General features: G+C 45.7%; 2 protein-coding genes across 2 annotated transcripts in view; both read right to left on the bottom strand.

The window, feature by feature from the left end:
• LOC126530794 (uncharacterized) overlaps positions 1-2,646 on the bottom strand; it is a 282,495-nt gene extending 279,849 nt beyond the window's left edge. The window contains exons 1-2 of the mRNA XM_050178078.2: positions 1,747-2,646; positions 1,362-1,624 (exon numbers count right to left, since the gene is read on the bottom strand). The gene's annotated coding sequence lies outside the window, so the exon portion shown is untranslated. The remainder of the gene's footprint in view (positions 1-1,361; positions 1,625-1,746) is intronic.
• A 152,127-nt stretch (positions 2,647-154,773) lies between these two features.
• On the bottom strand, positions 154,774-269,927 carry LOC126530793 (homeotic protein ultrabithorax-like). The gene is made up of 3 exons (XM_050178076.2): positions 269,198-269,927; positions 236,503-236,523; positions 154,774-161,128 (listed from the first exon to the last, which is right to left on the bottom strand). The coding sequence occupies exons 1-3, from the start codon at positions 269,727-269,729 to the stop codon at positions 160,833-160,835; spliced, it is 849 nt and encodes a 282-aa protein (XP_050034033.1). The 5' UTR covers positions 269,730-269,927; the 3' UTR covers positions 154,774-160,832.
• Positions 269,928-288,358: the final 18,431 nt, after the last annotated feature.

Genomic DNA, 288,358 nt, shown 5'->3' with positions numbered 1-288,358 from the left:
GGATACCCTGGCGTAAGCAGGTCTTCCTTCCTGTTTCTATACATTTACAGTTAAAAAAATAACTGAACGAAAATAGTAAAGCTCTATTTCGACTCTACGCTTGTGTGTATATTTACACCTATCTTCGTTGGCTTCCATACGACACAGTGGATAAAAACGAATAGGTATATAACCAAATGGAAAGAAACGCCGGAATAAATCGGCTCACATTAAATCGAATAACACGCAGTGTACGACAACTAACTATCACCAAGCAGCAGTTCAAACACACGAACAATGACCAGTGTGATTTCGCCGTTATGCAATCGGCAGAAACAAAGTGCCGTCGCACTTTGAAATCCTTACGAATCCAGACGTTATAGCTGACTGTCAAGGAGAGGACGTTCGCTTGCGTGTAATCGTAAGATAATCAACAGAGAGAGGAGTGATAAAGGACAGGCAGGGATGCTCACCAATGTAAGCTCTATTGACCACCCTTCGTTATGAAGAATATTACAACTGTATTACGAGTTTGTCAAACTCTCGAGAAAGCAACACAGCTGGACACAGTATGGGGAATTCAGGTGGTCTCATCAAAGAAAAAAGTAGAAAGAAAGAAATGAATTGTCTTAGTACGGTCTAAATGTCAAGCATGGAAAACCGAGAGAAATCGCTACAGGTGACTGCTATTCATTCTTTCACCATATAAAAAATTTTTCAAATTTTTTGTGTTGCTTTCAATAAAGCGATACGTACATTGCTGCGGTTATCGAAGTAGACAGGCTTAAGCTATTGAGTGCATAGCTTCGGTGTGCACCTCTGGTAGAACCGGCACTCCTAATGTTCTCTCTCTTTTATTCGTGTGTTATGATCGTTTTAACCCCTTCCCACTGCGTTTAGGCAGCAAACGTAGACGGGTAACCTGTGGACTTCCCTGCTTTTCTATTTCTTCCCTCTCTTCTTTAATTTCTGCATTAGCAGACTTTACAGCTGCAGATTTGTGTCTGAAGTAGCCACTTCGTGTTGTGTACCTACAAAGTAAACCGTGTAGGCACAGCCGTCTTCCTATTACCTAACGTCTCCTCGATAATTTGCGCACGTAAAGGTGCCTTGAAGAGCAATGCTAAAGCGGCTATACGTCAAGCGGTCCCGGTGAGTTTGCTCGGCGAATAATGTGAAGTCCGATTAACTTATCATTCTTTAACTTCGTGTTTTAGACACTGCTAAGTTTGAACGTTACTAAGGTAAGGACCTTCTACTTTTCGACACGTTTCTTGAAAACTTTGTGCTTTATTTTTCTCCCTTTGCACCGATTTGGTCAAGTGGGAGAAAATCCCGGGGGATTGCTAGCAAGTGCTCACAAGGAACCGCACTGCACTCACACGAATTGCCGAGACCGCCGTCGCCTCGGTCGTCGGCAAGCTCGGGCAAGGTCGTCATCGGCCTACAGCTGCGGGCAAGCTGGCGCGCTGATGCTCGCGTAAGGGTGGGGGCGGGGGGGGGGGGCGCAGGAGAAAGGTCGACTTGGCCCGCCTCCTTCGTCACCGCGGTTGGCACAGCGAACTGCGCGGATCCTTCCCTTTGCGGCGTTCGATGCTCGCCTCGGCTTGACTCGGCTCGAGGGTTGCTCGGCGTCATTCGCCTCCTGCACATTCGCCATAAATAAGAACCAGGGTAACGCACGTTAGCGCACACGCACGCACACACATACACACACTGCGAGGGGAGAGCGATCGCCTTCTCGGAATGTGTCGCATCGTGTCTCACCGCTTCCATGCTGAGAGCTAGGAGCCTCCCTCGGTGCCGGCTGGCACAGGCGAGACCCCGAAGCAAGATGAATCGTCCACGACACTCGGCCGCGGAGGGTGTCTTCGAGAAGGCTCTCCAGGCAGCGGCTGCAAGAGACGCAAACAGCGCGGCATTTGAGCCGGAACCAGGGGCGGTCTCGCCTGAACCAGGGAGGTACGGTGCTGCCTGGTCGCTGCGCTTAAAACACAGCGCGCTCGCGGTTCGCGAGGAAACGGCAGCTTGATAGATGCGTCCAGCGTGGTCGCGCCGTGGGATACGCTTTCGCTGGCCTCTCGCGCTGGGACGAAGGCGCGCGTAGGGTGGACGAGAAAATCCACGGCCGTTTCTCTCGTTGGTGACATTGGGCGGCTGTGTTGCACGGGGAAGGCGAATAGAAAGAATGGGATGTTAATATTCGATCTCGAAAAAGAAAGCCAGACTTGGATTTTTTATCAGCAAGCGAGGGGCTGCCCGGAGTGAGGCTGCAGAGAGGAGCGCCGCTTGTACTTTGCAGTCAATATCGGCGTGCTGCGTCCAGCTGTCTCGCCGACTTCGTTGACTCACAGCTATCGACGTTGCAGTTCATAGGTTAGAGCATCCGTGAAACAGAAAACAAAATAAGAAATAATGGAGAGAGAGTGAAGTGTTGCGTTCAGAACTGGCTTTTGTTCACTCTGTCCGAGCAGTACACAGTGGAGAATCTGTGGGACCGTGGAATGTTTTCTTGTTCAGTATACGCGGGCACATCCTTGGTTAATCATGTCGAGTGCATGAGAAGAGACCGAAAAAATGTCTCAGGATTTGTCTGTTGTTCGTACACTCTTACCCACAGCATCAAAATATGGAATTCTGCGAGTTAGAAAACGCCGATTGGAGGATCAAGGTGTGCAGGTTTAGTCCACACTTTCTGACGTCCGCACCATTTGAGCACAGGCTTCTCTGACTGGGCGTTTAACGCACTCCTTACTTTGTTTGCAATCTCAAACCTGCACATTCATTTTTCTTTCATCTAAACGAGAACAGGCCTGGAAAATGTCCGCAGGGTATCCTCGAGAACGCTACGGTATATGGTTCACTTTGTTCTATGTGTCAGCGTTAGGCCAAACTTTAATAAAGAATGGCGATTTTACTACTGTATGAGAAACTGGGTTGTTAACTTTCACCCCGCATAACGTGTACGGTATACGCACTTGATTCAGGTCGATATTAAGCTTTCTCTGTCTTCTTCATAACTTAAAAGAAACTCTCCTTGACGGAGGATGTAAACGCGTAATTCGAGGATCCAAATATTAACCCCACTGCACATTTGTACGCTTCATGGCGTCACTCATCATTAACAATACAGTGCCGTAAGTCACCCGCTTTTAGTGTGCTCCGGCTTCTAAATATAACCAATAAGTATGCGAATCGAGGAAAAGTAGCCGACAATGTGACAGCAAGTATAAAGGAAGTGTTCTTGAGAACATCTAATGGTACAGAGGCCGGGTAAAGGAAGACGTACCGTTGTCTCAAAAAAAAAAAAAAAAAAAAAAAAAAAAACGGGGTGGGGGGAAACACGTCCATGGATCTTGAGTAACGTGGACGATGATCCCTCACTCCTCGGTGATGTGTTGTGGTGCAGCATTGTAAGGTAGTGTGTGTTACGACATTCTTGCACTTCCTTAACTGTAGAGTGTAGTGCTGTTTTTTTTTTTTCTATGACATCACGAGTCCACACAGAATGCGAAGTCTGCATGGTGGGCCATGTTCCTAAGAAAATTTCCGCCAACCACATGCTTTTGTATTTACTCTGCACATACAAGTAATAAATTGCACGAAACCTTAAGGTAACCTCAGCTTAGCCTATAGCGCGAGATATTTTGCGTTATAGGCCCAATTTAGTGAACATGAATAATTTCTCAAACATTTATTGAAATTGAGCTCAGTAAGTTAGCTGAGAATACATATGACGGTTCATTGAGCTCGACTCAGCGGCCGCGTTGAGTATTCTTTAGCACTGTGAATATTCTTGACTCAATGAAACTTATTTATGCCTGGATGAGCCCTGCTTTGGAAACGAGCAGCTCTGTCATCCTGTTCTTGCCCTCAATCGCCGAGCCAGTGAACACATCAGATGCGATTTTGCAGTAGCCTAGATTACCAGAAAATTTGTTTTCCGAGACACAGCGCGCTATAGTCGCGGACGTATAAGCAGCACCAAAAACGTCACTGTGATGCAGCACCAGGCTACGTGTACTTCTGCAATTTTCCTGTCGACGGAAGTATCATGCACAGTCAGCGGAGCTAGCCCCATGTCTCTTCAGCGAATGCCAATGTCGCACCTCGTTTTCGGCCACTCGGTCCCGTCGTCGTATACTTCTCCCACAAGAGATCCTCTAAGCGTGCCCTCCTAAAGCATTCAATGCAGAGTCAAAAGTCTACGGTGAGCCCCTCCTCCGACGAGTCTCTGGTTTCCCAGCGACACGAAGCCGCTCGAGCTCGACTCGCGTAGGTGCGGCGCGGCATTTGTTTGCAGCACAGAAGGAAGATTCAGGGCGTTTTAAACAGCCATAACCTTCGAAAAGATGTTGTCGCCGGCGGGGCTTTGTGAGAGGTCGTCGTCTGTGTCTACACAGCGTGAATAGCCGTGGTCGAAGCCATCCGACACCCCCGATTTGCCGGCCGGGGACAGTCCCCTGCGTCGGCATCCACCCAACGGATGGCACGGCAGCCTGTTCTCCAAGGCAGAGCTTCCCTATACGGTTCCTCGCGTATATATGTCTGCGTGCCTTATACGGTCGAGCGATCGCGTAAGCGCGCGCGCGCGTCCTTCTCGCGCGAGAGCCGATGTCGTCGCCGTCACCGATCCCTTCGTTGAGCGCGAGGAAATCCCCGTTGTCAAGGCGGAAGTCGACGGTGTGCGCACAATGGTGCTCGTGAAAGGAGAGGCGAGGCTTTTGCGAAGGAAAGAGCTTTCCCTCCTGAGGACGACCCGGCTGATTTACAGCGCCCACGGGAACCACGCCGTGCTTTCAGGCGCTGCGCAGTCGGCGTGCTGCGCGGAAAAAAGAAAAAGTCGGTCAGAGAAAGCTGAGGCTGCTGTTGCTGCGTGCGGTATACTCGTGCTTATACGCTGCTGGTAGGAAGAGATCGGGCAGGGCCGGCAGGTGGTGCAGCTCTGGCCCGCGTCTGGAAAGAAAAGTGGACGCCTTCAAAGGACGAGGGTGGGAGAAATTCGGCCATGAAGCCCTGTAAAACGAAAAGTTCAAGAACGCGTGCAGCTCTTTAGTAGGTAGCAAAACTCTGGTTTGTGATTTTGGCGTGTGCAGTGTAGAGTGCAGCTTTTAGGTGGCAGCTTGCAAACCCCATGCGAGAATTGGAAGTTGGAGAACAAGTTTTCGTGGCGTGTAGTATTGGAACCATTCATCCAGAGAGCTGGCATGTACTCAGGACTATGTGCGTGTCGTTTGTGTTTGACAGACTGGTATTTCCAGCGTTCCGCCTTCTCAGTCCACAAAGACCTGATACGCTTAGTTGAAACGCCACTTTGTTACACCAAGGCATTTAAGCAGCCTTCGAGCGTTGAATATGTGTAACGCTGAGATTCACTGCCTAGTGCAGGAACTGTGACAGTGAATATTCTGCAAGTTTTGTTTTGTTTTGGAAAGGTGAAAAATTGTCATTTCAGTTGTGAATTTAAGAACACCGTCTTCGAACCAAAATCGTGAAAATGGCTGAGATATAAAGGTATTAAAATGAGCAAGCGTTACACCTTGTGCAGTTGTCTACGCATTGTTACAGAAAATCGTTTTTTGTTGTTGTTATTGTTATAGGTAATTGCGATTGCGTGCAATTTTTGTTCCCTGCTTCCTGCGAGTTGTCGCCAATTGTGCTCTTCTTTTAACTTTACCGGCCTTTGATGTCAGACTGAACTGATGCTGCGGCGCTATTGTCCTTGAAGCTGAAATTTATTCGGCGTGCTTGGACTCGCAATCCTGTTGCACACACAAGGTGTATCGCTGCGCTTAAAGCCGGTGTCGGAGCTGCCACTAACCGGCTGTCACCTGCGACAACAGTGCGAGTGAGCCCGTTTGTGTGTAAATAAATTTGGGAAAAGTCAATGCACATGTGTGACAATGCAAAATACTGCATTTGGTATTTGAGAAAACATTCAAAATAGTCTTCGTTTCGGTTGCCGTTTAATGTCTGCAAAGACGCTGAATGTGTAGAAGGAGATGATGGAGTCTGTCCAAGCCGTTGGCTCATCTTTCGTGACGTTCGGGAAATTAAGTATTGTGCGAAGGTTAAAGTCATAGTGATAGCCGATAGAGGATCTCATGTTGATGGTTCGTAAACGTCCACAAACCTCAACGTTTTTCTCAGACAAACTAAGCTGAGTTCTATTCGGGCGGCAGTTTTCTGATATCAAAAAGGACCCAATACGTCTACAAGCAGCGCATAGCTGTTGAAGGAAGCGGACGAAAGAAAGAAAGCGGATGTTACTTAGCCACTGCTCTCTGTGAATAAATGTGAATAAAAGGATGTTTACATAAGCTCTGGTCAGAAAACTACGTGATTTCGAATCTGTTTACGAAAATGTCACATGTGCGCACGCATACTTGAGCTTACTTCGTCTTTCGCCTCACTATCTTAAGTGCTCGATGGCTTATTTGCGCAGTTTTGTCCCTGTATAGATCTGCCGCCACCACCCGATTGCGTGCGCCAGTAAGTCCATTTTAGCGCCAGACTAGAATTCACGAGCCAAAGGCAACATGCGACAAAGGAATTAACAAGAGCTCTGTGTTTCTCTCCGCATGTTGTGTGTTAGACATCTGTGCCGTTTTGTGCGATTGAACTTGTCGATCCAACTCTGACGTCGTCCTTGCAGATATGCCGGGGCCGATCGAACGGGCGTTGGTGCATCCCATGGTTGAGCTTCGACGATCCGCAATGCAATCATGTGCCAGCCGTGAGAGTCCTCCCCGGCTGCTGGGCTTTCTGTGCCTCCCCACCGTAAAGAAGCCTACCCGACGTCAATGTGCGGACACGACTAGCGGGAATGACTCACAACACGTGTAATATTTGAGTGGCCAGAGGCCACACCCACAGTTCGCACACGCTGTTTGTATTCTTGAATTTGTTCCTTTGTGCGCATTTGAAATGAGTGTTTGCGAGAAGCGCATATATATAAAAAAAGCTTACCATGTTTGTGACAGACGGTTGTTTTAGTTCAGTGATTCCAATGACACAAAGTTTGCCGAGTTGATAGACAGGCTGTCATTTCTTTTCGGTTTCGCCCATTCTACTAATAAAGAAAGTTCATCTTGATAAAATTAGTGGTTTTCTCGTTAAGTATGATGACAATTCAAACAAATTTGCAAATAATTATAAGCCCAGTTTTTGGGCTTTCGGAATACTCACAAGCGGCAAATGTTGCGTCAGTGAACTTCCACCCATAGATAGCTGGAATACTGAAAATTGGCGCTATGACGATGCTCGTTGCTGGTGGAACCCACTAGAAAGATGGTGCCTTTTGCAGACTTGTTTCTTTCCCATGTGCCCCATTGGCTCAGTTTCTAACTTTCGCAACATCAGTGCGAATGCGTTGTCAAATGTAGCCCAACTGTCGCCTATAATTCGCTGCAATTATTTAGCAGTTTCTGTTGAGCTGGGTAGCATGATGTAAGACAAGAGCGCATTTTGAAAGGAATGAATAAAAGAAATGAAGACATGACACTCTGTCGCGCCTTCCTTGTTCAGTGTGACACCGTCATAATGACCAGGTGTTTTCTGGTTAGGTTAAATGGCAGGGGAGAATGCCAGAAATAAATCACTTAATTAATGGGGTTCTGTTCTGTCCTGTTATACAGGAGTTGCTGTGAGAACATGGAAGTAAATAGCACCTAGGACTTTCCGTTTCTCTATGTTATGCAGCAGAAAAAGAAAGTAATAATAATGAAGTAAATAATAATGATGAAATAACTAAAAATTACAATGAAATTAATAGCGATAATAAAAGCGCAACACAGAGACAATAACGAAAGTTGCTTATTACCGTACGAAATCTCAGAAGCAGCAAAGATTGCATCTCTGGTTGGCCATCAGGCGTGTTTTTTCAAGGATACCGAGCCACGTTGGTGTTGAAGGAGACGACGCGGCACCCAGATTGGTGACTGCGGCACGTAATTTGGATAGATTGACTCCTGTTGAATATTCAGTGTCAAATGCCAAGCGTTGTTTATCTAGCTTACGACAAAAAAAAAAAAGCTTATTGATGTCACGTGGTTTGACGACCATAGAAAGTAATCTCTCCTTTTCATGAATGACCCGTTTTTTAGCGCTTCACAACATACCAACGCAGGGATCGCATCTTTGATACCCTCATACATCGACTATGCCTGAAGGCGGCCCACACGCCTCACCTCTTACATACGATCAAGCAGAGGCCGCCCGCTACTTGTAACACTTGCACTGTAACACCCCGGATGTGTCTGTGGGACATCTGCTCATTGAGTGTCCACAATAGGAGCACCAGCGAAAGACCATGCGCAGCCTTTTTAATCGGCTGGGTAGGCGTCCTTTATCTGTGGATAAGGCCCTTGGTCCCTGGTTGTGCCCAGACAAACAAAGGCACGTCGTCACAGCTCTTCGTGACTTTCTGACAGATACCTATAGTGACCTTATGCAGTGACTTTAAAACACGATGCAATGTATACACGTTCACTATGTTGCTTTATGAATGCTTGTGCACACTTCTACTATATCTCTGTGCTTTATTATTTATTGTGTTTCGGGTTTTGTTCCGTGACTGTACGTATCTAGAGACTGTTCTGGTTACGCTCGCGGTGACTGGACGCTGTATGGCACCGATAACACCACGCTCTAAGCTATATTGTGTAGGCAGGCAACACTCAGTGAACTGATATTCTATTTCTCCGCTATTTTTCCTTGCTTAGTTACCTGTTATCGTTAATTTTTTTTATTTTATACATTCCTTAATCACTGTCGTTTATTCTTGATTATTGAGGTAGCCGGCCTTTCGATGGCCTATTTTCGCACTTGCTGATCTTTTAATAAACACCTCCGTTCCAGTTCCGTCCACAGCAACACTGTATAAGCATTAAGACGCATGAGTTTGTCGTCAGTCGGCATCACACAGCTGTTTCCAGCAGCCGCAGTTGTAAGAATGCGAGGTCAACGACTGTCTCATGTTCCAGTTAAAGGCATGACCAGCATCGTCGTACGTGTTACGAGTTTTTGTATCCAGTTCACCAGCGGCTAACATGGTCAACAGAATCCACTATTCTTTCTTGCTTTGTCGGGTACTGAAAGATGACCAAGACCTTTACAACTTGCTTCACATATTGAATGGGAAAATTTCGCATCGCACCGTTCGGACTCCACGTTACGGCGTCTAGGTTCTCATTGCCATTTGCTTGCATATACAGTCAATGGCGCGCGAATGAAACGAAACAGGTTTTATTCCGTAGGCCTGCGAACTTTTTCTCAGATGCAGTAATTCAGAGACTATATATATAAGAACAAACGTACCGCAGTGAACGCACAAGTGCAAGAGAAGACCCCAGAGCTGCAGCCATCGAAATACCCATACATCAAAGTACACCTATATGACTCCATGCCGCGTTTTCTGGGCACTGTTTTCAGAATCTCCAGGATCTTTTGGATTGTTCAGTATCCCCACCTCGGTGAGTTTGAGCCGAGAGAAACCCAGATTAATTGGACCCGATTCGAAGTTGCAACAACAGCTGTGTCACTTGGCGCGCACATTTTAGAACTACAAAAGCTTTTACATCTTTCGCTCTTCATTAACTGCGAGCCGGTGCAGCGAAGAGGGAACAAAAAGAAAAAAAAAGTAGCGATACAGGAGAGATAGCGTTCACTATGAAGCCATCTTCCTAGCCGTGGGGAAGTCCAACACAACCTCGCTTTCGCTAGGAAAACACGCCGTCAGAAATGCTTACAAACAAGGTCCAAGGCCACACACGCACGCATAGCAGAAAAGTAACGCTCACTTTCGTACAGCACGCCCACCGTGTAAGCAAGAGAGGGTTTAACAGTGTTAAAGAAAAGAAAACAGAAAAGAAACGACACGCCGGCATTTTGCGGTCCTCCTTTGAGTCACGAAAGCCACGTTAGCGAGGCGCAACAGCCTCAGTCAAGGCTTTATCGCAGCATCTGTCTTCAGGGAGAGCGAGGACGAGAGAAAGAAAGAAGGCGGCTCAGCAGGCCGTATTGCGTCAGTTCCACTGCCGCAGGCGCCGGCGCGCCGACGGAGTGGAAGCTCTTACGTAAAAGCCTCTAAAGCTTTGCACAACGAGCATTCAGCTGTCCACTTCCCATTTTTACAGTTCGCCTCTCTCCGCCTTCCTTCATTACGCAATTCCAGGACCAACCTCCAAACGCGTTGCTTTAAGACGAGAGAGAAGTGATGGCTTTCTGGATATCTTCAGCAGTGCTGCTTGCGGGCCGTTAACTGCCCCTGAAGTGCATGCATGTAGGAATTGAACAGACGCACATTGTCGTCGCAAGCCTTTTAGTAAAGCACAAAGCCACACATGGGTAGGTCAGCAGAAGCAATAGCTAATATAGAAAACTACTTCTAACGAACACTCCTGCCCCGTCATCCACTGATGACCATAGCCAAGAGGAGAGGAGAAAAGGAGTGCTTTATTTCTTCCTTGTGTACACCCATCACTTATGTAATACCCCCTAGTAGTCTTTAACGTAAATAAGTGGAACGAAATGAAACGAAACAGTCAGCGCTAATGAATACGCTTGAAAAATAATCTAGGCGAGCTGTTGTGTGATGATAGGCAGTACGCTATGCGGATGAGACGGGGCAAAAGAAAGATGTGAGAGAACCCAATCGTGGACATGTTCGCAATAATCTTTACATGAACAAAGTTCACCTACACCCGTGTCCCAACTCCTTTTTCAAGTAAAACCGGAACCGTAAGAAAGCAAAAACAATAACTTTCATTTCTCACGCTTCATTTAGCGCTGCGCTTTCCTAACGATAAAGGCCATTGTTTAGAGTGTGAAATAAACAGTGACGTAGTGTATTCTTTTTTTTTTTTTCAGCATATGTCAGTACTTTGTCACACGCCACAGCGACTACGCTTTGTCACTGACTGCACTCGACCATTAGAACACTCACTCCTTTTTGCAAAATTAACTCGAAAGAAGGTTAAAGAAAGTATAGTAAAGAGTAAAACATTTATATTCCATATCTGGGTTTTATTTCCCTAAACAGTGAACTGATACCAAAGAAAAACAAATCACGGGGTTTTACGTGCAAAAACCACGATCTGATTATGAGGCACGCCGACTACGGTACAGTTTTGATCACCTGCGGTTCTTTAACGTGCACCTAAATCGAAGTACATGGGTGTTTCTGCATTTTGCCCCCATCGAAATGCGGCCACCGTGACCGGGATTTGATCTCGCAACGTCATGCTTAGCAACGCAACACCAAAGGCGCTAAGCAACCACGGCGCGTGAATTGATACCATGGCGCTTGCTTGTTGCTCTGAGGATGTGTACGGCTTTCAAACTTTATAGACCTGTTTGCTATCATCAGCCAAACGCGTCATTACGATCTCCATTGCTGGAAGCAGCGATTGCAAGCCAGCGAAAGAAACGTATAAAAAACAGTGCCATGGAAGAAGTTATGTGCGAACATGAAGCGCTTGCAGTCTACTCGTAGGGTAACTTATCCTTAGGTTGCTATAACAATATTCATCACAGGTACCCGTCATTAGTAAACATACACAATTATATTTACAGTAAAAAAAAAATAACGGGAATGTCAACAAAATTGTGGTTCTGCATTAGAACAGCACTCTCAAGAGTGCGCTGCCAATTCAATCTGTCGGCGCAAGCATCTTTGCAGAATTTTTGCACCAGTGAAGTTCCTGTTTGAGCGCATGCGCATTTTATTGAACGATGCTCCGCGTTTCATCGTGAACAAATGAAACAAGAAAAAGAATGTTGAAACAGAATGTGAAAAAGTAGAAAAATATCATCGCTGAGATTTATGTAAAAGCTCTGCTCTTTCTATACTGCAAAAGAAAAGTGCACCACGCGCCGACGTAATATTCAGATATGATGTAAACGTATAACCCCCCCCCCCCCCCCCCCCGATGAAATTACCCGTATTTCGCCCTCATAGTTCGTATTTTTCAGTTCTCGCTTCATTCGTCTACGAAAGCACCAACACGCAGTCGTAGTCTTGGCACACGAAGAAAAAGAACGAAGCACAGTGTGTGCAGCTTTTGTTCTAGCAAAATTTTTACGTTATTTGCTTCGTATATTGTAGCTCTATTTACTGGACCTTCAAACTGGTAGGATTACAGAAATGTTTCGCTGTTTTCGAAAAAAAAGGAAAGAAAGAGAGAGAGAGAGGCCGGAATTTCTAAAACAGCGACACGCAAGCGAATAACCACTGAAATGTAGAAAGGGAGGAAAGATGGGGGAGGGAGGGGGTGCGCAGCGAAAATCCCCTGAGTGTCCGCGAAAGATCACACGCAGATCTTTCAATTCCTCTCGGAAAGGAACGCAAAACTCAAAAAAGACTCAGTCACGAAGATAACCGAATCGAAAAGGAAGCGACACCGGAACGCACTGCGTAACGAAAAGTGGCCCCAAAGAAACAACCAAAGAAGGAACACAGAAGGAAGAAAAAAGCAGGTCGACAAGCGAAAAGAAAGCCAGAATCCGCTCCGTGCTCGTTAAACTTTTACGACCCATCCGAGTATAATGCGGAGAGGCGCGCGCCGCGGCGGACATTCGCGCTGTGCACAAAGGCAAGGAGGGAGGAGGGGAGGGTGCGGAATAAGAAGAAACGGCGCCGGACAGCACCCCATGCCCTCTTCTCACGTAAGACTAGACCGGACCCTCGGGGCTGTTTTTGTTGCCCCCGTGCAATGTGACCGTGCAGCGTCTTTGCAAAGCGGCCTCGGGATACTTTTCTTTTTCTTTATTCTTCATAGCTGTTGATGCAAGGTCTCGCAATCCTCTCTAGTTTTCTCAAAATCGCGACCCCTCGACCGCTGCGCCGCGGGAAAGGGAGGGAACACCTCCCAAGTCGCTGCGACACGTCCGGTTGATTGACAGCTGTCAGGCCTTTTGTCCGACGACGGGATTGACGCGCTGTCAACCCGCTTTCAAGCGGTCGTCCTATTCTTAGTTCCCTCTCCCTTCTCCCACCTCTTATTAGGCCATTGGTACCTGTCGTCTTCGACGAACAATCCATCCGCGCAAGTGACGTTGTCAATCACTGCCATTTTGGTCGCCCTCTGTCGTATTAGTTTTTACGGCATGGCGTCCACTCTCTCTCTCTCCGCAATTATACGACGTGTCACGTGGATCTGTTCGGACATGTTTTATGGCAATACGTCTTCGTCCCTGTCCTCCCCTGCCTTCCGGAACAGTGGAAGATTCCAATATGGCGGATGAGGCATGTTCTGCGAAAACAGCGTGACGTTAATTTGCGATAAGTTGAAAGCGTTGCGTAACGACGATGCATCACTTATGGGCTGCGCGCTATGTGTGGGCAACTTAATCGGTGCAGCCGGAAGATGGACCGAGGAATACTACAACTTATCCGATTTGTGCGCCAGATAAACAGTTTGCTACGGATATTGACATGGTCGTGCCGTACAGCCTGGAGTGTCGTTGTCGGCCGTCTCGTTGAATGAATTAGCAATCTGCGATCACCAACTTCTTGCGTTTGCGGAGACCATACACAAGGAATTGAGGACAAGCTCAAGTAAAAGGTGAGTCCGTGCAAATAGCACGGGGTATTTTAACCTTCCGTCTACTTCCTGTTTAGTAGTTATATGACTTTATGTATTTGTATGCATGTTATTATTTGACCACCTTATTTATTGGTATTGCTGTATAGACCTAACGTGTAACGTTATACATTAAGTCTAAAATTTTCCTCCATTTACTGTTCGTGTGTTCTTTTCAAACATAAATGTCTTCCAGAGCAAGCAAAACAATTACAATATTTCGCTATTAAAGATGCCAGTGTTAAGTCGAGTTTTCGTTTTAATTTATTCATGACACTTTTAGCCACTTTTGCCATGACGAAAATTTGTTACACTGTTACAGCTTTCAAAACCTGCTAATACTTTCTGTTACTATACACAGACCTTTGAGACGTAGCGCAAGTTCGTAGAACGGTAGCATAAAATGTGGTTTAAAAAAAAAACATTCTCGCTACAATTTCTTCAGCATTTTCGTAGAATAATTTTCCACATCTTCCCTCGCTGAGCACCTCAAAACGCAATGAGAAGGCTGTGCCCCATGAAAACGTACTGCTTAAACGAAGCGTAGTTGGTTATTAGTGCGTAGCTGTTTTATGACAGCGCTCTACGCACCTTGAGACCCACACATTCCTGTAAGTAATGTAATCTTGTCAAGGGCAATTGAAATATATTGTAATCAAAAGCACACTGACTTGTATTTAGGGCCAGTGAGCAACACCACTGCACTTAAGAGTGTCACTGCTAAGCATCGAATTTGCCGTTTCAACCTCAGTTTAGTCATTTGCGCACTCGAATTCACTATCTTTTTTTTCGTCGTACTTAAAGTGATCGCAAGATACGGTATGCTATATCCTACGTGATATGTGCAAATATCTGCGAAAATATTTTAGGAATGTTGTTAAAATTTTTTTTTCGCAGTAACATTTCAAATGCTTCACATGTGCTGCGGTACGCTGTATTCTCTTCTCGCAAAAAAAAAAAAAAAAGAGGAATGCTGTTTTCCATCGTAGTATGCCTTATCAGAGTGAGGAACAATTAACTTTCACTAATTTGTCAAGTGACAGCAGTTGCAATCTCTTTGTGTATTTGCGTATAGAGGTGCTAGACATCATGGCTTATTGATGACATTTACGTCGAGGTGGTGCCTTCATTCACCAGCTTTCGCCGTAAGTTTCACTTTTTTTCCTTCGTTAGAGCTGGTCATCTGTGTAAAAAATCGGGCGATGATAGAGAATGCCATGGCAAAGAAATGCTAAGCTTGCTCATTTATTAGGCTAACGGCGGACTATAAATCAAATTGCAGCTCACTACTCAGCATTAAAAAGTAAGTATGTACGCGCGTCCATATGTTTGGTGTCAGAAGCGGGACGTCTGCCACTGCATGCTGCTATTAAAGAAGTAATATATGATGGATCAGACAGCGAACGGGGATAGCTGATATTCTAGTTGGCATTAAGAGAGAAAAATGGAGCTGGGCAGGTCACGTAATGCGTAGGTTAGATAAACGGCGGACTATAAGAGTTACAGAATGGGTGCCAAGGGTATGGAAGCGCAGTCGATGACGGCAGAAAATGGGATGCGGTGACGAAATTAGGAAATTTGCAGGGCAAGTTGGAATGAGCTAGCGCAAGACAGGGTAATTGGAGATCACTGGGAGAGGACTTCGTATCTGCAGTGGACATAAAACTAGGATTATTATTATTATTATTATGAAGATGATGATGTAATACTTTAGTTGATAAATTTTAGGCATTGAACGAAAATGATTACAGAATGCCTCCACTCATCCACTCTTTCGCTAAATGCCCCGGACCAGATTTCCCACATAATTTTCTCCATATAAATTTATAATTTGATGCGCACTTGAACTCGGTGGATGTGCATGTCATGCACACCCGAAAGATGAAAAAAAAAAAGAAATAAGAATAGATAGGAACGCATACTGGTTGGTCACTTATGAAAGAACAACAGCAAGAAGACTTGCAAGCTTAATGTGGATGCTGACATTGCCCAAATAAAATGAATTTTTTACGTGACAGTGAGATTTACGCAATCGCAAAGCAGTGCAACAGGCATATTCACAGGACTCTTAGGCCAGGCGGAACCTCACATTTCATATCAAAATAAATGACTAATGCCTTTATTCTCTAATGTCAGAGCTACAAAGCAGCTATAGCCGCGTATGTGCATCTACAAACTGTCAGACTGCTGCACCAATTGACTGCAACATATTGCTTCAAATTTTCTTTTTCTTTTCTTTTTGAAAATGGCTGACAAAGCGGTAAATGAAAAAGTACACCGCAATGAAATTCAGATGCACACGGCCTATACACACGTATATATTCATAGTTAAGTTTGGGCAAGTTCACGCTACGTCTCATTTCTGCATGCTTTCACGTTAAGACAAAGGCAAAACTGAAGCGGTCTTAAATCCAAACGCACGGTAAACGCACGATAAAGATAAGTGCCGACCTCAAGCACACGGCCGAACGCCGAAACAAAGAGCTCCCACAGAAAGCGTCAAAATTTAACGCGAGGCAGCGACACACAAGAATAAGCAAAAAGAACAAAAAAAAGAAGGCGATGGGAGTCTAAGGGAGAGGGGTGAGCAAGCGCCGGAATATTAAGAATAATGCCCAATCCCCAAACCGCAACAAACCAGTCCGGGAACGCAACTCCATATGCCCAAAATTCTTTGGCGAATTCAGACTCGCGCCTTTTATTTATCTTTTTTTTTTTCGTGTCTGTCTGTCTGTCTCGCTGCATTCGTCCGGTACTGGGGGATACACACGGCCAGACACACACCCGCTAGACACAGACACACACACACACACACAAGCACGCACTAAAAACACGCACGCCCACGGAGCCACGCGCGCGCGCGCGCACACACACACACACACACACACAGTTGCTACAGCGGCGGACCGGAAAGTGTAACGGCGCTCCGGGGAACCATAGCATTTCGTCTTTCTGCCCCGAGTGTGGCCACGGAGGGAGAGAGAGAAAAACGTGCGAGACGCGCGGCGCTGCCGCCTCGCGTAGCGCTGCAAAGTCCACGTCGCTCGCGCGTCTGTTATTCCAAAACGGAAAGCTCGCCCCGCCGACTCCTTGAACAATTGATTATTCCGCGCCGCCGGCCCGACGGCCATTATTTTAAATTAAAGTCCGCGAAAGTAAACACTCGTGGCGTGAGGCCGACCCTTCGTCATTTAACTCTCGTAGGTGGGACGCCATGCGGGCGGGCGCTTGAGAGGAGGAACAAGGAGGAGAGAAAGGAAAGGTAGCGAGGTCAACCAAGGTGCGTGCGCTCCCGGTTTGCTATCCTATGCAAGCTAGCGACCCGACTTACTCTTTGAAGCATGACACTCCGCTGAAACATGCGCAGGCCTCTATGAAGCATTACTATAATGAACGGTTTTTCCAGGACAGGCGTATAGTGTTTCTGTAGCGACCTTTCTTGAACCTTTTCTTTTTCGGTGTATTTAGTTTCGATTCTCTAGTTACGTGACGAGAAAATGATTTTACACAGAGGTCGGTAGTTTGTATTGGTTTCAGGGTCGCCTCAAGAGTAAGTGAAAGAATATTTGAGTAGGATTGATTTTGTGACCTCGCAGTTGCCTTGGAAGATGTTGATATACGTGCAATGCCCTATGTAGATGGTTGTCTTGTTTTCGTTAAGTCAAATGTGCGAGAACTAGGGTGAATATCCGTGCTCAATGTATTAAAAGAAAGAAAGGTTCGGTTCTAAACTTCACGTTTGAAGTATTAGACAACCGTGCATCAAGCTTTTCTTTTCTTTTTTTTTTTTTGGACCTGAGTATTCGGGTTGGTTGTGATCACACGTGTATTCAGCGACGTCGTATTCATCCTTTACGCTTGGCCAATTGTATGTTAGTAAAAACGGGATAGCCGTGTCATGCTTGTGGCCGAGTTGGCGCAAGTCTTGCCCACACCGAATGATTGAAGCCGTTTCAATGTAGCTAGACAGACTTAAAGAATCAAACCACATGGAGAACACTTTGGCTGCATTCAACGAAATAACCTTAAGAAAGTTAAATATGGAATCAAAGGGTGTCTCCCACGAGAGATTAACGCTAAGGAAAAGAAGGTGGCAAGTATTCCTTATAACTGCATGCATTGTCACACCGCATGAAGAAAGTAGGCAGCCCATACGGCGTAAATGTTATTTCGGCAAAATATAACTTGGGGCGTATCTGCGCAGCCTTGGAGTGGGTGATATGCGGAAAAAGTTTTGAAAAGTGTCATTTAATTGCGGACCCTGAAAAATTATTCATAGAACTGCTCGAAAGAAACCAATTCGCTGGAAATAAGCGTACAGTGCCTGCGCTTTCCTTCTCTCTTTTCCTTCTTTTCCTTTTTTTTTATTAGTACAAGCACAATCCCACTAGTTAAGAACGTATTATGAAACTATACTACGCAAGCTTCTGCAGCAGCAAATTTCTCGAAAAAGCGAGACACATATTAGTTTTCGCGGCGTCCATCCCGGCGTCCATGCCGTAGATTGCACAATGATAAGCGTACGCGAATGCTGCGGTAACATCAAACGAAAGTCGCGCTAGCCTGCATATATGCACGCAGGCTATCAATTGCCGCATCAGACTAGCTCGAACACGCTACGCCTTCTCCAAAACCGCGACCAAGAAAATGGGCAGGCAGATGTATAAATATTCCTCACGTGTCGTCACGCACGCAGCTTCTCACCGTGCTAGTACCCAAACATGGCGGCCACGATGACGTCAATGCACCATACTATCGCCTGCGCATTGTTTTGCTTTTTGGAGGTGGCTGTTTGGGACCGGATCATGACTGTTACCAATTTGTCGCTCGGCGCTGGACCAACGCCTCCTAGATAGCAGGCCTCTGCACTCTGCTTTGTGACGTTATGCTACTTGGACCAAAACTTCCATTGCCAAGCCCAGCGTGAAGAAAGCGGTGACGTCAAAAGTACCACTGCTTACTCGGGAGCATGGCCATTACATGTGGCAGCCGGGCTAGGGGTAGCCTAACGTCATGGATCGAAGTGCACCAGCCTTGTGCTATCTAGGAGGCGTTGGCTGGAAGCGCCGGTCGTGCTGTCCCGATTATTGTTTACGTAGCTTCTCGGTGTTATATAGTATGCAAAGCTTACGTTAACGCAAACTATCCATAGAAAAGCTGCGCAAGGTGTTTCCTTCATGCATAGGGAGGCATTCCGTCCTAAGTTAGTAATAGAGAGGGAGGTTTTGGACTGAACACCTGAAATCCTCAAATGCTAACCCGGCTAACGTGATCTCGTGCTGTACGTCGAGCTGCACTCAAACTAACTGGTTCTTGTTTAAGTGCTTCCGCATTTTTAATCAGCCGTAACCAATACTGACCTATGAAACATCTCGCCATTCTTGCCTTTCCTGTCCTTGCTCTTTCTCTCTCACTCACCATTCATCGCTAAGCTGCCCCAGCTTTGTATACAACGGGGAACACTATTCGGATCATATTCAGACAGGTCGCCGAAAGTGGCCGTCGAACACAAGCGTGGGTCACAGCTAGCACTACTGAACATTTCACAGTTGTGTAGAACGCACGAGCAGCGAGCTCCGGTAAGCAAAGTTAGGGAGCCTACATGCAGGCAAGACTAGCATGTATAGCTCTTGTCAGTGTTCTTTACAGGGACACTTGCTGCTGCTGATTTTTATTCGCATACCCTTTAAAACGGAGCGACGACCAATAGTCACCCAGCCTGCCTGATCCAACAAGATTTTACTACATCGATCGCTGTCTATCATTTTGCCTGTCTCTCCTGCCTCATTTCTTTCTTAATTAAAACCACTATCTCTAGTGTGTAGAGTTACCTACGCCTGTAACGACTGCGGTTCTACAAACCAATTCACTGCTTTTTTTTTTTTTTTTTTACCTATACTCTAACCGCCTCCTGCTCATCTAGACTGCATACCTGACCGGCTAATGCTACCATCCGCTTTGAATCCCAGCGCTTCTGGAAGGCAGACGTTTCCTATATACGGGTCTTGCTGGGTGAATATCCTGCCATTCGATTATGATGTGCGGGCTTTTTTTTTTTTTTTGGTAGGCTTGCCACGAGGCATAAGTAAAAAGAAAAAAAATAGCAAGAGGCGTCAAATAAATGTGTGCAGCCTTGTTTGATGCAGTTACTGCAGCAATGAATTCGCGCACATGTGCCGAGTCGTTCCCGGACTTTTGCTGAAGCAGACATATGCCTCATATTGTGGCGAATATTTGCTCCGGTTCGTTTTTCTACTCGGGCTGCCAGCTCGAGCCTCAAATACCAAGGCACTGTTCTTTGTGTTATCGTAGGCATTTTCCCTTCTGATTTCTTTCTGGCTGCCTTCTTAAATATCCGTGTTCTTTTAAAGCAACAGCATTTTTTAAAATTATTACCCCATTTTGAAGTTTGTCAGTTTCTAGCCATGTACTGCCTACTTGGGACACTGGGTGTGAATACGTGCTACGAGGCACCGGATGCAACTATCACCGAACGGGCTTGTATATAAACCTGGTATATATGTTGAACAAGTATGTCCACCTCTGTTATGCGTAAGAAAAACTATTTCCTACAACAACATCTGAACATATAATGTAGGCTCACAGGCAGCTATAAAGCATATCGGTCTGTTGATGGAATTATTAAATATTTTTAAGATTACTTTATTTACTTTATGTTCTTTGATTTTGTCACGCAGTATCTACCAGTGAGTGTGTACCCGCTGTTGGCCAGCCCTTCAGAATGGGCATGTACCCTATATGATTACTAGAGGCCTGATTTTGCTCTTTGCTTCTTTGACTTTCCGAAGGGGTCTTACCCAAGCCACACTGAACTGCACCATATGCGGTTTTGCCGCGGGCTCCCAAAACCAATCGGCCCACCGACTTTTCGTGAACTTCGAATCTCGACAATATCGTCGATTTTAAGCACAGAATTACATTCGCGGACATTAGTGCTGGCACCATTACACCGTTCGTAGTAGTTCTTCGCACCACCTCATAATTATTGTAACGCCAAAGTGCACTACGCTTCATTACTGCTGCCATTCCGCTTCCCTTTCATCCTCAGATTATCTTGGTGATGTCTGAGTAGGTCTTCCGCTGGTCTTGTGCATACGCCCAGGTAGTTAGTTATATTGCTTGACTAAGGCTATGACTTGCTGTTGAATTGATACCACGACATTACCCGCTCTTCATTAAAAATGATGATTCTCGATTTCTATGTGCCAAAATTATAGCTTAGATATGCCCCTTCATTGCCACACGTATTCGCAAGTCTGCAAAATCCTTTGCATTGTAGTAGCACTATCTTGTCCGCATACATCAGCCCAGGGACACTCTGTTGCTTCCTTTGCCCATTACGGACATGTGTGATAATCAAAACCTAATTAACTGTTTTCCAGTTGGCTTTCTATATTCTTAGCATAAATCGCAATGAACAATGGAGACACCAGAAATTCTTGCTTCGGTCCTCGGTGAGTTTCCGCTAGTTCTTTGCATTTCCCGCCGTCCGATGTGATTTGTACTCAGGCGGCGCGCAGGCGCCGTCTGGCGGCGCAGCGGCTGGATTAAATATAGCGAGCGGCCACACATATGCGCCAGTCGGACGGTCGTTGCTTTTCGCGAGCGACAACCTCAATCAGCGACTTCGTTTCGAGGAGAGCGTGTCGTTCGAGCAGCTCTGCACAACAGCACTCACGCTGCTTCAGCATCCCGAAATTAAACGAACCACCAGCGGCACTTCGATCACGGTCGCTCCAGCCGGTCGATGAAAATGCATCTGTTTTCATCTATAGCAGCCGTGCTTCAACGTACGTCTCATACCATGTCGTCTTCCTCGCAAAGTCCTAATGAACACAGAACCACTCAAAGATGGAAAGCGACAAAACGCGGTAGCTTATATATATATCAAAACGCGGTAGCTTCAGATAGACGTTAGTGCCATTTGTTACTTCCTTTTCCCTCTGCTCCACCAAATCATGAGCCAGGGAAGCATTTAAAGCGCACGGTGAAAAAGAAAGAGAGAGAGAGTCGAGAATGAGGAGAAAGGGCGCCGGCTTGAGAGGCTGGATATCATTGCCGTAAGTGAGACTCCCTGCCTGCCTTCAGAGGCCTCGACACTAAGCGGCAGTAGCGGCTAAGTGACAACGCATAACAGGACGGACACCGGAGCCATTGGAGAGGCGAGCCAACAGTGCCCTTCGGCGCGAACGCTAACGTTTCAATCACAACGGTGAGACCGAACTGCCGCCAGGTATCAGCGAGTGCTCGCACATGCGCTGCAGATGACGAGGCCTGACAGAAAAAAAAGAAAGAAGGGAAAAGAGAGAAGAGAAAGCACGTCCGGCTTTTCAGTGCGCAATGAATGGCCACCGCGGGTACACGTTATCCAGATAAACGACCCGCTTCGGTGCGCTTCTCTTCTGAGAAGTGGGAAAGCCCACCGACTAGTGCCGCTTGCTCGACTCGGGGAAAGCATTCCATGCCGACGCGCGCAGGTATATACGCGACGAGAAACCACAAGCGGCAGCTACAAGCACAGAAAGCAGCGAAGGGCACGCCCAGAGAAGTATAGAAAATGCAAAAAAAAAAGACGGAAAGTATGCTGCGGTAGGAGAACGCAGCGAGCTAGGTGAGCGGATCAGTCGCAAGGAGAGTGGATGTAACAGCGATCGGTGGTCCGCTCCTCTCTTTTTTTGCCCGTTCTGGCGACGGCGGCCATCTGTCACGCTAACAAAACAGGACTCAGCTGCTTTCGGGCCAGCGCCGTCGCAAGCGGCTGCTGCCTGTGCTGTCGAAGAAAAGAAACGCTCCGCTCCTTTTGATAGACGGCGTTTCATCTTTTGGCTTTATCGGGAGAGCGTACCGCGGCGCCGAGGCGCCCAGCGGCGCGCGCGCGCGAGCGCACTAAGCTAAAAGCAAACCGCGAAGAGAGACTTTTAATTGATGTCCGACGCAACAAGATACACTACCACACAGGAGACCCGAGCTGCGCAGGCGGAGCTACAGAGATAGGGGAGAGGGCAAACGTGGGGGGGGGGAGGACGCAATGAGCTGAGAAATGCTGCTGCTGCCGTGGCAGGCAGGTAAGGCCCGAAAGGTTGGGCTCCCGCACAGCGGCACACACACACACACGGCGACGGGCCGTCCGATCGCCTCCTTTGTAGAAAACGCGACCGGGCGAATGAAGCAGTCAAGACCGCGGGAAAGGCGGGGACAACCGTCACAATGACTCATAGCGCGCCACACTGCACGTGAAAGGGAGAAAGGAGCGCGAGAGGTTGAGAGATTGTAAAGACCGTGGCGGGCGCCCGAAGAATAATTGAAAAGCCCGTGAAAAGCAAGCAAGCTCAGGTCGGTCGCGAGAGAAAGACGCCTGAACAACAAACGCACAAGGCGGTGTCAGAGAGAGAGAACAAGCAAGAGAGAATGAAAGAATGGGAGAGGGAGAGACCAACCATGCTGGCGGCTAGAGTCGCAGATGCTCGCATTGTGATACGTCCGCGCATGCGCAGTGTTTCGCAAGCATACATTGACCGCAGCCTCAAGCATGCATACATGAAGATCTCCGTTTGGTTTGCCTTCTTTTGTAAATTTTGGCTTCGATCCGCGCTCCGCCGTATGGACCAACGAAATCCGGTCCTTGCACAATGCATGGCGTCTCAAGTGTCCGTGATAATAGCGACTAATGGAGGTGGCCTCGAGCGTCGTCTTACGAGGGTTAACCGTTCACGACGTGTCATTGACGGGCTGCGACGACGTAATCCTACTGTGTTCCGTATTTTAAGACGCCCGGCAACTGCCTGTAGTCGCGTCTAGTTACAGTTCCCGTTTAGACGGAATGCTTAGAAACGGTATTTTCTTATCCTTTATCTTTTTAAAGGGAGGGGCATGGGGGTACGAGATAAGCGCTAGTAGTGCGTTATGCTCACAGTTTCTCAAATCTTTTGCTTCAAGGTCCTCGAGCCGTTAGAGCAATGTTGTAAAGCCCTATCCCGTTCATACAACATAAATATCTTGTACTACATGTATACACCAAGCACCTTTCTCAGACTGCACATCGGCTGCTCAGCGAAACCTTCCTTCCTCAAGCGAAGACTCAATCCCTGAGAGATGGAAACATTTCACTACCAATCTCTTTAAATTGAAATGCTATTCAGAAACTTGTATAGGTGCCCCTCTGGATGCAAACGCTTGATGCATCGACAAGACAGGACAGCCTCAAAGTAGTTTTTCGGTATTGCTTTCATATACAATTAGGTATTGTGGATGGTGGTACAATCAGTCTTTGAAACTTATCACGCAAGAACCAGCACACAAAGTCAGTATCGAAAGTGGAATTGCGTATACATGAAAGATTAGGAAATGTTTCGTGCAATAAATAGGCGCCACGGTTCTTTAATGTATATTCTTCTTAGACCTCTTGTATATGACATTGAACGCTGCTTTAAGTTAGTTTTAAAATTAATTCAGAATAGATTACGTAACTAAATTCATCAAGGAAATGAAGTCTGGTGTCTTCTGAACTGCATGGAAGTGGTTTAGTCATATTACTGCTCTCATCGTACGAGAACCGCAACACTAGTTTAATACAGACCATTGTGTCGTCGCAGAAGACTAAATATACCTATGAAGCATGTTTAGAATATCGAACAGAAGGCATTAAAATATCAAATGCAGCATCGACATGACAACTTGCCAAAAGACCTCCCAAGTTCGTCTCGGTGTTTAGACAATAAAAAGTCGAAATGAACAGTCCACTAGGTGGGCACTTACAGAATACCTCGCCCTACCTCCCCTCCGTACCCCCCAAGGATGGCTTGGTTTATTTACAATGCCTTATTCTTTTCAACAAACCATAGCTAGAAACGCGTAGACGGCGTCAACGCGAAAAATTAATCCAAGTGGCGTGCACGGCTTGCACCGCACGAGTTAGCTAAAAAAAAAGTGAAATACAGTCGGGCATAACTCACCTACGATGACCAAATATGGGAATGGCCAAAACGCGTCATGTTTGTGTACTGCAGCCGTGGTCCTCTCTCACGCTTCTTGCTTAAAGCCCCTTAAACAAAGTAGTGCCACGCTTTGAAGAATGCCGCCTCCTCCTAACGCGCTCTGGCCGAGGCAGACGCCGCGTCGCTATTGGCCTAATAGCATCACGTGGGCCCTCGCGCCGTGCATCAACGCCATTTTTGCTCTAGAAGCGTCTACATAGTGGCGTGGAGCGCATGCTGGCGCCGTTGTTACGCTCGAGCAGTGTAGGTGGCACCACGGTCGAGGAAGGAGCGTGAAAGAGAGGAGAAACGAGGAGGAGGGAAAGCGTAGGAGTTGAGTGTTACTACTTTACAAAGTTTAAGGGGTTTTATTCCTGCTGTACACAGTACGCCATTTCGTGGCACCATCGCAAAGACCGCGCGTGACAGTTTACATATGCCTGATGCGGGTTTGATTCCACCCAGAACGCCCCAAAATCTTGAAAGCATATTTTTTTAATTGAAGAGCGGCACATACACAATGGTACATGCCCAGCCACCCAGGTTGTCGTGAAAAAGGTTAGGTGCAGACAAACACCGACACCGCAAACTGGGTCAAGTTCCCAAATAATGCTAATAGCAAATCATATGCAATGCGGACAGGAGCTGCAAGAAGAGAGTGAGAGAAGGAATATACAAAAAATAATATCCAGGAGGGCAATACTAATAGAATTAACGCAAGAGTAATTTACGCTTCATAACGCACGTAATACATTAAAAATAAAGCATTAACAGTTACCAAATCATCCTTCTAACGAAAACAAAACTCGTCCATAGCTCCTCACAGACGGCAAAACAAAATACTCCTGAAAGAAAAAAGAAAGGTGCCGGAGTACTGAATTATGAGACCAATTTGCACCATTTTTTCACTTATATACTGCATGAAGCTCAACAATAAGTATATATATATAGAGAGAGATAAAAGAGATGAGAAAGGTAGGGAGGGTAACCGGAAGGTAGATATCCACTTTGCTACCCTCCAATGGGGAAGGGGTAAGGGGAGACAGAAAGACCTTAAAAAAACTATAGCTTTCTTTGTTATGTGCGCATATAGATGTCAGGGAGCTGACATGCGTGTTTCTATGCCCATTGTTTGCGATGAGTTTCCGTCTTTCACGGGCCTCATATCAGCCGAAGCCAACGTCTTTATTTCTAGACCAAATACGTCCACGAAGAAGAACACAGCCAAAAAAAAAAAAAAATACCACATAACGAAGCATCAAACCATTACTCTCGGATTTCTGTCGGTGTGGCTTTTCCGCATAAAGAAACTTTATGCGGAGAAGACACATTTACGTGCCCAATCTGGGCGCTTTACGTTGAGCGAGTTCGGCTATTCGAAGAAAAGTAAAGTTTCTGGAATTGAAAGGCAGCAGGCGTCCAAATTTATTTCTAGATAAAGTTCCGGTTCTGTGCTAGCTCTATCGTATTACAGCCTTTGTGCACAAAGTTCCTTTGCACGCCTACGTATGAACGCTGAGCTGCGACCTACTATGTGGGAGTTCAGAGCTGTGAAGCATGACACGCATTCAAATTAAATTCCTAGCGACACCAATTCTATGCGATGCCGAGCAATCGGCCCTGTGTGGCGAAGACAATTGTCATTTGGATAGCGGACTTTCGTGCGGAGCAAGAAGCTTCGATATCTTAAGAAATTAGAAATATTAAGCACAAAATACGAAAAACTAAAAGCCGCGGTATAGACCTTCCCTTGTTATCTCAAAGTACGTTTTAGAATGTATATGTGTATCTGGAACCACAACTGTTGCTGCTGCAGCATAAAAGAGTGCCCATAGCTCGCACCAACGTAAACATATTGCTTCCACTCCTCGAACAAGCTTAGCGTCATCTATCTTTGCATGCCCACATCGAATGTGACCTTCATATGATGGTGTGAGTTGGCTGTTGGTTAAACGTCATTGTTAAGCTTCTGTGCGAAAGTAAGTGATCGAGAAAAAAAATGTTCTCTTTAAGGCAATAAGAAAGGCGCATGTCCATGTCTAGTACAAGAACTGAGGCAATCTAGATATGCATGTTCTTGAACAATATAGACATGTCAGCAATATTCCATATAACAAAGCTGCTAGGTATGCTTTCACAACAGTAAATGTTGCAATCAGATTATCACCGGAGAACTAAAAGAGAGGTCATATTAAAAAGCTTTCTCTTAGGATCACTGATAGCATTAATGCACGGCGAAAAAACAGCGCTACTTAACACAAACGAAGAAAAAACACGAACAGCGACTCACCTAAATGTCAGCTCTCATGAACCTAAGTGATTACGTCATGCCCACCTTTGCCATTGCGACATTTTCCATTAATACGAGAAAATAGAAATGTGTCGTATTCCAATAATGGTCAGCCGGTATATCGAAAGAGTAATACATAGACAGCGTCTAGGCACTGCATAGGCAAAGTTCTTTCTACGTAGAAAAAGACGAGGGCAGAGAGCTCGGAATCAAAAGATAATGAACCTCTTAAGTTGCACTTTCTGTATATTCCAGTTTTGTTGTATACCTATAACATTTATTGCGGCTTTAATGAAGCTTGAGATGTTGTGCCACCAATCGCATCCTTTACATTTATAACAATGGTTCTGTTTCCCTCGACTAGCTAAGGTTACTTTTTCTTGAACTTTGTCCAAAAGATATGTGACTTGTCCTTAAAGAAAGCGTATGTGCTTTTAACGTGGTAAGACAGACCAGCCATAAATAAATAACACAACAACCTTTCGAATCTCAACAAGCAAACTCCCAAATATGCACCTTTAGATAAACTATAGGGCGTTTGTCATGCTCATACAAGGGAGAGTTGACTTCGCTGTAAGTAGCAGCAAACGCAGTCACGTGATTGCATGAACTGGACTTTGAAACAGAACGTGACTTCTTGAAAATCAGATTCAAGTCGACGAATTGACATGACTGGAATGAATAGTTTACGACGCCGAAAGCAAGCAAACGAACAAGAAAGGTTGCAAGGAAAAAACACACGTAAGAAAAATAAACTGTGCTGGCGCGCAATATCGTAAGTCTCAACATTATGAAGCAGAGTACGAGCTAAAATAATACACTAGGTCAGCTTGCTCTTCGTCTACTGAAACAAACGCGAATGTGCTTTCTTTTTTTTTTCTCTAACCAAATAAAAATAAAGCTTTTTGCGTGTTTCAGCAAAAGAACTACAGAATAAAACTTCAGCGGAGTATACGAATCAATGCAGAACAAACAACTTCTAGCAACCGAATCGGACGCTGCAAGCAGGAGTGAACAGAGGAAAGCTTTCACGAGTGCCATGTACGCCGGCACCCAGAAGTTCAGGCAGCACGGCACGACCAGCGCGCAAGCAGACGAAGCCTGCAGCGCAGGGGCAGTGCAAGCGCCACCAGCGACACTGGCGAGAGAGGCGGGCGACAACGGGGTCGAGGGGGGTAGCCGGAGAAGAATGGGCCTCATCTGAGAGGTGCGGCACATGCATCAGGCGGCGCCGACAGCCGGTCACCGGGAAGGGAGCGGCGGCGTAGGCAGAGAGGAGGACCGCGGGTGTTGGAGCGGTGCACAAGCCGCGCTTAAATTAAGACTAACAGCGCCGAGGCGTAATTAAAACAGATATGAAAATGTCCACCGACGGAGGCATAAATCTGGCCCGACCCGGCAGCCACGTCAACGTGTTTTGTGCCGCGTTCTCTCCCTTCCTCCACCACTGCCTCTTCGCTCTCCTCCGCCACCTCCAACACCACCACCACCGCAGCGGGAGAAAGAGAAAGTTCGAGACGGAAACACGGCTTCTGGGGACGCGAGCATACGGCACGCGCGCAAGAGTCTCGGTCTCGGCTCGCAATAAAGGGGTTTTGCCTCGGCCCCAGAGTCTCCGGCGTTATAAATTGTCGGCCGCCGCCTGCGCAGTTGAAAAAAAAAAAAGAGAACAATGCTCGTTTCACGTGGTCTCGACTCTATGCTCTTCTTTTAGCGGTCCGGAAGCTGGGAAACACGCGCCTACGCCTCCCGGAGCACGGACGGAATGGCTCGCGAAGTATGCGTGCAATGCGCACGGGTGAGAATGGCGCGGCTATAGCTGAAGATGCGGTGAGGTGACGGAGGAAGGCGAAGCATTCGTCATGGTTCCCCTTGCGCAGAGACCCCCGACCCCGCGAGTGGGGATTACGACGGCGTTGTTTTCAATTACGCGAAGACACGGTTCGCGGCGCTGATGTTCGGCACTCGCGAACGCGGGAAGCGAACTTAAAATACCACCACTTCGAGGCAAACAGCATTCTCTTGCTTTGTGCACTGATATTTTCTTCCCATTTATAGCACAGCTTGTGTAATCGTTGCCACTGTATCCCTCTTATTCATATACTATGTGCATGCAAACACGTCAACCGAAGATGTTTACACGGCTTGTTGGCGTGGCGTACCGAAAATGTAAGCCCGTTAACGTGGCGCCTTGTGAGTAGGTTTTTCTTGGCTTTTGTCCGTGCCGCAACGAGCTGTTATTTTTTCTCAAGAACGCCTTTACGCTCACAGGAATGAGTGGCTTTGTGTCTGCACCACAAGACGCGGACGAAACCTATCGAGTTCTATAGGCATGGGGAATTACGCTGAGGAAGTGACAGTAAACAAGCACCACTAACGTCTGCACAAAGTTGTCACGAAAAATGGTGCTTCCGATTAAAACTTATAGAAAACCCCGACTCGTATGCAATTATTTATTTTCCTAGGTGCGGAAGCCTTATTAACGTCCTTGGTACCTTCATTTCATTTATAAAGATTTCATTTGAAGTAATATCCCTAGCATCCCTGTGATCTACCTGAGACCACAAGCGTACTCGTACTTCGCGCAGTCGTACGTTCCGAGAAGGCTGAAAATTTGTCATTGACCATTATCAGTTTCACAGCCAAGGAACAACTTCGTTTCTTTCTGTTAAAGAACAATGTAATTATTGGAGAGAGAGTTACCGTAGCCGCTGCGTTAAGCAAAAAAGAAAAACAAATGAAAGAAAAAAGAAGTTCAGCCAGAACTATAGCAACGGTGCACAGAAAGCGATCTTTTCCCGGGAAACACCCCGGCTCACCGAGATCCCGAGAGACGTTCGCACAAGTGTATGTATCACACAGCACGTCCAGAGCAGTGCCGTGGGATGGAAGGAGAAAGGAAAGGCAGGGTTGTAGAGAGAGAGAGAAAAGAAAAAGCAGAGATACGCGAGAGGCAACTCGACGGAAGAAGGCCATGCGCTAGAGATGGAGGGAGGAGGAGAGCACCGGGCAAGTGCGGGGGAGTTGTAGCTCAGGAAAGCGTGTCACGTTCGACCACCGCTCGCCTGCCGCCGCTGGCCGCCTCCGAGGCGTGCGGGGAAGCGCACAGCCAGTCTGCGTGCAGCCGCACAAACATCGGAGCTTGGAAGACGTGAACAGAGAGAGAAAGAGAGAGGGAGCGAGGCCAACAAACGTAGGCTACCCTGCAAAGCCAGGCTTTGCCGCGGGATGGCGTTTTCTTCAGACGCAAGCACCGGCCTGGAGCTCAGGCGGAGGCGAGGGAAAAAGAGATGGGGGATGGAGGAGGGGGGGGGGGGGGGGGGGGGAGCTCCGCCGGCGTCGGTCCCCAGAGCTGCAGGCGTTCGCCATATTTCAAAATTTGCGCGTGTAATCGAGTTTCGCCGGAGAATTATTTCGATTCCGGACGCGTGCGCCTCCAGTAATTAATCTCCATAAATAACGCGCCCTGGCGGCAGCGCCCCAGTCCGAAGCTCGCGGGGTCCTCCGAGCACTCCTCGTCTTCTGTGGCCCCTTCGCGAGCGTGCTCTCGCTTCTTCTTCCATCCTTGCGCTGCTTCGGGAATTCCCGCAAGGCCCGGCCTTGAGTCCCTGCTCTCTCCTCACGTCGTCCTCTTCCTCATCCTCTTGATCATCCCTCAATTTTCTTGCGCTTTTTTTTAGACGTTGCTATTTATTTTCCTTTTCTCTTATGATATACGTTTTCATGCTTCCTGCCACCAAGCACGACGCCAGTATCGTGTTCTTGCGCGAGGCTGCAGTTCTGGCAACGTGGTGACCTCCCTCCTGCGCAGGAATTTATCCCTGCCGCTGCTCAGCAAATAAACTCTTGGCCGAGTCGGCTTAGCAGGAAATAGCTCGCCATTAACGGGTGAGGAACAAAAAGTGATTTCGCTCATGTCTGTTGAGCGGGTACAAAATAAAGTAGATGAAGTTGAACGATAGAGCGTTCGGAGATGCAGCGATCCTAAATACTTAGCGCCTTACAGTATACTTCGGAACACTTACCGCCGAACACGCAAACCATGCGCAGGTGGTTAGGAAATGCTTTGGGCCGCGTCCTTCCTATACGTTTGCGTATTTTGCTTTCAGGTTTAGAGAAACTGTCATTTGAATATATTTTAGAAGAGTTAACTGCTGGGCTAGTTGGTGACTTTGCATGGTGAAAACATTTTGCGCCAAAAAACAGCACACACAAGAAAGACGACGACACCACGGGCGCTTTTCAGTGTCATGAAAATCTTTTCAGTGTCATTTGAATGTTCCCGCTCGCCATATGCCTATTCAAAAAGGCGACCGATGGCTAGGATAAACGCTGCTCAACCGTATGACGCTAGCGCAGACTTGTTTGGCGAGCCCGTTTCGAAATATTAATCATACTTTTGAGGCCCTGGCTCGCATTTATACGAAGTCGGAAGGCGCTAATATTAAGATTAAATTATGAGGTATGACGCCTTAAAGCAACCGATAGGCTGCCGCAGATGCCATTGGTGAGTGGGGGAGGGGGCTGCAGAATAATTTTGGCTGCATACCTTTCTTTAACGTCCACTCAAAGCAATGGTACCCGAGCGTTTCCGCATTGCGTTTTCCATAGAAACATGGCCGCCGCTGCTGGTAACTGAATCCGCGACGTTACGTTCAACAACCGAACGCCATAACCGCGCAGCTTCTTTATGCCACCAGTTTTATATAAATTTAAAGCTCGTTACAGTGTCAGACGACTTTCATTCCTTACCACTTGCTCCACAAAGATGAAAAAAAAAGAACAGAAAGAATTGGTGCACTTAGCAGCCTGAGGTTGCTCAGTTTCCAAGATAATTCCTGGCACTTCAATTGCTCACTGATTTTGACATCTCGCCATTCGGCATATCTTTAGTAGTATCAACACTCCTTATGCGTTAAAAAAAAAGAGGGAAAAAAAAAACATACTGAAGTCACAACGCGACCTCTGCCTCGGGACCTTCGGTGAAGTAGGAGGTGCGGATCACAGCGCTCATGTCGTGCGGATATGATTATATCTTTAGTCCTTCTTCAGAGCAATATTTAGTACTTGTTCACGCTGCTCCGTAGGACACAAAGCCGGAAAGAAGACTCGTTCCGGCTTCCCGCAAAAACCATAGTGCCTTCCCTGCAGCCATTCTCATAGCACAGGAACGCCACCCATGCACAGCCGAACATCTGACGCACAAAGGCAACCCACCGGTCACCCAGACGATCGCTTGAAAAAAAAAAAAAGGAAGAAAAAGCAGGAGCCTGGAAAAGACGCAGTTTGCACTCGGCAAACTCGAAACACATCAGCAGCGCCAACAGCAGCGAGGAAGGTCGATCGCCGAGCGCGCTTCGACAAACAGCGATCCCCCCGGGAGGAGACGAGCCAGGCTGTGCTTCCCCGCTCAAGACAATTCCTCAGCGAGGGAAGCGGCAGCAGCAGCCTCCCTGCCGCAATCCAATCGATGATACCCGAAAACGTTTCTTACGCGCAATTTACCCCTCCTAATCCGTAATCCTGCATCCGAGCGCCGGGGCCCGGGACTAGGCGCGTACGTCACCGGATCCTAGTCCCCGCCATCCCCGGGGCTCTGCAATCTTTCTCCCCAGCCTGCTCTTGCTTGCTACACTCCCGGCAGCTCTTTCAATCCGGGATCGTCTTCGCCGGAGAAAGCAAGCGGGTCTGCTAGACTACAATTCCCGAAACAGTATAGAGGGACAGAGACGCGAGTTCACGCAGCCTTGGGTAGCCCAGTGGTGGTCGTGCGGGAGAGGAAGGGAGGGGGGGACAGCGCAAAGCGGAGCTCAAGCTTAGCGACGCCCAGCGTTGCAGAGAGAAGCAAAATAAAGGGACGTGGGAGACTTGGGGGGGAGGGGTGAGCGAGGAGGGAAAGGCACTGGCTGCCTTGTCTCACGCCCGCGTGCGCGTATCCACTATAAGTTTCTCTTCTGCCTCCCGTTACCGAGCAACTCTCGTCCTGATAACTCCCCGCTGCCGGGGTTTCCTCTCCTGCGTTCTGCGTCTGCCCCGCAGCGCACGCACGCACGCAACGGCAGCACCAGCAGTAGAGGCAGGCACGAAAAGACGGAGCGTTCGGCAACAGGGAACCCGGCGGAGGCTGGCGGCGGAAGAAGTGGGAAAGAGAGCAGAAACAGCACCGAGACCCGTTCATTCGATCGATTCCCTTTCTGTCCGCAAAACTAAACGAAAGAATCGCACACGGCGAACGCCTCTTTTTTTTTCGGTCTCCTCCGGCAGCCTGCCTGCCTTCCTTCCTTCCTGGGCGAGATAGGGCGTCACCGGAACCCAGGAAAAACCCATTACCGCGAAAGATTTTTTTTATTCTCTTGTTCCTCCAGCCGACAGATACACACGAAGAGGGGGAGAAAAAAGAGGGGCAAGAAGAACCATGCGCTAGGAGCACGAACGCAGCGCGGCGCGGGAGCACACAACGAAGTCGTGGCAAGACACCGAGCGCCAACAAAACGGTAATAAAGGAAACAAAGTTTGAAAAAGCACCATTCACGCAGCACGGAGTTGCACGCTGCTGGCCTGGCCTGGCCTAGCACGAGCCGCAGGCAGTGCTCGCGCGCGCAAGAACGAACGTACGCTCACACGCATTGCGCTACGCTTTTCTTTTTTCCTCCCTCTGTTCTTTCTTCCAGTCCGAATCTAGATGTACAACCGCGCCTCCCTCCTCACTTTCCGCGTGCCGCCCTTCCTTTATCGCGGAGACGCGTATCCAGAGGAGAAAGGTATCGTTCGCGCGGCATAATTCCATTCTTGCGCGCAGCCAGCGCGTTGGGCGCTCGCTCCGCTGCGAACTCGCCCGCCTACCCCCCGCACTCCACATTTGGTACGGGACCATCCGTTTGCCACCAGCAGCCAATCTTTCCTCCGCTGTGCTCTTTTATCTTGCCTTCGCCCGCCCGGCCGCCTGCCCGGGTCGGTCCCGGAGAAGAGACGCGTCTTCCTTTATCGGGAACAAGAAGAGTTACTGGAAGCAGAGGCACATCCCTACCCCCCTCCACCCCGTCCTTTCCTCCTCCCTATCGCCCGCACAGTTCTTTTTCCCCTGGAGCAGTTTTCACTGCCTGTGCGCCGTGCTCCGGCGCGTCCATAGTTCCTCACGCTGCCATTAATAGCATCTGCCGCAGTGAAGCCGCCCCGGGCCAGAGTCTTGTGTTGTGGGTTTTCTACTCCTTTGTGGCTTTTTTTATTTTATTCGTCGCGTGAACATGCGGCTGAACCTCCTGCGGTGCACTACTTTGCCTCGGAAAAAAGAAGAAAAGAAAAGAACTTATCATTCTCGCATGCACAGTATTCAATTTATCAGATGTTCGGCTATATTTTTCCAGCCCCCTTTAAGGGACGCCACAGCGTGTTTATTAGGCGAAGGCTGCGTAGCAAGCAGACAACTTAATAACAGACCAAATAATTATTATGAATAATTTATACCTCCCTTTAGGATTCGAATTCCTTTAAATGTCGCTCAATTCACAGCGTCTTTAGGTGGAATGAAGGCGATATTCCTGGTGTTCTTTGAGCGTATGCTAACTTTGTGCAACACGATACCTGAAGAACACGGAGACTACTGACGATTACGTTTGGTAAAGCGATGTGTGAATAATAGTTAAAAAATTAATTATGGGGTTTTACGTGCCAAAACCACTTTCTGGTTATGAGGCACGCCGTAGTGGAGGACTGCGGAAATTTCGACCAACTGGGGATCTTTACCGCGCACCTAAATCAAAGCAGACGGGTGTTTTCGCATTTCGCCTCCATCGAAATGCGGCCGCCATGACCGGGATTCGATCCCACGACCTCGTGCTCAGCAGCCCAACACCATAGCCACTGAGCAACCACGGCGGGTGAATAATATTTAACGTCACGTGAGACAGTACTCCCGTTCTTCGTGATATAGCCTTTTTTGTTATGTTCGAACTGGGTGAATGCGCTACAGCAAATGGATTCCAACACTTGCTCTTGACACAGATAAGAATGCTATCCGAGTACACCCATGCTTTAATTACAGAAGCGGTTCCGCGAAGCTATGCGGCATACGAACTCTGGTCATGATTCCACTAATTTCGTCGCCATTATGTCTATAGTGTTGTGTATATGTATACGCTCGGAGAGGTCATTCCAATTGAAATCAAAAGAACATAATATATTTAATACTTTCTGCGAGAAACTGGTCACAACAAGGTGCACAACGAGGTGCTGAAGGGCTTAAGTTGCGATTTATGCGTGTCCTTCCTCGATTTGATTCAATAATCGGCGTCACCTGTTAAGGGCTGGGCGTTTTCTTTAAAAGCATATCCCTTTCTCCGTATGGCCTTTAGGTGTTCGACAAAACGTGCTACCAGACAGTCAGTGAGCATGCAAATTTCGCTTGGGCCCTCTAGGGATGTGAAAGACGACGAAAAGAAAACGAGACTGTACCGAAAAAAAAAAAAAACGTTTGCTCATAGAGAAGACGTTGCCTTCCCAGATAGAATGATAGCTCGCTTCCGAACGCAACACAGGAATGAAAAATGAAAAAAAAAAAACAACAACAAATGAACGGAACACGCAGTGGACATCCACTTACAATTCTACGATCGTATTGTCAGTGGTACTGACCCACACAGGTTGCGTATTTTAGTAAAAGCTTTGCACACGCTCAGAGGGAAAAAAATGTCATGTGTACTTGGCTATATTCTTGTTCGCTACGCGTTATCCCAGATATATGATCTTTTCGTCATTGTTCATCGTCGTTTGTGCCCAATATGCCCGTGCGTTTTTATCTGCAGTGCTTGTCCGGTCCATTTGGTTTCGCGCCGAAAGATGCAACAAACGAAACGTCTGCCTTTCCGCTTCGATAGCTTTCCGAGCTTAAGCGGTCGCAATCCTTTGCGGCAGGAATCCATAAATGCCCACGTGCCGAGATTCTGATGCACGTTTAACAGCTGCGCGTTTTAAACTTTGTAATCCTAACGTATTCCCTGCGGCGTTCCTAATAACCTAGCTGTATCTTTTGACGTAAAGCAACGTAAACTATCATTAATTGTTCCTAAGAATATCTCCACAACGGACTAGGAGACAAGAGAGAGACAAAAGGGAAAGAAAGACAGGGATGGCTACCCTGTGCTAGGGAAAGGGGTAAAGGGAATAAAATGTGAACAGAGAACTAAATAAAAGAATAAAGTGAAAGTTGTAGCGCGTAGCATCGTGTTATTGTGCGACTAGGAGACAAAAACTATGCCACGTTCATATGCCATCCGGCATTCATATCACGTCATCAAGTACCCTGGGTATGATGAGAAACCATGCATTGTCACAGTAGCAGACAACTCATTAGGTGAAGTGTAACGTATATAGGACTATTTCCTCTACATACGTCCGCTGTTTCTTTCAATTGTTTTTGCTTTATTTTACATGAACGTACGTGTGAGACACGCTTTCGCTGAAGTTCGACAGGTTTTTGCAAGAAAGCCTTCACAATGTCTCCATAATCTAGTTCGAACTGTTCAGGAGCGGCATAACAGGTAGACAAACGCATTCGGATGCGGACGATTGACTTTTTCCTAACAGTAATCGATTTGCTGTGTAATTTCCTCGAAGATTTGCAACGCTCAGACACCTGCTTTCTCTCTCTCTCTCTTCCGTTTTCGAGCGGGAAATGCGGGACCCATTAAGCCGAATTGGTACATCTTTCTACTCCACCCTCGTCCCGTTGTTTCGTTCCCATCGAAACAGAGTCAGTGCCGCCCTTTGTGCCGATTGGATGACTGCCATCGCTCACTTTAGTTCGATGTTTTCTTTGTTCCCGACATTTCTATACCGTGCACCCGCCGTCCCTCGACGCTCGACCCCCGTCCTCGTCTGAGCAAGTGCCGCCCTCTCTTGATCTCCGAAAAAACACCCTCGGGACGATTTCCTGCTTTCTCTTTTTTTTTTCCTGGTACTTCTATCAAGCATTTGACGGTAGCCTTTTTTTCAATGCACGGGTGTGTTTTGTTTTATCTGGTAGTTTAAGTGACATCTGCCCGAGTGGAATTTTAGGACTGCTGTCTAGAAGGACGAGTGAATAAATCAGGCAGGGCGCAAAACAAAGAAATCTTTCCAATATCACTCCCGCTGAAAATTTTGGAAGTGATCCTCACGTAGCGGCTCACGCTGAAAGAGAGAGGATGTTTCCAAGCTGCAGCCGCATGTGGATGCTGGCGGAACGCAAATATGCTCCTGTATCTATAGCGTGCTTTCAATGTATACGGTAAAGAGCACCAGTTTGTCGAAATTCAATCGGATGTGCCTTTCCTTCACTACAACGGGTCGCAAAGGACGTTCGCTGCTTTAGACCGTTATACCTGAACGATAACACTATCCGAATTCCCCGAAAGTAAAATGAAAGTAGAGGGAAATAACAAAGATGGGAGAGCCCAGAATTACACTGCCTGCCACGAAAGTACAAAATGAAATTAAAAAAAAAACTCAGCGGGTCCCACACAAATGTGAGGAATCAATGATTATGTGAGGAATTAATGAACTTCCCTTGTCGTCCTTCTCCAGATGTAACTAAACCGCTCGACGTTTAGTGCACGTTCTGGTTCCATTTGATGATGATGACAATGACGTTTCTTTAGCCACGGCACGCTCTTTTTTGACCATGTACACAGCTGCAGGCTCGCCCTGAACGAAAGCGGCGGGCACGTATCCACATGGTGTATGGGACAGGAATCGGGTGGTTGTACGCTTAGTTTATAACCTTTTAAAGAAATCGTCGTCGGTCTATATTCGTATAGTGGGCCCGCCGCTGCCAAAGTGGTGCGCATGGATCGGCAGTCCTTTGTCTTGCTGCCGGAGTTCCATCAGGCCATTTCTAGACCCTATGTATCGAACGCGAGGGCGCCAAAGCCGAGCAACAACAAATTGCCCATTAAAATTAATATATGGGGTTTTACGTGCCAAAACCACTTTCTGATTATGAGGCACGCCGTATAGTGCCTACAGAAATTTCGGCCAGCTGGGGTTCTTTAAGGTGGACCTAAATCTCACCTTCAAAGGCGGCACTAAAGTTTGAAGTCTCAAAAAAAAAACGACCAACAAAATTGAATGGGAGAAGATAATTACTCCCGCCTTATCCTCCCACACAGAAACGTCAGCAGCTATTAGAGAGTTTTAGAATAGGGGCCCCAATAGTGTGGGGCCCCAAAGAGATTTGTGGGTGTTAGCGTTGGGGCACGCAGGAGTGAAGAGCTTTAGAATAGGGTTTTACGTTTGCGGATAGCGTCTTGCGCTGACAGCGCCACTACGGCGTCAAAGAAAAGCTATTAGAAATAATTAAATGAAATATACCATTTTATGATAGGAATAGTAATTTTTACTTGCGTGTATTCGCGTTTAATTACAATTGAGAGGTTATTCTGTAAGCAGCAAACAATTAGTTGCGCTTAGTTTTGAGCAAACCATCTTTACGTGCCTTCACAAGCCAAGCTTAGCCGTGTTAGGCCTACGAGCCATAAAACCCACAATCGAATTCGGAATGAGCGGCGTCTAATGAATCAATCTTCATAACACACGTTAGTTGAGAGAAAGCGATAACCGCAGTCACTTCTCCTAGCTTGCGAACTTCATGCGTTACCACGAATCGAAGCCAGTTTAGTGCTGGGTTAGAGCCGTCGCTTCGATGGGTGCCTCCATGTTTGCTGACGCAAAGCTTTTGGGGACGCTATTTGGGCTCCCGCTAAATCGGTGAAATGGCGTTCCCAACGCAAAACCCTAACGCAGTTTGTGTCTCGCGCATGTGCAGTGGCTTCTACGCTATTTCTTTGGGGCCCCAAAACGTTTGGGGCCCCTATTTTAAAACTCTCTATTAAGTTGTTGGTTTGTACGCGCGCGAGGTAATCTTTAAAACGGCCATTTAAATACTTGAATGAGTGAAATTTAGAATTTTGGGAAGAAATATAATGAAATTCGATCTTAATATTCTGATTTGATTCTTTCGATTGAATTACATCTCAGATAAGCACATTGAAAGATTCTAATTGCCTCTGTACAAGAAAGCCAAAGTTTAAAAAATCGATTCTAACATGCGGAATCTACAGGGCAATGTTAATAGGCACGCTTCCTGATATGCGACATTGTTCGCCGCAAACTCAGGAAACTACCGGCAGGTACAGACGCAGAACTTAAGGTTTTAAAAGAACCGAAGGATTAGTTTTATAAGCAGAGCTTCCGGAAAATAACACGTACCCTAATTCCAATATTTGACGCACATACATTTTATTTAAGATTAGTAGAGTGTCCGCGAGTAACTCATATCGTCGGTTCCTGAGCATGCGAAGCAATCCAATGGTAGACACTGGCTTATACACTACACGCTAAATATGTGGGTTCCGGCTGGTAGTCCCGTCGTATCTACCGCCCAAATATTGAAGAGATTAAACCAGGGTAATAGGTTCTTCATTATAGGATACTGAAATGAAAATCAGATCCGATATTGGTAACACATGGATTGCCCCTTTCACTTTTATTTAACGACATGCAATGGTCCTATTTGTTCCTTTGACTTCTTTCTCCTCACTCGGCAGCTTCTGTTGCTGATTTAACTTCTCTGTAACTGACCCTTTCAATTTTCTGCCACAGACTTCTTCACTTCTTGCCTGTTGTGCTGCTTGTCTATTCGGGACCCTATACCTAGCCGCAGGTAGGTGCAATACTGGGTTATTCGCCAATAACGTTCGCATACCCAGTGACCCAAGTTTTGTATACTGGACAAGGCGACAGCAGCTAGCTGCCAACAGCCAGAAGCCACTACCCATTATGTGGGCGAAAGAGGCAAAGAACGCTTCGGTTTAAGACAGCTAATAACAATATATCAGTCTATTACAAATCCACTCAAAACGTGCAATTGTCATCGTGGCAGTGTTTCAAATTGATCTATAGTTTATAATTCAAAAATGCACACATTGCCAGTAAATTATATTCCGTCAGCATGTTCGCGCACGCATGCGCGTGCCCGCTTTCGACGATATTCTTCAAGTAACGATGTCCTCTACGTTTTGTTTCTTTTTTTTTTTCTCTCTCTCTTTTCTCTGCCATAGACTTCACCACGAGGCAAGTGTTGAAACCGGCGTTCGTCGCCTTGAAGCTGGCATTCGTCCCGACGTCGGACCACCGTCAACCTCTTATAAATCTCCGCCTCCTCGTCTCCGCAAATGGTCTCCGAGATAAGATAGCACGTATACGTGCAAACGCGTCCCGCGCAGATAACGCCCGCATTTCGGATGGATGCCAGGCAGCTACGGAAACAAATCTGCTGAAGGCAATCGTTACGGACGATGGACGGCCGGCTTACATGGGCATAACTCAGCAGGTCCGCTCGAGCCGGTGATCTTCGCACTCTCCAATACTCTGGTCCATAAAGTTTGTTACAATATATTACCTGGAGTGGAATCTGGCGCCACCGGCTATGAGAGTTTCCTAACGGGCCCCGTGACAGCATGAGAGCGCCGGGATACGGGTTGCTCGGCTTGTCTCGAGCGTAGATTAGCCTAAAACATGATCATGGCTGCCCAAACGAAGCCTTTCTTAGACTGAAATCTTCATAAGAACTCTTAGTTTTACACATTATATTGCAACGCTACGAGAAAAGGGGTTAAAGAAGGAGAGCATGATGATCGAGGCCGCAAAAGCAACGACGCCAGCGGCTATCTTCCTTGGCACGTCACCTGTTCCAGTCATCGGTGAATAAACGCACATCATCCGTAACAGTGTATTTCGTTAAGGTTTACTCACGCGTAGTACAACAAATAAGCGAAGAAAACGAAAACGTGTCTTCTGGAACCCACAAGCAGTGGGCGTGGACCTTCTCGAGTTTGCTCCGACTTAAGAAACCCGCCGGTAGATTAAATTTGCTACGACTTCAGCGCGGGTGTTTTTGTTTGTAACAAAAAAACTATATGCACAAAATAACACGAAACAAAGGAAGCACTTTGCTTTGAATTGTACCAACTCAATAAATGGAATAGACGAACGCTTTTCATCACTTGCATCTTAAAAACTTCTTAGACGTAAGATGCATCTGATTGGTGAGCTGGCTCTCCAATGAAACTACTAATCCGAAGCGGTGGGTGTCCCCCACCCACTCTGCAAACGTACACAAATAGTACAGAAACAGACAAAGTCGACGGTGGGGACAACCGCCTCTGTAGCAAAAAAGGTACAGCATCGAACGCGTCATGTGGAGGTCGCGGGTTCGACTACCAGATCAGGGTGTCTACAAAGTTAACATTTCCAAATTCCCTGAGTTTTCCAGGTTTTCTCTGAACACCTTTGCAAAATTCTCTGAATGAGCCAGAACTTTGTTTTATATCAAGACGGGCTGACATCATGTTGCTCGATGCTGTCAGTCTCCACTAAGCATGTTGAAACAAAAGATGGTTTAATCTAATTTGAGTAGTAAGGAGTAATATCTATTTCATTGAAAACGAAAACAGAAAGAAGGTGATAGTAAAATGCACAGCAGAAAAAAATGGTAAAACCCATTCTGAATCGAGACAAACATATTCAAATACGAATGAAAAGGAGATACATACAGAAGTAAATCTTTTCGAATATGAGCTATTTCTGTCAACTAATAGCACGCTCATCGGTATGAGGCCTGAACTTTGTCGCAACTAAGATTCTCTCAGCAGCTGGGAAGTCAACCTCAACTCTCCCTGACATACTCTCAGGCCATACACAATATCTCAGTGTTGGGTTTCACTGCTTTAAAGAGTTTATTTTGGTTTGGACTACGGACACCTGCATCTCGGCGTCAGCCAACACTTTGTTTTGTCTTTTTCTTTAGCTCTAGCTCCTTCAAAGAGGCGGCGGCACGCTTCCTTTCTTGTTAATTCCTCAGTGCGTCGGTCCTTTCTGTTCTTATCCTCCTTCCACCACGCGTTCGCCCCATGGATCATTTGATGCATCTTCTTGGTCAGTTGTACAGTCAACGCCCGATTTTTCGGACTCCCTATGGGCTGCGAAAACATCCGAAAAATCGGGCAGTTCGAAAAAATGAATGCATGTCTTTAAGTGCCCTTAAGAGCTCAAATTGCCACAGGCACGTCGAAAAAAACTCTTAAGGCCTGCCAGTACACTTATTAGGCATAGCGGTGCTCGGAGTGTGACAGCAGACGGGGGTGCACGAGTGTATAATTAAGGAGTACATACTGCGTCCCGTGACAATTTCCCTTTCCCGCACTTGTTATGCTTCACCGCGTAACACTTCTGTATTGAGGCGAAGCTAACTTTCGAAGACTGGCATTACGCAACGCGCTGTGTTTTGAGAGCTTCGAGGCCAATCGCGAGGACTACAAAGGCGGAGTCGGTGCCATTGCTGACAGCGGCGAATTCTTTCAATGAAAAACATGGCGCCGCATGGCAAGAAGCTAGCGAACGTAGAATCAGCTAGGATTATCGTTGCGCGGTGGTGGCTACTGCTGCCAGCGGATCTGCGTGCGAGAGCACCGGTTCGAGGCGGCGAGATGATCAAAATAGCGGTGGTCGTGGCTTACTAATGCCATTTCAGAACTGCAGTCAGGGCAATATACATTGACTCTATGGAGTACGTGGTGGTGCCGCGATGCCGTGCGAATTATTGGGCATGTCCGAAAAATCGGGCGTCTGCAAAATCGGTCGTTAACTACTCTGGCAATACCACGTGCCGATGGCACGGCATCAGTGACGATTCGTTGCGATTCCTCTCTCACTCGAACCGGCATTAACACGACTTTCCTTCTCTTTCAACAAAATTACAGCTTATTTTCCCTCGTAGAAGCACAGATTCCCTGAGTTTTCCCTGAGTATTTCCAGACTATTCAAGTTCCCTGAGAATTCCCGGTTTTCCCAGCTTTCCCTGTTGGTCGACACCCTGCAGATGAGGCAACCTGTTTTCTATGAACAGCGGCTGTTTGTTCCTTGTCTGAATGGGATTAAATTCTGGGGTTTTACGTGCCAAAACCACGATTGAGGCACACAGCAGCGGGCGACTCCGGGTTAATTTTGACCACCTGGGGATCTTTAACGTGCCCCCAATGCACGGGACACTGGCGTTTTTGCATTTCGCCCCCCGTTCCTTCTCTAATTAGGAAGCGTTGAATTATCAGAAACGCACCAACGACGAAATTTAGAGAAGAGTAAGTGATCATAACTCCACATTACTTGACAACTTTTTACTGTTGGTGCTGGTTTTTCCACATCGTAGACAAGCAGTGAGGCGAAGCATAAACACCAAGTCAAATAGTACTGGTTGTACGTATATGGTGATCAGGCACGCAAAAAGGCTTGGAACGATTAAAAATAAATGCCAATGACGCGAGCTCTCGAGCCACAGAGGGGCTGAATATATTTTTAATGTATTTTACAAGGCCGTACCCAAATGGCACATCGACAATCTGTCCTGGCTATCGACCTGTCCTGGCGACGGTAGCTTCCGCGCCACCATTCACAATGCCGGAACGACAACGAGACTATTTAGGAAACACCTAAGAACACAATGTGAGTACTTACAATGCGTTAGGTGATTTACCCGGGCGATTTACGCGTGCGCGCTCAAGAAGGATGCGGACCTTATGACGGAGCTACCTGAGCGTAAGGCGCACTACGTGCTCCGAATTTTTTTTTTTTTTCATAACGCGGTCGCTCTAGCGTGACATTCTGCAACAACTATCGCTTGGCGCACCGCAGACACAGATTCTCACGGTTCAAAGGTAAATAACCCGACGGCTTCCCACAAATGCCCATCAAGCGCCACACGAAAGACGGACAAAGGTTTTCCACCTGCGAGCACTAGATAGCGTGGCGCCTCGTTCGAGACATACGATCCCAGGCGTAAATAAAGCGGGCAAGGAGCCACGGCACAGACCCGGACAAAAAAAAAGAAAAAAAAAAAACGCGCCATCCATTGAGCCATGAATGAAGACCACTCGAGTGGCTTTAGGGGCGCTGCCGCAAACTGCTGTTTTGCCGTACGACGATCCCGACGCATTAAACAGCCGTTCGGCGGACATTTCGCGGTCCGCCGCGTTCGAACTGACAGTGGCAGGCGTCCGGAGTAGAAGAAGGTGTCACGCTATGGGACCAGGAATAAACTGTCCGTTAAGGGGGTCCCCCCGTGAGAGCTCGCGCAACCTATGGCGAGCAAGACTATAGGCAGCGGCACGCGGGGAAGAACGTCGGAGATCGTAAAAGTGCTCCCCGCCGCACAGAGGACTCCGTGAACGCGCGTGGCGTCGTAACGGGGACCCTTTGAAAGGCTGCGCCTGTTACATCGGCCACTTCGCGCAGCTCGTGTTTTTCGCAAGAGCCCCCGAGCTGTTACCTAAACAATGCGTCCGCGTTCTAGCATCTCCGCGCCTTGCGTTAGAGAAACACCCCCCTGGACAGCGTAGCCAATGGGAAGCGTGAAATCGTTTTTTGGAGCTGGTCTTGCGCTTCAGCGAAAAGCGCGATCGCGGAACAGTCATCCGCAGATGACGATGCCGGGTTTTACAGGTTGCAAGCGTTGATGAGCAGAACGCTTGGTGAGACACACGGCGAACAGCACGAAAATACAGAAAGAGCACCAAACAGTAATAGAACAGACCGAATAGCTGTATCATATAGCATTTCACAATAGGCCACGTCAGGCTGGCGTGCTAAAGAGAGAGGCCTTTGCGAGACAAAGTAGTGGCGGACGTTGGCAAGTTACAAGTGCAAAGAATTCCTTGATATAGCACAACGCATTGTTTCACGTGTCTGTTAGGTACACAAACAACTCCGTCTTCAACGGAAGCAGTGAATTAGAAGTCGACCATGGAATTTCAGGGATGGTAATATTTTTATCCAAATGCAAATTAAGTCATATGACTGCTGTTGGTAGGTCATGCGAAAGGTTGCACGGCTTTGGGTCTGCTTGGCGCAGTCATTGTATCGGGGCGGCGGATTCTGAACTTTTTATACCGTATGTTGTATGCATTGGCATGCGAAAATATGTTCGAAGCCTTCTTTTTCTCCATGTCAGTGATTCGTATGCTGGTTCTCCTTACACCACCGCAATAACTTGCCGTATGTATGTGACATCACCAAGGTCAGCGACAGGCTTTGAAACAGTTTCTTTGTCGCAGTGTTTAGTTACCGAAGGGTATACAGTGGTTTGACGCTTTTGACTCTCTGACTAGAGTGCTTGCCCAAACAACCTAAGAGGGCACAGTACTTGTTCTGTACTCTGTTTTGTCGCTTAAGCTTGCGCGTTTCTTGCTCGCCGCACGCAAAACCAAGCCCATGTAGTCGTGAACAAATTGACAAATATGTCAATCGACCGCTTCTCTTTATCTTCATTTACAGGATACGCTTCAGCCATGTCTACGACTATACCGACCACAGCGCCAAAATAGAAGGCACGAAACCACAAGAGCAGGTAGGTGAAGAATTGACTGGTAACAGGCAGCAGAAAAACCAGAAACAAAAGTTACGCAAAAGAAACAAAAAGAAGACACTTTGACATTTGGAAGCATCTGACGCAAAAATCAAGCTTCAGCGTCGGAAGCGCCTCTAATTAAAACAGTGTTGTCAGTGGGTACTAAGCACTGAAATTGTCAGTCTTTGACGACGTGCTAATAAAACGAATGCTTAGCGGAGCACACGCACACACTCACAAAGACCCAACTCTCCTGTTCATAACTTAAATCACCGCAATCACCGAGGGAGGCAAGTGTCGACATGTGGTGGGTCATAATGGCAACCGCGCGACTGCCTTGACTGCTTTAACAAACCTCTTTTATTCAGCTATATATGGCATTAAATGGTCAGTGGTTACGCTCAAAGTCGGCTGAAGTTTTGAGGCATCTGTGTCATTTTTTTTTTCTTTTTCTTTTCCTTTCAGAGTCGCTTCCTACGGAAATGACTGACGACGAGGGACCTCAGAGGAACTTGCGAAAGACAAACGGCATCGCGTCATGGCGCGAGACGACATGACGGCTAAACTCAAGTAATGTATATAGTAGGGCGAAGTACTATAAGAACAATGCCTGTGCTGGAGACATGCTCTCTTTTTCTCTCGTATAACTTTGTCACATTACTCTCGGTGTTACCCAACAACCTGACTTTCCAATTTACATTATCCTTTCACAGCGCATAAGTTAGTGAGAAGGGTTTCATTATTCACCATCTCGATTTTCTCGAAAAAAAATGGAGCCGCTCAGCAACACCCCACACGTTGGGCAAAGTTGAAAAGATGCAATGCACGAACACGCAAGTATAGGTGGCGCTTCAGAAGAGAGCAAAATAGTACGAATGGCATCATGATGTGGCACCGTACCACAGACCTAACAAAAATCGCACAGCATTCGGAGACCAGTTGCAGCGACAAGATTCCTTATATGCATACGTTCAGTGTCCGCAATAAAATCGGCGTGGCCATTCACTGATAGTTGGCAATGCCTGCAAATATCGCAAGTTGAATGTGCGCGAGCACAGAGTTGAAGACACAAGCATACGGCGAAAAATAGAATACATTCACAGTATGAGCGCGCGCAGGAGAAGCGATAGGGAGGAGGGGAGGGAGGGGCTGCTATCTCTTGTACTGCGGAAGACGCACTTGCAGTCGCTCAGCTCTTCAATGGTTTGCTATTACAATTTTGTATCTTTCACTTTGTCAAGCTAGCAGATTAACAGCACTACTTCAACAAATTGGAGTGCTCATAAATTTTCTGCCTGCTTTCACGTAACCGTCGTAGGGTAGCGCAGCTACAGTGCTCTATCTGGCAACTCTGTAAAACGCGGTTCTCGCAAAATAATAACAAAACGCAGCGTTGTGGAGCGCATAGCGCGGACGAAGGCCAGATACAATGTAAACTTTGCAACGACGTGTGTAATCGGAGCGTCCACACTATCGCGTTGACATAAGTGCTACGGCTTGAGCCTTACTCCCAATAAAACTCGCAGCCAACATTACACAGGAGCAACAGTGCCGCGCGAAGCAGCGTACATTATCAATGGCAGAGAAAGGAAAAGAGAACGAACTGAAACGAGAGCGCAAGTTTAACTGAAACACAGTGGCGCATACATTAAAAGTAGAACGCTCCCTTGACCTTTCGTCGCGCAGTCGATAGGCCTCGGAGTAGAGGAGAGACACGGCGGAGAGAGAGATGTGCTGGCTCTCCGGAGTAAAGCCTAAACGCTCTACGTATACACACATCTCTAAAAGGCGCGCCACAAACTCTGTCGCACGAAGTCGCGCTTATCAGGCGGCGCATTCGGCCAACATTTCATACTGCGCTCGGCGCCAGGATGACCCCCCAAGAACGAATGCTCCCGCAGCGGACGGAACACGGTCGGCATACCCAAACAGGGACCGCCAATCGCCGCCCGAAGCAGCGTCGGAGCACGCACCAACTTTTCGCCCATCCATCCCCACGGCTCCGCCTGCCCTCCCCCTTATATAGATTTCCTCGGACGCCATCGCTCTGCCGTTGCACTATACACACTATATATAGGAGCCGCTCCACTGATCTGCCGGCCAGAGTCCGCGAGGACGCGGTGGCGTGGGTCGACGACGGCGGGGGACGGCGGAGGAGGAGAGCGACACGACGTTCGCTTCGCGGCGGCGAAGAGAGCACGGCACGGAGGACACCGAAAGAGAGGGAGGGTAACGATGAGTGCGAGAGAGAAAGGCGGCCGACTGCGCCAACGTGCTCCTTCCTCGCCCTCCCAAGATTTACATTTGTAATCCGGGCCCATAAATCGCGGCCCGAATTAAGGAGCTCGCGCGCGCGCGCGCGCTCTGTCTCATCGATCGGCGGCGGGCGCAAGCCTACGGCTTGTGCAGAGCGAGAGAAAGAAGGAGGAAGAGAGAGAGAGAGAGATAGAAAGCTCGGACTCGGCGCCCGAGGAAACGGCGGCTCGACATCGCCATTCATCATCGTGCTTTCCCCGAGATGTATCGCAACTGTATCAGAGCGCGCTGCGGCACCAGAAAACCCCCCCCGCCGTCGCTTGGGGAGGAACGAGCTGGCTGCTTTGGATGTCTGGCCGGCGGCCAGCACACTCAGCACTGGCTCTCCTCTCCCGCTACTTGGACTCTGCAGAGCCAAGCTTTGAACAGGGAAAGGGAGGATGAGGAGACCACTGGCTGGGTTCGCAATACCACTGGCTTCCGTTCGTTCCAGCCTCGCTTCTTCTGTCGACCGATTCCTTTGTATTTTATTCCTTTTTCTTATTTAGTTTCCGTTTCACTGGCTCCATCTTGCGCTAAAGTTTCTGCAAACTTTCCCGTGATTTGAAAGCGCTGTCTGCGAGAAAAGCGAGTATAGTCTCGAAATTTATGGCCCACGAACACGACGTGTGTTATGCTATGCTGCCTGTGCTGCGCTTCAGTCCCAACCACCTCCTTTCTTTCTTTTTTTCTTTCTTTTTTCCGAGAGGAAATTAACTGCTCTAGTGTGCTGCGCCGCGGTTGATAAGTGATGCGTGCTGCCGGATTTCGCCAATGCTGATTCGCAGACGAATGGAGTTTTGCGAAACGATGCCAGCGTCCTTTCCTGAAATTAAAAAATATTAAAAAATAATAAAGAAAGGAACAGCGTGCAACGCTCTGGTACACATACAGCTGATCACGTTTACACGGTCAGTGGCAATATCTCCAGAAGTCGGGGATATCGTGCGCATTTTCCCTTCGGAAGTGACGCAAGAGTTTTAAGCAGGTAGTGACGTTTTTGTCAGACACACGAGAATAACTTAAAGGAAACGAGATTTGAAACAGAAGTCGCAAAGCACCCGGACACAGTGATAAAAACTGAGCGATGTCTCTCGATGTCTGTTTAGCTTATGCAATAACAAATCCCAGAACATAATTCATTTTTCTCCAGTAGAGTAGTTTGCTGGGCCAGTTGGTGCATGGTGAAAGTATAATGGTTTCCAGCAAGTACGGACGCGAGCAAAAGAAGTAGAAACAGACTGCATTGTAGAAACAGACAAACCAGCGTTGTCCTGTCTGTTTCTACTTCTTGTGCTCGCGTCCGTACTTGCTGGAAACCATTATACGTTCATTTTTCTCATTGTAATATCACAGCTCTAGATCGTCAAATTCCCGTAAACAAAATCAAATAAGAATAATAAATAACGGGAACCTTATAAGTTAATTATAATTATCAATAAAGTTTTCATAGATCGCTGTTTACCAGTGCTATGCATAGGAAGACACCGGAAGAGTAAATTGCTGTGGAGCAACGCTAGGGTTCCCTTGTTAATTCGTCCAGTGTTCTTTCTTCATTAATCCCGTATGAGCGCTTGTTAAATCTAGGCACACTTACATTCCCCAAATAAGTCCACCTTTCATTCTTCGTCAATTCATTTTCATCGCAGTGTACGGACCAATATACCCCACGATTTCGATTCCTTCAGCTGCATCGCTTTCTTGGATGCCAATCCTGGGTTCTTCGGAGCGCATCAACCGTGCGAGTTCCAAAGGCGAAGCGTATTCATCTAGCCGGGCACCAGCGACGAGCAAGGACGCAGCACAACTGCAGAGCATTTACGTCAGCACTATTTCTACGTAACGCACAACATCGTAAAGAAATCGTTTTTTTTTTTTTTCAGTTTTCTCACCGCCGTAACAGGCGATAAAAATGAAGTGTTGTGAGTACAGAGCACTTACATCTGTCTGCTGTCAAAATGACTAACGCCTGTTTTCTGTGTCGTGCTTCTGTCAAAATTCTTTCAGATAACTATGCCGGAATAACCGTCCTCACGTGGGGAAAGCTTATGGGTGCATATGTTCAGATAGATATATGTTTACTCAATGATGCTATTCAGTAGAAATATCAAAAACAATTCTAACATTAGCTTACTTACGTTGCTCTAGCGAAATAAATCAGATGAAGAAGAAGCAAAATAACCAAAAGATGAAAGAAGGGGGGAGGGATGCTATGGTGCAGTCAAGAAAACCAATATCTGTCTAGAGAGACAATCTTGTATCTAAACTAATGTGAAAGCTGCAAGTTGTTAAGCAGATTGCAATGAATGGTACATGCGAATCATTAACGCGAACTTTTGGTCACTTCGTAACTCTGCAGACGACGCGGGGCATCAACTAGCAAGAAGTGCGTCTTCACGATGATAACGAGGACGCTCAACAATGTCGACCAAAGGATTGCCTCAAAAGGTAACGCCTACGTGCACGCACAGGGATGTCGTAACCCAGCGCACCGAATCTAGAGCGCAGTACGTTCATGTCCGCTGTCATAGGGACCTAATATGAAATTGCTCTTGAAAACGATTGAACTACACTTGAAAACACCTGAAAAAAGCAAACCTTATTGAGATAGTACTGTGAGATCTGCTTCTTGAGTACCTGTGGTCCAAGTGTCTGTCAGCCATGCTTTGGCAACAGCTATACACCAAGCTTTGTGAGATGGACGAAAATCGTTCCCGTCAATTCATCAAAAGTTTCACAAATAGATTTCCTGTTCTTTTTTCCTGACGACAGTTCGCCTCACTCAACCTTTCCTTACCTTTTCTTTTCCTCCGAAGTTAAAACATTTAGCACTTGCTGTAAGTATTCCTACTTTTTTATGTCAACGAGAAATGCCTCGCTAAGAAGACCATACGGTTCCAAACAAACAATACGAATTAGAGTGCTTACGAAGCGACTATTGTTGAATAGGACGTACAACACGTGACCGCAGAGACGGAAACACAAGCGCCCAGCTTAAATATGCCTCTCGTTGGGACGCGTATCATTGACACAGAACAGCTGAAGCTATAGGACCCCAGTGTATAGTTGCAACCCGGAAAATGGGAACACTTGAATTTTCGTTTGTCGTAAGAGCTTCGGCAATGAAGCGTCTATTAACTTGCACTCGTACGAGCACGTATATTCGTTGAAAGCGGTGTGGGCATGTTAAGCGAGTTTCAAGATTCCACAGTAACCAACACAATGTCGGAGTGCCGTGACGTTGCCATATAGTATAACAATACATATTATATATATGCGAAGTATTATGTTACACGAAATATAATTGTGAGATGAGTGCAGCTCTTAACAATTGATACTGAACATCTTTTTCAGCTGTCTCCGTTTAGCATACAAATACTTGGCCTCGTTTATTAGCACGAGTAAGTAATGAACTAATCCCTTAACAGGTATTCACTTCTGACAAGGTCTTACTATTATCAGACCACCGCAGCGGGCCCCTAACTACTGGTAGTTATGAAATTCGTTAATATATGTCACTCAAAACACTGTGCAGTAAGTGCTATCGGCTGGAAAACTTAAACAAAACGCAAGAACGCACGGACACAGAAAATATGTAAAAGGTCACCATTGATCAGCAGCTATATTTTTCATGTAGTTTCGCTAGTGCTGCTATACGGTGCTGTCAAAATATCACAAAATCCTTGAAGTTAGACAAAAAAAGCCGTTTATATTTGCCCAGACACAACAGAAGCGCATTAGTTGTAGAATAAACCTGCTTGTGTCCAGGACGACGCTGTGTTGTTTTAGGAAGGAAAGAATATACCGTGCCTCTTGCACGAATATTAAGCGTTCTGTGCGACTGCACAAACGAGAAGCTCAGAATATTGCTACTTGTAATTCCTTTTTTTTTTTTTTGCGCCAGTGTAGTCACATGACCAGCGTTTAAGTAAACACTGAAGCAGGTCTGCGACCATTTTAGTACTTTTTTCTGCCTTCTACCTGTAGTTCGTTGATGAGTTTGGCCCTGACACAACCGAGGAAGGGTCATAAGAATTGTAACGAAGCTTTGTGAAGGAAGATAACTACGTTTCGGCTTCGTAATGAGAAGGCTTAAGAAATACGCAAGCATGAAGGCAATGGTTGCCTGCATAGTGCCAATGGTGGCCAGAATTCACGAAGTTGGTAAATGAAAATAATAGCCAAACAAAGTCGAGAAATATTTAAACGAAAGGACTAGACGGAGCTTATGACAGCGAGAGCACAGTGGAAGAACGTCATGAAAAATGCTTAGCCCAAATAAAAAAATAGAACGCCGCTGACAGAGTAGAGCTCAAATCGCATGTGAGTTATGACCAAAAAATGTCGTATACACGAATACTGCACTACTTCAAAACGACCGATTCGGTCATGCGAGATAGCTTGCACATAATTTATGCACAAGAGTATCTCGCTACGTCGCTCACAGCTAGTGTCGGACTGCGTTGCGCAAGAAAGATGAATGCGAACAATTTACGCAGCAAATGTGGTGTCGTAAGCCACGAGAGATACGTAACGAAGCTGTCGCAACCTCTCGGCGTGTGGCGTTGCGATAGACTGGATTTGTCACACCCCGCCTACCACAAATGAAAAAAAGAAAAGAAGAAAAGGTCACAATTTATGTTCTTCAATCTCGTAAATATGAGATTTCGGTAGCTACGTCACTTTAAATGCACTTTTTTGTAGTGTGAATTATATAGCAAAGCCATTGTCTTCATGGTAACAGCTATAGCTAGCTGAAAATCTCAACAAACGTCAGGCTTTGTCAAGCTCTTTGCAGTAAAAGTTTTATGAGAAATGAAGCGACAAAAACGGGCAGACATTCGTCCCCCAACCGGTGTTGTTATATGAAGGTGCAGCTCGGCCGATTGAATTTATGCAAGTAATAAATAATTCAGGTAGCCGCAACAATGATTTCCCGGAATGACTAGAGGTGAGACCCCCCGACAAGGTGGCGAGGAATAAGAAAGACACAGGCAAGCGTTGACTTCGAAGTAAGTCGCGAAGCAGCACGCACAAGGCAGTTATGACAACAAAGTAATGGCAATCATTTAAGCATCAAAGACTACATAGATAAGCACTACTGCCCACTACATAAAGGATCACCAAAGAAGGTTCATTCTTTCAGTTAGGGTAATCGATGCTACGATGAACCATGCACTTTATATTTTTTTTCAGTCTTAAGAATGTGGCGCGCTCGAAACTGGGACCAGCGTAGAGTTGTGCCCTCTGGAGAATTGTGCTTTACAACGGACACGCACGCCAGCCAGCCGCCACGTGACCATGAGGGAACCGTTTGGAAGTGTTTATAAGTTCAAACAAGTGAATATTCAAGCCTCGCCGCCACCAAATGTGTTATTGAACGGCAATAAATGCTACAATACAGTTAACCGCCCCGGAAGCGATGGAAGGCAATCAACACATTCGTTAACTTCAAACCATGCACACCACTTGCACGTGCTAAAGGTTTACGCAGACACCTGCAAAGAAACTAAGCACTAACCATCGACAAACACCCTTGATTTGCCGCTGCTGCATCACGTGCCGCAGGTGAGATCGAAATCATCGTCATTCGAACAAAATCTTAACTTATACACAAATGTTGCGATAATTCGCATTATTTAGGCATAAATAACTTGCACTTCACAATCTCTGCAGCGCTGCCAACATACGTAAGTGTGCGGCATTTCCCGTAGCGAGAAGGGAAACAAAAAAAACTATTCGGTGACAGTTCACTTTTTCATTTCCGATAACCACTATTGTAACCGTTATCTGATCGAGATGAATTTGCATTCGGAAAATTTTCTCACCCGGTTCTTCCTTCACAGGAAATCCTTCTTTCTGTTTCAGTGAAAGCTAGGGCTTGAAGAGGAGTTCCTGACAAGCACGGACAAGCCGAGGCATTAAAGAAAGAATGAAACAGTAAGTGATTTAGACACTCTAAAACAGTCTATTTTCGCATGGCACATCGCAGACACAGTGTGCAGAGCTGTTCTACAGAATAAAGGCTTAGAACCTGTTATTTGTGGAGAAGCCGCTGACACAACAATGGCCAACATTTTCAGTGTTACCTGAACAAATCCCTCACTCAGAGCTAAATTGAAAGTTTGGCCAATTTTTCTTCAAAGTTTAACAGTAAAGGACTGATGTACTTTAAAAGCACATTTCTACAATAAATGCTACGATTATCAAACATGAAGCCACTAAAGCGTTTATTCGTTTTTCATAGCTCTCCTTATCCTTGATTTGGTGTCCGTGCGCGCGTGCGCGCGCGCGTGTGTGTCTTGTACACTAGAACAATGTAAAATTTGTTTTGCGTCGTTCCTAACACGCGAACATTCTTCGAAAATTTTTGTGCAATGTGCAGTTTTGCTGTTCGATCACTGCAGAGCTATAATATGTGCCCATATAGGATATTCTAATTTTAATTCAAAGTTACGACTTCTCTTGTCAGAAACATGCGTTCTTATTTTTTTTTCAGAAATGTCTATCAGAAATATTATAAACAAGTGTAAGAAACTGGGCCCGTACTCATAGAACGTCCTTAGGGTAAAATTGTTCGTAAGCGGAGATACCAGCCGATCGTGATATCGGACATATCATTAGCAAAGACACCGGGAAATGCCAAATAGAACTTACGAACGAAAATCTTCGTAAATCCGGTCCCTGCATTTTATACGCACTGAGAAAGGCATGTATAAAATGTTTATTAACACAACATGCGAGAACTTGAGCTTAATATACTCAATGCGCTCTTGCATTTACATATACTGTGTGCCACAGGCTGTGTGCTTTATGTCGTGCGACGACAGTTAAAGAACGTACTGCAGCAGCTGAGGAATCGAGTAACAATTAAGCTGGTCACCGCATGGTTTCGCCTAGAGCAGCCCCAACGTACTCGTTCTAATGTAAAAGTATTCTGTACAACTTAAACATGAATACTTCCCCACTTCACGACAACAGAAATTTAGCCCTGAATGGCGTTCACGCATCTTGAAACGGCGTGGTAAAACGCTTCATTCTGTACGTGCGTGTGTGTGCGCGCGCGTGTATGTATGTATGTGTGTTCTGTGCTCTTTTAGGGATGTGAAATAAATGAAAGCCACAACAGCTGCTGTCCCTTAGTAACTTTCTAATTGATTTCAAGCAGCGGTGGTCGTCTGTGTGTGAAATGCGAAACGCTTAAACGTGACCACATTTGTAGTTGCTTGTGTCACTGTAGCTGCGTCGGTTGAGCTCTTAAATACCGGCCAGTTAAAATTCTCCTTTAAACCATATTAGACCAAAAACAGAGTGTCCCATCGAATTCGAAAAAAATTATCAGACTGAATTCCTTCAAGAAAAATGCCGCCTTTCGGCCAACATTGGAACTTGGGCAAAAGGCATCCCAATAAATAGAAAATCCAGAGCGGAGCTAAGTATGGGGATATTTCCTATTTCTTTTTTGTTACAATATGGCGAGATTGGAGATATAATATGATTACAGATTAATAGAGCAGTGGTGATAATAAAGCAGCAGAAAAGCGGTGACGTAGTGACGTAATAAGTTGTCGATTATTAAAAAAAAAATTTGTTTCCGATCGCAGTGAGATAAGGAGCAACAGCAGAGCCCGAGATAAATGCGAAATGCACGTTACATGTAGAACATGCAAGTTACAAAAAATGCGAAGGCGGAAATAAATAAAGAGGCAAAATACTTCCGAATAATAAACAAAAGAAACAAAAGAAACGGAATCCCACGAAACAGTGAAGACTAAGCAGAACGGTCGGGTCAAAGAAAATAAGGAGCTCTCGCGAGCGAACGAGCAGCTAACAAAACAGGTTGCTGAATTGCTGCAATAATCCCACATGAACAATGTGGAGCAAAAGGCGAAAGCTGTGAAGCAATTCTGCAATATATCGCAGAAAAAATTGGTTATCATGTGAGTCGGTTGTGCATAGGGTCCCTGCTAAAGGTGGCCCGAAGATTATTGCGCGTTTTTGTTCTCGTCAAAAGAAGAGCGAATTCGCTACAAAGGCTAGGAAGGCGCGTCTGTCAACCAGGTCCATTGGCATAACGAACCAGGATAAGCCCATATTCGTCAACGATCACCTGACTCCGGAGAACAAGGGCTGTTTGCTCAAGCATTGGCTCTTAAAAGGGAAAAGCGGTGGCAGTTCCTTTGGGTCGACAACTGCCCTTTCAAAGCAAGAAAGTCTACAGACAGTCGGGTGTACCGCATATCTGGAGTCGGTGATCTAGCCACTTTTGCCTGAAAAGCACTATTCTTGTGCCTTGTTGTCTGAACCACCATGGCGTCACACACTGTTCATGAACTGAAGTAACTTCTTAGTTCGTCGTCCACATCTCAGATTTGTATCATACATTTTAACGTCCGAACCTTACCCAAAAACTTTGATGATATGGTTAACTTTCTTACTTTAACCAATCACCACTTTTCGCTCATATATCTATCGGAAACATGGCTATCTGCAGCTGACGACAGCTTATTTTCCATACCGGACTATAATTCAGACTTTTTCATAGTCTGGCTGATTGCCACGGTGGATTGAGAATATTTATTTCAAACACATTATCATGCAAACGGGGTGCAGATATCGCATTTTACATGGCCAAATGCGAATCAGTTTGGCTTGAATTTGACAATGACTTTCTGCCAAACAACAAAAGAACTATCATTGATTAAATTTACCATTCACCGTAATCATCTTACGATGACTTTTGTGGTGAACTTGATAGTTTATTAAACTCGTTCATTACCAAAAATTATAATGTAATCATTGTAGGCGACATTCACATTCACAGTAAATATATTAACGATAGTTCTTGTGTCGAGTATACTCCAAATGCTTCATTGGACATGGTTTGGAATCTTTACTAAATTCTCCAACACGATCTACTCCTTCCGGTCGAAATACGCTTATCGACCATGTACTCAGTAATGTCCTGACTAATCAAAGAGCTGGTGTGGTCAATTTTATAATGACAGACCATTATCCAATTTTTCTCTTACTGAATACTGAAACTACATATAAAAATAAAATGGTTATTAAGAGTTCTTTCGATTCAGCAAAATTTCTGGATGTGGTATCCGGCTCTGATTGGGGCTTATTATCCGAGGAATCTTGTATTAACAAGGCATTCAACACTTTGAATGAGAAACTAACAGATATTATAAACACTTGTACGTCTGTATCCTCCACATCACGTTGGTACCCCACCCCCAGGCACCCGTGGATCACTAGAGGATTACTACGCTCTATAAGCCATTTAACCTCGCCCTTAGAGCTCGATTCAAATTCACAAGCTCTCACCGTCTTACTTAAACAGGCTAAAAGAACCTACTATCAAAATAAAGTGCTCGAAAATGCAAATGACTGTAGATATAATTGGAGCGTAGTGAAATAGTTTCTAAACCTTAATCAACAGGACGCGCTTATGACAGAGTTTACGGACGGCACCGGCACTCTAACTAATCCTATAGTTGTCGCCAATTCATTTAATGAATCATTTTTCAAGAGCTCTGCAGCGGGTATCACTAACTTGACTAAGCTGTCCCTCTTGCCTCTCCTTCTTCTTAAAACCCACTTCGCCAAATGAAATTTATCGCACTATAATAGGTCTAAAGACCACAGGCTGTGGCCTAGATTCAGTTCATTCATCTAAAAGCAAACTTGTTGCTCGTGAGATATCTTTTGTCCTCTCTGACATTATTGACACTGCAATTCGTACCGGCGTTTTTCCAACGAGTCTCAAACAAAGAAAATTAACTCCAGTATGTAAAAAAGGTGATCGAAATATCTTTTCTAGTTATCGCCCTATAAGGATACTACCATTTTTTAGCAAAGTAATTGAGAAGCTCCTTGTTAATTGCCAAGCGAACTACCCAACGAAATTTAACTTTTTGACACCTAAGCAGTTTGGTTTTCGTACTAATTTATCAACCGAATTAGCATTGGTGAAACTAACCGACAGCATTAAGCAGTTTATCGACAATGGGCTATGGGCGGGGGCAGTATTTATTGATTTTACTAAAGCTTTTGGCACTATTAACCGCTCCATTTTGTATGCTAAAATTGAATCATTTGGAATTTGTGGACCTCCTTTAGCTCTATTGCAAAGCTACCTTACTAACAGAACCCAGGTTGTTAGATATGAAAGCGTTTTATCCTCTCCAATAACAACCAACCAGGGTGACCCACAAGGATGAATTTTTGGTCCTCTGTTATTCCTCATTTAAATTAATGACTTGCCATCATCGCTTAACTGTTCTAAGTGCATCCTCTATGCTGATGATACAACGATATTCACTAGTGATAAAGACATTAACAGTCTACTAAGAAAGTTAAACGCGGATGTCACGAATCTTGTTTCTTGGTGTAGAAATAACTTGCCAAGCGTAAACCATGTTAAAACAAAGCTTATGTTATTTCACTCGTGCAAAGAAATGCCTACAAGAACCCCTGAACTCTACATTGATAACTACGTCACTACATCATCTCATTTTATTACTATTCTACGTGTTACATTAGACCCCTAACTTAAGTATAACATTCACGTAAACTCTGTCACTAAGAAGACTGCTTTTGGCATCCGCGTGCTCATTCGAACAATACACTGTCTTCAGCAACATATTCTAAAATTACTTTACTACGCTTTCATTAACAGTCACCTTACTTAGTGCATTTCATCGTGGGGCAACACATACCCCGCACACTTGGCATCCCTTATTCACCTTCAGAACCGGGCGGTCCGAATAATTACCAAGAGTTTATACACCGCATCAGCAGCGCCCATTTTTCGCACTTTTGAAATTCTACCCTTAACCTGCACATTTCAACTCAAACTAGGTCTCATATTGTATAGAAGTAGAAACAGTGACGTTCCAACTGAGTTATTTTCCCAAACGCAACTTTTCAATACAAATAACACGCGGTTTTCTGAAAATAATAACCTCTTGCTTCCTAAAGTCAACACTAACTACGGTAAAATGACAGGTCTTTTCTGCAATTTCGTTTTGGAATTCACTGCCATCAAATATTGAATCATGCTCTTCACTACATTGTTTCTGGCGGCTTCCAAAACAGTTCTTATACTAACAACATACCTTATCTGATTAATATACAAGCGTATGTATATTAGCCGTTTGTAAATTAGTTTTCTTGCATTGCTGGATTGCGCACTGTTGTTACATAATCATTACACTCCTATTCAATTACTGCAATGTTCGTACTTTCATGTGTATTTCAATATATAATTATTCTTGCTCATTTCTGTGTTATCTTCAACTACCAGATGTTTCATGAATTACTTCTAATATGTTGTTACATAATCATTATACTCCTATTCAATTACTGCAATGTTCGTACTTTCATGTGTATTTCAATATATAATTATTCTTGCTCATTTCTGTGTAATCTTCAACAACCAGATGTTTTATGAATTACTTCTAATATGCTGATTGTATTTTCACGCTGTTCTTACCTTCGTTGCTATTCCTATATTCAATATTTTTATACATGTTAAAACAGGAGGTCCCCCTGACAGTTTTTACTTTGGCACCTCCTTCTGTATTACATTTCCTTTGTAATTGTAATAATGTCTAATAATTGAGTTATTGAAATTGATTGATTGAAGGCAGAGCTGGATAATATTGAAGGAAGAGCCGGATAAGGATTCTTTTTTTCTCGATTCTGTTTATTTATCATCGCACTGTTCACGGTTGGTCAGAATGATAACGGCGCCACTCGGGACAATGGCGAAGAACGAAAAGGAATTGATAGAGCGCTGGAACAGCTAGGATCGTCACATTTTCTCGGCCCATGCGCATTTTGAGGTTTGATCTAATCTTCAAGACGCAAATCACTCGCTAACCGTTCTGTTTGTCGTGGAGTATTTTCTGCCACTGTATGACTTCGTTGGTGCAAGGGATCTCTATAACCACGAATGGTTACATACACTATAAACAACCAATATTTCTCCTACTTCACGCTACACGCTCGGCTGGTCTAAATGTTTCCTGACAAGCGTAAAACGGGAAATGCGCCCGAGAAACGGTTGTTATCAATTTATTTATTTATTTATGTTACAACTAAGCCGATAAACAAAATCTTACCCCAGATTTTTTTTTTTTTTGACGTTTCCAACGAGGACAAAATCGAACGAACACGCATTTTCGGTTGTTTGCCTATTTTTCCCAAAAGCATCCGATGATTCAGGAACGTTCCCACAAATGGGTGGGCAGAAAAAGAAATGCCTGTTACACGCACGCATCTAACATAAAGATAACAAAAATAAGTAAATAAATAAATGTTCGAAGCATATGCACAAGCGATACCCCCGCAGGGTAAATGCTTCTGCGCACAAATAAAATTAGAAATAAATACAAGGAAAAACAGACGGCGGCACAGAAGCCCACATGGAGGAACGCCGGGCTCAAGTTTGGAGGCTGCGGGAAGGAATGGGGATTACGTACGAGCCGTCGAGTAAGCTCGCTGCAGGCAACGGCTCTGCGGCAGCTGAGATGGGGGGTGGAGGCTTCAACAGCGACGCCTCGTGAAAGCGACAATCTGCATTCAGCTCATTTCTATGGGCTGAAACGGGACTAAGCCTTTTCTTCCCCCGCCAGCCCCAATGTGGAGGGAGCAGAGAGAGCGACGAGAAAAACGATGCGCAGAAAGAGAACCGAGATTTATGCCTTGCTTCCCGCGCGCATAAATTATCGGGCGCGCGCGACGGCCTCGACTTTTTTCGAAGCACTGACACACGTTATAAAAGGTATACATATACACGCACACGAAAACACACAGCGCGTGCTGCGTCTGAGTGGGTCTTTCTGACTGCAATGACGGCTTCGCGTACGCGTGGTAGCCTTCGCGGCATTTGCGGACGCCTCGGACGCATGCAAACACCGCACTTGGTAACATGTTTACCGACACAACGCTTCTGGTATACCGTTACGTTAAGACCACGCGTGGCTCGAGGTTTAACAATCGTGGAAGCTGCAAGAAGTGTCGCGCCTTTTTTGTACCTGACAAAGGTGCTGATAGGCGGAGCCCGAAGCGAGTTACGTGTCCATCAGGGATAGGTGCTTGTACTTTCGCGGTTTATATATTAGGGCACGGATACATACGTTGCGTTGTATAGTGTTTACGGTTGTTTTTGAGAGTTGCTTCGCATCCATAGAACTACCTGTAAAGGTAGTTTGAAGTACGACGTGGAATAACCTTCTCTAATAACTTGTGAAAGAAGGCAGGATAGAAACAACTCCCAAAAGAAAACGAAAAAGGAGGGGGGTGGCACATGAACAACGCCTATAGTCAGTGCATAACACACCCCAATGTAAATTTGGCATGTATGTGAAAATTAGTGCGCTGTTTCAACTACAGAGCTAGGCTCGTGGTTTGGTGGTGTATCAGTTTTCTTATCCTTCGAATTGGCAGACAGCTGGTTTGTTGTAATTGTCGTTTTCATGAGACCCGAGACCCAAATAGAGAGCTTCGTTAGCATTGAAGCGCGAACATGCGTTACTCTGAGACACTTTCTCATGGACACGTAAAAAGAGTAGCATACGCTCGGAAAATACATAGGCAACTGCGGCAGTTAATCTTTCCGCTTAATTTGGAAGTATTGTTCTCGCACCCTTTCCTTCGTAACGAGTCAACCAGCGTCGCGGTTGGTTGTCCTAGAAGAATCACACTCTCCAGGCCCCTTCAGTAGTCGACAAAAGACGGGCACGCGCAGCGTCAACGTACCGAGCCCCGGATACCGAACCCAAAACAATAGATATCCCGACCGACTCGAACGTTGGCAGAGCCAACGAACCATTACGAAAAGCCCGCCGTTTCCTGAGCCGCACACTTGCGGCGGCCAGCGATAGATGGCGGGCGGGTCGCAAGCGGGGTGCGCGAGCGAGTCGCTGCGGTGCGCGCGTCATCGAGGCGTTCCCGACGCGCCGACGCGAGCAGCGAAGCCCCACCCAGCGGAGCGTACGAGAAGCGCCAGTGGCCCGCCGTTTCGTTCCGGCGCGCCATGATAAATGTGGCCGCGCGCAATGCGCTCCCGAACACGCCGTTTGTCTTGATAAGTCGATTTTTATGCTTCGCTAGTGCAAAAGGCCTTACCCGGCCTCCCCTCTCCCCGTCTTCTTTCGCTGTGCTTGCCCCCCCAGACCGCATCCCCGCACTCGCTCCCTCTCTCTTTACGGGAGCAGCGGCATATTGCGAAGCAGCGGACTCCGACGCTCAAAGCGTGCGACCGGCGCTCGCTGAATCACGCTTGCGAGCCGTGCAGTCTCTTTGTTGCGTTCGAACTACGTTGGGAGCGCGTGTGGAGGGGAGGGGATAGGAGGGGACGCGACGGGGACCGGCGCTGCGAGCGTTTCCGAACGCCCGCATCCTCCCCGTGTTTTCGCTGTTCGATGCATTTGCGGCTGCGCTTCATGCGTTTTGAAATCCCGACGTCCACGCGCTCCCGAATGTACGCGACCTCTAACGGGGGCATGTCGTGCGGTGGAGGGCGACGCTCCCTGCCGGGGGGCAAAGGACGCATAGCGACGAACAAATGTTGATCGCTCGCTTTTGGGCGCATGCGCGGGGTCTGTCATATTTAATCGAAAGTATGCATATGTTCTGTGCTCCACAGTCATGGCATAATCACACGTGCATCCTGTAGGTTGCACAAACGTTTGAGGCGGGAGACGAAAGGGTGGTTTCCTGTTCAGAAGAAGCGAAGGTAATTAAAGGAAGAATTTCAGATGTGCTAATCAAGAACAAATTATCGAGATTTACAATTAACTGAGACTGCTGCGGAACTCCGAATCGTGCCTGCAGCGTCGCATCGGCCGAGAAAAACGCAGAAGATGCCATTAAATTAAATGTGTAATTAATCCACGCATTTTGTGCTTCGTAGAGCTAGCTAAAAGTGGAGAACAGGATAATAATTGAGTATATTAATGAAGACTGTGTTTAAGAAAGCCGGATGAGCATTCTCGCGAAGGCACAGGGAGAGGGTAGTGATCTAGCCAATGTCCATACTAGTTCGAAGTTTCCCAGAGGTAGGTAGAAAACTAAGAATATGTACGTTTATGGATAATGCACTGGAGACCCCTCTTAGTAAAAATAATGTCGACATTATGCGCCACATTGTTGCTTGTTTGATTGTTGTGCCAGGCAATTTCTAGGTATTTCGATCGCACACTTATAGAGGAGCCGTGCAACCGAGTTCACCTACTCTGCCTTTTATACAAACAGCGCTGTTGATTAACAAGTGAAGCGTAGCTCCCTGCGACCGGCAACGAGTGACAGTGGCGCCATCCTGGGAGTTTTCAGTGAAGCACGGCGGGAGCAGTGATTAAACAGCGATCGCTTGGTGGCGCCACCTATAGAATTTATTGATCAGTCTGCACGTCTCCTTCTGTGTGTGCTTACTTCAAGCAGGCGTCGGTCTATTCCACTCCCGCTGAACATCCGACGCAGTTTCTTTGCCTTCCTAGCTTCATTCTGCATGCTTAAATTCGAAAACGTATGCGAATACGGTTTCTCAGCGTTTCAAATTGAGAACACAATTTCGTTATACATTTGCTGCGTGGTCCAAGGCTGACCGCTTGGATTAACAGTCACTTCTGAGAAGGAATACAGCATAATTTAAGATAAAGCTTTATTCGCATCCTGCATATGTCGAGAATGTCAAAAAAGCTTTTGATAACTTGACAGAACGTCTAAGCCCCCCCCCCCTCCCCTAAGAAGGAAAGAAGGAGCTCCCATATGCATGCAGAAGGCTAAAGGAAGTTGTGAAACAGTTCGAGCTCAATAGCATTGCACACAAAATTATTTATTGTCTTTAGCAGGCCCAATCACTAATACACGCGTCATAGCTACGAATAATTGCGTATAAGGGCAAAACATTTTGCGGAATGCTTTCAGTCGATCAGTCAGTGCGTCGATCAAGAAAAAGGAACAATGAAAACGTCCAAAATAACGCCAGAACGCGGTCCCCGGTCAGACCCTTCTCAATTTTTTATCCACGGGACTATATGTAAAGCTGAGGACAGCCGCTGGAAATGCACGTATGTGAACAGTTCCGAACTTAAAGTTGACATCGGCTCGATGGTTTTGTACCTTGGTGGCTACAGTTACGAATCTATACACGTCCTGTAACCACGCAAGCAAGGAGCTGGTTAACGGCAGTGCAAATTTTTGTAGTGGCTCCGACAACCTTCACGCTCGCGTAACATCCCGAAATCTACCGTTTAGGAGAAGGAGCATTTGACTGGAGCATAATGCAAAGGGCTGAAAGCAGCCTGTGTGCATGAGACTGGTCGCTTGTAGGCAGACACACTGCAGAAGTTCAACGCGTGAGTCGAACACAACAATAACGTTATGCTAAAATGTTCAAGCTCATGCGCTAGGAATGAACGTGAATTAGGGAGAGTTATAGCGAAACTAAGACAAGAAGTATATCACCCCAGTTAGGCTAAAAGATTAAAGGAAAAATAAAAAAATAAAGAACTAGATTTAGCAAGTTCGGCAGAGGCAGGTTAAATCGGCAATTTGAAAATGTGCGATGACGTGTGCGATGTAATATAGGAAAAAAATAAATCAGCAATGAACGAAAAACAAAGCAGAAAGAAACTCACAAAGACGACACAACATAAACTGCGAGAAACAGTAAACGTACGATTGTAGCAACAAATTTCATTTCATTTTCCTTATACTTGCAATACTTTGCCGCACAACAGAGCGAACAAATGTGCCCGTAATGTAAATGTACCCGTTATATTTAAATACACACGCAAGCGTGAAATCAGGTCAGAAAGGCCACATTTAGCTATATGAAGCTGTAGCGTTTGATCAGAGGAACAACTGCGCCCTGGTGGTAATCCCCGTAAAATTATCACAACAGAAAGACGATGGCTCAGCTTTTGAAACCTTAATGTTTAAGTTCGCTTCATAGTGGGCTCGACTGCTCAGAGACGCCCTATTTCGCACGTAAGATCACAGCAATTGAATATACGAAAATTTCGCAGGGTATACATATATGTATATGCGAAGGGACGTCTCCCCATTATATGCAACTGATGCCTTCCAGTACAGTCTCCGTCACAGACCTCTAGAATGTTGTAGCCTTGTGCTATATAAAAAAAGAAAGCACAGTGTCTCAATAATCTTTATGCTCAAGCTAGGTAAAATACTGTAGATTCGTGTGGCTTCCCTTGAACTCTTGAGCTTGAGCACTGTCTCTCAACCAACAAATCTGCCCTCTGATAAGCGTCTCTTCGTTTAGCAATATACAGCGCTGCATTGCTCTAACAGAAATGAAGATGTACATATATTATAATTATTAATAATCTAAACATATATGAACACCGTCTTTAGCAAAAGAGAAGCGGGCTAGGTACTGTCTCCTCAAAGGGACAGCGTGTTCACACTCTTGAAGATGAGAAAAAAAAAAGGGGGGGGGGGGGGGGGATCATGAACAAGACAGAAAGGGAAAACGGGATTTTACATTCTACAAACTCGATAACAAGCGCAATACAGCGATATATACATAGAGTGTTGCATACAGTATACAGGTATATATATAGCGTACTATATACCGCACACTATATACTGTGTACAGTATGTAGTTTGCAGTATATACTGCATACAGCCTACAAGATACGTTGAACTTTTTGCGCGCATCCATCGGCTCTTAGCTTTACTCGTCAAAATGTAGACATGGACAAGACTTAGGGCCAGCCCTCTTCACCCCGCCCCGAAAAAAAAAAAAAAAGAAAGAAACGTTAACGGCTGGCGGCACACAGAAACGCAGTCATTATACTCGAAGTTCTACCCCGGCGTAAAACTGTAAAACAATAAAACAGCTACAGTCGCCGCGAGCTAAGCATCGTGCCCGGCACACTGCGGAGGCCCCCAAAATGATTTCCTGCCAGCGTCATTCTCGCTTTGCCGCGGAGGACGCCGCAGTCCTACGGGCCACATTGGACTGTCACGGCGGCCGCGTAATAAACGGGTCCATTCATTTCCCCGGGGCGGTCAGCGGCGGCCAGGAGGGCCGTCCATCTCGACAACCCCCGCGGGTGCGAAGGTGCGACGCCGAGCCCGGCGACGAGGACGAAGAAAAGGCGATTAAAAGCCGCCCTCGCGCACGCTTGAGGAGGCGGTGTGGCGAGGCTCGAGCGAACGTGAGCGTGCACTTCGCCGCCGAGGAGTAACAAAAAAAAAAAGAGTGTCGGAGAATATAGGTTCGGGGAAGAGGGTACGCTGCCGTGACAAGAAGCAGGCGCCAAAGCATGCATGCTCTATCTCTCCCGTCGCCTGCAGATATGCATAGTGCACGCACGTTGTCGATTCTCCAAGGGCCATTCGTTCTGCCGGCGACATCGTTTCGTGAATCAATGACAGACGCGAACAGCTGCAAAGGCCTGCCCCCATCTTCGCGACGTTCCGTGATGACGGACCGAGATAGCGGAACTAGCAGCGGACCTCAGTGCGGCCCTTGGAGGCCAGATGCCGCAGCGGAAAGCGCTGGTCACGTGGGCCGGTGTACTGCACCAATGGCCGGACAACTTCGCGACGAGTAAACACTTTGCGCAACGGTACACTTCGAAGGAGGAGGAGAAAAGGCAGGCAGGTTAACCAAGCTCCCGGTTGGCTACCCTACACTTGAAAGGAAAAGGGGGGAGATTAGAAAGAAGGGAGAGTGTGCGCATGACCAGAGATAAACGTCCACAGACATAGCCACCAATGGCCATGCAGTCTAATCGCCTTAGCAAGAGCAATATTGCTTTAGTGACCTTTTGTATGCAGGAACACTTTTACGCCAAAGTCCAGTCCAAGTTATCAGAGTCATCTGTCGTCTAAACAGCCGAAATTATCATGCAGAAAGCGTCGCTGACTGTCGAAGGAAGGGCAGTGGAGCAGCAGGTGCTGTACTTTGTCACGCCCTCAAGAAAGCATGTGGCGCTGTAACCCTTTCCATTAATTTAGCAATTTAATCGTTTACTCAAGTAATTACCACTGCTTTCCCTAGTAACAAACTTATTTGGTTCACCTTCCTAGACTTTAAACTAGCAGTCGACAGAGTTTATTTAGCATTGCACGCTTCCAAACAATTACTGTGGCAAGACGTTTGACTTCTTTCCAGGTGAACTCTCAAACCGCCATCACGTAGATGTATCACGAAAATATACCATCATCCCCCATACAAGCGTACTGAAGCTGTGCACGTGTCTTCATTAGGCCCACTGTTTGTCTCTTTGTTGACGATTTGCCGCAAACACCGAGAGTAGTGAAACGTATATATGCCGAGAACACCTCCGTATTTGTTACTGTTAGTTAATGACCATAGCAGATAACCACATATGGCAGTTAACCGGTGGACCATTACAGTTACAGAATGAGTGCCCTGGGAAGGGAAGCGCAGTCGAGGACGGTAGAAAATTACAGGTGGGGTGATAAAATCAGGAAATTCACAGACGCAAGTTAGAATCGGCTAGCGCAAGACATGGGTAATTGTAAATTGCTGGGAGAGGCCTTCGTCCTGCAGCGGACATAAAAATAGGCTAATGATGATAGTGATGATGCTTATGATGATTTGATGACCATAAATTCAAGGCTAACGAACAACAAGTGCACATTTTAAGAAAAAGGTTTGATAAGTGCAAGTAGATGGAAACGAAGAATGGACACTCCAGACAGATCGCTACTGTCTTGTGCATTACTTCATTCCCGTGTACTTGCGGTAAACAACCCATTTTCCAATGATGCCATACCAGCAAGCCAAAAGAATCACGATGATTAACATGTATACATCGCTTGTTTTTAAGCAATAGAGCAATAGTCTTACCCTTAACGTTAGAAGGACTCTAAATGTTGCATCACACGACGAGGTTTTCCCTCATAAATGGTCATAGCTATAACTATACTAGCCGATATATAAATATTTCAGGCTTAATGCTATTAATAAACGACCGTGCATTAGATGAAGTGTTCGGCCATTAAAATATGTGGGCGAGTAATCCCACAGTAACTTGCACTGGCAAGTTAAAACAGACGTCTACACGTGAAATTGTGCCCTCGGGATGGTATACGTACAAGCTTCCATATATACACACTACAAGCACGTCCTCATACCGCATATATGTACCGCATATATACGGTACAAGCCCATTTTCATTTATATGTCCACATTTTGCACATTCCAAACTTCTGAATAATTGATAGCCGTTTGTCGTACTGTGACGAGACTTTCGGAGGTGCGTTCGAAACGCAAGTTTAGCCGATTTGCAAAGTACAAAAACGTGTGTTGCTAATGATTACGGATCGCATGTGCAAAAACAAAAAAACTAAAAAAAAATCTGTAAGGGTCTGCTCTTTAACATGAACGTGTCATCTAACGGCAAACTTTGCTAGTAAGAAGTTGTTTTGAGTTAATAATGTCAGCCTAACCAGTCAATTTATCCGCCCATTTTCAGATCGTTCCATGTGAACATATACCACACACATTGCAACTTAAACCTTCCCGCAGCCAAACAAGTTTACGGTATCCGTATACATCAATCAATATAGTGGTCCAAATTTGAAATAAACAGTCATTAGGAGTCATACATGCGCACAGTTATACTTCAAGATAAAAAGAAACGGACGCGCATGCTTAGCGCAAGTTCAGTTAATATAGTCAGCCACTGTTAGTGGTTATACTGCATCCAAGTTTCATGAGCGAAATGTTTACCACTGATGTTTATATGTTTGGCACACCGGCTGATTTCAAGATTATTTTCTAAGACTTTTCACAGTGTAGGTTGCTTCTTCTTTGCTACTTGTCGGATTGTGTGATCTAACAACTGCAAATTATGCGATGATTTAAAGCCCCTTAGGTCCCCCCCCCCCACACTTATTATAGTTTTTGTGCAATTATGTATTTAATATTTAATTATGTAAACATTTACGCCGTATATAATGTCGTTACTCAGTTGTACTCGTGCGACATGACAAAACGAGGAAGGAGGAGGAGGAGGGAAGAGAAAAGTAGAAGGCAGGGAGGTTAACCAGAATAACGTCCGGTTGGCTACCCTACACCGGGGGAATGGGAAAGGGGAAAGCAAAGATCACAGGGAGAGAGAGGAGGGAAGGAAAGAAGGAAATTGCGGCGAGTTCGCTGACGCGTGTGGTCTTAAAGAAATTGCATTAAAAGCCATTTAAAGAGAGACACGGCCTAATCTTAAACGAGTTAGAGCTACAAAAATGTGTGCATATCCAATCAGTCGATTTAACTCGGCCCGAGTGCTCCATGCAGTTATGCGAACGGCTTTCTTCGTAACCGATTGCATATGTGCGTTGAATGTAAACTTGTTTGGGCGCAGCACATTTGTCACCTCTTTGTCGTAGTGACCTTCGCGCGCGCTAGCTTTCGCAGTTATAGAATACCGTCTGCTCCTAACACACACAACGTGTCATGCTTTGTAGGTTAAAAGAGAAACATTGAAGAAAATATGTTTTGCGTTTGTGTGTGGGGGCAGGGTGAGGATACGGGAAGCCGCTTCTACGCCAGAATTGAGTTCTATAACAAAATACAGCAAGATGTAAGTGTGATATGAACGACTACCTGAAAATATTCACGCGGCATTCTTGCAAACAGTGCGGATCAACACAGCTATTCTCTGGCTGAATCTGTTGAAGATAAATCAGTAGTATGAATGCATCGCAAGTCCAAAAATCGGGTTTGACTGGCCACTAAGGAGCAATGCATAAGATAGCCGTAGAAAGTCGCCCATTTATATTAAACATTGATCAAAGCACTAATTTATTTAGCGTCATCTCATAATTTTCCTGAAAAATATTGATTTAATGATTGAAAGCTGTATGCAGGCCGTTTATTTAGGCAATAAAACAATGCCAGTGAAAAGGCAGTACAGTGAGTAGAACTTGTTGCTGGGCGAGTTGGTTGAGATCTAATGAGCACATTGTTACGCCAAAAGGAAACCAAAGACTTAGGAGGGCAAATAAGAAATGATAGGTCGAGCGCTCGACCTATCGTTTCTTACTTGCCCTCTTAGGTCTTTATTTTCCTTCTGGCGCAACAATGCATTCAAAAGGCAGTAATATGCAAAGGAATCGCCAACCGCCTTGCGATAACGTAAAGCCAGAGTCCTTCCATGGAAGGACTCTGGTAAAGCTAAGGAAACGAAAAACATTACGTCTGCTTGCAAATCTTTGCGCCCGGATATGAGAAATAGTACGTTCCAATAGCCCTGTAATACACCGACTCGATATCTTGTAGGAACGTGCAGCAAAGTTACTGCAGGCAATGGCGAATCACTTTCCTTCTTTCTTCTTCTTTTTTTTTTTTTTTTGCTTAAAGCACACTATAATACGCGCCATCACGTCTGCGAGGTGCGAATTTGTCCATCTGTCGCCGATGTACGTACCATACACCGCGGCCGAGCACTCGCATACAAAGCGCCCGCAAACAGCATTCCGGCGTTGTCGTCATCGGCACCGAGTACGTGGCTGTCCTGGATCAACGAACTATCGGCTCATAGTTCACTCCACTGCAGTTCAAGGACGCCGCCTCTGCATGCGTCGAGTTGTCACCGAACCTGTTTTCAAGCAACGCCGAGCACGCAGAAACTGGAAAAAGCTTTGGTTTCTTTTTTTCAACGCTCACAGAAAGCAATGAGCATCGCAACGTTCGCGACAAAAGAAAGAAAGAAATTTCCGTTGGTGTACAAAAACAAAATTTCCGTTGGTGTAAATCAGCACGCCGAAGCGGCTCGAGCGTCGAGTGTTGAAGTTATGGGGTGAAAATGCTTTCTGTGACAAATACATCCCTGTTTCGTGGAAATAAGCTCTAACCATTATTTCTGAAATACTGCGGTGCACATGTCTCAGAGACTATGTGGTGTTCTGCTGATGGACACGCGTGCTCCCGGAATAAAAAAAAAAATTATCGTACACATATAGATTGAGGTGCCGAATACAGCTGATCGAAGCCGATCCTGAGCCTCTCAATACACGCCGTTTGTCATGGCCACGTGTTGCAGTGGGACGTTAAACCCGACGAATCAATAAACCTGCAGTGATTCTGGAAAGGCAGGAAACGTGTTTGAGTGAAGCTTCGTGGAAATGTAGGATGAACGCTTGAACATTTGATGTCACTTGACGGTCAACGCGGAAACATATGAGGCGGGAGAAACATAAATATGGCGGCGACTCTGACGCCGAAAGTAGAAAGAAAACGAATGAAGCGAATTCCCGCTGTACAGTCTGGTTAAATGGTTAATTCTATAGGCACCGGGCGGCCGTCGTAAGGCGCCAGCGGCGCGCCAGCAATGGATGTATCTGAATGGACGGATGTAATGAGCGTCCCCTTTGGAACGGGGCGGAGGGTGGCGCCACCAAGCGCTTGCTATTATACTGCCTAATGTCCTGCCTACACTGTAAAATAATTTACACCCTAAAAAGTGAAAAAGGGTGTAAATGTGTCTATAACTCACACCCTTAGGGTGTCCGTTGTATAGATAACAACACCCTAAGTGTGTGAGTTATAGACACATTTACACCCTTTTTCACTTTTTAGGGTGTAAATTATTTTACAGTGCTATAGGTTAAAACGCGCTGGCGAGCAGCGCCGCGAACGGCAGCTTTCACAGCACTGGCACCTGAAGCAGACGACGGAGCGAATGCGCTCACGGTAGTTCCAGTGATTACCCACCGGGGCTTTTAAGGGCTAACGTACTGGAAAACGCATTTTCCTGCGCCTGCTATTTGAGAAAGGTCGCCCCTTGTACGAGGCAGATCACACTCATGGCACCAGGTATAAAGTATATAAATCAGAAAACAGAGTGCAAATTGCGATGCAGATGCACCACGCACGAGCAGAGCTCACCGCGGCAAGCTATGATGTGGAACTCCGGCAGTTATGACAGATGTTATTTAACTGGGCGCGTTAACATTGTCGCGTATTAGTCACGTAAACAGGCGAAGAGCACAAAAATTATGGACATGAAAAGGAGACGTACGTCCCCATTTTTCTGTTTTTGAGGTGCTTCGCCGATCGCACGTAAGTCGGTAAGTTTCCGTTCGCTGTCCGGTGTAATTCTTTTTATCTCTGCAAGCTACGACATTCTTAATGTCTTAGAAACTAGTCCAATCTTTAATGATGTCCTATTTCACGCAGCTTATAGGGCGACGAAAGGCGTCGGTTGGGGGTGAATACACCACTGCGTTTGCGTTCTCTATGCACAACAAACAGTTATGTGCAGGACGCAACCGGAGTCGGGAAGCGGGAGGAAGGAAAATATGCCCTAACGGAAAGACTGATATGCTGATAAGACGGCAAAATGACGACTACAAATCAGAGTGTTCGCCGTTGGCACCCAAGCTCCGGAGCCGTTACACATGCGGAGGCGAAGACGGGCAATTCACATGGGACACGAAGCTCAAGAGTATGAACGGCTCCTCTATTAATGTTATAACAACTAGACCATAGCAAAGCAGCGTCGGAAATGTATACGTACAATGCTCAGCAATTGAAACGGCTATACTCGGAGCAAGCGGCTGCCGCCGTCTATGTTTCTTTTTCTTCTTTTCTTTTTTGCGCCACAGGTGAGCGCTATACGAGATCGCTGTGGGACCAAGTGCAGTCAAAACGCTTCACAAAGATTCTCGTTTTCACTGTGTACTACGGCGCATCAGATCGGTGCCCCAAGCGCTTACAGTCCGTGCAAAAACCGCCGCCGACTATGCACTTCGATTATCGCATTTCAATTGCTGAGAACTGTAGGTACTGTTGACTACAAACCGCGCATATGCAGTCTTTCCGCCTGAACAACGCGACACCACGATGAAAATCGATTGAGTTGAACGGCCTATAGGCCATTCAATTCAATCGGTTAACGGGCCTCCAATGCGCGGGACACACTGAAGGTGGTTAACCACCTTCAGTGAGTTTCGCGCATTGGAGGCCCGTTAAAGACACCCTGGTGGTCCAAATTAATCCGGAGTCCCCCTATACTACGGCGTGCCTCGTAATCAAATCGTGATTTTGGAACGTAAAACCTTAGAATTCAATCATTCAACCAGCTTCAGTCGTGTTTCAGTAACTGTTCGTGTATCAATAAACCGCGTGTTTGATCAGATTTGGTTTCACGTGGTATTTCGGCAATGAAAAGCGGAAAAATACGAGCGACAATATTAAATCAACGCAGCTGGCGGCAGCGCGTAGGCATCGCATGCCATTCGGCATCGCATGCCATTCGCATGCCATCCGGCATCGCATGCCATTACGCGGCGCCGCCGCATGAAGGCGCCACCGGTCCAAACTCATCCGGCGCCTACAACTGGGTTAATATGCCGACGTTCATTTGACGTACGACTAAATGATGTTAATAAGTGACGAAACATTCTTGAAGCGTTAGTCACCCTTAATTGGTGCATGCCCTATTTAGGCACTCAAGAGATGCAAGCTCCGCTTCGTGGGGCATGCGTATATTAGTGAATGCACTGTTTAAAACTTATGACTTATAGTTTTAATAACTAAAAATTTTTTTAAAGAACTTGCATAAGCCCACTCACTTTCGCGTGCGCCCCACCAAGTAAAAAAGGGCTATCGCACCAAGTAATACTGCCGGCATTGGTCAAAGTATACTACGTACTACATTTCTGCTCGTTCATTTATTAATGTTACATGCGTGCAATATGTTAAGCTTGGGCTCATTTTAACAATTAGGAGCACCTTAGTAACTAAGGCACCCGCGTTTAGCACACAAAACCAAGACAGTAATAGAATTACAAGTAAAGGAGTTATGAATGAAATGATTTTTTTTTTTCCGCGCCAGTCGCAGCTTGAACGTGAGGCCAGCCTTATGCAGTCAAGACGGATATTGGGGCTTCGGATCAATTGTGACAACTTGCGGTTCCTTAACATACATGCATTACTCGGTACAGGATTGTTTTTGCATTCCGCATTCCGGAACGCCGTCGGCGAATACGTGAACCTAACTACCGACCTCACCCCTAACGCATAGCAACACAGCAGCAGACAATGCCAATATTGTAAAAAGAGAACAGAATTGTTATTATTGTAGATGAAAAAAGAGCTACGATTACAATGTATGAAGACCACGGCTGTTATAATGAGTCTTCAAATAAACACACGCAGACACACACACACGTGCGCGCACGCAGAAAAAGACTTACACGTACAACGTTTCGGCAGGTCTGCATCTTTTCAAAAGTCTTCTTTCTCTAGCGACCGTAATGCGCTAAGGCATAAACTGGAAGGGTGGAGTATTACACGAGCCTAAACATGAACGAGTGCGGAAGAAACAAACAAATGCAATAACGAACGGAAGAAACACGAGAAACAATTACGCATATACAGCACCTACAGAGTTATCGTACGTTCACTGTCATGTAAGTAATGATTCATTTCCCAGCGCGCACCCTCTCGTTGGACTGGCTCACATTAATACTTCCAATCCGGAAGTTAAGTCGATGCAATAATATGTGCTCCGTTTCGTGGTTGTGCAACCAGCGCTCGCCGAATGAAAATAAATTGAAGGAAAACAACAACAACAACAAAAGGCTCAACACCACCTTTTAGAGGAGGCCTTTAACGGAATATCGTAGAAGCCAAGCGCGCATATCAAGGTACTTCGCTCACGACAATAGGGAGAAATAAATAAAGCAAGAAAGAAGGCGCGCGGAGTCCTAGAAAACGGTGGCGCAGGCCAAGTGTCAGCGACGCAAGAGGCAGCAGCGCCAGGGGTTGCGAAAAGTGCCGATGCACGCCTCGCACATAAAGATAGACGGCTGCGGGCCGTAAAAGCAGCACTTTATACAGGCGCGAAATAACCTTCGATAACGTACGAGCACCCTTTCTCACATATGCCAAGCACGATTGCATACGGAAACCAGGAAGCCGAAAAAGAAAAGAAGGGAAGGAGAAAAAAAAAAAAAAGAAAACCGAGAAAGTCAAGTGAAAGACCGCCACTTATGTTAAAGAAAGCTGCGCGAACGGGTTCTTTTCAAGGCAGAAAAATAAAACGCGCGCGGAGAAAAAAAAAAGTGGAACCGGGAGAATCACACTCGCGTCGCCCTTCCACAGGCGACCGCGAATGTCACTGAAAATGGGGACGTGACAGCAGCGCCTTCGCACGAGCGTATTGTTTTGTTTTGTTTTTCAGGAATATCGCGGCGCAACGCGCTGTCACTTCCTTCGGTAGATGGAAACTGAAACGACGCCGCAAAAGAGCTAGTGCAATCAAGAACGTACTAAATTATACATAAAAAAGTGACAACTATGTTAGCTACGCAACTTACAGTTAACGTAAATAAATGTACACACGCCAGCACATGCATACACTTAGCTGTTTGGCACGTTCGTGCATTTCGATGTTTCAGAACCAAGCTTCACCACTTAAATAGCTGATAATTGCTCATTTGCTGCGAGATTTATGTTGCAATACAGCTACCATGGCTTTCCCAAGAGCTTCTGGCTTCTTCAGAACTAGGCACGCGTAGGTGACTGCTGCCTAAATTTTATGCGGGATATTTATTTCATGTCATCTCGGTGTACGTGTTCACGACTCTCATCATATCAAATATTATATTAAATAATTTGTATGGGTCCAATGAGGCTCTTATAACCAGCGATGGGGTAACACCATAGTCATAATTACGCTCGTAATATTTCATAACCATTGTAATGATGTGTTTCGTTTAATGGCATTCTACAAGCGCCTGCTTATAATATGAAAAGTGGCGACTTATTGGTGACTATGTACCTACGCAGCGGCGTTCTTATTGTTGCAACCCAATAACACCAACTTAAATTTGACATGTGAGAGCGGAGAACTCATAGACCGTAAAATAAATATGCAGCAGACGGCCCAGTCCTGGGTGAAACCACGGCGTTCAGCCGGCGTTCTTCGGTTTTGCAGCTAGCGCCATCTCAACGCGAGTACGGGAGGCGCGCGAGAAAGTAAAAAAACGAAACTGAGCGACCGCCCCAAAAAGGAGGAGCATGCGCAAGCGAGCGCGCTGGCGCCATCCGGTGCAGTGAAGGTAAACTAAGGCGGCGCGCTTCCCTGCTGCCATCTCGTGAAAGCTAGCGGAGTGTGAACGATGGTGCTGTCGTCTGGTGGCTAAAACAGAAAGCAGCGCCAGTTTCGGTTTCAGTTTTGGTTTGCCGGTGCTTTGACGGAAGGGCGCAGTGTTTCTTTGCCGTAGAGTTTGCACACAGTAGGCAAGCGTGATGTTGCAATGAACAAAGCTTCTGCACCCCCGAATGCTTAGCGAAAAAATGTATCTGCTCTGTGGAAACCGTAAATTATATGACACACTTCTTTCTTAATGCAAGGTTAAAACCGATAGGCCGAGAGGTGGAGATATCTGAAATAACTATAGCAAATTGTTCCGAACAGTAGATACCAATTCAGCAACATATTTGCCTGCCTGGTTAAATATGAGGAGAGCTTGAATAACCAGCAAGAGGGACAAAATATACTGAGCGATTGCTACCATTTAAGTTACCGCTGCTCACCCGCCCTGTTTGATGAAACTTAGCTGCTCACAACTGCCTTCGCCTATGGATTGAAATGGTTGCGATAAAGGCACTCAACGCACTCAGAATTACTGTACGCGAGAGTAAATGTAACGGCCGGGGACGGAAAAGGCGGTCGTGGAAATGAACAAGCCGCGACTTACAACCGAATTTCATTGAGGAATGCGCACACACATAAAGCAAGAATACTGAGATAGCCCATATTTAAAAAAAAAAAATATGCGGAAGAGCGAACAGGCACAAATGCACTAAACAAACAGAACTTGCCCAAGAAACTTTCTTACCCTGGTGCGTGCTAAAAACAATGATCGCTTTTCCTTATCTTCATTTACGTGGTTTGTCAAATAATTTTATATGCGTACAGATCTGTGCGCGACCTTCAACAAGATTTACTTGGAAGTGAGCATTTATGCATGTACGGCGTTTCTTTCATCAACACTAAATTTTTCGCTGGTTTAGCGCCGTGCATCACGATTTCTCCCAAGCCTAGCCCTTGTTTGGAATAAGTTGAACCGACGGTACGTAGTATCATGAAATGACATCGCAACGTTAATCGACACGTTTATATTACTGCAAAAGGCCATCCGACTGATGCTGGTCATAAACAATTTGCATAACTTTTTCTCTTTTACGCATGCACATCCACCTGCCTCCAGCACATCTTTTGCTAATATTACATCATTGTTGCTATTTGAAACGTTCAATGTAACTACTAAATCGCCTCTGTGAATCTCGTGACCGCAAAATCTTGCGACATTTGCTGTCATCCGACGCACAACGTTGTTAATGGAACCGAAACACAAAGCTTTTCGGCATTTATAAAATGTCGCTTGTTATTAATGGAGCTGGAATTAGACAGTGAGGAGAAAGAAGTGTGTCGTCTTGAAATGGTCTTATGTTACTCAGGCTTAGTAATGACGCGAGCGTGTTATCCCTAAATGCTCTTGCGCAATACTTAGGCTAACTCCACAAAGGACGTCTTTCTTGAGCCAGTTTATATATATATATATATATATATATATATATATATGTGTGTATGTGTGTAGGAGAGTTTAGCAGGCTACCACTTCTCGCTTAGTTAAGCAGTAAATATCAAAGTTAGACCTCCTCAAACAAACAGAACAAAGCCTAATAAAATAAAATGTAAATGTTTATTCATTGATCCATTGCGGATGATGAGTTTCCGTTTCGTAAAAGCGAACAAAACGGAGTACTTCACGAACGAGTAACTCGCAAGATTTATTTTGGGCAAACTGGTCCTTTCTTGTTTTTAATGTTAATCGATTTTCTTTGAGAAACATCAAATGAGGTGCCACGAAGAAAACCTTGCCGATATTTGCACTTATGCTTAGCTAATGCCACTTCGAGTCAGCCCCCCCATTGTTCATTATTTGTATGTAGATTTTTTATTTACTTATTTATTTAGCAATACTGCCGATTTCACAAGAGATCATAGCAGGGAGGGCATACATATAGATTCAAAACAGTACAATCAAACAATTTATACAATGCAAAACGCTGAAGTAATCGATACATTAAAATCAGTAATAGTAATGCGGCCAGTAGCAATGCGACAAATCACGAGGAGACTACAAATTACGCCAATTATAATGGTAGGGTGCGCAATGATGCAATCAAGTCATTTAAGCATTAAATCAGGACACAGAAAAAAAAAAGTTTACAAGAACTGCTCAGTCTGTACATCCATTTCGACCATAGTTAAGAACATAATTAAAGATGAAACGTTAGTAACACAAGGACTAAGTTGGTTCCGTTCTCTTATGGTTTGAGGAAAATATGAATATTTGAAGTTTGAGCTGAAAGTGTATTCATTAAGTGTTTGAGAGTGCCTGTAGCATATTGGTCTAGAACGATTGTGTGAAATTAGTCTAGACGTGTCAATGTTTATGCCACCATGAATTATTGAAACAAACACTTTAGTCTTGCTAGCTTTGCCCGACTTTGCAGTGTTAATAACCCAGCTTTCTTTAGTAATTCAGTCCGAGAATCCGTTAGCTTATATTTGTTATGAATGAACCTTATTGCCTTCCTCTGTACCCCCTACATTTTTGCAAGAAGTTCCTTTATGTGCGGGAACCAAAAAATATTGGCGTACTCTAGCACTGGTCTAACAAGCATTCTGCAGGCCAACAGCATTGTATCTGGGGACGCAAGACAAAGGCGTCTTCTAAAAAAACGGTTTAGTATATTTGATGTAAGTATATTTGATGTTAAATTTTTAACATGGGTTTCTCATCGAAGATGATTAAAGTGACGCCTAAATATTTGTGCTCAAATACACGAGTGAGAGGTGTGTGGTTAATAAAATAAGTAAAATCAGGTATTTGTTTCTTTCTAGTTACAATAAGCGTAACCGATTTTTTATTATTATTATTATTTTTCTTGCATTTAGAATCACCTGTCACTCCTGACACCAAGAGAAGACAGACGCTACGGCATTGTTTAGTACATGGTGATCATTATCGGAATTAATTTCACGGCACAAAATACAACCGTCAGCGAATAGACGGATGTCAACATGTAATCTGAAAGGCAAATCGTTTATGTATATTAAAAATAACACAGGGCCCAATACACTGCCCTGGAGCACTCCCGATGTAACAAGTGCTAAAGTGAAGTCTTCGTTATGAATACGCGCAAATTGCGAGCGGTCAGTCAGATAGTTTTCTATTCATTTTACAATAGAACCTTCTCATAGTGTAGACTAAAGCTTCCTCATCAGTTTTGTGTATGGCACACGATCAAAAGCTTTGGAGTAGTCCAATAAAATTAAATCTGTTTGCTTTCTATTATCTAGACTTTGTGGTATGACGTGTGTTAGGTCTAGCAGCTGTGTGACTGTTGAGAGACTGCGACGGAAACCGAGTTGATAGGAAGAAAGAATAGATTCCAGTTCGAGGTATGTGTTTATATGTTTAAGTACTGTGTGTTCGAAAAGTTTACATGTGGTCGAGGTTAGGGAAATGGGTATGCTACCAAATTTATGCACCGGGATCACTTTAGCAGTTTTCCAGTCGGCAGGAAGTGAGCACGTCATTAATGATTTATTAAAGATGTGCAATAGATATTTAGCATTCCACTCAGCCTATCTCTCAAGAAATATGTTATCGGGCCCAATCGCTTTCTTAGTGTAAATATTTCAGAAAAAGTTTAACAGACCTGGTTTTGTGATTGTGAGCGGCTCGATATGTTTTCGATCACGTGGCAATACGTGCGGAAGTTTTCCATCATTGATGTTAAGTATTGACTGAAAATAACTTTTAAATGAATTTGCGGAGTTTCCATTATTATCACTTGAAGCGGCAGAGCTGTCATGGTGTTTAGCGTTAAGGTAATTCTAAAATTTCTGTGGCGCGGTTTTCAAAAAGTTAGGAAGAGTTTTGGAAAAATACTTATTCTTAGCTGCCTTAATTTTTTATTTCATATTTGTAATGGATGTGTTAAGCGCATGTCTGTTTATGTGCGTAGGCTTTAGCTTCAGGGTTTTGTGTAGCCTTTTTACTTCTCGTTTAGCTTGGATTATTTCGCGTGTTATACACGGATTTATTTTCTTTGCGTGTTGCGTCGTGATTGGCAGTCAATTTCGAAGGCTTAAATATACAATGTCTGTATATATTTTTTTTTCACAAAGCGTCTGTATCTATGGAAGCGTTCGTAGAAAGCTCTTCAAATTTAGTGTATTCATAACTGAAACGATCAATAATGACATGAGCATTTGAAAAATCATAAAACATGCTACACTTTTCCACGACAGGAATAGGTCTTTTTGTGCGGACGGTGCAATATGTTATTTCGTGATCGGATATGCTGTGCAGAATTCGTAAATTTATGTTTTCAAGCGGGAAGCAACGACTGAGAGATGTCAGATCAAGAATGTTTGATGTAGTTTTCTTAGTGCGCGCGGGCTGATTCAGGTCAATATGGAACATCATATCACTGATTATTTCAGAGGATGTGAATGGAAGGTGCATGGCTTCCCAATCAATATCGGGTAAGTTGAAGTCGCCCACTAAGATTAGCCGGCCACGTGACACATGACGTTGGAGATAGTCGTACAGTGAAATGGAAATGCTGCAGTCAGGTATGGGACAGCGATAAACACACCCCACCGTAACCGCACGCTGGGCCAACGTTAGCTTCCAAAAGATTGCTTCAACATATTCTACATCAGGGAGCCTTAAAAATGGATAGCTTTCTTTATAAATATTGCAACGGCCCCGCAACGTGTCTGTCTGTCTTTTCGTACTACTGGATAGTATGGTAGGGCCAATTCAACGTCCAGGATACCATTTGTAAGCCATGTTTCTGTCACGGCAACAAAATCCAGTTCTAGACTAATTAAGACAGACTCCAGTGAATCTGCTTTATTAACAATGCTACGTGCATTTAAATTCACAAAACTTATCTCGACTGTTGCTGGATTCGGCGCGGACGCAGCGACTTCGATTCGTCTTGCTGTTTTTCTTTTTTTTCGAGCTAAGGAAGCTCGACTGTCGATTTAACGGTACCACTCTCATCCGAACAGTACAGTACAGCTCACTGTTAATTATCAGTTTGTCATAAGTTAAAGAAACGCTCTCTCCAACTTTTTTTTTTTTTTTTTTTGCCATAGTAACAGAGTGTTTTCCTTATGTCTCGAATACGGACCGAGAAATCTTCACTTCATAATTCTTCATAATTGGTCCCTTTCAACCTGCGACAGTTGTTCAACACCTTTGTTTTATATGGAAAGTCGGCAAGTTTCATGATTACGGGGCCAATTCGTACTGGTTTTGTTCTATATTAGTGTCTGGACATAATATTTCGCCATTTACATTTACGTGCCTATTGTGCATTCAGCAGACAACTTTTCAATTTCGCGTGCACCTACGAGTGGAATGAGAAAATGGTGCACTCATCTTTCTTTTTTCATTCAATTTCACGGAGAACACCACGTTGAATTAAGTAAATCAGTGCTAATATGTATGCAAGGAGAGCGGTACATAGTGCAAATAAAATAAGGTATTTGACCACTAAACACGCCTCATCCAATGTACTGCGCACGCCAACAAAAAAAAGGAAATTTTTCTGTGTTTCGCACTCGTTGTAATAGGTAAAAAAATATGAAAGCTTACTATGTGAGACATCCATGCAGAGGCAGAATTATTATTTTTTTGTTCGTGTAGTGCCTTAACACATCTTAATTGAAATACGGCTATAGAAAATGAGCCTCACTGAAATTTCGAATACATTTTTGTTATCTTCGGTGAGGTCGCACCGTGGCAAGAACAAGATGTTTTGCGCTATACTGCAGCCACTTTCTGCTTGGGAAGGATTCTCTCAGAATAATGCGTAGAAGCTAGCCGACGATTTTTTTTTTCTTTCTTCCACGTCGTTTAATTCACGCGCGCCTACACGTGCGCTCGGACAATTTTATTACCCGGCTTTGCACAAAATGCTAAGAAGAAGAAAAAAAAAAAGCGAGAGGGAGCAGAATAGACTTGAGCATGGTCGCCGGCGTAAACCGGTCGCTTCAAGGGCAGCCCGTAAATTAGAAGCAGCTGTGGCGGCGTTGACGCGCGCAACCAAGTCAGCTTCTTTCGTGCTATTCTGTTTCTTGCGACGGAAGCTCTGCGCGCGCGCTAAGCGTTATAGTATGCGTGTGCCAGCGCACTTGCTGCATCTGTAACTCGGGGGCTTCCGCCTGGAAGAGGCCACCGCGGCTCCTTCAGCAGTGAGGAAATTTGTCGCTCCATGTTCCCGATGTGTTTTGCTCCAACATATACACGGTGCCGCTGTTTTTGTTTACTTAACTCGTGTTATACCGCGCAAGTTCCAAGGAGTATTGCGCGAAGGAGGTTGCAAATAAACAGCACATACTCAGCAGCGCCGAATGAAACGACGTCTTTTAGCAGCTCTGTTGCAATGTAACGTGACCTAGCAACACCGCCATACGAGCGAACGAATGTTTACATACATGCAATGCTCGCGATTGCATATGGACGCCATTGTGTGCTGTCGTGAACTTTCTGTCCCCTGCAAGTGGGTAAATTTGTCTTAAGCTTTATTTTCGTTTCCACGGCTTCGAGCGTGACGTTACAAAGAGCCATGTTGTTACAATGAATCACGAATGCTATACAAGCAGTAGCGACGTCACGAGGAACTTTGATGCTACAAGCAGCCGTGATGTTATTGGGGCATACCGATACATATAGCTCGCAGCTGTTTAGTGCGGTAACATACAGCGAGGCTGACAACTGTTCTGTGGTATCAGCTGTTATCAAAAATTGGGCACCAGCGTGGTGTTGGACAAAAGGACGAAAGGAACATGGACACTTGCATTATGCAACAGCGGTCGAAGAAGGGAAGCTTCAGTTTGAAGGCTGTAATCTGGAGCCAACGTTTTTGATAGGGTCAATTTGTCTTCGGAAGACAAGTCAAGATGAAAAGTTCGAAGACAAGAGACGAAAACAAGGGGAACGGTGGCTGCACGCTAAGCTGACCCATCTGATGCTTCCCTTGTTTGCCACTATTGATCAATATATCGGTCTAATACAGAGAGCCGAAAGGCACAAGTAATTTGCGACTAGCTCTCAGTTTCAATGTAGTACACATGCGTAACGTCCTACAAGAAGAGATGAACCACATGATTGATCGCACCAGAAACACGAAAAATGAACTTGAATATCAGGCACTACCGACGAGTGTGAACCATGTGCTATGAATGCGTACAAAACCAGGCGACTCAGGCAGCTGCTGATAAAGGGCGGGATGAGGTACATCGCGATTTGCAACGACCTCAATATCACCAGAAATATTTTTCGCCGACAATATAGCACAGGATTATCAAGAACAACTGAAAGCCCGTGTCTCTTCATTTGGGTCTCTTTTACTATGCAAGCACGATTATGGTACGCTTGTAAAAAGTGAACCGAATAACGTGCGCAAATTAACGCGTGCCAGACTATAGAAACGTAACGCAGATGTATTGTTATTGTAGGTACGTCTGAAAGCCAAGTGCCGAAGTCTATGAATTTTAAATATTATACACTGCAGTACAGAACAGCCATCGACGAGATTGTGCCAGCGCCGCGTTGACAAACAAATTCAAGACCCACCGCATTAGCTTACTGCCATGACGTTGCGCTGGTAATTAAGCTCGAGGTCGCCTATGCGATTCCAAGCCGCGGCGAACGCATTTCGATTAGGTCGAAATACAAGAACGCTCCGTGCACTTCAATTGAGGTGCGCGTCAAAGAAACCTATAGGTGGTCAAAATTAATTCGGAGTCCGCCAGTACAACGTGCCCCATAATCAGACTGTTGGTCTTGCACGTCAAGCACGAGAATTTCGGAAACAAGTGCAAGTTGTGCAAGTAAGCGCGAACTCTCCGAACAATTTTGATGGTGCAACGCAATCGCCCCCGCTACCTGCTAGAAATAAAAATATTTGTTGAGACTGCTCCTACTAGAAAAAGGTGAGCTGATAGATCGTTCTTATACAAGTGACTCGCGCATTTCCTTTCTTTTTTTAATATGCGCACCCGTGACAAGGTTCTTAGCGTTAAGATAAACTCGGCGTTTTTTTACACGTACCCGCCGCAGTAGTCGTGGGAGCATGCCCATTAGATTCTACAGCAGTCGGGCAAGGCAGCATGACGTCATGGATCGAAGTGCGCAGGCGTTTGTGCTATCTGGGAGGCGTTGACTGAGCTCAAGACCGCGGCTTTGACGGAATCCAAAAACGCCCGTGCACCGTGTATATTCGTGCACATTGAAGAACCCCACGTGGTCAAGAGAGAGAGAAATTTGTAATGGCAGGAAGGTGCAGACGTCGGCCTGACGCCGGGGAAGGAAGGTGCAGACGCTGGGGAAGGGTTTCGGGGGAATGACAGAGATATGATGCGAAGATGAAGAAGGGTGGTGGTATGGTGAATATGATGATGATGATGATGAGGGCTCGACAGCATACTGTTTCTGTGCAATGCGTACGAATACACTTCTCGCAGCCCAGCACAGTCGTCTTCGCGGGCAGAGGTGGAGGTTACTGCAGCGTAGCTAGGAGACTGTCTATAGCTCTCATAATTTTTGCCGCTGTTAGCGCAACTGGCGTATTTAAACGAGTGCTCAAAATTAATCCGGAGCCTTACGCTATGCCTCACGATCAGATCAGAATTTCGGTGCGTAAAACCCCAAATTTATTTTCTTCTGCAAATGTGGCTGCTCTTGTATGGCCCAACAGCTAAACCTATTAGACTCAACACAGGTTTTCCGCACGATGTGATTCTTACAATGTATACACAAAGTTCTGGTTGACGAGATAGACTGAAATCCGTCATGTTTACTGCCACCGTATTTTGCCACGAAGGAACCGAATGCCTTCGTGTGTCATACAAAAGAAAAAACAAAGCCAACATCGGAGCGATAAAGTAAAACACTAATTTACACGTAAGAACAGTTCACTTTCTTTCCTGTACTGATAAAATCAGAATAAATTGGCGGTTTAGCGTCCAGAAGCCGCACGGCTGGCTATGAGGGCCGGTGTAGTGGAGTCGCAAGATTAATTTTCCCCACCTGGGGATCATTAACGCGCAACAGAAGCACTGCAAAATGTAAAATGTTTTACATTCTGCAGAATATAAAAAGCGCTCGCAAGGCGAAATTTTCTTATGAGTACACCATGCTCCTTTCACACGGTGACCGCTTATAAAGAATCTCACTGTCGAAAAGCTCACCACAGGAAAGGTCAATGGCTTGAGGCTCGCCAAATTGATTTTATAAAAAAAAAAACATACTGCCATACGAATACTGGTCAAGCACCAAAAGAAAAAGAAGGAAAGAGCATGCGGAAAAAAAGAAGACGAAAGAACAAGAAGAAAACACACCGACAGAGCACTTTGTTTCTGCCTTACTCGGCCTTCTGCCTATGGGCTTTCTCCCGACGCTAATTTGCACTAATCTCATTAGTAACCAAGCGAAATGTGCCTTCTCGGTTGCATTAGAAACGCGTTTCGGCGCGACTGCCCCGCTCGCGCTAAAATAATTGACCGTATCCCAGCATAAGTGTACCACAAGTGCTCCCTGAAGGGATGGGCGCGAATAGCGACTCGTACGCAGTTTTAGCAAGCACGCCCCCATTCCATATATGCCACAGACACACGCATCCGCTGTATAAAGCGACGCACGAAGCCGTGCCATTCGTGGGCGGCTTTCCGAATCGGCCCGCAGAAGAACAATGGCCGATCCGCACTTGCGCAACAAGCTTATCGGCGCCGACTCATCTGCAATAAATGTTCGGGTACACAATTACGGCGCAGCGGCGCGGCCGTGCTTGGAATGACTTCCGAGGCGCTTCGCTGAGCCCGTCTGCGCGCATAGACAGCGCAAGCCGGGAGGCCCGTTATCAAGGGGACCGTGTATCTGTCTGCCCGCAGTGCGCGTGACCCGAATACTGCTCGTTAATTTCGTAACTGTACACAAAAGCCCGTTCCGTCCCACACTCGACACCATCTCCCTCTCCCCTTATAGACCTTTTGTCTCTTCTCTTTCAGTCGACGGCGTTGACGGCTCGTGGCCCCGAACCCACCTGCACAGTTGCATATGCTGCTACCGCACAGGCTGCTGCGCGAGATCTGATAATGCTTATCTCGTTTCAAGAACCGTGACCCACGGAAGCGGCACGTCGCGCCGGTATATAAGAAGGAGCAAATTGTATTACCTGGGCGCCGGTACTGGGAGAGGAACGGGTTACTGGAAATGAACGAGGCAGACAAGTGGCGCTGGGGCCCGATATATTGACGGAAGCATACTGCGATCAGCCTATATTGCATTCTGAAAAGCTCGTGCAGGGAGCAACGTACAAGACCGATCGACAGCAACACATGACGTCAGGCATGCGTCACGCATTAGCGGCTGATGAATGAAACTACTACAGTGCAACAAAGCTTCCATGAGTTCGTCTTGATCTGACGAATATGGCAGGTTGAGGCATAGAAACGTGCACGGCAATGCAAACGTGCAGAATTTAACCATACCACCACGCCGTAAACACAGCAAAACAAAACAAAAAATCTGCCGGGAAGTTTGTTGCTTCTCACACCACAGTATAATGCATAATGCTATTCTGGAATCGTACGCCTTCTCGGCCGTCTGCGGTCACCATATTCGAACGGTTACGGAATGCAAACGCTTATGTGCTTAGATGAGGCTGCAGTATAAAACTCTAAAATGCTTGAAAAGTGAATCCAAAGGTGCAGATGGACATACAGAGACGAAACATTTATACTGCTGCTATTCAAACGCAGCTACAGAACGCCGCTAGCAATTCATGGAAGATGCCTAAGATATCCGACTTCCTTTCTTCATATAGACGCGTGGGTAAAATTACCAGGGAATCACTTCTTTTTTTTTTCATACTAAGCCGAGCAAGCACACTGGTTTCTGCGCAAAGCTAGGCAGCCGTTTTGAAGTATGTACCAATCATAAAGTAATAAAGAAATGACGCATATTGAGCCCAACACACTATGTATAGCAGTCAAAGGAGGCGAAAAATGAACCCTCATGGTAGTAGAAACAGTTACAATTCAGTAGTACCTTTCTACCCATAGTCGTCATCCATTTCACGGCCAGAGGGCTAACTGGGCTGTGGCTCATTATATACTCTAAAGTTCTTCCCATTACAAGAAGCAGTTAACGCATCATCACGCATGAACAAAATTTCCCTCTAAAACGCCTAAACACAACGTTGTGAAAAGGCGGACTTGGAAATGCCTCACCGATAGCCCACTTAACATCGCACATATTCAGCCAACAACCACTCACCCTTTAAGCAAAAAAACAAGGTCTCAGCTATTTCGACAGCCTTTGCACCCACGCATCGATATACGTAAGCGTAATATCGAGCAGATCAGTGAATCATCGGAAATAATTGGCTCACCTTCAGGATCTGTGCACCGCTGCATTCAATGGGTTGGAGCTCACGCTACCTCATGGGCACAAAATCCTCAGTCTATAGGCACGGCAACTCAAGTTTGTAACTGCATGCCTACACCATCGCCGGCATCACTACAGGTCCACAGCCGAAAAACACACCCGCCAGAAGGCTTGTACTACGTTCCGCTTTCAACAAACAGTTCTCGCATAGTGGCAGACATCGTTGCATTGCTCCGGCTGGTGCTGTTCCAACGAGAATTCCATTTTTTCTGCGCTGAAAAACGTAAAAAAAGAACACTAAAAAAAAAAGAGAGAACGAAAACAGCTGCGCCGTCGCGAGACATTCCGAGAAATGCGCATGCTTGGAGCTTGTTTGCTTTCGGACGGACTGGGACAGCGAGCTTGTCGCCCGTCTTACAAGGCTGCTCATCCAATGGCAACAAGGTCTCATTGTGTCGGGCTCTCCCTCGCCCAGTAGACACTTCGGACAGGATTTCTGGCCATAAAGCATTCGTAGAAGCGAGGCAGTGTCGCGCAGCAACGTACTGCCGCCACCAACATTCCCGTCGCCGCGGGCTATGCACGGCAGTTGTGGCTAACTGAAGCGAACGTCGTTTTACGAAAGATAAGCTATTCTCTGGCTGGTTAAAGCGTGCTCGGTGTAAACGAAAGCGCAATCGTTCATAGACGCCACAAAAAACAAGTTTCATTTGACCATTATTTAGCAGGCTGAAACGGAGAGAAACCGTGCGGGTTTCCTTTGTCTCTTCGTAGCTCTCGGATGGATTGCAGTCTTTTCCCTTTTATAAACCTTCCGCCACCGCACGGGTGTATGTAGAATTTTCACTTGGTAAATATTCACACCAACCAAGCGACTCTGAATGTTGCGTCTTGACGTTTGTGTCCGAGAGCCGACGTCGAAATGGGAGCGATGTAACAGTGGTGATATGCATGGGAAAGCGCTAGAAAGTGCTAAATCGCAGATAGTGAAGAAAGAAAAGCCAACAGGTTTGCGCAATTAAACGGCGCGCCCGCACGCTTGCTCTACGTTTCATCGCAAAAGGCCTACATATATAGTTTCTCGTGTTACCTTATTAGACAAGCTTCATTTACACTTTGTTAAAAAGGTCACCCCTGCGCCGTGCGGTATTTTTTTTTTCTATCGATTGAATTATGATGTAGAGACTTGTCGCTAATGTTATGCATCAGCTGAACAAATATCACCCTCTTTGTAGTGGGCACGATGGGGTAATGAAACAATATTACATTTAAGCGATGTGGCTTGATACACTTTAGAAGTGCACTGCGATTAACGCGTTACATACTTCTTCTTTATTTATTCTATTAAAGCGCTTAAATGCCGACATAAAGTCGATAGTTTGGCCGATAAAGCAAGGCTGAGTTGATGTAAGTTACAGTGGGCCAACACTTTACCATCTTTTCTTGTCGTAATTGTTTTTGCTACTAAATCTACACGGTATACGTGAGGGAACTTAGAAAAAAAAGATGAAATGCCAAAGGTGCGTAAATGTCAATGAAAGAGGATGCGAAGATCAACGAAGTAGCTTTCAGTTTCGAGGCAAGTGTAAATTGATTTCACACTGTCAAAGTTTGTAGCATCTGAAAAAATATCACGCTCATTATGGTGGGCACGACGGGGTAATGAAACAATCTTTTATGACACTCATGTAACTGGCACTGCCACAGTAAATAAGAGCGGTTACAGAAGCAGTAAACAGTGTTCAAGTGAAGAACTGATCTTCCTGCTGTGCTCAGTAAGGCAATTTGCACATCATTACCTGAAAAGTATGTGACATTCAGATCCACCCATGCATTTTCTATTTGGTATGCTGGATGACCTTCGTAATAACTCGTTCCTGTTAGTATAGGAGAGCTGATTTGAAGATTACAACAGCGCTAACACATGCAACCATAATAGAACAAGGAACAGACACAAGCGCTTGTGTCTCGTCCTTGTTCCTTTTTGGTTACATGCGTTAGCGCTGTTATAATGTTAAAATCAAGTATGCACCAACTCGCCCAGAAAGAAGCTTTAATATAGTAGAGCTGCTTCTGCCACAATACCGTTACCGTGTAGCTTTCCCGCTCCGAAGTAGCCGAAGCACTTATTTTTCTGAATTCATCTTCCCGTCCATTATCGTTAAAGTCATTTGTGAAGATATTAGAGTACGCATACCAGCAGTTCATCATCACAATTTTGCTACTGGCACTGGCACCCGTACCTGATAGCAGGAATTAACGTTTTCGTCTCATGTACTCAATGGAACATAGACATGGTCAAGTATCGAACAAAAGAACGAAGATTCTAACTCCGCAAAACAGTCGAAAAGACACATAAAATCACACAGAGACTCTGTTGAAGAAAGTTGCGAGATTTTTTTAGATACCAGAACTAAATTTCTGGGATACATGTGGACAAGGGAGACATATTCTAAAGCCAGCAGACAGCTGAAGAAAAGGAAAGGGACGTAAACGACTTCCTGTATGTCTTTAATCTACTATGTCTTTCTGTCAATTTTGTTGTACTTCAATAGCGTCTTCGGCCAAAATGGACAAATCAGCACGGCATGCTTCTTCTTTTCTACAGCACCAATACCACCTTTTTATTTCTTTGTTTCTTTGCGAGAAATACTTTTCCTGCAAACGCTACTGCTGCACAGATTGGAACCGAAGAGTTGCCAGCTTCAAAGGAACAAATTTATAAAGGAATTCTTCATTGCACCAACTGCTCACCGTCGCATATTTGATTCTGCAGTGATTCTAAGGAAACTGAGCAGGAAAGCTATACACATAGTAATGAAGAATGACATCAGTGGCACTGAAGAAATGTCAACGAGCATTGTTTCACCAGACAGTCAAGCTACGGAAAAGCCTGTATAATATATCGACTGAACACCTTCGGAATAATTTCGTCTCTCGCCAATTTCGCCGGCTCATTCAAATCTATAGGACTTCTATTATACCGGCCAATACATCAGCTCTTCTTCTTTAAAACGAGTAGATATTTCACGAGCTGTACATGTGAGGCACTTCCGTTAGCAGCATGGCGAGTTTTATTTTCAGGTGCTTTATCATGCTGCGAATTTTCCCACATATCGAAGGTAATCACACCTAATGATGATGAATAATTTTTTCTTTAGTTTACATTGCAGAATAAGGCAGCCTTAGCAGTAAAACGTTTCTCATTTATTTGATACAAATAAGTTCCCCCCAACGAACAGAGGGAACGCCATGTTTCACTTTCACACACTTAATCATGCTACAGTATTCCCTTATAATTATATAGGGGGTTATTGCACTTAAGGGTGTTGAAGGATTTTCGTTTACGTCGGAGAAAAAGGCAGCCTGAGCAGTAAAACTTTGACCATTTATTTTATATAGATTAGGTTTGTCTCCGAACTGAACGAACAGAGGCCCAGTAGGACCTTTAGAGATTTTTTATCATTTAGCAAACCTTTGAGCATTTAGCCTCTCAATTAGCGCCAGAAGGCTTCTGCGCTCTGTCTGAAAATAATCAGCTCAATCGCGGAATTTTGGGTTCTTACTGCCACACTGAAATTGAAGGAAGTAGCGCCCTAAAAAATGTAGGCAGGTTTTTGCGCAACTGTGAGAAATGACGTAACACGCCACTCGGTTGTGTAATTTCGTGCCAATCAACCCCCATTCTCGTGATAATTTTAATTGTCTGCTCTGTTCTGCAGGTCCATTTTCATCGAGTGCAACCTCAAGCATAAGCAGCGCTCTCAAACGCCATCGCCATGTCGACTGTCACTGACGTGAGGTTAGTAGACCCGTCTCACTCACGCCATACACGGCGCGTGCTGCTTTGCCTGTTCCTTTCCGTGTTATTCCGTCAGCGCGAGTCAATTCCGTTATAAATGCCCATTATGTGTAGGAAGGATTGCAGAGAAGCGGCGTTGCTTTAAAACAAGGACTTTGACGACGTTACAGTTGGTATTTCCAGTGTGTCTGGCTGACATGGGTCACTTTAGTTACCTCTTCATAGCAATAGAACACGTATGACAGACGAAATTCGGCCTTGTCATGCCATTTTCGCACTCATTTACCTCAACGCGTTGCGACGTAATTGACCTGGTACTTACAACAAGAAGTGCTCTGCTGAAACAAGACACTGAAAATATTTATTTTTTATAATGGGCCAGTATGGTGTTCCAGGATTTTCCTTTGTACATCAAAATCACATAATCTTCTGGTTAATAACTTTCTTTTTAATAAGTATAGATAAATATAAAAAGAGTTTACATTAGAGTTTGTTACTACATCGAAAAACGTCACCCCGAAATACATTATGCAGTCACTGTGTTTCAAACAGTTACGCTGCTATGTGACTCCAAGAAGTTGCTTTACGCCTTATATCTATTTAATTCACTATACGAATGCTGATATCTATGTACGAATGTAGCCAGGCGGTTCGTTTATTCAGTAGATGAATGGGCCTTATCCTATGCGGGGCAATATCGTAATGGAGTTGGAAGTATTGCCGTCGTAACAGCAGGACTTTCAATGACACATTCCAGCAGTTGTGAAATGCGTTCGTGTAGTCTGTAAGCATGCACTGCCTATCCAGTAATCACAAGAAATGGCAACCACTAATGAGAATAATCGTTAAAAATCAAAGGCTTAGCTTGCGTATTTTCCAAAGTAGTTTCCAAAAACAAACACAAGAAATGTATTTTATGATTTGGAATATTATTCATAAACCTTCCAAGCTTTACGTAACAATTATGGCTCTAATTATTGCTTTAATCTGAACAAGCATCGCCCATTCCTAGGAACTATCCTCGAACAGCGTACTTCACTGAGCAAATGTTACAAGTAAAATCGAGAAACTCTGCGAAAAGAGGAAAATAGTTGTGCATCAATTCCGATCAACTGCTTCGCCATCCAGAAACATTTCCTCTATCTCGCACCACTGAACTGTAAACTTTAGCTCGGCCCTTAGTGATATGTTTACAAGTGTTGCATATTCCAAGCTTAGTCCAGTTCTTAGCATTGCCATTTTATTACATACAAAGTCACCGGCTTACATTGGATTAGCATTTTCTCACTGCTCTTGCTCACTAATCAGTTGCACATGATTAGCGCTGCAACCGGACTCGAACCCCGACGCAAATCTCATTTGCAGTAGGTAAGGGCAAACGCTCACAACATTTCGAGGTTTTCGCATTCTTGGAATGCGATCACTGCACAAAACTAAACGCTTGAGTAATACTCTTCTAAACAGATGCTTGCTTTTATGGCAGCGCTGGCTTATTTCCATCACACTCCCATAAATTCGTCATTTGCTATTGTCTGTCTCACGGTTACAGTATTGTTGCTTTCATTGTTTTGAATTCATTAAGGTCTGATTGTTTTTCTTGCGTTTCTAATACTGGTGCAAATAGCCCCTTCCACTCACCTCCCCCCCCCCCCCCCCCCCCCGCCTACAGACAATTCTCGGCCCTCTATCAATAATGCCCTTCGTTAGCGGCCCATCGGGAAGTGAGTCCCTTCAAATATTTAGATAAAAACCCTTCACGGCGGGTTCTGATAATAAGCACGATGGGCTGACACATATTTACAAAGTTCATTGCATACCACACGAACCTCAACGAAATAGGAAAAGTGCACACTCGGCAAGTCTTAAGCTGCTCTGATTCCCAGCGACCACACGTTTATTAAAAGAGACAAACTTATTGTCTCAACGCTCGCTCGGTTTATATGAAAATGGCGAACATACGACAGGGACGTACCCTCGAATAATAATAAAACAAAAAAACTGCTTCATCCGGCGGAAGTCTGGTCGATTGAAGCACAACGTCAGCCCAAGGTCACGATCGGAGCGTTTCCAGGTTGAGATTATTTGCCCAGCTTCGAGACTCGGCGAGAAAACAAACTTTGGCCCTCTGGGGGAGAATGCCGGCCACGGGTCAGAACGCGGTACGGTCGCAACGAACCTTAGCTCCGCCGGCTCCGATGTTGCAGCCATAAGGGGGCCGATCACTTTCTTCGCTATACACCCCTGCCTGCGGGAAACGACGTAAGCGGCGAGTTCGGCTGCCAAAAAAGGGATGCCGCAATGTAGCGACGAACGCACCTGCCGAAGAACGCATGCACGCGGGAGCCGTTTTTGAATGAGCCATTCAGAACCGAGAACGCTCCGGCCTGCGTATACACACACTCACCGCCACGCTATGTCGCCCTTGCGGATATCTACTGCCTCGCGCCGACCTCCAAGGCTTGATCGCCATTCGTTGCCACTTCTTTCTTCGTTAGTTGTTTTGTTTCCCAAGCGTGACGGCAATGCAAACGTTAGGTTACGCCGAGTCGTTTGAAGACGCCGCCCCGGGGTCTGCTGCGTGCTGCGAAAGCGCTCGCCCTCCAGATGCAAGATGATACCCGGAGATAACAAAGACTACAGACGAACACAGCGCCGTTGATAAAAGGGCGAACAAAAAAGGAGACCGAGCGTCGATTTATTATTTATTTTTATTTTAGTTTTCCTATTCATCTAATGGCGACATCTCTCTCTCTCTCTCTCTCTACCCACACCTGCAACCAACGCGCTTGGAATGCAGCTGTTGCGTAGTGAATCGTCTGCAATCTGCAGAACAGCGAGGGCGAAATCCCTTGCTATCCGCAACGTATTCGACGCAGCAGCGTGAGGAGCACAAATAGTGGTGCACAATCAGAAATGGAACGCTCCTAGTTGAGCACTTTGTCATGGACATTGTGATCAACTGCGAGTACGTTTTCGTGATAGGTGACTTGGAACAGACGACATTTCTCTATGACGGGAATGCTTGGGTCCATGGTTATGCCCTATACCGAAGAGAGATGTGTGTTGACAGTCTTACCGGATTTGCTTGCGACAGCGAGCTAATTAACTTGATTTGATTTGTTGACTCTTACGAGCTTTATGTATATTGAGCGTTTGATGTCCGCACTACTCGAGCAATGACATTCGTGTGTTATGCATATAATAGTGTTTTTATTCTACCGTCTACATGAAGCTAAAGTGGGTGCTAATGGGTAATTCTACCGGTTTGATATTTTTTATCTTCCGTAAGGTTCTTTTTTTGTTAAATTAACAGTTGCTAGGCTACAAGAATGGCATAGGCTTTACGAAACAACTTGTCGACAAAAGCGAGGATATTTATGTGCACATGCATAATGGGACTATAATTCGTTGCTCTGATGGTCGAAAGAAGTGACATATATAAAAAGAAAACGTACAAGCTAGAGCCAACTATAAGAAGTTGCGGGTCTCATAAATATCTACACGGGCATACGCAATGCCCATTGAAAGCTGCAGTAAATTACTAGAAACTATGGAGCGGGCCAATTGTCAACGAGCAGGCGCGGCCAGTTTCCGCCTGCGGGCACGTTTAGTAACCTACGGTCCACTGGTTAAACGGGTAGCCTTCACAGCCGAAGGAGCGCGTTAGGGGGCTACATTTCCCCAGAATACGCAATGAGACAGTCTGCAACGGCACAATTTATTTCTGGTGCTGAACCGTTCGCTGATCGGACATGCGGTGCCGGTTACAAGTGGCCGGTTAAATGAATTAGCTGTGCGAGTGGATAAACAGGCTGGTCGAATCTGCGAATTCATGTATCGAATTTGTGGTTCCGATGCGTCGGAAGATAAATATCTGCTGACAATATTTTAATGGATTGCAACAGTAAGTGGTCTGCTTGTTGACACGTGAGGATGTTCAGATTTTCACAGATATCTTCAAAAAAAAAACATGAAGACGAGTGGTCATGAAGATTCATGCAAAGAGAGGTTCTTACTGGAAATGGACCATTACGTTCTCTTCCGCGCTGTAATATATAAACCCTTGGCTAAACGCCAGTGCTTGGATGAGAGCCTATCGCAGACAATAAATATACAGTGCTCGGACGCAAGAGTTCCACAACAACTGACTGCACCTCTTTGTGACGACCGAAATAGGCCAGTTCCCATCGAAAAAATAAGAGCTCTGCTTGGAAGATTTGATTCGTCGAGGAATGCGCCACATCAGTGATTGTGCGAGCTTCAGCGATCGTGCGAGGGATTCGATATTGTGCAATACTGACCGTGAACACAACAAAGCCAAGTGCTCGTACTTATGCGTGCTCGCAAGGCCCTATGACCAAATTTATATTTGTTTGCATCTGTGTCTGTGAGTTTCTTTCCATCACATTCGGCGCTAAGGTTTAATTCTTGACTTATGATATAATCAAAGAATACAACATAAATGCCTGGTCCGTACTCCAGTGTTCATTCTTTAAAGAAGCCATTATTAAACCCTCTTTAACGGTCGCGAAAGTAAGGATGCTCTCATGGTATGTTGAATTTTTCAGTAAGACAACGGCGTCATCGTTTGGCATTTTGAGTGCACTTGGACGTATTACTATAGCGCTACAAAATAGGTTCATCAGTTTCCCTCCGCACTGTTCCATGAAGACTTCGGGCAAAGGTAATTTTATCTGTGCAGGTGCTAAAGTAATTCCAGGGTTGATGTAACCTCTGTGAGTTCTTCTATATTTGTCGACATCAATGTTGGTATTTAAGCATATTTCCCTACATAGCCCTGCACCTGTGAGTGAAGTGGACGATACAAAGAAATTTTGCTAGACTCTACAAAACTAGCACTGGATACGTAGCAGACCAAGTTACAGAAAGGTACATCCAAGTGGCTACACTGCACCATCTACTACTTCACAGCAAGAATTTAAGCTCAGCAGTGCATTACAAAGAACAGTTGTGTGAATTTTCATTTATGTCATTTTGTTTATGGAAAATGAACATAACATATTTGCCAATTATTAATTCGATTACGGGCTCGCGATTACATGGCATCTCCCCCAGACTCTATTTAAATTGCGTAGCCTTCTTCAAATCACTGAACGTGAGACTTGGTTGGTTCTGCTTGTTCGTAAATGTTTTGGCATGAACAAAAATAAGAATATTTTAGAGAATAATGAACTGATTAAAGACTGACGCTTAGTCGGATTAAAATATTGAACGATGTCGAGCCTTCATTCTAACCAGTGTACAGTAGGCGTGCACATTCTGAACGTTTCATCGAATACTACATGCCAAAGGTTTCAAGAAACAGTGCGACAGGCTAACCAGCTATTTTTGGAAGCGTATGCAAGTAACCGTACACGTCAGGTACTCTTTCAAATAATGCCCAGAGGTTCACAAGTGAATTTTGTGAGTTAGGCACCCCAAAGGACCACGTTCTAAATATAAAATTCAAGCCAACGGATCACTCGGAGCATTCAGCTCAGTGAAAACTATAAAACTAGCCCAACCCACAAGATGTTGGTCGCCAAAATGTGCGACGAATCACCTTCGCACTGCGCTTGGTATTGTTTTCTAGTGTAGGAAAAATATTTTTTAAGAAATATCTCTCCACAATTGGGGACAAAAACCTCAAAACAGGTGCTGACCTCAATATTCCAGGTTAATAAAAACGCCTCAAGTGCCTACAGTATAGTGCTTTCGCAAGGACCAATGTGTTAGTAATAACAAAGGTAAAAACCATATTTTGTTGATTAATTAGCTCATTAGATTTTACGAAGCGATTCTCCCCGTTTACTGATGCAGGTAAAATGTAAAAATGCCACCTCACCAATACTGCGCTGTCTTCAGGATTTGTTTCAGCATTCGCCTCTGCCCTCAGCCGGAATGCTTAGGCACAGGCAGAAATGGATGCTTTAAAAAGAAAGAAAGTTGGACCATTATTCATGAAAGAACAGCAGAGAAAGACTGCGTATTCAAGGCTACTGAGAAAGGCTATAAAGGCTATAATCCGAGCCAATTAGGTGCCATCAAAAAGAAGCATGTGCACCTTACATTGCTTAATTATGGACCGTCCACTCAACATTAGTAAAGTGCAAGTGCTGACACGGAAACATTATATTTACATTTTCCACCATCGTTATGGCTTTTATTTAACATAGATAAAGAGCACTACATATAAATAAAAAAGTATTATCATCGTTTCTCTAAAAGCCAAGTGGCTTAGCACAGATATCCATCGAATTCAGCTGCCACTTGAATATATATTTTTTCACGGCGGAAGAGTGTTTGTAAGAACGTTACGAAGTTAATTCTAAGGACGTTAAGACAGTATCAAAAATATTGCAATAATAGTTATATGTGTTTTCTCGCCCTGTGTGTTGCGGTAACGCTATTCTTTCACTGGATATTTAGTGACATAACATATCGAAATTATAACTGTTTACGTTGCTCCTACTTCGCTCTATCCGCGTCATCCTCTATACATTGTTTCATATATATCCTATCTCCCACCCACCAGTTTCTAGAAAGCTCATGTCTCGAAGTTCTTGTGTTGTCGAAACTATACATTTTATCATTCTGCCTGATCGTGCTGTGAGTCATTACATATGCATTTTGCTGCTGACCATAACTTTTTTACAACCATTTAACTCATTAGCACCGTCAACTTGCCTGCTTAGCCTGTTGGCTTATTGGCTAATAGTTACCTCGTTGGCATATTGATTTAGCAAATAGCGTTTCGGGAAATGGAACTTTTCCTAAATGTTATTTGGATGCTTCACTTGGCTTTCAATTTCTTGCTCCGTACACAGAGCAGAACGTACAAATTAGCGGCTAAGCTTGCAGCGTTCCCTGTTGCCTGCTGCTCCTTGTTCGCAAGTGCGGCATTCCAGCTCATAAAAAACAAGTCTGAGAAACGCACTGACAAAACGTTTTCTTTGAGCTGCTCATGACACACACACAGAGAGAGAGAGAGAGAGAGAGAGAAGTTGTGAATGTGTTCTCCTCTTAAATGGAAGCATTTATTCGAAGTCTATTCCATACGAAGGTAAAAATAGAGCTTTCGAAGCACCGTTTCCAAAACGGACTTTATTTCCCCAGATATATTTTGCGTTGTGGAAACTGGGTTATAATACTGCAACGATTATATTTCCCTTGTTTTCCCTTTCGACTTCGTCAGTGGTCTGAGCAGCCCTCCCTCTGCGTTCACACCACAATTGGACGGCCGTGAGGGTGAGGGGTGGAAGATAAGAACGGAATCGATTCGAGCGAAACGAATCGCAATACGTTAGAACGGCTCTCTATATCAAGTGGCTCAAGACGACAAATAGTGTCAGCGTGCGTGTGACATCTTCTTGAGTTTTTATCATTTTTTAATAACGTAGCGTATGCTTGACAATATCAGGAGTAATTATGATATCCACTACATAAAAGAAATTTACTGACTAATTGATTAAATCTGTCAAATAAATGTTTCATACTTACTATCGTGCCAAGAGAACTTTTTAAACAGCGCTTTGTTCAATGTGATGTTTTATTTCTTAATTAGAAAAGTTATATAAGTGGGAATAATGCAATTTGATAGTTGATTATTTAAATATGTTCATTTAAGACAGTCATAGGGACATCATGTTCAGGAGAAATTGTTAATGGGCGTCGGCGGTATATATTTCACTGGGTCGGCACAAATATGCCAACTGACGTTTTATAGTATGTCTATTCGTATGACCAACGGTAGCACTGAATCACTTCTGTGTGCTAAATTTAAAAAGTTGCTAGCAAATAAAAAAGTAACTGATAATTATAGTAAAATGCTAAAAAGAACAGTAGACTGGCATTATGCAAGTAAGTGACCACTAAGGCATCCTATTACAAATATGACCTGACATTAAATGACCGCTTACTAACAACTCATGTTTACTTTGTGCAGAGTCCACAAGACGATCGACGAGACGCCTGACAAGACGCCTGCACGAGAATAAGTCCAAGACCAAAACGGTGAGAAAAGTGCCCGTCACATTCAATTCTGGAGGGTCAAAAATCTAATAAGCCTCTTCATGTTTAACGTAATGAGGGTATACATTGCAAACAAGCATATAGACGTTGTAGTCATAGAGTCTAGGTTAACTTTACTCGGAGAGTCTGCCTTATTGCCCTGGCATTTCCTTCTCTTTACATTTCCACGTGTAATGAAGACAGATGGTTCCACACTAATGACGTTTCTCAATGTTGCACCCGCCGCATATATTAGCTATCTATCCACAGTGACGACAGCATCGCCTTACTACGCTGGAAACTGACGCATTTATCAACTTCATCGCGCTAAGCATCAAGTGTCATGATTTATAAAGCGCAAATTCAATGCCAACAAAGCCGCGAGTGTTGTATTATCAAAAGTCATTATTGATAACAAATGAAAGTTCGCCGTGCAGCGTAGACAGTCTAGCATGCCTGCTTTCTTCTAATTATTGCGTGCAAGAAATGCACCTCGCGTTTAATAAGAATTGTGAAATCGTCAATCCATTACTCATTTCAAATTACTACATCGAATCCTATAATATGAATGCACAAAAATGACGGTGGAGATTCGAAGATCTAGGCACTTTATATGCACCTTTCCCAGGAACTAGTGGTAAAAATGTGAATCCAGCCTTGCATATTCTTATAGAGTTAGGAATTGCAAACATTGTAACAGAACACAGAACGCACAGACACAGAATGCACAGACACACAGAATGCACAGACACACAGAATGCACAGACACACAGAATGCACAGACACACAGAATGCACAGAAAGATGACACAAGGGATGTAAATGTTTGCATTGAGAGGCAATAAAAAATTCTATATGGAAGTTAGGAATCTGTATGGAGCTATTTAATTTCGGCAAGCACCAGTACACAATGCGGTTAAAGCGCATTTTTTACTGGAGAGAATGGAGAGAATACATCATGTAGTTTTCAATAGTATGGTCTGCGCGCAGATTTTTCTCGAGAACAAAGACAACTTTACGTGAACCTAACTCTAGAACTATGAAGGGTTCTTAAGATCTCCCTGCGTTATAGTAATAAAGAAATGTATGGTTATCAAAGTCTAAACTCTTTCAAGCTGTGCTTAACTACCCGTAAGCAGGAAACATCGTAAATGTTGTGGCAGGAAACCTCTGCCCCTTTAAGGTCAGGTATATTCTAAAAGGCACTAATTCCGTTTTGTTAAAGTACTACGTTATGCCCAGGTCGGCGATTGAATACTTTCAGCGTGAAACAGTAACATATGAAGCTCTCAGAAAGGAAGTATTCATTTACAGTCAGAGTTCTGGAATGCGCCCTTGTAGAAGCGTCTTCAGGGGTACCACAGAGATTGGAGATTGGGGCACTGGGGACATATCGTTCTTAATTCACATAAACAGCATCGCGACGAATACCTATTCCACTGCCAAGCGATTAGCGCACTACTCTGTAATTTATTTAAATGTAAGAAATGCTAATGATGTGCATGCGTTGCAACAAAGCTTGATTAGACCCTTGTCATGGTACAAATCTTGAGACGTTTCACAGAATTGAGCGATAAGCTATCAACATTGTTGTACTGAAGTGAATGACCAATCGTATATATGTTACTGAGAGCGAGCCGCCAACTTACACAGAAAAAAAAAGTTCTCAGGTGTTGCACTCTCAAAAGACGTCAGCATTAATTATCACATTCATATGATTGTATAAAATTGCATCTATGTGATAAGTATTAGACATATTATTCAATAACTGATAAACTTTCATACACCATGCCTGCTCTCAAAGTTCTTTGCCATTCATTCGCTCACCAAGCGGGTCTTATATTATGTGATATATACACGCAACGTGAAATACCCATAACAAGAATTGTATAATATGTATAAAACTGTGTTGTAGGATGCATTTTGAGAAAAATACTTCACAAAGCTGAAGTCAATGAAATAATGGTGATCATCAAGTTCAATGACAGCCTCGGTATAATCCGAAAAAAAAAAGCCAGCAGGAAATTGTGAACACTCTGCAAAAAATCTAAACCTTGTCAGTCATAGCAGCTGAAACTGGTGGGATATATCTTGGGTATGTCAGGTTACTACAAAAATACAATATATGAAATCACAAACCGACTATGTAATGTTAATCTAAGTTGTTAAGAGTGCATCTCACTTTTGCACAGTGCTTACACAAGCCGTGTATTCAAGAAATGCAGCGTTTTATAGAACATTTAGGCACTGTTCAGTGTTCACAAAATATTGGTCGCACATTGATATTGTGCTGTCAGTGTATCGAGTTTACAACCCATTTTCATGCGTGAGTTGTTTTATGGTTCTTCAGTATTACGACTATATTCCTAGGTAATTATCACTGCATATTAGGATGAACAAAAAATTACTGTGCTACACATTCATAGTTCTCGGTCATAGGTTATGCAATTCCTAATGTAGAAACTATGCTGTAAACAGATATGACGGATAAAAGTATTTTCCTATTAGAAGCTTTATTTTCTCTTAAAGTGTAGCTTTCCACAGGCTTCACTTGAGACATTTCTGAATGCATTGCCATGCCATGTGATTGCATTCTTGTGATTGATTGATTGATTGATTGATTGATTGATTGATTGATTGATTGATTGATTGATTGATTGATTGATTGATTGATTGATTGATTGATTGATTGATTGATTGATTGATTGATTGACATGTGGTTGGACTCTAGTAATAATTTAGGTGCTGAAGATTTCTGCAACTCTGCAACGCTTTCGGAATGGAAATATTTTTTTCTTGTTAACCTATTTCACTCGGCATCATTATGGCAATAGTCAATTAAATGCTGTGACAATTGTTCTAATCCAGAAGCAATAATTTGGCCTTCAAGTTTTTACCTGTTCTCTCGACTGAAGTGTCATTAATTATTGCACCTATGTGCTTTTGTGCTTTTGTATACTCAATCTCATGCTGTAATGTCCTGGCACCGAAAGGTGTCTATAAAATAAATGTTACGAATGTCTTTCTGATAGAAGAATACTCATCGCCGACAAAACATCGGAACTTTTCTTTCACCGAGTTTGCATTGCAGGTTCCATATCAAATGATAATATATCATGACACATCAGAGGCTAAGAGGTCGAAGATGGCAGCTAGTAAAGTGGAGGTCAGTAAGGTTCCCTTTCTTTCACAGTCAGTTTTATAAATATCTGTACGAATTAATTCAATCAACAGATGTACTACGCGAGAATAGAAGTGAGTGAAATACGTAATAAGCATTTCCGATTGTTCCATGAATTTAAGTTCTGTAATAATACTTTTAAACATGACCAATAGTAATTACAACGAACGTTTAGTGAGGTAAGGCGTTTTAGCAATTAATGGAACATAGCAAAGAGCTGGGCTAGTTGGTACAGATTCATTGTAAAGGAGCTCAAACAAATGAACACAAAACACCTATACACCACAGGCGCTTGGACACATGGACAGCACAAGATCATGGTGCACCACCAGCGCACAATAAGCGTTTCTGGTGTCTAGGTGTTCTTTGTCCGTTTGTTTGCACTCCTTTACAATGAGCATATTGATGATTTAGCGAACATCCATCTCTTATAACAAGTTAACAGAAATTACGTAATTAATCTAATTGTGTTTACTGTGCCGACACAGACGGCGTAGGAAATTAAGGGCGCCACATCAATTTTCTCCCCCTGCATTTTGGAAAACAGATATTTTTTTTTTTTTTTTTGCGTAAGGACAGCCACACATGTTCTTCAATTGGGTCATCATGGCTGGAGCAGTCCACGCTTATACCAGCCATCAATTCTGCGAGCTCTTACACATGTTGTGTAATGCAGGATGTAAGACGAAAAAGCTTGTAGCCAACTGAGGACTGAGGAGCAATCCATTGAAAGAAAAAAATAACACACGTTACATTAAGAAGAAGCTAGAGAAAAAAATGTATGTGAGCTCAATGGTATCATCTCTGAACTCTGGCATAAGAAGTTGGGCTTCGGCAGGGCATGCAACCCCGAGGGAAAATATGCAGTGGCTCTTCATATTAATGGAATGCGAATGAGAGAACGAAGGCAAAGGCACAAGAGTGGCGTGGGGGTTGATTAGATGGAATGCCTGGATTAGGTATTTCACGTATATTATAGAGAAAAGTTGTTTCAAGACATAGGTTCCTGGAAATATTCGAAAGCTTTCTGCCTTCTGCAGTGCATCTAATTAAGAAGTCATGAAGATGGTGATCCACAGCTTCAGGCTACTTTGTCCCAGTTAACTCATCGGCTGCAGAAATAAACTAGGTTCCCACATGACCACTGCCGAATGCCGAATACGCTTCCGAAAAAGCTATAACTGCATAATGCCGATGGTTCATGTGACTGGCGCCTTGTACGGTTTTCGATTTCTTTTTCTTTGTTCCTCGGGACAATGAGGCGGACTTGGCGAAGCATTCATCATGAATCTGAGACACTTCGTCACGACGTCTATTCACTTTGTGAACGTTATATGTAGAGTAAGCGCTGGAAAACCTTTATTGAAAAGTAAACTTAAAAAAAAATGTGTTAGTCAAGAAACTACAAGGCTAGATACTCGGGCTGGTCTGTTCGTGACTTGCATCAGAGGATACCGAGACAAATCAAGACACACACGTACATAGAGCGCCGTATGTAACCCACGAGCGAAAGTATGCGGACCATTGTCTCACACATATAAACACACACACACAAAAGAAGAAGTGAATTTATTCGGAATTCGAACGCGCAAACTGAAATTGACAAGTGAACTGGAAACTTGGCAATGCCAAGATTGAACTGCAATCCTCAATTTCAAGTTACATTCGAAGGTAGAAATGAAAATCGGCGCCTGTTGACTTTACGATGACAGCGATAACGTGCCAGTAAGATAGTATTAGTGTTCGAATTTAGCGAAATTTTCGAGTAGAATCAAATAAGAATATTCGAAGAAGCGGCCTACGAATATCAGATTCAATATCAGGATAGTTTCTCATTTAAAAACAAAATAAAGAATAAATATAACTTGGTATATAGGCCGCCTAAAAGCGAGGGATTCTTTATTGGATGGGAAAAATTATTCAGAAGATGTTATCCGCTACGCGCATTGAATCAGAAACGAATATTAGACAATTTCGAATAGTAACTTCTCGAATCGAATGCGAATCGAATAACAAATACTATTCGATGCGCATTCAAAATTTGGAACATGCGTCCGTCCCTAAAATATAGATCAGCTATATTCAGATCATGTTCCTGTATCAAACGAAACAAAACACGTTTTAATGAAATCATGCAAGATCGTTTGCCGATAGTTTACGATTGCTGTAAAATCTACGCCATTGTTTCAGTCATACGGATTACAGCTAAGAAAGACCGAAAGCTCCCTATTTTCTATTTCTATTTGCTAAGATGCTGTCATTTTGTAGATTGCAATGAAAAAACAAGTAACATGTAGGCGAAGCTTGGTATTTGCCTGCTGTAATACAATTCAGTGCACAATCGTTTGAAGTCAATAAAAACACACACCTTTGCTGCCTGTTGCTTTTCTGTTCTCTCCCCCAAAAAACATCAATAGAAAAAGTAGATGACACCAAGAGAGAGAGAGAGAGAGAGAGAACAAGGGCAGGAAAGGCAGGGAGGTCAACCAGACGAAAACCCAATTTGCTACCCTACAGTGAGGGTGGAGGAAAGGGGAAAGAAAGAGGAAAAGAGGGAGAGACTGAGCACTGATTGCGTGTGGGAAGATGCACAGGGACACTAGAAACGGTCTCTAAAGCTGGTGCACTTCAAGTAGTGTACTAGTGCACGAATCGCTTTTTGCGCCAGTGACAGCTGTAGCTACAGTCCGAGTATCTTTGACTAGGAGAACGGTCTTGAGTCCAGCCGGTTTGAAGTTGTCCTCAGAGGGAGGCGTTGTACGTCGTAGCGAGGGTAAGCACACAATAGGTGCTCGATCGTTTCCTCGCACCTACAGGAGTCGCACATCGGGCTCTCGGCCATTCCGATACGATAGGAGTAGGCGTTCGTGAACGCCACTCCCAGCTACAAGCGGCACAGAAAGGTTGTTTCGACGCGGGAAAGATTAGGTGGCAGTTGTAACCGTAGCATGGGGTCTGATTAATGCGATCAAAAGAAATATTGTTGCTTTATGACTGAATTATTCTACAGTAGTGACACGGCCTCGCTTGAATGACTCGAACCAGTTCTTGCAAATGCTGCAGTATGCTATGATGCGAATAACTAGAGAACTAAACGATGCCAATCGACTGTCTAAGTGGCCTACATTTTCACCATCATTACATTTTTTTCTCGTTGAGCAACTTTTGAAGCAAGTGTGCGACTTACACAGGAATTGCACATCCACGCGACACTACACGGAAAGAACAAGGACACGAGCTTTTGCAATCACAAAGCAATAAATAATTTTGCAAAATATGCAGGAGCTAAATAAGCAAACTTTGAATCAACTTTTACTTTTATTCCACCACTGCACGGCTGCTGCAAACAGAATGTGCATTAGAGAAATAATTAGATGCGTGATGCTGCCGTCCAAAGCCTAATTTCGGTTTCAGAGCCGAACATAGAGTCAAAACTACGTAGAGTGCATCCAATATCAGGATGAATTTAGAGCAGAGTATACTGATGCCTTCATAGAAGGGTATTAGTTTGGGATAGTTGGTTACAATTCATGATCAGTCCTCGTTCGAAGTGGTGGACAATTAACACTGATAATAATACTTTCAGTCTTTGAGATATATATATTTGAGTTGTTTACATTATTGCAGCTTGAGAATTGACGAGATAAAGACTACCTTTCAGGAACATCACGACGTTTCCGCCGTTAACGTGACGGAGCAACCTGCGACGGTGATTGCCTCCCCATCCAGCCAGGATGAGTTTGCAAGTCTGTATGCTTGCAAAAATCACTTACTTAATTCGTTCGAAAAGACAGAGCCTAGGTTATGCCGATATATAGACTGTGTGGAGTGGAGACAACATGCACATAGCCCACAAGTGGTCGCAGTCATTGCCGTTGTTTTCCGATCTCTCCCGCAATACGGATGGAAATGCCCAGTTACAACTGCGCTCTGTTTCTCTATGCACCTGCAGAAACAAGGACTTCCAGCCGACCACCGTGCAAGAACTGAGGATAGCGGCCAAAGCGCCCAGCCCAGACGGACGTCCAGCCCCCCGGTGCTCTTCGAACAACAAATCATCCGCCTCATCGAGAACCTCTCGGAAGTGGCCAGCCGACAGACAGGCGCTCCACCGCGGGAACCCACACCGCAACCAAGGCTGCCGGACAACGGAAACAAGTGTCCAGGCTCCACCGGAACGGGTTCCTTCGCGGAGCCTCAGCCGTGCCACGACGAGACCGTACCGGAACGCCCATACACACAGACACACGTACACACACGTACATACAGACACCCACAGACTTCAACGTGCGCTCCGCATGCCGGATCGGCGGGCACATCAAACTCCGTGGGCGCCGCGAGCTGGCAGCGGTACAAGCCCGCGAAAGTGTTAGGGGGAGAAGGGGGGGTGGGGGGTTGCAGGCCGCTCCGCATGCCATTCAAGCGTTTCCGTGCCACCATCCACAGGTGAAGAGGCAGTCGGCAAAGGGGGCGATAAAACAGTCCCGCGTGTACACACGTTCGGCGCTACAAGGGCGGGGAGCGCGTAGTTGGGAGGGGAGGGGGGGGGGGGTGGAAAAAAAGATGCCCGTTTAAAAGCTGCTGCCACTCGCTGATTTACGAGGGAAGTCAGCCCGTTGCAGCGCCGGCGCGCCGCGCCGCTCTCAGCGCGCCGTCATCCGCGGAGAGCCGGATGTGCGCAGCGCCTCTCGGCGGCCGACGCCGCTGTCGCAGCTACGCGCTTGTGCGCTGTCTGCCGCGGGCTGCTGCTGCTGCTGCTGCTTTCCGTACGCCAAACAACGTACCCGAGGGCGCGCGCCGGCCATATGCTTCGCTGGCTGCTCAGAATGCGACCCGGAGCTCGGGCGACCGACCTACCGGTTCGTGGTTACGCGCGTCGAGTGAGGCCTAGCTGCATTCGCATGCCGCCAAGAAAGACGCGACGCCCCCAGTGTCTCTGCCGGCGAGCTCTAACTTTAATCTTTCTTGCCTTCTCAAAACCAAAACCAAGTAAGTCAAGAAGATATTGCGTAGCAATTCCAAACCGTAAAGTCAGGCATCTTCGTCCTTCCTGCTCTGGCAACAGCACCTGGCAGTAGTATCTGGCAATAACGCGAAGAAGAAGAAAAAACGAAAAATAAGTTCGTACGCCTCATGCTGGCGTAACCCTTTCCTTGTAATGGGAAGTGGTAGTATCAGTAGTTTAGGCTCCAATGCTGCTGCTAGGACGCCTTACATTTCTGCAGATGATAGCCGGACAACCAACAGTTACGCACCTGTGAATAGCGATAGAGCAGTTTTTTTTTTCCGCCCCAACAAATTAATCCGTAAACATCTCGACGAATTCGAAAGTGAAATAAACAGCCATGACGATAAACGAGGACAATGGCATTTTTTTACCGTTATCTTTATTAGCATTTCGATCAGCGTGCCAAATTAATCAAGTTATACAACAAGTAAGGGATAGGAAGCGCTGGCGTAACGGCTAATAGAGACTCCTAAAACCACGTATTTAAACTGAATCTCTAAAATCACTCGTGACATGTAGCACTATTCTACTTCATGAGCTGGCTTGCTCTCAGAGGCGTACATTATTAGGACGAGTAATTAAAATGAGTATATATCTAATTAGCAGGGTTTTGTTATTTATTTTAATTAATTACTTAAAGGCACATGTTGAAATTTACACATGAAAGCCGGGGACTTTGGAAGTCATATCGACGTGGGACGAACTCTCAGTATGACACCGTTTCGAGATATGCATTCCTAACGGTTGCGATGAAATGCATAGCTATTCCGGTAACCATCGAGCTTCAAGGCAAAAAAAGGTGTGTTGTCAAAAAATTATATTAATAATAAGTGGAACAACAGTGCATTTTTACAGAAATACTGACAGCGCGTATCTCAAAACAGGTGGCAGTGTCAAAATATGTTTCAAGTGGATGCGCCTTGTGAAAGCTGTTGCTTCCATTTGTATAGTGCATATTGTGCGCAGAATTATTTAAAAATTTATATATATATATATATATATATATATATATATATATATATATATATATATATATATATATATATATATATATATATCTTCGAAAAAAGAAAAGAGTACGACGTAGGTTGGTATTGCACAGCACATTTCTGACATTGCGGCTGGTCAGAAAAAGATGGAGGACGCTTAAGCTTCGCCTTTAAGAGTGGCACGCCGATAACATTCGCCGATCTCTGACTGCTTCTCACGCTTCCCGGCAACTGCAGCTAATTTTAACAGTAATGTTTACCGAGAATCGCTGACGGCGATCGCTATGCACTAAGACGAGCTTTCTGGTAGAAACGCGACGTCTTGCTTGGGCCGATATCAGAGGTTGTGCACAGCCGCGCCAAAGAAATCGCATAGTTTTCAAGTTTTTGTTAATGTTTCGCACTGTTATTATTAAAGCCTTAGAAGATTTAACATAAAAGGCATACCGCTGTCGGTGCATTGTTTCCGTTACATTTGTTTGTGGGCTGTCATGCTCAAAACTGCCGGGAATATTGTTGTCAAGAATGGAAGACAAGGTATGCGCAACTTTAGTTATAGAATGGTGTGGCAATATTGCCCGCATACAGCGCATGTCATATAGCAAGGCGTGGCATATCGCTATACCTAAATATATACCACGAATTTCGCTCACGGACAACCACGCCGCCGCCAAAACCGACACCGGATCTTCTGCGACACGTGGTTCTTACAAATATATATATATATACAAGGTGTTCAGACAAACGTCGATGCCCCAAAAATTACCGCACAATCCCTCCTTTTCAATTTCTAAATGCAAACGACCGATTGCTCAATTACACAAAAACTGTATAGCGACGCTTCTAAACGGCCGGGTTTTATATCTGACTAAAAAATCATCACATCTAACAGGAAAGAGCTACACAACTCGCCGAGTCAAGCAGGTCAAAAAGAGACGCGTGCAATCGCACAACTGCACAAACACAGCACCAAACCACACTCTCGAAAAAGAAGGATAAATTTTCGAAAAAGTGAAAGCAGAACAAAGGCTGTATCTAACTTCGCAAGTGGCCTTAATGCAGGTTACTTACAATTTCCCGGACCGCGAATATAGGGGAGGAACGTAGCAGGTCCTATTGCTATGTGCAGCCGTGTAGAAAAGGGGTATTGACGCCAGCTGACATTGCTAGTCTTCCCTCGTTTGCACATTTGCGCACCTTCCAGCCGCGACGCTTTTAGCAGCTTTTCAGGGCAAGTGAGTAATTCGGAGCGAACAGGTTTCGCAGTTGGCGTCACATGAGGGGCCTCTGAGAAGTTGTTCGCGTGATAAAATTGGTTGCCAATCTTGAGTTGCCGGAAGACAAGAGATGTAAAACTAAGACTCGGTTGTGTTTTAGGAACAACGTGGCCTTTACCTAAGCAAATATGAAGAACACCGTGTCAGCCACCACTTTTGCGAAATGATAACACTTGCATGTTGACAGTTAGACTTGGTATTTTCCGCATAGGTCTATATAGTTGGTGCTCTCTCTGTTTAACTTTTTACGAAGGCATTGTCGTGCGTTTTCATTTTATCCAGTTCATGTGGTAACGTCCTGCATTCTAGACGGTATGAGTTGAGTTGTACCCGTATACCTTCGTCGTCAGCGTAACTCTCAGTTCGTCTCTACGATCAAACACTGGTTGGCCTCAGTGTTTGTTCTCTAACCGTAATGAAATGGTATTATATCCCAAAGACTTAATTGCAGTAAATATAAACGCTATACAGACAGAGCAATAACTGCGTGCATGCAGACACGCAAAGATTGAAACAAAGCTGGAGCGTGCAGTTGTAGCGTGCGGCACACACATGTGCAAACGCACTGCTCGTGCTCCGCGTTACCAAACAGCCACCGCTATAAATATGCGCGAAGCAAAAGGTGAAGGAACGAAAAGAAAAAAGAAAACTGACCCAGCAACAGTTCCGCAATTCCGGCGTATACGTATCCGCAAGTATATAACAACACCGAGAAGCTCAGTCAACTGTGTATATATACACGTTGAACGATAATCTCCGACTCGATCGCGTTGCGAACCCACGGGCACGGAAAGGCGGAAGCAAATCACCGCCACACAGTCTCGCAATGGGGAAAAGAAGGGCGCGCTCACATCGCCCATACAGTCATGCTCGTGACAGCTCAAACTATTTCCAAACGGCCCACCGCGTGACCCCTCGCGACGGCGGAACGATCGAGACCTCGAGGCACAAGAGTCAAAGCCCATCGCGCCGTAATAAGAGTATCATAATAATAACGGGCCACATGAAATACATACACGACACAGCACGCGCCCGAAGCCGCCGCTCCTGCGCGCACCGCATATGCATGCGGTCGCTTATTTATGGCTGGAGCATGCATGTCGGCGGCAAAACTCTCGCGTCGCCAAAGGCAACGAAAAACAAAATTAACAAAGAAAAGGGGGCAGTAGAGGCAGGAAAACCGGCCGCTGCTTGCGCCGGGGCTAGAAAAAGAAAAAAAAAAAACCGAACAGACGGCACAAAAGCGAGCGAGCGACGGGGTCATCACGGAGGAATAGGATGGAGAAAGAAACAGCCAAGAAGGCAATCTCCCGTAAGAGAAAGGGGTGGTGGCGGCGGTATAGTATAGTATACTCTAGAGGTGCGCAGGCGGCTAATGGTAAAACACTGGCACGACGGCCATACGACGACGAGCAGCGCGCGGGTGCGCGCGGTGAGTGGAAATTTTGGAGCCGGCCGGGCGCAGTATGGCGCATACCTAATAAGAGGCATATATAATAACTGCCGCGGATGGGCGCACTCCTGCACGCGCGCGCCGCGCGACCGCGGAAGCAGTCGGCCTCCTCTAGCCTGCCTGTGCCTTGCCCCGTGCACGCACGTATACGCTTGTGTTTGTGTGTGTGTGTGTGTGTGTGCGTGAGCGCGCACACACACACACACACGACGCGTAGTATATACGTCCGCGGGCGAGGCACTGCGTGTGTGCGCATACATATATATACCGGCGTGCGGGTGCTGGGATTACAATCCGCCTTCATAAAATATAAGCGACCTCCGCAACGCGGCCTCCGTCGGCACCGGCGGCGCATTATAGTGTATGGAGGAAGAGAGGAAGGGGGCGGAGAGGGAGAGGGCAGCGCGTACATGCGTACACGGCGGCTTCTCTCTCGTCTAACGTCGGAAGTCTGCTGCCGTTGCTCCTGCGAACGCCGCCGACGATGCTGGTGGAGATAGCAGAAGCGACTGCTGGAAGGGAAATTTCAAGACGAAATGGGCTACCGTCAACCCAAGTTCTGCGGGGCATACGATCGAAATGAATTCTGGAAAAGAGCTCGCCGCTTCTCTTCTTTCCTTTCTCTCAATCTCTCTCTTTCTCTCTCCGCTTCCGACTCGCACTGAATGCGCTAGATGATGCGCCTCGGAGAACGATTTGTACCGAGGCAGAGCCGACAGACAGACAGACGAGAGAGTGTGCCAGGGAAGCAGCGAATGCGAGACACGTAGCAAACGTATAGTATATAAACGCGGGATCTGAGAATAATACTGCGCGGTTTGTTGATCGCTGGCTGCGATATGAGGTGGCGCGGGAAAAAGAAAAAGGCGAAAGAAAAGAGAACGGGAAAGAAAACATGGCAGCGCCGAGGCGACGGAGAAAAGATAGGAGAAGCCCTTACCCCGATATACGCGTAGCGTTTGTCGGCGGCTTCTTATGTCGGTTCGAATAGAAGCGAGATACAGGCATGAATTTCGTACAACGGTGCAGAGGTCGTAAATCTGAAAGAGGTCGCTAGACAGCTGACTAATTCCGGGAGAAATGTAGCGCGAGGTTAAGAACAAGAGGGCTAACACGTGACGAAAAGACGTTATCTTAAAGCGTGTTTGTTCAGAGACCAAACTTATAGAGACAAGTATTTCTCAAAGAACGACTATGTATCCCAAACTCTTCAAAAGGACCACGTCCATGACTCTCGAAATTCATGCTTGAGCGAATTTGACTATATTGCTTGAGAACACACGATACTTAAAGATATGCCCTCCAGTCTATGATGTGCTGTTACGCAATTCAGTGCACTTAACACGCTAACACATTCCTGAAACTTAGCCTCAAGACACTGAAACTAAACACAGCTATAGGACGGCGGCTCTAAGAGGTCAGTCGAACCGCAGGTATCCGCGCCTTTATTTGTAACGATAAGTTCTGTGCAGGCAAGAAGCATTCGTATTAAGCAAAAAAAAAAAAAAATGAAAAAGCTCCACTCAAGTACGATTTGCTTATTTCGTCATATGTTACAAGAACAACAGGTGTACCTGTAACATGTGTTCCTATGTGTTCCTGTAAGGAAGAAAGGAGAGGTTCAAAACGTAGGCTGCACAACGGCAACACTTAGTGCCGTGAAACAGTCGGCTTGCAGATTGACGGTAGATATAGCGATATAGCACCATAATAAGGCGCATATATGAAGATGACGGTAGGTTGCTCGATGACATTATTTAAGGCCATCATCACAATCATTATCATTTGTGACAATGGTAACCATTGCTGCGATATGCACTTTAGGGAGCCGATGGCAACAACATTAGGCCCTTGCGTTTACCTAAGTGCCGGTAGCGCAGAAAGCATGGGAGCACGTCGTTACAGTATTATTACAAGCCATAAATATTCGTCACAATTCAGCCGGCAGTCTTCAAACGCACTACAATGTATAAATGAACGAACTAGTAGAAGCTTTCTACGGAATGTGACGGTGTTCATTCGCTCGTTATGGCTGCTGTAAAAGCATTAGGATGACTCCTGTTCGAAAAAGCCAATGAAATAATTTTAACGAAAAACGAAAGAAAGGAGGATAATCTTTTATGTCCGCGTCTTTCAAGGCCAACACGCACCGATTGTAGAGGAGAAGGAACAAAGCGCGAAGTGAGAGTGAGAGAGAGAGAGAGAGCGGTGAAACAAAATTTCGCTTTTGACGACGCCCGGAGGCGTCATTTTGAGCCCGAAACCTTCCTCCCAAAAAGAGACACCCGCCGCGCTCTCGCACAAACACCTTCGCATGCAGGCAGCGACACGAGCGCCCCTCGAACAGATACCGCGCCTGGCATCAAGAGGGGAAGGCCGACGAAGGGGAGCCAAGCGAAGGCTTAGCGGCCCGTTTTTGACCGAGACAAAAAAGAAATAAAAATACACGGAGACGACTAGCGAAGCAGCAGCATCGCGAAGAAGAGCATTGGGACGAGGAAGATAACGAATAAAAAAGAAAGGCGATAGCTCTTCCTTTCCTTTTCGGGAATCGAAGAAATGGCAGTGACATCTTTCATGTCAGTTCTCATTGTTGAGGGCGTCGGTGACAGTGATCTACGCGGCTCCGTCGTTGGCTCCTTCGGGTGGTGGCGGTGGGGGGACGGGACGAAAGGCTCTGGTACGCTTTCCCTGCCAGCAACACTGGGGGCGGCGGCCATGCATTTTTGTCGCGTAGGCAAGAAAAAAAAAAATGGTCAGCGATGACGCGCCATGGCAGCGATGCGTGGAATACGGTTGCTCACGTGCGTCGCTCATTCACTCTAATCGGCCAGTACACTAGATCGCAGCTGGATGTTCTTCGTGCTCGCCGCTTACGGAATACCCTGTTACGGCCGCCTTGATTTAGCCGAATGTAAGTCCTGTTCCCGAATTTGCTGAAAGCTTTGCATAGATATGCGATCGTAGAGAAGCCGAGCGATTTCCTTAAGCTAGCAGAAAGGAATGATAACGACGGCTTACTCCCCTATACTCAATTCTCTGTTGCAGACGATTTAATTACGTGTTCATGTGTAGTATGTACAGACATAATATGCTTGAGAGTAGAAAATGTGCCATGCGTGCAGTTTTCGCACGAGGTTGTTTATGTTCCTAAGGTTGCATTCCTTTACTGTGATGCCAGCGTTTGAAGTCATTGCTACGGACATAAATTTCACCACTTCTTCTAAACACTGCCTTTCACAGGCTTGCTTAAGCATAAAATGCAAAATAATCATAAACAAAGCGTACAATGCTATGTACAGTATTTCCACAGCTCTATTAAAATCGTGCGAAGTTTAATTTATTGCGGGACATTAGTGCTTGTTTTGTTTGCTATACTTACCTATAGTAAAGCAGTGATCATATTAGAGACGTAACATGCTGTTCTCCTGCAGCTCTCGTCGTTATGTGAAGTTATTCCCTCGATGCCCATTACTAACTCATGATTGAGTGTGTTTTACAAACAATCGTAAGCGACCAGTGTCATGTTTGTTGGCGATCCCAGCGATGATAGTTAACTGAGGAGTGTAAAATATCTGTATTGTAGTATAATTGTTCACATGTAGTGCACGATAACGAAAGATATTAAGGATTTCGATATGCTTGAAGATTGCTATTATAACATTTATAAGGAGTGCATAATGTGACTATGTTCTCAGAGCGCGCAATAGAATATGGTGTTCTTTAATAGCTGAATAACCGCCAGTACGCTGTAAATAAATTTGAGTGAGTAGTACCAGCGTAACGATTTTCTTTAACTGCAGGTTAAATTTTCTATGGATACGTATAACGCCCTCAATAAAATATAAAGAATAAAAGAGCTCCCATAATAAGGATGAAAGCAGTCTGATAAGGCAATCGTTCTTCTTTTTTTGATCACGCCCGTTAGGATCATATGGCTCGTTTGCTCAATACTAATGTGAAGCTATCATTAGGGCATTGTGTTACATCTGCCTAATCGTGGAATTTTCACGCTTCCGATGTTCTCATAGACGAAATAAATAAATAATTCAGCCATCGCCAGTCATGCGTGATGACCTAGTGGAGGTGGCCATGAAAAATCGCCTAATTTTATGCCACAAAACAAAAGCAGTTGAATTACTCAAACCTTAGCTCTAGTTCAGTGGTATTACAACAGTTCATGCTCTCGAAATAATATAGTACTCTGCCTTGGAAACGATTGAATGCTGACCGACTTTCTCGATGCGAGGGGTGTTTCCCATCAGTGCGGCTGGAGGGCATTTTTTAACCAAATAATTTCTCGTTCTCCCCTGAGCATTGTAAATACAAGATGTTTTCCCTGTTGTGCGTCTACCACCTTAATTCCAGCAAAAAGCGTCAAGCATACGCATTTCTATATTATATAGCGAATCCGCTTTTGAAAGTCCTGTGCATACAACGCTGTCCAGTGTGTGCAGAAATTCTAAGAAATCTCCACTGAAAGGCATACAGCGCGCTAAACTAAAAACAATGTTTGTACAAATCAAATTGAAAACGTGTATTCAAAGTCGTACACAGCGTAACATCAACATTTGTAGAGATCATATAATGAAAGGCTCACCGGAAACTTCGCAGCCATGTTTTCTGCTCTTTTTCATCTTTTCATAAGAAGGGTTTGGAGTATCTGGCAGGGTCGAAAAGCCCTAAAATTGCTTGTGTCGTTGTCTACTTTTGTTTCCGTTGAGACGAGCTGAACGACCGTGAAGGGTGAATTCCTGTCCTTTTCTTCTCGAAAAATTCAACGACTTGTGCCACTTGCGAGCAAGCAGGGCAGTGAAGGGGGACGGTACATTCCAACATGGTATTTTGTCATGAAGTAAACGAACAACATAAGGAGCAAGCGATTGTTTAATTATTTGCAGCTTACAAAACAGTGAGCATACATGAAGTGCCGATTCGTTTGTTTATCTATCGTTGAGCTGTTGAATGTATGTCCTAAGATATGATTTCATTTTCGCGACAATAGCGGCAGTATAGCAGTGTACAGAACGATCTATGTGATTCGTAAATGGGTATCCTAATTTTGGGTATACTGCTGCTAAGAAAACATGCATATCTAAAAAATGTGATGATTGTTTCCACGAGGTATTAGCATCTTTATTATAGGTGTTTAAGAGTGCTTGTTTCGTTGGTTATTTCAGAAAGGCAAAGCCATCATCGAGAAAATATTTAGATATACGCGAAGAATAGCGACAGTCGAAAACGCTTCACCTGCCGGAAATTCAAGGGAGTTTTACATGAAAACGCCATTAACCAGCTAGCGTACGTTTTTCATTGTAATAACAGAAATATATAGAACAGTGTACTATGAATATATTCCAAATACTAAACATTGCTTCCACCATACTTCTCGCGCGGATGTAGCTACATGACGTAATGAGATGTGTACATGTGGGCGTAGTTTACTGAGCAGGAAAAAAGAGAACAAAAGCCATCGAGTATGACATTTACTGATGGCGTAGGTAAGGTGACATTTATGGCTACGCGTATTATTCGTATCAGCGAAAACGTTCATGGGTCTATATAAGATTTCAAACAAAAATAATTGGGCTTGGCCTATAGCGGTCTTCGCTTTGCTTCCTTTAAACTTTTAAACGAAGTGCTACATACAATTAGGAGAGCCAGTGTTGTCTGTTCTTTTCAATTCACTGGCTTCCACGATGATAGCCCTGGTTTGAAGTTATGCTTCGTAGAGACTGTTTTTATAGCAATGCTTTTAATTACCTATGTTTATCAGTCCTTTAGGCGATCGTCTATCGATGATGGCTCACTGTTTCATTGTCGCGCACAGCCACAATGTGTTGAATACTAAAGGAAACATTTTTCGGTGTCACGGAATGTTTGAAACTGGACCTGCTCAGCGCTTACATCTATACCGGTAGATTCCTTCATTATTGCGACATACAACCACAACAATTGAGCGCGTCGTTGTGCTACATTGTGGTCGCTGATGAGCCAAGTCATTTCAGAAAGTAGTTGGCCTGGTGCGGTGCCAAGATTCCATAATTAAAAAGCAAAAATAAGTAATAAAACAAGCCCTACATTCGTGGTCTTGGTATATCTCTTCAATACAGCTTTGAGAACACAAAAATCAATTCTACGAAATATCAGAAACATTATTGTAGATTGCGGTTACCTGAACTTGATGTGAGCTTTCCATGACCGCCCTCCAATCTTTATTTCAATTTTAGCGAATTCTCATTACTTTCTGCGCAACTAGTACGTTTTGATACATTGTGCAGGTATGAATTTTCTGTTAGTTATATAGGGCGTCCCAGCTAGCTTTAGAAAAGCTGTTCAACGAAATGTATTTGAAAAAAAAAAACAAGAAAAACAAGGCGCAATACACGATTTTAGTACGTACGGTGTTCGGTCGCCAGAGGTCTAACGACCGAACACCCTAGGTCTCATAAATATAATTGTATCTTGCACCATGTTTTTTTTTTAAGTTTTGTATTTGTTGAACAGCTTGGCTAAAGCTAGCTGGCACATTCTCTAAATGAAAACGCCATAATTCCATTCACAGTGTATTATTCCTTATTCCTTGTTTATTCCATCCGGCTGATCTTTCCAGTGCATTCTTCGGCTAAGTGAAAAGTAGCAGGAATCACGCATTATTCGGGCCTCTTCTATACACACACTTAATTAAAGAAAACGAAGACAGCGTGATGGTCGTGAGGCACAATATAACTGCAAGCTGACAGCTCAGTTACCAAGAAAAAAAATACTAGAGAGAGAGAGAGAGAGAGAAAGAGAGGTACAGCCATGCGCTTGCAGATTTTCAATATGCTAGAAGTCGTAGCGAGAGGGCATCATTACAATGTCCCAGCTGCAAATTTATGCAAATCACATTGAGGAGAAAGTGTCATTCAAGCCATAAGTATAAATGAATTCACTTCTCCGCGCTAACTTAGTATTACGTAACATTTCTGATTGCGACTCAGTTCAGTTAACACTCAAACTGATTTAGACAAACAAGCTGAATTGACCAGAAGAACCACTTTCTTACACTGACACATTGGATTGAACTGAAAAGTGTATCAATAAGTTTGTTTTCATGCACACTTAGCGAGATTCATTGCAGATAACACATAAAAGAGCTGAAAGCCGAGCCTACATACGCTGTTAAAGGTAACGCCAGTATCTAATCTAACACAGAACTAAGAAACACAGAACGCTAACACAGAACTAAGAAATTAGTAACCTCTCCGGTTACAGAGAAGTCGTTCACGTACAAGATATGTTGCAAGGATGAACTCAAACTATCGATCTCGTATCATGCAGCGCATGCAACAGTATAGGTTATGAAGTGTGAACACCACAACTTATACAAAGAACGGATGTCAACATCTTAAATTGCACAAAGCAAGATGTAATAAAACCGCTTCGGACTTCAAAGCCCTAAACAATGTTCTCTAAGGAAATCTCATCAGGCCTTTAACGCAAGGCATTTAACGGCTTATCGTTCAGCACTGAAGAACAGTATTTCGTATACTACTGAAGGAAAAGGAAAAGTAATGTCAAAGAGGTTCAATGAGACCATTTCCTTAAGGTCCTTAAGGAACCAATAAACGTAAGAATTGATAACGATTTACCGTATTTCACGAAAGCAAGAAGAGCGGTGACAAATTGTTCATCTCCATCGACAACGTCAGGAATCTCAAAGCACATTATGGTAGTGACTATAACTGTGCAATAATGCCAAATGCTCCTATCGTGAAGGAGGTAAACTTGCTTGTGGCATATGCTTGCCTTGTTTTCTTCTAATCTATGGCCGATTAAAACTCGTTCGTCAAGCACCAATCCGAAAATTTTCGAAATGTTCAGAAACATTTTGACGAACTACTAGCTGTTCTGTTAATATTCTTAAAAATACAGCTAAACTCTAATACGTGCCTGTCTAGCTGTATACGCCGCTATATCTTGAATCCAGCCACGCTTAGCTTCAAAAGCCAATCCGTTAAGTGACTGAATACCACGAAATATATATTATACATGCTATAAACACACAAAATTTCGATTACTCTTGTACACAAAGAAGTCCTTTGATTGTGAACATAAATCTTGTTTTAGAATTGTGGGATTAGCGTCCAGAAAATGAACAGTGGATCCTGAAGGACACTGTAGTGTAGGGCTATGGGTTAGTTTTGACAAGCAGGTTTGTTTGTCCTTTAACGCGCACGGAAAGGACGGTATACGAGAGTTTTTGCATACCACCTCCATCGGAATGCGGCCGCCGCCGCGGCCATGACATCTTTTTACAGAAATGATCATCTTCTCAGACAGGAAGTGCACCCTTACCGGCGTAGACTTACAATTTAGCTTATGCTACGATAAACCAGCTTCAGCCTAGCTACAAATGAAGACCAACCAGTGGTCCGCACCGACTAAGATTGCGGTTATTACTCTGTTCTCATTCGATAACGGTGCATTTAACTTTTCACCTACACAAATGTACGATATAGATGCCAAAGATGCGATGTTAATTCGGCCTAACTTAATCGTTAGGGGAATGAATCCAAATGTGCGGTTAAACGAACCACAGAAAAGGCGACACGTCAACCTGGAACTCAACACGCACAAAAGAACACTGTTACTTAGCGACAAATACAAGATACAAGGTTCCCGTATAGCCTTTTCTGTGATTCGTTTAACCGCACATTTAGATTAATTCCCCTAACGTTTAGACTGAGATTTAGTTATCAGATTTCACTAACAATCTGAAACAACTTTCAATGGAACTTGTAACTTTGTTGCTGAACGTAGCCATCTCCTCGTGATCAAGAGAAGTAAACGTGGACGTCACCCGCTCTTTCGCAAGAAGGATGTCGAAAAATTACGTCACGAATGCTTTATGTCCTCGACCGCTCTACAACTTCTTTTCGGTTAACACAGATCAAGGAAAAACAAGCTCAGAGTTGCTGTTTTGCGCCCTCCGAAGTGAAGGTAGCCAGTAAAAACTATATCGCGACAATTAGAGCTTACTGAGTGCGAACTTCGCTCGTTTCCGCCCATCGCACTGCCTCGCTATACTTCCTTTCTTAAGGGGTCAATTTGAAGGACCCACGGCTCTCATCCGCAATGGTACACTCGTCGCATCCATATCTTTCTTCTTATTTTTCTGGGAGCGCCAGAAAGACAAATATACGACGGCAAAAAAAAAAAAAAAAATGTCTGACGCAGTACTAGGAATCTCGTGAAGGATATATGGCGGCACGCAGTTCATCTGTCTAGTTCCCCTAAGTCGCCCGGCGGGAGGGTCTCGACCCGAGAGGCCCTTCGTGTCACGGGCGCGCCACCACATGGCATACTTTCAACGGAAACGGCTGCTCCCAGGGACCATTTGAGAACGTTTGAGCAGTTGGTTCGCTCTCTCGACTATATGACCCTGTGGCTATACATACGCGTTCCCACTGGCCATTTCGGAGAAGACGTTTGTAAAAGTGCCCCGGCCAGATGCCCAAATGTTTTTCCTGCATACACGCAAACGAAACACGCCGATATGTTTTTTTCTCTCTCTCCCTCTGCTGCTGAAGGCAGTACGGCGCTATGTACCCTACGTCCGCGCTATGGTGGCCACTTGGAGGCGGGCAGCGTAAATCTTTAAACACACGAAACCGGGACGACGGGCGGACGGCCGCGAATGGCTCGTTTCTTTTTGCGAGACGAAAGACAAAGTGCGACAGCGCCATAACGCGCATGCGTACCAGAGCTGCAAGGAGTCGGGGGAGGGGACGCGATCGCGGCATTGCGGAGAACACTAAAACAACTCGGAAGATGGGAGGGCGGCGCTTGTTTGCTGTCTGTCGACATACAGAATGTGCCCCACCCGCTGTTTTGTTGGGAATACAAGTTACTGTATGCACCAATAGGTGGCGCCGCGCTCTGGAAGTTACGGTATAAACCGATGGCCGATGCATCCCGCATGAACGCGGCGATGCGAACGGAGGGAATGTATTATGGAGCAGTATACTTATAAAAGCGGCTGTAAAGCTATATAAAATGAAATGCAACGCAGTTGGACTTAGCGGTAGACTCGTATGTTGTTGGGACACTGCATTGTGGGGCTTTGTTTTGTTTTGTTTTAATGTGTTTTGATGGTGTACATTAGTATACCGGCGCCTGCAGGAGCTGGCGGCGCATGCAATTCTGCAGCCTGGATCGAGATGCTGTAACAAAAGTTGAAACTAGCCGTGAACACGCGTAGGTGAGGCACATATAAAGGTAATTTCAGAGAGTAAAGTAATTTCAGTCTACAGCTTGTGTGCTGACTTCATATCAACTACTTCGCCTCCTTACAAACTTTTTTAGTCGTATAAATTGTAGAATTATTACTGAAAAGATTTTTTTTTTCGTTTGGTCCAATTGCGGCACACAGATCGCACTAAGTCTACCAAATTTCTGAGGCTACAAACAGCCAAATCTCTAGGCCTTATAGTGGAATATTAATGGACATTTTCTTTGAACTACCTAAATACACTTTCGTGAGGGGGAGACGCAAACGCGCCTGAAACAAGAATACGTATATAAATTTATCAATATTCCTAGGGGTTATAAAAAAGGTCTGTTGCGAGAAAGTATTCGGAGATTCTGCTGTGTATGAAGTCTTTCATTCCGTAAACATCACCTTTAATTTGCAGGAAATACAAGTAGTGGGACTACAATAAACACTACTGATATGAAGTTCAATCCCTACGACATAATGAAGCGCTGACAAGCGCATCCTAGCAAATGCACGTATAATCCCACGTATAACAAAAAAAAAGGCCTCCCATTATTTTATCTTGCCGGCTACGATCCACAGAACCCTGCACAATTCAATAGATGATCGTCTCAGCATATAGATGCAAGCAAATTCCAGGTGTCGGCACTTCTTATAGACCATTTTACGTACTATATGTACTGAAGCAACAATGTTTATCCGGCTTAAAGAACGCCTTTAAAAGAACTGATATAAAAATATACCTCATATGAAGGTGACTTTTATTTATGTCTAAGTGTGCATTTCGCTTGGTTTGAGCATTGGAATATATGTCGAGTTCAGGGCTTTCGTTTGGTGAAACTGCCAATTTGGTGCCCATCCATTTACTTGTGTGATGCGCTTTGTTTGATGATTGACATGTACGTATCACCTTTCTCGCTATATTTCCTGTCTTTCTTGGTACTTTGTTTTCAAACGTGTTGTTGAATATAGCCTAGAGGTATAGTGCCTAGTTTGTGGCATAAGTTATGCTCAAGAACCTTCCAGGAAATACATGTATCAAATGATTTGCAATAAAGGCTATTATTGTTATTATTATTATTCGCTGCTGATGATAAGTGCGTTTTCACTTATAAGTTGTTGCTGAAAGCTGGAGTTCCTCAGGGGTCCATTTTATCGCCATTGTTGTCTATACATATCCGTTAACGACTTTCCCTTTTCAATTTCCAAATGTTCGGTGTTACAGTATGCTGACGACACTGTGTTACTGGAAAAACATGAATCTTACAAAATGCCCACTGAAATGTTGCAAAATGAAGTGTACAATGTAATGCTTTGGTTCACTAACAATGGAATTGTTGTCAACGCCCAGAAACACAACTTGTTTGTTTTCGCTCTCCACTCAAGGCTCCTGTAATTAACATGCCTCTGTACTTACATAATCCGAACTGTGTTTCTTGTAAATGTGCGCCCATTCCATACGTGGATTGTATCAAATATCTGGGAATATCTTTCGACAGTAACTTATCTTCGCAACATCACTTATCACTTATTTGTTCAAAATGGAGATCACTCGCTTATCTGTTGTTTAATATTAAAAGTTTTGCACCCCTGTCTATAAAAAAATATTGTACATGCACTGCGTTACAGTGTGTTCAGATACCACATTGAAGTCTTCGGCTTCTGTTCGGATCGCTGGAGATGCAGAGTAGGCAGGATTATATAAAAACATTCTCAAAAATGTTCCCCACATTTTTCCGATAGTAATAGCTGCAAATATCTTCCGTGAACTTGTTCTACTGAATTTTCAATCATTGGTTATCGAAAAAGTTGTCGTCAAACATTATTGGAATTAGCATTCAAACAAAAAAAATGCCACCACAAGGGAACTTCGAAAACACTTCCGATTTTAGTTCCTCGTTCAGCCACAAGGTATGGTGCAGTTAGACGATGTGCATATGTGCCGGATATTTTTAACAAGTTACCGGATGAAATCTTTGATGCGACTTCGAAAAGCCCGCTGAAAGAATTATTGAAGGAGCAATGGTGAAATTAGTTAACATCGATAACATTTTGGCATTGTAATATTTACTTCTTCAATTTCTTTTGTTTTAAGTAGAATAACCAAATGCTATCTTGTCCTTCTTTTCCATTTCTTGTCATTCATATTTTTTGCCCTACATGTCTCATCAATTTATGTATTTCTTTCACCATGTGTATCATGTTCATAGGTCCACAAAAGCCAACTGAAACTTAGACCAACCTGTTCGTGTTGCTTTGCATTTTTGGATGGCAATAAAGTATTATTATTATTATTATTATTATTATTATTATTATTATTATTATTATTATTATTATTATTATTATTATTATCGCAAAAAAGGTAAGGTGCGTTCAAATGGAACATTCAAGTAGAACGTGGCGATTCTTTCAGAGCACCCATTGCATTTTCGATTAACACTCAATTTCGTTCCGTATAATTTTCTACCTTCGCAAATATATTTAGTTCGTTGATTCTTCCGCACCTATATACACACAACTATCGCGACATGCCATTTTGAACTGGCAGACTCAACTTAACAAAACGAAGACCGGCGTATATACTTAGATAAGATTGCAGGCACTCGGCTCCCTTAATGTCGCTTACTACACCACAACGCCAGATTATGCGAACGGTACGAATACTTTATCCTTGATGCACAACTCGCTAAATGCAGCGGCTTATGCCCACCGATTCGGCTCCATCGAAAAGGTATACAAACTGTGTTGGTTCCATTTCTGTTCCCCGCGAAAAAGGCACTTACGAGGAATCGGTATAGTCTTGATTAATCTAAAGGAGCTGATTCTAATTACCACATAATGGTCCCTGAATACGGTCATAAATGAAAAAAAAAACAGAACTAAAATGTAATCGAACATAATCTCACGACGAAACGTGCTCATGACATCCTTCTACGACGAAACGCGTCATACGTGAGTAATAACACAAAAGAGTAAAGGCGGTCTAGAAACGCTTCGCGGTCGTAGAGGAGCGCGTACGAAATTCCCGTCAAGTCATACAAGTCTTTTACTGCAAAGAAAGTGCAATGCTTTACCGCTGACAGTTCAGTCGCACGTACATCACATATCGTAACTGACAATTTTTGACAAGCATCAAGTGTCGCCATCATATATCAGCATATGAACGTCGCTAGAATGTTTCTTCGTGGAGCATTCTTTACACGAAAGTCTTCGTGCTTCGACACTGCTGAATATCATTCACATGTGGGCTTGCTGAACACGACACGCTCAAGCAAACGAGTGATACGTGCTTTCAGTCATTGGCACGGTGGATATCGATATGTTGCAGCACAGTGGCTCCGCTATCTGTTTCCAAGGTCGATGTTTTGCATGACAGACGAGTGTTTCTGTGCACTTTATGTAGTGGCGACTCCCTTTATATATGGCAACACATTTTTTTTCTTTAATTTATGCACACAGGCGATCGCCTGCACGTAAGTGCCTCCTTCATTAGAGCGCCATTACGCGCTGCATGGCTAGCTTATAGGACGGCAGAAAATATTGCAGCAAGTCCGAGTGGTAAAAACGCCCGTACATTGCGGTTGAAAGAAAGATTCATATCGAGTTTCCATGCCTCCTCAACGTATTCGAAGCAATTACGTATATATACACGCGTTCCCCTCTTGTTTTTCGCCTCTTAACTGAAGATCTTCAGCCTCGCAACAACCAGCTGTGCTCGACACACCATCGACGACAGCCCACTATACATTACCGGCGACGTCGAAAAAGGGGGAAGTCATTAGTGCAATTAGCGTGTCTCCGCGGATTCAGAAGCAGGGCATAAATAAGGGCGCGAGCCACGGAGGGAAAAAAAAAATGCGAAACTTGACCATTCGCTACAACTTCATTCTTTTTTCCAACGGGTGGTGCCGCGTGGAGACCTTGAGAAGAAGAGAGCGTGGATCACTGCCGAATACGCACACACATGCCCACGAAAGGCTCCCACACCCTCGACGGCAATGAGCCCCGTAAAGCTGTCAGCGCAATGCCGAAAACGGAAACGCCGTAGACGTATAGATTCGCGCGCGAGAGAGAGAGAGAGAGAGACATACACAGCCCTTTCGGTTTCGTGCGCGCTCCCTTGTACGTTATGCGGCAAAGCCAGGAGGCACCAGCAAGCGGCACAACAGCAGCCAGCTAGTTCTCTTCTCGGCTGAAGCTAGTTGCGCCCCCCCCCCCCCCCCCCGCTCCCCCATATAGGAAGCACGGCTCGGGCAAAGCCGCTCCTCGACACGGGACAGCTGCCCCGGCAAGCGCACGTGACGGGGAAAGATCACGTTCATTTGGGCCCCAATGGCAGAAACAATGCCCTGCCTGCCGTGCCCGGAGGCTGCTCGCTGCCGACGTGATAGCCGCGAAAAGGGGGGTCGGAGGGGGGGGGGGGGTGCCGCTCGCGTATAATCCCTCCACGGTAGCAGCCAGCAACTTTTCTCTCGCGCTGCCAAGGAGCGGCAGCGGCGGCGTATACATACGGGACGCGTATTTCGAGCGGCCATTAAAAAGCCATTACGGCGCTTTTATGGCAACTCATCGATCGGATCTCCCACGGCGGAAATCTCTTTTTTTTCTCAACGGGCGATAAAAATCAGTCTCTCGACGAGCGTCGACGACGGCGCCTGGCGCTTGGGGCCAAAGAGGGCGGGAAAAAGAAAGAGGAAGAAAGAAACAGTGCCACTCGAGGGCTTTCGACGGAGCGCTGTAACTTAATCTCGGATTCCTGCGAGGAACCGAAGCGGGATTTCTCGCAGGAAGCACCGTAATCTGAATGAACGAGGCGCCGTAAAGCGAATTCCGCTCCCCCCCTCTCTCTCTTATTCGTTCCGAGGAGGTACGTTGAAAGAGCTGTGCCGAACGGGTGCGGGAACGGTCTCCGACATGGACTGTTGATGGACCATTGGGATGCGTATACCTTTCTTCGGAGCGCGATAAATGCATGTTGAGCGTGGCCCGTTGCGCGTCTATATGCATGCGGACGTTTGGATTCATCGGCGCCGTCTCTGCTCGTTTTTGGGTAACGGCTGGGCTTCCATTCATTCTGCTTCGCTCGCGTGCGCTGGGACCGCGCAAAATGATACTCCCCAAAGAAACAAGCAAAACAAAAACATGCGCGGCAAATACCGCCATTTATCGCAGTGTATCGACTGCGCGTGCACGAGAGGTGACGTAGAGAAACAAGTTCCGTCCGTGTTTTCCATTTATTTACGTTTCCAAGTTCAGATGTCCTTGCTATTCCTTACATTTCTTAATAAACAACCACTTAGCACAACTTCCACATTGCAAGCAATGCCAGGAATCGACTCCTCGGGTTTTCAAGACAGCGCCAAAATGCGCAGAAGGGGAGCAGAAAAGTACCTTTACCCGAAATGGTTCCCGCACATCTTCCAAGACACCCACTTATACGCTGTCACTACTCATTGCACTTGGTTCTGTCTCGCTTTAAACTCAGCACCCATACACAAACAGCGCTGCTCATTGGTCGAGAAAGTATTTATTGAAAGCAAAATTTAGCAAGCTTTCCGGGGCCCAGCTGTATAACGTTCTAACAGCCGTAAACAACTGCACTGCCGCCGCTTCAGAGAAATGGACCTTCCAGCATTGGGTGTTCATCAGTGACTGCGGGAATCCCCGAAACGGATGCTATCCTTCCGTCGACAAGTTTTCGGCGGACAAAACTGCACCGATAAACACGTGCGCTGTCCACTTACAAGATCAACAGCTTCCATCTGTAATCACTCAGCCATCGAGACATCACGTGACAGCCGCGCAGTGGACATGTTCGAGAGGAGGGCCGTTTCCCCATACAGGTTCAACGGCTACTTGGGCTCGAAAATTATGCATGAATAGTTCGCAGTGGCGCTCTCCCCGGCCCTCCCACGCTTCCTGGGGACCAATTCCCGAAAAGAGGCCTGCGGGGCTCCCAAGGGGGCAGGCACCCGTATGCAGATTTTGGGGCACGAGGGGTCCCACTCGCCCGTTCTACACCCCTCCATGCAGGGTTCTCCCTCTCCGCTGCTTCCCACGCCTCGACTTCCCCTGTCGGTCCCTTTCTTTCTTTCCTTCCCAAACTCTAGCATGGCCCCTCTCCCTCAAAAAGGCATTCGTCTTGTCAGATCTACGTCTGTCTCTCCTTTTCTCCTCTCTTTTTTTTTCTCTCACCCTCGCTGACCTTCCTGTTCAAGCTCCCACTCACCTGTCGCACTCGCCCACTGTTCGCTTTCGAATCTCGGGCGCTTTCTTTCAGTCAGCATTCGATTCACACCCGCCTCAATTTTCTTTTTCGTTTTTTTCTGGTGCTCAGAGCCGAGCGAGCCTTCCGCTTCGTATGCCCACACCCCGGCGGGCCAAACATACAGACACTTTAGCAAACAGATACATTGAACGTCGCCGGGAAGCTGCTTTCTCGCCGCCTGAGCCAACAGTGTCTAAGGAAAAGAGAGAGACAAGTGTATATTAAAAAAAAAAAAAATGGAGGAAAAGAGTGCCACGGTAAAGAGCGTCGTTCTCGAAAAGAGGCGAGTGCGGACGGCCCCCTCAGCGCCTTCTCAAAACCCCGGGCGGCCGGGTTCTAAGCCCTACGTCGCGCGTTTAGAGGCGCGCGAGGCAGAGCGGAGTAAGAGCTGCTGCTTGTTTGGCACCCCTCGTCGAATAAGTACAAAAATAAACACTCCTTCTAAAGCCAAAAGCGCTCATTCAATGCACGCCAGGGATCCCTCTTTGCTCGAAAGACGCGACGGGCCGAGTTCGGCTGCCTCACTCCTCCTATGTTCTTTTTTTTTTCTATTTCCTTTTCGCCCTCGCATGCAGCAGCGTTGAGGGCTTCTCTTCCGTCTCCACCGACATTTCTCTCGAGTTTTGCTTATTTTTCGTCGCCCTTCAGGCCCCTTTCGCGTGCCTCGCGGCGCCACCGTTGCTGTTTCTCCTCGCTGCTACTCGAAGCAAAGCCGCTTCCGAGTCGGCCCTAGTGGCACCGAGCGCCTGCCTGCAGAACGGGCTGCGCAAACGTAGCGAGCTCAGCCCACACTGAGTCTCAATAGTTGCATGCAACGGCTTCAAAGACGTTAGCCCTCCCTGTCTTTCCTTCCTTCTCCTTCCCCCTAATTCTCTCTCTCTCTCTCTTTTTTTATTCTGCAACTCGGGCATATTCCTTCAACCGCGAATGGACACATTCAACAACTACGTGTATATGAACCAGCTGCGTCGTCAGTAACGGTCTTTCACTATATAGCAAGGACTCGTGTAACAAATAAGCAGCAGCAAGCGCTGTATATATCGTCGCACAGTTTCACATGCGCCCTGACTGCAAACACGGACATTCGACGGAACGCGAGAGACACAAGACTGCGGTTGAACATTCAAAGGTGATGGTAGTTTCTATTCTGCGTGCCCCTCCGCCAGTATCTAAGTCTTCTTCGAGAGAAGGAAGCCCTAATCACCTAAGAGCAAAAGCCGCGGCTCTATTGAAGTTACACGCATCCGAACGTTCGCACGCACACGGAGCAGTCGGCATCTTTTAGTATGACTCAACGAAAATCGAAAGGAACTACTTTGTCGGGCGTAGATACACACGTGAGAGGCCCATTCGCGCAGACGCCATCCGGAGCGGTGCGCCGAACTAGCGTGACAGGGTGCAGTGCGTCAGTCGATCGCCGTAGATAGGGACGCGAAAGAGGCCCGTTCCGGCTATCGTTTTCTTTTACTTTCTCGGAATCGGTCGCCTAGACCGCGCCGTGAGATCTGCGCGAAGACTGGAATCTTGGACGAGAAAGGGAACGAAAGAGAGACTCGAACGCCCGACGTAACCGTATAGCAGTGGATGCCGCCACACGGCCTAGAGTATCGGTCCAAAGCGCGCGGTCCAGCCCGCCGTCGCAGCCTCGCCGCGCTCTCTCCATCTACCCAAGCTTTCTCTCCCGCTTCTCTCCTCCGCCGGTCACACTCTCTGTTCTCTCCTCGCTCTCCGCCTCACGACAGCGCGCGCAGTAATCGTAAAATATGAGCGCCACGGAAGAGAGGGAAATTGATTCGGGGAGGATGCCGTGGCTGCGTGAAACAGAGCTCGACAGAAAAGAAAGAAAGAAAGAAACGAGGCGTTAAGAGAAAAGCATTGCGGATGTGGAAGAGCTATACGAAAAACAAAGGAAAAAGAAAGCAGGAATTAGACGACTAAGGAATACAAGCCCTATCACATGCCCCTGGCCCTTCCTTGCTTCCTGTTTTCTCCGTCTCTACTCTCGTTCCGACCATATAGACGAAGCAAATAAAATTGTGCTGGCAGCAGCTCGGCATGCATGCAGGGAGAAACAGCAATCGAAAGAACTGAAAGAACAGCGATCGGATGAGAATGGCGCAGTAGGAGGGAAAAAAAAGGTCGTGGTGAAATGAAAGCGCCCCGGTGCACGTTGTAATGTAAGCAGCAGTGGGGAAGAAAGCCCGCCGCGACAGCCGTTTTCCTTGGCGTCCACAGTTCATCCTGACGTACGCGATGAAGTCGGTTTTCTTCAAAGGCAGCAACGCAGATAATGATACATCCAATTAAAATTACAAAACAAGGAACTCTGTCTTCTGCTTTGCAAACGTTGCATACCAGAGTGAAGTATATATATATATATATATATGCGTGCTACGCCTCCAAGCTGAATCATGTTTGTCAAGTTGAGGCAACTTACCAATAGTACAGTTATAGAACAAAATGAACGAACAAGAAAAAAAGGTAATTTAATGAAAGAATGTCATATTATCCAGGCTTTCCACCTGACCATAAACAGACCTAACTTTCAAACTATAGATGAACAGGACCATGTCGAGGCGCAATAAGTGCGTTTCTACTGAGCATTTGTCTGATGGAAACATTTGTCTGATGAAATATTCTGTTGTGCTCGTTTCAATTACGCTCAAGCGTAAACATTAAGAACGCGTTGCTTGCCATATTCCCGAGCGCCTAAACAAGCCAGATGTGCAGTTACTCAAGAGTTAAAAAAAAAGAGAGCAAGAAACGTCGATAATATATAAGAATGCCAAGCTTCAGCGGCATTTTGCAAAATACATCTCAAACACTAGGAGGACCGATTCTGAGCCGCTTTATTTAAGAAAAGGAAGTGTTTCCCCGTGCCGCGGTTCTCAGATGGTTTTACAACTTGACCGCAAGCATACACAACCAGCGTCACATTCGCTCGCGGGCATGGGCCAGATGGCGCAATAAGCGCATCGCGTCCACCTCTGACACGGTGTCGCGCTCCGAATCAAGAGTGGCTACACACACGGCGCGATACGGCGCCGGGGGCATTTCTCTCCTTTGGCCGAAAGTGCAACATAAGCAGAGAAAAAGCCTCTACTCTTCATAGGTGTGTATGTATATATATATATATATATATATATATATGTTTACACACACACACACACACGCGGCGGGTCCCGAAGAAGAAAGGCGTGGCGCGCGTGGTGGCGGCGAGCTTATCTGGAACGGCGCGGATAACGAGCTCGTTGGGACAAGCAGTTTCCACTGCTTTTTATGGGCCCACAAACGAGCCGTTTCGCCGCCACGGCCTGTGGCGAAGCCACGTCCGGAGGCTATAGCTGCGTGTGTACCGTGTATAGTACATACACACACAGACGCGAGCGCGAGCGCGCGCTGGCGGCATAGGTGGGCCCCGCCGCCGTGCAAGAGAGACCTGCGTGAGCAACCGGCGGCGGCGGCGGCGGCGGCTCGCAGTGCACAGAGTGCGACAAGAGCGCAAACGAGTTTTTTTTTTTTTTTTTTCTGTCGGCCGTAATTGCGACTGCACCAATTGCGCACCACCGCCGGCGTCACGTGCACGATAAGTGCCGGAGCGGCGCTGGATGACATGCAGAGGGGCTTTAGAGACATGCTGCTCGGCGCGCCCTCTTTTGCTTTACGCTTACTCTTCTTTGTTTTGGTCTTTCCGTATGGCTACGGAAACAAGTAAGAAAAAGAAACGTTCGGTTCAAAGGCACCGGGTCCTCGAGATCTCATACGCTGATGCGGTAAATGTGTTCTCTCGCATCTTCTGTACTGCAAGGTGATGGCTATACAGATGGCTCTGCGAACACGATGGCCACCTGTTAAGTGAGGTGGCCTGTACGTCGAATTGTTACGAGACCGACTGCGAAAGTCATTGCGCGTTTATTTCGCCTCTTGTGATGAAAACAGCGCCGCTATGTCGTGGTGTTGCTCCGCGCTGTCGTGGCAAGTACAAGCGATACACGTTCGTGCAGTTTATGTGATGTAGTCGTTGATCTCCAGCTGGACATTTGTCGTGAAGTGCCTAGCTTATGGCGCTATATTTATGAAGAACTGAACGTGGCAGCGTGTAGGCTGGCGTCCTAAGTAGCAGCCATTCTTGCGCATAGCATAAGTTGTATGCTGTTAAAGACACTTGAAAGAGATTCGAAGGGCAGATGGAAAGAAAGGGTCCCTTCTTAAATGGAAAATCACCGATGCCTATGTCTCTCTCTCTCTCGCTTTCATTCAGTGCCAAGAAATTATTTCATGCCTCGCATTTCTAGTGCTGTCCATATAAGCGTCACCGTCAGTAGTCACTTATGCTGTGGGTTTCATTCTTCAAACACCATAAAAGCTTCGCGAAACTGAACGGCCGCCGGCGTCAGAATGGCAATGAAAGTGTTCCTATATGTTTCGGTTTACGATCATATAGAGAGGAAATATTTTATAAGTTCGACCACTCCTAATTTTCAAAGTTCCGTGGTAAATTATAGCGTACAAATGAAGCAATGTGCAATTTGAAATACGGTGCGTGTGCAATGACGGGAGACAATAAAAACAGGCAAGTGCTGTTTGAAAACTTTGCATTGAGCACTTTTTCTCCCTTTCATTATTGCGATGCATTGGAAGATGCTGCAATGTTGTACTATTTTGTATAGTAGAGCCTACACAAAGCACTCGAAACTACCTCAACGAATTGTCAACCAAGAGAATATGCGTTACTGTGTGACATCGTGCATAAACGTATTTCGTGACAAACGGCAAACTGACTTGTATCTGCATGTATACCTATTGACTACAACACCTGAAAAGTACAGCAATTCGTCTGCAATCGATTCGACCACTCTAATGTGAGCAAAATTAGCAGTGCAGCTTTCCACACTAGCTTTTTTTTAAATATAGATATGAAATGTTGAGGGAATGCACGCGCCTTTAAATGACTCGCCCACTCTTTTTCACGTGCTATTATATCCAGTGAAAGGCCATGCACAGGAACAGAAAAATCACATAGAACACTAGTTTCTGAAAAACGTTTTCAATCCCCCTTTACTGCCTGTGCACGGGCTTATAGACCGGTCCGTATTGAGATTTAGGAAATATTTCTTGACGAGACAGGAAGACATCACGAACAAATACACCAATATTCTACAGCACGATAGACTCTAACGAAGAGTGTACCCCTCTACCTCACCTGAAACTCAACAGAGAAGACGCAGTTATGTTATTATGTTATTATTATGTTATTATGTGACTGCAAAAGAACACCTGTGTTAACGGTATCCTATTGCATAGGATATCTCTCCAACGCAATTTTGCGGAGTACCGGGCATCCTGCGACACATGGCAACGGAGTACACGGGCCCCGCGGGTCCACGCAATAACCGAAGATGGCAGACGAAAAAAAACAAAAAACAAAAAAAAACGGATGAATCAGACAAAACGGAAGAGAACAAGGAAGAACTGTGGGGTGACATGCTGCCCTGCCCAGGTCTGGATGACGAGCGAAAGTTGGTCGACCGGGCCAGGTTGGCAGCGAGAGCCCACGGATTCCTGGAATGAGGAAGCCGCCCACCTGAGGGCGAGGAGAGATCTCTTTTCGAACCGAACTTCCCAGCGGCCATTACATTAAAGGACGCGCTGGCTACAAGAGTGATGCGTATGTTCTAGTCTTGCATAATAAATTCTTCGAGCAATTCTGCTGATAAATGGTGCACGTGACACGATTGTGCATCGCGCGGAAGACTGTACGACAGTGCGTCGCTTCCGTTATTCAGCAAGTCAGATTCATCAAACTGGTTGCAAGTGCGGTGTCATTTGCAAAACACCAAAGCGTTCAAACGTTTGCAACACCTTCCACACGTTCAGACGTACACAATGCCGAACATATGGACGAGAGAGTGCGAATCGAGCACCAGAACGTGCGCAGCGATTCACAGGCTGTCCTCTAGAGGGCGCTTAATGTCAAAAATAGAGGGGAAGGGAAGCACGCGCCCGCGGCGAGGGCGCGCAATCAAAGGATGCCGGCTGAGCAGAGGGAGAGGATGCAGCGCGGAGCCGCTCTTCACGAGAAAAAAAGAAAGCGCAACAGCGGTGAGTAACCGCGTGGTAGCCATGGCAACGACGCGGTGACGTCACTCGGTCGCAACGTGGAGCAAGCGGACAACCGGCCCTCCGCCATGTGCGGAGAGGATCGATGCAAAGTGGGGAAGCGGCGCGCCAGGAGGACCGGCCCACCACGACGAGAGGGTGCGGGCCGCTGAGGAACCGCCTCCTCGGAGGACCGCCGGCCGCTGCCGCCTCTCCGAGGGCGCTCCGTCTCGGCGACCTCGCTCGGCGAGACGAAAGGGCGATGCTGAGAGTCACCACGCAACGACTGGCCGTCACCCGGCCTGACAGAGCGGTGACACAAGAATAGGAGAAGAAGGAAGACGCGACGTGTCCAAGATGGGCCGTAACGAGTGATGCATCCGCGGTCTAAATGAAACGGTGGGTTCGATCTATGTTGCAGCAAACCGATCGCATCGCCCCTGTTCCAGTCATGTTTCTCCCCCCCCCCCTTTTTCATTTCGTGGTTTCGCAACATTTAATAAAGCTTATCATGCACGAACAAGTGTGATTGCATCTGCTGCAGTAAACAAAGGAACAGAGGACGGATTCAAAAAAAAAAAGGGGGGGGGGGGGGGTGGAGGAAGCCCATCAAAGATAATCACCAAATCACCAAGCTCAAGAGGTAGCTGCAGCACAGGGCAGATAAAGAAAAAAGTGTGTTGCAAGCGACGTGAATCTTGCAAGCACTCACGAATCGCCTAGATATTGTCTGAAATATATTTAAAAAAAGATGACACATAAAATTATATAAGCCAACAACATTGCGAAATTAGGTGCACATAAATTACTTCATAATTTTAGTGTGAACTTACGACCAAAAAAGAAGTTGTTAAAAGTAGCTTTAGTGCCTTAGAAGGAATTATGCGATTCCAGCAGCAGAAACTAACAATACTCAATACGGGCCAATTAATACAGCTGGCTAAATTAGTGAACGATATTCATGGAGAAGAAGTGACAGTACCGACGAAGAGTGTCCATACAACTTTTTGCCAGAGGGAACATTTCATATTGTGGACCTAAAACCGCGGGAAAATAAAAGCCATTGGAAAAAGGGAAACAGTATATATATATACAGAGAACCTGTTCTCAGCAAAGCTAACCGCATCTGCGTCCAACTATGGTCCCTGAAGGAACGCTCACATTACCACCTCCGCCTCTGCGACCCGGATTCACAGAACCGCCTACGCATAAAGCCAGTAGCTGAGAGCTAACCGCACATGTGGCCCCGAAAGCGCGTGGTCAAGAAATCGCTGCTGCCGAGCCCACCCGTATAGGTAGGTGCACGGGAGAAGTCACGCTAAATAGGTACATACGGCACCCACAAAAGCGCCATCTGCGCTCCCCGGTCTCTTTGTCCTCAGACTCCGCGTTCTCCGAATGTGCCTCACGAATGCGTCCAGAAGTAAAGACGTCTATGGTTACACAACGCCTATACAGAAATGGCGTGCCGTGCGCACCGCGGCGAGGCTAATTCCCCAGACGTATACGCCACGACAGACGTTCTTTTCTTGGCGCGCGGACGATTCAAGATAGCAAACGCAACGTGAAGCTCTTCTTCGTCTGCATGGACCCACGGTGTCCTGCGAAAAAAGATCAGCTGGATAGCGAGCAGCTTTGCAATGCGCTTGATATACATCATATTGCACACCGCGGTTCGGAAAAGGATGACGCGTTTCACAATACGGGGGGCTTCCGGGGCCTGAAAGTTACGGATACTGAGCGCAACGCCGCGTATAGTATACACAATACGTGCAATGGAGCCGCTTTCCCTCGCCCGCAGTAGCTCCCTGCGCGCCCCCTACGTTATAGAATACGGCGCGAAACTTCAGCGCACTCCAGATCGCATGGCTACCGGGGGCCCACAACGTGAAGAAGGGGAACAGCGGCCATGGCGGCGGGCGGCTGCCGTCTCGGGCGCGTTGCTGCCGCAGTAAACGAGATTTGTAGCGTCGTTAGCCGCAGCCGCGCGTTCGTCGCGCGTACGGCCGAGATACCCGAGGCAGCGCCGTCGCGTGTGAGCTTCCTTCCTGCATCTCGAGCGCGCCGCCCTCTTCTTCCCTCCTGCGCGTCAGCGCCCACCCTTGCGCCATTCATCTTGGAAACTTTGAACGGAAAGCGCGAACTTTACCGCCGGTATAGTGCACCACAAACGCACAGGCCGGCGCTAGCACTTAACGCGCGCGTCCTAAGTGCTTGCTTGTTTGCGCGGGCATGACGACGACGTTAAGTATTTAGTGATACTTCGTGAGTCCCTCCCCTTCTGGCTCATCACTCGTCTTCTCTCGCTCATTTTTTTTTTAAAGATATTGCTACTACTGTTGTTGACTTTCTAAGTTCTAGCTTACGATGCGGAGCTTGAAGCTGGAAACGAAGAATGCGCATATATCTTTGGTGGCTGAACTTGCGGACAACTCCCCGTCGCAGTGATGCGAGAGCTATAGGGATGTTTTCTCTCCACATGTATTACTGCGCCAAGTAGTCCGGCAACGCTTGAAAGGGGTTTAACTTCCACGGAGGAGATGGTGAATCAGCGCAGTTTCGACGTCCGACTGTTTTGCATTTGTCGAAGTGCGGAAGAGAAAAGCGACAAAATAACCCACGCTGAGTGCTGCATTTTATGCGCAATTTAACAATTTAATGATAAGCTTTGTTGTTAACATAATGCTTATGTTTTTCGTTCACCAGCTTAAACTAAATAAAATGAGACTTCGGAATTATTTTCAGGTGAACTGTTACTTGCGCACTCTTAGCCTTCGTTACCCCTTCGTTGCCAAAGAAAGTTGACCGCGAGTATAGAAACGGTACGGGTAAAAAGCGATAGACGCAGCGAAGCGCATGTTACGTAAATGGGTTTCTTGCGAGCTCAATCTCGCAGGAGAAAACACTGACGACTGAAACGAAACAAGGTTCTACTAATACTTAATTTTTAGCGCTTCAAGCGTTTTCCGAAAGTCCAAGTGGCCGGCGGCTGAGTAGTATGTACATAGTTTTCATTCATAAAGACATCGATTCAGCCTTTTGGAGCCTTGCTGTCGGCTTCGTGGTCGGAACACCTAAAGTCACAAAACCGCTACTCTTCAGAAACGTGCCCTTGTTGTACTTAGAGTTTTTAGAGGTCACTTTGAGTATGCTGAGAAGTACGTGTGCATTTTTGCCTGGTGAAAACAGAACCAAGAAACATTGTATATAGAAATGCATTATACATATATATCTGTACGACATCGTATGTAATTTTCTCTCTTGTAATACTTCGTGCAAGTTATCTATACATTTGGTGCAATCTAACCTGTATACTTCTCTGTGGCGACATTCAATGTTTTGAGGAGCTCATCGTAACGTTACCTTCTAATGTCTTTCTTTGAACTTTGTGGTGTTGGGTAACTTGGAATACATTTTCACGCTATTTGTTCAAGAAGAAGAAGCTTTTACACTATCTGTTAGTGCCCACATCTCCTTACTTATTCAAAGGAATAAAAATAATAAAAAGCAGCACCTTAATCACGACTGTTTCCCTATTAACACGTCAAGAACTGCCCGTGCCATAAGAAAGCGTGTTCGAGAAGACAAAGTAAGTGAGAGCACGGACAAAATTAAAAGCGGCTACAGGTACACCAAGTTTATTGCATTTCATCTGAAGGTGGTATAGGTCGCGGGCGACGACACATGTTATACGCCGTTGTTATGGATTCAGGAAAAGCAGCAGCGCTAGTCGCCGTGAAAAAGCTAAAGCGTACCAGGTAAAGATGAAATTACGCAATGCCTCTGCAAAAGATCGACCTTCTCTGGTAACGATTAATAATACGCTGCTACAATAGGCGGAAAGAGATCGCTGGAAGCCCGCTATATCAGCGCAATAACGAGGGAATTCCTGCTTTAGGTGGTGCACATGCAGTGGCATACAAATCTAATTAAACCAGACGTAGCAACGCCATAATTACTTTTGAACAGCTCACATCCAAGAGCCACGTCTGCTAAGCGAGTTAGAGATGAATAGCAAGGACACCGTAGCCGCTATTCAATGCGGTCGTTAACGCACATTTCAAGCTAACTAGATTTGGCAGGTTCACGAAGCCGGCGTTTCGAACACTGCTATTTGGGCAGGCCACCATGACAAGGCTACAAAATACATATATGTACAATGTACACGTGAGAGGACTAACGCGTTTAAAGGGGACTGGATAAAGCGAGAGCAAGCAAAATGAAACAGGCGACCGTAAATTTCACAGCCATGGCGCACCACAGTTCGCCTTCGGCATGCTATGTAACGTTGCCGATAGAGGCGAAAACTAACAGGAAAAAGCGGCCGAAGGCGCGATAGAACCTACCTCGCGTGAATATCACTGCTATACCACCAGAGATGGCCGCTAGGCAACGAAAATAATACACATAAAGAAGGCAACGCACTGCACGCACAAGAAAAAAATATATATACATATAGTACACAAGAAGAAAGAAGACGGACGCAACTCTTCTTTTTGCAACGCGGTCTAAGAAACCGGTATTTCCAGACGCCTCTGGCAGGCGGCGAAGCCTCTCGCGAGGGCGGGCAGATGGCGCGGCGAGCGTCGGACAGCAATGCAGCCATTGCGGCTAGCTCTCCGCAATCTGGGAGGGATGAGTACTCCGAGCAGTGGAACCAAGCGCACGCCGGACCGCAGGTCATCAGACAGGTTGGCGATTCGGTCGCCGCGACAAGTTCTCCACCCACGTCGCTGTGTCTCATCGTCAGAGTTCTCGCCCGTCGAGCCTCAAGACCAGCAGCACCGAAGACAACATACGCCGCGCGACAAGGCAGCTAGTGGCGCTGGTCCTTAAGCCGGCCCTGCTGGCTGGTCTCGAGACAGCGAGCGAGCGACCCGGAGGCGGCGGCGGCGTCTGCTATGCTAATGGGCGCCCGCAAACACGCCCGACACGTTTGAAAAAGGTATCCATCATAGTACCACGAGCAAGCCTTTTTGACTTTATCATCATGTCCTTCTCCTTGCGTCTCAACCCCCTACAATCACACACGCACGCAGGCACACACACACACGCACGCACGCACGCACGCACACGAACCGTCCCTCCTCCTGCCTACCATTGCCCGCGCTCGGCTTTTCCAACCCCGGCGTACGACACACCTATATGCCCCGAGCAGCAGCAGCAGAAGCAGCAAAAAAGAGCAGCAGCAGCCGGGAGCTGAGCAGCGTTTCGGCACGCTTTTCTAGCTCGCTAGCGCTTTTGCTGCGCTGCGCAGTTTTGTTCGCTTCTTTTAAAGGGCGGCACGGTCGGGGAGGCTCGTTTGACAAACTGCGGTGCCACTTCTGAGTCGGTGCGTTTCAAAGCGGCCCCGAAGGCAGCCGGCGACGCGACTCTTGGGGACCGCCGAAAGAGAAGTCGACGTCGCCGCGCCTCGGCAGTCGGAAAAGAGAGCCGCGGTCCGCCTACGTCTTCAGGGCCAAAGAACCGGCTGCTTCTATTTTGCCCACGGAGAGACGGCGGCAGCGAAAAAGAGATCCGGAGAGGAAAGGCGGAATACAAAATTTCTCACCATGCACCCGTGCCTCGCCTCGTGCATTCACTAAATGCGGCCTCCTCCAAGCTGTTGCTGGACGCGGATCTACTCAGCCGGGAGGGGGGCATGCCTCGCCAAGAAACTGCACATGGTCGCGGAGATGACACGGCGGCTAGAAGTTGAGTGCGCATAATGCCCTATATGGCACAGTGGCAAAGCTTAACAAACAGAAAACGAATTGCGTGGGTGTATAGCGTGGGCCGCAGAAGCGTTCATTGCCTGAAACGAAAACAACCATTCATTACCAGTGTTCTTCCATAGTAGGACCATAGTCACTCACAACTTGATTCACCGTAGCTCAACTTAGCGCTGTCGCCATGGAGGGCTCGGTAAGGCGCGTTATGCCGCCGCAACGTCTGCCAAGGCGAGTTTTGTCCGCACGAGAAGTAACAAGACGAACATTTCACTAAGTAAACGCTCGTTTTGAAGCATTAATATATGCGTACAGGGGAGGCCCGCATGGCTGTAAGAACTTAATAATCTATTCCCAGTAAGTAATGTGGAAACCTCCTGTGGGCAGAGTGAACGCAAGACAACAACAACGACCGGTTTTGAAAAATGATGATCAGAAACCTCTAGAAGCGAATGAGAGCAGCTGCTCGCGATCTGTGCATTCATAATGAAAAACCTCGATATATATTATTGTCCTACGCCGTTGCCATCACTTCAATTTGGTTCCAAAATGGCGAGCATGAAGGCGGCGCATTGCGTCTTTAATTAATGAAAAAAGAAAGTACAATGAAAGCTCCCGCAGCTTGTAAAACGAACCTGAAAAGGCTACGCGGTCGGAGTGTATACGCAGCAAACATAGAGCACCACTGCATAAGTAAGCGGTATTACATTACTATGTTTACCGGAAACAGTCCCTCCCATCTCGTTTCCTTTACCGACGCGACTGCGCCGAACGGTGAACGATGCATTATAGCCGCTCTCATCTTGCGCCGGCTAACCGGAAGCGCCAACACCAGAACTACGCAACACAGTAGGACCTCTGTTTACGATTAAAGAGCATAGAAATTGCGCGCACGGCACGTCTACAGAGAGCGTCGAAGTGAACCTACAAGCACACGAAGCTGGCAGCTCGTCAACCATGGGGTCGTTATAATATAATGATCCTCGTCAAAGTTACTCCTTCTCGCTCTTCGTCAGTGTTCCGAGCGGCCCTCCACCAACGTTATCGCCGTGTTTGGCCACCCGTGAACGGCGGATATGAGTGGAACGCCATACCTGCTAACACGAGGTTCTCGACAAAGAATTTACTTTCCTTGAAAAAAAGTGTTTCCTGTGTAAACAGTCTACACGTTAAGTAGGAAACATGTGTAAACCTTCAGTGCGTGTTTGTGTATACATAAAGATATGTGGTACATAATTGTAAGTGGATCGTATTGTACATTGTATGTATTCTATAGACCCGCCACGAGCCCATGGCTCTGGATCCGAATGCGTGTCTCTCTACTTATTGTATATTGCGTCTTGTTTTTGTCTTTTTCTGATGAAATAAATGCTGCATTTAATCTCATGGCACAATGAGCAAGGAATAGAATCGTGCGAGCTGAATCGCTAGAATATACCAGCCTGAAACTTTGAACTATACATTCCGCCTCGTTGACTCCGTCAAGTACAGTGACAGCTATATGTAGTGCTCGTATCAGCCAATCGGTAACCAGAGCCGGCTCCGCGCTTCAGAGAAGGGCTCGCCCGCTATGCGCCACTGATACTTCCGTAAAGCTACCACTCAGTCCGGGTGGCCAGGAAGGCGATTAGCTAGCAGAGGACCATGCAGGAGCGCCTATTGTGGTTCTCTGTTGAAATTGGCCGACGTGATCTATAGCTTTCGCCGCATTGCGCGGAGGTGGCGAGATGGAGTGCAGAATATAGTGAGCCCACCTAAGGTACTACTGCCTATATAAAACTTAATCCTTATAACGGTAGTCACCGCCGAATACGCCGTATGAACTGCGTGAGACCAGTCACGAGATTTATTTATTTACTTATTGATGCGAAAGCGTCAAATGGCCCATTGAGCGAGAAAAGCCGGCGGCGTCCCATTGGCTACGACGCCACTTCACGAGCGCCCCTCGCGCTGGCTCACGCTTGCTGGTTCGGAGAACACGTATGCCGCTATGTGGAGTCTGAAGCATCTACATCCTCGGCGGCCGCAACCTCGGCAGTAGCGAAACGTGGCCGCGCATTGCCGGTGCATGCACCGCAGACTAAGGGAGCGGAAGAACGCAGCAAAACGAGCGAAGAGGTAGGCAGCGAAATACGCAAATACGCCATCGTCGTCAACCTTCCCAATACGCGTATACACGGCGGGCGGAACGAGCATTAATTACTCGCAGCGCAAAACTCGAAGGACCGCCCAGCGGCTTCAATTGGACATTGATGCCTTCGCATTCACAACTCATAAGTGCTCAGGTGTCCCCTTATTTATTTATTTACTTATTTATTTATTCAGTTAGTTAGTTAGCTAGCTAGTTAGTTGTGATACCCTCAGGGCTTCCTTGTGAAGCATTATAGAGGGGAGGGTCTACAAAGTAATGACACAAGTACAAAATACAGCAGCACACAATGCGTGTAAGTAAAGAATAAATTATTTAGCAAAATCGTGGCTAACACATATCTTATTGTAACAATCGACATTCTCGCTGTTTTTGCAATCATAATAATTGGATTGCATTAAACATAGCCTACTTCCTTGTAATCACGCTATGAAGTTTGGCTATGCTCTTTTTCACTGTGCGTGTATTTGACTGATCTTTTGCATGCAAATAAACAACGTGGAAAAATTTTCCGAATGTAAGCTTTCAAATAAAGTTGTCTTTCTGGCCGTTTTACATGTGGAGTCTATGTTGTGGTTTTGAACGACAAACCAGGGCCCATATTCATAAAAAGCTCTTAGGCTATAGAATTTTTTGTGAGAGAAAATTCCAGTCAATCCTGACGTTAGACATATCATTAGCGAAGGTGACGGGCCGATGATAAAGGGCACTTACGAAAGAACGTATTTGTGAATTTAGCCCCAGAGAGTGTATCCCCATTTATACATGCATTGAAGCGTTGCGCACTTCACCCGTGTTCACTCCTGGAAATATCTTTAAAACAAGCTGTTTGGGCGTACAAGCAGGAATATACTTATGCGCGGCGTCGGTGTTACAAAATATTCGAAAAGTGGTGGAAAATACACCATTATCGTCATCACCATCATCACGTCCATGCACATCGAAAGCCCCTCTCAGCGATCTTCAAATACGCCCGTCTTGAACCAGTTGACCCCGCCTTAAGCTTGCAAATTTGCTAGTTTCTTAACGCACATATATAATCAATATGTATATCCATATACACACATGCACGCGCACAGGGGCACGTACGGAGCTGCTTATCATAGCGGCGGTGTTTATGACAGATGTTTGCTTAAACTCAGTTAAAACGAGACAGAAAAATTGTTTCGTATTTCTACTACGAGTGCCATAAAAGCATTGAAAGAACAATATGGCGGCAAAATGGAAGTGCGTCGTGGAACAGTTTTTCTCTTACTAAGAGAAGACTATCGACCAACGAATGCGGAGCTTTCACCTTAGCAGTTAAGAAGGGGGACGCGCGACGTTCTCTAAGCCTCGTACAACTTGATTGGGCCCTGCAAAGTTCTGCAGGGAAGGAAGGTGGCCACAAAAGCGAAATAGCACCGCCCATTTTTGATAAGTGGCCACGCCTTTCTCTATGTTCCTGGAGCAGGCTGACGCATTCGACCCTCAACTTCTCCGACGCCACACGAGATGGAGGAGCCATAGGACCACGCACAGCTGCATTTCATTAATGGCAATCACCGACAAAAAAAGGTTAAAAAATAAGAAAGAAAGAAAGAAAGAAAGAAAGAAAGAAAGAACGGAAAAAGCAATCGAACAATTATCTGAACGAACTGGAGAACGCGCAGCGCCGGCTTCGATAAAACAGCAATCGCTTCTAAGAACTGCAGCACTCCACCGAGCGAATGCTTCGTCCCTTTTCACTGACAGACAAGGAAACGAAAACAATGCAGATGGAAACCAATGTTCCTTACCAGCTTCCTTGTCACCCACCCCAAGTAGTGAGGGAATCCACTAACCCCCTCGACCCAAGTAGTGTGCGACTTCAAGGAAAGAGCAACCTACCCTCTTGCCGAACACGCGGGCAGCAGCTCTCCCAGCAGATGCGTCATTCGCGTCCACTCCATTTATCCCGCGGAGTCTGACGAAGGAGAGAGTGAGAGGGAGGAGGAAAAAAACCTCTCTCTGATGAAAAAAAAAAAAAAAAATGGGGGAAGCGGACCCCGCGACAGACGCGAGCGAGCGCGCGCGCGGAAGAGAGAGACACGTCGGCCCGCATCACGAGGCTAATTGAAGGGAGGAAATACACTTAGTCGCTATGCGCTGGCGCTGCAATTGCATCGATCGTCGCGCGGCTGACTGCCTGCCCGGCCAGCTTGCCCGCTAGTCCTCGCTGGCGTGCTCGCCCCGTCTCTTTTCCCAAGCGAACTCATTATGCAGCCGCTCGGTCGAAACAGAAACAGGCTATTGGTCGTGCAGCCGGCGACGTCGTAGGGCACGTGACTTGCTCCCTTCCTTTGCCACACACTGCGAGTGCACAATGGTTGGGGGGGTCCCTTCTAAGAAGGCCGACGCGCAGCGCAGCTAACGACGCGCATTAAGGCCGGCTTGCGCTATCGATCGTCTTCTTCAAAGTGGCCATTCCACCGACGTCTCCGCCGCCAGCATCCACGCAGCGAAGGAGCGGCGCCTTTTCTGTCGGAACAGCGAGCGGTCCGTTCCCGCGCCCAGTCGGCGTGGGATCGGTACGGCACGATGTGCTGGAACCGTTGGCGCTGGAACACGATAATTGTGGCCGCCGCTTCTGTTTTGAGAAGTGGAGGGTCTACTTTGGAGACGTGCACGTCCCCTTATTAGCATTCTGGCAAATGGCGTTCACAGCACCCTGCCTGCCGTGCCGCTCCCTACGAAGGAGCTAACGAAAGTATCTTAAGTGCCCGGGTCTTTTAAACAAGATACCGACAGTTGCTCGTCTCGAACGCTTGGCTTCTGGAAACGTGTAATGTGAACGGCCAGTCTGCGCGGCTGTTCGCGAGCGAATCCTGCAAAGTGAAGTCGGTAGCAGAAACGCAGTGGGAGTGTCTTCTAAAAAAACTCGTTGCATCTACCAGAAACAAAGAAACGAAAAAAAAAAGAGAAAACATCATGCTTTGCACGGTATGTCCGCTCACAACCGAAATCCTCAGACTTTAAGTACACTTACTGACATACGTATATAAATTGTCATTACAAATGGATATTATGGGGTACTACGGAACATATAGCATCCCTTACACACCCGCAGCGCACAAAGAAAGAAATGTAAGCAGAAAGTGTGCAGCTTCATTCGATGCCTTTTTTGTTATTGTTGTTGTTGTTGTAACTTTCGATATAACGAATTGATATTATCACCTTTATCACTTCAATTTAAAGTTTTACAAAAGTACCAACCTCAGTTTCATGAATTGCGAAATAACTATAACGGGAACACGAATAACTTTCGAGAATGTGGAAGGTCTTCCTCCTGAACAAAATAATGGCGCACAACTCGAACACGAGACAAGTTAGTGAGTTAGAGAGTCATTTATATTTATTGCACGTTACCAAGCTAGCGCCAAAACAACGAAACCTGTTTTCCGCCGGCCAACCATCAGAAGGCCCTGCTTCTATTCTTCCGTCCGAAACTTAATACATAAACGATGGTGGTAGGAAGCAAGCTTCATCAATTATTTGCTATGGGCTTCGGTCTTGACTCACTAGACGAACATAGTCGCGATGGAAAAAGCGAAGAAGCAAAGGCAAATGAACCACCGCGAAACAAGACAGGCGCATCTTGAAATGGAAGACAGCGTATGCCAGTACCTATAGGTATGTGCGGGTGAATCTAAAGCAGATCGATAGAGATCGACTACGTTATAATGCAAGAGGGCAAGCTCACCGCATTATCTATGGCAGTCACAGTTACACACCGCATCACGCCGCCGCGCCAGCGGTCTGTGCTGTGAGAGGCATAGCGTACGCATACACGCACGGCGAGTTGCGCATATAATACCCAAAGGAATGTGGAAATACCGAAACGCGGTACGTACGCCCCTCTCCCTCTACCCCCTCTTCTCTCGACCCTCGCCCATCTCTCTGTCACAGTCACATCCACCTCTTCCGTCACCCTCGCCCATCTCTCTCTCCCACAGTCACATCGACAAAGGCAAGCATTGCACACGGATCCGGAATGAGCGTCCATTATACTCGCTCACTGCTCCAGTGCACCCGGGACGTCTTTGCGCATGCCTGCGTGTACGCGGAAGTTACAGCAGCACACCCGTGGTCATGCAGCAGCCGCGCACTACACCGCGGAAAGGAGAAAGCGTGCCGTGTGCTGTAGAGGTGAGGGAGAGGAGGAGGAGGAGAGAAAGAAGGGACAGCGGTCGTCACAGCGGTGTACCACCAACGCGCTTCTTTTTTTTTTTTTGCCTTGCTTGGTTGGGCGGCGTGCTTGGCTTATTCACTTATTTTTTACGACACCGCAGAAGCCGTAAAACTTAATCCCTTCTTGTCTCCGGCTCATAAAATGTTTTATGGCGTCGGCCTTGCCGCCTCCCATATAGACCGAGTCCGGGAGGAGAACTCTTGCCCCCCGTATATATAGTGTACGGCTCGCGGCTGCGCAAGCGTCGGCGCTTCGGCCACGGCCGTCACAGGCCGCGCCATGCGGGCGTAGACCGATGCCTCCGCCTGCGGTACTGCCTTCACGGCGCACCTGGGAGAATGGGTGCCCGCACCCGACCAAGGCTGGTGGGATCAAAGCCTGCGGCATCTATTTCACCGCGTACGCGCGTTGCGTGGCACCCGAGGGAGAACGCATCGCGCTGATGTGTACGATACACTATATATAGAGCTCGCGTACGTATACGTGTACGCATGGTACATGTACGTTGGTCGAGCATACACTCTGACATGCATGACGTTGCTGGCGAAGTGTACCGCTGATTCACGTACGGTAGCCGTGGAAGAGTTGCATGGGGTCGCCCTCTTTCGCAAACGTTTCAGTTGTATTAATCGTTCTGTGTAATATTGTGTGTCAAGTCCGGAGAAACTGCCATCTGTCCGACTGCAGCGGAATACCACAAACGCATTCCGCTTCGGTTGCCCTAAAGAAAGCAAATTTGGCAGCTGAAGCAAAATTCGGTATGGGTCAGGGATCAAACCATTAACCTGTCTATCTAGCTTGGACGGCAGAACGCAACAACAGCGGCTAAGGGCATGATCACTAGACTATGATGAAATTTGCTTCAGTCGCGAACTTCGTTATGCAGAGACACATAAATGGGGCCTTATGTAAATTCTTACGAAGGTCAAGCTATATAACAGCAAGATTTTCATCCCTGAAATTTCCTACACTCTGCGGATCTCATTTCGGAGCTCATTTCGGTGATACCGTCGACGCATGTTCAACTTTATCGGATGAAATTACGCGTTTATTCGTAAGGGCGGGAACGGAGATCAGCCTATGTGACGTCTTTCGGTGGGTACTGTACGGCAAATCTTTTCTCGCTCGGAAAAACACTCTTATGTAGCATGTATTGAGCAAGAGAAAGCTGTATCGGGAGTTTTATATGTTGCTCTACAATTTGCTCATCGACACTTTTCATCTAATTATAATATTTGATAAGCTTATTAATTAATTACGACTAATTATCTGATTAGGCGGAACGAAAAAAATAATTTGAGTGTCTCCAAGCGACAGCAAACAACATTCCTTTGGTTCTGTCCACCTACGTATCATTTGGATATTTTTAAACTCTGGCTAATGTTAGCTGGAACAATCTGTAATGATGCGATCTCACTTACTGGGCGACGACAGTAAAGTTCGCCTACTTGACGCCTGTATACATATACGACGAAGAGTTATCGAGCAAAAGTTATTGTACCGGCATTAATGCCGGTACACTAGTCAGTCAGGGATAACAGCACGAATTTAGCTTGAATTCAAGCTAAATTTATGCTGTTATGACTGACCGACTATCGCTGACGGGCTGATAGAGCAAGAGCGGGATGTAGCTCGTACATCATATACCTTCCATGAATGATGTATGATGTAAAAGGTGGCGCATACTGTTAATCTCCGGCCGAATTCACACAGATCTTGCAAATCATATTTCTTGCATCAGGATTGGTTGAAATTTCCTCTCACAAACAGTTCCAGCATAAGATATGTTTTTGTGAATACGGGCCCTCGTGTATAGCACTATACTGTCGGAGAGTACCCGTGCATCATGCACGCATGAAGATATTGCAGAAAAGCACACCCACTCGTCTACACGATTCTATTAGCGGATCATACATTTTATATTATTCGCGTCATTATAGGCGGAATGTCCCCATACCTCATGCTCGCAGCCATCAAAGCGTGTAGGCGCACACGGCCATATAATGCTGTTACACCATAGTACTTTTCGCTTCGTATATAGAAGTGCACCCCTTGTCTTTTACAAGGGCTCTGGATGTCTGTATAGCACACCGATATGCTGCGTGTGGCACACTTCGGCGGAAGTATGCATTTGCTTTACGCATGATGACGCTTGAGCAGAGTGGGCGTATGCTGAGCCCTATTGGACAAGCCAGCGCTTGTCGCGTGCATGACATTATCTGTGGCGACAACTCCCCATCTCACGCGTGACGCAATTGGCGCTGTGTTATCTCAAGCGTGATGCGATTGGCGGTCTGTGTACGCCTATCTCGCATACGATGCTATTGGCATAAAGCACTGTAGAGTGTACTATCGAAGCCAAACAGATAGTAATCACAATAAGAGCCACAAAAAGCCAAAGAGCATGTGGGTTCTGCCCTCACCAGCTTCGAGTTGTCTTTTCTTCTAGTTTCGTACCTTTTTTTTTTTACTTTTTTAAGTATCGTGTTTAAATTTCACCGTTATGCAAATTTGATCCTACTGCTCAACGAAGACAAGATGGTCGATGCGAGACATTGAAGATATATGTTAAGTCTCCTCATGACGTCATGTGGCCTAAACAGTGTTTGCTGGGTGCTGTACTTAATGGATTATCATTAAACAAGGGTCCGAATCCAATATAAATCAACCAAATATTAAACGAGCGGCGACAGCATTTTGCTTTGAAAGACAGCCGAAGGACGTGAAAATACTTTGTGACCTGCGGTGTCATAGCAAAGTACCGGTGATGGGATTACGACACAAAATTCAAATACTATTCATAGAAATTAATTTACAACTAGGGATAGCCTAATTAGATTAAATTACCTTCGAGGCTATACGTTCAAAGAGGCCGTCCACAGCATAACGTTCAGTTCACCCCAGTACAGCGTATCGTCACTCTTGCAACGTCCCATCCTTACCATTCGTAAGTTATTTGAAATAAATGTGGCAATAATGGCTTACAAATACCTTTAATCAAATGTTCGTCCAATAATTAAGAAATCACTACTTGTTAATTATAGAGCAATTCAATTTGCATCGGCGAATAACTTTTTTCCCTACAGTTAGAACAAACATTATAAAAATGTACATCTTACTTCTCGGTGCTGTTTTACCAGAACTCCATTCCAACTAACATAAAATTGTCCCCACGTATAAACAGTTTCTAAAAGGGATTTATGTTCTTTCTTGCTTGATTTGAAATGATATTTCATTGTAGTAGCATTTATTCTTTCTATGGTTCATTATATTTACAGTGTATAGGGCTGTATGACGTTATATTATCTACTAAACTCTTTTTTGTTGTTGTTGTACTAGTAGTTGTTAACCTTCTCTTTCTGCTGCACTTGTCTTAATGTGTTTAACTTCTTTAAAATTATACAGGATGTCCCCTTACAACTCAGAACTTTGGTACCTTCTCCCGCATAATTTGTCACAATATTTATAATACAAGAATGATTGAATAAAATGCTTGATTCTGATGCCTCTTTGGAGTCCCTTTATTACTGTACGTTTGCTCTGAACTGTAAAATTATCATCCTCGTGCTTCTATTTCTCCTGGCGAATGCTGAAGCGAGAAAACAGTAAAACAAAATAAGGCAGGCACTATTCAACGTCATCTTGAATATCCACTTCCGTATAGCTTTAGAATAAAGAAGCTAAGGTATAGATCTCCGGCAAAACAGCCGATAATAGTGCTCTCCTGAATTTAACGTCAGTGTAATAACTGGCATATGGAATAGACACGAACCCTGTTGGCGTCGTTGCTTTTGTTGTTGTCGTTGTTGTTACTACTGATGCAGTTTATAACATATTGAGAAAATAAGGCTCCAAATGGCCAGCAGTCCCAAACATTAAAAAGAAAGAAGAGAAATAAGACCAGAGTCTAAGCAATGCACCAAAGCCTTTCTTATTCTCGAAACGTCCACGAGAGGGGGTGTCTGACGACACTTGCTTCTCTACGATTTGAAAAACTAGGCTTTATAACGGGCATTTTTCAAAATGTATTTATTAAGTGCTCACGTTCAGCTTGTACGAGTAAAAACCTGTTCAGTCATAAATGCAAAGGAAACAAAAGAAGAGCTTTTCACCGCACTCAGGAGTTCAACTAACCATACACTCGTCTACATGTGCGACACCGCACGTGGGCTCAGCACAAAATAAAGAAGAAAAAAAAGAAAAGAAAATTGAAAGAGAGAAACAAAGGGATTTCGCGCGAAATTTCTTCCTCCGGATGTGTCAGTTATTCATCCTCTAAATCTCCATCACGCAAGTGAAAACAGAGACGTAAAAAATAAATTTAAAAAAAAAAACGGAAACAAAGAAAAGGCGAAAACGTTACCCGCAAAGTAATAGCTGTCACCAAGCGATGACATCGCAAGCATATATACGACCTGCGCGAAACAGCTTTTCTCGCTTTCCCAGCTCAGTCGTGCCCTCGACGCGAGCGCTGACCCTCGTCATGCTGCTCGCGTGGGGACAAGGCCGGACAGGCATTTTCAATCACGGTCCGGTTCAATCTGAGGAACCACTCGTCCCGCACAAAACAAGAGGGACACCTTTTTCATCGGCGCGACACTCGGTCCATGCGCTGCGAAGAAATGTCGCGCCATTAACGAGGCGTGACGGTGACATTTGCCGGCGAACAACGCTCCTTCCACGAAACCAAAAAAAAAAAAAAAAAATAGAAAGGAAGAACGCTGAAAAGACGCAGTAAGAATGTTTCTGCCTCAGCTGGACAGGGGTCTTTTGACCCACGGCGAGTGTCGGATAACCAAGCCAGAAATAAGCCAAGACACACAGGTGCACCCCCTTGTGCAGCGTCCAGCGGTCACGCCAAACACCGGAACCATTCCAGGTAGCTTATGGGGTCAGTCCGTGTAAGGGAACGACACACAGTCTGTGAGGAACAGAGCAGCAGGTTTGGCTTGGTTTAGAGACTCACGCTTGGACACACAGCGCCTGTCGCAGCACTACTGTGCTGTTGCGTTCTTCGGGCTGTACGTTTCAAGAATCAGCAGAGAGAGAAAGAGAGAGGACCATTGGACGGCCACCTTCGTTAACAAAGCGTCCATGCATAAACGATTTGCTGGTATTTGGTCTTACAAATAATTCAAGCGTAAAAACCTTTTTGCTGATACGGCCTCTGGAAAGAGGTGCTGCGTCGTCGCGCAGTCACAGTCTTTCACCTAAGCACGTTGGCAGGGGTCTCAAACCCTGATGTGTAGGCGTCTGTTGAGACTTGATTAGAACTATGCATTCGGTATCCGGACGGCTGTGTAGGTTACCGAGGGCACGAGATAGCGCCAGTCCTTGTTCGCGAAAGCTGGGGACACTCCCAAATGTGACGTTCGTTGGTTTCACCCGAGCCATATACTTTAGAAGCATGGTTGTTTGCCATGCTACTTAGGAAAGCATATATGTGTTCGTGAAAGACACGCGGAGTCCCGAGGAAAGTGTATAGTTTTATAGAGGAGCGCTTCACGTATACGCGGAGTCGCGATGGGGTGGCAAACTGCGTGGCACGTATAGAGCGAAAGCTTGATCAACGCAACGACTGCGCCCAAAGGATTGAGCAACTACAGCTTTTAACAGGAAAGAGCAGGTAAAACTACAGCGGCATGGATTGCGAAATGAACGTAAGCGGATTGGAGGTTGAGATAGCGGTTAGAAAAAGCACGCGATCATGGTTCAAATAAAAATATCGATTGTGCACTGATGGTACTTCAACCCGAATGGAGGGAGCGTAATCATAACAAAAAAAAAAGTATTTATAGTGGACACTACGCATCCGCCTTGCTGTGACGCATAGGTTTGTCGCGTCTCTGCACGCGACATATGGTAATTACTATTATACGGAAATTTGTGAACATGTAGGGTGGACAGAGTTGTCATGATATAGGTTCGCATGGATTTTTGGTGAAGGCCTTTGGCTTGCAATACTCTTTCTTGAGCTATAGGGACAACAATGATGAAAGCCCTCATCGGGGAGGATAAAGTTGATAGCTGCCGGCTGGGTATATAAAGCTTGGGTTCGGTGCCAGTCTTGTGATTTGCGCCTCACCAGCTAGGAAAACAAAATTTCAGCAAATTTGAAACTATTCTGTTGACGGTAAGCCTTCAGAATAGGAAAACGTTACGTTCAGGGCGTGACGCCATAAGAGAGCTATCGTTTAGATTAGCGTAAAGATTATTAGGGGAAAAAAAGAAGAGAAAGAGAGATAAGTAAACTGATGAAGACATACATTCAGGCTGCTCCTATAAAAGAACGGTGTTTATCAAAAATACACACTCCTCACTTAGCTGACGCAAACCCACAGCTCTGAGTACAGTTGCTGTGAGTGTATGCCTAAATTTCATATGGGTGTGAACAAGCTGCTCTGGAATTCCAGTGACTCCTACATCGCCTGTTTTCTTCAAATTTAATACGCTGTTGACGGAAGCGCCACGCGGAACACCGGGAAATGATATGGTTATGCCTCTTTCAGTCAAGACTTTAACACTATGTTAGTGTAGGGTAGCCAACCGGGCTCAGCCCTGGTTAACCTCCCTACCTTTCATTTATCCTTTTCTCTCTCTCTCTCTCTTAACACTATGTTCCTATTCCTGTCCGGCTGTTCATTCCTTATCGATGCTCTGCTGGTATTTCTCTTAATAAGGCGTCAATAAACGCTTTGTAGAAGGCTGCACTTCTACAGCGAAGCTGTTAGCCTGTAGTTGGACAGAAGTTTTCGCGTCCGTCAGAAAAAAAGAAAAAGAAAGAAAGCACTGAACCAAAAAGAAAGTGCATACCTCCTTTGGAATCAGGCATACAAGACACAGCTCAGGATTTATTCATTTCAATGAATAAAAGCACAAAACCAGCGTCAACACCGCATGATGGATGATATATAAGGCGCTTGTTAACGCGAGGCACGTTCCTTCTCTCTGCATGTGTTTCCCGGTAAATATTAGGGTTGCATAAGCTCCTCCAGTGGGAAAGGGGCAACAGCAGCATACGAATCAGTGAGTGACGTCACCAAACTTCATATGTAAAAGGGAGACCTGCCTAGCAACTCATTCAGTTCGTTGCAAGACCGCTATCGGTAGACCACGCAAAGTTAAGGCTCCCGAAGAGCAGCGTGAATACGATGAGCGCCGAAGAGTGCAAAATCGTAATGCTCACCAACGGTGTCGTGCTAAGAATAGGCAGAACAATAAAACATTTCATATCCCCATGGACGGCATTTGAGTGGTTTTCTGACAGCTTCGCTGGCCAACCGCTTTCGCAGGGGATGGCGAGTCAATTTCTTCCTTTCCCTTAAGCTCAACTCTGGCGATTCGATATCGTTCCCTGCTTGCGTTATGCACTCGTCCCCGTACTAATCCACTCCCACCCCCCACCACGCACTTTGTTTACTTGTGGTGCGCCCGAACGCGAAGTTAGTCCTGAGGAACACTTGGACTAGTCTCACGGTCTTGAGAACTGCTTAACCCAACCCGTTGATCCCCTACAGGCGCTGTAGGTCGCAACCCCTGACCGACGCGTACGACATCTCGACGAGACGACACCGCGCGTTCCGCTAAGACGCGAGGGAGCCTCCCTCGAGACCACGAGGAGCGGCGACGCGACGCCACCGGTCGGCCGAAGCTTGGGAGCGCCTGGCGGATCTAGCAGCTCCCTTCATTGTGCGGCGTGATTTACGGCCGCGAGAGCCGCGGTTCCCCTCGTCCTCCTCTCAGCTCTCGACGAGGGCTGACTGGAGGTCTCGCGCGCACTTTGCATAGAACGCGCTGCGTGGGCAAAGCGAAGCCGCGCAGCCTGGGACGCAACGGCGCGGTACATGACGCGGCAAAGAGAAGACGTCACACGACGACAAAGCCCTCAAGGCCGCCCGACTTCACTCGTTTCCAAGGCGGTATGGACAGGGAGCACGCCGGTGCACGGCGCCGGAAATGGTTCGGCGGATGCGATGGACACGATTTGCGCGCGCCAGTATTACTTGCTATTTTATTTTGAGTCGTCGGCCAGGTTTCACGAGTCACCCGAGCGTTCCTGGAATCAGTTTTACGAAGAGTAGCGATGCGCGCCCGCCGCTATATATCTCGCAAAGGTGTAACTGGAGGACAGATTATTGAACCCGTCGTGTGTCTAACGGATGTCGCGATCACAGTGCAGCCTTGCTTCCCATAAACAACGGTGGCACATACGGCAGAAATCAAACCGCACTGCCTGCCCAAGCGTTGTGTTACTCGAACCTTATGCACGTAATTAGCCGCTGGAGCCAGGTAACGGCTCGGATGACGATAAAGAAAAAGAAAGAAAACGTCAGGCTACACGAAACAATGCAGTACGAATGACTGAAGCAAAGACATGATTTGCCACATAAAAAACAAGGCTAGAAGGTGACACACAAACACACACACATACGAATAAAAAGAAACGCGAATTTTTCACGGAACTCCAGCTTATAGTAATGGCTGATTGGCAAACTTGCAAATTACGCGCATGTGGTTAAGCAATGCATAGCACTTGTTTCTTGCACCCTCAGGTCTTTACAGCGTGAGAGAGGAGAGTTAGCACATGTACAATAGAACCCAGAGTATAAACGTACATGTCTGCAAGCAAAATGAGTCGTGGGGGCGAACGTCAAGGGCAGTGGGTCCTGCTGGGACCAGCGTTCTCCGAGTTTGTCGCATGGTTTCAGAGTATTCTTGTGCCTGTTCACAACACACAGTACTCATAGACCCCTTCAACACAGATTAAAAATGTAGCATAGCACTCGATAGGTTATGGTCAACACAATTCGAGCCCATATATTTGTTGTGGTCGGTGATGATATTGTTTTACTGACATGTCGGTTAGTATTTGTTTCATTTGCTGTCATATCTTCAGTGTCCCAGTGTTTCTTCATAGTGTTACTGTAGATTTTTTTCGTTTCTTTCGTATTATGTAGGAAATTTACCTAGACTGAACAGCGGAGATGCACCAGCCATCAGCATATGAAGCTTAGATTTGGCACCAGTTTTGCGATTTGCGCGTTCAGCAGACGACTTGTCGCATATGTGATTAAAACAAGAAAAATGCCCATACATGTTCAGAAGCTGATCACAGCTAGTTGAGCAAGTATTAGATTTGCACGATTTTCAGCGGTGTCGCATTTGATATGCAAACCACGCATCCGACCGTAACAAGCATGCACTCTGTATTGCGAGATGTGTTACTGTATGTACGACACAGAGCTCAGAAAAACAAACACCGGGTATTTCAGTGTGATGTAATCCAGATTTGTATTTCTTTCATCGAGTCACACGTCACATCACGGAAATGATAACAGGAAAAAAAATAAGACATGGCATAATTACATCGCAATTCATAATGAGGCCAACAGAGATGCCACTAACGGTATGAACACCGGCTCTGTACATGAAGAAAAAACAGACACCCGCGGTGAAAACAAGCTTGTAAAACACTTGCAGAACTCACGAGAAAGAAATGCATCATCAGGGAGACGACTCTCACAAAATATTTTTTTTCAGTCGGACGCTTACGTATACGCTGCACAGGAAGTTCAGCTTCTGCGCCACCACAAGTATCTCGAGAAAAAAAAAAAAAAAAAGAACATGTGACTTTAGATGTACAATACGTCTAGGTGTATAAATATATATCAGTATATAAATTTCAAAATAGGCTTGCGGCTAAGTTTATACAGCGTTCTTTTCTGTTTACGTATACTGAGCAATCACAACTGGTTGTGTGCCGCTTATGGAGCTAGAATTTTTGTTTTCTCGCGTCTTTCCTGAACTGGCTCGAATGTGCAGTGGCGATTTGAAAAGGCGGCTGTCTTCCTTTGCCTTTCTCTCACGATTTACCCACTCTACGTATACTGGTATTACATACACGTATGATCCGCACACTTATGTGACTAACACAAAAATGCAAACAGACAAAAGAGAAAAAAATAAAATAAACAAACACGCTCAAAAGAACAAGCACAACGTACGTCGTTGGCTACGCCAACGATGAGAAATCGAAATGTTCGAGGCCTTTTAAGTATGTATAAACGTGAAAAACAAGCACTCAAACGCCGACTCGGAACACTGTGGCATACACACACAAAAAAGAAAAAGATAATGGGGAAGCACACAGAATTTGAGGGAAAGAAAGTGATAAGGAGAGATCACTCGAACGAGCGAGGAAATAGGAGCGAGCAAGTGAAAGTGCAGGCGCACCTCGTTCTAGGACATCCTGCCTGGGCTTTAACAGGAAACGTTCGCAACTTAATCTCAGTGAGGCGTCATGTTACCTTTATGCAACCCCTTCAGGAACTGCAGCATGTTCCAGTGCATAACATCATGGCGCTCATGATATAGCAACGAGGAAAGATTTAGGCCAACTCCCATTAAAATTGGGATGTTCAGTTTTGCATCTGATGAATATATATATATATATATATATATATATATATATATATATATATATATATATATAGGAGACCATGAGCTATAGGAGTAATTTTGAGCATTGCTTTTGCTATACAACCCGGCTTAAAAAATAAACGTATGAATGTAAGCCAAACAGCAAACTTGAGTAATGTTTTGATGTCCTGTCGCAGACTTCATTCCGTCCTCAAATTCACAAGGCTAGATAGACACGTTGTCCTTGGTACTTAGAACAGATGAAGCGAGAATTCCTAGACATGCCAAGGTTTAGAATTCATGGACGTTCTTTGCCCTTCCGATTAGGTGGCGCTTTCCCAAGGTTTCGCGCTTTGTTACGTGCTATTTTCGCCTCATTCGCGAAGGAAAACAAATAGCACAAAAATTATTTCAAGCTTTTACCAGCACGATGATTTTCCTGGCTCATTTCTGTGTTTTAAAAGAAGGCATAAATTAATAGTAGTTGCTAGTCGCCGGGCGAGAAGAAAGGAATGGGCGAAGCCCATATATCCACGCCAAACAAATTCAGTCTCAATACGCGTGAGCGACAAGAGATGTGCACTGGAACATATATAGGCGGAACGCGTGAAAAAATACAGCTGACAATATTCCCGCATGATAAAGATTCTTTCACCATTAATGTCCAGGCTCGTAGTTACAAGCACTCCTAAAAAAAATTTCTGTGGGGCTTTCGCGAGATATAAAGAATACAATGGAATGTTCGCGAACATACGTATAATTTTCAACTTTCCCAGATTCGCCGGCAAAGGATCAAAATCTTGGGAAGAACAGTGTACGTGTACGTATAGCGGTGTACGTATATGATGTACGTATATGCTTAGAGATCGCTAGGTTGGCCACAACGTAAGCGACAGAAAGCGTTCTTTGTCTCCGACGTCCCTTTCAGACCTTTTGAAGCCGCCGAAGCAGGCGATAGATGCATAACGCTAAGATCTTTGTAAAGCAATCGGCCAGACGCAATTTAACGCAAAGTCTCATATTGCAAAGGAAACGGAGCTGCTTTGGGGTGTCGTAGTGTACTTTTGGCTTTAGTGAAATTAATAACAGGCAACGATGAATTAAATGACAATTTTGCTTAGGCAAATTGTAACACAGATGAATATAGGCGACTTGGCGTGGTCGCCAGCAGTAAGAAAATCTTACAGCTAGAAGTGCGACTTCCAAAAGAGTATGTGAAATGCGCCACACAACAATGCGAATGGCGACTAGCGCCGTGTCGATTCACTGCCACCGTAGTAAGTTACAACTTGGCAAATGTAGGTACACTAACTGCTCATAAATTATGACACGCAAAAAAAAAAAAGAAAACAATTTGTGAGTCTGCATAAGGAACTCTAATCATAGGATCTCAACACATGGCTGTGTATATGGTGACCACAAATGTATGAACGCTGTTTGATGGCTTGTTTCCACGAAGTTCCTGTCATTCCTTTGTTTCCAATTTACGCGAATAAATAACGGTTAGTAACAGGAAAAGGTAACCATAATAAAGAGCTGAAATGGTGCAATAACCATTTGCTTAAACATAACTGTCATGATGTTATAATTAACGCTAGGACAGACCAAATAGCACACTTTACTAAAGTCAGACAAACAAAAAAAAGATCGTTATACAGCTGCTTGAATAAGCCATTCTGCTTATCAAAGGAGACAAGAATACAGCGAATAAAGCCTACTTCCACTTAAGGACCAGCACATTATGGAAGAGAAATTATGCCTGCGAAAGCGAATGGAAACAAAGCTCACCGCTTAGGGTAATAGAGTACGCCCACGAACGCTTTCCCAGATTCGGGCATTCTCGTCTTGCAGCTTTGTTTACTTCTAAATGACTTAACGTTGACAAATTCGAGGAGCAGTGTCTGAGGAGCGGTGTTTGTTGATGTGCTTCAGAGTGTCCGTGTACACAAGGTGTGTCTTTGTATAGATGACGGAGCCACCGAAAAAAGAACAAGTATACTACACTAGACAACACACAATGCCAGAAAAAGTACAGAGATACCTCAGAAATCAGAAAGTTCTTGAGACACGTGCACGAAGGTGTCGCGTTTTACACGGCCACGCGAACTTTCTTTGCAAGTTTAGCAGTTAGGAATATCTACAAGGCTTGTTCCGCTTCACGACTCTGAAAACTGACCATTTCTTAACGCTCAGAAAAAAAAAAATGATTGAACAGGGACAAGATCTTGTTTTTGTTTGCAGAGCCTGACGTGGCGCTCTGCTTCTTAGTTGAATTTCAGGAAAAAAAAAAAAAGAAACTTCCTAATCCCGCCAAGCCTGCTATCACGCATTTCGCAGCTTGCCACATACAAATGAGTCTCGTCAATTTAACTTCGTTGCTTTTGGCAGGCTGATGGTAGAATAAGACTAACATACGTTAGCATCAAGTACTTCTTGATTTCCAGCTAATTTTCTTTTCTTTTCGGTTCTAGCTGATGCAAGAGGTCTAGAACCATAGAAACTTGTTTACACGAGAGTTATTTAAATGCGCAATATCTCTCTCTCTACACAGTGTGTTTGTACAGCAGACATATGACCCAAGAGCCTACTCGGTGGGTATCGTTTGCGGAATACGCTTCCTTCAACAAGCAACGCACTCCTTCAGTCCGCGTATATTCTCAGGCGCCACAGCCAAGCCTTACAAGCTCGCTGTGGCTATACGTATATCCAAGGAAATGTGGTTCCCACTTTCAAGCACTCAAGTGTCGTTTTATGCGGGTTAAACATTATGTAAATACGCAAGTGCACAGGCAATACGCCCTCTGTACACTGTCACATTATCTCCAACGGGCACGTATGTTCGGTATTTAGTGTAGAAGATTGTTTTACGTATATCCAGAAGGTTGCATCAACACACAATGTCGCCACCGAACTCGATGACATCACGGCGGCAGGAGTTTTCACTGCGAGTACGTATAATGACAACGACGACGTCCACAAGAACTCGCGAGAGGAAGATGCAATCTAGAGGCTATAGGAGGCTAAGCCATTGGATTTCTCAAATCGAAAATCGCACAAGAAACGTTTAGCCGCATTGTCCTTAGCTAACATGTTTTAGTCTCTAGATCAACAGGCTTCAAGCATGCTCAATCGCTCTGGTTGATACATTTTGGTAAAGAGCATATTTTAACAGAGCGATAAACTACACACACACAAAAAAAAAAGATCAGGAGGACAGAGCTGCTACGACAGCGAGGAACCAAGTGCTTTGTCCTTGCGGTTCATTACTTTCGCTCCGTAGCGCTGTTAGAGTATGGTTTTCACCGACAAACTCAAATCCTTGCTGAGATAGTAAATAGAGCAAAGAAGAGTTGCTGCTTGTAATCGGTTAGTTCAGAATGTGCCGCTAAAGAGCAGAATTGTTATCGACTTGGTTCATTCCTACTCTTCACTGGTGCAGAATTTACAATATTACCGGCACTTTCAATGCCATCGCCTCCTACATCACTCCGTGAATGCGCTGTCCACTCGCGTGTCCTTTAACAAATAGTGGCAATAAGGTGAAAAAGAACAAAGCCTCTTTTTCATTCTACTCTCGATGCCGCTTTCAGAAATGGCGAAGACACATCAAGCTTCACAAGCGAACTTTAAGAAATTAGGAGAGAGAGAAAAAAATAAACACTAGCATTCAGTCTTTACGAAGAAAAAAGGTAAATTCTTCCTGCAAAAACTGGCCGGGAATGAAACATCCTAAATCCTGTGATCGCGTGTCACCCTTGACACTATACAACCGAAGAGATCAAAGAGTCACAACACAGTTTCAGAGCATCCGCGAGTTGCCACACGTTGGTGGCGCCGGGCGGACAGCAGCTTTTCGCCCTTCGCTCCGCGTGGTTGGCCTCTGCTCGTTCTGTGCACGTTGCTCTGGTTGTCCACTCGTGAAGCCTCGAAACACACGCACACACACACGCAGCCATGCAGGTGCACGTCGACAAACACATCATGTGAAACTAAGTTATAGGGTGAAGAAAAAAATAAAAATTAAGAAGAAAAAAAAAGGGGGGGGGGGAGCGGGGGTGTTCTTGGCGTGGTTGCACAAATGTTCCACATTGGTGAATGTTCCGCAACTACACAACGTTGCGGAAGAGTCCGTGAAAGTCTTGCGAGGGAAGAGGATGGTCGCTTCCGAAGTTTAGAAGCGGCACTCGTCCTCCGAGGATGCCAGCAGCGTGACGTCACGGTCCACACCGATGCCAACGTACTGGCGTTTGGACGCATCAAATGTAACGCGCACCACCGTTCAAAGAAAAAAAAAGAAAAGAAAGAATAACCGCGCACGAGAAAGGAAAGAAGTGAACAACACCGTCTAAACCATCTCGCTGCGGCAACGACACTTTCAGCGCTCCTTAGTTTCTTTTTTTCTTTTTTTGCTGTCTCTCACAGCTCTCCCAGAAAAGGGACGTGCGCCGGCCGATGAGCGCGCCGCTAAATTACGGACGACAACTCGCGAAAAAGAGAGCACGCGCTATATCGCCGCATTTTTGAGAGAGCGCCGACAAATACCCGTGCCGGCGCGGTGGCCAGCAGGCACGGGCACGCACTCACACAAGTGCCCGTGCCGCGCGACATGTATGTGCGCATTGCTGGCCTGGCGGCGCATTGCGTGCACGCGGGAGCCTGTGTAATACAGTAATACGTATATGGAGAACCAGTGGATGGAGGGGGAAGGGGGGGGGAGGCGATCGCAGCCAAAGGGGCTTTCGCGAGGAGCGCGTTCGCCCAGCTGCCGCTGCCGCGGTGGGAGTGTAGTGGAGTAGTAGTAGTAGTAGTAGTAGTACGGGGCCGCCTGTCTACAAAGGGGTTGTGTCTCGTTCCTCCCTCCAGGAATATAGCGGCCCGGAGAGACCGTGGCGAGACCGGTCGGATCTTACGTTTTGCCGGCGTCGCCCGAAGCCTGCGCAGCCGCCGCCTGCTGCGCCTTGGCTGCCTGGGCCTGGCGTTCCTGCTCGTTGAGTTCCTTGATGGCCTGGATCTCCTTCTTGAGCTTCATGCGGCGGTTCTGGAACCAGATCTTGATCTGGCGCTCGGTGAGGCAAAGCGCGTGCGCCATCTCAATCCTCCGCCGCCGTGTCAGGTAGTGGTTGGTGTGGAACTCTTTCTCCAGCTCCAAGGTCTGGTAGCGGGTGTAGGTCTGGCGGCCTCGGCGACGCAACCCACTGGCACCTGCGACGAGCAAAAGGAAGAAAGAGAAAAGACGAGGCTCTTCAGACCGGGCTACCAATACATCAGTCGTTTCGGCACGCACATACACAAACATACGGAGTCCCGGTGAGCAGCGCCTCGGAGTGCCCTTACATTGATCCTGTGGTCAACTTGCGCATCATTCTTACTGCAAGGACGCTGAATAATGCACTGAGGCAAACTTCACAGACCATACAGGAAGGCTCCAGCGTTACGCGGGCTAATTACGTTTACTAGGTAACCTAGGAGCCCTCGCCATAAAAGTGAAGAAAAAATAAAGAAGAAGAAAAACAGAAGCGTACACAATTCATCTTTTATTTTATTGTCTATTTAGATATACTTTATCTGGGATGAAGTACCGAAAGGCAGATTCAACAGCCTCAAGAAGGCCACCCAACCCGTTCACTTGAATCAACAAAGGATTCAGCAGATGCTAGTTAAAGTGCAGTGGGAAAACGCCCTAAAATCAAAATATGAAGAAAAGAAGAACACGAACAAACAAACCAACAACAAAACACGGAAGTAGAGTTGTGTACTCTCCATTATAGAAATTCGAAGCTTTTACGTCTCAAGCTCACAATATGGCTGCAATTGACGGCGTAGTGAGGGGCTGTGGAATAACGTTGGCTGATTGGATGTATTTAACCTGTATCCAAATATTGCTGATCAATACTGATTATCTTACCACAATTTACATTATCTGATATCTTATACTTGACAAAGTATTGCTTCGAAGCATAATTTTCAATCGTTAAGTGAATGATTGGAAGGTCATTGTGCATAGGAAAGACAATTGTGAACACAGAATATTGAAATATACAGATGTAATTACTGTAGCGGAGGGGTTATTTGCACCTCCTAGTTAAAACAAGTGCAATTGCCAACAAACAAAGCTTCGACTAGCTGAGATCGCAATAGGCTACAATAAGACTCACTGGATTCAGACGAATATTGTCGATTGGGGAGGCTCACGACTTTTTTCCGCTGCGAAGATAAGAATAGCCCCCTACCTCGATGGGGTAACGGATGCTGCCCTAGAGGCTCTTGATTTTCGAAACACAACATGTTTGCTAAAAGCAGGTGAACCGAGGGGTCCAACTTGCGTTGGCCACAAATGTATGATGCTAAAAGAGAACGAAGTGAAAGAAAGCGCAGGGGAAAGCTTTTACCAGGCATTTACAGTCACATCTGGAAAATAGAAAACACCAACCTCACTGAAGATACCAAAAATTGTTCCTGTGCGAAAGCCTCGAATATGTTCCATGATGGTTCTCAAATCATTTCGGGCAATAAGCATCACAAACTGCATTTCAGAAATGAAAAATGTCATTAATGAATGTAGGCAGTGATAACGTGAAGCACACCCTTGCCTCAAAAGTTATCTGCGTTTCGTGGAGGCTTATGTGCAGTAGTTCCACCTCATCATAGATTTGGTGAACATTGTAGGGGCTCGAAAGAGCAAAGGGAAATTGTAAATTAGCTACTTGTGTAGATAAAAAGCGTGCATATGGCATAGTCATATTCACGTTCTCGAAAGGCTCATAACTGTTCTCTCAAAGAAAGAAAGGAAGGTATTGCACAAACGAAGAATGAGAGAAATTCCGAACACACACTGTCACAGGGAGCACATGAAACGTCCTCAGCCTTACATTCTTTAATGCAACGATGTCATTGTTATCACTGTGTCTTCCACCAGATATCTAGTAATGAATATACGAAGGCGATATTTGCGTCTAAACATCGGCATCCTCGATTGAAGCTATTTAACAGTCACTGCAGGCTGTATTAACTGCAGGTGAGCAGTTTTCATCTTTACTGTCAAATAAGTCTCTCCGGAAGGAAGTCAGTGGCACCGTAATTTACTATGCAGCGTTGAAAACATTTCGAGATATGCATCAGCGAGTATTCTTTAGAAATTGCCAAAAGTCATTCCTACCTCGAAGTAGTACTGAATCGACGTTTGCCATGGACAAAACAGCTGGAACTAGTGGACACGAAAATGAACAATAAGAGTCGTGCTTTGCGATACCTGACCGGCGCGCCAGTAGGGGAGCTAGAGACACTTTCTCCTGTTTCACGTGCCTTTGGTAGGGTACAATCGGGTACGCAGAGCAATTACTACAAGGCAGAGAACAAGTTACACTTGATAATGGCAAGGTGTCTTCGTGCTCGTCTTGGTGTACCGAAGGCTACTCTAATACACTGTAGAGGCAAGTGAGAGCAAGAAGGGGGACTTAACTTGACTAATTACCTTTCCAATCTCATCCGATTCTCTGCTGACCTCTCAGAGTGAGTATGCTTTGTATATAGCGAAAAAATAGACAACCAATCAAATAGAGGAAGGGTTTAATCAACATGAAAGGTTTATACAAGGTCTGCGCATTTTGTTACATTTTGGCGCAGTCGTTCAAGTCTGAAACCAGTGCGCGTTGAGACGATGCTCAGAGAGATCGAGGTATCAAATGAGCACCGGCGCAGGAAGTCGCCGACCCAGGCAGGTGGTTAGCATCTTCCGAGCCACCTGTCGGCGTCACCCACAAGGCAAGCATGTCTTATAACCATTTTGATGAAGGAGGTACAGCAGAAACCAGCCACACATTTCACTGACATGATCCTTGCTCTAATACACGGTGTAGTGAATCACTGCCGGGACAGGATTTCGCGCCGATTATGGTGCGCGAAACTTCAGATGCAATTGAAGTAGGTGTAGAAACCGACCTAACTCTGGAGTATCACAACGCATGCTGTTAGACGCGGGAACAGTCGAAGAAGTGATCCTGCGGCGCCGGACAATTTCGAAGGCGCCAGGAAAATGTCGGCTTGTTGAGGCGGGGCACTGGATGGCCGCGGCAAAATTTAGAGAAGACGAGCCGGACTGTGTTTTCGCCGTCGTAAAAGGCGAAATGTTCGAGACCACGAAAATTGTAGTATCGGACAATGGGGCCAGCTTTCCGCAGCCAAGAGCTGAAAAAATTTGGCGCAAGGTTCCTTTCAGCTACAGTTTTCGACGCCATATAATTCGATAGGCAATGACGTCGTAGAAACAATAATACGTGGCTTGGACTTCTACATGAGTTTCTCGGGAGGGAGGAAAAAGCGCCTTGGAATTCTCAGTGGATACATTACAACAATTCTCATACACAAGAATGACTCATGAGAATACACGGAAGGACTTAGTTGCGGCTTTTATAGTTTTCAGCCGATAAAAAGCAAAAGCCCCCGACTACCAGCCGACGACGAGCTATAGGTATCACAGGACGTCTTAATCTCCATGAGAACCCGAAGACAGCGGAACAACGCGCGAGGTAGATGAAAAAGGAGCTTCGACAGTAGGCACCAAAACAAGCCATTACCTGCGATCAAGCCCGGAAAATTAGTTCTCGCCAGGAGAGGACTAAGTGGCTACAAGCTCCCACTGAGCAGCAGTCATACGGTGACCAAGACAGAAATTGAACAGGGTTGTACTAAAGACAATCTATTATGCGAGGTACCTGAGAGAATGACCGAAGCAAGCTCCGTCGGAAACGCTGTACCATACCACCTCTGGAGGGCTGGAGATAGGAGCCCCGGTGGATGTAGAGTACCGAGCAGACAACGGGCCAAGGCCAACCGGTGGGGAAAAGAGGAGGGAGAAGAGGGAGTTGTAGAAAAAAAAATGTACGAACGCTTTATAACAATCTCCACGAAGTTTCTTGCAATTAAACCGCACACTTAAACCTTTCTCCGCACTTGGGGCATCATTTATTTTTCCCTGGGGAAAAAGGAAAACACGATATAGCGTTTTCGAACGCTCTTGGTCGCACACACAGCTTCACTGCAAATTAAACAGTATGTATATATTTCTTTATTATATGGTACTTAGGAGATATTGTCGCATTTCACTGTCGCCGGCTACTCCTTTTCACATAAGGATATCATAAATAATAACAAATCATAATAATAGTGAAATCATAACAGCACAAATTCTGGTAACTTAAGTACACTAATGTCACACTATAACTGAAAGACAACTCTAAATCATAAAAACACAAAGTCCAGTCACGTAAGCAGATTAATGCCACACTAAAACTGAAAGTCAACTCAGAAACACAGCAACACAAAGTCCAGTCACATATGTGCACTAAGTAAACAAAGAGTCCGGTCACTTAGCTAGACTGAAATAAGGGCATATAAGAAATCACGGATTAAATTCTTATGAAATTACAAAAGACCAGGCATTTCATTGGCTAAAGTCGGATAAAAGAAAAACATAGAATGCAGTTATTACATTTAAACACTCTGCTCAATACTTCCCGAGAATATTGCTCGCTTCTAGAAATCTTTGAAGGGCCAGTAACGCTCATCTCAGTAACGCTCATGTTGGCCAAGGACCTAAGACCTTTCTGAGGCTAAAGGCCTGCGATCTAATGCCACCAAATGAGGTGCTGAGCGTTGTCTGTGTATGTCGTGTAGCGCAATTTCAAGCAGAAGATGCTGTACATCTTCATCAGCGTGGCCTCAAAGGCATTCCGCACTATCAGCTCTTGCAATTTTATGTAGAAAGTGTTTTGTGTACGCATTACCGAGTCGCAGACGGTGAATCAGCGTTTCGAAGGCTCCGGTTGTATTTGATGTGGACGGGATTTTAAATTGAAGTGATGGGTCAATGTGATATAAATAAGATTTCGAGTTTCGATCAAACCATGCCACTTTGGAACCACGGGCTGATATCTGTCGTGGTATGCGGTGCAATTCGCCTTGTTTTAGAGTTAGACCATGTGTGGCGTTATTAACATGCGCTTATTTAGCTGCCTTATTTGCTGCAACATTCCCAGGGATATTGCAGTGGACGAGTATCCATTGGAACTTTACTGTGCCATTTTCTTCACTTGCTTTTGCGAGTTCCTTAAGCATCTCGTTAACTAACGCCATGTTTTCGGAATTGCTGATGTCACTACGAAGTGAAGACAAAGGTGCCTATGAGTAACAAAGGATGACCCATTGCTCCCCTTTTTGCATTGAATTTCTGTAGCGTAACAAAGACAATATTGCAAAAAGCTCTGCTGTTGTTGATGACATGGTATGAGATAGTTTAACCGTTTGTATTTGCTTCCATTCTGAAATGACAGAGGCAGCTGTAGAAGAATTTGTTTGGCAAGAACCATCTGTATACGCTTGAACACAGCCAGGGTATCGAAAGTATATTTGGTACAACGCCAGTTGTGCTGCTACTATAAACACACCTAGTTTGCGAATAATTCCCTCAACCGAAAGTTCAATTTTTGGAGCTACGAGTCGCCATGGATGCTAGGAGATATCTGAGAACCAAAATTCGCGATGTGGTAGTAGATCTTTGTGTACCTGGATCACTGAATTGATGTTCGCCCTGTCTCTCTAAATAAGTGCACTTGCTAGTGGGTGCCTTTTGTGGTGCACCGAAACGCGAAAGTAGCGTCGACAGGTTTCAACCATCCTCATAATAGGAAATGGAGAATGACGTGCCTCAGCAATTACTAAGGAACTTGAGGTTGCTCGAGGGACGCCTAAGCATATTATAAGGCTCCTAGCTAATAATCGTTGGAGTCTCTCTTCAGGTAAAAGGGAGAGTCCATGCAGAACAGGTGAAGAATATGCTATCTTTTGATTTATAAATACATCATGTACTTTTAGTAAGGATGAAACCGAACCTCCCCATGTCGTGCCTGCTACGCGGCGAAAAGAACTTATTAATGAGTTTATTTGTTCTTTGGGGGTTTTAATGTGAGAATTCCAAGAAAGTTGACTGTCTTGTATCAGCCTCAGAAATTTGTGTTGTTTCACTATGTCTAAAGGTTGTCCCTCAAGGCACAGCTGAAAATCCTTTAGATGTCCTCTGGTGAAAGGCAACACAGCCGTCTTACTGTAAGACAGTTCCATTCATCTTTCCTCTTAAGAATTTGTCCACAATGTTTAGGCCTTCCTGCAAAGCTGATTGAACAAGCGTGGTACTTGAACCAGAGGCCCAAACCCAAACATCATCCGCATATATAGAGTGGCGTAATGCAGGTGGAAATCTCCGCGGTAAATCCGCCATCACACAATTAACGATAAACGGACTTCAGACATTGCCTTGTGAGACTCCTTGAATAATATTACGAGTGAAAATTTTTCTGTAGCTTGTTTCAATAAATATTAACCTGCCATTCAAGAAGTTCGATATCCACCGTAGCGCCCTTCCAGAGACTCCCAGTTCTAGCAGGCCACACAGTATATAAGAATGGCTCACTGTGTCAAAGGCTCGCTTAATGTCTGAAAAAACCGCTATTGTGATATTCCCCATGGCTAGTTCGTGGTCAACATGCGTAACGATATCCAAAATTACATCCATGGCGCATCGCCGCATTCGAAATCCTGTCATGTCACCGGGAAGTGCTTCTGTTTGCACACACCACTGTTGCAGCCTAGTGTCAATCATTTTCGCCATGACCTTGCATAAACAGCTCGTCAGACTCACAGGACGAAAAGATTCAAGATAAAGAGCTGTTTTGCCAGGCTTCGATATAGGTATCACGCGCGCCGTTTTCGGAGAGTAAGGGACATACTTATTTTTCCACAAGTCCAAATTTCCAAAGTACCAATCCACCATTAGGTGCCATGTTTTGCAACATACCGTATGCAATGAAATCTGGACCTGCAGCAGTCTTTGTCATACAAGTTGCAAGGGTACATTTTAGCTCCATCATAGGGAATTCGTCGTCTAATTGCACATGCTGCGACTGAAAACATGCAAGAACTTTGTTTTGCCATTTCAACCGAACATTGAAACTCAGCACTAGTAATAGACACGCTTGTTCTAGTTATAACTTTGCAGAATTCCTCAGCAATAACTAATTCTGAAGTATATCCTCGGCTATTGAGAGAGCACGAAATGGTTGTGTTTAAACAACAGGGCCGCTTAATGCACGAATATCAATCCATACTCGTGGAACTGGTGTCAGGGGAGACAACGTACTGCAAAATTCACGCTATATTTCTTCCCTAATTTTTGTAGTCGTCTCCGCATGACTGAGTGGACTTGCTGCGAAACTCTATATGCTTTTATATTTCCACTCCGGCGTTACGCTTTTTCTGCTCTTCTTCTGACAGCTCTTAAATGTTCATATTCTCCATTAACTGATGTGTGCTCGTCAGTAATGGGCACTCACTTCGTACACATTTTCACTGTTTGTTGTATTGCTGATGTGAGCTTTTTTACGTCAGCTTCACAATCCACTCGAATGGACAATAGTTGACTAAAGAGCTGCCAGTGTGTTATATCCACGTATCTGCGATTCGCAGTACTTTTTAAACACGGATGTGATATAAGAATTGGGAAGTGATCGCTTCCACGTGTTTCTGCGTCTGTTGTCCACCCAGCGTTGGTAACAAGATCATTAGAGCACAGTGTTACGTCTATGCAAGTGGCGTAGCGATATCACCGCATAAATTTGACAGATCCATCATCCAATACTGACAGATTGCATCTTTCCGCAGGACTTATTCCCACGGGCAACACGGTGTTTCCTCCTTCATGTTACGTAGTGTGCGTTGAAATCCTCACATATGATAATGTTTGATCATGTGATGCCAAAAGTATTTACCAAAACAGTATATTATAACGTCCGCATCCTTGCTGAAAAAGCACGCCATTACTATTCTGGACATCTGTAATAAAATAGCCATAGCTTCAAGACGGTTCATGCGCTCTCAATCACTTATTCCTAAAACAAACAAACAAAACTATGCCAGGGCAGTGTGCTAAATTTTACGCCACTAGTAAAATACACTCACAAGGCTCCAGAACGTAAATTGTTGCAGAGGCCACAGTAAACCCACACATTTCGAAGTTTGCGTACACGTTACCCACACCGTGCCCATTATACTTGAAAAATGTAGAATATGTAATTTGTCCAGTTAAGCGAGTACATATACAAAGCAATTACATACAACCGTGACGCATGCAAGTATTGAAATAACTAAGATTCAGTTATAATTTGCGACGTTTCTACCTGAGGCAGGGACGTGGTTTTCGCCTAGGGTTGCACTTAACATTAATCTTTTTTTCACCGAATTGAAAGTTGCTGTCTTACACAGTTGCTTTAGGACGCTCATAGACATTGCGGATAACGGCAGTATAACACCTCTGGAACGTTTCAATAAGTAACTTTCTACAAAGGCTGTAATTATCCTAAACAGATTAAAAATTTATCCTTTTAAACATGCAGCCTGTACTTCGACATAGTACAAACGACGTGCCTTGAATAGTTCACCGAGGAGACCAGGAAAAACCAACTACATGTGTCGTACACCGCATAACAATCGCGGGAAGACGAGTGTTAAGTAAATATTTTCAAAGCACTTAATTAGCCTAAACACTTCAACCTTACAGTGCATGTTACCTAAAGAGCGGCCCACGTTTCCTCTAAATATGAGATACCTGTATAGTTCTTAGTCCTCTTAGGGAAGCGGGGAACCTTTGTAAGCGTTTCACATACTATAACGCCTCTAAACGGACCGAAGACGAGGAGTGAGCAATTTTAATTTAACTTCTAATTTACACACGCATTAAACAATTTTTACGCACATATAGTACATTTGCTAAAGAGATAAACTCTTAGAGTAATCTAGCTTTTTTCAGAAGTCTATCAAAACTGGTTATGGTGTTGGCTATAGCCACTGCCTATGGTGACTCAGTATATGGTGCTGTGCAGCTGAGCTCAGGGCGACAAGTTCAATCCCAGCCGCGGCGACCGCATTTCCATGATCGCAATAGGCAAAAAAACGTCCGTGTACTATAGATTTAGGTGCGCGTTAAATAAACCCAGGTGGTCAAAATCAAACCGCGGTCCCCCTCTGCGCGTGCCTCATAATAATATCGTGGTTTCGGCAAAGGGTACATAACCTATAAATTAGAGATAAGGCACTCACCCGTTTGCCGATGGACTATAGGCCGAGTGAACTTGCACCCCGTCAATTTAACGTGATCAAAATACCCAGCAAAAATAGGGACACGATGGCTCGTCAGCTGCTTCAGGCATATCACATTCGATGAAATGGTTCACAACGCATTCGTAATGCATTTGTTAAGCTCCAATATGTGTGCATGAAAGTGGGCATATTAGAAGACAGATTGAATCACACGTGTGTGGACAATCCACCGTTGCCTCTGCGCATGTCTGCTGATTGGCAAGTTTGTATATGCGTGCTTTCCAGAATAATAATAAAAAAAAAAAAACTATAGTTGTCTGCTAACACTCGTCCTGTCATCTTCTTTGTGCTCGTCTTTTCGTATTCTTACGGACTTGTTTACTTGAGTGTTTCATCGTGAAGCTGGGGAAAATTTCAAGGGAAATTACTAAGACCGAGTCTTGAAATAACAAGAGTATAGCTATAGTTAAACGCTCAATATCGTGTTTTACAGATTTCTTTGAAGATGCGACAAAACATTGTTCCGCACAAATACATTTGACGGAAATCGCCAGTGTGACTAGGAGTCAGGATAGTTTAAATCATCTCAAGTTGGAATGTAGCTCGTCGCGCGCATTGCCGGAAATACGAAGTAGGCAGGTGGAGAGTGCTATACAGTTATATCGGAGCGATGCGACGAGAATTTTGTCAACTGTCCAGCTAAAATAAATAAAGCGAATAGCTCACGAGCTGACCATAAGCTTAGTTGACGCTTAGAAAAAGGAAGGATATAAAACTTAATTCTACATACACATATCCGGACGAAAAACTAAATTTGGGTAGTTTTAGAAAACGAAACGGCAAAGGCAACAACAGGCAGTGACAGTGACAGTCGCAGCACTGGCTAAGACAAAAATTTGGAAGGCGATTCAACCTCTAGTTGAAGCCGATCAAAGACAGTGTCTTCGTAAGCGAGCTGCGGGGGGGGGGGGGGGGGGGGGGGGGGGGGGGGGGGCGAGAGCGGGGCGGACCCAGAGTGCTCGAAATTTATCGCGTCGCCCCTCGCGTGAGCGGAGTATAGGAATAGCGAGCATCGGACTGTTTAAATTTCGTTTACTGCACTACACTGCACTTATTCTCGGGATCGCTTCAGATATTTGGACTACACATAAGCACGGGGAACGGCCCGCATTCTTAGACTGCACGATCTCGGGGACCGGCCCACGAAAGAGGCTAACTCGTTAAGACACTGTCTGTAAACACACCAGTGGGCCTAGTGGGCCCACTGGTGTGGGCCTCTGGTGTGGTGGGCCTCTGGTGTGGTGGGCCTCTGGTGTGGTGGGCCTCTGGTGTGGGCCCACTGGTGTGGTGTAAACACACCAGTGGGCGCTCGCACCAGCTTCAATCTGACAATTGCGCACAAACTTCCACAGCGCAAGAAGTTATTTGGCGAGCGCATAACACTGCACCTTTGTTGCTATATGTTGCTGTGATAATAACTCATGTGGGATACCCGCGCAGTACCCACAGAACGAGAAGTAGCATTCTATATCCGACAGCGGCAGCCACATTTCAATGAAAGTGAAATGCAAAAACGCTCGTGCACTTATAGTTAGATGCACGATAACGCACCACAGGTGGTCAAAATTAACCTACGGCGTGCCTCATACTGAGATGATCGTTTTGGCACGTATAAGACCTCAGATGTTGGTTTATGTCTTTTTTTATGTGCCGGAGGTGATTGCTAAATGATCTGTACGACTGCTTAAAAAGTAATAATAAACAGGCTGCATATATCTAGCATGTGGACATAGCGAGTGCTAGAGGACACACAGAGGGACGTATAGCGAGGCGGCCGCGGAGTTCCAGCCACGGGCTCGACACTCGGCTGCCGACGGCCAGCTGCGCGCGGCGGCCGTAAATCCTAATTCAAGCGCAACACAACTGCGTCGCGGGGCCAGAACCGGTGGCACTTTGTCACGGCCACTCGGGCTCGTACTTTTCGCCGTGCCGACGCACCTATTGACTCGGTAAATAGTTTATTAGCGTGTCAACGCGTTATGCCAGCTCGTCGACGTGCCTTCTTCCCGAATTTAAGAGCGGGCAACCGCGCGAGTCGGAGACAGTGTCTCTATAGGACAGGAAATATCGCGACGCTCTAAAACCCTTCCTCGCAGATCAAGAAAAAAAAAAGGCATGTGCGAGAAGCACGTGCGATGTGGAGAAACGGTATGCGCGTGCGGAGGCGCTTTGTCGTTTGGGAAAGTGCACTTAAGAAAAATCTGATTGTTAGACGTAATTACCGTTTAAAGGAGACCCACGATAACACAGGTACGAAGGAGAGCGAGCGAGAGAGAGAGAGAGAGAGAGAGAGAGAATGGGGGGTTAACCAGAGGCAACTCTCCGGTTTGCTGCCCTGCAATGGGGATGGGATATGTAGGAGTTGTAAAGACGACAAAGAGCGAAAGGAAAAGAAAAGGAAAGGAAACTGGCAAGAGAAAACGCGTTCCAATCACAGGCGTCCGCGCAGGCCGGTCGATTTCAAGAAGCGCAGTAGCGCTTGGACGGCCTTCTGATGCGACGTTAAGTCGCGTCGATGACACAGGCGGCAATTTTAACGGCAAATCTCGGCAATCGTGTCTTAGAGCAGGTACAATCTCTGCCACTAACATGTTCTACTGAAAAACTATTATCGGAGATTTCATTAACAGGAAAGACGAGGGGACAATTCCTGCACAAAAACAGAGGAATCCGTAAGGTATGTTCGCGTACAATCACCGAAGCCAAGAAGCAAAGGCACTTTGACGAAAAAAAGCCTTCAACGAAGTGCTTCACTCCGGCCTTTTGCTTAAGCTCTTGGGACTGAACTTGTACCTGTCTGTTTTTTCCTGGATCCGTTCATTCTTAAACGAACGCCAACAATGCGTTACAGCTAACTCACATTCGTCATCCCTTTCGGCTGTATGTGTCAGCTGTCCCTTCTTTTTTTAATATATATTAACGACCTCCCGCTTGACGTAATTTCTCAGAATAGACTCTTCGCCGATGAGTGCGTATTGTATCGCCCAGTAAACAGTCCATCTCGTGGTCTTTCCTTACGAAACGATCGGGCTTTATTACAACTGTGGTGCGAAAATTGGTAGTCTCCCTTAACGTTAACAAAAACTGGCTAATATATTTTCATGACCAGCGTAATTTTTCCACTTCCACCTATTACATCTACAATCGCCCCGTAGCCCCTTCCGACTCATATAGATATACTGGGCTTCACCTTTCCCCTCATCTAACATGGGCTCGTCACATCAGTGAAATAACGCAATCCGCTAATTCATCCGCCGTAATCTCACACTTGCATCTCCTCCAGTCAAACTCCTTGCTTATAGGACTTTCGTATTATCCGCCGTAGTGGCGTAGCAACTATGGTGTTGCGCTGCTAAGCACGAGGTCGTGGGATCGAATCCCGGCAGCGGCGACCACATTTAGATGGCGGCGAAATGCAGAAACGCCTGTCTCACGTCGATTGAGGTCATATTAAAGATACCCAGGTGGCCAAAAAATAACCCCGAATCTCTTCCTATAGCTGCGTGCCTCAAGATGAGATCGCGGTTTTGACACGTCAAACACCAGAATTTAAATTGTTTAATTTATTAACTTTCTTAATACAAAAATCAGAGTACGCTAGTTCCTTGCTCGGGACACCCACCAAGCCAACCGAACTAAAGCTCTGGAATATATTCAAGACCGCGCCACTAGATTCGTTCTCGGCAATTATTCCTGTCATGCTCTAGCATCTCGAACCTAAAACTCCAATTGGGATTCAAACGTCGATGTTGTAGAACACTTTTGTGCGCGGATCGCAGACCAAGCGACTCGTCCAGATCCTCCAGACCGAGATGACGTCCCCCATTCCCGTGATTGCCGCATGGACCTTCCTTTTACAATGGAGGAGCTCGAGGCGGCACTAGCTCTCTGCAGGCGCTCATCATCTCCGGGTCCAGATGATATATCATACCTAGCCTTGTGCTATCTCGGAGAATCCGCACGGATAGAATTGTTGAGTCTTTACAACACATCATGGCAGGAGGGAAATGTTCCTGACGAATGGAAAGTAAGCCGCCTGGTGCCACTCTCGAAGCAGGGCAAATCCCCACTAGAGCTCACCTCCTACTGCCCAATGGCGCTGGCCAGCTGTGTAGGAAGGATAATGGAACGGATGATCCTTGGTCACCTGGAATGGTACCTTGAACACTACAAGATTTATCCGAATTTCATGGCTGGTTTTCGACGTGACCGCTCTTCCATCGACAATGTAGTTGATCTCGTTTCATATGTCTAGCACGAAAGGTCCCGCAAGTGTTTACTTGCAGCTTTATTCTTAGATGTGAAAGGGGCATACAATAACGTATTACATGAGGCTATTCTCGACGCTCTTGTGACGGTTGGCCTTGGCGGTCGAGTCTTTTTGTGGATTGCAAATTACCTATCCGCAAGATCATTCTTTGTGTTAACTGACGATGGCCGAACTACGCGACGTTATACCAGCAGGGGCGTTCCTCAAGGTGGTGCTCTCTGCCCGACGCTATTCAACCTCGCTCTTGTTGGACTTGCTGAATACTTGCCAACTAGCATCAAAATTTCAATATACGCAGACGACATCTGTGTCTGGACTTCGGCAGTCACGCGTTCTCAGATGCGTGCGCGGCTTCAGAGAGCGGCTACTTTGACAGCGAGCTACTTCTGTAAACAAGGTCTCATCATATCACCAGAAAAATGCGCACTAGTGGCATTTACTCGCAAACCGAGGACGGCTTATGTCATCTCAATCAATGGGCGGACCATTACCTGCGTCAGAACCCACAGATTTCTTGGCGTAATTATTGACCGAGACCTCTGTTGGAACCCGCACGTGGCCTACATGAAACGGCGCCTGACAGCAACTTCCCAGTTGTTTAAATAGTTGACAGGAAAAATGTGGGGGATGTCAGTAGACGCAATGCTGAAACTCTACAGAGCTCGTTTTCTCGGTTTTTTAAGATATAGTCTACCTGTACTGAACAACACCTGCAAGACAAATATTCGTTTTCTGCAGACAGCACAAGCTCACGCACTCAGAGTTTGTCTTGGTTTGCCCAGATGCACGTCAACAGAGGCAACTATTGCGATTTCTCGGGACCACCCAATGCAAACTTACATTACGGTGGAAGCCCTGAGAACGCCCATCAGACATTTTGCACGTGCACCCCCTATCAACACCATGTCACACTACCTTCAGACAGGCACCAGGCATCATTCTCTAAAACTATTGTCAAGAACAACAACAAACTTCACTCGGGCTTCACCACTGCATCTAAACCATGGATACCCCTTTGGTGTCTTACCAGCTCCACAGTACATCTCAGTGTACTAGGAATCGGGAAAAAGTCTGAGCTGTCATCGCCTGTGCTGAACCAACTGTCTCTGCTTCTTCTGCACTAGAGGTACGCGGACAGTGTACATATTTATACTGATGGTTCCACAAACATTCAGTGTTCGTCTGGTGCTGTGGTTGTCCCCAGCAAGAGCTATTACCATCAGCCTTAGGACTGACCACCCAACGACATCGACATCTGCGGAACTAGCTGCTCTTCGCGCTGCACTTTGTTTCGTCAATCGGGAACCACCTCGACAATGGTGTATCTTCCGTGACTCAAAGGCAGCCCTACAATCTGTGCTATCAGCTCTGCGTCGCGGGCCATTCGAACAGCTCGTGTTCGATATTAGATGCCTACTCCATACATCACATGAGAAAGGACATCACGTGATGTTTCAGTGGCTGCCAAGTCACAGCGGCGTCATAGTAAACGAAGACGCCGATAAAGCCGCTCGGGCAGCTCTTGAATACATACAGGAAGAGGCCATATCACTTTCACGGTCCGACACAGCCAGCAGACTTCGAGTGCTTGCACAGATCACGCTCTCTCTATGGTGCACACCAAGCAGCCAGACCAACCGGAGCAATCGTCAATACGAGCTGCCCCCTTTGATGCATCTCTGTATGCCAACTGGACTCCGCCGAAGTGAGGCCACTCTGCTTTATCGCTTATGGCTAGGGGTGGCCTTCACGAAATCTTACTCATTTCACACCGGAATGACCGACAACGCTCTCTGCAATGCCTGTCTTTGCGAGGAGACGCTGGAACACATTCTGTGCGACTGTCCTGAATATAATGTTCAGAGACAGTCCCTGGCGTCCGTTCTAGCGCACCTTGACAATAGACCATTGTCAGTTGCAACTATTTTCACATATCGCCGGCAGAAGACATCGCAGCTGAAGGCGACGAAGGGAGTACTTCGGTTTATGAAAGAGACTGGCTTGGACAAGCGGCTGCGACAGTGATGTCACGTACCGCGTAAGCGTGACAGATTGTAACTAACGATATGTGTGCTGTGTTATGTGCTCTCTCTTTCTCTCTCCTCCCCATCTTTCATCCCCCCATCCCGCTCCCATGTGTAGGGTAGCAAACCGGTTAAGCTAAACTGGTTAATATCCCTGCCTTTCCTTCTCTACTTTTTCCTTCCTTCCTTTTCATGCTCCATCAGCTGAAATAACCCAATCCGTCCAATGCATTGTGCCTCGCGTCACAATCACACGAACGCCGCTTGCACTGACCGAGCTCATACAACAACATTTTAGCCATCCTTCCCTTTATTTTTTGTGTGGTTTTGTATTTGGTTTTCCATTGCGTACAGCCAAAAACTAGAACGATTTTCCCGCACAAAACGCCGTGATGACCGACCCCCTTCCCCCCAACGACTGCATCATTAATGACGATATCTAATGATGTATCATATTCACTGCCACTGTAATACGTATACCCCGCATGTTATATCCCCGGTCCTTTGAGGTATGGATAAAAAAAAAACATTAAGTAATGTAAGTAAAAGTAAAAGTAACTAAAGTAAAAAAAGTAAAGTAAAATGAATAAACAGGTCGGTATAGTGTAGCTATTCCTTTTGTACGACTATTTCTTTTTCTTCTTTTCTATCATCCTCCCCTCACGACCAACCGATTTGGTGTCAATGTATACGGAGCGCTGCTCGGACCTACGAGGAAACGAATAAAAAGATATAAAAAATAAACAGAATATAATTGTTCTGCCATCCTGAACATAATAACATTTAACAGAGCGGGACAAAAGTAATTCACCGAAGTTCAATTTCACATTAGCTGTTAGATTTTGCGCACTGCAACTTAATTTATACCGTGAGGAGAAGTGTGTGGTTTGTTAGTGGCACAGTCTCATTAGAAAAGAGGTGGCAGATTTCCTAATACCATGGTCGGAAAGGTTATCGCGGGGTGCCCGTTAGGTAGAATGTGTAGCAGCATAAATGCTATACATTACATAAATGGTATTACGTCATGCTTTCGCTAACGAGAGCAACGAACGTTTGATTTATTGAACTAGAGTGCAAACAGTTATTGTAAGCAACTAACTTTCCAAGTACTGAGCTGGAATATAAAACGACCGATGATTGAACAGTTCTGACACCATAAGGCGCGTTTCAACTATGCTTCAACAGGTTTTAAGAAACCATAGCAGAATCTTACACTAAATGGCACTTTAGCTAGCAATTGTTGTTTCTTGTAAAAAAAAAAAAGATGAAAGTAAATTTTTTAGCATTTACGTGGCTATTACAGTAAAATCTGAATATACTGACAGTAACGCCAGTTAATCGCAAGGTAGGGGGCAGTTTTATGTGGTTCCTGACCCAATTACAAAGAACTTGCCGTGATTAATTGCATGATGTCCAGCGATCTAACAGAAATAAAAAAGCTTCATAGCTATCGGAACTACAAAGTGCACTGATTCATACTTCACTTACTTGGAATAACACATTAAACAGGTCAGATATGACGGCCATAAATAAACAATGTCAATTAACATAAGTATAGTTAGGCAAATGAAATACCATAAAGAAAAGCATTCGATTATCGTACTCATTCGCACCCAACTCTAAGCGTAAGCAGCACATCAACGATAATATTTGGCGTCCTGATCAGAATCATAAGAATATGAAATACATTAATTATGCCGCAGCTACGTCACTACACTGAAAGGCCGACTGATCCCGTGCGCCTATACTTAACCTACGCGGCTCACAGTCGCCCCAACCGCAGTGAGTTGCAAAAGACTGGTGGCGAACCGGATTGAAGAGCGTGAGAAAACTTGCCCGCTAAGCTGATCTCGAGCCCAAACTGGCGCACTTGAAATTCAATAGATAGTAGTGGGGGCACCACATTGTGTGATAAAATAAATAATAAGTGACACACAATGAACTGACCTCGTTGAAGTTAACAAGTGCAATTAGTTTGTGTCATGAGCGTAAGCTTTTGATGTGTCATGCGCAGTCACCTAATTTCGGACTGGGGCGGAGACATGCTTCGCTTTACGGTTGTTATATGCTGATCGGCTTACGTTCGATGAAACATTTTCTTCAAACCTTGAAGTTCTGCGAATATGGGCTTAAACATAGGCCGGCTTAGTATCGAGTAAATGTGGCATGCAGTTCTGACTTCCAGTTACGATTTCCCACTCCAAGTTAGGCATGCAGATACAAAATTAAAAGTATCTGAGTGCGTACGAAATGAGGCGACTTTTTTTTTTCTTTGGGGCCATTCACAGCTTCATTGGCCAATAAAGATAACTTGTGCAACGCGATTCCGAGACTTCACTCGTGACTCGGGAAGCTCAGAAAATATTATAGTGGGATGGCTTTCGATTGATATTTACGACTTCGATTTTGACGAAATCACTTACGTGAATATGAACTGCAGTTCTCTTCAATGCGAAATTTCATATCCAGAAATACACGCTATTCTCTGGCGAACAAGATTTCGTGGGCAAAGTCAAAGTGTGCAACCTGGAGATCGTCAGGTATAAATTTTCAAGGAGCAGGAACCTTAACAGCACATAATCATCATTAGAACCAACCACACAAAAAATAAATAAGTACATAAATAAACGTTCAAACCGGCAAAATGTTCCAGTTTCGACATATCTCAGAATATGAGAAGGCTTATTTCGAAAGTTTCTTCCGGTGGCTACTATAATACGAACGTGAATAAAAGCATATATTGGAGAAATCGAACAAAGAAAGCTCAGCAATCAAAGTAATTAAGACAGCTTAATCTGTGCAGTATCAGTATGTTTAGAAAAAGTGAATGCGATCCTCAATTTTAAAGTTATTCTGTGCGAACAAATCAAGCGTCATTTTAGCTTCAACAGATTTGAATGAAACAGATACGTACAGTCAACCACAAATGTTTACTGACCACGGGATCTCAGAAAACGTTCAATTTCCGAGTAGCCTGTAAAAGTAGTCAGTAAAACCGCACATCACAATGTTCTTCACATATACTGATAGAGGCTGTGAGTGCAAATTCTAGGTTATGTTATGTGGCTGCGCAGATATTCAGATTTTTCTCAGATTTCGTGGTCCGTAAAATCTTGCGGTTGACTGTACAGTACGTGTGTGTGAAAATGAATTGATTCCCTCCCTCAGCAATCATAAACATTACCTTCAAATGCCGAGCCTTATACGCGAAAAGTGGCACGCGGTGCAGCATTCGACGGTTTCTTTTACTAGTATGCAAGATGAATGATTGATGATTACGCTTTTTTCGGAAGCATGCGACCTGCTGTAATCGTTCAAATAATTTTGCGTCGAGTAAACATGTACTAGGTAAAAAAATGCTTGCACAGGAATATGCGTCCAAAAGCCACGACAGCAGTGCTTTTTCTCTAAGAAGAAATCGAAAAATGTGAGGTAAAAAATATAGTTGGTGATACCCTTGTATTAAGCAAGCTATACATTTAACGCTATACGATTTGAAAAAAATTGCATCAGTCCTAGCAAAAGGAAGTACCAAAAAAGAAGCCCACGTTTTACGCAAGATGATGTATTTTGGGTGTGAAAAATTGCGTTGCTGGTTGGAGTAAACATCGCCAACGAACAGTTCCACGCACTTGAGTGCTGACGGTGAGGTCTGACAAGCCCACAGGCACAATCATAGAAAGCATTCAACTATCATTCTATCAACTCCAACTATCAACTCCACGTGATTGAAGTGATTCATTCGTTTCTAAAACGAGCAAATGGAACATTTAATGTTTCATTTTGCGATGCTTGATATTTCTATGATGGGCATTCACTTCGTGCGATCAGCATCACCAGTATACATATCTTGCACAGCACTTTCATCGAATGCGTACAAGTATGCCAGCTGAAGCTGAACTATATATAATAGATTCAAAGTACGGTCTTCTTATGCGTCGTGTTCAAAGCATTATTAAAGCCCATGCAATTACCAATGTCGTTCATGCGCAAACATTAATATTTGGAAAAGGTACACAGGTAATGAACTATTTGTGATAACAAGATGTTACGGCAAAGGTACCGGCGAACGAGAAACAGTTCTTGTCAACGAGATGCTTATGAATCGAGTCGCATACTTCCAATGCAAGCCTCGTTATCATTGCAAGTAATCCTCATGAATTGGTAGCGTTAGGTGCAAGAAGTAGGCGCCTCACAAGCCACGAATTCGCGAAAACATGCAAAATGCAACAACAAACGTAAGCGTGCAAGACATTTGTGGCTAACATTAGCTCTCCACTTACGAAGCATCTGAGCAGTATATTTGCGGTTGGTAAGGCTTGGATTCGGAGAACGCAAACTGCAATCTTAAAGCACTTCTCATCGCCTTCCAGCTCTTCCCAACTTGCTCTCAGGCGCAGGGCTTAGGCTTCTGGGACGCAATTATTCTTAGCACCGACAGCCGTGCAGCCGCATGTCGGCGGCGTGCAAATCACAGAAACAGCTGCATTAGGAGGAAGCGGTTCACTTCAGTAGCTCCTATCTAAATACACAGAAACGGATAAATTGTTTTTCTCAGCCTTCCAGTGCACCAAAGTTGATGAGGGTTGCTGCATTAAGAAAAAAAAAAGCAAATTTATAATCTACCGACCCCAGAGAGCAGATTATTAAAGTGAAGCTTTATTTGCTTTTTTCCTCCCACTTTGTGGTTGCTGGCTGCTGCCGCCTTGCCAATTCTACAGCAGCTTGGGCCGCTGAAAATTTCCAAGTGTATATGTGCCCGAATAGACAACTTGGGCCACTCGATATGTACACTTGGGCATGTGGAAAATTCATATGTGAACATTCCTGGCCAATACCGTTCAATGGTTATGTGTCACTGGGTGTGTACCCGAAAGGACAAGCAGAACGAGAGGAAAGTATAGTCACGAAGTCAGCAACAGCACATTGAAAAACAAAATTTAAAAAGTAGCATAAGTGAGAAAGCCGGCATCAAAAGTAGCCTAGTGTGGAAACAGGCAGTGAACTGAACGATTTGGGCACAAAGAGAGAGAGAGAGAGAAAGGCAAAGGAAAGACAGGGAGGTTAACCCGAGATTATCTCCGTTTGGCTACTCTGTACTGGGGGAGGGGCAAGAAGATGCAATAGGTGGGAGAGAGAAGGATAAAAAAAGAAAAGAAAAACCTAAACACACACACGCACGTACACAGGAACTGTTTCTGCGGGCACTGTCACGCAGCCCAAAGCATGCATTAATTGTGCGAGGAGGGCAGAGCTATTAAGAGAACTGATGAAGGAGAAGTGAGGCGATGACAATTAAGTAAACATCGAATAAAGCTTCGCTTATAACCGATTTCCACATACGTGCGGGATCCGCCGAGTTCTTTTTTTTTATTTTATTTATTTAGGCCACTATGAAGTCTTTAGAAAATTCTTAAAACACTGCAAAATGAAGGAAGGCCGAAGCGTCACGTTTACAGCTCTGTAACTAGGCAGTAAAAACATACCCCAATTCTGTAAACTACACCTACTGAGAGAACAAAAGCGGACAAAATTTATGCATTATACTCCGCTTTGAAGTACACTACTGATTTCTGAGGAGGACTTTTGCAAAACCCTCATAAATATTAAAAAAAGATGAATTCACATAATCTGTGTTGTAATGTTGACTGCAAATAACATTCAACATTTCTGTTACGTATTGCTTGAGAGTTCTGTGTACTGGGAAAGGCGATTGACACTTGGGCATTCGTGCCCTTTTGTCAGCCTCTTACAACAGAGCTTCTTTGCAATTTCTGTCAAAAAACCAACATTCATTCATACTAACATATCCCATTTTGACACTTCGGTTGCTCTAACAGATGCAGCTTAAACAACAGCGATATCTGTTATTGGTGCCGTGTTACATATTTCTAGACTTCCATCTTTAAGTTCTTTAAGCTTTTGCTTGTTTTACATATTTGTAAAATATCAGGCCCTAAACGAAATTCTGCTTGCAGTAGCCGGTATAATTCAGATTTCTCTCTCAAGCACAAGCAGACCATTTGAAACCAGCGAAGCAGTTCCTGAAGGAAACCATTTTCCGCGTTTCACTTGTATTTGAATAGGAAAACCGGAGTCTCTACCGAGCTATAGCTTCGTTTTAAACACCGCTATATATTATATATATTATATATAAACACCGCTATATAGTAATAGTGAGCAGACACACAGACGTTAACGCTCTTTCGCGTTTTCACGCGCAAGAAAGCGGTATCGCCGAAAGACTCCGCACAAAAGAGGCGGAACGTTCGCGTCTGTCCGGGTCTGAGCAGACGATACACAATACGAACGTAAACCGTCGCGGAAATATACGACGCTTGTAAATCACGGAAGTAATAATTTGAATTCCAAGTGCCGAGACGGGCCTGAAGAAGCATAAAATTCACGACAGCTGTATATCATGGCAGCGCTGCCTTTCTGTCAAACATTCCTGCACGAACAAAATGCCGGATGCGACTGACCTGCCTATTTTACGTATACGTAGCGCTTCGATGAAAATATTTTTTTGTACCTCTTAGTGTGGCATTTTAACTATGTAGGAGACCTTTTGTATAGCCTGTTACCGAGCACAATATCTTGATGTGAAATTTCGTAAGGACAACGTATCACTGTTTTAATACTTCACTCAAGTATACTAACACGCGTGGATGAAAAGCTATTGGTGCACTCAACGCTTTTCAGCGGTGTTTCAGTGAACTTCACGACAATCACACTTCCGAGAGTGTTTTAATCAAGACGTTTTATGCAATGTTGGATGAAATACATGAAAAAGAGCTCGCGTCAGGAGAACGGCACTGGTTATCTTGATACACTGCTGTTTTACGAGACAAGGTGTCTTTGGATTTTGTACGCGAACTTCAGCGACTACAGCAAATCGCGCTTCATAAGCATAAAACAGAGCATACTTCAGACAAGACGTAATAATATTTATAGCATATATTCATTCATGCGAATTTAAAATGGTTGCTTTAACAAATTAAGCTACGAATAAAATGAGACGAAATGGTGGGCGCGTTGACAAAAGTGGCTCATGATACTTCGGAATCCCGTCCTGCACCGATATACCAGTCCGAGACACGGCGCAACTTATGAAGTTCGGGAGAGAACTGGGTGAGTTGAAGTGGTTCACAGCGAGCACACCGGAAACAATCTTAGAGTCGATTGACCCACATCTTAAATACGAGCTAGACCACCAGCTTACACGACACATTGACTCCCTTATACGTAATCTCCGCCACCGGTTACACAAAGCATTTCATGTTTCGATTAATCCTGTGCACTCTCCTACGTGCTTGTGCGGCCATGACGACGAGGACGCATACCGTCTACACCTGGACTGGCCGAAGCGCACTGCACAGTGACGGCGCCTTGAAATAGAACTATGTTTATTCAATCAGCCGTTTTGACATGGCAAAGGGGCAAGGCCCTTGGCCATCAACGCTTCTTTGAAGACACTGCCATATTTTAGGAATAGTGATCTCACGTGTGTAGCTGAGTCTCATTCGTGCGCTTGTAGTTGCGTCTCATTCGTGCGTCTGAACCAAATTTGTGTACGTCGGACGGAGAAGGACTTGAAACTTTTTGAAGGAAATTGGCACCTTGAGTGTTGAATTGTCGATACAATTATTTGCTTTATTTATTTATTACCGATTGCAAGAGTTTACGCTTCTTTATTTTATGCCTCAATAATTACCAAGTGAAAAGGACTAGGTGTCGCCAGTGAACGGCGGCACTCCTTCATTTATTTTTACCTAAATAAATAAATTTAGATATGTTGGGCATGCCGCCCTGCAGCGAGCACTCATGAGACCTTTGTGTTTCTTCTAAAGAATACTACACGAAACAATCAGGAATAGAGAGCCAGGTTTTATGATACTGTTACTATCAACAACAAATGATTGATCCACAGACGAAAGAGCATTCAGCACAAGGGCAGGTATAACATTTAAGCAAGCAAAATGTGCAGTCAAGAAAGAGAGCGACCTGACATAACAATTTGACATTGGAAACATTACAGTTGTTTCTTTCACAAAATTTCACGCACTCACATAGTATCATATCGACAGGCACAAAACGCGTTACATTCCCCTGCAAAAAATAACGCTAAGTTTGCATTATTTACTTAAAATTCCATGTTGAAAGGGCAGATTTGATTTGCAACGTGATTTTACCATATATGCAGAGCCTTAGTGTGCCACTGTGATTGTGACACTGAAATATTTGAAAAATGTCATGCCATGGTCGCAGCAGCTAATTAGTGTACCTCGTCAGCCCGCAACACAAATCAAAGTTATGCACATGACAGCTTGTTTGCATTGGCTGTCTGTTCATTGCAACAGTATGCTTTCCATTTGCGGAGAATAATTCGAGCGGGAACCTACACAGGAATGAAAGGAACGAAAAACGTGCCATCTCATTTCGTACTACTCATCTACACGCGTTAGAAAATAACCAAGATATCTCACACAGCAGCTCGAGCGGCCGAGTACGATTAATTTGTAACTAAGGGCTTTCCCGAAACGATTAACTGCATAAAATGCACATTAAGGCACCTTTAACGCAGAGACACAACTTGAGCCAACATATTTAAAATGTATCTGCTTCTGCATCTTTAAGCGTCGCTTCTCACTTTAAGCCGATCGCCGTCTACTCAAGCAAGAGTTTTCAGCTGATGCTTTTCTTTCTTCCAGATCAAACTGACCGGGTGACAAGAATGGAAAGAAGGAGTTGCGGATCGATATTCACCTACAAAGCGTAGTGACGTCGAAAGGGTGCCACGCAGGGTCGCCATTGAGGAGCGTCGCCAGTGAAAGCAGCATTGCACAAGAACACGCGCACAAACCTTCGACCAAGCCCGCAGAGCGTCCGACCTTGCCCGAACACTGAGCTGACAATGGCGTCGCGCGCGAACCTCGCGCAAGTTCGAACCCCTCCCCCTTTTACCGTTTTATTACTGTGTTTGCGTTCGTTCCCATTTCTTTACTTTCTCTCCGTTTCTTGTTTCCGCTTTCGCAGCTCAGGTCTTGAAAGATTCCTGCGAGGAGGATACCCTGCATGAACCCGGACGACTTTCGTCTACCCTCAACTCGGCTCGGCTATAGGCTCGGACTCGACTTGGCTCCTGTCAAGCTGTCGCGCCAGCGGCGATGGAATCAGCACCGCTGGACGGAGAGTCCAGCGAGAGGACAGTCACACTGGGTGCGTGAAAAATCGTTTCGCTCTTCCACATCCTCCTCAGCGCTTGACAACCGATGCTGTGCGCACGCAAAACATCCTCTCCCAACATATATATATATGTTTTGTTTTGTTTTCTTTTTGCCCGTCAGGGATCAAAAGAGAGAAAGAGCGAAGGAAAGAGCGAAAAAGTGCCGGAGCATTTCCTTTCTCTCTTTTATCTGAAGGCGCTTTCGCGGCAGAAAGCGGCAATTACCGAGCATGGGAGCGCGCACTCAAGGCGGGGAAATATTTCATCGCGACGACGTTTCCACGAAGTCGGTGTCCTCTGATCTGTGGCCGCAGAAAGGATATCGACTGGGATTTATGGCCTTGCGCAGTTATAAGTTAGGCCTCCTCCGTAGGGGAGGAGGAAAGCTGCGACGCCAAAGGCGGAATCACGCGAAGTCGGACAAAAAGATGTTCCGAGCTGGTTGTCTTTCGGCGCAGGAAGCGCAGAGACCCGCGGTGAAGGAGAAATAGACGAGAAACACCACCAGCATAGACAATGGCGCCAATGGCAGCTTTGGAAGCGAGCGTTTCAAGGGTGAACATAAAAACGAACGGCCAATAGGAGAGGCCGCAGAGGAATGCTGCGTGCTCGCCATTGGTTGCCGGGCACTGCGTGACGATGGATACACTTAGGCGGTGTTACTTTGGCGAGATAACGTGCGGAGAAAATCTGCCGAGCAAAACGATGCATGCCTATCCACCGGTCCTTTTCTTTTTTTCTTTCTTTCTTTTGCTGGGCGGGGGGAGGGGGGAGGGAAGATGGTAATTGCACGCTTTATAAACAACCACCTTTGAGACCAATTCTTGAGATGCCACGCGTTAGACGTTATTAACGGAGAACACGGAAGCACTTTTAATTGTCGTGCCCTTGAAGCAAACGTCGAAAAGTAGTGCTATATTGAACACCGCATGCGTGTGATGAGAATACTGTCTCATTGTTTCATGGTTAGAAAAATGTACGTATAAGTGAGAGTGACTAAGGACAAACACATATTTTACGTGCGAGCAAATACAAACTGTTCGTTTATTCACCGTACAAGGTGTGTTAACTAAGTGTTTGCTATTGTTGTGACCGGAAGTCCTTTACTGTCGGCTAAAGGTAAATACGGCTGGGTAATGTGATACATATGTTCTTAGTTCAGCAAACTATGCTCTTGATATTTCCTTTTCTTTTCGGCGAGGTATATGCGTTGAGGCGCGTGGATATTTCCCTTATTGTATAACGTTGCTAATGCAACACTGTCTACTAACACGAGATGTTATAAATGCTCGTTCGGCCAGCTTTCAAACAAAACTCTTATTGTAATATACCAACGAATGAATACTGTGAAATTGCAAAGGTGCAAAATTTGCCTTCGAGTCGATTCATGTACATATAACATCAACATATGATAAAACTATTCGTGACAATTGAATTCGCTTCTGATATCCATGATACGCGACGTATTGCGCTTAATAGCACATAATATTCATACCATACTCACATGCCAGAGCGGAACGATTTTCCACTGTGTGGAAGTGATCGTTAGCGCCACCAGCATTTGAATTCATTACGCCTTCAAGTGCTTCGAAAGGAGTACTGCAAAGGTACAATAACTGAAAATCACAGAAATATAAAATTTTCAAGGTTCACGCATAGTCGAGGACGTTATATATATGTAGTGTATATATGATTTCACTAGTAAAATCGGGCCCCTCGGTTTCCTGTCTTCTCGCTGTATATATGCAATACTAAATACGCTCCCCTTATTTATGTTGGGTCGCAAACTGTGTCAATTTTACAAGGTTGGGGTCCCAATGCTGTCGGACACTTATCAGGGCTTAACAATGAATGCACATTCGTCCATTCTAAAGCAGCCTCACCCAAAGCACTTGTACACGTGCGTATACCAACACATACGTTATCTTTTAGAGTGATTGTCTCTGGATAGGGAGCGAAAATGCGCACGTGCATTATATAGAGAGAACATTCGTTCGGTTTGAGCGAGTGGCAGTCAGAGGCGAGAGTGTTAAATTTCCCCTTCAATCCCAAATTATGATGCACTGTCGATAAATCTGTCAAAATGGTTTAATTCTGTTCCAATGCCCTGTAGACTAAATTGAGCAAAACAAGAACAAGGTAAAAGCGGAAGCCAGAGTTTCGACAAGTGGACTTGTCTTTTTTCGACGCCTTGAAGAAGACAAGTCCACTTTGTCGAAACGTTAGCGGCCGCTTTTACCTTGTTCTCGTTTCGCTCATCGATCTTGAATTTCCATCTTCCGCCATCCCCGCGTTTTCCCCTGTAGGCGACATTAAATGGCTTAGTAATGAAAGTTCGATTTATTGCACAGTCAGTCGAGTCGCACCTGTTCTCACAAAGAGACTTGAATCGCCGGCTCAAACCACATGCTCGGTTGCTGGTCGCTGTCATTGCGATGAAAACTATTCGTTCACAATTGATGACGCAACTTGGTACGTCAAACGTTGTTTAGCGAAGAGGTCTTGTGACGTTGGGTAAGCACAGCATTCAATTGAACCGCAGATCAATGCCAATGGGTGTTTGTTTGCCACTACCTGGCATAACTGACAAAAATAAATCAATGACATGAATGCGTACACCGTATACCTGAAGGGGACACCTGGACTGACGTTTGCGCCGCACCTTACGATATTCCTAACTCATTCCAAGCTGTTTCAAGGAACCTGCCGCTAAGTTCTGTGCTCATTCTAAAATATGCTTTTGTTGTACTAGTAGGTAATATTAAGGTCTCTACTGCTGTACACTATATACCGTAAAATCTTGGGGGCAGCCGACCTGTCACGCTGCTGTGCGTAGCAGCGTTTATGTGGCTGTTCCTTCCTTTTGATGAGAGAAAACAAACACCACTTGACTTAACTTACCGGATACTGCACAAGTACGGCAGATTAATAATCAATCACATTATTTTATTCGCGATGTGCGAAGAACGTATGAATATCTAGCAAAACACGTTGTTGGGCTAGTTGGTGCATTGTATTTAAGAAAGAACCAGCCAAAAAAGGACGCACACAGGAAACATACAAGAAGACAGGGAAGAGGCTGGACAGCCTCTTTCCTGTCTTTTTGTACGTTTCCTGTGTGCGTTCTTATTTTTTTGCCGGTTTTTTTCTTAAATAGTATGAATATCGTGAAGCTAAACAGAGGGGCTACCAAAGCAGAGCCCTTACGATGGCGCAGTTTAATAAAGCAAATAGTTTTAATCCCCATCGCTTAAAGGCAACAATGCGTGGTAGAAAGATCATAAATAAATAACACTATGCATGGCACTACGGAGTTCTGGCGAAGCTACGAGACAGTGCCGCTAACTGCGACGGTGATGTCTTGCTTCGACACTCAGTGTTCAGGTTCAGAAATGCATTGTGGCCGTCTAAACGAGACCCGCGTAGCTGCTGCCGCCAAAACTATAGCTGCATATGGACCTTCACTAACCGCAATGCGTCGTGTATGATAGTTAACCACTGAGGTTTGCGTGTCTATGCACGTAATTCCTTCACATGCTGTAGTGTGCACCTTCATCACTTTTTTTTTTCAATTTTATCATCCACGTGCTTGCAGCAAAATGTTGAGTCGGACTTGTGGCATGCGGCAACCGGTACGGCTCGCGAGAAAACAAATTCGGTGTGAACCTAATCTCTTGCGTGCTACGGAAAACTTGAGGCGTCGCTGCCATTGCCTGTACCCGTACAGGAGGCGCATTTGGTTTTATTTATAGGCGTGGTTGTTAGCAGTGGAAGATCAAAAGAGACGAGAAGAGAAGCAAGTCAGGAAGGTTAACTAGACGCAAAACAAAACAACGCTATCATAGTGCGGGTACCCCCAGGTTACAAAGAAAGTAAGAATTTGATAGCGAGGCTGTGTGTGAGTTCATAATATAGCATTGTCATGCTCAAGTGGTTTCGGATATAAAGCAAGAAAGCTGAGTGAGCCTTTCTAATTTCGCAAATCCCGACTACTTTTTACATTTGCAGTTTAGTTACAAGCTCAATGTACATACAAGAACTTCAGATAACAACATGACATGACCTGCCTCGGACGAATAGAGGACGCTTACTTTAATGAAGACATCCATGGGAAGGCACATTAACGATCAATCACATTCCAAATCACTGCACGAATGGTTGAAGAAGGAGACCAAGAACAAATACAAAGGGAAAGAAAACAAAATAAAGTGGGAACTGTACGGACCTATAATTCCGATTAGGAACAAGATACTTTACAGAAGGATGCACTAAATCGAGATGTTGAAAAATATCGAAAGAACTTAGGCAGTTGGCAATTCCATAATCCGTTACTTGTGCTGGCAACACGGCCCAAATGACCAAAAATGGCTACGACATCCAGGGTCACGGCGGCTCATTCGCTTGGTCCTGTGCTCAAGTTTTTCGTCAGTGGCGTTGAATCGAAGTGTTCCATCGAAGCCGACAGTGTCCTTGCAGCCGATCACCTTATCTTGATCGGCCTCAAGGATTTCAGCGACAATACCGCGGAAATAGCTGTGCTGTGCGTGCAAGCGTCTGGCCTGCCTAGCGAGTCGCCTCACATTTTTTAGAGTCACACAGCCTTTAAATCAAAGAGGGTAAAAAAGAGAAGTGTTCGTGTGTAGTGGGGCATCTTTGAAAGATGTAAGCAATCGCTTGCGTCGTTTCTTCACTGCTACAGCTACGATACTGTACTCTTTTCGACCTTTATTTGAAACTCGGTAGTGCAACTCGTGTTGCAATATATCATATAGCATCTCATAATATACAGGCAGGAACGTCGGCCATACTTTCAGAAGCTAACTACGAATATTCTGCCCTGAGGCTAAAAACTGCAACGTTACCTGATCGGTGTGTCTCGGGATAAAAACAAATGAGAGTTCCGTTTGCAGGTCTGGGTGTACATTCTCTTTATAGTTAGCTGATCCATGAGATAAGGTCGTCTACGTTTGACGACTGGCATTTATTTGTGCTCGCGGTACGCAGTGTTCGAGGTAGGACCCGCGCTTGGGAATGCAGCAGACAGCCGCCGCCCGTAGAAATTTGCAAACCCCGGTAAAACGTGATAAGTGAATAACGACCGACCGGACCGACCGGTATATATATATATATATATATATATATATATATATATATATATATATATAAAGCAATGATCTACTCACGGGGAAGAAAGACGTCGTACCGAGTGAAGTGCTTCGAACAAACCAGCGCAGTGTGTGTGCACATGTGTGAACAAACCAGCAGAACAAACCGCTTTCCAATGCGCAATTTTCTTATCCATGTCGCTATCCGATGTGCGTCGTCTGCTTATTTTGCGAAACGATGAACCATACATTGCCGTCTTTCCACCGCGGTGACGCGCCCATAATGGTGCCCAACAAACGTCTTTCGACATCGGTCATTTCTGTTTCTTTCGATCTTGTTCGCGGCGGAACGCTTTGAGAACTACTAGGCATACAGCGGATGGCATACAGCGGATTCCGTGACAGGAGACCCTCTTTCGCTTCAAGCCTGAACCTGGACAGGCTGGCTCTCCGTGCTGCCGATAGGTGGCGACGGATTACTTCGAGTCGCAAATAGGGCAACAAATAGAGCCTCATCTCAGGGGTAATAACAACTGCGCGTTCTTTAGCGCAACAGCGCCTCTTTGCTCAACACGGAAAACAGACAGACATGAACATGCTCAGGCTCGTCGAGCTCTTGATTCTAACGTCGCCCGCATGCATGAGCTCACCATCTAAGTTACGCGCGACAACATGCCGAACCCTTGACTGCAGCGCAAGAACCCCGGGAGCAACGAACGAAAGAGCTAAAACGTAGGCAAATCAAGAATAAACCAATGACGAAAAAAAAAAAGAAATGCCGAAGAGAAAGGCACACATGAGAAAGACTCGCGCTGTCGCGCGGTTTCTTAAGTCCCAATTTACATTGCAGGACGATTCAACGGTATAGGTATGCCCATGGCCATATATATGCAAGTGCGCCGGCACGTTGACGCGCGCATGCTGCACGTATACGATTTGCATACATGAAAACAGCGAGCACGGCTGTCACCTACAGTGGTTATACACGGCGCAAAGCGCTAAACGGGTGGCGGCAGCCAGCGCGAGGCCGACATGCAAAGGAAACGAACTTTCTGGAGGCGAAACAAACTCAAATCTTTATCCTGTTTCTTCCACTTGCATGTTTTCTTTGTACGCCGGAAGGGCTTCTCGAACTAAAATTTTGTCCGCTGTATACGACTGTAGATCGCGTAGGGCAATGTACGCAGCACCGGGAACGGCGGCGGACCAAGGACGTAAAGAAAGAAAAAGAAGTCCATGAAGAACCGTCATCAAGCGATGTCGGCTCTAGACAACGGCCTCGCACAGGGCCTATTTCCATTCGGAAGCAGAAAGCGGCATATTCGCGAACCACATGCGCACAGGGCACACCTCGCGGTCGGCGCTCCTGCAAGCAGCAAAAAAATAAATAGAAAAAAATAAAAAAAAACACAACGGAAGCTATAGAAAGGGGTTTTCCACCCACTGGGCTGTTGCGATAATATATCAGCGTATTATGCCGGGTATCTGCATGCGAACGCACGGAGCTTGAATGGCTCGGGCCGCCATATCTGCAATTTCGGTGCGGAAAGAAATAGAGATAGAGGGACCGGCGCGTATCTTCCCGGCCCCGCGCGACAGCTATGCTACGTCGCTACGGTACATAGCGTCACCAACGCAGCGCGAAGTGCGGTTTCGCGTCGTCGCCTTGGGCGACCATATATGCAGAAATCGGCGTCGCGTATGCGCGCGCGCGCGGAGCCCCGAGGCATCACGCGGGCACTGCGGCTTTTCAACCGCGCGCTCTCTCTCTCGTCGTCAGCAGAGGGTCTCGCGGAAATGCCAGCGCTGTATGCGCAGACGCGGCCGATTCAAGAAACGACAATTGCTGCCGCGTCTATATGCGCTCTCTGCCGTGACATAACGGGCGGGAGCGCTCGGGAATACGACGACGACGATGACTGCCGCGGTGCGCGTATCGGTACATTAAGAGAACGTTGTCGCTTCGAGGGAGCATTCTACGCGGCATATTAGATTTTGTTGGCTTTGAAAATGACGGTCTTCGTTTCCATTTTTTTCTTTTGCGCTACGTTCCGCCTATGCGGACGCTGCCACGAGACGCAGGAAACTTAGGCGCACGCCCATACGAATGCCGCGAGGCATGTTTTGAGCGCGGAATCGTCATGTGCTAGAACGCAGAGTACCGGCACGAACGGCCTCGATAGCCCCGCTCTGCTGCGTGCTGTATAGTAGTGGAGAACGTTCTACAGCCGCTTCTCTAATATGCCTCGTGGAATGAGATAGAGTAAAATAACAGCTTTCGCATTGGTGCGCACGTTCATGCGGCCGTGGCGACAGATGGCCGTTCATATTATAAGGTTCTTGAAAGTGCGACGTCCTCGGCAGGCGTTGGCAGATCAATGAAAGCACGCGCTTGCTAGCGCGGAAGGTATATACAAATGCGCAGGGTGCCTCGTTTCAGTCGAGAATGTCTGGTGAAAGGATGGAAAAAGGATGTACCATCTAACGCAGATGGCCGACGTCTGTTTCACATTTCAACAACCCCTATAGAGTGCCGTAAAACAGTGCGCTTCGGTTATTTATTAACGACAGCGCCCTTTTGCTATACACACGCGTGGCGATGCTACCTACGGAAATGTATTTTGAAGTACTGCTACACGATGTGCTTTAAACGGTCTGTAAATTGCGAGTGTGTGTGTGGTAGATAACTGCAAGCCTATGAGCTAACGAACAGTGAAAGATCATCATACTTGAGCTCACCTTTCAAAAATCCCCACTGTACCAAATTCTGGCGCCAAATTCAACATTCGGTAAACGCTGTGAGCCATTCCGATGCACGCACGCTCTTATAAGACGAAAGCCAATAATAACTACTTCATTTAGTCAAGCGTTTTATCTGACGCTTACTTTAAACTCAGAATGTAATAGCAAGAGAGACCGATAATAGATGTCGACGTTCAGTTATTGATTTATTTATTCAAGATATACCTCGCAGGCTCCAGTGTTGGAGAACTGCGCGACGGGTATATTGAGCATAGATACATATAAAAGCATTGGTCGTGTGCGGGTTAGTACACTCAACTTCGTGGTCCAACATGCTATGTAATTTTATGTGATGGCTATGATAACGTGGTGTGGATGCGAAGTATCATTTCTTTAAATACTGTGTTAACAACCTTTAACTATTATCTTGAACACGTAATTGTAAACAATGGTTCGACAAATACGGCACTCGACATTTTTTATTTGTGCGAAACGCGTATGTGCTAACAGTTCCAACTTGCGCCCTTTTGAGATGACAACAAAGTTCAGAGCTTAGTACATGCTAGTTGTTTCTTCAAAGTGGATGCTTGCTTTTGCAACTATGGCTTGCCGATTTACTTACTTTGACTAACCTTATACAACTCCTAGCAGCACACCATTAACAATCTAGCAATATATGCGTAATTACGTAACTTACTGACATAATGCTAATAACTATATCTGATTTTGCTGAGCGTGCAGTGTGCTTTGCGCGCTTGCGCTTGAGTGATGGTTTCAGTAAACTGCGAGGAAGTAAAAGGCTAAAGCTCTAATTAGCGTCGTACTCTGGAAACATGCTACCGCGCTTGTTCCTGTATTAAGACACATGTACAACAGAGGTTTTACAATGCTATTTAAATTATGGGGTTTTACGTGCCAAAACCACTTTATGATTATGAGGCACGCCGTAGTGGAGGACTCCGGAAATTTCGACCACCTGGGGTTCTTTAACGTGCACCTAAATCTAAGTACACGGGTGTTTTCGGATTTCGCCCCCATCGAAATGCGGTTGCCGTGGCCGGGATTCGATCCAGCAACCTCGTGCTCAGCAGCCCAACACCATAGCCACTGAGCAACCTCGGCGGGTGCTTTACAATGTTATGTCGGAGAATAAAATTATGAGGAGTTAAAGTGCATTTCACGAAATATGGTCAGAAGACGAAAATAAATAATGCACTCCAGCATGTAGCGAGTGCATCATGTTTTCAACCACTGGTGCATGATGAAAAAAAAAAGAAACACAACAAAGAAAGAAAGAAATAAACAAAGGAACAAATGAAGAAAGAAAACGAAAGCAGTTCAAATAAATAAACATGACAGTTAAATTTAAAGGGGATGACACGAGTACATCAACACATTTTCTTTTGTCACCACCACGATGAGTGACGTTATCCCCGAAACCAATATTTTCATGTCCACAAACTTGCATTTTTGTCAAGAGTACGCATTCTGCGAACGAGACACATTGACGTTAACTGCATCGATGTATTTGTCTAAAGGACGTCATTGTTTCTCGGGGCAGGCCCTATAGGCGACCCGGTTTAACGTTATTATACGTAACTGCAACTGCCCCAAAACAGATCTTAACATTCATTTTAGTTTTCAATCAGCTCGTACACTGAAAATGTCGTCGCGAGCTATCAGTTGGAATATCAGGATTACCTATATTGGCAATGAATGGTACTGTTTGGCCTAAAGGGCTCATCAACCGGTAACTCAGTGCATTTCGAAAGCATTTTCTCACCAGAATATTGGTGAAATTACGTCCCTACAGTAAATATTATATAAGGAAGAAAATAATACATCTAAAGTCAAGAAAATAACGAACTTTTCGCTACTCACAGTACAGGGCGTGTAATTAAAATCGCTATTTAAATGAGGCTGCGCACAGTAGGGGGCGACAACCTGTGGATGAAAGAGCAATTTTGCAAATACGATGGACTTAAATGCGGCGGTACCTTTTTTGCATGCTGCCCAGTAATTCTACGTATTTTCATGTTTCCCGTCCAATCTTGCGTTTTTGATCAGCGTTCCTTACCAATTCTGCGCCATTTTAGCGAACATATTAGTAAAAATGAAACGTATGAAGGTATTGGCCTCCATACCAAGCGTTTGGCACGGGCATCACTATCTGTATACAAGAAAATATACCTGTGAGATGTCTAAGATGGTTCAAGGGTGATCCTCCAACGGCATTAGTTAAATAATTGTAATTTTCGTAAACATTGCAAACTAATTGGTTGGCATCGGAGATGCAGTACGTTGAATAGGTGTAACGGTACGCCATACGGGGTAAAAAACAAACCGAGCAAGATATCGACACATAAAAAGCACTTTCAACCACAGCACGTGCGGCTACTGTAAAACGAGACGTCTCAACTAAATCCGTGCCTTCGACCACATACTATGGGAAAAAGGAGGGAAAAAAGAACTTAAGAGAGCAACCATTGTTTAACGGATTGACCATTCTTTAACGCTGTGCGTTAATGCCTCTTGTCGTGGGCATCGTCTGTAAACGATTCCCCGAGATCCTGTCAAGATAGGAGGTACTAGAGCCATTGAAATTATCGTCTACGATAACGAAACTGTTTCTGCGATCTTACTGTGTGCGGTTGCAGTACTATACCTATCCCAATACTTGCTATTCTGTTAGTTGATACTGAGAATTGCAGTATGTGTGCTGCAGAGCATAGGAATTGCTTAGAAGTATTAATCGGCAGCAACAGCCTAGAGTGTAGAATGCAGGCTTAGCCAAGTAAGATAGTCTTATCTATCCCGTTAAGTCTGATCACTGTCTTTGTAAGTACTCCCTATTGCACTTGGAAGAGACTTCAGCTTCTAGCCTTAAATAATTTTTTTATGTTTGCGTCGTCCATTACAGCGTCATTATCGGTGAAGCACGCATCACTTGGGATTTTTTTTTTTAGCCTACACTGCAGCATGACTTCCACCACAAGGCCATGTTGAAATTTATTTCCAGCATTCATTTGGTATGCGTCGAAGGTCTTATACTTGGCAATTCAGCTGCACTGCAACGTTTTTATATCTTGTGGCTTTCGTTTTCTTGGAAACCGTGTTTGTGTCTTCCCAGAGTGTGCGTAATCATTACTTGAAAGACGATCGCATCAGAATGATATTCGGCTGCATAGGTCTCAAAGGGCGACAATAAAACACAAACTTCGTATGTTCAAGAAAGCGAGTTTTTTTTTTTTTCTCGCGCGTTCCCTGATTTGGTACTTCGACTTCAGGCCAATGTCACCAATGTCACACATGACTCCAGGTTCTCCATTATTGTGTGGTCTCCTGCTCAGCGCTGCGTTGTTTCTTATTTTTTAAAGCTGCCCTTTGTGGAAATATTCATACAAGCTCTCGCGTTAGTCTTGGTAATGTCCAAACAAGTTCTCTGAAGGAAAACTTTTTTTTTTTTTTGGAACTACCTGGCCTGCAGCATTAGACCAGACTCCCGAAAAAAAAAATATTCGGAGATATATCCTATTGATGGAATATATGCAATTATACCTTCAAGAAGAACATTGTCTGGATTTTACTATATACGTCGATCTACTTAAGCAGTTCTGGCCTTCTTGCAAACGCAAATATGCAACACCTGCCTCGTTTGACCATAACCTGAGCACCCAGACGCACCCGCACGTTCGCAGACTTTCCAGGCACGTCACACAGAAGTCACGTAAACTTAAGAAGAATGTTCTGTCTCCAGCGATTTGTGCGAGCTCAAATTTTATGCATTACGCTACGGTAGAAGAAATTTCTCGCACTGCTGATGCTACGCATTCTCCGTAGCCGCAGGACATCGTTTATGTAGCCGCATATTGATCGTTTTTCCTGGCCATACATTTCACACGAAACTGACAAAAACGTGTATATTACGAATTATAATATCCCGGAAGGCCCTGAACGATGGCGAGTATCAAATATAATGTCAAAACTTTGAGAAGCAGTAATGGATTCATTGACTAGAAGCAAGATTGTGCAAGGTTCCGTTAAGGGAATTTCGCGGTGTGTCAGCCATAAACCAACCTAGAACTAACTTGAAGGTGAAGTGAGGAAAGTTTTCAAAGTAGAGGGTCTTACACCTGCCATGTTGCGACGAGGACAAGCATTATCTGCTACGAAACAGTACGCACTCATCTGTTATGTCATATAGATGAGTATAAGCTTAAAAAAACCATACGCTTACACTCGCGCGCGTCCCGTTGTTTCAACATCAACTATAGGCGCCCAGCAATAAACATCACTATTCAGCAGTATTCTCGTGAAGAACAGTGCAACACTGTTACGCACTGACAGCCTGTCTTAAAGAGAAACATGCCCTATGTCTAAAGCAACATAAACCCGGTCACTATTTATGATGGACTGTCAATAAATGCGTCAAAATTACATAATATATTTCCCGAAGTGTTGGAAGGTACATTGACAGAAAGCCGGAGAGGCGCAACGGTCTTTTATACTTCCTAAATTCGGAGTAATTAAATCTTGATTTAGTGAGCGTTAAGTGTTGTGGTTTTCTATAAAAACACTTGAATCATAGTTTCAGAGCACACGCCCCTGTTTTTTTGGCTGTAGGCAATACGACGAAGGACAATCTATTTCTTTATCATTGGTGGCGGAGCGCAGGAAGTCGATCATCCCGTCAAACGCGGCAGCGCCTTCAGTTAAAGTGGTCGAGTGTAACAATCACCAGCTTGCTGAAGGCCAAGGGAGTCACATTGGTTAAGCAGATGGTTCCTTAAGTAGTGTCCAAAACATGGCGCCTGTGACGTGTTCTGGCTCTGAAATTTCTTCCGGCACAAACTCTCCACGAAAGCCATCGCCTTCCAGATCTGTTTTCTGTTTATCCGAGGAAGCCGTTGCTGGACACTCGATTTGGACAGCACCTTTTTTACCCGATGCTCAACGTCTGGTGTTTTTTTTCCCTTTCCACTACTGCACAGAACTGGCCAAAATAACACAGCGCACACGAATGTGCTCACCGCAGCTGAAAGTAGATAAACAAAGAGCTATATATTCAAATTAAATGCTGGGAGTTTACGTGCGAAAAACCCCGATCTGATTGTGAGCCACGTCGTAGTTGGAGACTACAGATGAATGTTGACCACTTGCGTGTGTGTTTTTTAATTGCGCACTTAAGTCTAAGCGTACACATGTAAGAGCATTCTTTTTCTATTTCGACCCCGTCAAAATGATGCTTCCGTGGCCGGTGTCGAACCCACGACCTTGAGTTTTGCAGCGCAAAGCCACTGCCACTAAGCCAGCGTTCACTCTAGCAAATTTATCTTGCTCGGCTAACATATGTTATAATGCTGCGCAGAACAAAACACGTTGAACGTTTTCGGTCGTGGAGTAGTGTGGGAAGTCCCGTGATTCACCGAGTATAATCGAGACCCGAGGCCTCTCAGCGTTCGCGCGTTCCCCTAAATGGCAGCGGGAGGACTAAAAACAGAAAGTGCTAAAGCAGAAGCATTAACACAGGTCCTCATGCGCCAAGTTTCACTCGTCTGCAGCGTCGTCTGTCCCCTGCCTATATTCGACTTATCTAACGTTTGGATGTCGCTTCGCCCTCGCACAGCAGAAAGCAAAATGGGACACTGTAAAGAAATGCAATATTGTAAGATAACCTATCGATTGCGTACGATGTGTATTAGACGTAAGCTAAATAATGTTCGCGCAAGAAATCCGCGGCGTGAGCCCAACCCCTGTAACGACGAGCCTAAATGGTTGTACGAGGAGGAATAACGAAATAGAACGCGACGTTATGTGCAGCTACAAGAAAAAAAAATATTATGGAGTGCTCGTGCCAAAACCCCTTTCCGAATATGATGCACGCCGTGAAGGGGACTCCGTAATAATTTGGACCAACTGAGGTTCTTTGATGTGCGCCTAAATTTAAGTACACGGGTGTTTTCTCATTTCGCCCCCGTCGAAACGCAGACGCAGTGGCCGGGATTAGATCCCGCGACCTCTTGCTTAGCAGCCCAACAACCACATTCACTAAGCAACCACGGCGGGTGTAGCTACAAGAACAGTCAAAACCACTAAATTCTATGGAAGTGCGGATGTATCGCGGTAGCTCGATTCTAACGGGACTTTGTGTTTTGCTTTATTCAAGATAATGGGAAATAATCTGGCAGAAAAAAAAGAAATAAACTAGCTAGCGGGTTCATATCGAACCCATCCGTCCACCAAGTGTATACAGTAGTCCTCAAATCAAAGTCAAATCAAAGTGCGACGACGGCTGCCATCTTATATTTATGAGCGTATATTCGTCTACATGCACGCAAGATAAGCAACTGACAGCAAATCATAACAATCCGTAAGCTTCACGCACCGTGCAGCGTCAGGAGTAGATAAACAGCTGACACAGTATCTTATAGAATACATTTCGTCAATGCTGCCAAGCCAAATGACTTGACACATGAAACTACCACCTCATACTTACGCTTCGAAGAGCTTCGAAATGCTTTGATACTTCAAAGCTGGCTTTAAATATTGACCTAAACATGCTCTATAGCAGCGACATCGACGCAAAGAGAAGCAAAATACAACAATTCAGGGCTTAATGAAATTGATCTTCCGAGTATAACAATGGGTAAAAACCATCCAAACTTGACGACACTGTGAAAGGAAAGAACCCTGCATATACATTATGTTTCGCATTCTCATACGCAGAAGGAAAGACGTCACACTCCAAGACTGCTTCACGGTCCATAACGACGCTTTCGCTTTCTTAAAATTTCAGCATTGAGAAAAGCGTTCGCTACGCTTGAACATGCTAGCGTGAACTATTGAAAAGGAAAAGACCAACGCATTAAAAGCGAATATTGTAATACTAGGGATCTCAGTCCAATTTCTGTTGCTTGAGACCGCGAAGCATTTCAATTATAACTACGGAAGTTTTCTCCGGAGCACCAAACAAGCCGGAACTCGTGACTTGAAATTCAGATTTAAACAAAAATAAGTAGTGCACTGTATATTTCTAGCCTCACTATACGCCACTAAGTAAGCGCGGCAATCTGTCCCTGAAGCATGATCACGATAAATTATTTACCTACGTTCGCATGACGTTCGCAGGGGTGTTCTGCAGGGTGGTGTCCTTAGCCCAATATTATTCAATATCATACTGGTGGGCCTTGCAGACGAGCTACCTGAAACAGTGCGTATCAGTACGTACGCGGATGATATCTGTATTTGGTCATCTGGGGTCACACGTCCACAAGTGCGTGCAAGGCTTCAACGTGCGGTTACCACAACGGCGAAGTACTTGCGCCGTAGAGGCCTGCAACTCTCAGCAACTAAGTGTGCAGTCATGGCATTCACGCGCAAATCAATGTCAAATTATCCAATCGTTGTCGACGGAACGGTGCTCCCTTTAGTCACCCACCACAGGTTTCTTGGCGTGATAATAGACCGCAGTCTTTCTTGGACCAAACATGTTACTGCGCTTAGGGCTAAACTGACCAACTTCATACACGTTCTTCGTGTAATATCAGGACTGAGATGGGGCCCCTCTGAGCGAAGTTTGCTGCAAGTGTACCAGGCACTTTTTGTGGGCTACATACGCTACAGCCTGCCTGTGTTATCTAACATAGGGTCATCTTGTATACGCACGCTGGAGAGCCTTCAGGCACAAGCACTACGGATATGTCGTGGCTTGCCACGCTGCACGTCAACCAAGGGCACAATAGCGGAAGCACGGGCTTGTCCAATCGACATATACAGGTCTTGTGAACCTGTGCGAACCTATCTTCGCCTGCTAACCAGACACCCACACCATCCACTGTCAACACTTTCAAGCACCAACCTTGACTGTGGTTTTTCTAAAGCTATTGCATGTCACGCAAGTATTATACCTGTAAGATTCCAGGCCACCGATATCCCGCAACACCTCCATGGACATTGCCAAGACCACTAGTGACCACTAGGGAGGCTTCAGATACCCGAAATCATGAAGAAATCTCACGTTTCCTCCATTGGCTTGAAACAGCTCACCCTGTCCCATATATTTACATTATATAGTGGGACTGTACAAGTATATACCGATGGTTCGGTCACGCCATCTGCCACAACGGCCGCATTTGTCATCCCACAACTTGGAATTACTCAACGATTTAGATTAGACCACAAATCGACATCTACGGCTGCGAAACTTGTGGGAATACGGGAGGCTGTCCGTTTTATGAGAACACAGACACTTCATAAATGGACGATATTGTGCGATGCCAAATCAGCGCTACAGGCGCTAAAATGTTTTTTTAAGAAAGGACCATACTACCTGCTCGTGCTGGAAATCGTCGAACTTCATCACAGTGCCGAGTTAAGTGGCCACGTGATCACCTTTCAATGGGTGCCTAGTCATTTTGGTGTTTTTGGCAATGAACTCGCTCACAGTGAGGCAAGATCGGGGTCCTCTTCCTCTGATGAGGTACGGATTGCCTACTGGCGACCTGACACCAACTCCATGATTAAGGCACTCATGCAGGGCCTTACAAAAGCTTACAGAGCCCACTATGACAACATTCACAGACGTCTACACATGATTGACCCAGACGGTAAATTCTGTTTGCCCCCGAAGCTTACACGGAGCAAAACATCATTGCTACACAGGATTCGGCTCGGCGTTGCTTTTCACCCGTCGCTACGCGCACCTCATCGGCCAATCGAACAGCCCTGATTGTGATCACTGCCAGACGCCTGAAACACTGCAACACCTACTGTGCGACTGCCCAGCATATATGCTGGAGCGAAGGACGTTAGAAAGTTTCTTAGCCAGCGTTGGCAGGCAACCACTGTCGGAGGAAGCTATCCTCGGCCCATGGCCTGACACTGCAATTTCAATACGTGCAACAAAAGTATTGTTGAAGTTTCTGCAGGACACCAAGCTCGACGAGCGGCTCTACCAAGACAACTGTCTCATGTACATAAGCACTCACCCCTTCTCTTATCATCATCATCCATCCCAGTACTTTCACTCCCCTTCCCTTTTCTCCAGTGCAGAGTAGCAGACTAGAGCGCACTAGCTCAGGTCGACCTCTCTGTCTTTGCTATCAATAAATCCAATTCAATTCAAATTCAATTACCTACATAAGGTAACAGATAAGGCAAAAGATGTAGTGCAGAGATATAAGACTTAACGATACTGTGACACCATACTGTACTAAACCAATGGCAAGCTCCCTCTGAATACGAATTTTCAGAAACGCTTCGAAGGCCAAATAGGATTTACAGTACTGTGCAAGTTAGCCGCCGTTGCACTGGTAAACACAAGCAGTTACAACAGTTATTAAACACATCGCGGTTAAGTTGCAAATAGGCAGTTTCCCTGCTAAACTGACGAGACAGGGCTACATATTAAGCAGCAACTTATTTGCCTCACGCACCTCGTGATTCAAGCCGTAAGTAGCGGGGAAACCAGCGATAGTGGTTATGGTCAATAAGCGAATGCTTCCAGCACAGGGCAACTTCACTGTCTCTCATTAACCTACAGATTAACAAACGTTCTGCTGTTTTTCCTGAGAACATTTGTTAAACTATGAAGACGATAGCCTCATCAAGGCTTCTGCCGTGATAACTGCCTAGGTATATTTATTTTTTGGCCTGTGCCTATATGATAGCATTACAAGAAAGCGTTGCAGTACCTTTGTGTTAGCATTCAATATCAGCACTAACTATTTGAATAACGCCTAACAAAACATGATCGTAAGACGCCGCGAGCTGACAAGACGGTTGGGAGCTGAGCAAGTGTCTTCAGACCAAAATATTTATTATGTTGCTGAGACACTAACCAAAGATACCAAGCCTGTATCGCAACTGCGGCAACAACTATAGCCATCATGTTAAATATTAAGAGACAGATTTTCAGTACTTAAAATTTCGGGTGCTCTACGGCCAAATATCAAAATGCGTAGAACAATTAGATGTTTTGTACATAATCGTTTATAGAAGCGTTAGAAAGTGTTACACGCGGATGGCGATTATGCACAGTATTTCCCAGTGTCTTAGGTGAATTGAACGAAGCACCGAGGTTACATTCGGTAGGAAGAGATATGTTAGGGGCTTTGTGCGACCGAAGCTTAAATTATGTGCATCATTGCGCACTTTGCAGATAATTATTGAATACTCGCTTTCCTCACTATATTCATATATATTATGCGAAGTGCATAGAAGGTTTTCCCAGAATATTCGAGAAACTGAAGGCTGCGCCTACTTTACATCTGGTGTATATTGGGCACGTTATTCATAATGCGCATGCGAAGTTTAGAGTGCGCGAGTTTATCGCGGCTTTTGTAATAGATTACTTATCCAGACACTCGAAAGCATTATGCAGCCTCTGTGCGCAAAGTTTTAGTGTCTTCTGAGAACTGATCGCGGCACCGCGTTCACATTTAGGAGAGATTGGGGGCACACCAAGAGTAACGTTCGGCAAGGTGCGAAGTTTCTGACTTAATCACACACACACACACACACACACACACACACACACACACACACACACACACACACACACACACACACACACACACACACACACACACACACACACACACACACACACACACACACACACACACACACACACACACACACACACACACACACACACACACACACACACACACACACACACACACACACACACACACACACACACACACACACACACACACACACACACACACACACACACACACACACACACACACACACACACACACACACACACACACACACACACACACACACACACACACACACACACACACACACACACACACACACACACACACACACACACACACACACACACACACACACACACACACACACACACACACACACACACACACACACACACACACACACACACACACACACACACACACACACACACACACACACACACACACACACACACACACACACACACACACACACACACACACACACACACACACACACACACACACACACACACACACACACACACACACACACACACACACACACACACACACACACACACACACACACACACACACACACACACACACACACACACACACACACACACACACACACACGCACGCACGCACGCACGCACGCACGCACGCACGCACGCACGCACGCACACACACACACACACACGCACACACGCCACACACACACACACACACACACACACACACACACGCACGCACGCACGCACGCACGCACGCACGCACGCACGCACGCACGCACGCACGCACACACACACACGCACACACGCCACACACACACACACACACACACACACACACACACACACACACACACACACACACACACGCACGCACGCACGCACGCACGCACGCACGCACGCGTACACACGCACACACACGCACTTTGCAGACAATCACTGAATACCAGTTTTCTCCCTACTATAATGCGCAATAGAAAGTGCGTATAAAAATTTCCTAATGCACATACTAGTATGCGTGTGTTAACTACTGCCATTGCACTACATTAATTATTGAAACATGTCCAAATTTTTACAAGTGTGTTTTGCGAACCGCGCTGAATTAGGCGAGTTCTTCTAGGTGAAACAGGACTTTCATCAAGATAAAATTTTATTAGTGGCCCACTCTGGCTTATCTCGCTGTGTGTGGATGAATTACAGTCCTTGCTGTAAATTACTTATACAAGTTCTCGAGAGCGTTGCACAGTCTTCAATCCTGTCGGAGACCTGTACATCACGTTAAGTTCATATTTCGTGGTGGTAGAGGGGCGTATTAAGAATAATGTGCAGTGAAGATTGAAGTTTCTGGGTACAGTAATGAATTTGCAGATAATTACTGAGGAATTCCGTTTTCTCAGCTTTCTTTTTTCGGCACTATGCGAAGAGCTTTCAGTGACTCACTGTCCTTGAATAGGTGAGCACGGCATCAATTTTATTAGCTGTAAATAAAGGGTGGGTTCTTTGCGTCTGACGTGCAGGAAAATTTCAATGTGCATGCACTAATCACGACGTTATCCAAGCGATATACTAAGGTTCTGCCGGTGTCCTGGGCGAAGGAAATATGACACCCTGTATAAATTTACTGGAAATTGAGTCCATGTGATGAGTGATAGTAAGGCAATCTGTTAAAGAGTGTGTTTTAACTAGATACAATTGAATTTTATAACGCAAATACTCGAGAAAGAAACAGCTTCGCTGGAAATTTGACTGCGATTCTACAAAGTCACGCAAATCTGCTATAAGTTTTTCGCCCTCACTGCGGCGAGAAAAAAACAGAGAAATATAGCACCTAAGTGAAGCTAAAGAAGAATACTGATCTTACACAACTTCTGGTTGTGACTTCCGAGCTATCGCTTAAAAAGAATTAAAAAAAAGCACTCGGACAAAGGAAGAAGGGGCGTTCGGCCATGAAATGTTTCATTACCTGATACATTCTGAGAAACAGTGAAAGCTTTAACTATGGAACTGTTCTAAAAAATACCAAAAGAAAATTGTCAAGTAGGTAACGCGGCACAACTACACAAACTAAACCGAAAACTTTACATAAACCTTATAAAGATATGCAGCTAGATTGTATTCCAGGCGCCATATTTTGTAAGTATTCTTTTCATTTTCCACCTTCCGGCCTTTGTCATTGATTCGCACGAAGCTGTAACCCCGTTATCGTGGATCAAAAATATAAACATAGTAAAAGTAACATGTAAGAAAAAAAAAAGACTGCTTACAAAATACGGCTCCTGAGAAATCAAGAACGATCGGGAACGAGGCACCTTCCATATGCTCGTGGTGAAACAAAACATTTCAGTGGGAGAGACGGTTATATTAGACGTTCTGTGCGGAAAGTGATCGATCGTAAGCAGCTGATAACATGTCTGGCTCATACGGGAAGAGAAACGAGGACACTAAAGCATCTTCCAGGTGCCAATTGTTGCACGAATTCGAGATAGCGCTATTATTAGTGTCGTAATTCGTTACCGCAGAGTAACTAAGTTATCTTGGCGCGGAAATGAGAGCAAGCGTATGTGACGTGACAAAATATAGGTAGTCTAGTGATGTAGCACCAGTCAACGAAACTTAAGCATGAACAAACGACAATGAAAGCAACAAACAAGAGCAACTATTGCGCAATATTTCTTGAAGGCGTGGTGCGTCATTGCTGCGTAGCTGATACCTGCACAAGCTGTAGCCGTAAATATTCACGTCACCACCTGAGCAAAAAAAAAAAAAACATATCTATGCGAGAATGTTGAATCGCGAAGAGGGCTGTTCATTTATTCTGACATTTTTGCAATTCCATCTGTCCTAACAGAACATAACGACACGCTATAAACCTACATAAAAAGCAAACAGTGGCTGGAAGTGTAATTCGTAGCTTATGAATACACGGAAAGTGCACTGACGATTCTCATGTGTTGGTTTTCGTGCACTGCGTGTAAGAAGAGTGAACACGTTTTCAGATTCAAGAGAAATTGAATGTGGAAAGACGTGCCACTGAAATTAAGTAGAAATGGCAATGCAACGCGCCATGAGCGAGAAAAAAGAAGCACGATCTAAGAGCCACTGGACGGTATTCACGTCTCGCACTCTCTTGAGCGCGTACCTCCGCATGGCCCGTGTGCAGAGCATATGAACTGTTTCAATGACATTATAGACACACGTGGTACTTGTACCACAATCAGTATTCACAATTTGCGCTGTTTTGATTCTGTGCGTTCTGTAGTAAGATGAATCTTTACATAATTTAGCGTCCAATTCATGGCAGTGGTATTCTCACTGCCATAAAACATGCCTCTTCGCTCTGGCAATGTCAAGGGTTCCGGGATTACAGGTTCTTGTGAAGGCACGGCACTTTACTAAGAAGCCCTACCCTCCATAAGCACGTTCACGCGCTTTAATATCGTCGACTATTCCCCGAAGAATTACTGCTTAAGAAGCGCAGTAAATCATTTGCAGCCGAGAATCATAATTCTAATAAAGTTTACTTTACGTTTCCTAAGAACACGTAAACAAATATTATATTCTAAATACAATATGAGGGTATTTTACTTATGATTCGAGGACGACAGGCTATCAACATTCGCTTTTCACAGTACTTATCAAATCTTCCATGAATGTTGTAAGGACAAATACGTACATATCGGTGTTAAGCGGCGAAGTGATGGGCGTCAAAAGTCGTCTCTGTGAGGTACATTAAACAGCCTGGCATTGTTGCTTGCTCAACACAAGAAATTTCACAAGTGTATGTAATGAATTCGGGGCCATCGGGGCCATCGGGGCCATCGGGGCCCAATTTTCGCAATACCTTTATTATGGAAATGGCGCTCACGATTGGCCATCGTGGGAGCCTTAGTACCGTTATCACACTGCGGTGTTATCATCAGGTGCGGGCACACGAACACTGCAATGTTCTAACGTAAAAATATGTTTTGTGAACCTAGATGCAGTCTTCCTTGCAATCGAGTGGTAGAAAGTCTTGGTGAAAAATATATCTTCAACTGAACCCTTGAATTGTTGCAACACAGGGTAGATTCCAAGTGACTGCAGCACTAGCCCAAACAGCATAATATGGTATTAATAATTAACTGACTAAATTTAACGTTCGCAAACTACACCTAGGCTGCGAGAGCCAGTAGTTGATCTATGTTTTACAAATTTTGATTATTCTGAGCTATTTTGGGGGCACCTCAATGCAAGCACAGGGTTTCTTTGTGTTGCGCTAGGATATGATTACGGTTACCGAGGTCGAGAAACGAACCCATGACCTCTTGCACAGCAGCTCAACGTCCTAGAGATTGAACCCTCTATAGAGTCGAACAACTTTGCTTTCTTGCACGCAAACTGAAGAGTATCCAAAGTTTTTCAAATGAATTTCATAATTTCGTAAGCTGCGAAATATAAGTGTGCCGGTTAGGTTTGCTTCTTGGCCAGTACACGTGATGTACATGCGCCTCAGTGCTTTATTGAAAAATGCGAAAAATATTGAGAAGCGCACGAAAATGTGTTCTTTGGAAGCCAGAAGTATGTGACTTTGTTTATGAATTTGGTGGTAGAAGTGTAAATCGAAAACTATAGTACAGCTTGCTGCTATGCTGTCACTGTTCATCTCTGATGTGCAATCCCCCTGACCCCTGTTCCAATAGATTAAAAACTTTAGGTACGCTTAACAGTACACGTCAAGGTGACAACCTGTTCTTCGAAGGACTGTAATAGTAGCAACGTAACTAGGTCGTGGTGTGCGCCATATCATGAAGTAGTCAAGGAAATAAAAACTACATTTACATTGCTTGCAATTGTATTAAACTAAATCTATTTCGTACAAAGATATTTCAGTCACATTCGAATACTTTTTTAAATGATTGTCTGACACCAATAAACTGACTATCAGACAGCGTTAGGACAAGCTAACTTTACTGTATTGTTCACACCAGTCTTGCACAAAATGCAGTTGCAGTGTACTGCCTAAGGTCGTCGCTACCGATCCGACACAATGCATTCTCCGATCCACTGTACGGGCTCAAGCGACAGAGCAACTACGGTTCATTCCCAAAGAACTTCTCTTCAGTTCTAAATCATATACCGACATATCCCAAAATCGGTTTTCGTTGTAATGAGGTAATTTTCTTCTGTTTACATGCCTCGCCACCATCTCTATCAGAAAAACATTCGCACCTCAGCACAGCAGCACAACTGATTAGTGAAAAAGCTGCACAAAGGTGAGCCCAACCGCTGTTTTATAAGCTTTAGCTTTTCGTGGAGCTTGAAAATGTCACGCATGGCGCCCATACCAACACATGCGGTATCAGTGCCAATAATAATAATAATAATAATAATAATAATAATAATAATCGCCGTCGTCGTCATCATAGTACCAATCTTTAGATACGTTGTAGTGGAGAAAGCCCTACCCAGAAGATTTCGAATAACTTACATCCTATAGCAAACGCATGATATGGAGAATATATGACACAGGAAACGTCCTGTAAGAGACAAAGCAATATAACAATATAATTTAGTTCCGCAATGTGTTCCGCATTATACTGGACTGTGTACTTTGCTAAGTGGTAAATGTAGGCTAATGAAAAGAACTATTTTGTTATGTATTCAGTTTCTCTAGTCTTTATTTCGTTGAAGTCGCACGGAGTGCTTGTGACAACATTTATAGGCATCGAGATTACCTGCTTTTATATAACTATAAGCTGGAGTACTGCATTGGTTTATCATTTAAAGCCCAGCAAAAATTAAAAAAAAAAGAGATCGTGAGATCAAACGGAGAGCGATAATATTTCTAGTAAGGATAACATAGAAGAAACAAGCCCGAGTTTGCACGGCGGGACCACAACGCGACCTTAAATACATATTTGCAATACGCAGCACGTGACATGCCATTACATTCTATGCGAGCCAAGAGCTCTGAGACGACAGGACGAGCCTTAAATTGCCAGGCGCTTGCACGTAACAGCACATTTTCACCTGCAACAAATGTTGCATTATTGTTACATTACATTACAATACGATTACATTATAACACATGTCTACAGTTTAAAAGAACCTAGTTTTTTTTCGTTATACCTACTCAAACTGAATTAATTCAACTTAGTATATGTTATCACAGACGTATCAAGAGTGAAGACCATCACTGCGGAATGCACATGTTACGAGGAAGTCTCAGTATCAACTTCACTTGAGTTTTACGTTATATTTTCCGAAATTCCGTAATACCGAAACGAACTCGTTCCGGATCTACTAGCTAGAGTGGAAATTAAGTATTGAAGCGTGTATAGATCGGCTACGGTATTGTTTATTGATCATTGAGCATTGAAATCCAGTATTGATCGGTCAGTACAGGCGTAGATACGATGTGTACAAACACTCTTCTCTTACAGTTGTTTATTTTGAAGACGTCAAATCAGACTTCATACACGAAGACAAAGTGCACAAACAAACTTTACGCCTAAAAGAAATCACGACCGAAATTCAGCGCTAGTGCGCGTTGCATGTATGTATGTACCACACATACACATACGAGCAGCAACACACCTTTAGAGAGCACTAGTTCAGCCATATTGTTTCCCATGACGCACCTTATTCAGATACTGAAACACGCTTATTAGTTGATGCACATTATTTTTAGATATGCGACAAGGCTTTTCCCTTCTATTCTTCCGCCACGTCATAACTCGTTCGCTCAAGCTTAAGGCAGATTTTGAGATTTGAAAAAAGTTGTTGCTTATCTGCAACACAACCGAATGTCAAAACACCTATCAAAAAAAGAAAGCTCGTGCTGAAGGCTTATTGTTAGTGTTGTTATACATGCAATATTGGATTAAAATAATTAAATCACAGGGTTTTACGTGCCAAAACCACTTTCTGATTATGAGGCACGCCACAGTGGGGGACTCCGGAAATTTAGACCATCTGGGGTGCTTTAACGTGCCCCTAAATCAAAGTACAAAGGTGTTTTCGCATTTCGCCCCCATCTATATACGGCCGCCGTGGCCGGGATTCGATCCCGCGACCTCGTGCTGAGCAGCCCAACACCATAGCCACGAAGAAACCACGGCGGGTGTGCAATATTGCATGGTAAATAAAAACAAAAAGAGCGCCAGAGCACCAACCACCTCTCTGTTTCGAGGAACCCGTCGGAAGAGTTGGTATAGTGTAGTATTTACAATTGCTGCGCGACATTCATACATTGACCGAGTTATTTTCGTATATCTTCGTTACATATAAGCGCTTTGAGAGTTTATTAAAGGCGGCGTCACTGAACTAAACCTTGATATGAAGCCCGATTTCCCTTAAAGGTTCGCAAAATTGGCGAAAGTCTAAATATAAGAAACAATTATTTCGAATCGAACACTCCAAAATAACGTTTCTTTCAGAGGAAAAATGAACGTTCATATATATTTCACAAAACATACAACATCATTTCAGAAGTTGTGGAATTATATTTGAATGCTCGACATTGTCAGCGCATGGCGTTGCTAGCTACTTGCATGAATGGGCAGGATTTACTAAAGTAAAAAAAAATTTCTCGAACAAGTACACGCGTTTTATACGAATACTTACACCGATATATGTCTCCTGCATGCCAAATAGCTGTACATTCTTCTGCAAAAGCTGTGTCTTTTGATGATGCTCGCCTGCAAAGCCTAAATACCTGGTTTGGCCCGAATCAGGGGTTGCATTCACAAAGCTTCTTTTGTAAGCGCCGTTCGCCATTGGCGGGTCGCCTTAGATAGTACTATGAACAGCGTCCAGACTGACTGGAATTTTGTCTTACGCCAGAACTGTGCGCAAGAGCAAATTCCAGTCAATCCTGTCGCTGGACATATTATTGGCGAAGGAGACTGGCCAATTGCAAGAAGCACTTGCGAAGAATAGAGTGTGCGAAATCGACCGCAGATGCTGAATTTGCGAAACTTCTAGTCCACAGGAACAGTTTTTCTTCAATAACATGCTGGATGGATATCCGCCCTGGCAGGCGCCTCCTTTTACAGACAGCCATGTTCTACGCGAAAAAGAAAGAATATTGCGGACGTGGCAAAAAGTAAACTCTGAGCTTTGTAGGTTAGCTTGAATATAGAAATCGCATGTACCATGAGAAAACCGGCGGACATGGCGAATGTGGCGTAATTTCTAAATCGAAAACACCAATGTGTGCGGAGCTTAACTACTTGAGGAGCGTGAAATTTGTCAAAATGTCATGCAGAATTACTTGCAAGAAAAATGTTTTGCAGAATAAATTTGATTTCTGTGAAGTTAGTATACAAAATAATTATAGACGTCTCCTTTCGATGAACGGGCGGATTATATTCAAGATGAGTCTACGGAGGGCGACGTGCTGAGTCAGGGGAAGATTTGCGCCCGAGCCTTTTCGTTTAAGTCATAAGCTCAAGTTAGAAACCAAGTCCAACGTTACAAAATTATCGTGGCATTGAACTGCAGTCAGCCCCCATACGCCACCGTCGGGAAGCACGTCGACTGTAAGAACACTGCACTATACAACATCTGCTTCAATGAATGCTAAATTGGGTCCGACACTTCGTGTGTCCACGATCGTCTCGTTCGGTGAAAATATTTACTAATTTATCAATCTTGCCGCTTCGAAATTAAATATTAACAAACTACATAACAAGAGAAACAAGCGGATCTGCCCCATCTGACGGCCCAGTTCCCTCACACCACTGGCAACTAACTCACGCGTTGTGTGAAAGATGCAGCGTCATGTTCCTGGAAGTATCCTAGCGGCTATGCAGTACCGGAAAGCATCCGCGACAGCTTGCACTCTATGTGCGTAGCGATTCCGACGAACCACTTATTCGCCAGAGGCAGATTCAAGCACTCCAGTGTACGAGCGGGCCGCCGTGTAACTGCCCACAATCCCGAAGCACCTAACATGCCTTCGTTCGCTGTGGCAACATCATGCCTAAAATAATGCGAGCCGAGGAGAAATTAATATAAATAAAGCGAAGGACGGAGAGAGGGAGCAGGGGGGGGGGGGGGGGGGGTGAGACGGACCAATCAAGAAAACCGGGGCCTATTGCTTCGGCCCGCGCGCATACTCTTCTCGGAAGCTCGCTCGAGCGGCATCATACCCGCCGTTCGAGATCAACGCAGCAGCAAGCGCGCATCGGACGAGGCATCACCGAGCCGCGCCGCCGCTTTGAGGATGAGACGCTGCTGCTGCGGCTTGGAGGCCGCCGCATCGCGCATCAAGGGACCGCGGCGTCGGCTGCGCCGCAACGCCGGGCGCTCGTAAATTTAATTCACCGCGGCTGCGCTGCGCGCCCGGAGCCAAGGGAACAGAGAAAAAGGACAGATAGAAGAGAAGGACGAAGAAAGGGGGGGGGGATCTCCTCCTCCTCTTCTGCTTCCACTTCGGCTTCTTCTCCTTCTTGTTCTTCCCCTTCTTTTTCGTGGCCCGCTTTTTTCGCAAACGTGACACCAGCTGCTACAACGCAAACCGAGCGAAGCTGCCGCCGGCGCGCCGACCGGGCGACGCGGTCAGTAGAAAGCGTGCGCACGCGAGAGAGAGGGAGAGAGAGAGAGAAAGAGAGAGCAGCAGCACCCCCCAAAGCAGCGTCTCCACCAACTGCGGCTATACCACGCACATGGGGCCTCATCGCGGCGACGGCTCGAGAAGCGCAGCAGCCGCGGCTTAAAACCTGCCTCCCCCACAGCCCTCCACGCTTCTTTCTCCTCCCTACTCTCTTTCTTCGACGGCAGAGGAAAACCTCGCGGTCCCCGCACGCAAGCAGCAGCACAGCTCTTTCGTTTGTTTTTGCGCGCGCGCTGGGAGGGGCGGGGGTTCGGATCCCGGGTCTCGAGGCTGGGAGCTCCCGCGTGCCTGCTGCTGCTGCTGCTCCTGCTGTTGTTGCTGCGCTGCTGCTGCCGCTTGCGCGCGTCGCGGCTGCTGTTATGCTGCTGCGAAGCTCGCTCTCGGCGTGCATCAGCTACGGGGCGACCGACCGGCGCGAGCAAGAGGTGCGCGATGCTCGCGGCGCCTTTCTTCTTCAACGCCGCGAGACAGCCGCCGCCACCGCTGTTTCATATTTCTGCCCGAAATACGCGCCTTCGCCTCGCTCCTTTGGCGTGTTTTGATTTCTCCCCCGGCGGCTTGGCGACTACAGATCTCCAGGAATGCGCTCGCACTCGCTGTTTTTCTCCCTCGCTTTTCTGTTTCCCTTTTTCCTTCATTCTCTTTGTAACGTCGTCGGTAGCGCTGGGTCTAGGGCGCGCAGGAGGCCTGGCATGCGCAACTCCTGCGTGCAGGCCTTCGCACTCCAGCATGGCGTACCGAAAGCGCGCGGCCAAGCGGCTGCAGCGGCGAGCATGAATTCTGCGAATCAGAGCGCGCCGGCGAAGCTGCATGCGACGCGATCCCGGCGACATGCATTGCGAAAGGCAACAATAAACGGTGCACGCGCGCCCCCGCTCTGGTATCAGAAGCACTGGTCGCCATTTAAACGTGCCGAAGGCCGCGTGACTGACAGACAGGCCTCTCCAATATCACGCACGCATGAGAAAGAAGCTAGCGATGTTCGAGTGAGACTGCCGAAGCCACGATGGCAAAAATTCCTAGATGTAGTAGCAGGACTGTCGCACGAACGTTACCCTACGACGTTTAACCGTTATAACGGCGTTTCTCTGAGGTACCGTTCTCGCTAGATGCAGACTCGTTTACCCTTAAGTATACCTGCAGATCTTCCATAAAAAAAAAAGGAATAAAGGATATGTAACACCGGATTTTCGTCTGAAGAAAGAATGTGCAATGTTAAAGATGTGAAACAAACAGATAACTTTCAAAGCTGTCAGGCCGTTCAATAGCTTCGAGATCAGAATATCACACAACCATCAATATATTACGAAATTGTGCCACTTATATATACGCAATTGGCATGCATTAGACGCTTTATCCCTGTGGACTTCAGCACAACAGATATAACTCTCACACTTGCCTTTTCTTTTTTCTCTCCATTCTGCGAACGGCATGCATTAGACGCTTTATCCCTATGGATACACTTGCTTTTCTTTTTCTCCATTTCGCGAAATGCAAGACGATTCACGGACAGGGCGAATAAAAACAAGTCCAAAGAGTCAGTGCAAGTGCGCATGCGTAAAACTCGCCTTTATATGCGCGCATCCGCTACTCTCGCATGAAATTTACATCACCTGGCAGCGCGCAGAGCAAAGCGACTCGACTGGTATTCATGTCACAAACATGACAGGCGCGCAGACTCTTCGCAGCAAGCGAAGAAAACGGAAGCCGCGCGAGAGCCCCCCGACCGCGCCGTCGTGTATACGGCGATGATTTATAACCCGCGCGAGCGAAGTAAACAAGAAATAACCAAAGCGGCGCTCCAGATTGCCGCCGGTCGTCGTCTCACGCATCATCGGCGACGCGAACACAACACGCATCACCGCGCATGGCGGGTGTATAGCAGTGGTAGTCATTTTGTTAATTGTAATGCGACTCGAAGCGCAAAAGGAGCAGCTTGTGGGGCTGCGAGCGCCGCTCTTCTTCTTCTCCTTCTTCGTCGATCCCGCGAATGTACGTATAGGCACGCTCGCGCACGCGGGCAACGAAGCCTGCAGCGAACGCATGCAGCAACAAGCCGGCGCGTCCGGGTCCAAAGAACAATTCCGCGAAGGTCTCTCGCCGTTAGCGCGGGCGCGCTCAGCTTCTGTCTGCAAGGTCCCCGCGAGCCTCGTCGACATGCTCCGAAAGCGCGTGTCGAGGAAGTTACGACGCCGATAAATCTGCGGACGTGGTCGGGCGAAGGCTCGAAGCCCCGGGATCCGAGGCCCCCCGAGCGCGCGCGCGGCTTTCTTTCCTCTATACCGCGCGAGCTTATATATATATAGTGTACATACATACACACGCCCGCAACTCCCGTCCCGGGATTCGCGAATATAGCAGAGCAAGAATCTATATACTGTACGAGAAATCCGCGCATTCCGTTATATACACATATTCACGCACGTGTATACGCGCGGAGAAGCTCGCGAGAAAGGGCGAGGCGAAGTCTTTGACAAAAGCTGTGCGTGTGGTATTGTATATATGGCACATATAGAGTGCCAGTGAGCGCTGTCGGTCCCTATATACGTGGATAGATATATGTTCGCAGAGGCGCGCGCTCCGCGGCGCGGTGACGTAACGGGCGCCATTTCCATAAACATCGATAACCGTACGGATCACCGCAATTTCCAGCCGCCAGAGTTGATATCGCGTGGGCGGCGTTCTTATATGACGACGCTGAGTGGCAGTTTTATAGCGGCGCGTTGCTTCACGTAGTATGTGCCGCTCGTGTATGTTATGGGCGCGCGTGTGTTTGCACCCTTGTAGATTCTTTCTCTCTCTCTCTCTATTTCTCCCTCGCAAGAAAGCAACGCCCGATGCGCGTGCATTCACGTGCGCGCGCGAAGGGCGAGGGAGAGGTCTGGATTCCTGTGGCGATGTGCGTACCTTTATTCGGTTTTTCTTTATTACGAGCAACATTTCGAGGCTCACTGATGGGAATGGATGCAAGAAGAATAAGTTTACAATCGCAGTTCGTCGGAAGCGCGAGATCGCGAGCTCGAGAAAACCGCGTTTTCTCCTACTGAGCGGTGTTAGGCAAGACGCGATTTCTCATTTTATAGTCAAATAAAGCGAATGTGTCGGCTAGTTGGTTTAACATATTGAACAAGGGAACAGCGCGATAGACGAGGATGCAGAATGGGCGCACAGCCATGCGTATACACGGCTGGTACGTGGTTGCGGGCCAATATTTGCTTTCTCTTCTAAAATTCGAATAAAATAAAATTGACATAACAATCGCTATAATTCATGCATCATTCTAAAGCAGATATAATTTTTAGAGGCTTACGTTGTGACGTATAAGCGTCGCGCAAGAACCACGTAAAAAGTTACCGGGTTTAGCGTCCCAAAACTACGCAGTGTGTTATGAGGGACGTTGTACAGCGGAGCGCTCCGGGTTTACTTTTCCCACCTATAACATTTCTTGACGTGCATCGAATGCACGGTACACGGGCATGTTTGTTGTTGTTGCTGTATTCGACCCCCTTCGGTATGCGGGCCCCGCAGTCGGCAATCGAACCCGCAACCTCGTGTTCCGCACTGAGACGAAGTATACTTCTACGTTTTGTGTCCCCTGTTGCGCCTCCGGAATACAGTGCCACCTCCCCACCCACTATATACACCAGAAACCAACCGCTACGTCCTCATACATTGTTAACATTAGAGACAAAAGAATTTCGCACGTGCGGATAGCCTTTGTAACCCTCCGATTCAATACATCGTGTCCAGGTTCTCACGGCTTGGGCCTCAGCCTTAATCTCTACGCGCGACTTGTCTAGTTCAACTAGGCGCAATGCTTACATCTTGGGCTTCTAAAGCAGAAAAAAAGTGAGAGGGTTTTCTCTCTTAAACCTTTTATGTGCTGTACTAAATTATAACTCCTAGTTCGTGGGTTTGTAGAAAAACTAACTCTTTCACAAAACCCTTTGCACACACTTTCAAATTTCATAGACAAATTAACGTTGCTTTTTATGCTTCATATGCGAAATTAATTTCCTTACTTACGCCTGTACCTTCAAGGGTGCGAAGTTTAGTTGAGTGGTCCAAGTTCAACACTGTTATTATAAGAGCGCAAAACAAGTTCGTTGTACCGCGCGCTGGTTTTTCCTGCCACCTGGTTTTTTTTTACGAAGCCAAATCGGCGACCAGTCTACGCGTTGACCAGTTTCGAATTCCAAGAAAATGTTTGCCACTGGCCATCGATCTGATGAAACAAACAGTAATACCAGTGTGTGGGCCAACCGTTGTCAAATCTCCTAAAATTGGGGAAAGCCAAATGTTTTTATAACTGGCGCTGACAATGATATTCTAGTCTAATGCGCAGAACGTAATGAGTGTAACCGCTGCAATCTCTGATATAGAAACGAGTCAGCGCAGCATCTTACCATCTCTTGTCATTTCATCATTCCCTTCATATATAGCCTACACGAATATGATGGCCAGTTTCATTCGCTGCTATCGCTAACTGAGCTTCGATTCTCCGTGATTTATTTACTTACTTAGAAAACACCTTTCAGGTCCTGCATAGTGTAGTGAGTAAGGCGAGCATCACAGCCATAAGCAGTAAGTGACTAATGGGCGCAAATATACAGCACGAGAACATCAGTAAAAACGTAAGTTCGTATCCTATCGCCCTTGATTTTTAACGTTGCCATGGCCAGCCTTCCAGACGCACTGAAATGACATCTGCATTTGGATCTCGGGGTACCAACACAAACGTTCGGCCCGGATAGCCCAGGGCGCAATCTTCATCATCGAACGCCACTTATCGACGCTTGGCCTATCTTTATACGCGGAAAAATCTACCTTCATGATCTTCCCGCGAGTGAGGCTGAAGTCAACATGCTTGAATATTCGAGGCCATCCAATTCGTCGTGCCACTAGTGTTCGATTCCTGGCCATCACCATCAACAGCAAGTTACCATGGCGACGCGCAGTTGAAAGCGTTGTGGCTGCATCAGCGCAAAACGTCAACGCACTTCGTCGCATGGCAGGTGTACGTTGGGGAAGCAATCCTATGTCCACGCTTAAACTGAACGCCTCGCTGATAACAAGCCGATTTCTGTATCAGCTGCCGCTGATATCACCATCACCGAGTCAATTCGAGCGCTTGGAGGCAGTGCACAGAAAAGGCACTTCGCTTGGCGATGAGAGTTCCTCAGGCTGCTTCAAACAAGAAGGTCAGTAATGAAGCAGAGTCTCTTCCACTCCACCTTTTGGCATCTCAGGTCTTACTGACGTAGCCTGGGCGAGTACCCCGCAGGCAAGGCGCTTCTACGGCGGCTGAGAGCAAGAATTGGCTCCCATTTCCATGCAGTGCTGAGCATCTGCCGGTTTTTAGGATGGGAATGGCCTAAACGGAGTCACCTAGACCCGTCATAGTCTTTTTCGGACGTTACCTGCAGCCCCAGTGTACCCCACCTACCGGCGAAACGTACCATTTCAACTGCTAAAGCAAAATTTACTGTGCTGGACGGCTTGAGCACAGCGTTTCAAAGCAACCCACAAGTGTGCACAGACGGGTCGGTGCGTACACAAAAAGATAGCTGTGCCGCGGCACTCTGCATATACCCTCCCTTGATGTGTCATGGTCTGGCCCCTTGGATCGTGTAGTTTTGTCTTCAACAGTAGACAGCGCTGTGCGGCTTCGCGAAAACTACGCGCCTCTTCAACTGCACGAGACGCCGTGGTGCTGACGAAGTCAAATTCGGCGTTACAACAATTACACCGTGGCCTACCTCGAAAGAGCAAGGAAGGGTTTTAACGTAAAATTTCAGTGGATCCCCTTACACCCATGAAGTGAAGGAAATGAGAAAGCTGACGCTCTTGCACGCCTAGCCCTGGCAAGTGTCCCAAACGTGAGAGCACCAAAGATATTTCAGAACCCTAAGGATGCAATCCGCATTCACTGTAGGGCAATCCACCAGACTCCACACCAAGTCTGTGTGACCCATGGACTTACTTTATTGCTTATTCAAGACTAGACGATGCGTTTCCCCGCTCTTATTGTGCCTTATGTGGGGATATGGGCGACAACGAACATTTCATTTGGCTATGCCTGCAGTTCGACACAGAACGAAAAGCGATGGTCGACAGCCTGCAAAAGAATGGTCTTTCGTACAGGACCTTTGAAGACGTCGTTTCCCCTGGAGGGTCCGCGGCAATCAGGAAGAGAATGCAACGACAACGATTTCAACGAATGGTGCGTCCGCCTCATGTCTACACCTGGTGACAGACCCTTGATCTTAACTCACAGGAGTCTCAGGCGGAACAACTGCCGGCTATGCATTCCACGCTAATCCCGTCTGCTGCAACACCACCACTACCACCACCACCACCGCCCCCACCACCACTGTTAGTTCGTGCAAAAGCCTAAATAAAAACCGAACATCAGAGTATACATGTGTGGGCGTGGATACGCACCACAATAGAGTAATTGCAACATTTTTTTTTACAAATCCATAAAAATACGGACAAGGAAAACTGCAATACAGTAAACAAACAAAGATCCGCCGAGATAGCTTAGCAGCTTTGGTGTTGCGCTGCTAACCACGATGTCGCTGGATCGAATCCCGGCCACGGCGGCCGCATTTCGAAGGAGGCGAAATCCAAAAATGCCCGTGTCTTGCACATTCAGGGCACGTTAAAGATGCCCTCGCGGCGAAAATGAATCCTTCTATGGCGTGCCTAATACTCAAATCGTGGTTCTGGCACGTAAAACCGCAGAATCCAATAAACAAACAAGATATATTTTGTGGATCGCGGAACGTTTCACAATCTATAGTGGCGAAATTTCATCGGAAAGACCATTCCAATGAGATACGACGCGGGGCAGAGCTGACATACTGAAGACACGCGGCCTTTCGAAAATGCGCATGGAACTAAGCGGGTTACGTCATCGTGATGATGTGCGTGCGGAGGCTTAAAGGGGTAGCGGGCATGGTCCATCGGTGTGAACGTATTTATGTGTCCAAAACTTCACCCCCGCAAGTCAGGCTTACTGTTAACCTTATCAGTTTCCATCCCGTACGGCTGCATACTCTTATCATGTATGATATATCCATTGCGGTGGCGCTGCGTTCTTATCTACCCTGGTTAAATATAAACGGATATTAGATATCAGGCTTCACGTCACTGATTGCATAATCGGTAAGGTCATACGCTCTTGGGTTTGACTTTAACAACGCAGAAACGAAAATTGCAGTCAGATGCCCATAACGTTGCCATCGGTTCTTGCAATAGCCAATTGCTCTTGCCAAACCATTGTCTGCTATATACCATTAAAGAAAATGCGAATTGATTTGCCGCGAATTCAACAACATACTTCAGCATACTGGACACCGGTAGCGCGTCTTATAACCATTTAATGAATATATCACGTGGTTGTGCATTAGAGAAACAGGCAGAGCCTCCGATGCGAGACAATCATAGTTCTATTTTCAAAGTCTTAAGTATCATTTTTAATTGTACGACCGCCACTTATCAAGCTACACGCCGATCCAATCGTGACAACTCGCACCGTGCCACTACCTCTATCGAGTCCGTCTCTAGGGAAATAAATCTGCAAAATTAATAATAACCATTCGTGACGCGCAAGTGTCTCCCGCCTGATGCACAGTGCGCATGCCTACACAGTTTCAAGTCTTATCTTAGCAGAAGAGCTGATTACATACATCAGCTGCAAATAACTTCGCTTAGTGTTTCAGTCCGCGTACTGCAAGTTCACTTCAATTAATAGTAATTGCTAACCATCAATGAACTTTGTTGCAATTCGCCGAACAAAGTTCGGCTCCCTCTGTGTCTATGGTTATCATCTAGCTAGACAGTGCACTAAGGAATCTGAGAAAAAACGCGAAACTGTAAATGAAAGTGAAAAAATAAATAAATAAAGAGGCTTTAATTTTACGGCAGTTAAAACGGTGCAACAATATATATTCCAGAACCTAGGCAGGCTTATTTCGTATAATGAGTTCTTAAGCTATTTATACAGAAATCCAAAACGGTCAGGACCAAATGAGCTCATTTCAACGACACATCTTTGCTCGATCGAAGCAGTCATCAGGTTAACACGGATCGACACGCGGCGTAAGGGTAACGTGTAAAGCAGAAACAAAAAAAAAAAACGCAGCATGATCAAATGCTTAAATCTGCACGATGCCGATGAACAATGAGGAATAACCGCAAATGGCCACGTAACATCTGCTTCAAGAATATCGAATTATTACCATTCTGAGATGTTTCATACTAGCAAAATACAGGGTGAACGATCATTTCCTAAGATTTATGGAATTTTTAAATATAGCCTATTGCAGAGACCATAATTATAGTCCTTGAGGTGGATTATTCAGAGAGTCGGACATTGCTTGCACGATAACTCTAAATACATATCAAACTAATTACCAAAAATCAACAAATTATATTTTCAATTCATTAATTTACTGCAGATATCGCTATTTACGAATTGTAGCCGGGTCGTTGGCAATGTATATCCACTTGGAATACATTTCCAGAATAACGTGAGTTTGGAGATATGCGCCATCAAATTTGCCGTAAAAATGCACTGTTTTTCCACTCATCACTTCAACAAAACGCTTTTTCATGCATTGCAGCATAAAAGTAAATAGAACACCCGTGTATTTCATCCCTAAAATTGGGAAATAATATCTCGAAACTGGTGTCATCCTGGAAATTCATTTCAAGTGGATACGTCTTGCAAGCTCGCCGTTTACAATTCTTAAATTGCAAATCTGCCGTGCAAGTAACTAATTAAAAAGTTAATTAGTGACATTTGTCAATTAGTTATACATCTGTTTCGATTTCTCATGTTAGTAATGTCCGCCGTTTCGAATAATCCATCTCAAGGACAAGAATCATGATATCTGCCACAGGCGATTTTTAAAAAAATTCCACAAAACCAAAAAAAAAGAAAAATGCCCACCCTGAATAATAACGCAATATTCATATTCTAAGCATGTTTTTGAATTAAAGAATACTATATTTTTCACCTTTGGCACATATGATATGGTGCAATGATTGCCTTCTCTTGACATGTACAACAAATCGTTTTTTTTTTTTTTTTTTTTTTTACATTCGAGCCCATGCCCTTCCAAAAATTCGTCGTACTGTAGCCGAAAAGCTACTGAAGCGAATTGGAACAACATGCTGTGCTAACCACTCGCATAAATATTATTCACATAGTGCCTGCGCCACTTTCTAAGACGGTAAACAATATGGCAAACTGACGTTTGTCGTTGACGTGAGATCAAGACAGGGAAAAAAAATGAGACTAGTGAAAGAGAAGACAACGATCGTAACATGCAAACTGCAACCCGCTTTTCTAATTGCTTCCTAAATGAAGTAACTGAAAAGCAATTTTAACCAGGGATCGAACGTATTTATACATTCAGAATCAAGTCTCTGAATTACTACGTATGCCATCGCCCAACTTTCTATATCCTTTTGTCTTCACCTATTGTGTTACTTTTTGTAAGCATTGCTGGCATACTACTAATCACTTGGTCGTGGATGTAAAAAACAAGAGACCCCGCTACCATCTAGGGCTTCGTGAACTTTTCTTTTTCTCTCAGTGCATCTCAAATAAGGAAATATACTTGCAAAAACAAGTATTAAAACCCAACACATGGCGTTCTTTTCTTTCTTTTTTCAGTTTCTGATGCGTTTTACGGGATCGAATGAACCCTGGGACCTGGTCACGTTTAAAAAGGGATGCTCAACAAGACATCGCATCTGAGTGATTATTCAGGTAATTGATTAATTAGCCGAATATAACCAGGCCCTCTAAGCATACGGCTGCAGAACACACGGCTTTACTACTGCGGTGCGCTGGTGCTGCAATCGGAGCAAAATGTTATCGCGAAGCACCATACACGATTAGAATCATTGGCGCCATCGGGCACATTGATACGAAAAGGGGACGTGGGAGCGTAGGATCCCTCGTTGGGAGCAGATAAAAAAAATATAAAGAAACGCACGACCATGGAATACGTTCGTCAAGTTACCAACGGCACTGCGGCATATCACATTGCGTTAAACGGTGAGCACGCTTCAGTCGAGGCCATTAAGTAACATTGGCGCCATTGGTTCAATATATCCTTTCTACCACAGGCCGATGCGAATAACTAGGTGCTCGTCATCGGCATATTTTGAAGAGCTCGTTGTAAAGCGACCAAAGCTAAGCGAGTCAAATTCTTGACATGCAGCTAGGTCGAATCATGGCGGTGCTATAGGACACAGATGCAGCCACTTCTCGGGCGTTTTTATTATAACGATGAAATCAGCAAAGTTTTTCATCCGTATCATGTCTCAAAGTTGAAATTGCACTATATATAGTGTCTTCTTCATTTCTCTCTTTGTTTTTTTTTTTTTAGCACGAGAGGGCGAATTCACAGAGCTTCTTCTTCCTAAGTGCTCTCTGAAATTGCCCGGACGCCCTCATCATTGCAGTTGACAGATTGCTTGGCACCTGCATGCTCTTGCGAACCGTTGTAGCGTAACAACATTTATCTGCGTAACAACATTTATCACAACAGCGTAACACATTTATCTTCACAACATGTCGAGAGACTTTTAGGTATAGGAACCCAACAGCGTTTCATATCATTCTAAGACAATGCAGAGCGTCCACCCGCTTCGCTACCCTTTCTCTATGACGCCAGAAAACTGAGGATATCGGAAAGCCACCAGAGCTGCATCGACCTACACTGTTCAACGGAGCTAAAAAACGTGCAGACGGAGCAGCTCTTTAGGTTTTAGAGAAACAATTAGTAATAATAAACGCGGAAGCATACTTACAGCTAAAGTTGGGCTAGTTGGTTCTGCGTTGAGCGCATTATAAGAACTTCAAGTGAAAAAAAGCACTCAGGAAGGAAGCAAGTTGACAGAAAGGCGTTGACTATAAACAGAGTTGATAGTCCACCCTTGCTTAATTCCTTAGCGTTTTTTTTTATTTGCTGGGAAATGCTCATAATGTACTTAACGCAAGCATGCATATAACAATGCCTTTAAAATCGGCATCTCCCTTCGAAAGCGCCTACGCTATGAGCACGCACTTTCTTTGGTGACTCTGAACAAGAGCCGCTTTTGGTTTTCGAGTATACTTACGTCAAATTACAAGACGTGCTGTGAACAGTAACGAATGACACCGAACAGGCAGCCTTTTCGCAAGCAGAGGATACAAAGTTTCCCCCTGAAGTGCGGCCTCTGTGGTTACCAGACAATTTGGTTTGGGCTCCGACTGGTTTTGAGTTGAGCAGCCCTTCTCAATACGGTCTTCATAGATTACAAAAAGAAGTTGCGAAAAGGGTCAGCAGTGGCCATTTCATTACCGTCGTGAAGGGAACGATAAGGCATACGTGAACATTATGGGTGGTATAGAGGCTCTGGTAACATCTACAGAGATTCCACAGCTACCATACTTGTTCAAAATAACAGTTAAAAAGAAACAGCAATTAGGAAAGGTTTCAGGCAAAGAAGCCCAACAACTCCTGTTCTTCACTGCATGATTTGCAGATATTCAAGATGATAAGACTGAAATAAATTAGTTATAAGAATAAGTAAATTAGCAGATGACCTTGTCCTGCCGAGCAACAATCGAGATGACTTAGAAAAAAGTGATTAAAATCTTGAACCATCAGAATCTAAAGATGGGATCGAAGAATAACGACCAAGAAATTAAACCAACGTTCTATCGCATGGCAAGGTTAGACGAGGTTGTGGCTCGCATTTAACCTCGTTAAGCTGTGCAGGAAACACGTTTATCTACGCCAGATGATCACAGGGGATACGGATTACGACAGAAAAATTCCAGGCGATAAAGGCGAGTTGGGGTGCACATAGCAAATACTCGCGAGTCATGATGAGACGCTTACAGACATTCTTGAAGTCAAAAATTTATGTGTACAATACATAAATACAACCTAAGAAGAATACAGCGAACGACGCTGTTGTCATTTTCGTCGATCATGGCGATGATGGTGGTGATGTTTACAAGCCTAAGTGTTCCCTGATTGCTTGATAAAATATTTGTGTAAAAAAAGCTCAAAGACAATTCATTTTGCTTGCGCACGGTAGAAAGCTTATTTATGTGTTATTAGGCGACTCTCTTACACTGACGTGATACCTCGTTAATATCATTGCTGAATGTCCCTTTCTACAACTCCCTCGTGCATTTAGAATACCTGCTGTTCGCCTTAAACATACATTAATGAACTAAAAGCCGGACACGTTCCGAAAAACTTACTGTTTTCCGTTGTCGATGGATGTTACAGCAAACTTGCAAATTGTCATTAATTTGCTTCGGGTATGGTCGCGACGTTTCCGCATTAAATTGCGTTCAGCTAAAGAGATGTCAGAAGATAAAAGCGGGTAAGTTTTCAGCATCGGTTAATTTAGCAAATGGGTCCGTATGGAAGAAGTAATCAGCTAAACCTCCGGTGGTCTTGCGTCCTTGACTTCATTTGTTGGTTCACTAAGTTCCCCGTGAAAAACGTTTCGATAACATTGACAGTGCAGGTCAGGTAGCACATACTCCTCCTCGAATCTGCTCCTTCATAGAGATCAGCCGAATCGACTCCATACCGAGAAGTCGTTTCCACATCTCATGCCGAATTTTTTTTACAAATAACAGAAGTACCGTATTTTGTTAGAGGCGAACCTACACGGCAGTAAAGCAGCATCGTGTGTTCGACAATCCGATGTAAAATACTTCCCGTCGAACACGAGATTTTTCTCCCACTATTTTCATTTTGCACCACTCCAAGTTTATAAATTGACGATAGAAGTATTGCTTTGGCTAGCCTCTCTCCTGCATATACAACAGCACAGCCTCGCGAACCACTGAAGTATGAGAAAGAGAAAGGAGAGAAGGATGAGATTAGGAGAAAGGTATAGAGGTTAACCAGAAAGTGATTCGGTTTGCTATCCTTCACGGGAGAGAAAGAGAAAAAGGGATTTTCATACTGTCTTCTCATATTCAAGTATCAGCAGTCACAGGAATCCGGTAGCTAAGGTATGTCAGTTTTAGCTCTTTCCTCCGATATAGCTTACTCCATTGGGCACAATGCGTTTCAGGAGATACATCAGGACATCCAGTATCGAGCAGAGATTGCAGAAAGATTTTCTCGTTTTCTGTGAGTTCGAGAAACTCAACTCCCTCACCTGAAAATATAAATAAACTGAGCTTAAATTGTTATACACGTCGTATCACCGATACTTTATATATATAGAGAGATACGGTTAAATGTGAAGCGTGCTTTACTACACAGCGACACTTCTGGCGCTGTGTAGTCCCGCAGGCAACGTTGATTTTGACATCCACGTTACCTTTTCTTTTGTGACGTTAAGCTCTCTCATAACTTATAACCAATTACAAAAACATAAGCGAAAATGCAAGGAACAGAACAGTAACTTAAGAAGCGATTTGCCAGAACTGCGTTGATGAGCACTTTACAGATCACAGCCCTGTGAGTCTTTCTCAGGTTTTGCAGAAATAAGACAACATATCCAACGAATATACCCATGAGCTTTTGTCTGGTCGGCTTTTATCGTATAACTCTGCATTTCGTGAGCTTTGGTCTGAGATTTGTTTTACTTCGACTACTGTGCCAGATTTACAAATATCTGCAACCAAGCATGACGCTCAGAGCACATCGCAGTAGAAGTGTGTTCCGATCGATAACTAAAATGTTCTGTGGTGTACTCAGGCGAAATATGTACATACCTGGTGATAATAATAACTACGCATGGCTTTATTGTTTCCCTTCCTCACAATCTTCGCAGCCTGCTGAAGTTTGCTAGTCCAGCGCCCGAGTGTAGATGGCATCCGCTTTTATCAACATTACAGAAGTCACGAAATCTTCGTGATGCAGATGTCGAATAGAGTAATGCAATAATGATGTTTCATCGTTACTCTTCTTGTGTTATGCTCACTTTGCTGTTTTCTTAAATTTGTGTCCTTCTGTAACCTGCACTCCTCTCTGTATAGTGATTCGGTCATGAGGATAAATAAACAAACCGAAATGGAATGCTTGCGACCATTCTGGGAACCCTTATAAAAAATTTCATAGAAAGTCTATAGACAGTCATAGACGTCTATAGACTGTGCATAGACTTTCTATAAACCATTTTGCAAGAGAAGTATCTATTCTTTTTGATTTTATTATCAAGCGTTTCTCGGGGTCAGTCTTAATCTCAAGATTATGTTAGCAAAAGAGGCAAGAGCCCACAAAGCTCCTGTCATTTCTTTTTTAGTTCTCTAGAAAAATTTCGTGGCTGAAACAACTTGATAGGTACCATTATGTAGATTTGCTTCGAAGGAGAAAATTTGGAGCTCAAGTTTACAGGAGATTTGCCACGCCGCTACTATCTTGGGTGCTACTCGCACATCCGTCTAATTCTTTTGTGCTAGCTTGTAGCATATCATATTTCAAGAAATGCAGAAAACGTGCATAAAGACATTGTTTATTGACGGCGTTCCCATGTTCAGCGCTTTCGAAGCCGCAAGAGCCGGCTGCGAGCGCTTGTAACGCATAGCTTAATCTCTTCTGATAAAAAATAACTCATTTGAAAGATCTGATTACCGACTGAATCACGGTTTTCATTGAATCGCTCTCCACTCTTTAAAGTATGCCATTAACACCCCTCGGCATATATACCTGCGTTACGGTGCATTCGTTAACAGAAACATTAAAAAATAAAGAAGGAATAACAGAAAACAAATCACACTGGTACAGACGTGTTGGCACATATTTACAAATCCTGAAGGTAGAATTGCGGCACATGATAAAAAAAATAAACAAAGCAGGGTTATGACACCTTGAGGGATCGCAGCTCAGTTTCCAATGAAGCCGTATGTATATCTTTCGATCAGTGTCATTTGCTAATGTCCGTAATTAAACCACACATCTTCAAACTTTGCTAGCATATACGACCAATAATATTAAGCCCATTTATCGCAAATTTACAGTCGGTGTCAAATTTTGCTCACCAAGGACACCGCGAGAAAATGAGTGTATAACGCTTGTATATAACCCTTTTCGAAAGCTGCAACCAGTAATTTACGGCCAAACTTTTAATTATTTTGCGTATTTTAAACTCTGCATGCATATCGGTAATAACGTGCTTCTCATGTTCAGCAAATTTCTATCCGGTGCCAAATACATTTTGCTCACGACACTGGAAAAAAAAAACATCTTTCACATGCTTCACATAATTTTAGAAGGCTCGAAAGCCAGGCCAGACGGTATGAATTCGTTTTATTACTGAGCGAAGATAAAGAAGGAAGGAGACGTGCGCTGTGTGCTTCCTCCATCTCTTCCCGTTTTGATAATAACATGACTTCATACAGCGCCTGAAGTAGGGAGAACACGATTATTCAGCATATATGTGTGCAAACCCCGCTATCAGCCCGCAATCTTTGAACTTTGGTCGCACACTGCATCCAGCATGTTCAATTCCATCCATATCTGAACACCGTGCCGCATTTAGTTCTCCCAAGACACTGTGAAACATTGCTGACGGCGGCTGTATAACGCTCCCGAATGCTTGTGACTTTCAACAAGTAGTGCAATTAACGTACACAATTTAACTTTGATCCAATGTTATCTATAAGAAACCCGCATCCATGCGGAAACGGAATCTCGGTGCCGCATTCAGTTCTCTCAGAATACCGGACACGCAAAGCACGCGCTTTGTATAACGCCCCTAAAAATGAGGAAAATGAGGATTTAGCGAGTATTTGCAAAGCAGCTCCTTGATGTACATGTGCACAGTTATAACTTTCTATGCAAATCCCCGGTAAGATGGCACCCATTATCTCGACATGTAAAGTCCCTGCCCCGTTTAGTTCTTCTTGTGCAACAGAGAAACTTCGCAAGCGTTTCATATAAAGCATGTGCACAGACTGCAGGAAAATTAGTGTTACTAATTTTCATCTATCCCTTACCTAACTCACAAAATTCTATCTTTGCCGTCACATCACCCCTAACCGTCTCCTCATTCCCTCCAAATCTAAACTAAGTGGGCGCATCATTTAGTTCTTATAGCACACCAGGAGAACACATACAACGTTTTCGAGCGCATTTAGTCGCACGAACAGCTTCGCTGAAAAATGCGTACGTAACAGAAGATACCTCAGGAGAAAGTGCCCTTCAATTGAAACATAATATCAGTGACAGAGGCGACACGGTTCCAAACTGTGGCCCTGCATTTCTATCGTGTAGCTGTGTATGCTTATAAAAAAGTTTGCGCTTCTATACAGTTTGTCTTCGTGACAAGCTTGAAAGGAATTTGATTCTGGCGGTTGGGTCCGTTATCTGGGGATGCAGGAACGCTCGTGCATTTATATTTCGGTGCACGTTAAATAGCCCTGCATTGTCGAAATTAATCTGTGGCCCCCAACTATATATATCTGATAGCTCGTGCGTCAGTTCTAGACATTAAACTCGAAAAGTAAATCTTGATTTGCTTTCTGATTCCATGATCTATACACCACTATGCCATTCTTTTCCTATACGTTCCAGAGCAACGATGTTTTGTTTTCGTCACGCCCTTAAGCAAGCGTCACGAATGTACCACGTAACTAGGATCGCAACCAAGTAATGCATGCACACAGGCCGGATTCACTGCCGAATTCAATTCTGACAATTTAGTTTCGCCTTTCATAACAAATAAGAGCGGTGACACCAGAAATGTGATGCAAAATTGACAGCGTTTAATTTGCGTCCTTAGCTTCCGTTGTATCGGGTGCACAATGTGACTGTCCTTGTCAATTAATGAACAATCGATATTCATGCTTCCTCGCAGATACTCGAGGCAAGGACAGCAGCCCAGGCTCCTGACGTGGATCAACCGCTTTTCGAGAAACCGACGAGGAACCTGCCATCCTTGCCGGGACACAGAACACATCCGACGGTTGACACGCTGTATATAGGACCGGCAAGGACTTTTGTGAAGTGACTCGTTTCGTGAACAGCGCGACTGCTTTGTGTTACATGTGTATAAAGCTGGCGCTATAAGAGTGTATTGAAGATAGGCGTAGCATATATAGTGGCACTCACAACGTGGAACACGCAGTACCGGTCAATTTATGCATGGTGGTTCTGCACCAAACGATTCTGTATTCCTTTGTTATTATACATCGTATACTGAGTTACTGGTTTCTTCGATAGCGGGGGCGCGGTTTCGTGCGCGCCAGTGACGAAACCCAAACACTATGGAAAGTAGAAAGTAATTGTTACAAAGTACGGCCTCAATACCTTTTCTTTCTTTTTTTATCCTGTATCACAATAACTATTGAGAAAGGTTCAGTAGGGTTGGAAAGAAAATTTATGATCTCAAATTATCTAAACTAAAAAAAATAACAAAAGGCTAAGAAAGGCTAACTAACAAAGCAGGCATAAACGTTCATTATACGAGGACGTTAAGTAACGAGAACCACGCAACAGGTCATAATCAATGAAATGCTATAGGGCGGGAAGCGGCTCCCCTCAATGGATGTGTTCAGGATGACTGAACGGAAAAGTGCGGTGTTTCAGACATGGTGATATACCTATGAGTTCGGACAGTGATTTGTGCGAAACGAAAGCAACTGGTAAAACTGTGTGATATAGTAAATACTGTAGCTCAGGACTGTGATACAATTTGCGAGACAACCACAAATGGTTTCAGCATGTTTCCAGATATGGTAATGAAGGTCCTCATTTCAATGATGTAAACACACTGGTGCGGTTCTGAATAAGTATGGTAAAGCGCGTACGATTATACCCCAGCGTTTGAAGAGCTGCCATTAGGTTACCAAAGCCAGGGTGGTAATAGTGTATTGTAGTTGCAGGCTGGTTTAGCCTGGCGATAGAGGCGAGCAGTTGATCCGCATGAGCGTCTCTATAGCAGTGCCGTTGGGGTATTTGCCACCTGTCGAACTCGTCAGTGTCTCTTAGAAATGTAAGGAGGAGGCGCGCAGCTTCCTTGCAGACTATAGCGGATCCTTCCGTGTACGCAAAAGGTGTTGCGCACACGCACACGGGAGGCCTTTCTTTTGTAAATTTCAAGAATAGCGTGTTACCAAAGCCAGGTTGCGAAAGATGCGTGCTGTAGTGCTATATTTCGTACGCCGGTTAACGGTGATTAAGATTCTGAGAAAAGTATAGGCGTGCGTGAAGCTTACAAGGCGCGCGGCATTCGTCGTTACCTAAGCAAGTTTGTTTATTCTTTTGCAGAAAGTACTGCACTACTGGACAAAACATGAAAGCGATATTTAACCGTTCAGTCTTCTTATTCTGATATGCATGTACCGCAGGTACATTGTGCATTACCTTCTACAACAGGCAAACGTGAAAACATATGTTACGCTTGCTGGCCGCTGGAATAACGAATGCTAGGGTTGTTAAAGTTTAGGGGTAGAGAAGGCAAATAACTGAGGCTGCCATGGCATAGAAGCACAGTGAATGTTAGACATGACTTCCTGACTCGGCTTCCCATCTAGTTGCAGACCTAAACACAAGGCAACATCCTTATCACGCCGGACGTCCGAAAGTAAGACTTTAGGTCACTCATCCAGCGGCGGCATATACTCAAAGCACGGACGCACATCGGCAATTTGACTCTAAAAAAAAACCAAGCGCTTCCTTTGCCGCCTAATCGCTGCCATCTCCCTGAAAGACACACTCCAGAACAAAGAGCCGCCAATGTCTCTTCGACGCGAAAGCGTACGCGAGGAAGCATGCAAGCGAGTGCATGAGTATCTTCGTCTCTGAGCTTCCATTAAGGCCCTATCACGTGCCTGTTTTCCTTACTTCTTTTTTTTTCTTTCGTTCGCCCTCGCAGGAACGTGAAGGCAGCAAGCAGGCTTTGTTCCTCGACGTGCTGCCCTTTCCCTTCTTCCCAGCAAAGTTAGAATGCGTGCTGACGAGCGAGAAGCTCTGAGTGAAAGGGAAAGAGAGAAAGAAGGGGAAAAAGAGAGAGAGGAGGCGAGAAAGGCATAACAGCCAGGCTGGAACGCTGTGTTGACTAGAGAGGAAACACCTCTGGCCCTCGTGATTGGCCATTCGCTCGGAAACGACGTCGTCGACGTCACTGGAGAGATTGCAGATGTAAACAGCGCGCGTACGACACGAACCGGGTAACGCGCACGCCCTCGCACAATTTACGCGTTTATAACCAGCGAGTCCTAGCACAGAGGGGCTTTTTTACAGACGCCTTTCAGCATGGCCTTTCCTTCTTACTTCTTTATTATTTTTTTCTCTCGTCTTTCCTTCTTCCTTCTATTCTTTTTGCTTTCCTTCCTTTCGAGCGGTGAAAGCAGAACGAACGAAGCCCTTCGAATGGAACTTCTTTTTCGAAAAACCTCAGCTTTGAGTGACATTCGGGGTCTATTGGCTGCGTCAAATAAAACTTGGGAGAAACGAGAAAGAAAAAAAAATAAAGAGAAACCGAACGGAAACGTCCGTGGAGACGCGACTAGCCGACGATGTCGAAGTCAGTCTCCTTGCTCTCAATGCAAAAGTGAAAGCTATGTCCGAAGACGTGCTTGGTTCCTTCGGGATATTTTGGATACGCACATCGCGGTACACGTAAAACGGTAAGAAGAACAACGATTCTTCATTATCGCGGTGTATGTGACTTGCAGAATGTTTCTCTGGTCGTGCAAGGGATGACTTTCGCCCCTATATAGCGCAGCATAGTCAGTTTGGAATGTCCTTGAAGTCGAACTGTTTCAGCATCGGTTCATTCGATAAAGCTCAGATTTTCGCTCGTCCTATAGAAGCGTGCGTTTTTTTCTTCTTTTTTTTCTGTGTCACGGACGCAGTAATCGAACGTGTAAGTACGCTCTACTTCCACGGGAGTAACACGCTACTCACTGCATCTTCGTTTTTATTACAGACGTAACAACACGTAGCCTGCATTTAAACATTTATGCTTGGCAGCTTTTAAACGGTCATTATCGATAAGGACATATCGAGCTTTCGTAATAATTGCGATGTGAATACGGTATGGTCAACTAAGCCGAGCCTTATAAAAGCAAACCTACAAGCAGCCATTCACGCACGGCAACAATGTAAGCGCTGTATTTTTTTTCGAGACTGTGCGTAAACTGATGATTTAACTGATTGATATTTCATAGTGTGCACTTACAGAGTTTACGGGGCCCTGAGTTCCACGCTTTAAAGTAAAAAGGGCTTGAAAAGCAAAAAGTGTGCACCATTTTTCGATAGGAATAGAAAATCTTGCTTTACACATCTGCGCCACCAGCCCATAAAAGGATTTTAAATCTAGTTTGCTGCCCTTCGCAGCCTCAGCACAAATTTACAGCAACGTACCACAAGTTTTCAACAGTGATAATGCGACAAAATATCTATCGCAACAGGGTCAACTTAAGTAAAATTTGTTAACCACATAGGCTTACTTCATGCATACCTTACTATGAGTGCACGTAACGTATGGGGAAGATCAAACGATAATGCGAGCCTTATCTTATTTATTTTACTTTCTTCTGTGGAGGACGGGTGATGTCGGTGATCAAATACTTCGAAAAGGTCACTCAAACTTCCTTCATCACATGGAGTCTGCACTTTAATAGAGTGACTGTGGTATTTATTTCTCAAAACTAAAATACCTGTCGTAATACGTTGCCAATGTTGTAGTAGCAGTGAAATAATAAAACAATTACGATGCCAGTGTTATAGTACCAATGAAATAATGGAAGGATTTTACAATTTCTTTATCATCCTGCAAAGCATTTTAGCGCGACCTCGTTATTTCGTTAGGTTAGTGCGTTGCTGTAACAGCAAAACCAATGCGAGCATGATAAAAAAAAAAACTTGATGAATCCAGCTTTTGTGTATATTTACACCTCCTATCGGTTTTGCTGTGTGCATGTTAATATATTCATCAGCAAAAAGAACAAATGTGGTAAAATGTTTGTCTTGCAAGTGCTCAAATATTTTGACTCACAAGCTTTCTCTTTTTTTTTTTTCTTAGAATAAGTATGTCACTTATAAGAAGTCAATATTATGTTCACACATACTCCGCATAAATACCAGACACCAAAAGGTAACGATACTCATTAACTTGTAAATCCACAAAAAAAGGAAAAGAAAAGAAAGAACGTAAAAAAAAGAATGTCAGGCCTCTTAGTTATTTTGTCATCCACTTTAATTTCCATTAATTTAACGTTTCTTTATTTCATTTATTAAGCACAAGTAATTTCCCCTATGTTGTCCTTGGTGTCAGTGTTCGTTGGCTTCTTATGATATGACTAGTAAAATTCGGGCCCCTCGGTTAACTCCCTTTCTCCTCGCCTCTTAGTCAGTAATTTATGGGCTAAGACACCTGGGCCTCCTACTTCAGTCGACATAACAGTGAATATACTGTTCATATTAAGTGAATTAATCGTTTCTTTTCATGACATTATAACAGTTCAACACCACGTCCATCGTTCCGAGAGCGTTCACTTAAGCGCAGTAGCTAATTTGCAGCATGTTGAACCCCTATACCTAGGAACCGACAGAAACTCACATATATGTAGAGTCTTGCTGATGTAAATAAGATAGTGAGTTGACATTTGTTAAATGGCGGTTAAATACAGTGGCGCTTACTCAAAACACAACTTGAACACGTTTAAATGTTTGTTCAACGGCGCCGATTAGATCAACTTTGTTTCAGCGTGCAGTGCTCATTTCAGCAGTGTTCCAATATTACCGTGTTCTACTGTGATTTACGACTTCTTTTTGAAGAACATTACCTCTAAAAGATGAGCTAGCTACATGCATACAAGAAGAAACTTGGGCTGCTTGAAGCACTGTTGCGCGAACGGAAGCTCATGCTGATATTCGAAGTATAGCGCTGTGCATTTATTTATTGTAACTCTAACGATAACAAAATGAAGCTAATGTCTGCAATGTGCCTCAAGCGCCAAGTGCGTCTTTCTGAGATACACTTGGAGTTTTCGAGAAACGCAAGGAAACGATAGTTGTTTAATCAATTATGCACTCTTGTGTACTTGTGTGTCTATAATTTTTCAGGAAATGAATGCATAGATTATTTTGTTGTAGCGCAAGCTTAACAAGGACAACAGAAAGGCACACATGACACACGCAGCGCCTTTCTGTTGTCCTTGCTCAGCTTGCGCTACAACAAAATAAGATATGCCGTGTACCAACAAGCCCCTATAGCTATCCTCATCGAATGCACAGATTTTCTTGGCCCACTTGGGCGTAAGACTAGACCCCCCCACCCCCCTTTCTTTTTCTCTTCAGCTTCAGCAGTTTGTCATACGGCATGAAACGGGTTATGTATCTTTTATATTATGTATGCACATAGATAATTGTCTTCGATAAAGTTCGTCAGGAATCTATGGCGTGGACCATAAATTCGTAAAAAAAAATTGCATAATACTCCTGAAAGAAACAGTAAGTTCAAAAAGTACACATTGAGAAAGAGGAATCAATACACAGTTTATTACTTGCGACCACGATGCACTAACTTCCTTTCTACTTCACATAACAGTATAATACTATGAGCAATATTTAAGTTGGCGTTGAAACATGCAGACAGTTAACTTCACACGCATCTTGATCAGTAATTACTCTACGCCTTGGAGCTTGTATCTGTTTATGCTCAGGAGTAAGTTTAGCTGATGACTCCCATTTGTGACACAATAGAATCCAGGTGGACACTCTAACGACGTCCGGTAGCCAGAAGCAATATCTGAGGCTGTTTCTGCCTTATAATATTAGCTTCAAATTTCAGTGTTTCCGAAGGTTTACTTCGGCGCTCCAGATACAGCCCTTATTTTAAGGACCACACTGATAACAAAACCACGGTGATAAGCTTATAGAATGCAGTGGACAGTGTACTCACGTGCGATGTAGCTGTTCAGCCCTGAAACCGAAGAAAGAGAAAGTTAGGTCGCCATTTCACTATAATCCCGTACATACACAACATACATTTTGCAGCACTGATATTCAATTCTTATCATTGCGATTTGGGCTTAGACATGCTTCTACAGCCTTTCCGTGCAAGAGGTGCAACAGACGTATAACCTGCGTTATAAGCTGACGCCGGAAAAGTAAAAGCAACGTGACTGCACACACAACATGTATTTTTGCGACTGAGTAAGAGGGACAAGCGGTACTATTACTGTAATTATTAGTGCTTGTATATTACCTTTTATACATTCTTTTTGTTGTGTGTGAATTATTTTAACACTGCAATTCCTCATCAGTTTATATGCTCATCGAAGTCTACATCATGGCCGTTTGTGTGTGTTTGTGACTGTTTAGGAACTCATTGTGGTGCAACTTGCATTTGACTTTTACACTGTGATGTTCATAGGCGCATAGGACTGTGCTGTGGCTTTCTCACCCTATCAAGTGATTTCTTTTTTTTTTTCATTTTCCTACATATTTTTTTTATATTGTTGTTTCTCCTATGAGAAAAGGAGTAGCCGTCACCATTATGAGGTGACTACGTCTCTTTCTTTTATTTTCATTTCAATAAAAAAAAAAACGGGACCGAAAGCACATAGAAAGTCGGGAAAATTATTTTTACAAGAATAACAATATTTTATAAGCATTTTCTACCATGCGGCCGTCAGTACAAATAATACTTATTGATTTTGGCAATATATCCCTGTGCGCAACCATGAAATCGTGGAATTATTCAGCAAGGCTTCTTAACTTGGCTCCTTCGTGTCCTTCAAGCTTCGTTCGTATTCTTCAAACAAGAATAGCAGAGAATTGTTTACAGAACACAGAAATCGCACTCTGCATCTCACGGCTGTTCATAGCTTCCTATATTTCTCAAGGAAAACACTGCCACACATGAGTGCATTAACACCGAACTCAATTACGTGGTAATATTAGTTGGCGAAATACGATGCATGCTTACAGCCTCGTGCATTTAATTTACAGCTACATGTTGCAAAAGCTGGTTGACAGCAGTGTCTCTTGCATAGAGAACTTTGCACCTCAGTGCTTTCAACGCTAAACTGCCCCCTTTATGCCCACAAACTGCAGCGATGTCGTTGTCCAGCATTTGCGATTGCAGAACCATTGAGATAAGGTATAGAACTATTATCAGCTATCTAAATTGGGAAAATGACATGACGCGCCCAACGCGCGACAGTCAGTCCATCACTCTGGATTCATGGTCGTGTTTGTGAAGTGTATAAGTTATAAAGCGTGTGGTCGACCACGGTTTATAAACGTTTCCTCCTTCCTTCTCTTCTTTTTTTATTTATCCTATCATGAGAAAGTGGTTGCTTCACTCGTACATTAAGAACAGAGGCAGTAAACAAATGTTCAGTCTCTTGGTTATTTGTTTGTCGGTCTGTCTATTTTTTTATTTGTTTCCTTGTTGGTTTGAGAAGGGGCAATGCATGACATGCTGTGCCCCTCTTTCCCCCTCCCTCCCAACTAAGAACAATTCCTAAGCCCAGCAATCTCACTGGTGCATATCAAACCTCATAAACACAATTTCTCCGTAGTTAATGGAGATAAAATCAAAAGACACCGATTACTGCTGTATCAAGAGATAGATTACATTCCGAGACTTTTAAATCACACAAGCCATTTGACATAATTTACGAAATTAGAGTTTTAGTTGTCTGTCACGTGAGAACCGCACAGTGACGCCTTCGTGATGCAATGTTCATAAGCTATGCACTCCCGCATCAACCGAGAGATAACGATGATGATAATGTAAAGGGAGATAGGTTAACCACAGTAACTAAGTACAGAGCAAGCGAACAGGTATGAAGCAACCGATTATTCACCTCGCGTTAATTTAAACGAAACGAAAAAAATGTAACTCGAGCTAAGCAACATATTCGTTGCTGGTCGTCCTTCAAAGGACGACAGCAACGAATATGCAAGGTTTCGGCCCATATATACGAAGTTGTTCGGGCGGTGCAACAGTTAGCCACCGTGGTGGCTTAGTGGCTATGGCGCTTTGTCGCTGAGGACGACGTCGCGGGTTCGACTCCAAGCCATGGCGGCTGCATTCTCAAGCGGGCGGTTAATGTTTGTGTACCGTGCCTCTTGTGCACGTTAAAACAAACCTAAGTTGTCGATATTGATCTGGAACCCACCAATACGGCGGCTCTTGCAACTCATTAATTGCTTTAGTTCACTAACCTCATTAGTTAGCTTGGTTGTTGATCATTTATTTATTTATTTATTTACTTATTTGTTTATTCATCAATCAATCAATTCATAAGAACAGGCAGTTAGTAAAGGTGACAGCGAACTTATTGTTAGCGAAGGCGGTCTGAAAACCTCAAAACGGTTGCATATACGATAAAAAATTATTGCGGATCCAGCTTCTATTGCTCACAAATTATCCGAGTTCACGTCAGTGTTGTAGCTCGAAGACACGCATTATAAAATTAGAAAGAAAACAAGGAGCGACAGTTTGCCACGAACTTAACTTTACCCAATAACGGCATAAACACTTAAAGAGACGCTAAGACAGGGCGCAGAAGCGAGTGATAGGCAAAACAAAGCACGAGGGCGATGGGGGATGTGGCGCTATATTCAAACAAACTATAACGAAGAGGAGGCGCCTTGCACGCAAATGGTTTCTTTCTTTTTTTTATTTCCCCGAGGTGTCCCAGGTCCTCGAACGCCAGTGCTGTATACGGAAGGCGAGCGGCGCCTCAAGTGCGCCGACTCACCCAGACCGTTGAGCGGACAATAAACACACCACTCCCAGATGCTGCTCGGCAACTTTGAAGTCCGAGCTATCAGCCTCGCCTAAGTAGTCCTCAAAAATAAACCCCTTGCGGAGCGGTGGCGGCAGCAGCGCCACAGATGCGTCGGATCGCGCGTACCGCGCGATGCTGCTCTACGGAAAGCTATAGACGTTGGGGCGCGCTATAGTGAGCGCCGAGGATGACTAAATAGCCTCTCGCAAACAGCGTTATTTCGATATAGTAGTGATAGGAGCTGGTGCTTGGGATGCAAGGGCGAGGCTGCAGAGGCAAGAGTAAAATATACTTGGATAAATCACGCGAAGGCAATTGACGGAAGCAGAAGATTCGCCGCGTCTAGCAGTGAAACAAACTCGTAATGACATCAGTGGAAGCCACGAGAGAGAGAAAAGCAGAAAACCCATTCCGAAAGTGCAACTGGCAAATGTTGCGAATCGCTTCAGCACATTGTGCACTGAAAGTATACTGCACTGAATGCTACGAAACGAGCATATATAGTAGACAACCGGATACGATTATTTTCATATGGTGGGGAAGATTAACCTAAAAAGCGTGTAGTACAAGTACAAGTATGAAGCAAGAGAGATGAGGTGTACGTTTTCGCTTTAAGAAGCAGAAGGATACGCATGTTCAGTTTGAAAATTTCGGCACGCCGTATATTAAAACGCTAAACCGCACAATCTCGTACGAAATAATCTTACGCACGAGGCGCGCGCGACTTCGGCGCAGGTAACCGTCTACACAAATAAACTCTGAAAAATCGAAGACTCGACAAGGCCGCGTTCCGCACCGCACGTATATAGCACTCGGACGACCATTACGGAGCGATATTGGCCATTCGCGACCAGGACAGCGGAAATGGTCGTAGCCACGTCAGCGTTCCGGACCCACGGGCCACCCCTTAGAGACCGCAAATAACCGTACCTGCACGCGCGACGAGTTTGAAGAGGCGAGAAAAAAACAACCCATCGAATCCCAATGTTGTAAACTTTATTGCCTCAAGGGCAACGCGGGAGCCAGCAGGCAGCGTTACACAGCACATGTAGTGTGTACGAGGGTGAACGCACCTTTCTTGTTGCGATGTTTCTCATTGGGTTTCGTCTGTCCCCGCGCTGAGCCTGTATATACACTTGGGTGGCTTGATAGAGCCGCAACAACCCATAAAACGGCCCTTTATGGCCTCCCGATCCTGCACGTATCTTTCGAGGTTATAAAGCAAAAAAAGGAAGAAGAAAGGGAGCGAAGACGTGAACTACGTACAGCGTAGAATAAAGGAAGCCGCAGAATGCGAATCGAGTGAAGGCGCGTGCAGATCGCCTAAAACATTTTAATGCCCTTGTATTGGAAAATGGTGACGCATTTAATGGCCATTGAAGCTCTTTGGTGTTTCTCTCTGTCTCTGTGTGTTTGTATGAGTGCCCTATAGAAAGTCCTCGACCCGTTTTGCGTGTGAAATAGCGGGAGGGCTTGGCTGCATTTTATGGCTTCTACGAAGAAACGTATGCACCTCCGGTTCGTAAACTTCGGGCTGCCAATGAAACGTCTCACTTTATAATGTGCAGTGCGCGATATACGATGACGATATTGAATATTGGAGAATAGAATACTGCTTTCAATTGTGACCAGTCGCGAAAGTCGCCCTCTGCGCTCGCGGCGCTGCTGGCAATATACGAATGAAGGATGATTCCGCTGTGTGTGTTGTTTCGAGCAGTGATATACATGTGCAGATACGTGTAACAAATACAAAGAATGTTGTAACGTACGCTCACCGTAACATGGCTTTCTGCCAAAGATTGCTACGGCAGTATTGTCATCAAAACATTTTACGCAGAGACGTGTGATGTGCGGAACGTGAAGGTATGGTTTAACGCAAAACCTTATGAACAAAATTTCTATATAGCGCTAAAACGATTCGTCCACGGCATGCCGATACCATAATCGCTATACTAGAAATTACATTCGTATGCCGCGAGGACGTGTTTGGAAGTGGAGCCTTCCACACGCTTAACCTAATAAGCTGTCCTGTTATACAACAGGATAAATCATTTATACCATACCGAATTCCTCAAGTAGTGCCTACTCATCAGCTCATTGTCCCACATGCCTTGTAGAAATCAAAAGCTTGGGGAGAGAACTGCAGGCGTCTTTTTTGAGATAACAATCTTTCATCAGTGAAAGAAACGCGCATGTTTCAACTTGTGGTTCGCTCCACAAACGAGACCTAAAGTCCGTGTATTTACGGCCGTCCGATATAAGAGTTGCAGTGCGCAAGGTCAGCCGTGGTGAACGCTCACCCTTGGTAATTTAATGGTCGGTATTAATGAAACGAATAAGCGAATTGAAACACATCCAAGACCGCAAACACATCCAAACGATAAGGCGCCACATGACCGCATATATGGTGACCCAGCTGTTTTAACAGCTTTTTTAGAACAAACTCCGGCGTATACTTACATGCTATGCGGACCCGCTCACACATGGCGTGAGACCGTGAGACCAACTTTACCGCATTCGTGAAGAAATCGTACTCAAGAAGAGCTCACGAGTTGAGTGCGCAACTCTGCAGCTATCGCTTCGCAGTCCACACGGAGCGCGAATCGAAATGAATACGATGGTAAATCAATCATCCGCTATATCGCAGATACGACGGCCAGGCCAGGCTATATTAGCACGCTGTTGGACGGGAGGCATCCTGATGGATGTGCAGCAAATCCCCACAACGCGCAGATGGGACGAAAAAATGCATTCACTTACCGCGGAAACAACGAGACTATCCGGCGCTGAGCTATTGCTTCCTTTCGCGTTGCCCAAAAAGCCCATCGGTAAACGTGCAAGGCCGCAGCCCGGGCTCGGTAAAATACGCGATCGCGTATGTACAATGACGCCGCGCAGGTGCATATACGATAGGCGTTGCTCATATTTATAGCAGATAGAAATGCACGGGTCGAACGCTGTCCGCCTAGCGAGGGTATCTGTAACTTGATCGCGTCAGAAAAGAAGGTAGCAGGTTCGTACGTAGCCCCGACCGAGTCTTAATACAGCGTTGAAATGAACTATTTGTGAGTCTATATAGTTGGACTCCCGCGTAGAGTAGAAATAACATCTATCTTAAGCATAATGGACATGTAGGCGGGACAATGTGTATCCTTATGAATACATACTTGCCGATGACATGTTTCTTTTAAACTATATTTGTAGTTTGGGTGACAACGCTCGCACTTGTGTGTTTTCTGATATGTGAATGTCTTAGTTTGCGCTATTACGTTTCCCCCTCATATTGACGTTTGGCGACTGGTTTTAGCGCACACGAATGCCGTTCTTGCACGTGCGCATATTTATGAGGTACTACATGAGCAATCATGCAGACGCTAAATCGTGTAACGGAAGGGCGTAAATGCTAAACATCCATTACACAATTTTCTTTACATTCTACGAAAGCGCTTTCGTACCTGGTTTTTCTTGTGTCTATTCTGCTACGCACGCATTACGTTTTCACCGATGTATAGGAAGCGACACCAGCTGATTTAGGAAGTTTGTAGTACACTTTTAGGATCACATGATTGTTTTACTGACTTGAGAAGCAGACGACACAACGTTGACCGAAGCTACAGACATGGCTACGCACAATGACAACCAACGCACAAGCTTATCGCTACTTTGATCACATGGCTGAGGCTTATATATGTATTGGACCAGGTCGCTCATAGCTAATTCGTCCTGGAGTTGGCGTATAGCATTACTGGCAGACACATTCAACAAAACCGCATTTCTTGCCCCTTGCGGGAAGAAAGCGTGCGAAGTACACATCTTGCCTTCTGTTTACACGAGCATGGGTTATGTTTAGAACACCGTTTCAAAAGAAGCGCGCGACTGCGTAGCGACAAAGGTGGTTTAAGCGCGCCCGCAATATCCCAATATCGCGGCTTGCGGCTTGCCTTGAATCGTTCGGTACACATTCAAAAATGAGCAGAACCCTACGGCAACGATCTTGCCGGCGCGCGGCGCTGACGGTATGTACACTATATAAAGAGAGTCGCACGTTTAAGCTCCGGGAAAGTTTGCTGGTTTCATCACACCGTGAGAACGAAAGCGAACAAAAAACTTCTCGTTGCCATTGCCCCGCGACGTACGCGTAAGCCCAGCGGGCAGGCCCCGGGACCAATGCAGCCACAGGACGCTATGTGTCTACGTCTCGCCAGCCGCTCAGAGCTATAGAACCAGGGCAGAGTTTCTTTGTTGTGCCGAACGTCGTCGACTGAAGCCTCCGGCCTCCTCGCTTACTTTTTTTTTCTTACACTCTCGCGATTTCGCCATCGCCATCTTAACGTCGCCCATAGTCTGGAAACATTTCGCCGAACGACGTTACCCCATTGGCCGCTTGTTTCGAGCCTGAAAATGGTTGGCGTTCCGACCCCCCTCTTTCCCCCCCCTCTGTAAGGGCGGGCGGGCGGGCAGGAAGGCGACGGCTTGCGTCTTTCTCCCCCGGGCGTCCGCCATTCAGAAGGGCCGGGCCCTGGGTTCTCCCGTCTGCGAGCGCCCTCCCCTCTCCGCCATCCAACACACTCTTCCACTTCCCCTCTCTGCACGCTTCCCAGCGGCACCCATCGAGCCCGAGCAAAGTCCCTTAAAGCACGTACGTGCCGCTATTGTTCGTGGGCGTTATCGATTTTGCTGTTCCTTCCTCTTCTTCTTCGTCGTCGTCTACGTACTCGCCTGCCTGCATCGTAGTTCCCCATTTTCTCCCTGTTTCTTACCAAGCCCCGGAGCGCAACACCGACCCAAGAAGAAAGAAGCGCGAGCGAGCGCGAAAGAAGGTTGGGTGGGAAGGGGACGCCAACGCTCGTTGCACACGGCACGGAGGGAGGGGGGTGGGGGTGAGTCTCGAGGGAAGCGGAACAGAAACTAGAGAGATGCCCGAGGAAAAATCCAAAAAGAAATTGTAAAGAAGGGAGCTTGGAAAGGCAGGCGGGAGGAAGTAAAAAGGGGAAGGCGCACACGCTAATCTAAGGCTGGGAAAACAGAGCTCGAGGAGGAGATGGAAACGCGGCACCGGGAGAACGAGGGAGAGGCCGCTTCAGGGAATGAGGGAAGCACGGATCGCTACGCCCTGCTTCTGTGCCGTAGGGGCGGTCGGCGCAAGTCAGTGACAGCTGTGACCAACAATGACGAACGGCCGCCGCTATAGCCGAGGGAAACTGTAGATCTCCCTTCTACAACCCTCCTTCCCAGGCTCCGGCCGAGTATTAAGAGAGCGAAGCCACATTCTCCGTGTGCGGGCTTCCAAGTGGAAGGAAATTAAGGAGCGAAAAGGGAGCGAGGGGAGGGCAAAAAAATGGGAGAGCTGGTCGAAAAGCGCGAGGCCCGATTCGAGAGTGTCGCTTCGCCCTGTCTCTCTCTCGATCTAAATCTATTCTCCTCCTCCGCCTTATGGCCGTCCATGGCCGCTTGGACGTGCGGTCGGAAAAAAAACCTTTATGTATCTATAGGGGCGCGCAACTTCGATCGGCGGCGTGCATTCGAACCAGGAGCCCGTTTTCTTCTGGAATGATGAGTGGCCTAGCTCACTGCCGATCCGGACCGTTTTGGCTCGCCGGGATGACCATTGTGGAGAGGAAAAAAAATCTATTTAGGCTTCCCGAAATGACTCCTTCGGGAGACTCGCCGGAATGGGCCGCAGTTTTGAGCCCTGCGTCTTATTCGCTTTCCCTTCTCCTGTCACCCACATCGCACTCGGTGCGGCTGCTATATGCTGGCGATACGCCTCGCTTTGCCCCATTACCGCACTATACCCTCCTCCTTTTCCTCCTCGTCCTCACACGGGCTCCCTGCGAAGTCACTTTCTTGCTTGCTTATTGTGCGCGCTCACCAATCGGGCGGTTTGGCTCGACTGCACCGTTTCTCTGCGTTAATTCCGCACGAACACGTCGAGAAGTTGCCGATTCAGCGCGCCGGGCCCGAGCTCCAATCGGAGAAATAAACCGCTCCGACGTGATGCCTGGTCAGCAGAGAAGCCGAAGCGCTTTCTTCTACGCGTTTCTTTTTCCTCTCGCTTCGTCACGTTCTTCAATGTGGGCGATTCAAACGTGATCGAGCTGGAGCTCTTTTCCCTTCCTACAATGCCCAAGTACAGCGTCCAGAAGATAGGGTCTGCAGAGAGGATTCCGTAGTAGGAACGTTACTCCTCACGTGCAATTTCGTGCCGTTTCCCGAGAGCTTTGCGCAAGGCACATAAACCTCACAACATAAGCTGTAACAAAGAAGTCGCAGGCAATCGAAGCAACAATATGGCATCGACAAAGTATTGCGGCGGCTAGTAATGAAGCCGAGTTTCCTTTGAAGCAATTTAACGACCGTCTCTGGGCAACATGCATGGTACCGAAAATGAGTCTCGCAAGCGCAGTGCGTTCCCCGTTTTCTTGTACCTTTTATCCGCGCGTCAGCCACATCCCTTCCCAATTATCTGTGACATGGGATTCACCGTGCTGCTTAGTAAGCCCCCCCGATCCCGGCGATATTTTCCGCAACTGTTAACACCCATGATTGCTAATGCCACCAGATACTGTGAAACACGCAATCGAAGGAGCAGCAACATTTTAACTCACTTCACCCTCGAGCCTTTACGAAAGTCTCCATTCGCCCTCGAGTCTCCAGAACAAGTTCCGCTATCTTTCATCTGACCAAACCTCACGCTGCACAACGCGAAACGGAACAGAGCGGAAAGCCTTAAGCCTATCGGAAACGGCCCCTGCGAGCAGCGGTCGCGTCGGGTTTCCGACGACGCATACAAAAGCGCGGTGGTGCGCGAGGAAAAGAAAGCAAACTAGATTTGTTAAGAAATAAAGAAGAAGAAAAAGAAAGTACAGATCGTCGATTCCGTATCGGCGTCGCCGAGAGGCCGTATAACGAGGTGTCGCAACACGAGCACGCCGCCGTTGAGATGCTTATCGCTCGCCGTAACGACCTGCCTCGCGCGTCCCGACGACCCCGTGCGCGTCCAGGCTTTCCTCTCCCGTGGACTGTCTGGTAAAACGTCCCGGCTTCCACTCGCCCACTCGGCCTCTTCATCAGGCCTGCAGCGTGGACAGGGAGGCGAGCGAGCGAGCGAGCCAGAGAAAGGAGAATACGCCGCCACGCCGATTCACAGAAGCGCTTATCAAGGAGTGGGGGGCATCCACAGAGCTGCCAGCACAGTCACACACGCATAAAGCATAGAGAGTTTGGGGCTGAAACGCAAAGAACGAAATGGCAACGCTGGAGGTCCAAGTCATCTATGCGTGACTGTATGCATAGGCGGCCGTGCACGCGGTAAACGCATTATGCGCGTACTCGTTCCTTACTATCACTACGCAGTGCCGGCTGCACCCGTTCCACCAAGCTGGGGAGAGACGGCGTTTAATAACGTGAACATGCGCAGGCAAAAAGAAAAGGAACCCTCATCTGCGCGTTCACTCCAATACATGGGAAATGGAGAGAAGGTCAGAATAATGGATACAAACAGAGAGGGAGAGAGATAAAGAAAAAAACTCTAAGGGACGGCTCGCGCAAGGGGTTGTCATCGCAGCGTGAAGAATGTCTGAGAGCTCGGAGGCGGCCGTTCCAGCGTATAGGAGAAACACGGCGGAAAGAACGAGGGGGGAAATGCGTAGAGAAAGGCCGTACCCGTACGCAAGCCCTCCAGGATGACAGGAACCAACGAGCTTCGGCGATTTACGCGCGTTTTTTAATACATTGTTCGCCCCGGGTCCCTCGTGATTCGCGCCGCACAGAGAAAGAGAGTGAGCGATAGCATCGCTGCTTGCCTCCCTCGGTTCGCCCCAACGTAAGAGAGCCCCCTCACCCTACCACCCACCACCGGCCCATTCTCGAAGCGCGCATCTAATGCGAAGGCAGGGAGGACGCAGGGCCATCCGTCACTGGCTTCGTTCTTATCCGCGCCGCTTTACCAATTAAGCGAAGAATGCAGTCGGAGCGGCCCCCTGCGCTGGGGACGGGACGGGGGCAAACGAAAATAAGCGACGGAAAGAGAGAGAGAGACGCGACCAGTGAGCGCACGCGAAACAGCTTGTCTGTACGCGCGATAGAAGATGGAGCGTGGAAGAGACGGGTTGCAATGATGTCGAGTGAGCTGACGCCGCCTCTCGACGAAGAGGTGCAAGACCGGTGGGGAGAGGGGGGAGAGGGGTAGCGTTTACGAAGAACGAGGAGAGATTGATCATAGGACCCCGACCTCGCGGAGAGAAAGGCGCACCGACTTTCGCCGGCTCTTCGACAATGATGTAAGAAAAGCATCTAACCTTTACACGAGCTGATGTATACAGCAGCCTGCAGTGTGAAGAGGCAGCCCTAAAGTAGGAGTTGGTCGGGTATGTCCGATCAGCTTACACATATGATCAGCCTTCTAAACACGCAAGGCGACTGCCAAAAAAAAGACAACCAGGGGTACCTACCGCAAAGACGAAGGCTTTTATGAATATGGCTCGTGTGATTATCGAATGCGCCTCACGATGGTTCAGTCATCAGGGGACTTATTCTGGGACGGTCACTTTCGGCGATACTATCGCCTCGGCCATCAGGAGCGCGCTGATTGGCTGGTTGAGCACCACGTCACGCGAAGACGATAATATCGTCGAGAGTGATCGTCCGAGAATACGTCCCTATAGTTCGAGGAAGAGAGAGAAAAGTGTAAAAGAAAGGCAAGGAGGTTAACCAGGACTGAACCCGGTTGGCTACCCTGCATTGTGGGAAGGGGAAAGGAGAGGATAAGTTAGTAGAAGAGAAAGTCAAGAGTTGATGTGCACTGGAGTCATCAGTATTCTTCCAATCACGAAGAATAGCGATGATTGTCTATGTGACACACTTGGTATCCCGCAGAGTTCCGAATAATGTACGTCAAATGAGATTTGTCAAATCTCATTTCCCCCTCATTCCCCCCTCGTTCTGTCAAATGAGAAATGATATATATATATATATATACGAGAGAAATGGGAAAGACACGGAGGTTAACGAGAAGAGAAAGTCCGGTATGCTACCCTATACTATAAGATGGGGGAAGTAATGATTCGTCAATGTGCATTACGCGCACACACACTCCCGTCGTATATATAACAAATGTGGCAAGAACGCGTATTTAACAGCAGGACGGTGCAATGCGTTTGTAAACGGGACACGAAAGTGAGAAAGGCGATGTTCAAGACGTAGAGAGAGAGAGAGAGAGAGAGAGGAGGCGCATATTCTTTTCGCATCAATCATAGCCGTCGCTCTTATCGCACGAAAAGGAATCGCACACACCTTTGCTACCAATTAAGTGCGTTCATTACTTTCAGTTTCTCGTGTACCTTCGAGATACATAAACAGCGCAAACGGGCAATATAACGAGTGCATGCTCTTAGTGTTCGTCTACCTTTGTATGCGCCCGGTTTACGCGCTGTTTTGCCCTATTGTTTTTAACCAACTCACTCGCGAAAGTGGGCATTATACGCTGCGAATATGGGGAAACCGTGGATTGCGAGAGAGCAATGGAAGAGGAGAGGCGACACACACACAAACACACACGTTATATATATATATATATATATATATATATATATATATATATGACCTCGCGAAAAGCTCCGTCACGAAGGAGGAATGTGCTGAAAACGTTTTTACTGCGTCTCAGTGCATGGTCTTTGCTACAGGCACCGCTCGTGTTATACGCCCTGCCGAAAATGGCGCCATTCTCGTGGTCGAAACAGCGCAACGGATGCGCTGTCGAGGAGATAACCCAAATGGTAGGGGGGGGGGCGGTCGTTTAAACACAGGCGCGCGCGGCCGTTGCAGCTCCAGGAAAAGGGAGAACGGGCCCGGGGGTGAGCTCCCCCACAGGCGGCGGGAAGTGCGTTACGGCGACACAGCGGCTGCCGCACCCAGTGGGCTGTTTACGGGTCCACCTCGCCCCCCCCCCCCCCCCCTTACACGAGTGGGCGCGTTTGCCGGATAAGCACACTGTGACGAGAGAGGCATCGGTCAAAAGTTGCATCCTACCTCCCCCCCCATTTTAAGTGCGGCTCGGGGCTTTATGAGCCTGCCGCGTATCCACGGAGCAGCTTTGTTTATTGCTGTTATTATTTCGGCATAATTGCCATACGGGAAGCGATAACGCCGCGACGCTCGCAAAGGCCTTTCGAGAAAGAAAACGAGAGAGAGAAAAAAGAAGACTATAATGTGGCACGTGGAGACACTTGTGGTGTGTAGCGCAACTCTGCATGCAGTAAAAACGATTTACGTCTTCAGCGCAGTTTCCAGGCGATGGAGATGTGCGCGGATGTTGCATCATGACATACTATACGACTCCATCGAGCACTTTGCACAGTACATGCGCAATAACCCGTGAGGGCAGGTCAGCGCAGCTGAGCGATTGTTGTGGAGAGGTCAAAAGTTATTCTTTCGAACTCTCACTCGCACCAAATTTGCGCGTTCGCCGGTTCAAGCTGCTTACTCACTTATGCCTGCCAATTCAATTACCAACTCCGTTTATGTTAGTGTGCTTCTGCATACAGACACTTAAGTCCAGTTTATAGCGTTCGGTACGGCCTGAAAGAAGAGCAGTACGCGCGATCACCTTCGTCACTGAACACGACTAAGGGTAACATGGTCCCGCAGGGTAATGCTCCACATGTAGGCGGCACGCCTCAACATGTAAAATTTCTGTGTAAGCGCACCTTGCTTTTCGTGTCTCTAAATGCAGTTTCCTTTCTTTTTCCTTGCATCACAAACTAACATAGATATCGCCACAGATAATTGGGTGCAATTGCATACACTTTCGCCCGCCTCCTCCCCCCCCCCCCCGAAAAATAGATAATATCGAAAGAAAAAAGAAGGAAAGATCGATCTACGTCAACGCATTCAGTTTTCAATCCTATAGCATATGGAGCAAAGCTTTATCTTTACAGAGATTATGGAGGGAACATATCCCCTCATGCTGTGAATCCTGTCGTGAACAAGATATACTATATATGCTGCTTTTGCTGCCCTTATAGAACACCGCGAATTTGTCCCTTCTCGTGAACGTTATTATATTGACGCAGCATAATTCCTAAATGCCACAAGGCCGCCACACTGTAAAATAATTTACACCCTAAAAAGTGAAAAAGGGTGTAAATGTGTCTATAACTCACACCCTTAGGCTGTCCATTATATAGATAACACCCTAAGGGTGTGAGTTATAGACACATGTACACCCTTTTTCACTTTTAAGGGTGTAAATTATGTTACAGTGCACACATCTTTATAAACCACTGACTGGCACCAGTGTCTGCATCAATCGCCTAATTTACCGAAGCGTCCTTACGGAAGCTAAGCTCTCCACACATGTCCAGCAGCTTCGTGTCGCCAGCAGTATATATGTCTATATACTTTCCAGCAGGAGCACAGACAGGGTCTCGTTTTTCTATTACGGTCTGAATGCCTATAAGCGGGCTCTGCGTAAGAGTTAAAGCAGAAACGAACGGGGCCAGTCGGTGTGAAGTCGTATAGTAAGAAGGACCAGCCAAGTGAGCGGGTGCTCCCTCGTATACCTATTTCTACAGGGTGTTTTATCTCCTACTTAACACTGCGAACCCTAGTTTACCCACAAGACTGTACATAGTAAAAGCAAGAGTTTAGCGACTGGTAAGAAAATCCTGAACCTCCTCGTACTGCGTAGAAGACGCTATAGTGCAGACGGCACCGAAAATTACAACCTTTAATCTAAACTTAGCGGAAGTAGACCAGCTTTGCCACTAAACTACGTGCTCTGCGTAGATATTAAATCCCAAGCGCGAGCTTTTAAAGGTCCAAGCCGTGGCGTTATCAAAGCCAAGGCTTAGAAAGCAAGCAAAGTTCAAGCCGCACGTTCTTGGTGGAAGATGTCCAAAAACCTGTATATGCACGCTTCGCAGACAATTTACGATTCACCCGCCGGCGCAACCGCCTAATTAAAGCACGCGAGTGTGCGGATTAACGCAGTAAATTGTAGGCTCAGCCCGTCCTGATGAAGGGCTTGGTCTATACCCGCTTGGTCCGCAATATTACGCAGCAGCGCTGTCGTCCACTTGCATAGCTTAATTGCGCGCGCCGTAGGCCACATCCAATTTCTCGGGGCCCCGATAAATTAAAAGGGCCCCAGAGCACCCCAGTCGGATGGCGAATTAGTTACAACGCGTAGAAAGCTCCCTACACACAACTATAGATATGCACCCATGGCCTAAAATGCTGGTGCCCGATAGAGAGAGAGAGAGAGAGAGAGCACAAGGAGAGGAAAGGCAGGGAGGTCAACCAGTCTTCTATATATGAGTATACATATAGCAGGCAATTCGTGCCGCTCAACGTCTTATATAGCTCGCCATCTTAAGTCAGAGAGAAGTCAAATCAGGGAATATTCTTTCGTGTTCTGAACACTTCATTTATTCTCTGCACTTCTATGCACAACGATATTTTCACGTCTATGAGAGCTCAAAAGTCAAGGTCGCCCACTTGGAGCCTGAAACTTGCTGCACGGTCACCGAGTACGAACACACAGGCACGTACTCTCCCGCAGTTCCTTCGTATGGCCAGGATAAGAGGACCAGTTCTGCATAACTATACTACAAGCTATAGGATATAGACTCGAGCGCCCCTGAGGTAGAATCTAAAATAGGAGCGCGAGATTGCAGAGGGTGATAGCAGAGTTGACATTTAACTTTCGATAAAAAACGTTGTCCAGAAGTTCATGGTACATGTGCTTCAATAACACTCCTATTCAAATTCCAGAAAAAAAAGGAGCTGCTTGTGAAACACTCCTCTATATACTGCAGCGTCTTCCAATAGAACACTGAATTTTTTTATGTAGTTTAGAAATTGGCGATCGAATTACTGAAGTAACGCTGTCAACTACTTTCAGAAGTTTAGGTGGCGCCTCAGGCGCGCTAATATTTAAATGGATACGAAAGAGCACTGTTAAATTAGACTGGTGAAGCATTCTTTTGAAGCTCCATTTTAATTTATTGAGTGGAAAAACGTTGGTCACTATGGAGAGGGGGGAAATGCAAAAGTGGGGGAGGGGGCACGGAGGGTTTGCGGGGACGGACAATAAGTTTGCCATTAAATTTTGCGCTCACCGCGCAGGCCCAATGCTACAGTATGATGTGCCAGATCTCACTGTGTCCTTTTTAAATATTTAGGCTACTTTCGTGCAGAAAGCGTTAAGAAAACATCCCTAGATTGATTCATTAGCTCCTTTAGAATAAAACAGAAATTTTCTTGGTTAACGACCTATTAAAGTGTCCCTAGCGGAGGCTGTTGAATATATATATATATATATACATGACATCACGACGTCACCTTGAGCCATAGCGCGAGAACTTCAAGTTGGCGTGTCCACGTGTCCACCTGTCTTGCGCTTGTGCTCATATTCTAGCTTATCAATCCTCCATACACGGTAGATTGGAGAAACCGCGATAATCGCTCGTTCCAATCAAGAGGGTAGTTCAAAAATTGCTAAGACCCCGCAAACGTTCTCGAGCAATGGTGGCGCGCCCACAATACACACGTGTATAACACGCATTATCTTTTCAGCAGTGCGAAACGTCCATACGCGTGAATGATGGGAACGCGCCAGGCATTCCTAAAGTCTGTGTATACATGCTTTAAAAACAAAAATCTAGAAAGCCAGCAGATCCAGGAACATTATGCATTTCTACAAGGGGCGGTTGGACGAGCGGTTATATGTCCCGCTGTCTCTCGACATCTTCCATCGGCGCGAGATGTACGAGTGTTCAAAGGTCCAGCCAGCACGCGGCGGCGCATCAGCGAAAGAGAGAGAGAGAGATGGAGAGGGAGAGCACGAAGAAACGACCACGCCTGTGGCGGAACAGCGCGCGCGCTCATCGTCGTAAATTGCCTCCAGGAAAAGCAGCAACAATATGAGCACGAGCCACAGGCAAGCAGCCCTTTCGCCAAAACTGCGCTCGATCGCCAGGCCGGTTGTGTGTGCCGGTGTGATACGCCGGGCCGTGTCCAGTGCGCAGCAGTATAGCGTGCGGATGCGTCCTGCCCTCGTATATAGATAGAGGCTGCAGCTGTGCCTGAGCTGAACCTTATACTCCGCGATTTCGCCCACTGAGGATCCTCGGACAGGCTGCATGCGAGTGGCTATCTGTATACTATAGGTGTACGAGATTCCTCTCATTGCGTAGAGATGGCTTGCACTGACGTCAACGTGGCCGCCATGTTGGAGCACCGTTACCGACGTAAAAAAAAAAAAAGGCGCGCCTTCATTCAGTCCGTTTGGTCTCCAGCTGCCCAGTGGAAGTTGCAAGTATACAACGCGTGACGTGACGTGTAGTTGATCTATATATGCGCATTCGTTCTCCTTCCGCTAGATTTCTCCACAGCTCGCAGACGTGATCGTCTAAATGCCGATGTTACGGTCACAAAGAGCACGTGATGTAGAACGACGTAAGTATAGTATAGAAGCCCGTGTTTGCGCGAATGCCCCGACAACACGCCGCCTAAACACAGTACAGCACGTGGGAACCTCTTGCCAAAATGGATCAATAAGGACGAGCGCAACTCAACGATACCCCAGGCTGAAAGTATGCAGAAGTGGCTTTCATTCAGAGGCTGCTTGCGAAAGAATCTGGCGCACGTAATGTGAAACAATAAGAATGTATATGTACCTGAATTTTTGTAAAATGCATTGCAGCGGGATAGCATAAGTGACGCGCGAAGTAGCGCAAGCGCATGCAAAAAGTAATTTGTCTTCTTCGGCAATTTCAAGCGACAGAAATAGATTACGCCTGAAAGTACAGCAGTAATAGTCAGGCTTGCCACAGTCTGTCGCCATGTTCACGTTATGCTCGGCGAGTGTGCACCTATTTTCCTAACTGCGAGACAACTTTCCCGCAATGCAGTGGCGTGGCCAGCTTTGAAAATTAGCCTATATGCGCGCATAGCTGCTTGCGCCCGTTATTATGTCACGCGCGAATATGAAGCGTAAGCACTGTGCAGTTCGAATTTCTCCCGCGTTTTTCTTTTTTTCTCTCTCTCTCTCTCTCTCTCTCTCTCTCTTTTTTTTTTTTAAGATGAACAAAGAAGGCAGTTTGTGAGCAGGGGTGCAACGCGGAGAAGTGTGCCTCCGAAATGAGAAAAGTGACGTGCTTTGTTTAGGTGAAGCTGTCTTGAATTCATGCGGAACGCTATTGGTAGATGAAAGAATTTGTTAACATCGTTTGCAAGGACCCGCGAACACCTTCTATGCTTTTGCACCGTTACCTGACTTTCCAATAGACAATCGGTAGCCCTGTTCGCCTATGTATTGTGAAAGCATGTTCGCACATCGTCGCTGCTTACTACATGAATAAGCCACTCACGAGAGCATCACTTTGGTGCGCGGAAAGCCGTGGGACAACCGACTACACCCAGTGTGAGAGATTCGTGTAGTCATTATTTCAAAAGATACGTACACCCTAATTCATACTTTCTAAATGAATGCACATAGCTTTATGTGTTTTTTTATTATGATTTTAGACCGCTGTTACGGAAATGAAATAAGAACGAAGATTTGAGAGTAGTTTATGGATGTCCCAGTTACAGTGTCAGCTATACAAAAGCCCCACACATACATACATTTCCTTAAGGCACATAATCGTGCCTCTCCAACGAACACCTCTGAAGCTCTCACTGGCGGCGCGTTTGACAAGTAAATGGACGCGACAGCGCTCCCCCGAGAAAGAAAGCGAAGGCATTCAAACCTCAAGAGTCCTCTCCGAAACGATCGGCAGTGCAATTTTGTAACGTTAAGCCCAACAACTTCCTGACAACCCCGCATCGTTTCGGAGGAGAGCAAAGAGATATTTGCGGCGCATAAAAAAATACTCTATAGTCTCGTCGACCCGGACGCAAGTACAGCAGCTCAGCGGGGGCAAAAAAAAATCGCGTGCATGCCAACGTGCCCGCCGAGACGCAGCCTGCATTGCAGTCCGGTTGCGCGCACCGCACGCTAGGGCGGCGCTTTTCCCGCGCTTGCACTACGCGGGTACGCCGCGCGTACATATACACGCACATGAAGGAGGCTATTCAAGCCTCAGGCGGGCAACTCAGGCAACGCATCGCGCGGGAAAAAAAACAAGAGGGCACCGCTTTCTGGCGCCACCGTCGGCGCTGCCTCCCACCCCCTCCCACCTCCTCCGCGCGCGGCCCTAACAGTTGTTGGCACTGTTCGCGACGGCATGGCCGTCAGCGTACAAAGGACCTCGCCAAAAGAGAGTCGAGACTTCTTCGAGACCCCCCCGTTTTCTTGCCCTTTCGCTGCCACCGCGAATCGGGAGAAGGAAGAAGACAGCGCGCGAATCCGGTCTGGATCAAGGGGGCCACCACCGACGCGCCGCGATGGACCCTCGCTATATAGTGCGAGCGCGCCCTACAACCCACCCTGTGTGGAGCCCACATTCTCGTCCACGTCGACCTGATTTATGGAAAAGGTCACGCCAGGTCAAGAAGTCCGAAGAAGAATATCTGCCCTGCTCCCGCGTCTCCTTCTCATCGCGATTCCCTTTCTTCGCATATCTGCAACACTGCGCACGCACGAGCCTTCACTCGCAGCTTTCCCTTGTCTTTTCCTTTTTTTTTTTCCATTCTGCGCGCATGTTTCTCCAAACGTACCTATACAAACTCCATCGCGTACGGAGTTAGCGTGCGTACACTATAACTCGCGCGCGCGCGCTCATTCGCATATTACAGGCACCAGTGCGCTATATACGAGCTTAGCACAGCATATCGGACGCGCCGGCACTATAAGAAAACGTTAAGGCTGTGTTACTCCGGCCGGCAAGATTGCGCAGTTCGAGTATTCAAATTTCGTCCTTATAACGCCGAAAAAGGAAGAAAAGAGAACCTGCGATTACCCGAACCAGCCAAATGGAGAGCTTCCTTTTGACTCTAATACTATGCCTGTCCACGAGCCTGTCCTCCCCCCCCCCCCCCCCCCCTGAACTCTCCTTTCTTCAACTTTTCTTTCGAAACTTTGCCGTATAATCCGCGTGAGGACGCCACGTTCACCTCACGTATGCATGCTGGAAGCGTTCGCCATTATGATGTGGAGCTGCAGCGCGGCCGGCCGGGGGGAGGGAGGTGGGGAGGAGTGGGGGGGGGGGTGCACCAGCACGAGGAAGACCGCGGACGCGCCCGCCGCCGCGCGTCCGTCGCGTGCATGCGTATGCAGATCGCCGTCACCGCCGTATCTCGCGTCGTGCCGGCGCGTTCCACGGCGCTCGCCTAATCCGCGCGAGCGTTATGAACGACTGCTTCTCGTTCGGCCCGTTGCATAAAGAAGCGCGCGCTGTTCTCTCTTCTCCCCCTCTTTTTATTTCCTCCGCCGTCCTGTTCCAGTGGTTACATGAAGGCAGTAAACAAGGTTTGCACGCTTTTTAAGTTGCGCCGCCGGATCGTCCCGCAAGTTCTCTATAGAGTATACAGCGCGCTGGAGTCTTCGGTCGTGTATCGCTACATATTCGCCCGCGTATACATGTATATGTGCCTCTTCCACGCATCGTATATCGGCGCGCTATAGGAAGCTATTCGACGGAGTTAACGCGCATGCTTCGTCGATTATATTGCCTCGCTGGCTTCACGCCTTTTCGAAGGAACGTGATTGGAGAGCTGATGGGAGCGCCGCAATCTCTGGGTCGTGCGAGACTGCGCAGAACGCTGCAAGCACGCGCAATGCAAGGAGGATGAAGATGTTATTTATTTGCTTGTTCATCTATTTATTTATTTCTAAACTAAGGGACGAATGAAGGTACAGAAGATATTCAAGAACACAATATAAAAAAGCAATGAATTTGCTTATTCGTTCGAAAACCGGCACAATGTGTCTCGTTCTCGTCACTTGCGTCCCTCGTATACTATAGTCGCTGCTATTGCCGCGTTATGCAGAGAGAGAGAGAGAGAGAGAGAGAGGGACGAGGACGAAAAGGTAGGGAGGTTAACCAAGGACATGCTCGGTTGACTACCCTACACTTGGGGAGGGGAGAAGGGAAGAACAGATAAGGAGAGAAAAGAAAAGTAATAAGGAAAGGAAAACCATCGGGCGTGCGGGTGATCCACACCCAAAGGTGTAGCGCACAAGGAGACATTATACGTAATGCACGTGTGCATTTGCTTTTCGCCAGGCATCCTTTTGGGGGCTGCATTTAATGATATCTGATGCATGAGCAAGTCGCTCAAGGTATGCGACGTTACAACGCACCTTGCACTTTTGAAAACGCCGAAGATGCGAAACAATCTCAACCAGAAGCGGGTCTACCTTTCCTTTTCTCGTAAGGGATAGAGAAACATTACATTTCTCAAGAAAAGAAAAACATAAATGGCAAACTTCCACATCAGGACAGTCGTGTTCCCTCGGTTCACGCGGTCACCGGAGTGAATTGAAGGAAACTTACCACTCAGTTAAATATGGTTAGAGCCGAAACGAAATTTCCGACATTAGGTTCTTAAGATCACTCTCGCAGCGTGTCAGCAACAACCCAGAAAAAAAGAAAGAAAGACAGAAAAAAACAACACGTCCCGAACGACACAAATCGTCACATAACGAAAGCCACAGTTACTACACTATATGCCTCCAAGAATGCTTTGCTTACCCATCCCCCTCGTGCCGGTCGATGATCTCTGAGACAAAACCAAGCGAGAATAAATGCAAGAAAATGATCTGGCTTAAGACGAAAGACCGCTCTAATTTCCATATAGGAAGTAACATGACACCAACCGCCAAGTTTTCTCTCTCTCTCTCTCTCTCTCTCTCTCTCTCTCTCTCTGTATCTTATGCCGCGTTCTAATTGCAGCTTACGTGTCGTTGCATCGCAAGCTCAGCTCCCTGTCTCCGCGCTGGGAAGCGCTCGCCACGCCAGCAGCTGGCAACGCCAAATGCCGATCTTCGTTCCGTGCCGCGCGCGTGCAGGTGTTGCACGCCGTGGGGGGGCGTCACTATCGAATCCTCGGACCGCCTGCTTTCGCCTCGCTTTGCATGCTAACGATGTCTGCCGTGATTTGCTTTTGTTTTCTGTTCTCTTCTTCTTCCTTTCTTTTGGCAGACTCGAACCACGAAACTGCCAACACGCACGCACGTCGTCCCTGAACAGTCCTAGTCCACATATAGGCTCCCGTGTCGTTTATTACTATTGCTCTGCTTCTCGAGGGCGCGCTTAGCAGGAGGCGTCAGAAAGACGATATGCGACGCCTTCGATAATTCGACCAAAGCCGGCTCTTTTGAAGAGAGTAGACGTTCTAATGGCCGTACCTGTATCCGATATCGGTTCGCGCGGACCCAACCACGAGCTAAGGAAACAGAGAAGTCTACTGCGTCTATTAGACGTATGGGGGATTCAGAAACGAGGCACGACTTGACTTCAGGGATAAGAAACTGCATGTTCCTGTAACTAATCTGAATGTTCGGCTGCCTGTATCCCCCAAGAACCAACCCGCGAAGGACAGGACGCTTTAGGTGACATGTGCTTAGAAAACGTCTCAGGGTAACGCGACCTCGCACGCACAGCAGGCCTTCGGAGAGGACACAATTTAGTCTGAAATGTTCATCCTGAGAACATTTTTCAGCTCTATAGTCTGGATTTTAAATAATTGTTTACGTTTTCTGTATTCTTCTTTCGTCTCATTTTGGACAATGCAGTCTGTAACGGCTTAATATACGTTTCCTAAAGGGTAGTGCTTCGGGTAGAGGGAGCCTGCCAATGCTATACCACGCTGTACACTCGTAGGTGTCATTGATATGAAACTGATAAGCTTCAAGCAGCGACAACTGTTACTTGGCTGAACTAAAGAGAACACAGGAAACACGCGTGCACGCGCTTTTAGATTTCGAGCAATTATGTGAGCAAACAAATGCGAAGCGTATACAGGTAGCCGGTTAAGCTTGTCTAGCAAGCTCCTTTTCTTTTCACCAGATGGGCATGAACTTATGAGCTAAGTGTTCAGACACAGTACAGGATATCGTGAATACGCCAAGCCACACAATAATAATAACTAAAATATGTCACCGCGCATTCTTAGGCCCGGTATAACGCGCTGAATGTGAATCCACCAAAGTTTGCCTTGTGGTTTTGTCAAGAGGATCTGCAAAATGTTGCCCTAACTTTACATGTTATAAAGCCACGACAACGCCTAACCGTAATAACAGGGGGTAATTTTTCTTTAAAAGGAAGGTTCTGTCTCTACCGTGAACATTATAAATGGCTCCAATTTTTTGCGTGTGTATCAGGAGAATATTCCAATCGTGTGTGGAACAGCTGTGCAAGGATATGAAGTCGCGCCTGCGTGACTGACCAGGGCATCAATCCGTGGCTTCGTTACGTAACATACCCGTCTTTCAATTTAACAAGTGCACCTCGTGCACATCGCACTTTTCCCACTAATCGCAGTTTTAGAAGTGGAAATTACGTATTATAGAGTGTTGCACTATTGCGCAGGATTTCGTCAGGTGAGCCAACGTTGATTTTCTTCCTAACATGACGCATTAGCTGTGCACATGACCACTAATTTAAAAATTGGCTACGCCACCATTTAGTTCAGCCAGCCTCACTGCGGGAAAGCTGTCTTAACAAGAAGGGAAGCGGTATGCTGAGGGTGTGATTTTCACCGAAGCATTTAAAATAGCAACTCCTCCCCAGAACGCGCGCTTTAGTTGGCGCCGCTTGTAAATGGAACGAATTCGAGGGCACAAAGAAGTGATGCCAACAGGCGACAGATGTGTCCACGTGCGAAACAAGGCATAAAAAAAAAAGTGAAACAAAGGCCAGAAATCTGCGCACTGTATACTCTACTGCCAGCATCATGCTTCGGTACGCGTGCGCGGCCAACTTTCTCGTACACAATTCGTGAAAAATTTCGTGCAATGTTATAAGAATGCCCCTTAGAATAGCCTGAGAAATCAATGGTTGTGCTCATCGCAGCAGAACAAGCTGTTCACGGTTCCGTATCCTAAACCTTGAATTAAGTTTCGGACTGAAAGGAACAAAATTGAACAGCACGGTCGACTTCATTCAAGTTATCTTTGTTCCGGTTTTGTTCTTCTCACGACTTCCGAGCTGACTCCACATTCATTCCGCCCACTTGTCATCGTCCATCGCATAGTTGCACGTGCGTGGGAATGATGTGCAGCTGCGGCAGCTGGCTGCAAGCCAATGCGTGCGTTTTCTAACAAAGACACTGAACATTCATAACTGTTACCTGCACGTGGGCGCATAACGTGACACTGACTATAGCTAGAAACCTCTGCTGGAATTGCGCACCTGTAGGTATACACTTAACGGATGCACGTTCATTCAGAGCGTTCCGCAACTACCATGCCACAGTGCCTCCTTCGCGTGCACTTACATCTCATGAAAGGGTTTGAATTTGTAATCTCGCATACACTGATCCTTAATATCCTGGTGAAGGCTAGTTGGTTCATATTTAGAAATGAAGTCAAACAGCGCGAATGAGACAAGGACAAGAGGAACCAAATGCCACATTCTTGTTATACTGTTATTCTTGTCACAACTATACACAGAATACGTATGCTTGATCAGTCACGTCGCATTATTTTGGACGATAGAGCCATGGATACGTTACGTTATACAATGTTGTCGGGCCCGGCGCTCAGAACTAACCTGTATGCCGAGTGCGAGCAGACTGTGGAGCTTTCTGTCGCGTCGCAGCGCAAATCGATGAGCTAACCACGTCCACGAATGGTCGGTTGCCATTCTGGCAGCTTTAATCAGACCATATGAAGTCGAAGTTGCTAGCACTTTCCCTGTCGTCGCATCAAGCACCACGCTCGTAAACTCTGGCAGCAAAGGTATAGTGGTAGTCTACTCCTACCTCCCTTTTCCCTTTCCCCAGCGTAGGGTAGCCAACCGGGCTCAGTCCTGGTTAACCTCCCTACCTTTCCTTTATCATTTGCTCTCTCTCTCTCTACTCCTACCCGGATGAATAAGAATTTTCGCCAACATATGTACTTCCATTTATCAGACTTCCACTCCCTGACGGGTTCCGCTCAATCCCTTCGAGCACAAGCAAACAGAATGTATTCCTTTGAGATCTAGAGTCAACGCACACACGTCGGCGAGTGCAAGGGCTATCGAAGATTTAGTGGAATATGGGATCATTACACTGGTCACCCGAACTCCTTCTGTTCTCGCAATTTAATGGACCGACGCTCCACCAAAACGTCGCTGACATCGCGGTTTCTTGCAAGAGCATTGAATTATTATTATTATTATTATTATTATTAGTAGTAGTAGTAGTAGTAGTAGTAGTAGTAGTAGTAGTAGTAGTAGTAGTAGTAGTAGTAGTAGTAGTAGTAGTAGAAGAAGAAGAAGAAGAAGAAGTAGTAGTAGTAGTAGTAGTAGTAGTAGTTTCGTATCGTGGTGCATGTGTGTGCGTGTGTGTTTCATTATTTTTCCTCTCTCACTTATCGCATCCCTTTGCCCTTCCCCTGGGTACAGGGCAGAGATCCGGAAACAATCTCTGGTTAACCTCTCTGTCTTTCCCTTGCCCTTCTCACTCTCTCTCTATCTCTCTCTCTCTAGTCCATTGCCCCTCTAAAATCTCAGACTTCACTACGCCATTCTCCTTTTCGAAAAGCTTCCGTCGCATGCAATCATTAATACCAGCTAAAATAACAACCCTAGTTTGTCGCCTCATATTACCTACTTACTTTGGAAGCGTGCCACGCAAGATGTGTTCCTTCAGACACTCGTACATTACTTTCAGCTAGCTTTAGCTACTTTCACAATAGCTTTTCTCACAAGCTCAATATTTTAACACAGGATGTTTTCCCGCTATATGAGAACGTTGCACAGGGGACGCCGCCTTCAGACGAGCAGGTTCTTTATATATGTACATATATACGTATCGCTTGCGCCGAAAACGCGGCAACGCTTATTACTTTTTGTGATGGCAGCAGTTTATAGCAATATAATGTGACGTAACAGTAACGGCGTTGTTGCGAAATAGTTAACCTGGAAACTTGGGCCTGATCCTCTTATAATGAGGACCCCAAAACCGCTCCATGGTGATAAGTTAAGCGAAACACCCAGCAACGAACTCGGCTTGTCAGGAGATGATAGCTCACGGAGCCACCTCGTCTAATTAGCTTAGTCGATTAATTTACGACCAATAAGTTTTCAGACAAACACGCAGTTAATCAGCTACGAATAAAAAGAAGCTCTTCTTTAATGGCCTCGGGGAACTGTATGCGAACACAGCTCAAGAACCAAGCGCCTATAGTATGCAGATAAGTGCACGTTCACCTGTCGCACCAACGCGTGTTCACTTAAACGTGTGTTCACTTAAACGTGTCGTCAGACAAGAGACTGCTGGCGTTTCTCGCAGATAAAACTCACGAGCACCCCCGTTCATCTTCGTAGGAGGGGACGAACACCTGGATCACGACTCCAGACCTTCGCGAGACCATAACCACTCGAACATACTCGCGCCCTCACACATCTGGATCGTGGCTCCAGATCTTCGCAAGACCGTTGCCACTCGAACATACTCGTTCTTACACGCCATAAAGCTAACGCACCAAAGGTAGAGTATAACACGCACAGTCGCTAGTGCAACGAGCGTATACATGACATGGTACAAAATGGAGAACCGAACTAAGGGTAAAAAAAAAAAAAAAGTAATTTCCACTCAAGAGACTCGTAAAGAACCCTGACCCGTTTAAGCGACACTCTGCGTAAACCAGACATGTTATACGAGCAACGTTCACACACACACACACGATCCGGCAACCACTGTATAATAGAGCTCGCGGGCCTAGCTAGTGCACGCGTGCGCGCAGTCAAAGCGTTTTGTAGAGTCAAGAAGCGACTCGGGCCCGAATACACAGAACACGCCGCCGCCGCCGACGGCGGCGACCCGGGCTGCGGAGAAACGAGGCGAGCGAGTGTGCCTCGTTCGGAGCGTGCGTGCGTCTTGGCGGGCCGTGGCTGGAGCACATCGCTCTGATTTAGGGGCTCAGCGACGCGAGGACGCATACGGCGTGCAGAGGTGCGTGCGAGGAAAGATAAAAAGGTACAACGTCGCGACGACGACGCCCGTGTGTGTGCTTGACTTCGCAGAGAACAAAACAGGCTATCTGCAGAGAACCTTTGTTTAGCGGGCGACTCCGGCCGTAAAAAACAGCGGCGGCGTCCGCGTCATGTGCTGCCCACGCGGGGTCGCACTTTTTGGTTAATTGAAAACAAGACAGCACGATAACGGAGCTCTCCGCCCTGCTAGAGCGCTGCCAGCGTTCAACATCGCCGAGATAACGGCCACGCGATATGAGAAGAACGAGAGTCTAGCGCGCATAATCTACTGGGACTCTGCGACTGATTCGACTCCATTCTTATCGTGCGCCGTGCCTATTGGTCGATCCTGATCAACGGGGGCGCGGCGTCGCTCTCCAGAGCCAATGAGGGCGCGCGCAAATAACATAGTTCAGCGTAGTGTTGGCATAAAAATCATGCAGCTCTTCTTTCAAATATCTCATGAAATCTGATTACGTACTACAGCCGATTCTTACAAGCATGTCTCGCGCACTTAGACAAGGTCTTAACAATTGCTGCTGCCTACGAATGGCTTTGTATGTACTTGATGTAAGCGGCCAAGTGCGCTTCAACGACATAATCTTGCATAATCTTGCAGCATTTTAGCTCGTCTCCATCTACACAAATCCGGTGAAAGGCGTGCGCTAGACAGTTGCCGCGCAGTTTCGTGTTAAATTAAAGATGTTCTGTTTTCTAGAGACAGTTCGCTTTCGCACTCTGATTATGACACTATGCTCTTCGCGTATTCGTTAAAGTCGACTTGAACTCCATCTTTTCTTTAATATTCTCAGCCCAGCCCCCTCCTCTATCCCTTTTTATTGCTTACGCCCGCTTTTTTCAGATATCATAAGCCAATGGCACTGACCATAAGCTAATAACGACGATGAGCAAGGAACAATAATCTCCTATGGTCCTCAACTAGGCATTCAGCTACATAGATTGCCATTATTTGAGTAACATAAATGTGCGCTGGTCTTCAGGAAATCAGTGCCCACAATTTGTTAACATAACGCCCACGTTAGCCGCGTCCCTCCTAAGCGTTCCCAACAGGCACGCCCACAGGGCTCGCTCATTACCATTGGCAGCAGCAAATCACGTGGCTGGTCTCTGCGCGCCATTTAGGAGCGACGTTATCTGTCACGTTGTAATGAGTGAGCAGACTGCTGTCCCTGCCGAGGATCTCGATCACGAAATTAGCTCCTCTTCGGCTGGTTATTAACATAGGTGTATTTCGAAATTTCATATTATCGAGTGCTGCTACAGGTTGGAATGCCTTTCCTCTCACTCTCTCTCTTTCTCTCAATTACATGGATAGTGAAGAACTTTCCGTTTATTTTGTTACTCCATTGTTATCTCTAATTTCAATGCTCTGAAATGGCTAAGGGGCAACTTAGGGAACCAGACTGAACGAGTGCATTAAGCATCCGTAACCTCGCGAACGAATTGGAGATCAGCGAAACAGAGCCACATTTCTGGGGCCCTTCTTCCCCGATTGGGCACGTAAGTATATTCTTTCGAATGTGTATCAGCAGTAAGAAAAGCGAGAAAAACACATTTATTGAAGCGATAGCATGCACTTCCGTTGCACGTGTGATCTCGTTTGCTCAAAAACAAACGCAACACGCAAAAAATAAAAAATAAAATACGTCTACGAGCTTCGCAAACGTGCAGGTACAAAGTGCACATCGCACTTGCAACTCCCTCTGCTAGTAAAATACGCGAACTATTTGCAAACACGGCGTAAAAGGCGATCCACCCTCAACGTCAATAGAAGCTCTATATATCTCACGTTGTACACCGCGGGAACGCAGCAATGCTTACAGAAGTGACAGTCGCAGTTGCTATTTAGCTACGGCACTTGGCGTCACGAAATCTTGACACCGGAGGTAGCGATATGGAGCATGTCATCGTATCACGGGCGTGTGTTAGCTAGCGTTAACTTGCGTCACTGTCTCGTGTGGTCAACCTCGGCAATCTGGAGATATTAAAATAGCCTCGAGCAACGAAGAAGCAAGTTAGACATCTTGCTTCCGTGTCAGAAAAACTGCACCATCTTCGCTCCATAGCCGAATTCATAAAGTTTGTTGTTCTTAAGTGCTGTTTGCCATTGACCGACCGCCTTCTCTATTACTATGTTGAAAATCGCGATAAGCTGGCATCTGCTCGTTGGGACAGTTCCAGTGCTGCAACGCGCATCTTGAACAGGTTTCGCTGGTATAATATTCAAACGAGTAGCATTCGAACTCACGTTGAAGATAACGCTGAAAGTGCTGCCAGTGAAAACCACGCGGGAGTAAGTAGGTATCGCTGCTGCCTCTGCATGCAAAACTCGTTCCCAACGCCCAAAGAGCCGCGGGTTGATGGTGACGAGGCGTCACAGGCGATATAGTATATGCATCCACGGTGACGGAATAGGCCACAAGAGTGGTGGTAATGCGGAACAGGGCAGGGGGCACTTCGCCATCGAGAAATTCGACGCCAGCCAGAGTTCACATGTCGAGCTCACTGATTACGGTCGCCTCCCTCCTCATCCCTTTCTTCCTACCTTCTCTCTCTCCCTCTTCTTTCTGGTCCGATAACAGTGTTGGAATCGCGTCACGTCTCAATTTGTATTCGAAGCGCGCGCACCACACTCTTCTAATTCTTCCTTTTCGCGTCCAACGCTGTCACTAGCGTAGAGAAATAGAGGACGCCTAACTTGGGGAAACATCTCAAATACCTACTCTCGAGTTTAGCAAAGACAAAGTGAAAAAAAAGAAGAAAAGAGAAGAAAGCGAAAGTGGGGGAAAGTGATACAGCTGAAGGATGTAAGGGACCTGGTCCGTCGGTACTCGGCGAAAGAGATTATGCAACTCGAACGATTTTTATTGCCGTGATAGGTGAACGCACCCAGTTCATGCGCCGTTCGCGGCCAGTCTGCCCCGTTCATTTTCGTTTTTCGTTAAAGGAACCGCTCTGAAGTTGCCTATATAGTCCCATTTCGACCCGATCGCGCTTTCTCTATAGGATATAAATGAACTTCTGCAGACAGTGCAGCGTTTTGGTACATGTCTGTTTTGGTACCTTGCCTTTCACTACTGAACGCTGAAAATGCATGGAAATCGAGACAGATTGGGAAGAAGCCTTAAAAAACTCCGTTTCAGATGACACTGCAGATTTACCAACGGTCGCCTTAAGGCAACCATGTACAGTATCATAGCCGTTGATCCTGCCGACAAAAATGGAAATAAACACAATTTATCGATTTCCTGTTTAAGGGACAGAGTGACTCATGACGTCAGAAACAATTAAAATATCGGCAGATTTCTAAAAGCGAGGTGAACAGAGTTCAAGTAATGCAAGGACCGGTGATAACGGTTGTCAGAATTCGAATTTCGTAATTAGAAGCTCGTTCTTATTACGCGTGCTCATGGTATAAAGCTCCGTAACAAATGTCAGCAATATTCTGTTTAACGCTTGCAGGAATTATGTGCTGGGTGCATAAAAACGTGGACTCGTTATAATTGATGATCTGCTGCATAATATAAAAGCGCCAACCGCAAGCAGTGTTGCGTAATGTGTAAAATGGGCAATCATGCAGACGTGTCTGTCTTGGCAAACAAAAGACTTCATTCTGCGACAAACAACCGGGGGACGACAGGCGATATGCCGTTTAGAGAAAAATATTAATTGACCACGGTCTGCATTTCGAGATATCCAACCAATATATTGACTCAGGCGTTCTGCGCTTACTTCAGTTAGAGCTCGCCCGTACTCACAGTTACTTTCTCTGGCATTCGCAGTGGAACCGGGGTGGCATTATACGGTTTCCGACGCCTAATCCAAACCACAACGATCTGAACACCGTTAGTGTTGTAGCCTGCTCATGAAAACCACACAATGGAATACTGCACCACGTATATGTACACGCAGAAGAGGCCCCTAGACGAACAAAGCTTGACAAACGTGGCCCTAACTGCCAACTAGCATGGGTGCCGGTGGCAGCCCATTCCAATACGTCACAGATCGAGAACCAGTGGTGACCTGGCGTGCGCATCGAGTGGCGAGGCTTGAAGGGCCAATGCAAGGAGGGTTCCCAACACTGAGGGAGGGTCAGCCCTCGGCGTCGATAGGGCATCAAAAGAAAGAAGCGCCGATGGTCTCATAAACCCTTCGCAAATTTGCAAACGGCCCCATAAGCCATCTCTTTCCATCATGGTCGCCGTATAGACCAAAGCACGCAGATGTGCGATGTATGGTATCAGCGGTGCCTTACGCGGGGGTGAGCGGCTGCGCTTGTCGTATACCTAGACGGCTGCTTTTCGATAGAGCCTCCGGTGCACCCCACAATGGTGCCCCTCCGCAGCCCCTCGAGGCTAGACTACCCCCCCTTCTCGCACCGCCCCCCCCCCCCCCCCCGCCTGAAATCCTGCTAACGCAAATGCCCCCCTCTCTTCACGCCTCCGTGAAGTCAAGCTGATGCCGCTGCCACCGCGGTTCCTGTGTGGCCTCGGCCGTCCACCGCACTGCTGATGGTGCCCTCCCTCGGTCGCACAAAGTGGCGGCGGCCTTTTTGGTGGGACCGGCACTTTTGACAAGAGACCACGGCGCGGCACCATTCAGACGAGAGGCGGCCGCCTCTTTCGGTGTGTTGTTGTGTGTAGTCGCGTTTGCGACCGCGCGCTGAGTCGCTGCTGGAAAGGTCATAATGAAGATGGGGATACACTTCCTCTTCAATTCTGGAGTTAACAAAGCTGAGCACAAGGGGGCATGTGCAAACAGCAGTGCAAAAAGGAGCGATTGAGCATTGTTCGGCGTCGGTCTCCCTCTTTCCATGATGTATGCGATTCTACTTCCATTGTGACAAATAAACAGGCTTTACGTCCCTGATCAACGCTTGCCGAATCAGTCAAAGATATTCCACCTGACAATATTGCGCCGTGACTTATATTGCGTCTCTGTGCTAGCTAGGTATACATTGCGAGCCGTCATGTTCTCTTTAGGGTTGCTAATATTTTGCCGTGGTGCACTTCATCTTCCATTGAACGTTCTAGCTTATAGACCCAAATAATACACTGTATAAAGGGGTATGTAATCGACACTATATTAAGAAGCAAATATTTGTAAGACACAGCTCCGGTGGGATGCTGCTTGACTACAAAACACCAGTGCGATTCAAGCGAAACCATGCGGCACACCAAAATGCCTGGTGATCGGGGAAGACGCATGCGCATAGATTCAACGGCGTTTGATTTTAGTTTGTTCAAAACACAGGCGCATCTATGTTCCTTGAAAACGGCAGAATGAGGCGGCAGGAAAACGGACACTGAGCTGAATCATGAATTGGATGACATTTAGAGGACGAATTGGAACTTTCCCTCCGCACAGTCAACAAACAACCTGGAACGAGATACTAAAAGAAGCATCACAGTTGTGCTGTGGCCTCATCGCAGCACACATGCACCAAACAGAAATCCCAGATATCGCGCACTACGAGAATTCCCAATTATACTGCGTATCTAAGAACGATATGCTGTATACATGAGAAGGTAGCCGATGGAACGTATTCATAGAGGAAGTGCATTACACAACACGTGCAACCGACCATACACCACTACAATACGCCTGAGTAGGCAGCAGTGTTCCGAGTTCTGTGAAGCAACATGGGTTTGTGAGACGACGCTTGCCGGATAGCAGTTATTGGTCGACGAACATGTTCTGTCATCGTGTGACTCGGGGGTGGTGCAGCTATAGACGCGGCGGACAACAGCGCACCAACCTGCGATTGCCATCCACGGGTAGAAGGCGTTGGTGGGCGCCTGCGCGACGGCGGCCGCGGCGGCGGTGGTGCTCTGGCAGCAGGAGGTCCAGGCGTCCGAGACCCTGGGCGCCGCGGCCGACGCGTCGAAGGGCCTCATCGGATCGGTGGCGGCTCGCGACAGCGAACTGGAGGGCCACGAGGCGGCCATGTCCTTGACGGCGCTGCCGAAGCCGTTCTGGTCCTTGACCAGGCACTCGGTCTTGAAGGCGCCGCCAGCGTCGCTCGGGTACAGCTTGCAGGCTGCCGCTGCCGCGGCTGCGGCAGCCGCCGATCCGGCGGCGGCGTCGTACGAGGCGGGTGTTCCGGCGGCCGCGGCGTCGTGCGAAGACGCGGCGCGGGCCGCGACCGCGGCGGCGGCGGCGGCCGCAGCGGCCGTGGACTGCGGGTACGGCGGCACGAGCAGGCCCTGCGGGAACCGGTAGGCCTGTTCCGCCGCGCTGCCCCCCTGGCCGTTGTAGAAGCCGCTCTGCTCGAAGTACGAGTTCATCATCTGGCGGCCGCCCTCGCTGCGTCTTCCGACATGGGGGATGGATTGGCAATTTGTCTTTTTTTACGCTCCTCGTCAAGGTGTTGGATTAAAATCGCCCATGGCCGGGGCGCTCGCCGAGACTCCAGCTTTGCGGGCCCCGGAAGGTTGGCCGCCGTGGCCAATCAGGGCGCCCCCACGCCCCTCGGCGGCCGCCTCCTCGCCCTCGCGCCCCAGCCGCCGCGGGCGCCTCCCCGCGGCAACGCGGCGCAACTCGCCGCCACCTGAGTGACAACGGCCCCCTCCCCGCTCCCTTTGGCGGGCTTCCACGCGGCGCCCGCTGCCGGCTGCGTTTGCCGCCGCCGCGGTATTGCTGCTCTTTTCTTGCGCTCTCGAAGCACGCGCAACTTGCTCTCTCTTCGCGGGCCCACGCGGCCGCTTCTTCAGCGTCGCACAGGCCCGCTGCGTATAAGCGCCGACCTTGAAGCATCGCTGCTGCTGCTGCCGCCGTCGTCTTCGCGCCGCCTTTTCTTGCGCCGTGATTTACCGCTCGACTCGGCCCGAGCTGATCATGTCACTGCGAGCTTGATCCCGATGCCTCACCCGATGTGGCCGAACGTCTCCTCGCGAAATTAAAATAACCACTGGCAGCAACACGGGCTACACCTTGCTCTCGGTCCGATTGCTTCTGCTCCGACGCGGCATCATGTGTTCCGCAGTTCATTTACCGTCACCTTAATGTTCCAAGCATGGCTCCGTCATTCACTCTCGTTAAATTTTCTTCGTGCAGTCAGTTCGTGAACGACTCGTATGAGACGTTTCCGGTGGTAAGTACATCTTCGTCGAAAGGCAAGCAGAGAGATGTTACAACACACTGTCGAAGGCGCCTCGCATATCTCCTTTCCAGTCATTCTGTCGAAGGGTTGGCTCCAAGCCTGGGTTTCCCTTGTTTGTCAATTTGCTTATCTATTCAAACGAGTTGAGGTTGTCGACCGGTATATTCGATGGCAAGAGTCAGCATAATCATCACTCAGCCTGGCATTCCCTCTTTTACAAAGTAAGTATCGATGTTCTATTAATTTATACAATATTATGTATTCTACGAAGTCTTATACCTAGTATTTCCGCTTGAAGGTAAAATTCAAACGTGAGAGAAAGGGTAACGTATGCCCGGATGGGGTGTGTCGATAGTCGATGGAATCATATTAAATAATTTACCGTAATTTCGTGACATAAAGCAATAGTGATAATTAAATTTTGTTAATTTTACGGGGACATTGCATAAGGTTCGCATTGGGGTGGCAGAAGTACGCATAATAAATGGTAATTTGCGTAGTACATAAACATAATTGTATGTATCCACTTATATCGTTGCATGGTAGACACCACACTGCTTGTTAAATATTCCCCTGCAAGTGTTCGTTGGAAAGTACGATTCGTAGCGTATGTTTTGCCTTGAGGGAAACTTCGCGGGACTTCGCGAATGCGACAAAATACGCGTAAAAATTTGCAGAAACCGCATTGGCAGCATTATCAAGGTAAAATGGCGTGTACAGTGGAGGACCAGCGCCGCCAAGAGGGAAGAAATTAGCACCCTCCCGACATGTTAAACATGGGCAATGACTTTTTTTTTTTGTTTTTTTTTCATGACACGATTGAAATGTAGAAGAGATTGCCTAATGCAGTTGTGAGCAACGAGGGCTCTGCCGAATTGGAAAATGCGTTAGATACTTTCTTTTGCGAGGATGTATGCTGAATTTTTACTACGAGCATTTTTGTTGACTTTTCTTTGTATAACTACTGTTCCTTGCTCCTTTTTTTTCTTTTCTCGTTGTTGCTGTTAACTATATACCAAGAGCGCCAGTGAATCTATATGTTGCATAGAAAGAAACTTATGTATCATGCATTCTTGACACATCACCCTCTCTGTAATGACCTCAAGAACGGGGTTGACAGTATCAAATAAATAAATATTGAGGTAATGGTACTTATGCACTAGCTAAGGGCATTTCAGACGTTCGCTGGACATGACGATATAACTTGCCAAGCAACTTGATTTTCAACAAGTGAAAGAAGTGCAACACAGCTACACTATATACTAACATGAATAAAATTTCATCATTTATCTTTCCCATGTGTAGTAGCTTGCTACAGACGTCCAGCAAGGAAATATCTCAAGGAATCATGTTCCTCTCTCTCTCTCTCTCTCTCTGCGAATAAAATTATGAATAAAAGTCCATGCATGCATCCACAGGCTTATTTTCATCTACTCTATTTCCTTTCTATTTTCAGCCTTATATTTTCCCAATGCCGCTGTTCGTGCGCAGCCAGTGTGATGATTGCATGGCAGTGGGTACTCGACTCCCATATTTTAGTGTTGTTTACCTGAATAAACATGTAGAAATATCGAACATGGCCTATAGACCACATGTCATTCTTAACTTCAGTGGTCGCAGTCGTTTGACTAGAATTTCATTAATAAAAAGTTCATTGATATGGCCAGAAAATGTCCTGTCATTATAGCCTTCATCTTAACTAGTTCGTGTACTCGGCCACTCCTTCACAGCGAGCGTAAATTGAGTGATGCCAGGCAAGTAAAATGCCTTCTCCAGCTCCGAACTCATTTACTGTGACAGCACCAAGTTTTCGCAGTGCACGTGCCACCCTCTCAGAAACAGCCTTTCGCTTTTCTTTTCTCTTTTTTTTTCTTTTTGCGGAGCACACGATGTCGGTACACAACGTCGACATGCAAAAGCACCACCACTCTCAGAGTCCATGTGGTACACAGAACCCCGCAAAAATTTGACAAACTGAGAAGCTGCGGGAGAGCGGAATGATATTTCAGGGAAGAATTTTTAGAGGGTCTGAGAACCAATTCTCATGGTACTCATATATATATAGTGCAATGCCAAGCTTTACCGGTCAGAGTGTCTAATCATGAAGTGCTAACGCGGAAAACACCATGGAACATTTTTAATCGGAATTGTTCTATCTGCAGCGAGGATGTACTCGTTCACTGGAAGCATGCTGAAAACGGTGACAGGTGAGGGCGATGGCGATTATACGCCGGCATTAGTGGGAGGCAGACGACAAGCGTGTCCCTAGCTGTAAGAAAGTACGATTTTGTTTATCAAGTCGATGTTCCTGCGATTCACGTTTTCCGAATTGTTAAGTTAATTCTGCGATAAAAGTTACGTGTTTTCGTGGTTTCCTGTCCGACTGTTTTAGTATTTAACACATATCAAACCGAAACCAATCCGATCGAAACGATGCCTTTGTACATGATACAGAGTTCAGCGTGTTGCCGTAGCCACGCGTGCGTTTTTGATTTCTGAGCATAGAATAATGCGCAAGTGTATTATAATATAGCAACTGCAATTTTAAGCAATAATTATGCTGTACTTAAGAACCGTTGACTTGCGTACTGTAATCTTCTAGAATACCTCTGATATACCAAGATTTCACCGCCAAGTCTCGCCACTTACTGGTTTTGGTGACTTTCTTTGCCAACTTAAAATTGTAATTCCTATACTTGAACCGCGTACAGCGTGCTGGATTCTAGCACTATAAATGATGGTAATTTCATTTCGATCAACGTCCCACAACACATTCTGGCCAGTTGTGAGTCCCTTTAAACAAAGAAAGGTGGAGAGGTAAGCCGGATAAGCGTGTTTCTGTCCTGCTACTCTACAACTGGGATAAAAGGCTCCGGAGAAATAGGGACAGAAGGAGAGAGAAAACTTATAGAATTGAGGTCGGGTGGAAGTCCTATGTGGATGGAGTCCTCAGTCCAGGACCCCTCTTTGCCGCGCGATGTCTCGAGACCGCCGTATAACACGGCATTTGGCGTCAAGGTCCTAGTTGGACAGCGCAGCTTCCCAAAGTGATAGATGGTTGAGATGACAGGGAAAGGAAGAGGGTATATTACGTGCATTCGGCTCCAAGCTGCACATTACCCCAACGACATCATCTAGATTCTCGCCGGCAGTGGAGGACAGCGTTTCCCCCTCTCTGTCTCTCTTGCCATATGCGATGACGTTGAGGATGAGGCGGTGCCCTGATGACGACGACATTAAGCCGATTACGTAATGACAAGGACAGATACAGCAAACCCAGTTTCTGACTTTTAACTATTGTTGCAACGACTGCTCAACAGACGCGCACAGTTCTTATCTGGGCTCGGCATGTTTGCTTGTGTGTATCTACAGACATTTTAACTACGAAGCTCGAGACGACTAGACGAGTAGCGTTATCGCACTGATATTCTTGTCATGATCTTCTTCCCTCCCCCTTCTGGAACCTTTTTTTTTTGCTTCCCAAATGTAAATTAACAGGTTGGAACACACAAGCTCGGGACAAACTCTTTGAATTTCTATAAATACATTTTACTACTACTACCGCCACTACCGCTTGTAATACTACTACAACTACTCTAGTAATATTGCTACTACTACTACAGAAAATAAACGAGAAGAAAGGGGGTTAAGAGAGCGGCTCGATATTTATTAGTCATAGCATAAGAAGCCAACAAAAAATAAACCAAGGACAACACAGAGGAAATTAATTGTACTTACTAATTGAATTGAATAAATTATCAATTAATGGAAATGAAAATAGACGAAGAAACCACTCGCCGCAGGTGGGGAACGATCCCACGTCTTCGCATTACAAGTGCGATGCTCTACCAATTGACTTTGGCTTCTTATACTACAGAAAATATTACTAGAACTAGCAATAGTAATAATACTACTACTACTATGCTACAAAGATTTTCGAAACTGCTTCCTGGCATTCGTAGCAACAACGTCCCTCTCGCTAGAGTCTGTTTCTCCTCAATGCTTACGAAGGTAAGGTCCATAGGATGATCTAAACAGTATAGTGTTTCTTAGTAGTGGTGGCAACTCTTGCGATAACTCATATCATACCTAGATCAGAAATTATAAGCAAAACTTAATTTAGAGGGATGTTCAGCTGTAGCTACGGCAACACTTTAAATATCCCGGTTGAATTCCCTCTTAAGCAATAGTGACAAGGCTTGTAATTAGAGAGATTTAGAGCGACGGAAGGAAAGACTGTTCAATTTGCTACCTTACACGTGGCGAGGGGGATGGGAGAGTTAGAGCGCGCGAGAGAGAGAGAGAGGGAGAAAAGACAGGAATTTTATCAATTAGAATCAACCAAGCACACCAGAAAAGGCACAGCGTGTCTACCGCCCCTGGCGCTGCCTAGGCCCAGAACTAAATCCGCTAGCTTCTTCAATAAAGTTGCTTCACTCACTCACTCTGCAGCCAGGCACTGAAGTCTGTTGCCTTCAAGTACTGTTAGGAGAGCGTGTGGGACTTTCTGGTCGGAATAACTGTGAGGCCCGGTTCCCAGGTCCTTTGCATCGGTAAAGGACCGATCGTCTTTCCTACCCAAGGCACACTGATGAGTGGCATTATTTGTAGAAAGGGGAGCAGTGGCATAACTACTGAATGATCCGAGGTACGCAAAATAGCAGTTGCAAGATGAAAACCTGAGTCAAGGGAAATGAAGAAGAACAACGGCAGAATTGGCAAGACTCAGTACGGTGTCAGCATCTCGAGAGGAAAACTTGTGATCGCTTGTCGAAGGCAAGAGTTCATTCCTGCTGAAAAGTTCATACCGGGCAGAATATTAGGCCCTCCCCTTCTCCCCCCCCCCCCACCCTCTGAATCTCCGCGAATTCTTTTTGTTCTTTGTCAGCATGTTTATTACAGCTTGTCAGAGAGAAAAGATAAGTAGAACATTTTTAGCCACTCTGATTTTACAGCTCACCGATTCCCTGCCTGCTGGGTAAAGCTAATAAGGGTAAGGTTAATATTACTTCTCTGTTAGCATGCAGTCTCCCCGCTGATACAAGGGTTCAGCAAAATTTTCTTTGTGTCCTAACGTCGCGAGAATGTCATTGACACCAGGTTTGGCATTTGGAGACCAGCGTTAATGTGAAATGGAAATAGTATCTTGTAAGTATTACGTGAACATTCATACTGGCCAAGTGTCATCCTTCGTCATTTGAGAAGGGCTTGTCATGAGCTATATCAATTCGATTATAAGCGTCAATACTCCTTCAAAGATTGTTTGAATAGCTCACTTCGAAAATGAATGTTTCCTGTGGAGTATAGGCACTGACCGAACTGCACAGGGTAAGACACGAAGAGCCTCAGAAAAAAGCACACCGTTGTAGCGTATATGCATACAATGTAGATGTATAAGAACGGCAGAACGCTACGGCCTGGTGTGGTTGAACTGTACAGTATAGGACAGGTTGTAGAGAGGTAGATGAACAATTTATTTTGTTTGGGCTTTTTCAATCACCTTATTAAAAAGTGCACATTAAGCTGATAACATTGCAGTAAAGCACTGGACGCCTCATAGAGTTTAACATTGCTAGCAAAACGTTGTTGCTATGACGCTGTCTCGGAGGCTGTATAGTCTCAGAAGGCCGGGGTCATAAAACACGTTGCGAGAATGCCACCGAACTAGCAGAACACACCGTGCACGAACTTGATATTCGAGGAATGCAGTGAAGGCGGCTAGTTGGTTCTGCTTCATATCGAGGTACTGCGCTTATGAAAAGGTAAGCATGACCGTGCAACAAAGCGACGGAAGAGAGAAGAATCATGGGAAGGCAGGAGCAGACAGTTTTTTTTTTCTAAGTTAACAACCACGTTGAGTCCACAGACAACGAAACCGAAGGAGGCATAAGGGAAATGAAGTTTTTTTTTTTTTTCGTTTCTGTGACCATGCGCGCTATACATTGGCCGCTAAAGCGCTTTACAGGACATGAGGATGCTGTAAATTCCTCGCCGACTCATGGTATGCAGTCTTTTGTTCTGTTTTCTTCCGTCCTATATCCAACCCATACAGGAAAAGAAAGAAAGAAAGAAAGAAAGAAAGAAAAAAAGAAAGAAAGAAAGAAAGAAAGAAAGAAAGTAATGAAGAAAGAAAGAAAGAAAGAAAGAAAGAAAGAAAGAAAGAAAGAAAGAAAGAAAGAAAAATTTCTCATATGGCTTCGGCAGTTTTATTCAGTAAGCAATAAGTAACAAGCGTACATACTGCTCGAAATAAAGCGGCAGCCTAAAAACACGTAAAATTTGCCCTCGGCGAAAACGTTAAGCTTTTGCATGAATCCACACAATGCCCCTAAAGCTCTAATCGGTGCACAGCTTACTTATTGTTCAACAAGCGATGTCACTGCAAGAGGAAAACGTACCAAGTTCTTCTAGTTCTCCTTGTTTTAGATACGTGGTCTATACGTTGCTCGAAGTGTAATAATAAAACGCTATTTTACGCAGAAGTCACATCAGGTCTGTGCGACAGACATCTTTGCGGGTACAACGTCGACCGCCCTGAAAACCTACAATACACAAACATTCGTCTACATTGTATTCTTGATAGAAAGCGGCCGTCGGGATTCTGAATCCAACTCGCGGGGTATCGTTATCCTTATCAGGATTCCACATAGTAACTGAGCGATCGCGGTATGTATAACACTGAGGGGTATTTTAGTAAGGTGTCCTTCATAGGCAGTGCTCTAATGAGACATTTGGGAGATATTAAGCGCATCAACAGAGCTCAAAAGGACGTGTATATTGGTTCACTGAGAGCGCATAATCACGTACATAAATAGCCAGTTTTTCAAACCTGGCTAAAGAAAAAAAAAGAGCAGACGATAGTGAGAGTGTAAAAGTGCAATTATAAGAAAGAAAATGAAGGCATACGTGGCGGCTAGAACGGGCACGCGGTGGCTCGCTGGCGCGACGGTGAAATCGGAAGCCGTTGCCGAAGTGTCATGGCCGTTATATCACCGTTCTTCGCACTCCTTTTACCCTGCGTTACTTCTTTCTTTCTTTCGGTGGCACTTAGCCTCCGCTAGTGCACTCTGCTAGTTTCCTATTCTCTTAAATTTTTTTTCTTCTCTTTTCTCTTCGGTTCGCATGTCCGTAACAGCGCCGTCTTTCTCCCCTCCTTGCTACCCAGGCGTGCCAAGATAGGGCCATTAATGCGACACCGGTTCCAGATGAGCAATGAAAGTGACTTAAAGTGCCGTGTTTTATGGCCTGCCACATCGGCGGTTATTACAAGCCAGTTCCGCGCCCCGCCGTGCTCGGTCAACTTCTATCTTCTCCGATTTCCTTCCTTCTTTTTTTTTTTGTTTTCGTTCTTGACCGGCAGCACTGTTTTGTGCACCCCATTATACGGGCATGCGTGTCTGTGTGTGTGTAAAAAAAACTACATGCACACAAGTTCGCAGATTGTTTTAGTTCCGCAGGCATACGCTTCCCGAGCCTATCGGCGATGCGGCCCCATAGAGTATATGCGGAGTATATACATGTTTATAAGATGCCATGGGTCCTGTATACGAGCACTTCATTGTTTTATCAGGTCACGACAGTTTTATGCCCTTTAAAGAGTGTGCCCGGATTTGGCCGAGGACTCGGCAGACGAGCCGTGCGTGCTTGAGCAGTTAAGGGGTACTTAGGGTCATTACCGGCTGCACAGCACTGTTGTGGCTCGTCTATCACGTGTTCCACGTTTTACGAGGCGTCTAATTTATTTTCTCGTTCACAAGGCTTCCGTGACACTGCAATCTCACAATCTCAGAATTTCAGAGCAAGCAGCTTCGGTGGTTAATGACATCGGACACTTTTAAAGCGTTTCGTGCTCATCGCACGACTGCGCGTAGAAGAGCAATGCAAATCGCGTGAAACATCTTGTCGATTCATAACGGTGGAATGTACCGTATAAAACATACGTCTAACGTGTCTGACAATGTCTTCCTGTCCTTCAGGCACGTCACGAACATCACGAACAGTGTTTGTAAAAGTCCACTAAAAAAGGCAGTTCTTGCGACGAGCTCTCTGGGTCGGCAATAAACACCATGCAAGACAGCATATATTATATTTTATTACAACCGAAAACGCCGCGATCAGATATGTACTTTGAATGTAGGAGCGACCAGCATCGAAAGTGTCGTGATAAACCAGCACCTCGGCATAACCCTATAGACTATTCGCTGCACTGGCAACCTCGCCTAGTTGAGCTTTACAAAAGAAACTTACTTTCGGCTGTTAAACGTTAAGTAGGGCACGACAGCATTTTCACACATAATTATTTCGTGTGACATACTTAAATGAAGTTTGACTGTCATCTTACAGGCTGCATTAAATTATGGGGCTTTACGTACGCATCACATAGCGTCCTAATCGGCCGTCTTCAGAGAACGACTATATAAGAATATTTGCGTCTTACTCACGCTCCACATCATCTGTTGCTCTTTTTTACCGAACTAGATATACCTCGCATTAAGTTATCACGCGATGATGAAACTGCCGAAATAGTCTAAAGTATACTTGTGTCCAACACGCCTTATCACTCATTAATTATGCTATCAGCAAAGCGTGTCACTGGACAAGCGCTATAATTCATTTTAACAAAGCCTAACAACGTATATGGGCGCCGTAAGATTATATTTCTTGGAGGCATATTAGGAAATAACCATCCAACTGTCATCAAAAGTAACGCTAACACTTCGAAATGCATAAAAACCTATGTTTTGTCTGAAAATTTTGTATCGCCAATGTAATGCTTGTAACACTTTATCGACACTGGATTGTCTGAATGCTCTGTCCTGCAATCTTCTGTTATAAAACGTACACTTCTGTCTCTGTTATAGTATTCATTGTATGCCTTCTTCATGATGTACTTTGTGACAATACACGATATTATGTAGACTAATTATACGTCCTGTCAATATTACTTTTTTTTTTGCTAATAATATTTTGTAATTGCTCATCTTCTTCTTCATTATTATTATTATTATTATTATTATTATTATTATTATTATTATTATTTATGAGTGAGTGTTTCAAATAATTGAGTGACGAGAGAGAGCTGTAAAGCCATACACCGCCCTCCTCCCCTTTTCAAAGAGATAATACTTAATTACGCGTAATACATACGACGTTACAACAATAGATCTAGGGCAGAGGGGCTATTCTCTGGTTTAGCAACAGCACCGAGTCGGACATCAAGAAGCTTTGACGCTTGATTGTCCACACGAGTCATGGTGAAAGTTCAACAGTACGGGGCGTAACGACACTGCGTTAATTAACCCTTTATGGTTAACCTTAAGTAGTTTAGCCTATTCATTTAGCACGCTCGTTTTCTAATTTCTTTATTCACTGGTAACATAAAACATGCAAAATGGCTGCTTCGTCAAGGCATAGTAGCTATTATAGCTGCCCTGGATGAGCTTCACTCTCCTCTTGCCAAGTCAAGTTGGCTTTTTTGCACGACATGACGTTGCTGCAGGCAAACTCACTCATGAAATAAACCGTGTTTGTGCAGGACCTTATGAAATTCACTTGATGAGGTTGAATCACTGGCGTCCTACTGAAGAGTGCGTGTTTGTATCATCTTTAGTAATATGCAACTTTGACAAATCAAGGACACCGGTGAAATTTCTGTGGATTATAGCGACGTAGAGCATTGCGTTCTCAAACCACCTTGTATGGTTTAACAGCACTATGTATTAAACTTATTGTCGTTACTCCATATATGTGCCACTAAGAGACTTGCTTCTTTGGTAAACTGAGCTTTATTAACGGAAAGCTGACTCGGCTGCTCCCGACCTATCATTAACGATGCCGTTTCTGACAGAATCGTGACGTTTGCCCATAATTATTACAGGTCACTGGTTGAGACACGTGGTTATGCTGGCGGTAACTGGATCGCCTTGATGATGACCACACTATAAACCTACTGTCTCTTTGCCCCGTTCTTTACCAGTGTTTCATTTGCCCGCTCCTTGAGGTGTAGACGCGAAACCATATCTTGAACTACCTATGAAGGAAACATGAAATGAAGCAAAAGAAAGTACTGGGCAAATTATTACGTCTAAGTGAAATGTAAGAATATTAAGAAAAAGGGAAATGAATAATCGGGGTCCATATGTCCACCAAGGAGCTCGTAAGTCAAATCAAGAAATGTGACGTGTTATATCACTGTCGACGTGCTACCATGTCGACCGCTATCGTTACAAATTAATGGCCGCTCATGCGTCTATATTCTCTATCTCTCTCTCTCTCTCTCTCTCTCTCTCTCTCTCTCTTAAGCAACATCTATTAAGGCCTGTGAATACTTGTCCACTTTCTCGGCATCAAATTTTCATTGAACGTGGATGAACAGCAGCGCTTCATTTCATGAGGTGCGCGCACCTGAGTGCGAGTGAATCAAGCCGTGTTTCTCGCGATATAAAAGCGGGGTCGCGACAGCGACTCCCTCTTTTTTCTCACGCTCCTATACTCCATGGAAGCTGTTATACATATACGACTAAGGGTGGACCGCGCATCGATACGCGGCTTCAACTCTCTGAAGAAAAGCTCATTGCACTTGCGAAATCGAGAGCGCATACACAGGAAACCCGCTGGCGGGCCCGTCGAAGCGCACAAAAGAACTCAGAGCCGCAATCGGCGAACCAAGTCCAACGAACAGATATGTCGAACGGGTGCCCCCACACTGCTTCGCGCACCCCTACCGGAATACACACGAAGGATATAGCCACGTGTGCCTAGAATGAAGATTGTTGCTTACTGTCTGTCTTCTCGCTTCTATTGCGTTTCTATTGCGACGGCAGGGTGGAGGAAGGGGGGGGGGGGCGGTAGTCAGCAAAATAAATGGAGAGAGAGATAGAAGAGAGGGCGGAGGGGTTAGGTGAGTGGGAACTGTCTCGAAACGGGCCAATCGACGCCGTTCTCAGGGAGCAGCAACAAACGGAGAAGGGAAAAGAAGGCGACGCACTTGAAGGCGACCCAACGGCGTGCTCCGGCGCGACCGCGCGCCTGAGCTGCAGAAAGGATTCGGCCGGCCAGCGCAATATCGATCGTTGTAGCGTGGCTCTTCCTGCTCCTGCAGCACGAAGCTATGGGGAGCATGTGGACGGCAAGGAACTCAGCCACCCACCGCCGCCGTTGGCGTTCGGCGGGAGACCACGGGAGGGAGTCTGTGTCCGCGAGGAGCGGATGTTTCACGATAAAATCATGCGAACATGTAGAGAAAAAAATCAGGATCACTGAGAGGTCCGTGAGTCTGAAAGTATGAAAGTATATAGCAATATACCGCTGGAGTGTTTGATCGCGCATATGCGTAATAGATGAGAACGATTTCACTTTGTTTTCTTTATGATTATGGCATGATTGGCACTGTCCCCACTCGGTTGCAAAGGCATCTGTCAGACTACGGGGCTGCGTCGTTGTCAGTGCAGTGAAGAGCCTAAGCCCGTCTGTAGGACAGAACGCATCTACAAAAGTAACAGTGCCATCGTTGCTCATGGGAACCTGTGACGGAAAAAGTCGATGCAGGATCGTGAAGCAAAACTTCGAATTACGCAGCACCGTTCTCAATAACTTCTGACTGGTTGATGTGCCATATATTTTAGGAACAGGAAGATGGCAGTATGTGTCTGGACAGAGATGCTGGTAATACATGCAAGGTACTTGTGGTAGGTCTTAACTAATTATTCAAAGCCGGTGAAATGAGACCGCTTTTTTACCTAGCGCTCACTTGCACGTCAGTGCCACTTCAATACACGCTGGTCGTGATTTTTGATCCATTTTACTTAGAGTAGAAGCGACAATGTTTGTGCAGCGCAGTACATTGGTCAGAGGGAATCCGAAGTGCGCTGCCCCTCATCCACTTGAGCATGTGCGCACACGCACAAGCACATATGCCGCGAATCGATTGTAGCTGCAAATATTCTAGCAAGTAATAATGTAATGAGCAAGTGACAGCTAGCTCCCTCACTGTCTACTCCGAACCCGGTACCAGTCGTCAAGCACAGCCGAAACTTACACTGTGTTCTGACAACGCGACGTGCAGATGAGCATGATTCCGCTCCGCGGGCATAGATCAAGCCTTTTTTTTTTTCCCGAAGCGGCAGCAGCGGCTGTAGGGCGCCGCGCCATTCTTCCCTTTCGCCAATGCCCGCGTAAAAGATATCTACTGCGCACCTCCTTGGCCGTGCATTGCTCGTGCCGCGCGGGAAGCGGTGCAGTGGGAAGAGAGGGTGAAAGGGGAGGAAAAGGAGGGGGGGAACGCCCAGAAACTCGCGCGTCGAGGACGCAGTCTACATACCAATGGCGCATTACCGTTATGGACATATCGATTCAGCCGAATCATGCGACCAGCGCTCTCCGCGCTGTCCATATAAACACGGCTACGGCCGCTGCAGGCTCGCCGGGACGCCAGAGAGCGCGCGTATATATACGTTCGCGTGTGCGTGCGTGCTCGCAAGCATCTGAGAGCTCGTTGCGAGCCGTTTCGGAAGAGACGAGACGAGCGCGGCAGTCTTTTGAGAGAGTGCGAGAGCGTACACGCGAGAGGCCTGCATTGCCTGCGTCGTCCTTTCGACTGCATGGCCGCATCCTGCGGGTGCAACGACACCCGAAAACGGGAGGCCGCGCTCTTTTCCCCAGAAGCGATGCGACTACATCACGTAGCCCGGCGAGCGAGCGGGGAGCAGCAGTCTTTGCTGGAAAGAGCCCTCTTTGCAGAGTCGTCGGAATGACGCTTTTGCGCGCCTCCTTTTTATTTGTTTTGTTTTTCGGAGCCGAAGGTATTGAGTATATCTCAAAGGTGAAGACCGTCGCCAGCTGCGTAGGCTAGTGGGAAGCGGCTGTATAGCGACAAGCGTTGCGGACACTTTGCTTTATTTTATGCTCCGTGCAGTATCCCTGAACTGTAAGGGAGTACTGACGACGAATGAGGGAGCTCTACACCTCTTTCTTTGAGTTCTTGAAGTGACAGATATAGATTTTGAGACTTCTTACTAAAATGATTGTTCTGTGAGGCTGTTAAGGAAAGCATACGTCCCGCTTGTAGCCAGTGAACGAGCGTCGCAGTTGTTCTGGAATGCCTTTAATGTCACTTCGCCCAATAATCCGCTTTATATTACCGCTTCGAGGAACTGCGTCGCCACTTTGGGGTGCATAAAAATGACTAACATCTTGCAAAGCGAGTGAATCACTAAATAAAAAAAAAATATCATTCCTTCGAGCAAATCGACGGACGTATTCGTGCGAGCTTTTCAAATGTTGGAACCCCACTCTCATAATGTGTACTCTCCCTTATTTTGCGGTCCTTGCTTTGATTTAATCGATGAATGCGTATGGCTGACGTTACTAAATTTGCATTTACTGGCTATCACAAACATTCAGTTCGCGCGTTTTTTGCCACATTCACTGGCGAATGAATGAAGTTTTTTCCCCACTGACTAAAATCTCGAATGCTGCTATCACTTTATTTCTACTCATAACTAATCAGTGTTACACCAGACCCAGAAAATTTGTTACTGCTTTAATATTTTGAAATCATAATCACGGCACAGTTATACACATTTCTGACTTTCTTTCCTCTATAAATGAAGAACACATCGCGTAGCATACTCACGTGTCAGCCAAGTATTATGGCAGAGTGTGACATTACATGGTGCAGCAGCCAATCAGAAAATAGAAAGAAAGTGGCTGCTTCCCACATTTAAGTTACGGTCGCTAACGGGTCTGCGACCCAGAGCAGTATTTTAGTTTTACCACGCACGAAGTCTTCTCTATTAGCTGTGAAATATGGAAGGTTTGGCCACAGAGAGGGCCAGCTATCCCAAGATATCCGCTAAGAAAAATAACCAGTAGAAGAGGCAACGAAATCAAAAAATGCTCACAAATGTCTATAATGAAATAACAAAACACTGACAAAGCAAGTCCATGGATCACCAAACAAATAGAGAAACACAGGAAAAAGGAATGCCCTTATAAGGGCAAAACAACAACAACACGAGCATGGAAAGGCCACGCGAACATACATGAAATTAAATATGCACGTCAACTGTTACACATGAAATGCGCACCTTTCGCAAACTGGTGCGCATTAAATATGGACTGTTCACAAGAAATTCATCAGGTCACTCTCCACGGGAAAATCGCGCAGAGCTATTTCGGTTGGGGCACGAGCACGGTCCAAGTACTCTTTGCACAGAAAAAGGGTGCCTACTAAAAAAAGTTATGTCACTGGTGGTCCTGACGGGCCCTCAATGTTCTCAAACTTCAGGGTAGCCAGTCGGTCTGTACTGGCTAAACTCCTAGTTTCTTTCTCTCTCTCTCTCTCTTTCTCTCTCTCTCTCGACAGAAACTTCCGTTGTGGGGCAGTGCGTGCACTCTGATGACGTATTCTTCTTTACGCGCTGCAACAATTTAGGCGTGTAGACTATCCCAAAACTTTTACGTTTCTGGCGCGCGAAAAGGGACGAGAGACAGAGGTACGACGCGGACACCTCTGTCTCTCGTCCCTTTTCGTGCGCTAAAAACGTAACAGTTATGGAATACCAACATGTCCAAACTTATATACGCTCTTTCAGGCTATTCCAAGTTGTAAGTGCCGTAGGAGCCCGTTTAGAATGCGGTCGATGTTGAGGTTTACAGAAAGGCGAATCATAGGGACGTACGAACTCCGTCGCCATAGTGTAGAGCCTTTATACGTCAGCCGCACTCGATGACGCGTGCGCTTCGAGAATGCAGAGCACGCGTCATAAGCGTCAACTCCGTCAGCATGTATAGCGCCTCACTCGGCACTTTTAAGGCTAATTGTCACCAGTGTTATGTAGCATTGACTACGTGCGGTCCGTCGCATTATTTTTATACTATCAATAGCACTATAAATATATTTCTTTCGCCATGCGTAGTTCGGTAGTGACTCAACTATTGATAGTTTTGCATCACCAGCACTTGGGCTAGACGGTGACGTTAACAGCTTGAGTAGTAAAACTAGTAAGGCAATAAAGCACGTTGTGGGGGTAGTTGGTGCATAGCTTTCAATAGATGAAGCGCCAATAGTGACGGCACACTAGGAAGGAACAAAGACAGGACAAGGCGCTTGGACAAGGATGGACAAGGACAAGGCGCCTTGTCCTGTATTAGTTCCTTCCTAGTGTGCCGTCACTATTGGCGCTTCATCTATTGAAAACTAGTAAGAACAGTAAGATATAGTAGCATGACTGCTGGTCAGTCACAGTCGAAACCATTGCAAGAACAGTGACGTCAACAACGTCAGGAACCTATACAATTGCCGGCCAATTATAAAAAAAAATTCTGAAGAGATAGTGCCACAAAGATGAGCTTCAGTATACTGGCTAGCGGGGCTTGTTGGTACGAACACATACTTTAGCAAGCAGCGCAAATAACGGGACGCAGAAAAGGGGCACGCGACACAGGCGTTTGGCGATCCGTTACAACAACCAAGAAAAAGTATTCAGTAGTTGCTGGCAATACATTCGTAATTCTCTCTTTTTTTGGGGGGGGGGGGGGGGCGGGGGGGGGAGACAACAAGAGATCGACCTTCTAGGGGCAAACTATTTCAGTTACGCAGTATTGAAAAGAAACGCCACTTGCAGGCATATCGTCTCTTATATGTGGAGTATCTATTATTCTGATAAAATCACTGGAAAGCTTTTGAAGACGTTTCACAGTTAAAGAAATGTTCGCTCGCCAGCCATACTCCGCGGTCGGAAGAAAAGCAAGTATAGCTTAACGTATCACAGTTTCGTGATGGTATCCCATGGCAGGTATTCCGCGATGTAACTTCGTAGCGCATAAACAAAGGACGAGACAGGAGGAAAACGACCTACACAAGCGCTAACTTCTAACCAAAGGTTTACTTCTGATGCAATACTATTTAAACATGAAATGCAATGCGCATTAGTCACATTAAATTCGCATAAAGGGCGAAAATTGGCTCACGCGCATGGCATTTCATGAATACATGTAAGTATAGTATTGTACCAGAAATGAACCTTTAGTAGGAAGTTGCGGCTTGCCGTATGTCGTTTCACTTCTGTCTCTTCCTTCGTTTACACCCTACGAAGTTACATCTTAGCTTCATCGCACTAAATTTTCTTATTGCTTTACTAAATCTTATTGCTAGCTGCATTTCCAGGCAAGCTACTCACCTACCTGTCAGATTACGCCATCATGCCGTACACAAACATTTGAGCTACATTTCTCGTGAATCTTGTCTATAATGTCTTCCAAACTCGTTAACATGGTGCGTTTGCCTAAGGTCTCGCGTAATGTATCACGTCTAATGCAGGACACATTAGATAATTTGTGCGTGCGCTTTCCCGCCGTACACCCACGTCTATAGACTACAAATATTTTTCTGTTGTCTGGCTACACCGACCTCCGTTTGTTATTTTTCTTGCGATGTGTCTCAACGGCAGAGCACACAGGTTCATCTATACGTGTATACTGACATACTGGCGCATTGTCATTAAATTCCCTCCGATAAGTGTGCAACGTAACTTCCTTGGCTTTATATATATGGTTGAATCTCTATATATCGTCGCCGGATTTTATATAAAATCTCCTAAATGTTTTTGTTGTTGTCGTTGTGTTTTTCTTTGTTTTTAGTAAAGACGCGATCGCCCTGATTAGGACAGTCTCAAATACTTTCGTTATTGACTATACCAAGCCCTACAAAATTATACATGTAACGTTTGGCAAGACTTAGACGGTAACGTGTGGGGACATTCTTAATTTACAAAGTTTGGTTTCTTGAAATCTCAGCTGCGCATCCCGAGGTTAACTAGCCACTCGCATCTGTTACTTACCGTACCACTGGCGCTTATCTCGTAGTGCCCCTGTTGTGTTATTGTTTTGTTTCTCAAGTGTATCCGACTTCTCGACTTCGACACACTCGGTCTTCTGATGTAGTTTTGTGGCCGTAATCTGCCGTCAGGGCTATAGATAAATTCGTTCGATCTCAATTTTCCTGATCTTATATCGCATATTTCTGCAGGTCACTCCCTTGAAAACTCTTGATTTTTTACTTAAGCTTCACACTTTTAAATGAACGAATTGTTCTATACGTACCCTGTAACTTAATGAAACTATTTCCTATTGCTGCGTAACACAGATACATGACGCTATAATCGCGGCGCCAGAAAACACTGCGATAAGATGGAACTTCGTATAATCATGGTCAAACACAGCTGTCACGCATAAAGTGTCACTTAAGACTGCTGCTTAAGTTTATAGCCTGGCGCAGTTACCTAGGGATCCGCGCTCCAAACTGACGCTATCACCACATGAAAGTGTACTTTAATATTGGCAACCGTTCTAACGCGTATGCGTCTCAATTCTAAACGATGACTGAAGAAGTCTGTAGCGTTGTGGCAATAGATCTATGGCGGCGTAATCGGAGAACGACGAGTTTTATGGAAAGAAACTCGCAGGCTGAGAGTGGCAACAAGGCAGCTTTATATTGCGGTGAATCACTGTCATTTATTCGCCGCGCGAAACTAACTCCTAATAGTGCCTGCCAGTGCAAACAATAGCACACATCATTCCTTCGGAAGAGCGTACGCAAAGAAAGAGCGAGAACGTCAAGAAAAAGGAGGAGCCCCGAGCGGGCGACCGACTCCGTGTCGTAATTCTGCGGTTCGATGGCTGCGAAGGCCGATGCGGCGGAGAACGGCGCCTGCCGGCACCAAACCGAAGCGGCCAGCGGGAATTGCCGCTGAATGAACGGATGTGATATGACACGACGACGACGGCGACGAGCAGTAATAACGACGAGCGCAATAT

The sequence above is a fragment of the Dermacentor andersoni genome, chromosome 5, assembly GCF_023375885.2.
Source record: "Dermacentor andersoni chromosome 5, qqDerAnde1_hic_scaffold, whole genome shotgun sequence".
In the NCBI taxonomy this organism is placed as follows: domain Eukaryota; kingdom Metazoa; phylum Arthropoda; class Arachnida; order Ixodida; family Ixodidae; genus Dermacentor; species Dermacentor andersoni.
This window is presented reverse-complemented; position numbering and strand designations above follow the sequence as displayed.

Coding starts and splice junctions, on each gene's coding strand:
- LOC126530793 (XM_050178076.2), bottom strand. CDS start 269,729: ATGATGAACTCGTACTTCGAGCAGAGCGGCTTCTACAACGGCCAGGGG. Junction 236,524..269,197: donor CCCGTGGATGGCAATCGCAG/GTTGGTGCGCTG, acceptor CTTCGGTTTCAG/GGCTGAACAGCTACATCGCA. Junction 161,129..236,502: donor GCTGAACAGCTACATCGCAC/GTGAGTACACTG, acceptor TGCTCGTCGCAG/GTGCCAGTGGGTTGCGTCGC.